Consider the following 221513-nt stretch of genomic DNA (forward strand, 5'->3'; position numbering starts at 1 on the left):
GGTAAAGTAGGAACAGGAACTTCACTGTTAGCACTTTTTCCTCTTTTTTGTCCAAGAAGGCATAAAAACAAGCCACACTAAGATAGCAATCAAGAAATCATGTGATTTGCAAATAAGCACAGAGAGCTGGGTGTGTCCTTTCTGTCCTCTCAAGATGTTAGGGGAAAAACATTTTTTTTAAATTTATTAAGATTTTTAAGTTCGTTTTTAAAATTGGTATTAATACAGGTCTCTTAAAATGAACTTTCATTTTAATACCAAAGCATCAGAGATATTTTAAAAAATCTCTTGGATTAAAATAACAGTATATAGCATATACATCTGTGTAACACTCAGGACTGAACAAGAACAGAAATGACTGCAAGAATTTGTGCACAGGCATCAAAAAATGAAAGGTGTCCCAGTTTCAAAATATTATGCGCCATACAAAGTAAAAAATGTAAGATTCAAAAAAAAAAAAAAAGACAGGGAGGGGGACGAAAGAACAGAGCTAACTGTAAGATGCTTGTGACCACACTGTATTATTCAGTTCTTATCCTGTGTCCACAATTCTAGATACCTGAGCTCCGTGCTTCTTGCCATCGTATGTTAGCGGTTTTCTCCTCCTTCACTCTTCTCACCAAGAGAAGAGCGCGCATGTTTTGGTAGGTTGTTTCTGGTTTGACTTAGTTCAAGGACTTCACTGGAGTAGGGGCCTATTAAGTAATTCCATAGGATTCTACATCATTTCAGTTCTGTCACCCATTTTTCAGGAATAAGGTTGCTGCAGCTCTAATGCTGAGCACCGAATTTTCAGTTATGGGCACCTGCAGTACCCATTCATCATTGCTGGAGTTAAGTTACCCAGGCTTCACATGCAAAGAAGGTGTTCTTCAGGAGTCAGAGCTGCCACTGCCTAGCAGAAAAGGAAACTGATGACTTGGCAGGCTGTAAAGGTACTCTGTGGGTCACAAGTATCCAGTGCCAAGTCAACAGTTTTTTCCCTGCTGGCTAAAATTTGATCCATATGCTCTGTAGGAAGTTTGTTTTTTGTGATGGCATCTGGAGTGCAAAAGAGACATTCATATCTAAGAGAAATCTATTGTGGCAATATATGAATTTATTACAGATCTGTACATGGCTTTCTAGCTTCCATTAAGTGCTTTATGTTTCAGCTATCAAAAATCATCATCAAATCCTCAATAACCCTTTCAGAAAACAATTAGGGGAAAAAGAGAACAACTAGCAGGCATGTTAAGAGGTGGTATTCATCAAAACCTGGCAATATTTTCTTTATAAAGCTTTCAATTTTGTCACTATTTCCTTTAATGTAATAACTTTATAACAAAGAATTCCCCTTCCATTACTGTGGTTGTTTCTATTGAGTTTGATAGTCTATGCAAAGTCATCATTACTTGAAGAGGTAAGAGAGCCATTACTCAACAGCTGACTAAACGCTATTCTTGGAGTATGCTTGTACTTTTAAAAAAATGCAACTGAGCTTACTTACCTTCAGGGCAATAAAATCCCTGAGTTCCTGCACTTTATAAATGAGGTATTATTTTTTATTGCTAAAGCATAGCCTTGGAACTTTACAAACCCCTGTTTTAAAATTTTCTAAAACGGCATACACACACACACACACACACAGGCTGAACATTGCAGTGCTTCAAGCTGTTTAAAATAATGGAGGTCTAGCAGTTCCTGACCTAGAAATCTGCCATCTAGCTTTTTATTTAGTATTCCGCTAAAAATGGATCTGCTCAGATAGTATGTTGCCAAAAGAAATTGAAGCTTCTTGGTACATTGTACTGAAATACCCAATTTACCTTTTATCCCACATCAAGTTAACAGACAGAACTGGGAATGACATCACTGGAGAGCTCGTGCTAATGATTTGGCGTACTTAATTTTGTTTGGTGGGAGTTTTTATACTTACTCAGTAAAGGATAGTATCCCTACAAGCATCAGCTTGAGCTTAGACAACCCTGAATTCCTTCCTATGGTGTTCTATTCGCATCAAGGTAAGAGCCATACAACTTCAAAATCTGGGCTAGCCTCAGACTTGTTGTATGAGCAAAGATTCCTTCGCATCATCATTCTCGAGAATTTAGCCTAAGTGTTGGATATTTTGTCCTTTATAATTATGATCTTGGTCACAAACACTCAGCCTCTGTGGTAAAACATTTCCTGTTCCCTGCAGGGCAGGAGCTCTTGGGAACTTAAAAGCTTGCATTATCCTCAGGCTCTCCGTAAGGACAAGAACAGATCGGTAGAAAATCCAAGCTTCCTAAACCCACACTGTGCTCAAGGAGGCCGCGTGACTACTTTGATTCCTGTTATGCTCAGATGTATTGTGTAATTTGTTTTCATTCATCATGTTCACTTTCCTGCTTCCAATAGTTCGTTAAGGAACGCTCTTCTCTCATCCTATTCAGAGAAAAATCCATCTAAACTTGAAAACTTTAGTAAATATCCTATTATCCATCCAACCATTATTAGAAATCACAACTCTTTAAAGACTTTATTGCAGCTTATATCCACTTTTAGCACGTTTATAGTTGTTTTCTTTCTGTTTGGCTACGCATGAATGTAGCATGTAGGTAAAAGGGAAAGCAGCAATACTTAAGAGCACCCTGTTAATAGAGCAGAAGCTGACTGTATATATTAAATACGTTTCAAGGACAAACCCGCTCTGAGATTTCACAGTTTTAAGTGCAGTACAGAAGACTGCGGACAGGCATTATTAGGAAGCCAGCTAAGGCTGCAGCGCAGCCTGCTAAGCAGAGCTCTTGGTACCCGCTGAAAGAGGGATAGCCCAGATTCACATTCAGCTACACTAATACCCAGAGACTCAAAGAAGACTTAAAACACCAACTGACCGTGACGTTCTTCTGCCTTTCTGAGGGATACAAATATTAATGTAATTATGTGGTGGTGGCTAAGAGCATAAAAGCACAAGCCTTCAAACCCTGTGCCTTTCCCCTCCCTCTGGAGCACTGCCAGACCAAGCGCGTTTGTCCCTGCGCCGCTGGCACCCCGGCGGCGGGGGGTGGCAGCCGGACGGGACCGAGCCCTTGTACCGCTGTCCCCAGAGGCTGGGCGAGCTCTAGGCTGTGACGAGTAACTCATGTTATGCAGGGCAGCCACTAGGGGGGAATAAAGAGCCACGCTGCCGACGTGCTGCGCTCTGAGCTGCGGGAAGGTCTGGGACGTGGCCGGGACAAGTGCTGCAGCTGACCCAGCCGGCGGCCCGGCACCGCGCTGCAGCCGCGGGGCGTCCGTAGTGCGTATTGCGTTCCGACCGCAGGGCTTACCCAAGGGTCGATAAACCTGCGGTACGTTTGTATACTTGCTGCTTCGTTACTATAAACGTTTGGACTGCTAACTGTAGCCTGATTACTTGCAGTGGTGAAGTTATGTAGGCTCTGAACTACCAGGCATTTCAGCATGTGTTTTTTAGCTGAAAACATACATGTAAGTTAGGCTGCCAGGTGCTTAAAGGTAAACATATTTAAAGTGTATTGATAGACGATGCCATTCCCAAAGGGGAGAGTGGGAAGGGGGGCCGGCCAGCAGAGGAGGTGGGTTACAGCTAACTACTCTAGGAGGGCTGTTAAACCTTGGCTGCCTGCAAGACCCTCCTTCGGGAAGCTGCTGAAAGCAAGTAACCTTGCTAAAGCTGCTGAAGAGTGAATCGGTGCAAAAGCCAATCTGGAGAGAGGAAGTTTAGGACAATGTTTTTCAGATGCTCTAGATAGCTTTTGTGTATGTAACTCCAACTCCTCTCCTCTTAACACAAGTTAACACTCCTGACTCATCAGGAAGCCCCAAAATGCACTTTCCAGCTTGCTTATTACCACAACACACCTAAGAATGAACAGGATTATGCTCAATGAGCATACCAGTAATACCAGCTTCCAACATCTAAAAATAAATAAATAAATAAGGGTCTAAGCCAAAATCATCAAGAAAGACCCTAAAATAGATTTTAAAAGTTTAGATTTCACAGTTTCAAGGCCTCTGCCCCCCCCTCCTCCTCTGCCCCCTCCTTTGACACAAAGCTCTGAGCTCCAGTAACTTTTTTTATAGCGAAAGCAAAGATTCTGTTGTAGCCATTTGATTGCAGGACCTAAAGGCAGAAAAAGATCAACATGAAAGGAGTAATGGCAAAAAAATATATGAGTTGGCAACACCAATGTATCTCCTTTTCCAGGCTTAATGGAGCTGGCTTTGAAGACAATACCCAGGGATAAGAACTTAAAATTTGAAAATTGACTAATCTAAAGATTGCTATCCTCACATAAAATTCCAGGCAAAGAGGTGTGCGTCGCCTTTTAGTGAGAGGGAGGCTACCAATGATCCCACTTCATTCCCTTTAGTAGGAAGCTTAGCAACTATTCAGTAATAGTATCTCCTTAGGTGATTACTGCTTATACTTGGAGGGACAGGGTATTAGAGGAAGTCCTTGAAATATTAATGCCAATGCCTTTTACAGTCCTTGAAGAGGAGGACAAGGACCTTGGACTGAATGTGCCATTGAATGCTTGCCCTTGGCAGTGTTTCTGCCGTCACACACACATCTGATTCTTTCTAAAGGGGAAAAATTCTTGGCTTGGGATCCATCCCCTTGGGTTTGTGTCTCATGGAAAACACTGGACACAAGGTTATTTTATCATGGCTGATTTGCTTAATTGGAAAGAGAGATTGATATTTCTGCTATGAATGTAACGCATTTAACCTTTCTGCATCTGTCTGCTTTCATAAAGTTTCAACTGCTTTTCCTAAAGCAGCATGTGCACAGATCTTCGTAGGTTGCTGCCTTGATAATGAGTTACATTTTCGACCTGATACACCAAATCCTAGCCATAGTGTCTTCCACTAGCAATTATGAACTTGAAGCACTTAAAATCATACGCATTACAATAAGAACATACATCAGACAATTATCAAAAAGTTAATTGAATTTGTCTCCTGACTCAAAAGAGAGGGAAAAGCTTGGCTTGTTACTAGTAACATGACGTCCCTAATAATATTTTAAAATGTATTTTTAATCTAAGATTAATTTTCAAGCACTTGATAAAGCAATTTACATTTCATAAGCTTCATTGTCCTAACCAATTTTGAAATAAAGGATTATCTACTGTAGCAAAATGGAAAGGCTCATTTGGAGACTAGGCTACCTCTGTGTCTGAGCATTTTTATGAAAAGATACAGACGGTTATTTTGCTGGAAACTTTTTTCATGCAAATTGAGGATTGTATTGCCTATTTTACAGAAATATTTTAGGTTCAGTCTTCTTCTTCTCAGGAAATACAAATTCTGAACTCTACATATAAAAAATAATATGCAGGTTGATCCCAGCTTCCCCTGAAAAGAACAAAGCCTGCAAATATAGGCTACGTATATTATAGAGAAACTAATTCAGTGCTTATAAGCAATACTGCAATTAATTTTAATGTTTTGGTAATCATTTAATCATTGTCTGACTTGCTTTAAATCTTACTGGTGTGTTTACATGAATTGGACTGCAGTTCTATTCCAGTTGTATTTGTGGACTGAGTCTTGGGATATTTTGTTCTGTGGCAAATACTCATGCCAACTGACCCATGTAGAATTACAGTGTATTTTTCATACTGCACTATAGAAATTCAGCATAGTGGCTTTCTTTACAACAAGAACTACTTTCTAATTGTTAGGTAAGCATTAATAAATTATTTAAAAGACTAATTTGTGGACTTCAGTACCTTATCAAAGATAAGCATAAGAATTTTTTAATAATTTGTCTGACTTTTAAGGCTTTTTGGCAAATGCTGTAGGAGAGGGATTTTTAAAAAGAAATAGGGAATACTCACAATTGTGAATTTACATAAGGACTTTTTGATGATGTCTAAATGATGGAACAGAAGCTGAAAAAGTGTGGAGAGAAGCACAAGGACTAAGTGATTGGAAAACCATTAAGGGAGGAAACTGTGTGAGTATCTGTATAACTAAAATAGTGGGAGTGAGCAAAGTACTAGAATCATGCAGTGTATGATATTAATTCTCTGGAGAATGCATGAAGTATTGTAGACCATGTGTAATGGTTCATTAGAAAATTATATATATATCAAGCTTACTATACTATGCTATGATGGCAGTTTTGTCAAAATTACAAAGTAAACAACACATTTGTCTACTTGTACATAAGAGGAAAAATTTCCAAGAGGTTTGGAATCACATTTGCAAGACAGAGCCTATGCCTCTAAATTTAGTGGGATCAGTATCAGGTCCACAGTAAGGATAAAGGGTAAAAAGAACAGAAAGCCTGAAGCTTTGAAAGGAATTTTAAAAGGTTGTGTTTCAGAAAACAGAAATACATGGATCTGCCAGATGCGTTGGTGCAGCCTTTTTTTTTAAGTAGCCAAAAAAAAAAAAAATCAAGAAAAAAATGCATGAATGAGCAGTCTGTTTAAAACAGAGAAAATGTAAGAAAGTTAACAGGATTGTGGGTATCGCCAACAGATTGTGAGCATGTACGCACGTTGCTATTACTGAGCTTTAGATAAAGTACACTGGTATTTGGAACATTTTGAAACGTTTGGAGAAACAGCTCAGATAGTTATTAGAGATTAAACTGATAGTGAACATTTTCTGAAATAATTAATCCACACGCCCATTCAGGAATGCAGTACCCCTCTTACTCAAATGTTTTTCTCAGTTCTTTTCCCCCTGTTCACTTCCTGTTTATCATTTATGATTGCTATGAAGAGGTGTTCAGAATAGATGAGTACAAGATCTGTCAAAGTAGATAAGCACATTATCTACTTCTTTATTAGTAAGGATGCTCTGCCAATTCAATATGAGTGGGGGGAGGGGGGGAAGAAACAAAGATGACTGGATTTTGGTCTCTGGTACCTAGGCACATCACACAGAACAATCCAGATTTTCACTGACAATGCATTTTCCTACCATAAAATCAGCATCTCTTTTCTTACTTTGTACAGAGTTTTCTCTGCCTAGGCTATAAAAGCTGCTTAGGTATCCTACTTTCCCTTCTACCCCTTTCTTTGGCATAGATGAAGCTTTCCAGCCACTGAAAAAATTCTTTATCCCAGGATCTACTCTTACTACTCTCATCTCAGATGCTAACATGGATTCCAACAATAGGAATCTTAGTTTTTCTTTAGGCTTTGTTTTGCCCTTCTCATCTGCCGAAGCTGAAACATTTGTAATAAAGATAGTTCTGTTTAAGGCTGCAGACCTGATGTTTCAGTTAAATTACAAAGAATGTAACCAGCTTCAGTTGTTTCAATGACATTAATAAATAGTACCTCAGGAGACCTTCTGTCTCCACCAACAGTAAAGTCTTGCTTCAAGAAATCACCCTTTTAGCCTTTCTATTCAGGGTTCTTAAGACAGAAAAATAATTGTAGTTACCCAATACCAGCTCTATAGAAATAATTACTTTATTGCAGATGTCCTCCTCCATCGTGAAGTTCCATTCACATCTGCACTGAGATTGAAGTTGCACTGATTTTCAAAATTCTTCAATCCTCTTCTCCCCCACCATTCTTGACAAGAGTTTTTCAGTCTCGGTCACCGCTCTTTTGCCCTGTTTGTGTCCTCTCTTACTTGATCCGTAGTCTACAACAATGAAAATCTATATTCTGCCTCATTTATTGGAATATTCGTATTTTGAATATTTCTCAAAATCATTTATTTGCTAGCATTACAACAACATATTTAGTTCTTTTTAGTTTAGAAATGACTGCCTGGTTCTTTCATTATGCATGACAGTAATGATACTATGTACAAATATATTTCCTTTATACAGTTATGACTGGCTGGTCCAAATGGTTGACATATTTTTTATGGCATTACTTTTTAACAGAAATTCACATAGGATATACACCGGTATGAGCATGCTGGTTTTGGCAGGGATAGAATTAGTTTTCTTCGTAGTAGCTAGTATGGGCTGAAAGTATCAGGGGAGACTTGAGGTTAACACCCAGGATTGGGGTTGGGGATACAGAGGTTCCAAAGCCCACTATAGTCCAACTGAAAAAGAGACACAGGCAGCATGTGAAGAAGTTTGAGCTGCTTCAGAAATCATTGGTTCTGTAGAATGTGCTGGTTCTGGCTGGGATAGGGTTAATTTTCTTCACAGTAGCTGTTACGGGGCTATGTGTTGGATTTGTGCTGGAAGCAGTGTTGATCACGCGGGGATGTTTCAGCTGTCGCTGAGCAGCGGTTACACAGTCGAGGCCTTTTCTGCCCCTCACCCCCCACCACCAGCGAGCAGGCTGGGGGGGCACAAGAAGCTGGGAGGGGACACAGCCGGGACAGCTGTCCCCAACTGACCGAAGGTGTATCCCATACCATGTGGTGTCATGCTCAGCATATGGAGCTGGGGGAAGAAGGAGGAAGGGGGGAGCATTTGGAGTGACAGCATTTGTCTTCCCAAGTAACCATGACCTGGGATGGAGCTCGGCTTTCCCGGGATGGCTGAGCACCTGCCTGCCGGTGGGAAGTGGTGAATGGATTCCTTGCTTTGCTTTGCTTGCACGTGTTGCTTGTGCTTTACCTATTAAACCATCTTTATTAAGTGAGTTTTCTCGCTTTTTCTCTTCTGATTCTTTCCCTCATCCCAGTGGGGGGAGTGGGCGAGCGGCTGCACAGTGCTTAGCTGCCAGCTGGGGTTAAACCACGACAATGAGTTAACAAGTTACAAGTCTTTTCATGACAAAATTAACTGTTATGTAAACAAAATTTTCTTCTTAGTTTAAAAGTAGGTTAGCAATAAGAAATACTAACCTTTTTAGTTAGTGTTTCTTGCCATCTGAATAAACTGATATTTCAAATATGAATCCACTTTCCACTATAACTGTTACCGAAATCTCGGAATGAAGAGCTTATCGACACCAATTTGATGTAGATAAGCAGACACTTCTTTATTGATGGCCGGGTGCGTGAGTGAGTCCTCTCACAATCAGTGCACACCAAGTTTCAAAATCAGACACCATATATAGAAATTATTCATGCATATTCATTAAGTATTCATGCATAATCATGATATTTCCCGAAAATCATTAGCATACTCTCCTCCCATATCCGATTCTGTGCAGTAAAGGTTAGAAAGGTCCAGAAATGTGTCTGGGGTACGATTTGGGTAGGTGGTATATGAGTCAGTGGTCGCAATCTCCCTGTGCCGGAATTACCTTTTACTAAAGTTCACCGTTTCTTGGCCGGTAACTACAAGCTGTTCCAGTCGACTCTCCCCAGTTCACATTAATTCTGTATTCTGACATTTTAATACACTTTCTACATACAGAAGACTAGTCAAATACAAAGAAATCCTCTACCCAGTCTACCTGTAAATACTGTATCTAATTATCTTCAATCATCTTGAATCTTAAGTCTATTATCTAAGTTCTAATCATTCCTACTAGGTGATTCTGACCTATTCTTTTGGCCTTGCTACAGGGCTGTACAGAGGATTTCATAGCAGCTTTTGCTGTGCAACTACAAGTTTCATTAAAATATATTTCTTACTCCAAATGATTTTATAAAATCAAATAAAGTCAACTAATTCTACCTTATTAGCAGATCTGTACCATAACCCACACCTTAAACCAGTACATTCCCATCAAAAGCTGGATAGCCTATGGACACACTCTTCAAATTTTCATTCATTATATTAAAAAAATACATACTATTTCAAAATTATCTGGTTCTGATTTCTGAATGAAATTGAAATCATTCCCACCTCCTATGAGGATATTACCTAAGGAGAGCAGGAGAGAAGCTGCAACCTGAAAATTATTTTTGAAACATGTTAAACATATCTTTAAGTGTTTTTAAAGTAGTTCTAAATGTTCACAGAAAGCATTGCATGGACAAGGGAAAGAAATGGAAATACTGCAAGAAGACATTTTTCTTACAAGTACAGAACAGTCTAATTCAGTTTCTGTTCACATTCAAGAAACTTGAAAAACAATGTTTCAGAAATGCAAATGTATACAATATTTTTGAAGACAAATATAATGCAATTGGTCAAGGCAGTAGCTAAATCAGGAAATTGACTGTAATTGAAGTTTATTTTATGAGAATGTAATAGAATTGCAAGACTGTTGACGCTTATATACATCAAAATTACTAGATTAAGACATAATGTTCTTTACATGAAATTCTGCCCTCAGACTCTGAGGCAAAGAATAAAGTGGCAGAGACGGTGGTAATGGAGTTAAGAGCCCCACGGGGCACGAGAGAAAGCCATATCGCCAGCAAAATTCAGAGGAGGTGCAAGGAAGGAATCAGAGTATCATTTCAAAATGAAGCAACACAAGAATATGGGATGAAGGAACTGCTTGGGCCCCAAAACACACCCTTTCTTTTTACAGGCTTCAGATCAGCCCGCCCCTACACCCACACAGGGTGAAAGTCAGGAGTATGAGGACACAAGTAGACTTCAGTGTCAAGCCTGGACTGTAGGTTGAAGTTGGCAAGGGGCAAGATGATCTCCCAGCTGATTCAGAGACACAAAAATAAGGCTGTTTCCGTAGTGCCCAACAATTACAGACAATAAGATTTGCCACTATGTATTTAACAGAAAACTGATACTGATCTCTGAGAGCAAGAAAAACAATGCTTGTAGGTTTGCTTGGACATTAACATCCCCTGTCAAAGGATTAGTTCATAAGTCCTACAGCATTTCCATTAGATTTGTAGAGTAAGTGCAATAAAAATCCAGCATGACTAAGAAAATTTATGGGGAATACAATGGTGGTGATGAGCTGTGGGATAAGATCAGCTGTGTTTTTCTCAGCCTACTGAACAATAAGATCAGACACCATTTTGGATATAGTCCAAGGACCATGCCAAGCAGAGCAAAAAAGATATGAGCTGAAGGTATATTAGGAAATGAGTGATTACAATAAAAAGAGATATGAGATGTGTGCAAAATGCATGCTGCAAGAAGAGGTAGGGTGATTTTAAGAAGTGGACTGGAACTGGGGTTTGGGAAGATATAAATTGCAGTGGTTGATCTATCTTAATGACAAAAGTAATGTCACTTTGGATAAAGTAAGAATGAGAAATTGGGACGTAAAGATACAAATTTCTCTAGTGGCAGACTAGGAATCCAATAGGTTTCATATACATTCTGTTCCATTAAGTTTTCCTAAAGCAACTGGACTGTGATGATAATTTGCGGTTTATTATTAATATACCACCCAAAAGATTCTTAAAATGCTACCCAACAGTTTGACAAGGTGACAGCCACAGTAGACACTTATTCAAAAGTATAATCCAGGTGAAAAAAACTCGTTACTTGTCAAAAAGACACTCCTGTGGTGCTGTATTTTCTATCAGCACTTTTCTTATGTTTACCTGAATTTTACTCTTGCATAATGTAGGGAAGCGTTTCAGTTCTAAGGAATTTCAAATTTCTTGGATCAGGATTCTAGAAAGAACAATTTTCCTGTTCTGTGTTAGACGAGGCCGCAAGACTGCCAGGAATGAAGTCTTTAAATTACCAGGTGAAAGAAGAGCTTTTCCATATAAATGTGTTACTTTCTACCAGCAGTTAAAAAAAGGCATTCTTTTTTCCAGTTCAGAATTTCTAGTAGGTGGGCAAAATAGAAATCTTCCAATAAAATATAATGCACTGGGGGGTAGTAAAGATCTTTGGTATACACATATTTTCTTATACAAAAAGATGTGGAATGGTACAGCTTAATACATTACACAGAGGTTTGTGATCCTTCCACATCCCCCAGAGTTTTAGCCCTTATAAATTAATATAGAGTGAACGTGGATACAACTATGTAGACTTGGCAAAGGTACAGATGTTGGGTTTGAGTTTCCTTGGATTAGTCTGGTCTTACCCAGTTCTGCAATGGAAACATACATTAATAGACATATGCAAAAAACCTTAGAGATTCAATAAAGAAAGCCTAAAAATCCAAGAGTTTTCATTCTTTTCTCAATAACCCTATTGTCTATAATATGACATTTATATGCTTATTCCACAAAAGCTAGCAAGTAGGTAGTAAAGTGGTAATTATCACGGGGCAGGGGGGGAATATTTTCTGCCCTCCATCTCCCTCTTCTCTTTCCTCCAGCTGGCAATCGGCAGGAACTTTCAGCCTCACAGTGAATAGCTATACCAGCAATTTGTCATAGCTTTCTACTTCAAATGAGTACTTGATTTTGCAGCCTTTAGCTATTTAGATGCTGTTATGCATATGTTAATATTTAATTCAATAATGTAATTAGCAAGTCCTTATGTCTCTCCTTTGTGTAATACGGCCATTGTATTCACGCCCCTATTTTTTTTTTTAATGATGGCAGAAATGAACAGTAGTTCTCGTTGTTCTGTGATCTCATCAGCTTATACAAACTAATTTAGGTCAGGCTGCACCAGGTTTGGATGCTCTTCCAAAACACATAAAGGGACTTGAGTAGATTGAATTAGTGATTTGCAGCTTGAGAATTAATCTGGTGTGATTTAACGCCCAACGAGATGGAAGACACCACTTTGCTCAGGAATTATTTGTGAGGCAGAGTGGATTCCAGCTCCTGACCAAATTCGACTTCCTTCTTCAGAAGGATTCGAAGTAATATTATTACCATTAACCTATATAATTAAACTTTCCACTCACCCATATATCAAGAATACTCGTAGACAAAGATGCTATCTGAGATGAATAAGGTATCAGAATTTGTTCCAAAGATTTATTGGCATCTTCCTTTTAATTACCTAAATGGATAGTGGCTAAGGGGTACACAGAACTCTCCAAGGGGCTTCCACTTGCTTTGCATTGCAGACTCAAGTACTGACTAAACAAGAATCCCTCGAGTCTGCTCTCTGCATGTGAAAATCAATTCCAGAAACTAAAAACCAAGGGAAGAGGAGGAAGTAGGAGACCCAGCTTTTCCCAGATCCTCATTTCCCTTATCTATTCCTATAATGACCCAAATGCTCCAGTCCACTTCAGAAAGTTTTCTAAATGTATCTCTGGACCTTTGTTGGTTTTCTGCCTTTGTGTTACCTTGCAATTTTTTTTACCAACTTTTCAAAACTGGTCTTAGAAAGCAGAGGGGTTTCCTGTGGGAAAGAGTCGGGGTTTTGTTTGTTTTCTAAAGAAAAGATTATCATTTCTTTAGGAAGCAGGTCCACAAATGTAATATCAGCTACTAACTGCAGTAGTGCTGCAAAATGGTAACGATACGTTGAATGAACATAACACAACAATAAGAAACCAGTACATTTATAATGGACTTGCAGTCCATCTGTAGATGGACATACAGGTCTACAGATTGGGTAAACATTGTTGAGGAATGGTTAAAAAAATGTGATTGCTATTATGGTAGGAATTTGAGGAGTGTGGCAGAGAATATAGTATAAACTTAGCAGCAAAACAACAACTAGCTTATGAAATTTGGTGGAAGGTTATTCATAAATTATCGGAACTAGGAAGGGGAATCGTAAGATAAATTAAAAAGACCTTTCAATTAAGTGGGATCAAAACTAGCACTTTATCTACTAAATAGTTTCAGTGTCTCGTTTGTGAAATTATTTCAACAGATAATATGGACAAAAATCATAACTACTTTAACTTCATTGGGCATTTGCACGTTTATTTTAATGTGTATAGAGGTTAATTTAAAAATATTTAAAATCATTTGAGATAAGTGCTCTCTATGCAGGAAAAGCATTATATTACTAAAATCAATATATATTTATATATAATACATATTTTCAACAGAACTAATGCTTTTAATGGCAGTTAGATTTTGGTTTGGTGGGTTGGTTATATAGCAAAATCAGACACGTGCTGCATCCAGAGAGCAAGTAATACTTAGAAAAAAACCCTGACATCACAGAACATATTAAAAACCTGAACACATATGCAAATGAGAGGGAAAACTCAGTAATTAAAATGTGATGACAAATGGGACAAATTTTCTTGATCAGAAAAAGATTCATTGCAGAATTCGGCATTGTTAGAAACTCCTAGACAAAGAGGGACAAGTCAAAACAGTAAGGCACACAGACAGATTGCTTACCACAATTCAGTGAAAAATCCACAAATACTGAAAAAGGTCATGTGTAAGTATTGCAAATATCTAATAAGGGAGCCAGGGCCAGTAGGAACACATAAGCAATTAGGTAGCCTTGTTGTAATAGAAGTCGTGGAGACTATAAGATCAAATAGAAGCAATATCCAGATGTTTAAATTTAGGTGTCTTGAGACACCTGAGACCTTGTTCCTGAAAGGATTTATACACATGCTTAACTTTACAGGTCTTAATAGATTCATGAGCACAGAGTCAACAGGAGCAGAGTGGTCTGCATCTTGGGAAATATGAGACCAGTCCACAGAGGCAGATAGGACAAACAGTATAAAAAAAACAAACCTGGACAAATGCAAAAGAAAAGAACATTTTATTCATACACACACGTGTATATACATACAGTTATGTATGTGTGTATATCTGTGCATATGTATGTATATATATGCATGTACACATTATACCCAAGGAATTAAGAAGAAATAAAGAAGTGCAAGATTATATGTCTGGTTATAATTGCCTTGAAAAAATAACACCCAAACACAGTTTGTTTGAAAAGTCTCCATATTCCACAGGCAAGGCCAGCTATTATTAAAGTTTGCTATAGACTGCAGAATACCCTTTCCAGTACATTTTGGTTCCAGTTCCAGCTTTTGCACAAGTAGACTTGCCATACTTTTATTCTAATCTACATTTTGTTGGATTCACATCTTTTATGCTACCCAATTTATTAAAACTCCTAGTAGGTAAGATAACAAGAATCTTCCCAATAGCAGCGGCAGGCAATAATTTTTACTTCTGTAATGCACACACAATCGTGTAGCAAAATGCTTATGATCAGATAACTTTTTGGAACAGGCAGAAATGGTTTAATTGATTTCAGTAATACCATTCTTATTTATAGCAGCTGAAAGTAGGTATCTTCATGCTTAACTTCTATTTTACATAACATTAACACAAAATAAAATAACTTTGCTCATGTCTAAAATAGAAGTTTTATGGTAATGGTTGCTTTGAAGTAGTTCCATGTTTGTTCTAAATGACCAGATACCATCAGTTCCAAAATGGGACTTTGAACATTCAAAGTAAAGAAAGAGCTTTCTTCTGTTGATGCTAGCAGATGTGCAAAACCATGAATGTGATACGAAATTAACATTGACTGTGTTTCATTATCAGACTGTGGGTCAGGGCAAGCTTAGATTCATACTAGAATGTCACAAAAACATTGAAAATTAGGAGTAGAAAGGTTTTGAGATGTCCTATATGTCATTCTTTTGTCCAAAGGCAAAATCAGCTACATCTGTATCACTTGAAACATATGTTTGCCAGTATATTCCTTAAGACCTGCAGTGTGAGAGAGTGCACGCATTTCCTATTCTTCATGCTATGATAGCAAGCATTTCCTAATTTACACTTTTTTTTCCCTCTGCTATTTGAGATCTCTCACACAAAAGACATGGAGGGAAAAAAATACCCAACCTTGCTGCAGCAGCATTCTGTATACGTGAAACTCAGTTATAGTTAAAAAAAAAGAAAAAAAAACACACAAAAAGGAGAAAGAAAAAAAGAAATAAAAGGTTTAACAGAAAAAATGTACTGAGAGTAAGCCAACATTTTTTTAAAAGTACAATTTTCAATAGAATATTCTGACAGCTAAGAAAACAGTGTTTTGTTCTAGGAATGCACTTTTATTCTTTGTTTTTTCTCTAATGATTCTTGGATCTCTAAATCTTACTGAATCATTGTGCTGTCACTGGTTGCTACGCTGTAGGGATGAAAGCATGTGTACTTTATCATCACTATCTCTGTGTTCTGTTATTAATTTTTCAATAGGTAACCAAGACCATTCCAAAAAGGAAGGGAGGAAGCAGAGTATTCGAGTCCTCATGGGGAGGCTGTATTTTAGCCAGATTTCTATCTCTGCATTCCCCTGAGGAATCTCATTCACTGTTTTTATTGGTGGCAAAGAAAACTTAAGTATTCAAATATTTCTCCTTTTTGTATCTATTTGCATACCTTACCTTGTTTTAAAGCTCTATTTTAGGATTCTGTTCTCCGTCTTACACCCAGGCACTAAAACTTCGATGAGTTAGAACCCCTTTCTTGATACATTCTTGGATGGAAACCTTTCATTATAGTAAAGAAGTTCTGACTTCTTAGTCAAAAAGTCATGTTATATTCACGGTTCAGGTAACTACTGCAGGCAACTGTTTGATGGCACCTGACTGTCATTAGCAGCCTGGGACTTGTGTTCCTCCTACTTTTGCTCTTTTTTTATGCTTTTTCTAAGTCCCTTTACTACAGAAAGTGAAATCTCTTAACTTCCATGCAGGTGTCCAGGGCTATTTGAGAAGCACTGAAAATGTGGTTTTAGTTTCAAAGTGGCATTCACCTTTCTACTGTATTTTGTTGTTGAATAGTTTTATCCAGAAGTGATGGAACATTTGATTCTTATCATTCTTTGCCTTTCATTTAACAGTCTAATGAAATTGCTGACACATCCACCACACATTTGAAGTCAATAGCAATAATTTGTTAAGTGGTATGTAATATTCTGGGAATGTAAAGAACCATAAATATGTGTCCCCATTATCCCTAAGATCCATAAAAGGACGAAGAGGCCAACTACTTATGGCAAGGTCAAGTTCAAGACTAGTGCTTTCTTGAGCACACTGATTCATCCACACTGCCAAGTAGCTGCAGTGCAGTTTCGCATACCACTGGCCTTGCATCTCTTCACACCTGCACGGAGGCCTGTTGTGTGACACCTTGTGAAACATCATGCAGTAGGTACAGCCAGAGATATCCACAGCTACCAACTTCAGTGCAGTAGTAATTGCTGTTGCCCCTTTTGCTCCTCCTGCTCAAGAGTCTACGCCATCTTCCCGTAGTCTCCTGCAGTGCATAACACAAGCCATTGCTATGTAGATAGCCAACTGTCTGCAAGAACTGGTGTTTGAAAACTGGTGGTGCATAGAAGGAGACATTTCCATCAGCGGCGCAGGTCTCTGACCAGTGGACCATTTGACACCATTCTAGCCAGGCTCCCCATCACAAAGTGGAAGTTTGAATCCAGAAAACAAACACCACTTGTTGAAGACGCATGGTTCAACACTCCTGGCATGACCAGGAAGCCTGCCCTGAATTTTCAGAGGCAGACAGCCATATTTGAGAATGTGGCTCACCATATTTAGCACCTTCAGGAAGCCTGTGAGGCCTACCGCCCTTAGCTTGTACCAGTCAGCTGGCAACCAGTCTGGGGTCAGCATGTCTAGAAGGAACGTGCTGGTGGCTGAGGCCTTCATCTACTGGCAAGTGATTCAGCACCCAGAGTAATTGAGGTCAGCGGGGACATGAAAGCCACGCTAACTTCAAAGTTAGATCAGATTGCTTAGGCTGTTTTCCAGCTGAGTGCTGAAAATCTGCAAGGATGATGGTGGATTTCACAACCTATCTGGGGCAAAGTGGGTCAGTGCTTAAGGTGACAAATACTCTTTCCCTTAACACTGGTCATTCTGCATTTCCCACATTTTATCTTATGACCATCACACCTTGTGCTTCAGCTCTGCACTTCTCAGAAGAATCTGGTTTTGTTTCTGCAACCCCTTCTCTCCTGGTTGAGCAAGCTCAAATCCTTCAACCTCACCTTGTGTGCCGTGTGCTCCAGCCCTGTCTTCCCTCTTCTGCCCTCCCTGCCGTTCATAGACATCTCTTGTACGGGGATGGTGGGAGGGTTTGAAACCGGGCAGAGTACTCCAGCTGTGGTCTCCTGAGTACCAAGTAGATGGGATAACTCCCTTGATCTGCTGTTTACACTCTAAGAGAGCCCACAGTGTGGTTAGCTTTCATTGCAACTGCTGACTTACGACCAGCTTCATCACTACAGTCCCTGGGCCCTTGGTTCCAGACTTGCCACCGAGATAAAGAGTTACCCCAACCTGCACTGCTGTTCCACATAAAGGATGTTGCATTTGCCACCACTGAACTCTATGAGGTTGCCATGGGACCATTCCTCCAGCTTATCAAGGCCCCTGACAATGGCATCCTATCCTCCAGTGCATCTACCGCTCCCCACATTTTGGTGCCGTGCACAGCTGGGCTGTGAAGGTACATGCCATCCCAGCAATGACACTGCCAGATAGCATTGGCCCCAGTGTCAAACCTAAGTAAGCAAGGTGAGGTGTGAGGGGGGTGCCGCCTCCAAATGGAAGACTACCATGATAGCATGATGGTCAGGTATGAGAGGAAACCTAATAAGCTCCCAGAAGCATTGTTAGACTTGTTCTAATATCCCTCACCTCTTTCTCTCATGTTCCTTGCAGACCTCCTCTGGTAGTCACTGTCCTGTGGCCAGTTGTTGTGCATTGATTCTGACTGTGGATTTGCTCCAGGATGATCTCCAGCACCCACTGCTTGGACAACCTGAATTTCACAATCCTGGGCCTGATGATCGTTGTGTCTGGAGCTGAAGTCTTCTCCTTTTCTCCATGTATTCCTGGAAAGTAAAGATATGAAGAATGCACATTCTTTCTTATTTCTGGGAATGCACAATATTCTATACAGCTGCATGCACCAGCTGCTTAAGAAACCAGTGTGCTAGTTTTGCAACTGTTATGAGCATGGCTGGGGTGGACTCATTCCTTGGAAGATACAACCTGCACCAAAGCCTTAGGGTATGGAACTTAAAATGTACATTTTCAAAGCCTTATCTGAAGACTCCCATCACTTAACTACCATATGAATTCAGGCAAAGTTTGAAAATGGCAAGGTATTTAAAAACAAACAAAAAAATCCAATACAAAGCAAAACACTTTACAGAAGTTTTCATCGTTTTTAAGCTTGATAGAGCCAACTTTCATCCTAGTTTGATTCCATCCCATTGCTGAACTCAAACACATAAGGTGGCAGTTTGCTTCATGAAAGGTTTGTAGAAGGCCTGGAACTAAGTTTGGCAATATTTAAAAAAAAAATAGATCTAATTTTTCACATGATACACTGTAAGCTGTTCTTTATAGAAATCAATACAATAACAGCTTATTGAGGCTTGTTATAGAAAAATCTTATTTTGGGGAAGAGGATGATTTTCTGTGATTGCTTGATAGAAGGCTTCATTATTTGGATTTATCCTTCTATTGCACTTCTGTATTTTTTAAATGGTTTAATTACATTACTTTTAGAAAATTTCTTCCTGTACCGATTTAATTTTGAAGTCTCTCAATGAGCCAATAAGCATTATTTTTTCACGTTCAGTGTTTCACCAAGATGGAACTGTCTGCTTCAGCGAACACACAGGAATTGGTGAAATCAATGGAACTTCTGGTTTTCAGTACTACAGAAAATCTGGTCACAATGAGCATGTGCAGTTCTCATGTAAGGCCTTTGGAATCTATGGAGTTGCTCCAGAAAAAAAGTATCACCCATGATAAAACTGCAGAAATATTTTTTTTAGAGATAGAATACTTTTTAGAAAAGGAGACTTCCAAATGACAGCAGAATTTGCTTAAGTAAAAAAATATAAATCTTCTCTGTCTTCTCAATGTCACAAATCTACGTATCAAAGTATCAAAGAAAGTTCTACCTGTCTGGCAAAAAAGCCTTGCAGTAAGAGTATTCAAAATTATTTTTTACATTATGCATAGCAGAACACCGATGCAAGATGTGATATTGACAGTGCCTCATTTTACCAGGAAAATCTTGTAGAAATAGCTGTAGTTTGGTTTTATATTCATGGCCATCATACTACATAAAGCCTTTCCTCAGAAGTTTTTTTGCTACAGGCCTAACATGATGGTTTACAGTAAAATAAACTGGACTTCTCAAAACACAGCCCTGCAGAGACTCACCAACTCAGTCCTGTTTTAAAAAATAACTTAAGCATTCAGGCTTCCACATAAGGCTTATGCAGCTTTTGATCCACTGATCAATTTAGACATACAAAACAATGCGTAATACTTATGCATCCAGCAAGAGGCCGTGGACCATGCTGAAATCCAGATTCAGTTCTGTATCCTAACTTCCATCCAAAAGAAACATCTTGACATTCTGGATAGGTCCCATCACTGGTAGTACAAAAAGGCGGAATAAAATCGGAATTACTCCAGGCATTAGTGAGCCCGTCAGAGCCAAGCACACCTAGTCTTAAAGTAACTACCCATTTCTCCACTGTTTCAATGCAGCGAAGTAGGAAGATGTTTGCTAACCCGCTGCAAAGAGCACAAGAGGCAGATCCATATAGGGATGATTTTTTTTGCCTCTGGAACCACTAGACCAGCAAATTTCTAGTCTATTGAGGCTCCAAATGCACTCTTTTTCCTTTCCAAAGGCAATAACACCAATGTAATTCAGATGCACATAGCTGTCTCCACTGCAAAGAACAAAGCTCTAGTTTTCATTAACCGAGACACTCCCATGTGGAGTCTGAAAAACTGGAACAATTGATGCATCCATCTTACAGCTTTATGTAATTGCTTAGCAGGTCTTCTCAACTGACAAGACACGATGATTTTTCAACCTTTTCACAGCTTATAAAATGCCAGCCCTGAGTTGTTTCTGAGATAGGTAGCAAGAAACTTTTAAGTCAGTGCCAGTTACTTGAACATGGCTCCTCCACACTCTAGGGATAAGCAGATATGACAGCTGAGCTGCTTCCATTAGAATGAGTTCCTTTTGCAACAGTTGAAATGAAAAATGGTAAGAAGTAGATTTTTATCCCTGTGTTTGTTTTGATTTAAGCTTGAAGTTTGACCCTGAAGCATCCTTCAGACAGTATAATCTGTAGGAGCAGACACATCTGCCAATTTTGAAAATACTGTGCAACAATAAAAAAGCATCTTTAATTTTTTTTCCTGGGGGGGTGGGGGGTGACCTCTTGTATTTTAAATGCTTCACTAAAAATACAGGAATTCATTCCAAATAATCAATACCAGTCCTACATGCAGTTTTAGTGAATTCAGTCCCAGGTACTTAGTAATTCCAAATTACTCAGTAGTCAGTAGTCCTCATCTCCTAAGGAGATTCTTAAGATCTTCTCTATGACAGAAAAACAAACAAGTTCTTTTTTCTATAGCAGATAAAGCTATTCAGTGTTGCATAAAATCCAATGGGGAAAAAACTGAAAAGAAATTGTATAAGCAAAGCAGACACCACCACCCCCGACCCCCAGCCCCTTCCTGGAATTACAGTACACAGAAGCTCCCTATTCTTCACATTTCTTTGGTGCTTCATTTGCTTTTGCATACTGTAATCCAGCCATGAAGAATTTTCTACCTAAGTGTTGTGGGGAGAGGGCTTGGGGTGTTTTTGTTTATATTTTACAAATATATTGTTTCCTCATGCAATGTCCTTTTACCTCACTTTTCTCATTGTAAGTTCAGGAGAACTGTTGAAATTTAGTTGCCAAATTGTTCTTTCTTTGGATACTGAAGAGCCATGTCAAGGAAATTTCAGGAAGAATGAAGTTAAACAGCGCTAAGAACGTCACATTTGCAGTCATTGGATTATTTTAAATTCATTTTGGTGATTTAAGACGTAACTAATGTATTAATGCATTACTTTCCCAGTAAGTGTTCTGCAGTAACATAAAAGCAAATGCATATTGGCAATATAGTCCTTTTAATGATTCCTGTCCTGAATAATCTTTCTTTGGGATGCAATATGATTATTTTTTTCTGTTTCACAATGTTTATACAGACACACAGTGTGTGCATTTAAAGAAATAAAATTAAAAAAAAAAGCAGAAATAATGTTTTGTTCCAGGTACACGTCCTAGAGACTTTTTTTTCCCCAAACAAATTAAAGCAATCACACACTTTAAAGTTCAGTAAAATCTAAATTTAAACCACTGTCATTTTGGCCACCAGAGCCTGGAAGACGCTTCTGCACATTAAGCATCCTCAAGGGTGCTTCAAAATACTTGCTACCAACAAAAAATGGCAGATATTCTGAAACACATTTTATTCTTTTATGATTGTAGGTGTGATCCTGTTTCCAGAAGCCTCTTCAGCATTAACAACACTATGGCAATCAACTATGTATGTTTAGTATAGCTTTTGAGCAGTATCAATGGCTAAAGCCTCCATAGCTTTCTTTACAGAATTACAAAATTACAATTTATACAGCTTACTAGTCCAAGTCATAGTAAGACTACAGAGTTATGTCATTATCCAAGCAAATTTTGTGAAGAAAAAAAATCACCCTGAATGCAATCCAAAACCTTTTCAAATCCATGGATATATGAAACATGAATCTGTTGCTCTAATTCTTACATAGTTGTTTTTCCTCCATGTAGTAATGTGTATCATAGAATAGAGTCTATATTTTTCCTGAATATACAATGCGCTGTGTACTTGCCTGGCTTCCAACCCCCACATAATGCAAGAACTCCGCTTCAAAATGTTTTATGCTGCCATTCTGATATTATTTTCATCTGTAGGAGCGAGTGAGCTTTCTCTCATCTTCTTAATCAAGTGAAGGCTCCTTCAGGCCAAAAGAGGTTTTGCTGTTAAAGTTCCTGGGGTTTGAGCATTGCCTCTATCAAAAGAGCTTACCCACCTTAACAGCTTATTTATCTCCCCCCTCCTCCTCAGCTGCTCTCTTCTTCCTCACCAGCTTAGGTAATTTGGAGGCACTTGAGAAAAAAAATAGCCTTTATGTTTAGAGGATGAGAGCATGCTAAATAATTAATCCACTGATGTAAATCTTTACCTTACTATGTAGACAGAATACAGAAATACCTCTGAATGTATTTTGTTGCAAATGACCCATTTGTTAGAACATTTAGGGCAAAACGGAGCTAATTAATTATTACGAACAAAATTACAGGCTCAGCAAATTGCATAACTTCTCTTTTGATAGCTTCAAAATAAATACCATCCTAATCATTAGCCTGAAGAGTATTGACAGGGGCCTGATTCGGCATGTCTAGACCACGTAAACCCTTTGTATAGGAATAATCTGTTGTTATGTAGTGAAATAATTAATTCTGGCCTCTGCCAGAAGAACTGCATGATTCAGCAGTGCACCCCTTCTCTCAGTTGGTGCTTCTTGAAAAGTTATCAATTCTCCAGAAAGTCCAGGAGACGCAGATCTTCCTCTCCCACTTTCATGTAACTATCTATAGTACTGTACTGCTAGTAAAATCAATGAACATAGGTGGGCTGCACTCCCTATCTGCTGGAGGATGACCTGGCTATACCACCTCACTCTCAAGGTTGTGTGTGAGCTCTGATCTGACATTTGTGTTCTAAAAAAACTCCTGCTAGTGAAATACACGGGAGAATGTCTATTTTGGTTTCCAAAGAGGTTAAATCATTTACTAGACAGCAACAGAGACTTGCGTAGTTTTGGGGATGCCCCAAAGCAGGCAGGAAGGAAGGCAGTTCACTATGGAAATTTACTGGTGCAAATATCATGACTTTAAAAGTTGGCTGTCACTGAGAGCATTAAAAACTGGGACACAGATGCTTGTAAGCAGCGTTTGCATGCCTTTAAACAGAGAAAGAGAGAACAGAAACAGCAAGACCTTAAAGGTGGAAGGAATAGTACTCATGTCCCACAGATGTTGAAGCAGAAAAGCTTCCATGCATTTACCGTAAAGTACTTAAGCACATGTTGGCGTTTGGAAACTGCTCAGAGACTTCTTAATTCCTTGCCATGGTCATGAACTATCCTCCTTTCCTAACTTTAGTTACAATCCTGCAATAGGACAGGGAGAATATATATAACATTTCCACATGGATCCAAGAACAATGGGGTATCTAGAAGACTGACCAACAGCATGAGTACGATGACTGTACAGTGCTTTAAGATTATTGTGGTGCCTTGCATCTCCCTCAGGGAATACTTGCTGGGGACTAGTTCTTGCTGTTTCAACAGAAACACTGACTGACCGGAGTTCTGACCTTCCAGATTACACACAATTTAAAAAAAAATATCTTTGGATAGTTGAGATGTCTAGGAAGCTGTGGTGGTACAATTACAACATGTTCACAGTTCACAGTGGGTAGGAGCCAGCCAGAGAGCCTGTCATTAAGCCGAGACATTTATATATTCAAGGACCTTTGGAAAGGAGGTTAGAGAAAACGAAGCTCTGAATATAAACCAGGATCTCTGAATAACTGATCATTTGCCAGTAAGATTTTAAATATAACTTGCCACACACTGGGATTGGCAATTCTGGGGAAAGATCTCTACAGCCATGACTCAAGCCAAACTAGACAAACATACAGCATACAGAACAAGTGAAAGGCTGTTGCTTTGACAATATTAAATACTGGAACCTCATGTGAGTATGAAAAAATGTGCACTGCTCTTAAAACTGAAAAATCATAAATGAAAGATCAAGTTTGTTTACAAGAAGTGCTATTTCACTTCCGTTCTGAAGGAAGTTTATGACACCATGAATATTACCTCCTTCATCTTGCATTTTATATGCATCTAGATGAGACTTTTAAAGCTACCTCTTTACAAATGGTGCAGATACCCTGGTGGGATTTTCAAAAGCATTTTGATGCCTAACTACCACGGAAATCATTTGTACAAGGCTTTAGACATCTTAACAAGTGGTTGTCTTCATGATTAGGTATCCAAATACAAATGTCTCACAAAAGGGATTGAAGATTTTTCTTGCCATAAGTCAGAAGAAGTTAGATGTTAATGGTAAAATTAGCAGAGCTGGCTAATGGAACAGGAGCATCAGTTCTATTCTCAGAAATGACTGATATACCTAGATACTTTGGTAGCACCAGTGACTAAATGAATAGAAACCAGGTTACATGTCAGAACCCAAGTTCAAAGCTGAATTAATTCCTTTGATTCATATCTTAACATTAGCTGAAAATATATATATCATATATCAACACACACATATATATATATATATATATATATATAATCAGGCTGATAACCCAGCCCTAGGTCACTTTGAAAAATATGACATAATTTCTGATTTTACTTTTAGATAACTACAACTTCAGTACCTATACCAGGATGTCAATCATTAAGTCCAAAGACATTACTGAGAACGGTTTGTGTGTTTGCGTAAACTCCCCAGATGCCTTCCTCCTGGCTGAGAAATCCTTTGAGTGGCTGTAGCCCTGCTCTGGTTATGCCCAGGGCTCACAGGCAAATAGCTTGGAGCATAATTCTCATCCAGCTGCCTTCAGGATCTGGAAACAAAGCAGGCCTGAACCGAAGCACACACATTTGTAACATCTAACACACATGAGACTGGGCCACATGCTGAAAGGGTGCAGAAATCATCTCGGGGGTTTGTGGCCTGGCATTCGGAAGTTTTTAGTCCAAACTAAACATACGCTCTCCTCTACCTGAAAACAATTGAACGTGCTTTTCCCAGGACTGCACACCAGTGGCCTGGCTGTCCTCTGGAAGAGGAGCAATTTTTTCTCTCTCCTGCTAAAGCTACACAATACACACTGGTCCGACAAGAGTGCAAGGCAGAGGAACCTAGGCATCATCTCTGGTCTGTCCTCCCACATCTTCGTGCTACTATCAGTAGCTGAATCACTGCACAACTCTCACTTCAGGATGCAGACAGCAGATCATTTTTCAGTAGACTGGCTGTTACCATCCAGGTTGACAAAAAGTCTTATTTCCTGTAGCGGTGTATTTGAACACTCATGTATGTGATCCACAGAGCATATTTTGCAAGAAGAGGAATCACATGCCTTCCTTTCCCCCCACCTTATTCAAAGCAGACCTACTTCCATCTATCACAACTGCAATAATCTGGCAGAGCTTGTGTTTCTGCAGCACACCAACAGCCCTGCTCAGTGACAAACATCAGACCAGTGCTGAATGAAACAGAAAACTATTGTGGCTCAGCACGTTTGAAGAGCCTTCAGCACCTGTGATTTTCTTTCCTTTGAGTATGAGCAGAGCCCATTTTTCATGCTGGTTTATTCTTTGGCCGCCCCACTGAGCCTGCTCTAAGGAACGTTCACATGGATTATTAGTGTTTAGAAACAGCGAAATAGGACTTGGTGGGTGGAAGAACAGAAGGAGCTCCTCAGTTTCTATCAAATTTTCTACTTCTTTGGAGAAAATTTTGAACTGCTTTGAATTTTACTGAAATCCTAATTATAACGAGTGATACATCTTCATTCTTTTGATCTAATGTGGCCTAAAGCAATTTTAAATATAAATATTAAGGATACCTAGTAGCAAAGTAGGAATGTCCACTGTTTTTTCTGCCCTTCTCACTCTTTATTACTAACTTTGTTACCATTCTAAAACATGTTATAGTTGTCCCACTTTTATTCTAACTGGTACAGAATATCCGTTTTCTGTTTTTCTAGCAGTCAGATATATAGAAGACCATCAGTAAGGTTCATATTCAACTTTCACTATACTGAACTGTCTTTTTTATTATAAGCTCATTTAGATTATAGCTAAAAGCCAAAGGAAACAGGGTGCTTCTTTACCACAATCTTCACAGAAAGCACTTTGGTCATTCCTCCATCTTCAGAGTCCTCTTTTGGCTTGACCGCTCACCAGCAGGACACGCGCTCCTGCAGGAAGCTCCAGACTGTGGCCTTCAAGAGAGGCAGGCGTTGAAGGCACAACAGGCCTTTAACATTAATGTGACTGGAATCTTAACTTCCGTTGTTCCCCTGAAAGGCATCTAACCTAGCATGAATTAATGAGTTCATTAAATGAAAGAGAGCTGTAATTAGGCAGGGAATTTCTGTTTCTTTCAAGATAAGGATTAAGACTAAAAGAGATTCTCTCTTCTCATGACTGCTATGTGATGAGTATCCAGACAATGTAGTTTAGTCCCACACTACAGTTTCAAATATTAATGCTTTCTCTCGAAGTCATGGGAACTAGTCCAGAAATGAAAACCTACTGTCTGTTCTGTCTGTATGAGGCCCACAAACGTCCTTTAAAATTGGCACATGATTATAATTATTTCCATATGTTTCCCAAGCTACCAATTTTCCAGGGTGTGCTGTCAAAATTCCAAACACCTACCTGACTTCTTAATATATAAAAGCTTTACGTATTTTCCTATTTCGGAACAGCATCTAATATATTGATAAACATTCAGTCAAGCTTCACCTTGTCTTGAATTTAAATTCAACTGTTACTCAACATATTTTGAAATGTGTGAGCACAAGTAGCACTGATCCGGATCAGACATTATTTCTATCTCAATCTGTGTGATACTTTGTCATTCACTTTTGCAACGATGCACTGACTTTAGTTAATGCAGTACTGCTCTTCATTTGCTTGCAATCTTGCCCTGTATTGGTTTAATTAGACCTACTGTATGGATGGTTGTGACAAAACCCCATTGATTACATGTGGTCTGCCTCTCATTTCCAGTCAAGCTTTGTGTCTTGGAGACATTAACTTGTTTCATTAATTAGGTGAAGTAAACGCATTCACAAGCATGCAAGCTAGTCCGGTTCTGGCATAATAGTCCCAGTATTATGGATTCATCCTCTGTAGTCGATGAAAATTTGGTTATTCATTTAAATGAAAGCAGAATCAAAACTTATTGTGTTCCTTTTATTTGTTGATGCCACTAGAATATATCCAGTACTATTTCCTCCTACTCTTAGAGGCTGCTATGCTTCACAAGGAAAGACAACAATTATTTATTCCACATGTTAAAAGTCCCTCCTTGTCCTGGTAAAGAAATCTAAATAACAAGAACAAAACATGACTAGCTAAAACCTAGAGGTTTAAAAAAAAATATTCTGGGTGTAGGTCAAAATAGTAAGAATTTACACTGAGTCTTCTATATAGGATGCAGTTGTTTAATAACATATGGACTGTGCTAATTACTTGGAAAAAAATTAAGTCAGATCTTCAGGACATTTCATTGCTGTAGTGACGCTACTCAGCACTCGTCTTACCTTGCTTTCCTCCTCAATAAACTGTATCTTCCCCCTCCCTTCCTCCCCTCCCCATCCTGTCATATTCTGGAGATGCATTTTCAAATCTTTTCACCAAATTAGGGCTACAGGGAAACTCTGGATGCTACCCCTAGTCCCAAGATTAAAATCAATAGAAAAGGCTTCACATCCATGGGCATTTTCCCCCACTACAGCACTCTAGTCCATTGATCTGCTTTAATGCAACACTTGGCAGCACTGGATACTCCTCTTGGGGAGCAGCAAGAGCAGGTCTGCTTCCTGAAGGAGAACAAGCCAGGACCCGTGGGTGCACACAGCCCAGTGGCTTCCCCCTGGCAGGACCGGGATAACAACAGGCTATGCAGACAGTCCAGGGATGATCAGACAAGGCGAAATTCTGAATCAGGTGGAGGATCCATCCGGAAAGTCCAGTCAGAAACAGCAGAAGATGGGACTAGAGACAAAGCTACCCGTAACACAGGTTCCAATGTCCATCCAGGAGCTGAGGCTGGAGATATGAGCTGCCCAGGCCTGAGCTGAAATGCTGCCCCAGATCCAGCGCCAGCGGGTGCAGGGGTAAGGGTGGTTGGGGCAATTGGGGCCTTTTAGTGCCCTCAGGACCCTGGCAGCACCACAGAGGCAAATGTATAGTGAAATAAAAGGGGAGGGGAAAAAAAGGTATCCAGTACTATCTGGGAAAGCAGTTTCAGAGAACTAAGATTTCACCAAGCAAGAATGAAGTAATTGTTAGAAATTCCACTTCATTAGTATAAGCAAAGTATGAGCATCATCTATCTTGTTTCTGCATGACACAATAAGCCATAAAAAAGAAAGTAATAAAATAAAAGTTTATGAGTAACATTTAAAAGGAAGTATCTTAACTTTCAAAGGTTAGCTGACACATACTTTGAGGCAAATATACATTATCTTTTTTGAACCGTGGACTCACACTGTGCCTCATATGCTCTCTGACACCTAAGTGTGGGAACTCCCTTTGGCAGACATTTTGACATTCAAATGATGATGACAGTAATGCTTCCTCATGAAAGATGAGAAACTGCTGGACACCAAAGCGCTACCATGGTGTAATTTATCTCTTTCTCAGAAGTTGGTTCAAAGCACTATTTATTCCCATCACGTACACTGATCAAAAAAAATAATTCTTTGGACTTAATCTCTGATGTATTCATGGTGAGAAGTCAAGACCACAGAAATGAGAAGCACTGAAAAAAGAAACCTCACTTACGATGGTGGAAAAGCAGGCCATATTTGAAATCATCTGGTCACTTCTGCTTCTCGATACTTCTCTGCAATTCCATGCTGCTTTCCTTCACAAAATTAGGGATAAAAGAGTACTTAGGAGAGAAGACCAAAAAAAAAGTTATCTTTTGAAGTCTAGTTATACAGAAATACTCCATCCTCACCCTCCTCCCTGCTAGCACAAGATGGAAAACAAAAGGGATTTTACAAAATCATTGCAGGTGCTTTTGGTCCTGCCTCCACTGTTCCTCTTGGTCTTGATCACAACAACCATGTAGAAATCAGAACTTCCTTCATACACAGACAACTGCTCAGGCAGGTCTAACATTTAATCAGCTTTCAGTCCTATAAAAGAAACATCCAGTGCAACTCCCCAAACCCCTGGCATCCCAACAGTAGCTAGGCACTAGTTCCCAATCCCTCTAAAGGATCAGTCATTTATAGGTGTTCTTGTAGCGGTGGGAGCACAAGACTCCACGTTATGCTCGTCCGATGATCCTTGTGCACAGCAGTGAACAGATGATGACTGTTTCACGCTTCAGCCTGCAGACAAGGGAGTGCCTGAAATGGTGGGTGTGATGAACCTTCGTGGGCAGTAACAGCAGCATGGGGCCAGAAGGGGACTTTCATGTCTGTGTCTTTTCCAGCCTTCACAAAATACAGCTGCCCAAAGCCAGGGAGTGCTGCTCATGCAGGCTTCAGTTTTACACTGTCTATAAAGATACACTTCGATTGTCAGCAATGAACCTAGATTGGGCCTGTGTTCTCAGAAGAGATTCTTACTATAAACATTTATTTTTAGCAGTTTAATTTCTGTTCTGCAGAAAGTCCTAGGGTAGCCATAGTGAAAGGGTTAATGACCCCAACACCCTCCCACCAACTTATTTCTTGCTCACAAATGAAGAGATTTGCAGTGGCCATATTATGAATGGTTTTATTACTGTCTGACATTTTGTAATACATTGTTATCATTCCAGTCTTTAATATGTAGACTAAAAAAAATACCATAGATCTAAAAGTACAAAGTATTAGTTCAACCCATAATCAATACAGCAACTGATTCAAAGTATGCTACACAGGCACTTTATAGAAAAGTAAAAAGTAATTTAAATCCATGTTTCAAGGATATTTAACATCAAATTCCAAAGGTTACTTCCAACAAAGTCTGCTACCCACTGTTTTAAAACAAAAGCTTACTGAGAGATTCTGTGTATGGCTGTACTTATACATAATACTTGAAAGCAGTAATGCTCTCGTGCTTAATGAGACGTTAAAAACAATATATTCTTCATTTGAAAAATGTGTGCAATACTCAATGCAGAAATTAAGTTCATTTGTAAAGTGTAACACAAGTATTACTGAATACATACACTATATACAGGGTGTTAAAAGTTAATAAGGCTGCTTAGTCTTTTAAATCTGACATATGGTACAGGCAGGACACCCACAGCCACAAAAGATGTGGATATTCTCAGAAAAGTCCAAATCTAAGTACTTGCAGAAATGTCCCAGCTACTTTGAACACTCTCTTGGACTTTCAAACTGAAGCCAAAGTTCTTTCTGAAGTAGTTCCCCTCTAGCCATATAGGATGTCTAGCATGGAGATGTTATTTCTGGAGAAGAACGTAAGAAATGACTACTTGATTGGCCTCTGGACAATCTGAAATTTCTCACCGGTGTTAACATCTGAATGACTGTGCACGCTTTGTATTCATTTATACATACATAAAAAGAAAACAAACCCATGTCTTCTAGCAGGAAAAGAGAAACATTCCTAATAATACATTTTCATTAGGAAAACCTGACTGATATATACAGTATACAAAAAAAGCCCTACACAATTGTCAGCATACAAAAATATGAGTTCAGTATCTTTTTATACTTTAAAACCTAATGATGAAAAATCCAGGTATCCTGAGACAAGTGTGTACTGTGCATCTAATTTATCAATGCCAGTGTACTGCTGGGGTACAATTAGAAGAGCACTACCTGCACTTACAAACAAGTACAGAGATAAAATACATAAGGCAATGCATTAGCTTGAGAAACTCTCCTCTCCTCATAATGTTAAACAAAATCAGTGCAAAATATGCTTAAAATGCTGGCAGACATATCCATGAAGTAGCTGTAGAGTACAGAACGATATGTATATATACTACAGTTACTTATTTCACAATTTAAATGAAAATAAATGGAAGATACTTTCCTTTTTTGAGCATCATGCTTAACCATGATGTGTACACTCACATTCAGGCAATTGTCTTTTATATATATATATATATATATATATATATATATATATACACACACACACTACATCTGACAATGAATTAATAAAACAAAAAAAATTGCTGCTGTTTGCTTGTGAATTTCTCTGGCTAAAAACAGATCAATAAAACTCATTCATTTTTTTCCATTAGGGGATTCCAACAAATGAAATTTAAGTATGATTACTATAAATCCTCATCAATTTAAGTTTAATCATTTTGCCTCTAAAACAGTATAAGAGCCGTTCTGACCACTACTGAGTGCATTAAAACAAAGAAGTAAAAAACAACCTGAAAACCTGACGTTTTTGCTAAAACCCAGTGAAAACTATCTAAAAAGCCACTCAAGACTGCAGCTCTCTCAGTGGACATAAAAGTGGTCGGTTGGTTCAGCTGACAGCAGGAATATCTACTTTAAAATGGATCACTAAATACAAAAATGTTTGATACTGAGAAACTGGAATATATACATTTTTTAAATTCATTTACATTTACAATCTACAAGGAAGGTAAGTGTTACAAAATACCTAATTTGGGGAACTAGACTGAATCAATGCTCGTTTCATTGATTAAAACTGTTTAGCATCCTATTACTCATAGACGATGGTTACAAAGAGAGGCCAAACAGCATCAGCTCTGCTTTAAAATCAACACCTATGTTTTCTCCAAGCATGAACGCTATGGCAACTTAGCTGTTCCTTGGCCCTTAACCTTCCCTTCCCAGCTGTTAAAGCTCCTATACATTCCCCACAGACTACCACTGAATCATGGTAGTCAGTATCTAGTAACGTATGTCTCTAGATCCTTGAATTTATTCGCAGAAGAATTACACTTGTCTTAGATGGAAAAGTAAAAGTTACGCACAGAATGTTTTCCTTAAAGCAGTTCAACACATTGTCACAAAAATAGGCTACATAATCTGTTGCTGTAGAAGCAAAGATTTAACAAGCTATGGGTGTTATTGTAAATCATCACTCTTGGTCATCTTGTCATCTGTAAGTCTAAAAATTTATGAGAGGATAAACATACCCTGATGAGAACAGATTTTTTTCACTCTGCAAGTGCACCTTGCATAAGGAACAAATACATCCTCTCTATATACCAAGTAAGAAAAGCACAATTTAAGAATGGGCTTCTTAAAGGTCCATCTAACATTGTTAGAAGCCAGATGTGTTAGAATGCGTGGTGTGCTCTGAAAACAGAGGGACAAGAAAAGCTGCACAATGTTTCAAGCAAACACTGGCTTTTGAAGGAAATTTTGAGAAATTAGGCACCCACTTTCCACAGTCAGTGGGACATTTATGTCCAATTTCCTCTGGAAATCCTGTCTTTACATGCTACCTATAATACTAGAAAACCAGAGTTTAATTTTTTCAGCCCCTTTGATACCAGGCTAAATAGGTATTTCATGTTGCAGTATGGGTTGCTAATGAAGCTCCCAGTGCTGAATAAGTTTTTGAGAACTGCCTTTAGAGGGGGAAAAAAAGAATAAAGAACCAAAACTTGGACACAAAAACAAGAGGTCAAGATTTCTATTCCACAGTCATGAAACAATAGCTCAAGAATTTGGTTAGTGACTGGCTCATAACTCTTTGTACCTTGGTATTTACAAATGTCTATTACTCCATGCTTTCAACAACAAAAATTAGACAACTACCATATTATACAGGGAGATTATTTTGGCATATTTGCACTCCTGCCATTTTCAGTGCAATAAAGAAAAGCAACGACCAGTTACAAAAATGTGTGTGCGTGCAACAGATTTTGTCCTCTAGGTTATTTTGTATTATACAGGATCAGCAGCTCCATGCAGCTGACAGCTGACTCGCCTCACAGTAAAAACGCAAAGGCTACATGGGGAAATCTCACAGGAAGATGCGAGCTCGCAGCCAGGGCTGAAACCAGCACCATTCTTGGCACAAATTGGTTATGGCTTCTCTGCACTCCTAAACAAGCAGAAACTGAAACATTTTTGGTGCTTTTGCCTGGGGCAGGAATTACCCTAGCCAACACTACCTCTCTGAATAAAACACGTCCAACAGTACGAGATCCGGACTAGAACAGCAACTACAGAAATCGTGACTCACTCTTATGTACAAGCATTAGGTCATCCTACATAAAAAGTATACGTTTCTAAAGAGTAAAACTTCGTTTTCTGGTTTTGTTTTGTTTTTAATCAAAAAGATTAAAGTCCTACAGCTTCCAGTAACTATGAAAGAGAGTAAACTTCAAAGCAGAAAGGTGAAATTGTTACTGAAGTGTTCGTTATTGTGTGTCACAGTTTAAGGCAAACATTCTGTATTTAAGGTTGGACCAGTAACTGACGTAACTACGTAGAATCAGAGAATTGTTTCGGTTGGAAGGGACCTTAAAGGTACATTAATATATACATATTGAAACTCACATATATGCGCAGACATATATATCTGTGGATATATAAAAATATTTATTTTCTTAGCAAAGTTTAAGTCTGTAAAAACATTAAGAATACTGAAAAAAGGTAGGAGCTCTAATTCCTCCTTTGGAGAAAAGTAACAAGTCCCCTAGATACCCTATATAAAAAACACTCCGCAAGAGTACAGCTCATTTTGAATTCTCACTTATTTAATTGTGGATTAATATATTTGTTGAAGATTTTATAAATAATTAGATAATTTGCCACAGTTATGTTGGAGGTTTGATTGCTACAGCGTAACTATAGGCTGCTGTTGTACAAAAAGTAAATTTTATTCAGTGTATGTCCTGCTCTAGTAGAATGGGTAGCTACTGCTACAAGTTGAACTATTTCAGAATATAGGTTTTGTTTTAATGTGTTCACATATAAAACTTAATTTGGGGCATTTTCTCTGAACATTCATTGGCCAAAAGAACAGCCAAACACAGATATATTTTCCCTGGGCCCTCTAAATACTCGGTACAATTTCAAAATAAATCAATCACAATTACCACTCCAAAGAACTGAAATGCTATCGAAAACAATACTGACAAAATAAGGGAAATGGTAGCATAAGACATCAACCCCCCAAACTACACTTCAACTTAAACCACAGACATTTCCAGTTAAACATAACAATACTGCCTTATCCTTGCCTTATGTAGATTTGCTGGTATACTGCTACACAAGAATATACACAACTCTGGAAAACCCTGAAACGCAGAGGTGCGATGACGTAAATCATCCATTAGACAGAGTCTGAAATTCAGTCTAACTACGGATGAAGATCAGGCTTACCCTTCTTCTTCATTACAATGGCAACTAAAAAAGGGCAAAACTTCACCTCATATGTTGTATAGGTACTCCTAAAGCAGTACGACAACGACTGCTGAAGACATGGCCAAGTTTACTGATTACAGGCACACGTTCATAGCAGCAGTCTGCCTGCAGCCATTAAACACAATTCTGAGATGATTTTTCCATCTTTAAACCTCACTTACATTATATCCTTGAAATGGTAATGTCATCGTTCTGAGAAATTATGATGGCAACTGGAAAAAAAGGGATCATCAGTGCAAAGGGCCCCATATGAAGTGCATCCTCATTATCAAGCCTGGTTTATTTAGGCTTTTATTCCTTCCACAAGTAAGCATTCTGTGTAGTGTACGAGCGAAGTCATTCTCTCCGAACAAGACATTTGTTTTCAAGCTGCTGGCTGTACTTATCATGTGACTGAACAAGACACATCAAATGAACCTGATTCCAGTGTAAAATTCCCAAGGAAGATTCCTGTTCTACTAGTGTAAGGTTGGAGTGCACAGATTTGGAAGGAATTTTTCCAGGCCAATAGAGAATATTTAGGGTATTTCTTTCTTTATCCTGAGTAAAGAGGTTTTCTATTTATCAAAAACCCAGGCACATACTGCTGTAGTGCAGTCAGATTTTTGTCATACAGTCCCTGTATCTTAAAGACCATTATTGGATTATTTTCTGGAGTAGTCCTCCTCATTCTTCTCCGACAGGTGGTGGTGGCTGGCATAGTTTGTATAATCTGACAATGACAAAAAACAAAGCAATTGTTATTCTGAGAGCTTGGTTATTATTAAAATGAGTAAATTTAAGGAACACAAACTAAATTAAGTCTTCCTGCATTGCAAAACAAGAAGTGCTGAATTTAGGTCAATAACATTGATATAAGACCAGTAAAATCTTATTCACGAGCATGAATGTTTACATTGGAAGTGCTGTAATTACAAACACATAGCTAGAAGCAATCTTATAAAGACATTCCAGTTTAGTCCAGTATTTGTATTTCTGCACTGAAGACCCTATTCTGGAGAAAGCTACATCTCCAGTAACCCAATTACTAGTTGTTGCTTTGAATTTCTGAATTGGAAAAGCTGCTTGGTGAATGCAATTGCCTCCATTTTTGTTTTGTTCTGCCACAGTCAGACCTCACTCTAACTGAGTTTCCTATAAAACTGATACTGTTTGAAGAACCTAAGACAGATGTCAGACATGTGACACACCAGCATGAAGATTTTAAATTCTTTCCTGCCTGTTTCTACACGTATGAAGTCAAGGCCAGTAAGATTTGGATCAAATGACTGCCTCAGTACAGACTGAAATAGCCACTCCTTCATTTATGAAGGCTTTTGAACTTCCCTTTTGCATGGACTTGGTTATCAGCAAGTGTTTGAAACTTTAACCTAATGTTAGGAATACTGAAAATAAATGGCAGTTGTTCTGACCTCAGGCTCTCTGCTCAGTTATGTCCAGTATACAGCATCTCCTCTGCAACCACAGCAATTAGAACAAGCAATAGACATGATCTCATTTGGAGATTACATATTTTCCTCAGGGAAAGTGTATCATTGAACGAATAGCAAAAAGAAAAGACCAAGTATGGCATGGGAAGGAGAAAAAGCATCAGAAGCCAAAAATAAAGAGACAATAGCACAGCATGTGCATTAATATTTCACATGAAGAATCTTCGATATTGAAATTCCAAAGCAATAGAAATAGCAGGTTTGGTAGGTCTGGCTGCAGACAAGGTGGTGAATCATCCAGTGGCTTGGGGGGCTAGGGATATTTAAGATGTTCAGGGTGTCTGAGATTTCCAAGAATATTTTGCAAATTTGCCTGCTAAACATCACATTAATTTATATGACTACATTTTCACTAATTATAAATCTAAAAATCATACTACAAATCAACACAGAAAACAATAATCTGTACATGTGGCTGGGTTCCACAAACAATTCAACATCAGTAGGCTGGTGCCTTCTTGGCATGATACTGTGCTACTGAGATTATGTGAGGCACGGTATGTATGGCTGCCTCCATCAGCACTAAAAGCCTCTTCCAACATCTAGGCAGACCTTGTCAGAAAAAGCACCTTGTGGCTATGCAAGAACAGGGCAGGATAGCTGCTGTTCTCTGCTTTCAGTTCCCTCAGGAGTTAAAACCCATGAGACACTGACAACACACAATGGCCATGGGCTAAATAAGTTTTCTCTGAATCTTAATGGAAGTGATTATCCAGCAGTGTTGTTTCTGGATGGTAAAAACTGGGAGCATCAGCTCTGTCACCCACACAGCAGTTGAAAACCTGCTTTCAAGCCTCCACCACGATGTGTTCTGAAGATCATTGGGCTCTTCCACATCGTCATCTGGCAATTCAGTAATGTGATCATTTAAGGTCACATCGTGCAGATACCAAACTATCTGTTAGCAACCATATATAAAACAATACATATATATCTCATATTTGTATACCAATGAGATATTAAGATGGCCTTATCTCTACACAGACAAGTATGCAGAGAAAAATAAACAGGGGTTATTTGAGTTATTTGATTCTGCTGCTGTAACAAAGGAGTAATATTCTAACCTGGCAGAAGACAGACAAAATTACTGTCAGAATCTCATCTAAGTAATTGCAGTGGGGTTAGTTCTTGACAATGTTTTAGCAAAATCTGATTTCTATGGAACAATATGCAGAGAAGCTCAGCCCCAAGTACCAAGTTCTGTATTCTTCAGGTTAAAATGGTAATCATTAAGATTACTTGTCTTCAGAGAAAGTGACTGGAATTCTAGGGGAATTCTGAAACAAACTAACAAGGCTGCATAAATCCTGAATGAGCTACAGTTGCTGAAGACAGCGTAGAGCAGAAACGGCCTTTTCTGGTTCTCTATATGGAACAACTATTTGAGATGGTAGAAAGAGATCAGCTGAGGAAAGACAGAAAACAGTGGCAACTGCAGACAACCGAGAACACTGTTAAGCGACACTTAAGGTTCCATTAAGTTGTTTAATGGAACCAAATGTAATGGTAAAATTCTTTTCAAGGCAAAGAATTGGCAACCCACAGTATTGTTTACCTATACATCAAAGGTAACACTCCTGCTGGTGACTATTCTGACTTACGTGACTTACCTGTCTAATGGGACACCACATGCTCCAAACGCAAAGGTCAAAAAGATACTACCGTGATGTCGTCGCAGCAACGAAGACAGTTGCTGCTGACTGGCAGGCATGCTGTATGCATCTGTCTACTCTGTGTTCTAGGAACTCTCGTAATTTTTCTTCAGCTTCTCATTGCTATGTTGTGGTAGTTTCAATGGGAAAGAGGTGATCTTTCCTCAACTGATGCAAAGCCAAAAAATGTCTCACAGCTAAGTTTTTCTTTTTAAGAACTTAGATTTTTCCCTTATCACAGAAGCTCTAAATCTAGATACGTGCTTTGTCATTTAGAGGAGGGAAAAGTTTGGTTTGCAACCATTCTTCGGCTGCCTCCAGAATTATGTCATGAAGGAGGAGGCCATTTAAGGCTAAAACTGTACCATTGAAAATATGAAAAGGCTTCTCGTAGCTTTTACTGTAACAAAAAAGTTATTTTACTGCCTTAGGCTCCCACAATGCCAGTCAGTTTTGGCCCTGGATTACCCCTAAGTTAGTCACTACTGTGAGAAGGGATGCCCTCATTTGCTGGTAAGGGCGATGACTTTATTGCTGATGGACTTACTTTAGAATCAGTACTTTTGTTAGATCTTATGTAATCTCCTTTACGGGGCAGGCAAGATGCATATATGCTCCAACAAACGCTGCTACTCAGCACCTGAACAGCAGCTGCTACTCAGATTTTCTCATAACTTGTACACTTAAGGTACACTCCTCTTCTAGAATCAGATCAAGCACGGGCACAGAAGAACGAGCAGTGATTTGTTACAAGAAATTATGAGCAGTAGCCTGATCCCTGCTGGGAGAAACTGGGACACCTAAGAAAAGTGGAGCAAACTGCCTAAGAAAAAGTTCCTGATTATTAGTGGTCAGAGCCCAGAAGACAGGCTTTCTGTGAAGGCTATGGATAACATACGTGTTGATTCACATGGCTACCTCTATCAGGTATTATTATATATTATATATTATATATTATAATTCCCTGTTTCCTTACTGAAATTTAAACACCACAGCTTGTTATGTATTGCGCATATCTGTTCAGCTCATTCAATGTACTTTCATTATTCAACAATAAATATATTTTAAACTGGTTAAAAAGAGGTTTAAGCTAGAACTGGATTAATAAAGCCACTTTAAGATAAAATTAAGAACATTGTTGTTTGGTTATTTTCATTTATAAGTAGTGTGCTTGTTAAGACAGATTTCAGATATCTGCAATCCATCACAGCATTAAAAGGCTGTATAAATATAGAACGGTCACATTTTTCATTCTAATGGCTATTTCAGAAAGAGACAAAGAAAGACTACAGCATCTCTAAAAGCAACTAGAACATGATTTTGCAGAGATACTGCAGTACAGTACTTCATAAAAATGGGGGTATGGGTTTAGTTACAAATATTTCTCCCAAACACTAAACATCACAAGTGACTAAGGACTTAACTCCAGTGTTTTCCTAATTAACATGAATTAGGCTTCATTTTTCAAAAATGAATGTTTTGAAGTGCTACATAGCCTAAACTTCTGCAACTAATTCCCTAACCAAAACTGTATGGTTAAAAATGCAATTGTTTTTATGGACATTAAAAGCCCAAGCTTACCAATTAGTGCACAATACAGTCAATGTTTACTGTTAGCTTTTGAGTATCTAGGACAGAATTTGGTACAAACTAGAAAAAATCATTGTCTAGGACACAAACAATCAGTTACCTTGGCACAGACTGTGGCGTTCGATCCCTCACTCCTAAATTCTTGGCTGTGTTTTGTACTCTTGCACCCTGTAAAAGAAAAACAATTTTGCTTCATTTATTCCAACACAAGTTAGAAAGTTTTGTGAGCTTTCTAGATTAACCTAACTGTTGATTATAATTAATTAATACATATGCTCCATGCCCCAAAACAACTCTCCTCTTCTAAGGTGGAGAACAAGTAAAATCACTGCATTAATTCTAATTACTAATTATATATAAAATACTAATACTAATTAATAGTAGAGAACTATGCAGAGAAGAGACAATATCTTTCCACTTGTCATTAAATAAATGCAGATATATATATTACTAACACAAAAGACTTCATAAAAAATTAACATCTAAGGTTTAAAACAATCCAAATGCATCTTGTTTCAATATGTGTAATTTTTGTCACCATTCTTTGTAGAAGGCATGGGTAACAAAGTTCTTTTCAGAAATGTCACTTATTTCCTATGAACTTCTGAACAAATATTACAGATTATTTCCTATTAATAGCTTTCTAGTTAAATCTAGAAAAAATGTCCTAAATTGAGGCACTAAATTAGGATTAGAAAAATACAGGTCCTGATCTTCCTTTATCATCATAGAATCACACACACACAAAAAAAAAGGTTGGAAGGACCTGAAAAACAATAACGAAAGTACTTTGTCTCACTGACTCATCCAGTAAGGAGGAAGCTGATAAAATACACACAACGTTCATATACCATGACAGTAAAAAATGCCAACTCTTCTGCAAACAAACTAGCTCAGACATATGAAAGAACTTAGTAAAATTTGTTTTTAAATGATGAGGTATGGTTTTCAAATTGCAGTTTTATTAATGTAAAGTAGTAATAAAAAACGTATCTGTTAGATTTACAGTCCCTGTGTTTTCTAACATTTTAAAGGACATGGAAACTACTTATTCTGTCTATAATACATATGACTCTCCCTTTATTTCTCCTTCTGTACTACGTAAATTAAGGACAAAATAACAGTGAACAAAAATATATAATCTCAGAATTCTTACACTGAGATGTCAGACTGGTGTGAAACATCAAAGACAATTTACATTCCAAACAGAGCTGCAATGGGAGCTAATGATGTATAATCATTGATGCAATACACAGAGTAAGACTAGACCTTGCATTTGACTGAAATCTGGTACCCAGGTAATTAACAAGGTATTAGTTCACTGTTATGGGCTCAAACAAAAGACAAAAAAAAGCTGGCTGGTTCCACACAGGTAGGTTCTCAGAGTTTATGTAAATCAACTCGTGCACAAAAAAGACTGTGTCCTTACATTTCTTTAAGAAAAAAAATAGTGGTAAAGATAGAAAAAAAAAACCCTAGACTACCTACAAAACTGAAGGCAGAATATAAAAATGATTTTACTAGCTTCACGTCTAGCTCAGTAAGCTTCTCTCCGACAGCTGCAAAAGACACATGACTACAGACCAGAACAAACATATGTCTTTCCCCAGAAACTCCTCCAGAATTCAGTCATTAGTCACTCAATACCTCCTCTGTTCAGCAGTATGTTTTTAATCGATTTCAGTGATTCTTTTCTCTTCTTTCCCGTATCATCTTGAACCCATAAATAATTCACATCACCAACCTCCTTGTGGAAGGAGATCCACATCTTGGATACAAGCTTGTTGTGTCAAGAACCACTGTTTTCTTTTGGTTTGAATCTGCCAGTTTCATCTGATGCCTTTAGTTCTGCACTGGTGAGAACAGTGGTCACTCCCTATCCATGCCACATGTTCTTTAGCCCTCTGTCACATCCTTCTTCACTCAAGCTGAACAATCCTAGATTATACTGTCTGTCTGCCCTGTCTATAAACCATTCCCAACCACTGATCATTTTTTTTTTCTGACCCTCTCTGAACCTTTTCCATTATGTTATACTCTCATGGAAGGAATCAGTTCAAAATGAAGGGTCATGACAGCATGATTTCTACTTTGTCGTCTGTCCTTGCCTAAACTATTATAACTTCTGATTTGCTTTATTGATAGCTACTGAGAATTGAGCTGATGTTTTCTATCATATCCTGAGGTCTTGAACATGAGATATAATGGCAAGCTTGCAGTAAACTATTTTGAATGTGAACAGGGTTTGGTTTTTTCCCCCATGTGCATCACTTCAGACTTATCTACACTCATTTTCATCTGCCATTTTATTGCTCAAGCATCAAGTCCTGTAAAATCCTTTTGTAATTCTTCATGGTTACTTCTCATCTTTAATAAAAGCTTGAAAAGAGTTCAGAGGAGAATAGGGAGAATTATTAGGTAAGAAAACAGAACTGAAAAAAGAAAGATCAAGTGAACTGATCTTTTTCTATGTACACAAGTGATGGCTTATCAGGGAAATGATAATCAAGTTCGGGACAGACTTTTTAGTATGGTCTGTAGCAATAGGACACGGGGTAATGGTTTTAAACTAAAATAAGGTAAATTCAGATTAGATACAAGGAAGACATGTTTTACAATAAGGGTGATGAAACACTGAAACAGGTTGCCCAGAGAGGGGATAGATGCCCCATCCCTGGAAACATTCAAAATACTACAAGTGTACTGCTAAAAAGGGAGTTAAAAATCTGGTCTCTAAGTCTACAGTGTACTGGACTGAAAACAGGAGTCTGAAATTGAGGGGAAAAAGAAAAAAAAAAAAAAACACACAAAAAAATCCACCCTCAAATGAGGCACTAAGCACAACATCCTATTGAAAAGGTTAAGGAAACTCTGGGACAGAATGCTTGGGAAACACTGTGCAGGAGTCTGCACTGTTCTTAAACTTCTAATAGATATGACAAATGTGTCATTAATTATGTAAGGATAGCTGATCCAGTGTTGGTTATGAAGTTAGGCACGTTGAGTCCCGATCTCCATCACCTTCAGTTTCCCTTTTTCAGTGCCATTTTCTGAAATTCTATCATAATAAAGAAACCCCAGCATGACAGACTGCTGAGACTGGCATATGATTAACATTACTGAGAGCCAGAATATACATATACATGGGAAAACTATCTAAATTAATCACATGTAGATCCTGAACGTCAGCTGTGACTACCTCTGAGAACAAAACCAGCCTATTTTTACTTGCATCACTCACTAGACAAATTAATTTTAGTATCTTGCTCACATAATAAATCAAATGCATTGATTTAAAAAGGAGTCTAGCTTTATACAACCATGGAATTTACTGTTTACCAGGGGAACAAATTAGACCTTACTTACAACCACCAGATTCTTATTTCTTTGGAGGAAAAGCCCCCCAAAATTACTACTAACTTGCTACGTGACATCTGTCTTCACTGAGCAGCATTATACCATTTCTGTTTCAATATACTGTTAATTTATATTCTCCAATGTTATTCTTAAAGCTATAGCAATGTAAATAATGACACTGATTATCTCATGTAGGCATACGGGATAGTTGTGCTATGTGGCTCCAGAATGCTTCCCTCTGCATATCAGTAGTGCCAGAGCACCTGTGCAAGATGCCAGCAGCTCTGAGGAGACACCACCATCATTCTGGACTGTTATATATGAACTAGTATTCTCATTGCCGTGAGAACAAAATAATAGGTTTATTTTCAAGCTACACACTAATTTAAGGATAGCAAGATCCAGTCACATAAAGAAAAAGGATTCTCTTCATGCCCTGCTCAAAGAGCTCTGAGTCAGTACAATTCTTATCAGAATTATTCAAAATGTAGTGCTGTTACCAGACTCATGAGAAGGCATGGAAAAATGATTACTCACTTAAAAGACAACACAAATTCTCTCCTAGCCCTTTCTGTTTATCAGCTTTTTAGTTACCTTTCTTCCTCAGAGCCCTGTGCCTTCCTGCAGCTCCTTTCCTAGGCCTCTGTCCTCGCCACATTTTGCTGCATCCCAAAGACACGCTCCTGTCAGGATGCTTTACATAGTATTTTGTGGGTACAGATGTTTACATGAATAAATATACATTAGTAGATAAAGCTACTAAAAGATAGTTGGGATGTTTTGTCAAAATTTTTATTTTATGAATCAATCTAGACTGGATTAGCAGACGAAAAATGGAAACCACTGAACTAAAACCATCCCACAGACCCAAGTTCATACCAACTCTCACAAGTCAGTCTCTTTTATTTAGTTCTCGCAAAACAGGTGCTTGCAAATACCTAATTCTAACTGACAGGCAATTACTTTGAAAATTGTTCCAACAATAACATCAGAACTATTATGAGACTTGTTAAATGTGATCACAACCTCATTCAACTTAAAAGGAATAAACCACTTCCTGAGGTCATCCAGTCAGGTGTCTCCAATTATTCAGTACTGGTTCCCCAAGCTGGAAGAGGTGTCAGCTTTGAGTAGAGACAATTTCCCCCTGTGCAAAGCCGATGCTGGCAGGACATTGCTGGCTTCTCCAAAACAGGTGGAACAGATGTCCTTTCATTTGCACCTCCCTGTGGCTAATCCCTTTATTCTGCAAAAGACTCAGGGTGTAAATGGGCTAACAAAGTTGTTGTTTGGTTGGGTTTTTTCATATTAAGCCAGGTAAAAGACACAGGTATTGCCCTTTAACTAAATATTCTGCATCAAATCCCAAGAAGCCTTTTTTTTTTCTCCCATCCAAGTTTTATGTCCTGCATTATGCTCCTGACAGTTGAATCCTACAGATAATTTAAACATTAAATCTGGAACAGGTTTCTAGAAAATACTACAGCGTGTTGCTGAAATCACTCCAAAACATTTAGAATTTAATGGAGCGCTATATTTCTACTACAGAACTCCAAGACTGATTTAAAATTACAACAGAAGATTATTACTCTATTAAATGCTGTAGTGGTTTCCTGCAAGAGGAAGAACGTGTGAAAAAAGTCTGGCTTGATGTACTAGCAGGCTTTTCTGCAGTGTCTGTGGGTGGTATTGAGATATTGGTATCTTTAACAGCTATTGATCACCTGCTGTTTCACTTCAGAGAATGTAGCCTCACTGGAGGCTTCTTTCTACATCTCTATTTCATCAAGTACAGTTACAGCTGCTCAGAACCATGCAAGTTACATTCGTCTTTCATTTTCATTTAATAAACTGCAGAAGATCCACAAATTAATCAGCATTTTTGAAAACTATCTAGAACTGTGCATTGAAAATGTTCCTTTAGACAGAATAAATGCTGCAAGCAGATGTGTAAAATTCTATGTCCACATTTTTTGATTGCAAAATACCCAGATCTACCTTTTGTGTAGAACTTCAGTAGACATACCAACCTATACATGCAAGTTTATCCTTATACAGCAACAGCTTTCTTTTCGAGTCAAGCTAAAGCTGTAATTCCTGAGCAGACCTACATGTTCTGATTCAAAACCCTTGAGGGTATTTTTTCACCACAGAAATTTAATTTATGCACCAAATACAGTGAAAGTCTGATATAAAAAGGAAGGAGACTAATTACTTTGATGTATCCATGTTAGGCAGCAACATTTACACACAATTGATCAGAACCTATGGCCCGACAATACCTACACAACTGCTTTAACAGACTAAAGGTTTGACTTAGCATATGTGTATTTTTGTCCACAGCAAGTTAGAAGTAAAATACAGCTGTTTAATAATTTTCATAACTAAACTGAGATTGCTGCATGGAATACATAGCAAAAATAATGAAAATAATAAAATCAAATGCAAACTCAAAAGCAGAAAATATGCATCTTGCCTTATCTGTGATTAATTGTTCTAATACTTAGTTTATCTTCTTGTCACTTCAGGATTGAGTGCATCCTGTATCTTGTTTATGCTTTTGTCATAAGGCTGAAAACTACCACAGGCTGTAATGTATGCTCCATACGCACACAGAGTGATTAAGCCCCCACTCAACCTCTCTTTGATTGACTGAATAGGTTGGGCTCTTTAATCTTCACTTCATAAGCCTTGTCTAACAGCCTCTGGATCATTTGCGCGCATCCTTTGAACTCCTTTCAAGATTCCAAACATCCTTTGAAAGTATTTACCTGATAACAAGATATTCTAGGAAAACTTGTGCCAATGCAGTAGAATGTACCCCCCATTTTCAGTTGATACTGTCTTTTAACCCAGCATTTTTTGTCATAGGTTAGCACTAAGAGTTCATACTGAGGTGGTTTTCTACCCACAACAGCCTCTAAATCCTAATATTCTATTATGACCAAAGAGTGGAAAACACTATGTTGAAATAAGCATATCGTCCTCAGGAATCTTGCCTGGAAAGTTAAGAACCATAGTATTTATTTCTCCCCTTCCCTCCTACACTTCCCCTTCTTTCAGTACATGAGTCATTTTAATAACAATAGTTAATAATCTTAAGTTCTTTTTACAGATAATATATATTAAAATAGTCTTACTCAACAGACTATTCTGATGTAAGGTGATGCCACAGCAGCTACTGTACAAAAATTAAGAAAAATCATAACCCTGTAACAATTATGATGCATTAGACATACAAAGAAAGCAAGCAGCTGGTTAAAACCAGCTTGTACCATTATTTAAAAAAAAAACAAAACAAAACAAAAAAAAACCCAACACGGTTCAGTCAACAATAAAGGAAGAGAATCAAAAAGATAAACAAATACCCACAGTAAGAAAACTCACACAGCTATCACACAACATTAAGATGGAGGTTAAAAAATGCTTGGTCAAGTCATTCCTGTTTGATGATAGGAAACATCTTGTTAGGAAACATCAAGATCTCACCCACAGTGAGCATCTTACCTGTTTGCGCATGACATCTGTAGCTTGCATGATATAGCGGGGAGGTAGCCCATGGCTCCGAGCCAGAATGATTGCCTGCTCTAGGGTAACGCTCAGAGTGCAGCTGCAATGGAAGATAAAAGTCAGCTATCGGTTAGCAGTGATTTCCTTATAATAATGGCTTTTGGACCAATTGTCTTTTTTAAAAAAAAGTATAAATAAAAAGATTACATAGTAGATCTGCCTCCTATCCCTCCCCTACCCATGCAGGTATTAGCCTGAACACTAAAATGTTTCTGGAGTAGAGAGATTTTGAGTGTAACAAGTGTTCCTGCTGACTTACAACCAAATGCATTTGCCTTGTTTTGCTGTTATTTAAAAAAAAACCCAACAAACCAACCAACAGAAACCACAGCCTGACTATCACTTGGCAAGTGCATGAGAGAGGGACAACCCAACAAGAAGAAATTTTTGTAACTGTATAAATCCCTTTGCAGGTGGTTTCTGCACATCTCTCACCCTCCACTGTTAATGCAGACCCTAGCTTTGGTGCCAAGGTCTTGACCTCTTGCTATTAATTTAGCTTGGTTATTCCCATGGCACATTAGTGCAGTTCAGTCCACCTCTGAGACACTGACCCCTTTCAAAAAAGAACAATAATAAATAAGTAAATAGGGCATTCCTTCAAATAAACTGTCCTTTCCTACTTCGCCAATCTTTTTCAAGTAAACACTTGAGGACAAAAACTGATCATGGTACCGCATCCTAATGAAAAGGCTGTAACTGCTTTGTCAGAGCAACCTGGAAATTTTCAGAGCTAAAGATCTTTCTGTAGGACAACGTATAATCACTACAGACAGGAAGCAGTAGGGAAAGTCATTTTGGACATGCCATCTGATTTCAGTTGTCATGGTGAGGACAAGCATAGATAGCTGGTTTCTCATGCAATCAAGACCAAAGCTGTAGAAGACTCACAGATAAAGGCAACAATACTGAGTAGAAACAGCTACTTTTTGGAAAGCACAACATGTTTGAGGGCTGCTGTCATCCAAGAGGTGAGAGCGGCTCCATTCTGCACTAATAAGCTGCTTGATGATTTTTCTGTTCACAGCCAAAGTACTGCAATAATCAGATTTTTTCAATCAGCAAGAGGAGTCATACAGAAAATGATCCTACCTCAGCACAACGTGACAAAAGCTGTGTATTTCAAGTTCAAATAATAAAACAAAGACACATGGTTAAAATAGACTTTTGAGTAGCCTTTTGGCAAAATCCTGACCAAAAGATTCTGCATAGTTTATATTATGCACACCTAACGGAGAATATGTTTCAATCAAACACTCTTCTTACTGAGCATAAGATCTGTAGGAGGAAAAATGTGTCTGCACTTATTTTCTTACTGAAAAAAAACAACCCAAACCCTGACTCGTTTTAAATACTACTTAAGTAAATTTATGGACTGTAAAAAGTTTCACAGCATGAGTGTAGAAGATACTAAATTTGATCTGCAGCTTTATTAATGGTCTTTCATTAAAAATTTATAAGCTAAGTGATTTTCCTTGGTAATGAATTAATTTTTATTCCCCAGTTTCTTGTATACACTGACCTCAGAGTCAACTTGAAGCAAAAATCTATTGATCTTTGGTGTTATATGTTTGATTAAGGTGCATAATAGTTAAATATTTGCTAGAAATTTCAAACACGGTTTTCATCTTGTCTTTGAAAGGTGAAATCTTGCACAAATAAAGTACATGCTCATAATACTTGCCAGCACCAAAATATAAACATCTATCCTTCAAGATCAGACTGTAAAAAGGAAGCTTTGTGCCACCGACAACAGAAAAAAACCAGCAAAAGTATCTGAAATCTAATTTGACAGGTGTAATCTAAGCCAGAGAAAAAGGGCAAAAAGTCTCTCTGTAGGTCTAATAGAGGTTAATGAGCTCAAAGTACAGCTTTCAACCAACTAGTTACTGAGCCAATTTTCCCATAAATCTCATCTTCCTGGAACCCAAATGACTGAAAGAACAGAACAACTATAATCTGGATGCATGAATCAAAACTAACAAAAGAATCTCCTAAATGAAGGTCAGTCAGCTCGAAGAATTAGGTGCAAACACTAATCTTATGATTGGAAAAGACCACCAAACTGCTCCCTATCCAAAACCTGATGAAATGGCTGGTGATCGTGAACATTATGAGCTGTCTACATGTTGACAATGCCATCCATGGTTTGGAAATAAGGTTGCCAAGTGTGTAGACAGACATAACTAGAGTGGGAGAAGCAAAGACAAAGTGTAAAACAGCATAATGAAGATTTCTTTGATAGGCTACTATGGAGGTAGACAACAATGACGGTACAAACCTGAAACACAGGCTAAAACTGAAGCTCTCACCTCAAGGCAAAAAAGAATCGTAATTCTAAGGATAATATTTTTAATGTATGCTAGGAAATTAGTAGTGATGACAGCAGTGATGATGTTAACTACTATCACACCTTTTTAATAATTTTACATTCAAGGTGAAGTCTTACAGTAATGCTGGTTAGACACATCCACTGCTTCTTTTAAAAAACATTCTTACTCATCAACTTATGTTAAAAATGTTAAAGTAGCATCAGAGGCATGTTTGCATTTCAATATAGTATTTCATTAGAGATGTAATTTAATATTGCTAGATTTTGCCTTCTCTTAAAGCATGTAAAAGGTCTGATGAATGGCAGAATTAAATACAAATTATTAGTTACGGCTTTTGTCATGTGATTATGAAATGTTTACTACTTTCTAAATACAAAAACCAACACCACTCTAACAGCTTCATTTTGGTTGAATATTGAATCAATAAAATCCTCTAATAAAACTGATCATACAAACCTTCCACGGTGCTATGCTGAACTGACGCACCACTAAACATACATTTACATGCTTGTGCTTTCTCCCAGCTCTTCAATATAGTTTATGAATTACTACGTATCTGTTATCACAAACTGCCATGGAAACCAGCAGTGAAAGAAACAAATGCACACACAAAACATCAGATGGTAACATGGAAAAGTTGTAACTCAACAGGGCTGCCAAGTACAAAGGGATCAAGGAAATCCAAGTTTAAACCAACACAACTTGTGCAGGAATTCCTCATATGGTAAGACTGTTCTGGTGGTCCGAGAAAGGCTCAATATCAAGGATAGTCAGCAAATACGTGCAATATGTAATAATCCACCTTTCCTCCTCATTTTGAGTGCTGATAAGCAGATGGTACTAAAGTTTACAAAGCAATCTGGAAGCAATTCTGACCATTGAAAGTATCTGGTCATTTGGATACAATCAGCCCAGACAAACCAAACAAGGAAAATGGAGAAATGCAGTGCTCTCCTAACATTCTGTTATGGGAAGCATAAATCCCAAATTCATATATTTTACAGTGTAAGCAAATCAAAATCTGTTTTCACTCCCTCTCTTTTCCTCTCATCCCTTCTTTTATGCCAGAAAAACAAAAGACCCAAATTCATTATCTCAGAATTTATGTCAGTTAGAATCACAAATTCCCTGCCTTGACAGATTACAGCAGCAAGGCAGCATAGACATTTGGCTTTCCCAGCCCAACTGGGCTGAGAATTCCTCATTTTACCCACTTGGTTTCCAAGAACAGAAAGGGGTGCAGCTGCTTCCAGCTACTGCCTGCTATCTCCAGTCTCCCATCAGTCATGACAGCATTGACGTTAAGTTTAAATACAAACTTTCAAACAGCTTCTGGATCAGATCATCCTGAACAAAAGAGGTTAAAATAATTTTCTACCACCACTAGTCCATTAGTTTCTGACTGGATGTGCCTTTTACTAAAGGGCTGCAAATCACCTGGATAGACATACACCTACACTGAAAAATGGAGTTGTAAAAGACGAAAACAGATTGAAATTTTCTAATGGATTATTTGGTGACAGCTTGTTTAACGTCACCTGAAAGGAAAAATAATTTGAGTTCATGTACACTACCTACCGAGCTGACACTCAGAAAACTGTGTATCTATGTTACCAGAGCAAAAAGAATCTTAATCATTCAATTCATGCTCGTTTCAATTAAGATTCCAGCCATCCTACCTCCAAAGATGCATCAAAACATTCCTTAGAAAAATGTCCTGAATAGAAAAGATGAGGTGAAACAAATTGGTTTAGTAGTTAACACAGTCAGAGACGTCAAAATGAATTATGTTCTGGCTATGTGAATAGGAAAAAAGTATGAAAAGGATGCATGTATGCTTAGTCTAATTAAAATCTAAAGCTTCTATTCAACATGTAATTTAATGCTATTGTTATTATTTTAATTACTTTTCTTTCCATACATCATAAGCTAATCGTACCTACATTTGACCACCTTTTAAACCAATTACACTATTAGGTATTAATTTGTTTCTACTGTCATTTATATTAATGCTTATAGAGCAGCTATTATTTATGTCAGTGTATGCAGCAATTAAAAACTTAGTACTAAAGTAGGTTACTTTGAGGTAAACATTTTTAGAGTATTTCTCTATAATTACTAGTGATGGCTGGGTAATTCCATTGGTTCTTAATTGCATGAGTAACCCAAAGAAGAAAATAGGCCATGATAAGCCTAAAAAGGAGGGAAAATGTTGTTCAGAACTATAAGAAATAAGCATAAAAAGTATAGGCAGGCCTAACACTCAAGACCCTCCCACAATTTCTAAGCTCCTTTCATTGTGGGAATATGTTTCCACACAAGTAAAATTGAAGTTTGCATTATCTGTGCCCATTTACTGAAACTTTGTGAACAGAATTTCATCTCTTGAGAGGGAAGTTGGGCCAGGCAACATGTATTAGACAGAAAACGAGAAAGAAGTTTGTACATTAAACTACAATATTTACAGTGGAATTTTACAACTACACTAAAATTCCACTGGAGTTCCAGACTTAGGTTGAGTTCCTTTATGAACCTTTGTGAAGCTGAGATGTTCCCAGTGTGGAAAGACCACTACTTTAAAATCAGCCTTGGATTGAACCCATCCATTGAAGGTTAGTCCAAAATTTGTGTTATTTTTGCCCAGATACAGAAAGCTATTACTTTGCATGTGAAATACATTTATTGCATTATGATGTTTCAGTAACCATAAACAATGTTTCCAAAAGTAACTTATCTGTGGAAGATATTAAATGGAACTTCTGCCTTTTATCCATGAAACATCAGCATGCACAGGTCTCCTTTACAAGAGGCACTACTGTGATTCCATAGTTGCACAAACCTCAAAATAAATATATCCCAACTTCCTTATCAGGCACATATCTACAATCCCACAACAAGATAATCAAACACAGTTCTACCAGGTACTTTCAAACACAAGCTACCAACAAATTTTTGAGTTGCTGAAGTAGATGGCATGAACTTAGCAAGCTAGAGAATCATGCTTGGGAGGTAAGTATATATTAGCCACATTTCAGACCTAACCTTGGTCAATGACTTCTTTTGTAGGTTACAAATATAGTTTTAATCGGGTTTATTAGATTCAATATTAGTAATTCTTCTAATACTTAAGCATGAAACATGCAGTAGGTAATAATTTTTCTGTTTTGGTTTGGTTTGGTTTTTTTGGAAGATTCCTATCATCCAATATATTTCCAGAAATAAAATGTGATTATCCCACCTTTATTAAAAAGGAGTTTTTCAAAGAATAAGGGGGGAGGGGAGAAGGCACTACTTCTCACCATACATCAGTGTTAAAAAAACTGCACAGAGCATCTTTTCAATTTTTTCACAAACATTCTTTCTGTAAGATCTTGCCACCTCTAACCAGCTGGACACATTGCAAGAAGGCACTTCCATCATTACATTATTTATATTTTTTTTACGAAAGATCAGCATTTCCAAAAGATTCAAAGTATCCTATGCCTTTTGTTTGCTTATTCTCAGTGGCACTTGCAAAAACAAACAAAATAAATATAACCTCAAGTTAAAACGCAGCTTCAGCCATTATCTTTCGTTCTGTGCAGAAAGTCACATTAAAGGCTTCTTCCCATGTAAGCAGGCAAGTAAATCTGCTGGAAAATTGCAGTTTACCTCCCGTCTTGCAATAGTTCAGGTTATTCACTTAACCCACTTCCACTTTAAAAATTAAAGATTTGGATAAGGTTTTATTTAGATTGTTAGAGAGGATCTCTATTCTATTTTTGTTGCAACACAGCAGTTTTTGTAAGGAAGAATCAGATTCTTCCAAAGATGTGGACGGCAAATAAGGCAATACTGCAGGAATTGAAGCATGAGAGGATAATTCTATAGAGTACGGTGATGGAGTTGTGTGTCGATCCTACTGCTAAATGTCCATAACGTTAAAAGGAATCCAAACAGAAAAAAGAACACATTGAAATCCATACTAGTAACAACTTAGATCCATCTTATCTGTCCCAGTGCATTTTATGCACCTCTCTGCATTTTCAGATTGCATTTTAAAGGAAATAGTAACTCAAAATCTAAGACATTATTAGAGATAATTTTTAGAGATAACTATTAAAGATAACAAAGCAAAAATGTACCAGATTACCCGAAAGGCAAATATAGATCAAAATAAAATGATGATCACTGTAGAAACAAGTGATTTGTGCTAAATGTCTTATTTTGTCTTAAGAGAAATTCTCACTTCTTTAAAAATTATGTAACAGTTTTCAAATAGTAACCAGCACAGAATAAAATACTCTACTATCCTGAATTATTTTACGAGAAGTTTGTTTATGCCTCAGTAGGTAAGGTATCACAAAAAGACATTAATTGTAGACAGACATAACAAAACGCCATTTAAAAACCAGAAGGGTATCAACTAAACGGGAAGGTAGCCGGACTACAAGCACAGTTTAGTGCAGACAGCTGGAGAGGTGCAAGGATTAGTTTTTCAGACTGTGCTGACTAGCCTCTTGAAAGTAGTCCAATCAATCCCAGAAAGCCTTCTTACTGTGGAGCTAACAGCCAGCCTAAATACAGCTGCAAAACTTCAAGGAGACGTCTTTTTTGTCGCATGCAGCCATTGAGCTCAGAACTAAATTCTTACAGAAAAATTTCTGAAATAACCTAAAAGGAAAAACTCTTATGATAGAATGTCTAAAATATATATGTGTGTGTGTATATATATATATATAAATAATATGAATGTTCGGAATACCTATTTTCCACATTGTTTCATTTGATTCACAGAAAGGCAGCTGGCCATGATGGACAGCTTATGGTGTTACTCTGCTTTGCTATGTGGAAGATGGAGCAGGTTTAGCTGGATTGCAGGAGCTGTGCCAGCTACAGGAGACAGCATAATCAACCCTTGGCAAAACCTGCCTCATCATTCCGCCGAGCGTCTGCCAGCCAGAACCCCACTGCTTGAAGGATGGTAATACTAAGGAGAGACTTTCTGAATTAAAATTCAGAAAAGAAAATAAGACCGTGATTTTTCTGGGGTTCATCAAAATTATGAAAGATTTCTTTTCTCTTATCCTACAGGAAATGCAAAATTTTAAATAAACTTGGGATTTGTTTCATTTGGATGCTTTAAGTGATTACTTTGAGCCTGTAAGGCCTGTGGTCCCTGAATAGACTTCTGCAGCTGCTGCACCTAATTTCATTTTGGCACTGAAAAAGGCTAGGACATGTCTGTGCAGTGCAGTCTCACTCTTCTCCCTCAAGCAGGAGCTAGCATCATGATTCAATAAAATTTAAAAGTGCCTTTCATCACCTACATTTGTACAGAGAGATTGCAGCTTCAAACAGAACTAATAGAAGTAAAGGAAACAGAGCATTGTTTACAGGATGACAGCTGACTGGCAGGCAGAAATGTAATTATGGATGATATAAAAGGAAAAAGAAAGGCAAACTATTGATTTCTTGGACTAATTTAGAGCTGTTCCTGGTGTTGATCAGGCAAAGCATGTTTGCTTACAATAATCCAAGGGGAGTTTGCAGTATTCAATGTCACTTAGGGCACTGAGGTTAAAGGGACTTATTTTACCCCGTTTTTCTTCTTCTGGTGATCGAAACATATTTGAGAAGAACTACTGTCTGAAATAGATATAGGATTGAAGGCTCTAACACAAACTGGTAAACATATTGTCATAATAAAAATCAAAGCAAAGCAATCACCAGCAATTCAAAATCCCCAGCATTATCTTGGATATGGGGATGAAAAAACGAACTCTGTCAAGCTGTTTTAGCGTAGTGCAGTGTAAAAAGCAATTTAATATGGATCACAAAGAAGTCAGAAACCAAGACACTGCTGATCCAGAGATCAGCAATCACTGTCAAAGCAGACAAAGCTGCTGTTTCATAGTTCTTGGCCTATTCTGCATTCGACTGCCACCCAGCGCCTCCCTCCCAAGCTATCTGGGATTTGCTTCTGGTTAGAAGGAGGGGTGGCAGAGACACACACACCCCCACCCCTGTCAATCCACGACACCTAAACTGAGAAAACACAGAAAGGGCTCTCCAGTCAGTTCAGTAAGAGACAGATAAATTGAGCAAGAGAAGGTTCATATATATTTTGTTTAAAGTCTATTAAATATATCTAAATTCTGACAGATTAAATGTTTTCTCAGTTCCCACTCCTGATGAACAAAAGATGCTCATCAGCAAAGCACCCTGTACTTTTCCACAGACATTCTCTCTCATTAGAGACCAATAATAGAAATTAGGCTAAAATGAGGGTTTTAAAAAATAAAGCATAGACGAACCTTGCTCTGAGTTGATTATTCTTTATTTTTAAGCCGGCAAAACTAGTAAATGGAAAAATCTACTTTCAAAGTTGAACTTGCACGGACAATTCACATCTTTCCCCCATCTGCTTGCCTTAGTAGCACCTGTAGATAATACCAGTTTTCAACTCTAATATCCCTAGCATAATGTTAAACAACAGTCTTTGAGTCCTTGGTCTGGGCCAGCAAAATGTGAATTTCTGCAACTGATCACAATCAAGCATTCACACCATTTAGTTTCTAAGAACACAGAGGGCCAGATACACTGCTAAATACAACCAGGCATAAATATCCTCTCTTACTTAAAATTGGTAGCTTGAATTCTAAAGAAGAACTTACAACTTAAAGAGTACTATTTTGCAAGATTATCTGCCTTGATTAAATAATATTCCAACAGAAGAATTTAGCCTTCAAGATTGCAGGCAACAGGCAAAATCATCTATGTCTATGGGACTCTATCAAATCCAGCATCTTACTCCTCTCTTCTGTCTCCCTCACAGGATCTCATGGTGCTGCAAGACCACTCTGCAGGGCAGCAAGGGGAGTAGTTCACAAAATCGCAGCAGAATTTAGCAGTAGAAAGTTGGGAACAAAATTCACCCAGCAAGCCTACTAGCTGAAGACAAAATAAGCTTTCCATCCAGGCAAAGGCAATTCAGAATGCCAAAAAGCAGGGCCTGCTTAGTGCTGGACTGTAGAGGTGTGGCCTAGGGAGGCCAGAAAGAGAAAACAGCACACAAAGTGACTTTATATGAGTTCAGATTCTAGGGAAAAACTTCTTCATCCTCCCAGTTTGTATCCACAACAATAACTTCCAGAAACTGCTAAAAAAACTTCCTCAATATTTACCATTAAAAACAAACAAACAAACAAAAAGCCCACACAAGAATCCCTTCTAGTCTCTAAATACATGAGTTTTCTTTGGAACTCAGGGCAGAATCTCTTTGACTACCTATAAAATCACAAGTAACACATCCCTTTTTCTTGGAGGGCCTATCTTAAAATGCCTCTGGATAATGCCAAGAGTTGCTTCTTTCTCTGAACAGATGAGCACAAGGGCAGTATTAATGCAAAAGAGAACAAAAGTACAAATGGACTTGCTGTAAAGCAGAAGTAGTCATGCTTTAGAGAGGTGTTTTGCACCTTTATACAAATAGCTGATCTTGAATCCTTTAACATCTAGATGGAAACCCACACATAACACATTTAAGTCCCATTCCTGTTGCTCATAATATAATCTCAAAAGCCAATATATTGGTTTTCTAATATTTTGTGGGTTTAAAATATACTTAAGTAGACATTTAATTGCTTACATCTTTGAATTAGCCCCAGTTTTGAGCAGAAATCTGATGAATAATTTATTTTCCTCTAAGAACAGCTCACGTTCAGAATCAAGCATACCACTTCTTATTCAGTCATCAAATTATTCTGAATAATTTGTGACTCCACACACTGTGGAGTAATAGTTTATTGGGGCTACTGAAGTTGCTCTGACTTTATTCTTAAACTAGAAGAATTTTTAGCACAAATATGCTGGCAAGTTCAGAACGTAATCCATGGGACCATGACAAAACCCAGAGGTAGTCTTTCTCAGCTTCATTTAAAAAAGGCAATATTAAGCCCAATGTCTTTTCTGATCACATAAGACATGAAACTGAAACCCAAATAAAGAGCCAGAGACAAGCTGTATAGCTTCATGGTCTTCTGAAATGACAGCTTCATGGCAGTCCATAGTATATAGTATTTTCATCTGATACAGTGACTAGTGTTAAATAATACAGCCTTTTTCTGTTATTGCCTAAAATCAAGTACAGTATAGAGCACATTGCATACACTTGTATCACTGATGGAGAGTAATACAAATAGTCTGTTGTAATCTCTGCTAAAAGAAATGGCAAGCACTGTTTTTATACAACTTAATTGTGTTGGCTATACATGGAGCTTTTCCTGTTTTTCATGCTTGGTAATCTGCATTGCAGCTATGTTGCCTTTTTCCCCCCTCCCCCCTTCCTCAAAGCTCTTTTAAATAAAGGACATTACTTAAAATTAGGAGAAAGCAATGCTCGTTCTAAAACAATGTAATGGTTACCAAGTCTGCTAAAACAAGGATTTGTATGGATCAGAAACTAAGGAGCGTATTTTTAACCTGTAATCTACAGTTTGGAATTCTTATAAAAAGAGCAGATACTCAGCATCAGATTCTTGGTTACATTTGGTTTTTTGTTTATTGGGGTCTTTCTCCCCCTCCAACTGTGGTCTGTGCTTTTTTGGTATAATGTACAAAAAAGTTGTAATCTGCTCAGCTGGAACATAAACATATTGCTGCCTTTGATGAATATAATGAAGTACTAGAGAGCTCTATTGGTGTATCATCATATATATATTTTGCTATTAAAATCTCTTAGCGTTTATGACAAAGATCCATCAATTACAGCTCAGTTAATTTTTTGACATTGTATTACTCACACTAACTGTTATACAGGCTGAGCTTCTAGTTATTATAAGGTACACTGGCAAAAATGCCTCTCTTCTGTTTCACTTTTTTCCTTGAAATGGGCTCCACTACAATTCCCCCTAGCATACAAAGTAAATATTTCAGCATTTCTTGCCTGTATGAAGAGTTTAATATAGTAGGTGTTATTCACCTAGGAAACCTTCCTTTTTCTGCTTTAGCAATTAAGATTTCTGCCTTTTACTGACTTGAATGAGGAACAATCCATTATAACTGCACAAAACAAAATCGTACTATCAGTCACTGCAAATACAGTTCTAGAATTTCACCACAAATCTTTCAGGTATGTTAGCTATTTAGTCTAAGATATTAGATATTTAGTGTAAGACCTCTCTATAAATAAAAAGCAGCATTCTCCAACCTGCAATGACTAAATAGCTATTGGAAACAAAAGGAGGAAAAGAAATTGTCATACCGGTGAACTCCGCTGTTGCACATAATTATGTGACAAGCTCCAAGCCTGCTACAGAGTTCAGATGACACTGAAAGCAATCCAACTCCAGAAGCACTGCATGCAGTGTAAGCACAGGCAGCAGTGCGCTTGGATCGGATAAAGGACCCTATGAGTCGGTAAAGTTCATCCAAGCAATTGAGAGGCCTCATCAGCTGCAAGACAGGAAGGGAGAGAGATATTTAAATATTTGCTATTGAAAGCACATGAAATGCTCTTCTAGAGCAGGTCATCACAGATGCAGATGCAACAGCAGGGCTGGCACAGAAAGCCAAAGCCAAATTCCATAACATAAATACAGAGCACACAGTCTTCTGCTCCACGACCTATGACAACGTTTTCAAATTTTTCAATTTTTACCATCACTGTTTCATTCCCAGTCTTGCCTACAGAAGTGTTCTTCACTTCAATAGACTGAACAGACCCAACAGTGCCATTTCCATTAATGGTATTGGCAAAGGGAGGCCATGAAGAGGCAACCTACAACTGTACACATATACAGGAGGGATGCCAAGACTAGTTGACCGACTCACTGAGAAAATCAGCTTATAATTAAAACAACACTGTCCTTTATTTATGCAAATGTCTAGTTCCTAATCTTGACTAATAACATGGAAAATTAAAAATGAACAGGAGTGACAAAAACATATTACAAAACAAGAACAGTTAACTTTGTAGCAGGATTTAAAATAACCTCAGCATTACTGTACAGAAAATAAATGATGCACTTAGTAGTAAAGAAGGCAGTTTCAAGTGGAAGGCTGCTCTCAGCGAAAGAACCTTCGAGTGGTCTAGCAATGAAAAACATCACCTCGTGGTGCTTTGTGTAAAGGAGACATTCACAAGCAGTTTTTCAGACCTCGTAATTCCAAATTCCTATTCTCTTTATTTCAGCAATACTCAAAGATTCCAACAACCCCTCCTAATATTCAAAGAATAAATCTTTTGGAAGACAGATTCATTCCCTAAAGACAGTTTTAACTAGTTAGGGAAAGCGCCGTCTCACTTCCTCCCATATGAAGGTTACTTCACTGGAAAGCACAGAGGTCAAGTAAATCAATTTGAGTGAGTGAGTGTGAGAGTGAGTGTGAGAGTTAGAGTGTGAGTGCGAGTGTGTGTGTTTAGGGGTAACAAGCACTCCACATACAGCTAAATGTCTCCTGCTGTACCTGTGACTCCTTAGAAAGTTGCTGACTCACCAGGGAAGGAGAGGCATAGACACATGTCCTACTCCCCTCCCGTGCAGTCCAGCATGGAACCAAGAAACGAGAACTATCAGTCTGTTAACACCCATGCTGCCTGATACCAACATAAAATTTTAGTCTGTCATAGGGCTCAGCCGATGATTGGTGTATTTCTCAAGCTGCAGTAGCTCAATCACTCTTGAAGTCAGTGTAGGGAAGACCCCAGGAAATTCTTTTTTTCCCCTACTGGGCTGCAATATGGGCATTAACTCTCCAACAATAGGAGAGAGCATTAAATGAATTTTCATAGCCCCTAGGATCTCTCAGTCACAGAGATTTAAAAGACAGATGAAGGCATTTGAAGAAAGCCTAAATAAGGAGGTTCAGAAGAGAGCCTTCTGAGCAGGATGCTGAAGGAGTATTTAATTTGGAACCACACTTCCAGTTTTCAGAACAAAGAATTTCTGACTGCACCTGCTCTCCCTCACCCTACCCTTCCACCCCCATATACTCCTGGAGCATCTGCATTGCTCTGAAAGCACAGTGAAAAATATATTATAGACACCCTCCAGCCACACCTTTTGATACAGAAGCACATGGCATCACATACCCCTAAAACACAGGTGGACAAAATGCTGCAAGAGCTCCTCTTTCCCATGCCCCACACCGCCCCCCACCCCCACACCTACCTCCTGCCCCAGCTTTAAATAATTCAATTTTTCGATGGGATTAAGAAAGCCTCAGGAAAGGATTAAAAAAACAGTGTGTAACATGCAAAGTTTAATCAGGCACTTAACATTTTTATTTACCTTTTCTATATAAGCCGCTTTAGATGTTGAATTTGGAGGCAAGTTTGACTTGTCCAGGTAGAATGCCCTGAAAGAACAAACATAAAAAGGCAAAAACGTGTTAATTGTTTAAACTCCTGAACAAAATGTATGTAAGTGACTATTCTTAGACACCATCCTTTTTCTTTTTTTTTTTTTTTTTTTAATTTAGTGCTGAGAGGATCAAGGAATAGTACATGGGTAAATAGGCACTCTCACTCTTGCTTTTAAAGTAATAAGGAACATTTTTTGTTCTGGAGACAAAAACTTTCCCTCTGGCCTTTGACAGTACAGTGCAAAATTGTAATGTCTAGTTAGCAGAAAAAATGGATATGAAAGTGATTTTCACCAAAGCGATCCATTAAAAGATTGGTAACAACTGTCTAGATTTTAATAGTGACTATGGGAAACTTGGCATATGAACACTGCCTGAGCCTCATGCACCACAAGCTTTTTTATTTTAGATGTATATAACTGAAAAAATATAAAACCAGAATCCCAAATACGTTACACAGTACTGAGAGTAAATGTATACAAGCTCACAGTATAAACAAAACCCCCAAAACCCTACAAGGAGCAAATATGCATATAGAAGCAAAACGGCATTTGCAACATCCACTCATGCATGCACATGCAAATAAAAAACAAACTGCCTTTCTCTATGATTTCTGCACACTGAAAATAAATTAGTGCATGAAAGGAAAAATCAAAGAAAACCGTTATTTACTTATTTACTTGCAGAACACAAACACGATAGAGAAAGCATATTTACTGTATCAGATTTATCTATTATGTACTAAAGCTCATCAACCCACTTTCTTCCAGTTCCTTCTATAATCTTTCATTTATCAGTGAATAGTACCAGAAAAGGTTTCTATAAAATGGGTAAATGCAACATGCACTGTTTTAAAAGACAAAGGCTGGCTAATTTCTGTGTGGCATAAAGGAGACTGATATTTTGTACAGAGGGCTTCCATACTATCCTTCTCTCCTAAAACAGGAAGACTTGTTACTTAACACCAGAAAGGAAGAACTTTAGCACAGGAAGCACAGAGCTCTTCTGTGTCCTTCAACTCAGGAATACTAGAGGAGTATTTTTTTTCTTTCTACCTTACAAGCAAATTGCTCACCAAAGATAAACGATCATTAAAATGTCTCATAGGCAGAGGAAATATCCTGCATATCTCCAGGATAAGATCACAGTTTCTCTGCCTCTGCAGCACTGCTTAAAAAAAAAAAAATATTATTCCTGCCCATGACAGGGGGGTTGGACCAGATGATCTTTAAAGGCCCATTCCAACCCAAACCATCCTGTGATTCTCTGATCACAAAACTCATCCTGCTGGTAGAAAAGCTCCTGAAACCTGCTGGGGCAGCTGAAAATAGAAACACCTTGTAGGCTTCTCTGCCTGGATGAGGCATCCAGTGAGAACCAGGCAACAGCTACCACTGCAGCAATACTGTCCAAGGTTAAAATAAAACACACCAAGAAAAACCACACTGAACTATGGAATGCGTAGGAAAAAATAAAACCAAACAGATTCTCCAGTGGAAACCTCAGGGTATCACTATGATGCAGCTTCACTGCCTGTGCACAAGGAACAGACCTGACTAAAGGTCACAGCTGACCCATGACCCAGGCTGGAACTATGTGGTAACCAAATTTCACTTGCAATAAAATATGAAAATAAACACTGAAAAGAATGCATCTTTGCATCCTAACTCTCAAATGACAGGATCACCTGGATTCTCCAGTCATTAAAACACTGATTCATATAACATGCATGGTTAAAAATCACTCTCCCCACCGTTTTATGGTTTTATTCCTCAGAGAAATTATTCAAATTGTTACATACTTGCAGGGTAGAGGTGCAGCCTGCAGATTTGAATAACCTTTTATTCTTCAATAATCTGGAATAACTGAGCTGATAAAAAAATCCAGCCACCTTTAATTCTAGTCTATTTTGTTTGTCCTACTTTTGCAGTTTTGAAAAGCATCTTCTCCCAAATTTAAGGTTTGAATTAATCCCCTCTGAAAGCACAACAAAGCTAATCTAGTTCTGTTATTCCATTAAGCCTGTTGCATGATCCCGAATGTACTCTGTGTCAAAGGAAGCTGGGGAGTATTGGAAGGAAAAGAGGTTTGCAGAGAAAATTACTCATAAATCACTTTGAGTGGCCACAGAACATAAAAGCTACCTCAGCAGCAACAGACCAACCTTTTTCTTTGCTAGGAAAGCTAAAAAACAAAGCATCACTCTGCCATCCACCGAACATTATCAGACTGAAAGCCTATACTGTTTTTTCCTGCCATGCCACAGGAAAATCTGATTCATTCAGAATCTGTTCAGCACTCCCATTCTCTTTGGACTGTTATTCAGCAAATTCAGCTGCATTAAATGAAACCAGAAACCAAATATAGAACAGTACACACATTAATGGAGTACATGGAAAATAATCAACTCGGAGTACAAAATGAAGCAACACGGACACTAGAATGGGATATACAATTATAGGAATTACTCCATTAATTCAGTCAATTATTCATTAACCTAAAAAACAAACAAAAATCAACTATGCACAACATTAATTTTAAATATCACGGTACCCTATTACAAATGAAACTATTCCCCCCAATCAGATAACACTCCCAGATGTTTCTCAAGTGCTTTATTTTTATTGCTTTTCATAAAAAATGTCTTCAGTATTTTACAGAACATGACAAACTGTGGACAGCATATAAATTTCCAAAGCACTTCACTTAATTACTAAATGCTTGTTAAGGTCCTTAATCATTTTTTATGGGAAAAGTTAATGGCAATCCTGGCATGGGGCCCAATTTGGACAATATTTTCTAATCCATTTGAAATGAACAAGAATGAAATCATAGTTCTTTGTCTGCAAATGTGATGCTAGTTTTGCTTCTATAAGCCTTACAATTTCCCTAAGCTGTAGCAGAAAAGCCTTTCTTTAAAAAAAGGTAGAAAATCCAATAGGCATTAAAACTATGGGGGATTATTGCTGTGTTCCACTTTTGTAAGACATACCCTATGTAACAATGTCAAATAAAGGAACAAGTATCTCAGGGAAAACTTACACTGGCATGAGGTAACAAACATCTCAGGGTTCAAAAAGAAAAATCTGTCATAAGATGAATGCTTTCCCAAGATGTTTTCCCAGAATTTGAGTACAAAGGAGATGCAGAAATATTGATGTTTTCTTAGTGAAGCATTTTACAGGGTACCCTCTAAAACTGACCTGGTCACATAAAATCCTGGACATTTGAAATACTGAAAATTGAACTCTACAGAGGCTGCAAAACTGCAGAGACACACATTCCTGAGTAACTTTGTACATGCAAATAATTCAAGGAAAGCCAGGTTTCTAGTCTTACTCTCCATTGGTTGTTCCAGGAAGCCCACAGGGTTATCCTAGATGTTGACCATCTCTTCTTCAAAACACAAGGATAGTGAAGAAATTATCGGAGTGGGAAAGAGGGGGCAGTGCAGGTAACTGGGTTATGGCATTAAATAAAAGCAAGTTGTGGGTCCTGCTCTAGAAAGGTTTTGCTCTGATGTTATAGTAGAGAAGAATTTAGTCTTTTATATTTTTATCACTGTGGCATATATTTCAATAAATTCATACTGTCTTCAATAGAAAGATGGAAATATATTTTAATTCTACTTGATTTTCAAGCCCATGTCACAAGACATTCAAGATCCTGTAGATAAGCATGGTCAGCAACATGGCAAAAGATACATCAGTACAGAGGTTCAGAGTCAGGAAGTGTTAGAATTACTGTCCCTAATTCTTTTCCTCAGCTCAAACTACAAACTACAAAGCATGTATTTATGGCATAGATAAAGAATATCTCTGAACATTTGTATATATATGCACATATACTTCTGTACTGCTTTAATAACAGTTCTGCATTCTGCCATCTGGTTAACTATATAGGTGAGCATGTGGATAGTATGCATATGATATATATGTATAAACAGACATTTAGAAATATATATTTATATATATATATATTCAATTGTTTCTGTAGTACAAAGTATCCATTGCAGAAAACTATTTGCCGTCACAGCAAACAAATCTAAAAGTGTTTTACATGTTCCTTCTACTAAATGGTAAGTCTCAATAAATGATAAATTACCAAGTACAATTACCCTCTCAGCCCATACTAAGACCTAGTGATTTTAAATAATGTGCCCTAACATCTATGTCAGTGGTACAATCCCACATACAGGGTCATTACTAGTTAGAAAAAGGTTTAATTATAGCAAAAGAAAACCTTCATGACATTATCACAATTTCAAATTCTCAAAGGGCAGACATAGCAATATTCTGACCTTTCACAACTACTATGCAAACTGAAGTGCAGAACAGAAAATTTTAACACCATGTAGCTCTGAACTTACCACAGGTAATTCATATTTCACATGTAAGCAACTCAGTAAACCCTTCCTTTGGCACTGGTGAGGCCACATCTCAAATACTGTGTTCAGGTTTGGGCCCTCACTGCAGAAGAGGCACTGAGGTACTGGAGCGTGTCCAGAGACGGGCAGCGAAGCTGGTGGAGGGGCTGGAGCACAAGGCTTATGAGGAGCGGCTGGGGGAACTGGAGGTGTTTGGCCTGGAGAAAAGGGGGCTCAGGGGAGACCTTCTTGCTCTCTACCACTGCCTGAAAGGTGGTTGCAGCAAGGTGGGTGTCAGTGTCTTCTCCTAAGTAATAAGTAATAGGAATGGCCTCAAGTTGTACCAGGGGAGTTTTAGATTGGATATTGGGAAAAAATCTTCACCAAAAGGGTTGTCAAGCACTGGAACAGGCTGCCCAGGGAAGTGGTTCAGCCATTGTCCCTGGAAGTATTTAAAAGACAGGTAGATGTGGCACTTAGGGACATGGTTCAGTGGTGGACTTGGCAGTGCTGGGTTAACAGCTGGACTTGATGATCTTCAGGGTCTTTTCCAACCTAAACGATTTTATGATTCCTGGCTTACTCCAGGCACAAAGAGACAAACCAGCTTTTGTCAGTCTAAGCAAACAGAACCATGGGAAACAGTGCAGTCTATTGGGAGGAGGATGTGACTGTAAGGTGAAACAAGCAAAATACACAGAGAAAAGAGGAAAATAATTCAATTTAGTTATGCACAAAAATACCTACAAGTATAGGGGTGCTAAGAAAATTTCAAGAAATGAAACTTAACAGCCTTCTTGGCAAGTGTTTGCTTTACCGGAGTAGACTAGGAGCATGGTTGGGACACAGACTTTCAACCCTTGAAAACCAAATTCCTAAGAAACTGGACTCTTAGACAGAGGGGATGATTCTTCATAGTGCTCCTCATTTCCTTGCAAGCTTGCAGCACCTGGCTAAACTACTGGTCTCCCAGCAATTTAAATTCTCTCCAGTTTGTGAAGAGGGCGTTTTGAGGACTTGGTGTTAGGATGAGTACAAGTATCTGAGGTGCAAACAGAGAAGGATGGTTGCAAAGGAGCAGCCCAGCAGGCACATCACAGTCCTACTCTCAAGCCTTTATAAACAGACAAGCAAGGAATCATTGAAATGGGAGCACAGAAATACGAAGACAGAAAGTCATGGATGACAAAACATGGAAAAAAATACCGTTTGCTCTATGTACTGCCCACTTTTTACATGCTATATTTTAACTCCTATTTTCCAGGAATCTAGTCTCCAGCATTTCTAACTACTTCCAAGATCACTTGAAACAATCCCACTTGTGATGTGAAAGGGAAGTTCTTGGGCCACAGATCAGTTACAGCCACCTTCCAGCTTCTCCCATCGCTATCCAAACAGCCAAATCCACACTGAATGCATTAGTACTAATTGCTTCCACATTTGCCTTTCAGACAGTAGATGTCTCCTTTTTGGCTCCTGATATTCCAGACATGGAATACACTGTTAAAAAAATACAACATGCCAAAAAATCACTGTGTGGTCAGAGTTTCTACTACAGCTACAAGCTGTACAAGCTGCAGGCTTGGGCTGGATTCCTATCAGTGACCAGAAGCGAAAGAAAAGGCTCCACCTCTGATCACTGTGGATACGTGTTCTCTGTGTTTGCAAAGGATAAAGCAAGCAGAATGAACAAGATGTTCACCTCGCTGAGCAAAGACTCAGCATATATAATCTATCAAGACACACAAATTTCAATTTCGGAACACTACTATAATGAATACTGATTGTGCTCTGTCAAAAGCTTCAAGAAAGAATGAATTTACACTCACAGAAAGAGCATAGCACTGGAAGAGAAGAAAAAAAATACCCCAAAACTAAATTCAGAACACCTGGCAGTATCTTTTAGACCAGATAGACAAATTTAATTTACTTTATCCAGGATCTCTCTATTATCTCTCTGGCCTTGCTTCAGTTAGATGCAATGAATCTTAATTTCTGTTCTACCTAAAATGCTTCCCATTATGTTCATCAGGAGACAAATTTAGCTATTATTTCCTTGTTATGTCCTTCAGAGTAAATACTTAATTTTCAATCTCTCCTTCATACAGATTTTGCATTTAGAGAGAGTTCAGCCATGAGTATCTAGTTCATTTGGAACCGCATCTTAAAAATATAAAAGTCACTAGATTTCCAATTTTTATAGTAATAAAACCTACATGATAAATTTGTGTATGTAGCACTGCAGTCCAGTTTTACTGTTGCTTTTTTTAAACACAAAACAATGTATCAAATACCTAGTATTGAAAATAGGAAAACAGTTTTTCACTGCTTTACAAATGTTCCACTGCACCAAAAAAAAATATTTTCACAGAATCACTCTCCAAAGCCTGTAACTCTCCTCAGGTTACTCTTTTCTGAATCTGACGGCAATGACAAAAACTGTTCATGTTGCTCATTAACATGTTGCTCACTGAAGTGGACAGACACGAGGGAAAGGAGAGTAAGACTAAAATCACAGGACAACAGCGGCATAAGGACAGACAACATAAGCTTCTTAACCACATGAGCAATTTGGTTTGGAAAAGCTTGGCACTGGAAACAATGGGGGAAGGAATCTGCCAGTTTGAAGGTAGCTTTTAATGCATTTATTACAAGAATTGATATATGATCCGGTCTTTGTGATAACACAGGTATTGCCTTGAGGACCCATCAGTTTGTTCCAGAGACAGACAAGCTATTTCTTTCATAGTAATTAACAATCTCTAAGTGGATCTGTCCTTTGTGTCATTGTATCTCACTTATACCAAAGCAACTACTAGAGAATTTTAGTTCAGCCTGAAGCCATGATGCCATCACATGTATTTTCTGCCTTGACTAAATTATACAGGATACAGAAAACATCAGCCTGCCAAGAAGCCTGCAGCCTGAAAGGCTGCTGTGCATGTATACGTGTGTGTATAAATAAAAAAGAGGTTCTATTCCTCAGACAGATTTTGTTCCATGCTTGCATAAATTCTAGGGGCAGAAATAGTTTCCTTTTCTTGTCTTTTTAAAAATTAAAAGAAACAAGAAAACCCAACAACATGAAAACCTCATGGATTATAACATCCCTGAATGAAGAATTAAGTTTGCTATCATTCTGTGGAGGGCTACTTATGCCATAAAATAAATACAGGAGGCTTCAGACACAGAAACTGTTTGAAGTTACATTGTAAATGAAACACTTTAAAATGACAAATATTACATTCCACATAATCAGATGTTCAATGTAATGAGGGTAGTTAGCTAAATCATTTGTCATTAGATTCACTGATTATAATTGCTTCCTTAGCATAACAGACTTGCATTTACCTCCTAAAATTATATCCAAGAAAGCAGCAACATAGCGGAAAAATCCCACCAAAAAAATAGCCTTTCCCCTTTAATACTTGCTTTAATTTTTCTTTTATTATGGCTGTACAACAGGCTACAAAAGAAGCTGGCAATAGCCTTGGACACAGCTGACTTCAAAGAATAGTTTCAAATCACACAGAATGGCAGGCTGGAAGGAACACTTTTTCCAGACCTTCTTTGTCTATTGATGCACAGGCAAGTTAATTACTATACAGTGGTAATTAACACCCACACCAGTGGTGGGGATGGACAGCAAACCTCAGCTGTCTTTCCCACAGCATGATCCTATCTTTGGAGTGCAGAACTGGGTCATCATACAGTCAGGGGTGTCACAAGAAAGTGCCACGCTGGGGATAAAAGAAGTTATGGGAAAGTAGAGCTCTCCTAATCTCACCTTCATCTATTATTTTGCATATTTCACTCTGAATATTCCAAATCCAAGCAACCATAACATCAGGAACCAAATGTTGAAGCTTTTTAGATGCCTATATGCAAGCATAGATGCTGAAAAGGCATTGGAAATGCTTATGAATCTAAAAGCCAGTGATTTCTCTAATTTTTCATCAGCTAAAAATTGTTGCATAGACAGTTTTGGAATCCAAACAGGTATACTGATATCCAGTTTTAGGCACCATAGTTTGCTTTTGCACTCAACAATGTGCAGCAAAGCATACTGCAGAGACCCAGAAGCTGGAAGCATATTTGGTAGATCCACAGCCCTGCACCCCACTGAATGATCTGTGCCCTAAATATCCTCTCTGCCTTTGAGATACATCCCTCATATGCACAGACATATCCAGGAAAAAACCACTACAGAGCAGATGTGCTTGGACTTTTTTGATTAAGAAGCTAACCAGGAGCACCTGTAGAAAATTGCATTTTAATAGAATGTCATAGGAAGGACCCCATTTTTTTCCCCAGAAAGAGAGTTCACAGACACCGGGGCGGGGGGGGGGGGGGGGGGGGGGGGGGGCGTGGAGAGAAAGAGAAAGAAAAAAGACTAATCTAATAAAATGTCAAATACTCGCAGAGAAGGGAAGACTGGAAAAGCAAGCTTTCTTACTACTGTAGATGGAAAGTCCCATTCTGGGCCATCAAGTCCAAACCTCTGCTAACTTGGACCAACATTAGAGAAGTTGTCATTCCTACACTCATCGAAGTCCATTTTAAAAAGATGGGTTAATTTTTGCAGGAAGCTAATCCAAAACCCAATTTCTCTGAGGATTAAAACTGTTCTCATATCCCATTAAACGTTTTATCTTACTTAGTCCAAGGACTGGCTGAGTTATGGCCATTTAGCTAACCTGTCTGTCAGGTCTGTCCCAGCTTCCAACGAGTCTGCATTGCAACCAATCTTTTGGTCGCAGTAATAACGATAAGATTTATTTCCATGCAATGTAGTAATAACTACCATACTGAATCTCACTCTGCAGGAAAGAGACCTTTCCCAAATATAAAAATTATATTCAAAGGACAGACTGTATTGTAACTAAGTAATTCTTCAAGCAGTAATGCTTCACAAATGACAATTAAAAGTTTACCCTCGTGCTTTTACAATTACATTGCTCACAATCTGCAAGAGAATACTTAAATCAACCAAGCAGTCCAAGTAAATACATTGCATTTGTGAGTTTTCGGTATTGCTATCAGCATTTGTAGTAGATACGGATTCAAACACCATTGTGCCCTGTGCTGCTGAAGCAAAATGGTCTCTGGTATCTGTAAAAGCAAAAGGACTGATTCAGAACGGAAAGAGCCTATTTGAACAGCAAGGAGTACCAAAGGAGGAAGATGAGGGAAAAGTGGGAGGAGGCAGAAGAATACAGAAGGGGCTCACTTAACATCAGCCCCTGTACAGGTGAGACACACAAGTTCTTTCTGGTCCTCTTCTGAATTAGAAGACAACTGCTGAGCTATCAAACACATAGTAATAAAGATCTTTAAAACCTTTGCTGACCTAATTACTTTCACTTAGCTGTACTGCATGTTTCTCTTTAGCAAACAATTTGATGAAGTTAAATTTATATTGCTGGCAACTACTAGCACCAGCTCAACTTGCAAACTGAATTTGAGCATAAATTTCTTTTCCTTATCAGTGTCAGAGAAACAGAACTGGTTAACTATAAAAATAAGTGTAATCTGACTGTGAAAAAGAAATCCAGCATAATTAAGAATAATTGTGGGCCAGTTGCTGAAGATTTCACAGCAGTTTCAGAAATCTAATAAACTAAGAATTGCTTGGGTTTTTTTAAACTGACTTTTTTTTTCTGATAAAGGACATCCTACATACTGCTGGGGTAGGGGGTGTTGCCTCAGAAATTGTAGAAAAACTCCACTTTAGCTGGCCACATAATAAAAGTTCCCTTATATTATTAATTAGATTAAAATAGCTAGGGTTAAGCATATTACAGAAGATAGAGGGACATTCTTTCCATTCCACATAAGCATGAAATTCTATAATCAATCTTCAAATGTCTTTCATGCATTCTCATAAAAATGATAATCTTATCATTACTATTTCATAGTTGAGGTAGTATTTGCAAAAGCCCCAAAGCAAGAACCATGAAAGACAGAAGTTCTTATGATGCTCAAATCAGTGTCAAAGAGGACAATTTCGCACCTGGATTTATTGTATCACTTCTGATACTGTGAAAAAGCTGGTCACAGTTCCACAGTTACAAATGAATTTTGCAATAAAATCAAGGATTCAGCTTCGTGACTTTATGACTTTATATTATGGATAAAAGTTATCCTTCCTGAAATCCAGTAAAAATTTATTAATGTATCATAGAATGGTTTGGGTTGGAAGGGACCTTAAAGTTCATCTAATTCCAATCTCCTTGCCATGGGCAGGAAAACCTTCCACCAGACCAGGTTGCTCAAAGCCACATCCAATCTGGCCTTGAACACTTCCAGGGATGGGGCATCCACAGCTTCTCTGGGCAAGATGTTCCAGTGTCTCACCACCCTCACCGTAAAGAATTTATTCCTAATATCTAATCCAAACCTACGCTCTTTCAGTTTAAAGCCACTAGCCCTTGTCCTATTGCTACATGCCCTTGTAAGAAGTCCCTCTCCAGCTTTCTTGTAGGCTCCCTTTAGGTACCAGAAAAAATGGATCTTTTTATTCATTCAGATAAATAATTTGCAAATTAATTCTTTTTAATGCACACATCAGTATCAGATTTGTCACCCAAAAGACACTACATTCCTTAAAAATTTTCTATACTCAAACTAACAAGATGTTACCACAAGAAATTTAGAAGTAGCTGAGCAAAGGTACTACTCATTTTTAATTTTGCTGTCCTGCTTGAGTACATCCCCAGTAAGGCCAACATCTGTGTTTGTAAGTGGGACCATACACAACAAAGTGGTCTCATCTGTTTCACATCATTAGAGCATTATTATTTAAATGTGTGAGGAATAAGAGAAGCTGAACTTGTCTCAAGAGTTCTCATCAATAGATGGCTCAGTTGTAGTCTCACTGCCAACCAGTGGTTTCATTCCCACTAGTTCCCACCCTCTGTTCCCATTACTTTTTCCTTTGCTGTTGCTCCCATTTGCCTTCTGCTGCTGTACCAATGGAAAGACTACAAGAAGTTCATTTCACAAGCAAGCAATGCATTCCTTTTCTATGGAGAAAGAATGGTTTATGGATTGTGCCTTGAATGACTTATTTTATTACCGATTAGGTGGTTCTGCACAGAGGATTTCCTCCATGTGAAGAGTTTAAGAGAGTATTATTGCACTTGAGTATGTTTCCAGGGAATATTCAATTCCACTTCTTTGTCCTTTAGAGCAATTATCCAAATGTTAATATCTTTTGCTGCTGTAGTTACGTTATTAGATTCTCTGGCCAAACACCTACACAGGCTAGCAAATGGCAGAACAAGAACGAAGCATCTGCTTTTCTGTTTTCCTTCTTCACATTATGTCAGTGAATTCCTGAAGCTGTTTGTGCCTCATTTGAGAAATGAGTAGAGTTTACCAGAAAGCAAACCAAAAAAATCAATTACTGAACATTCTCATTGGGCATTAGATGGCTAGAAAAAAACCCCACCAGTTTTCCTATTATTGTGACTAGACACAGCTACCCACGGTAATTTTTTGAATGCTAACTTTTTCATAGTAACTTCTTGCAAAAGTAGGCCTTGGAGGTTAGCAACTGATCAGAACTGTGAGTAACACCACCGTAAGAGGAATGTACCTCATTTGAGCCACAGCACGAATGGAGGTCCTAACACATGAGGTAAGCAAGGTCAGGGAACACTACAGCATAAAGTCAGGAAGAATTTCTTTTAAGGATTTTCATGGGGGCTAAATTGGGCCTATTCATAGAAAAAACTGCACAAAAAGTCTTGCCTTGTCCAACTGATAGAAATTTCTTTCCAACAGTAACTGACTTCATCTAGGCCAAATACTGGTATGACCAAAGCTTTCTGTAAAACTGATTTATAACATAAGCCTTGTCAACTAAATACTCAGGAGGAAACTTTCCCCGCCCCCCCCCCCCACCCCCCCATTGGAAGTTCTAATACAAGAAGGTGGAAAACAAATACTATCTTTGTCATTAACACAGAAGTGCACTGACACAGATGTCACAAATAAATGAAATATACAGTACTCACTGAATGCAAACAGATTTAAAATCATTTTTGCTAAATAGTACTGCTTAGATTAAAACAGAATCTAGAAAGTCCACTGCTCTGTTAACACATTAGAGAAATACTTTTGCAAGATCATGAACAAAACCTTCCAAAGACAGGACTGGGCCAAGAGGTGAAGGAATTGGAGAGACTCTCATTTATCCTCTTTCCTCTTCTGCACTGTCCTTAACTTCTTTTAAGACCTATTCTCTGCTGCTTTTAAAAGCTGCCTAACAGTTCTAGTGAAATGATAGTGTTTCCATCTGATTCAGGAATTTCAGAAATTAACAGATGTGATTTTACTGCAGTCTTTTGTGCTCCTTTTCTTCTACTCATGCAAATAAGAGTACTCAAACAGGCGTTTTTCACCAATACAGTGAGATGCAAATGGTCTATGTACATATCTTTATTATTTTACTTCACAACTAACAGGTTATTTTGTATACCAGAAATTCTGGTTTTATGTGCAAATTCTTAAAGAAATAGTTACTGAAATACACAGCTGCATAATTTTTCTTATACTGGCAAGTATGCACTCTGTAACTCGTACCTGAAGCTGATGCAAGTATCCAAATATGTTTATATTCCCGTTAGTATGAGGGGGAGCGGGGAGGAAGATGCATAGCTTTGAGGAAACAACACTATTTTTAAGTCCTATTCTGTAGAAATTAGATAAATACGGTCTGCAAAATCAGATCATAATGTTTAGCAGTATTCATACTCCATTTGTGATCACGTAGATATTTCCTTTTCTATATGCGTTAGTCCAACAACCTGGAGGCAACTACAGCTATAGCTTTCACGGCGAAACAAATTTTTAACAAGTAACTTAACAGTGCAGAAATTAAAAAGTCAGAACCATGAGTCTTGGATCTTATTCAATCATGCACCAAAAAAACCCCACCATACAACACACTTAAGTTTAAAGATGTGTCATAGAAACTGAACTGAGAAGCCGAACTTGGTAAACCAATCTCAGGAATGTTGGTTTATTACCCACCGTAGTTTCTGGTTATACTGCTTGACTTTTTCTAGTGAGGCTGCATTAATCTGAGCTTGAAATTCTTCTACTGATACACTGTCTCTGTAATAATATCCTTCCATGCTCTCCAATGCTGTGAAAAGAGAAAGGAGAATGTAGAAGAAAAAAATCAGTATTAAATATTTAGCATTCACCTTCTTCGTAGCTTTGTTCGCACACGGGTGAATTATTTTTTAACCTTGAGGCAGTGACCCCACTGTGGATTGCTGAGCTGTTTCTGTATGTCATCAAATTCATACAGACCACTTTAAGGTTTCATTTACAAGAAAAAACATATTTCTTGCCCTGTGTAAAATATAAAGGAGAGCCATAGTTTGAGTTCTGTTTCTCTAATTAAAGTACTTCTGCTCTGTGAATGCAAATGTGGGTTTTAGTTCTGATATATCCTGGAAGAAAACTGTAGAATGAGCTGGGGTAGAGGAAAGGGATTAACATACCAGCTACTTTCACAGAGAGACCTAACAACTTTGGAAGCCCAGTTTTGGGAGATGTGGAGCACTGGAACCTCTGGTTATTCCCACAGATAATGTGAATGCTTCCTTCCAGTCCAAGTAAAGCAAACTTCTCTGGATCTCTAAAAATGCCCTATAAGCTCCTTTTCAGGGATCAGGTAAGTTGGTAAGTTTCTGAAGTCAAATACTTGATTTTGACTACTCTTGCTGTATTCACTTCACCAAAGCAAGGATGAATATTGCAACAAGAACTCAGGAACTAAACAAAGACTCCCAGTAAAGGAAGGATTGTATTTTCATACGATCCTTTTCATATGATCATTGCACAGAAATTAAAAGGAGGAAAAAATGAACACACTACCACTCCATTTTGGGATGCTCTTCCTAGCAGTAGTTTTTCAAAAAAAAAGAAAGAAAAAAAAGAAAAGTTTAACCTTTTCTTTAGCCAAGTCAAAGTAAGTGTTTGAAAGGTTCTCAAGAAAATTCAGACTGAAAAAATCAAGATCTTCATGTTAAGAGGTTAACCTTATTACAACACAGAACACAGCCTCTCCTCTTGTTTTTTTTGGGGAGAAGTATTAAAGATTTTACAATTAGGAACATTGCCACTTTAATGATCCCTACATATTCTAAGAATTCATCACCCTATTAGAAAATGCAAGCAATAAGCAGAGTTCTGATGGAAACATGCTGCTGTCTTACAGCTTCAGCTGCACACAGAATATTAATTCTGCTTGTACTGCTTAATATGAACAGTTAATAAATAATTCATTCATTGTGAAAGAACATGCAAATTGCACTCCCCTTCTGTGCTTTCAGAGTTTGTAATTCTACTTCTGTGCAAAAAATATTAAATTTCAACAGTCAGACTTGCTTCTTAACTTCCTTGGTGCTAAGTCACACCAGAAAGCCCCCACAAAAATATCCGCTGTACTCCATTTATAATAGCATGTTAGTGCAAACACAGTTGATAACCCATCCAGCTTATTTTAATGGCATAAAGTTGTTTTTATTCAATTAGATTCCCAACCGGGAAACTCAAGTCATCTGTCGGGACTGGCTGGAGCACATAGTTCTGCCTGTACAGGCACTGTGGGGGACATGCTCACAGGTGCTGGCAGAGAATCCCAGTGTGTGCTTTGACTCTCTCCTTTCTGAGGGGTTTAACATTTTTCTACCTAATATATTAGAAAGCTCTTTTGTAAGGATGCTTTCCTTACAAACATGTCTTCAATGGTATTCTTGAATCCAACTTGGTCCATTATGGTCTGAATAGGAAAAAAAAATGGGAAGGGTGAGTAGGCTCAAAGGGTTGTAGCAAATGGGACATGGTGTACCTAGGGCCCCGTTACAAGCAGAATATAACAGGGATCTATATTATTCAACATCTTTATCACTGACATGGAGGAGGGTAAGTCAAGTCTGCAGCTAATCCCAAAATGGGAGAAGCAGAGGATATACTCAAGTACAAGGACACCCAGAGAGGGATCCAGAAAGGCTGAAAGAATGGGCCAGCAGGAACCTTATGAAACAGAACAAGAAAAAATGTCAAGTCCTGCACCTGGAAAGGCAGAGCCTGAAGAACAGCTCTGCTGAGAAGGGCTTTGGGGCCATGTTAGACAGCAAGCTGAACATGCAGTGTTCTCTGGCAACCAAGAAAACCAAAAGCATCCTAAACTGAATTCACATAAGCATGGCCAGTACACTAAAAAAAGTGCTTGTCCTTACTTCACTCAACACTCATTAGATAGCATCTTGAATACTGTGTCTAGTTTTGGGTCCCACAGTACACAAAAGCTGTTGATCAACTGGAAAGAGTTGAGCAGAGGGCAAACAAGATGGTCATAGGCTTGAGGACACAATCTGTGAGGAGATACTGAGGGACCTGAGTTTGCACAGCCTGTACAAGTGATGGCTTTGGCTGGGATCTACTAGTCAAATGCCATTAGCTACCAGGAGGTCAACAAGAAGACAGAACCAGACGCTTCACAATGCTGATGGGACAAGCTGCAATGGACATAAATTGAAACAAGAGATGCTTCAACTGGATAGAAAGAAAACACTTTTTCACCATTAGGGCAGTCAAATAGTGGAACAGGTCACCCAAAAGGTTGTGCAGTTTCTGTCCTTCAGTGTTTTCAAGATCCTACTTGATAAACACCTGAGCAACCTGATCTAATGTCACAGTTGATGCTGTTATGAGCAGAAGGTTGGACTAGAGACTTCTTGAGGTCCCTTCCAATCTGAATTTTTCTAGGATTCTATGAAAAACTAAAAAATGTAAAACCGCTACATAATTGAGACTAAGTAGCAATTTTAAATAAAACGTCTTTAAATTAAGCTTATTTATTACTGAGATCTCAATTCTAATGCAGGAAATAGAGAAATCTGAGTGCCAAGAGCAATACCTCAATATTCTCAGACTCCAGTCCTGCAAATCAGGATCCATTTGAATGTATACACTTAAGTGTATGGTTGCACAAAACTGTTATATATGGGGAGGGATAAATAATATAGCCTGGGTAAACATTTAAAAACTTTTAAAAATGTCTACAGTGCCAATCCTGCAAATATATAGACTCGTAATTTTAGGCATGGAGTTAAACAACACAGAATGGAGCAACACAGAGATAGACGTGTACTGACTTATGCCTTGGGTAAAATATTCCAAACCCATGATTTTGCAAATGTTCCATTTGAAAACATCATAATCTATTGTATTTCAGGCAGGAAACAGCTTAGTTCTGTTAAGCTTGGGAAGCAAGAATTCACTTCACAGAGGAACTTACAGACGATTTCTACATTTGTAGCTAATAAATTTCAATTAAAGTTGGAGATCTACTGAGTTACTTTGATGGCAACTCAGCCAAACCTCACAGGAAAGAAGTAAAAACTAAAATCCCAACTAATTCATTAATGAAGAAAAAAAACCCTCAAAATAATGATTTAAACACTTGGATTTAACTTCTTATCCAGGAATTCTTTGTCTTGGAGCCTAATGGACTATTGTGGAGGGGAATTCTTGAAAATTAAAGAAATTTGGTATGATGAAGAAAGAAGAAATCTTTTGTATTACTGAAAATTATTAAAATATCTTTGCCCTTTTCCTTCAGCTGACTACGAAGATGCTTATCCTAAAACTAAAACACTTCAGGCTTCTGGAAACAGAAAGGGAAAGAATTCTGCAAAGTAAGTTCTATAGCACACTGAATTGCCCCTCCAAATCTAAAAAAATTTACTATTTCCAGGATATCCTCTGAACCAAGGTATTTTCTGTTCTCTTTTATATATCTTTTTTTCTGCTCTACTGAAAGCATTTCCTGCTCAGTGTTCTCATTTTCCCCTGTGACTAAAATGAATCTGTTCAAATGAAATCCACTGAAGTGTGTCTTTATTAGTTTGTTTAAAAGTCAGACTTCAGGGATCTTATTTTTCGAAAAAATCTGTGTTTTAAGTTTACAGTAAGTTTGGCTTTTTCTTCACGTATCTTACTGTTTGCTATTTCCTTTTACATCCTCCTCCTCTAGCAGCGACCTCCTCAAAACCTTCATTTGTATGCCTGACTTCTGCCTATTCCACACAGACCCTCAAAGCCTTTCACATGATCCAGAATACCTTCAGCTCCCTCTGAAATCAAATGCGGCTCAAGGCAATCAGTACCTCGCATTCACCATTTCAGTGAATCAAACTCCACGCTCCTGATGACTGTAATGACACTGCAGCTAATGCAGGCTGCCTGCAATTTTCGAACAGCCTGAGCTGATGCACCACCATTCATCACTTCAGTAACATTTGCAGTGTCATAACTACAAAAGCCTGAAAACATTATTTAAATCTTCATAACATTTTAAAGAGACAGAATTCTCAGATGATAACAATTCAGTCCTTAAATCTGAAGTAAAAGGAAAATATAGCATTTGGAAAGAAAAACAGTTTTAAAAGCAAGTTTCGTGGTATCACTGTTTTTCACTAATGTCTACAAAGAACAAAACAATATGGGTGAAAGAGGATTCATTCTTTGATGTTGGAACCATATAACAGGTATAAATTCAGAAATGTATACCCGTGCCTCTATTTTTTTATCACAAATCTCAGCATTTCTTAAATTCACATTTTAATTCAAAGATATCAATAAATGCCTACAATAAACAACATATTTAAATATATGCATTCTACCCTTATAGTTATAAAGGATTTAAATCAGGGTAAGTAAGTAGAGTTTTAAAGAGAGTTAAGTATTATGTGAAAGAATTGGGTAGGGGGTGCAGGGAATTAAAATGCAAGTTACCTTGTGAAAAAAGTACTGGGTGGATTTTAAATCCCCCTCCATTCTTCAGCCTTTGAGGAAGCTGTTCAAAATGGTAACTGTCAAGGTAGAAGTAAACCTTCAGGGTCTGCCGGCTTCCTTCTGCTTGATATGTGATCGGTATATCTAAGAATACAGTCAGTGTTACTATTTCATTAAAAGCAATGACACATCCTTTTCCAGAAACTGTTGCACCCAAAATTCACGTGGTTAGATAAAAATCACTGCAGACACAAAACTAGTATGTGCCGCACTTTGCATTATATTCAGTGTTGCTGTGGTCACTTTTGGCCTATCCATTATCAAGAAGCAGACAAACAGAAAAGTAGTCTTGATGACAGAAGACTGTCATCTTCGTCAGCCCATCAGTGACAGCAACAATACTAAGCAAATCACGTAGTTGGCAACATCCAACTTGTATTCCCTGTAAATCTGAAGAAACATCCACATACAGCGCATAGTTTGAAACCATTGGAAGGATACCTTTAGCCATATTTCACATGCCTTCCTCAGGAGCATGATGCATAAGATCGGTGTGATATATAGAGTCAGATTCTCCTCAGATTTGTGTGGGATAGAACACAAGTGAATATACAGTAGCTACCAGCATATTCATTAAATTATTATTAAAAATCAGGACTCAACTGAGAAAACAAATGTATTATGGTAGAATATAATGAAACTCTAAGAGCACATTTGATTACACTTTAACAAACTAAATGTCATAATGCATCAAATGGTGTAGAGTTCGGGGCAACTAGCAGTATCACTTTGCAGTTACAGTGACTCCCCAACGTACACTGTGTGTATTATGCCAGATGATTAACGTGTAATGACCATTAGGAAAAGCTGACAAAAATTGTCCATTTAGCTAAATCTCTCAGAGGAAGTCAGTTAATTCAATTTAAGCTTTATATGTATTTCCTGTTTAAGTATCATAAAATTCAGCGATTTGCATTAATAATCATATTATTATGCAGTTTTTACACTTTGTGTATAAATTACTTTGTACCTATATGGAAGAGATCCCAAAGGAATATTTTTCACTATTTTTTGTAGTAAGAAGAACTTTTTTCTTTTATCGATTGTGCAGAATCTTAAATGGAAAACCCAAATTTGCCAGTTCCTTGTCTTCTGTAACCACAGTCAGGCACACAGGTGGCAACACTTAAACCAAAAGGAAAGGCAGAGTTTATTACTATCCTAGAACACATAGACTTTCTATTTATCTGTGGTTTAGCACTGACACCTCAGCTGGAAGATATAGCAACGTGAATGCTCATGACACAGGCACAGGGTTAACCTTCCCATCAGCCCACCCTCCTGTAACTCCAGTTCCATGTTGGTACTTGGTTTGGCAGGGCTTCTTTTTAAAACAGATACTCCGAATAGGGTTTTTTCTTGAATTATACAGAAATATAATATTCTTTTTCTTATATAGGTTGATTCCTACCTAACTACCAGTCCTGCACTACTGAATTCTTCAGAGTGCAGGCAGCTTTGTGGAGGAGCCTTGTGTCTTCTGGTTTTGGTTATTGCAGAAGTTCTCTCATGTGTGGTCTTGATCCAGCAAGGGAATTGTTTTAGAAAGGCTTGATGTGAAGCAGACATGCTTTCCTCCCTTCCCAGGGGAGTTATGAGACAGGAAAAAATGAGGGCTTTTTGCTCACTAAACAAAGTTCACTGCAGGAAAATCTCTACTGGCTGAAAACATATTAATAAAGGAGTGGCTGAAAATGAGTGAAGGGTGCAAACAGCAGACTGTGAAGACAGTCCCTTCCTGTGAGTTGAGCAGTATTGGGAGGAAGGGTTCAGGACCCTGACTGTCTGCACCAGCAGGTCTCAGAGGAAGTTTCTTGCACAATTTAAAGCTGTGTTTGCCATCTCCTTTCAAGGAATGGTTCCAAGAACTACTTTGTCCTTCAGATGACAAAATGAAATGTTTTTGATGCTTCTCCATCTCATCTCTGTTGCATTCCTCTATTAAGACCTTCAAACTTGTTTTACATATGACTTTAATAACAACTAGATCTTACAGGGACTTTCCTGATGCAGTCACATACTCCAAGTGGAAAATTCGGTTACGCAAACAGTTTTGCCCCAAGATTACTGACATGGCCAGATAATGATTCTGCATTGTCACTGATAGCTGTATTTCAGGATGTCTAGGAATATTAGGAGAGCTACCAGATCTACCAATTCTCCATAATCCAAGTTATATAATACTCCCTGCGGGAGGTAATGTTCTAGGGGAAAAAAAACATTACAAATACAGAAAAACAGTAAAAGCCAGATACTAATTATAATTACTTACTTGCAACTAGTGGTTCTGGCTCTGACTGTCTGAAGTAAAAAGTAACTTTTTCCAAGTCAAAAAGTGCAACCAATGTATCTTCTAACATGGCTTGCTCATCAGCCTAAAAAAGGCAAAAGAAAAAGTGAAATGGTCATTTCAGCCAGATGTTTTTCCTACCAGAAATAATATGAGAGCAGGACATAAAAGTAACTACAGATTGTTGCACAATATTTCACTGATGGAGTGTATAACCTAATTAACTCCTAGAAACAAAGATATTTACATTATCTATCAGCACCTTCCCGTTTATTACTAGTCCAAAATTATTAAACTGAATGTTAAGTTTCACAGAGTAAATTAATAGGTAATTTATAGCTACCATTACTTCTTATAGATTTTAATCAAATAATACTGTAATTATTCTTTATGTAAGATACCAGACTTCAACAGCTTGTCCTGACACCAGGTCTAGCTTGTAAATTAACAGTGGAAATGTGAAAACCAAAACTCTTTTCTTTTAGCAACTTTCTTTAAAAAACACTGTAACTTTAGCCTTTCATTTATAAACAATAGATGAGAGTTCATCATGTCCACTCTAAGCACCAATAATTGAACCAGTAGCTCAGAGCGATTTGCACCTTGACCTACAAAACTCTAGGTACAAATAGATATGCCAGTATTCTGATTTGCACCTATGCGTCACTCTGTGTACTCCTGAGCTGAAGAGATACCTAAACAGATCCAGACTAATTTACAAAAAAAGCTTCAGGAAGTAGACTACTAATTTCTCAGGACACTTCACTGAACCTTTAAAAAGGAAAATCATAACCTACAACTATGGTTACCTTGAGTTAAATATGCAGAGCAATTATAGCAGACATCAATAATCACTTAAAGTAATTCTATTCTTTATACAGCTCTCCCCTAGCACCTTAAGCAAGAGCCAAATGGAAATCCGAGGCATGTATTTTTCTTCTAAGAACTGAAAAAGTACGAAGGCAAAGAATAATAAAACTAGCTGCCTATAAAATAAGAATAAGCTATAGCTTACTGAATTATAGAAAGCAAAAAGAAAAAAACCAAAAACAACCAAAACTATGACTTTCCCTGATCTACACAGTGAAATAGCATTCCCCCTTGAATTTATGAAAAAGCAAAGCTGCTAGAAGTATTTTGTCTCCTGGTTCCATTTATGAAGTCCCTATGGACAGAGCAGTTTATCAGCAGAACAGTTTGAAAACCATTCAGTGACATGGGAAATCTTTGCACAACTGCTCATTCTTTACTGAACTCTGGCCATAATGAGTGTAATTTCCTTCAAATACCCTTATTTAAAATAACACGGATCATTTGTAAGCAAAACAGTGCTGAGAAGGTATTGAAAAAGTTGTCTTTAAATACTTTCCCCTTGGTTAAGAACAGTTAGAAGAGTCTGAACAGTTTCATTTTCAATATGACAATGTGTACTGCTGGTATCTGATTACATGAAAATAGCCAAGTAGCACACATTTTCACTACAAAGGAAATCTCTACAATCTTGAATGAAAAAACAGAAGTATTCAGTGCTGTAAAGACAACAGTTATTTTGTGAGAATATGACAACCAAATACATGGAAAAACACCGACAGGCACCTAATGAACTTCAAGGACTCCAGCACCAGGACATGTTGGTGCTGCATGGTGCTAAAAAGCATGCAAGACTCAAGACACAAGCCTGAGCTCCCCTGACCATGCTTTCTTCACATACTCCTCATGCAGATATAGAGTCCTGTTTCTCCCAGGCACCGACTTTACCCTTTTTTAAGCCACACACCTTGTCCTGACATGCCCTGTCCCACGCAAACCCATGCAGGTACCTCAGCTACCTATGAGGTAGTTGCTCACAATAGCTCAAGTAAATGCTCTCCAACAATACCATAGACTAACACTATGATTGTGATTTAGAAATACCTTTACTTTTATTGATCTCTTCTGCTTCTAAAGTTTATCAGGTTAGCTTGCCAGCAATTTGCTGGCGAGATAGACAAGGCAAGGAAATAAGATCTTTGATAAAAAAGACCTTTGATACGAGGAACATCATCTGTTATTTGCATGGACTTTTATATAGTCGGATGTACCAAATCAGTTATTTTCAGTGAGCCATTCCAGAGGTTGAGAAGACTGCCACAATTCAGACCATGCAGACTGCGTCACAGTTCTTCAGGTTAGCAAGAACTAGTCTAGTTCTAATTCTAGTGAGAAGCAGCTTAAATAGCTGAAGGAGCACTTTGGATAACTGGTGATTAGGGGACTGCAAAGCCATGTCCCTTCTAATTGTTTAAGCCACGGCTCTTTGCCATGCCTTGTGAAGAAACAGCAGATTTCCAGCTACCCTGACAGGCTATGAGGATTTGCCCTGACAGGAGCAAAACAGACTAGCTTGTCTTGTCCTTCAGCTACTACAGACTTATTGCTTTGGTAGGGGGTGGGAGTGGTGTATCATACAGTTATCCAGACTAGCTATTTTATTTATCTTGCATTACTGCATATTGCAAACTGAAGTTCTGATTATCACTTAATGCTACATTGACTCCCAGGGAACAGCTACAAGAGCAGTGGGGAGTCAGGGGTAAAACTATCTGCTGACTCAAAACAAACATAATACTGTCTTTGTGGAAAACATATTTCCCATATCACAAACAAACATTTCCCATATCTGTAATTATCTAAACAGTGAATTTTCCAAATAGCAGCTAATTAAGTAACAACCTAAGCCCAAAGGACACCAAAAATAATTTTTAACTGAGACACTTCAACAGCACCCCTGGTTCAGGGAACAAACACAGGCTGTAACCAAGCATGCCACATGAGAAGTCTTACCAGGTTAGGTGAGAGCAGGGACTGGAAATGAAGGAGAAGACCTGCACTGGCTATCTGTTCCAACCACCTTCTGCTGGCCTCCACTGTCTCCATTTCATACTCTTTGTTGTTGTCAAACATCTGATTTAAGGCCACCATTAGTTGCTCTGAAAAGGCACAGACTGTGGCCACTAGGCTCTGACAGAAGACCATGTCGCGCCTCAGTTGTATCTCACTATCTGTGGATGGGTAAAATCCAAAAGAGGAAAAGAAAAAATGGAGCAGGAGATTAATTAGCAGCAAAGGAACCAAACCAGAATTTTCCTTTTTGTCTAAAAACCAAGTCATTTTAATTTAAAGTAAATTACAAGTTTACAGCCTTATGTCACTCCCAGTAAATAGCACTCCATAACCAAACCTGCCACTTACCACATAAAAAGATTATTTTATAATTCTAAAATTATATAGAAATGTATTTTAAAATCTGGAATTTAAAGTAGATCTTCATAAACAATGTATGTTTATCTTGTTGATTTTAATATCCATGCCATCAATTCTATGTACTTTCGATGTTACAAGGTGATGGATGTGAGTCAGATCTCTGCTGCAATGTGAGAACCAGCTGGGCACAAAAACATTCCCTTTCCACAGGAAAGCAAGGAGGGTCAGAAGCTCTTAGTATCACTGCATCATCTGGTCAACTCCACAGCTACCAGCCGGGTAGGGCAGATGAAGACTGACTGCTGTAAAGCGCAGGCAGGGAGTATAGGAGTGTTACTATCAGAACACAATCTAACCAAATACAATATATATATGAATATGCAATCTATAAAATAAGCACAGATCAGCACCACATATCCAGTAAGCAGCAGAGATTTCTGGCATCAGGAGAGTCCAGGACAGGTCCCTATGTAGAAGTCTATGGAACTATTAGCAGATGATTTAAATTAGGGACTAGCTAACCTACCAATTTATTCTAGATGGCACAGACATTAGATTAGCTAAAGGTCAAGAGAGTTAGAAAGGGAAACATGTTCTCAATAAAGCACAAAATTGTGGTAATAAATATTCAGTGTTTTCTCCTTCTCTTTTCTGAAGGTCTTCAAGTATTTTTATCACTATGAGCTTTTAGGCAAACATCAATCACAAATGGTACAGGTAGACTTAATCTTTCTCAGAACAAGAGGAGAAGATAGGTGATACCGAAGTCTTTCCAAAGCCTAAAATCTTTGTCCTCGCTTTCAGATTCCTTTGCCTTTAAGAGGCTTAGCTCCTTTTCCACTTTCTCTGTGAAGCTGGCAAAATTTTAGATGACTGGATAAGTCTGCAGAAATAATTCTGTATTCACAAAATTAATACTGGCCATAAAAATATGCTTTTCTTGGACTCCAAGTATTTCTCAAAGTAACTCCATTCTGCCTGTTTCCCTTCTGAGTTCTTCAGTCTTTTCCTTGATTGTTGATAATACTGACCACTCTTTTACTATCATTTTGATTCCATTTGCCAGCCTCTTAGAACTTCAGGTATATTTTCTATAAACAGTCTAATTACTAGTGCTTTTGCACTATGACTCATTGTTTTTTTTAATTATTATTAAAATTAACCTCTCTCTCTCTCTGATCTCTCAAGTTAGGCAGAATCCAGTACAGACAGAATTTTCATCTTTAAAAACTCCATCCATCTCCAGCTTAAAAAAATCCCACTGGCTTCTCCATGGTCAGAAACTTTCCAATGTCACAGCAGCACTCAGGGATTTGAGCCCAACACACATTCTCTCTCCTCTCTTTGCTCAATTTTATCTCTGTTTGCCTAACAGCAGCTGACTTTCAGTGCCTTCCTCAGTATCGCCTGCTTCTCAAGCAGCCCCCTTGTGTCTCCAACAACTCATTTCCAAATCTCATTTAATACTACTTGAACATCTGATACTGCATCCAAGAGCACTTTGGGCTTTTTTTACAAAAAGATTGTTATAAAAAAATAAACTATAGAATTTATGAACTTATGAAACCATGTAAATAGGGAAAACTGCTTTAAAGAAATAAAGTTTGGGGTATTTTCTCAGGTCACTTCTTATTTTAAAACACCTGAGGAATTACTAAATGCTTTTGTAATATTTGGAGCAAATCTGTCAACAAAGAAATGTTATATTTTCCTTTACAAAACTGCTGTTCTGTGTCATAACAAAACCATGAAACAATAATGCATTCATATAGTGTTGCAAGATGGTTAAAATAATCAGCTTTTACAGTTAAAGGTGACAGCTTAACTTGAGCACTTACACACCTACAAACTATAGAGAATCTTCTGCCATTCTTCCAAGTATTATTTTCTAAATACTGATTTATGGATATTTTGCAGACACAATGCCTATTTTATGTATTTGAAATTGTATGCTGTATGGGGTGATGGCAGAATAATAGATAGAATAATCAGACCCCTTCCAAAAAGGAGGTACTTACAAAAAGATATTCTGTAAAAAAACGATAAAAGGAAATGTATGCATTAGAATAGTAAGGTAAGTCTGGAAATAGATGGGAACAAAGAGAAAATAAAAAAGATAGCAAAAAGTCCAAAAGAAAAAAGACAACAGAAGTACTGTGCACAAATTCAGTGATTTAGAAGTTACTTCATTTGCCTAGATCCAAAGTAAATGACCAGAGAAGGCATTTTGCGTTTAAAAAAAAAAAATAGAATGTGCAATGTTTGTTAGAAATGTCTTTGGAATTGCTGTGGTCTTCAGGAATCCTCATCGTAAACACAGCGGTAACGTTGTTGATTATCAGGTTATCATAACCGAGATTTTTCTCCTTTCTCTAAACACAGTATTCTGTCCAAAAGCAAAAAAAAAATATCTCAAACCATCTACATTCACATCCCCCACCCCCAAAAGAAGCAAAATTACCTGTATACTCAAGAAGTGCCAAGAGTATTCGTGCCTTCACCTCTTAAAGAAAAAAGAAAATATATTGAGGTCACGGTTCAAAATGTTTTCACCAACAAATAATGCATCTATGGTTTCTCATTTTATACCAGCTTAACTCCACTTTCTTGTGTAGGCAACCCTGATTTATGCCTACAAAACAGTAATGAGTCTCAATTTCACTTAATTTTACAAATGACTTAATAAAATTGATAATAATCAAAAGCACCAACACTGAGAAAAACACATGAAGAGGCAGATGCTTTCTCAGAGTACATGCGTAGCAGCTGGCCAGTGCAAGTCCAAATATGAAGAATTCCAGTCTTAAAACTAAAAAAGACCAGTTTTCATTGATTACTAGGCTACCCCAATTCTTTCTTTTTTCTTCTTCCTCTCTCGTTCCATACTTCAAAATTTAAAACTATCTTCATTTTAATGTACACCAAAGCATCCAGGAAAAATACAAAAGCATTTCATTTTATTCTCAGCCTTCAGGATTTTATTTTACTTCAAGCATTTCTTTTCACTTAACAGTCTATGAAGTAAAAAAGTACAGATTAAAAAAAAGTATTAATTTACACTACCAAAAACTTGGGGTTTTATCTCTTTACACTTTTTTTCTGCCCCCCCCCCCTTTTTTTTGAGGGGGGGAACTACTCAAAATTTGCAGGCTTAAGGAAGTGATTCTTCCTCTTTACCACATAGCAGAACACAAATAAAAATGTTAACCACCACTGCAAGGAAAAGCCAAATTAAAAAAGTTCCCCTAACCTTAGAGCATGCCAAACTTCCAGCACATCAGCTGTCCTACAGTAACTGCCTTTTGCATCTTTCCAGACTTTTTACACAATTTTCTGTGCAGTCCTATTCCAAGCCCTGCTGAGTGGACCAGCAGAACTGCTATGGGGTATATGGACAATATGACAATTTGGGAACATGTTGGCCCCTACTTAAACTAACCTAATATGTTTGAAATTTGAATATAACTCAGAAGACAGAACTGACATTGGAGCTGACTGTACCAACAGCACCATCTGGATTCTGCATGTACTTGCACACATCCATGAAAAGCCACAATCTTCCCCAAAGGTGACTATGCTGAAAAAAGAAAACCTTTCAAGTCTGTTCTTCATTCAAGCTGTACAAACATTGCAAAAAGAACTGGCAGTGCCTACGCTTCTGAAATGCATGCCCACGAAACCTCAAATACAAGCATTAAAATACTCAAAATTACCGGTTATTCTTGAAAATTGCCTGGTGGTAGGTCTTTGCCTTAGCCTTCTGTCTTTTGAAAAAAACTTACAGAGATTAGTAACTTGGCATCTTGGAGTCTGAACATAGCATAGTAACTAAAAATACAATATAGGGAAATACAGCATTTACCTGAAGAATTTAGATACACTGAGGCTATTACTTGCAGCTTTTTTTATATTAGTTTGTTGTATCTCTGAATTCAAAAGCATTTGACATATCTATAAACAATGATTTCCTGATTCTGAGAAAATTACAGGACATTGCAACTCTCCTTTATCATTGCTTTAAGTCTTCTCCGTTTCAAAACATACCCATAGGCAAAAGAGTATTTTTAGTTTATTTATGTAAGTAGAGATTTATCTGGGGTTAGAAGTGAACCCTGGATGTCAACCATTTGGTTTTCAAAAAATTCCAAATGCTACAGAAGTTTTCACCCCTTCTTGCTACATGGCATATGGCAAGGAATAACTACCTAGCAGTTTCTCTTTAGACTAAATAATTTGTAATGCAAGATGCCTTTAACTTCTTTTATTCTTAAACATTCTTTTGTACTTTTCTTTAAAATCATGTTATTCTAATATTCTGATCTTTGCCAGTAAATGCTAGATTTTAGTTTTATTTTGTTTCTTACATCTGAAAATATTTTTTAAATAAGACTGAGATTTGCACTGCATGTTTTATGATTTAAATTGAAATACTTTTTTTTATACCTTTAATGACTGAAAGGCTCCTAATTTAAATTAAAATAGATGTGAACTTTCTCAATTCCATAGTATTTCCTGTTTAAACTTTAAATTTTTGTCCAAGCAAAACAGCTGCACTTCCTTATGCAGTTATGCAACTAGCTGAATAGAAACTGACTTGCTCTAAAACATCTCTTCTTTTGACCAAAAATCTTACATTTTCTTCCTTTGGGAAAAAACAGCTACAGAAATTTCTCCTTCTCTTTGTTCTCTTTAAACTTTCTGTTGTTATGCTGGCCAGTTTTGATTTTACTTTTCCTTCCATCCCTCTTGTGATTTTCCTGGTTCCTACACAAGTCACCCCTCAGATTTTCCTCTTGTGATTTCTGATTCTCACGTTACATCTCTCACATACATCCACAACCCTGTACCTACATTATTCTTTCTCTGTTCAGTGACTGTTGAATTCCTGCCCTGACTACTGCTCTCTCCTGCTCCAAAATCAAGCACTCCTTTAAAGATCTGCCTGTGCCAACAACTTATTTTCATCTTTATCAGTTTAACAATTTAGTAGGCCCAGTCGCTCCAAGAAATAACTTTCATCTTTTCTTTAGTTACTTAGCTCCAGATAAATCCTCCTAGGATCGGTATACTATTTCAGAGAACTCTTCAATTCTATCAACTTGATTAGTCTTCTAAGGCTGCCTTTTACAGAAAGAAAAGTTTTCTATAGTTACAGTAATGATATAGTAGGACAAATGAAATGAGACAAAGCAATCTCCACATATGCTTTAAATTTACTGTCAAGAAAAGTTTGGTTGTTTTTTTCTGGTTTGTTTTTTTTCTAATCTGTGCAAACCTTCATAGATTTATTAAAAAAAATTCTTCTCCCAATTCCAATACTAATAAAAAGAAAACTGACAGACTAGAATGATCATCCTCAAGGCATTCTGAGTTTAATAATTTCTTCATACTTAAAGTAAATTACAAGAATCCTAAGATCTAGGGCTTAAAGTTTCTCATTTTTGTGGGGCTCCCATGCCTCTTTCTGCTTTAGAGCACTAATCAGTCTAATGCAACACGTTTTACAACACAACAGAACAATGAGTAAAAAATTACAATAGACTTTGATATTTTTATGAAAATAAAAATGAGTCAGTTTTCAATAAGGAATGCACTTACTGAAAGCATTCATCCTTACTTTAGGATTCATCAATAATGGTTAAGTATGTCTATAACAATTGGAGGTTTTAATTACAACAGATTTTTTTCCCCACAGTGAACAAAATTGTATCTGTGCTCTCCTTTGACTACTTCCTCTAGCATCTGCTAGAAGAGACAAATATATCTGCTTTCCTCAATTATGAAAATACTGCCTTTTGCTTATAAACAAACATGAAGATTCTTCTAAAATCCCAAGACTTAGTTGGGCTTATGACGACAAGTTGAACAAAGCAGTCAAATTAGGGGACCTTTTTTTTTTTTTCCTTCTTTTTTCTGAATCAGGCAAATAAGAGGGAAAACAGGGTGATAAATCTCTGTACCATGTGTTAGATTTTCAGCCCAAAATAGCTCAGGGCAGTACTTGCGGTTCTTCTAGGTATCCAGACCATTTGTGAACGCAATGCATGATGGTAGGATTGGAAAGGAGAAAACAAGAAATGTCAATATGAAGGGGAAAATTAGCTAAAGCATTTTTAACCCTGCTTTGTGCTCATCTGATCTCAGTTAGGTCCAGCCACTGGTTGTCTCTCAAGTCTTAATTTACACAGGCCTAAGCCTGTCTGAATCACAGCAGTCTCCCAAATCTGCCTGAGGAGCACATTTCTGCCCTGAATCTTTTCAACACTAAATGACATACACCTGTCCAGACACGCCTTGGAAACTAAGGCTAGAGAAGCAATTATTCAGTTCCATTCTCCTGTTTCTCTTTCATGCTATTCATGCCAGAGAAGCCACAGGATCATAGGCTTTCAGGTATCCATTACACCACAGGCAAATCATAATTATGATGAAGTGGATCATGATTCTCCAGACTCCTTCCCAGGAACAAGTACTAGTGATACCAGTTTGGAGGTGGTGGAACAAGAATCAAATTAATGAAAAAAAACCAAACCTACAAGGGAATAGAAAGATGTAAAGACTTATGGTGAATAAACAGCCTAAGAAGATAGTTTTACATGTAAACCCATGTATTTGGTTAAGAAGATCACACAGAAGCCAGTTGGAAATCTCTGACAAAAGCTGAGATGCCATGGATGGAAAGGGAAAGCCAAGAATATTTAAAATTAGCAGAAAACTTCTGAGACACTGTGATGACAGAAGGTAAGATGGAGTGTGTGCTCTCCTTGAACAGGACAGTAATAATGTCTTTTACTATTTAGCGCTCTGAACCATATAACATTCACAATCATGATAGTTGCAATAGTTACTATTATTTCTTCACAGAGAAAATTTTAATCCTAATTTCTAAGACACTAGAAAATGCCAACAGTTTTATTGTTCCGTAACATCAAGATTCCTTCTGATAAATATCACCATTCCATTACAGTAGTACTGCAAAAAGAGAAGTTTTGTATTATAGAGGCAGTGAGTAATTTTGGCCTTGCTTAACTGTCCCATAGAAATTTGTGTAGATTTAAAACCAAATTTATCTGAACAACCTCAGCTCAGTACTGAGGGTATATGACCAACGCTGAAATGGGTTAAGTCTATTAATTCTACTTATGGGCAAACAAGTTACACGAAAATGGTCTGTTAGGCTTAGCTTCAGAAGGGAGGCAATGAAAGGTGTTAAACACACATTTAGATTCCTACTGAACTGTGAAAGAAACCATGATTAATACTTGAATATAATTTGGTTTAGGATGAAGACAAATCTATAGAAAAAAGAATCCAAAACTTTTCACTCAGTGATAGCCAACATTAAAACTAAAAGAAGCAATTTTAGTACTGAAGATTCAATCCACTGTGATGTCCTCAAAAAACAGGAGGTATTTTTGAGGCTGTTTTTATAATTTTCTAACCCACAGCCTGAAAATATGATTGCATCCGAAATGAGAAATACCAAAAGTCAGAGGAGGAGGAGTTTGTTTGGTTTGGCTCGTTGGCTTTTGGAGGTTTATCTTAATAAAACTTATCAGAAAGCTCTTCCCCGGTGATCTGAGATTTAGCAGTTTTTTTATGGGACACCATGGAAATTAGCCAACAAAACAAAAGGAGCTAAGCATACACACAAATCATTTAGACCTAGAGCTGACAAGTTTTTGTTCCCATGTAGACTCTTAGTGCAAGTAGGTTTATGAAAATAATTTTGCTCATTATTTCTGTTTCTCTATCAAACAGCACAGGAAATAAAGTAGAAGCTCCAGGCAAGATTTTTCTGGAGAGGAAATCCCAGTTACTTTCTTATGGAGTCAGGGGAGAATGCAGAACACCTCAGGTCACATAGTCACTTGGTGGTGAAGAGGAGCAGAGTACTAGGTAACTTGTAGACAGTGGTGGGAGGGAGGTGGAGGAGGAAGACTGATAGGATCAGTTGTGATGGAGTAAGTGAAAACCAGATGAACAGGTTTGGCTTCACGACAAATGAGGGAGCATGAATTTAGATGGATAATGATTCCAGATCAATACCAGGTAAGAACAAAATATAGGACAAAAGTTGTACAGAGTCTTCATCCTTCCATTTAAGACAGTAGAAAAATGGGAGTTTAATTTCAAGGAAAGCCTCATTCTGGTGTATGAGTCCCAAGAATTTCTGTGACAAATCAGTCAAGCCAACTGGACTTCAGCAGCAACTGAAATAACATAGAGCGTGCAACATTATGTTTCATTTGTTTTCACTTGTCAGAAGATACAATTTTCTCTTCAGTATCTGAAGCCAACAGGGTGAACATGAGACAGTTGAGATACACAGAACATAAAAAAGTCCTGAAATTCAGTAATTTCTCATAGAATACACTGTGTTCAGCAAACCTTGCCTAGTAGCAACACAAGGCAGTTGTATATCTCCCCATCCCTTCCCCAGGCTCTCTATCATTAACAAAGTGTTTATGGGCATGTTGTTCTCACTAACCTTCAACAAATTTTCTGATATTCTGGGCAAGACTCCGGACACTACTGGGGAGGTTCCAAGGGTCTTGCTTAATGTGGAGTCGTAGCCTCTTTGGACAGTTAAGCTTCGGTTCCATTTCCTGCTGAAACTCTAAGCAAGGACAAAAATAACATTTTTCTGCTTAAATCTCCTTAGAAAGCCACAGTAAGACATTATCAATTCCTAAATGTTTTCACAGCTCAAGAAGCTGTTGACTTATTTAACTCTAAGTTAAAGCTAGGGTGACAGGTCAAAGAGTTATCTAAGCTCTCTACTTAGTCAAAGGAGAGAGCAATCAGCATTCCCAAACATGACTGTTTCTGAACCAGGTACATAAGTAGAAGGTACCTGTCTCCATGGAGTAAGTGGGACCCTGGAACTTCTAAGGGAAAAATTAATTCAATCGGAAAATTAAACTTAAAACAAAATTACTTATTACTTAACCTAGTCTATCTTTCAAACCACTGAAATGCTCCTTGTATGGTTCATGAAGATGGTGCAGATCAATAATAAAATACCTGTCGTGTTCATATCTTGTGTCTAACTGAACATTTATAATACCACTGAAAGGACAACATTTTGTTATGCAAGCCTACTAGGTACTCTATCTAAAACACTGAGAAACATAAGAGAGCAGAACTGATCTAGGTTCATCCCCATTACTTTGGTCCCAAAATAGGAAACAAAGAAGAAAGAAGAAAAACAGGAGGTTATGTGGTCTTCCATGCAAATTAAATGAGGGGGAAGTACTTTACGTTTTGTAAAAATCAGATAATTGGGCTAGAGTAATCATCCTCTGTTGACTTCAGTGGGATTTTGGTGATTAATAAAAGCCAAAGATCCACCCTCTGGCCATCTAAAATTAGTTTTCATTGCCAAAAGACATATGCAGGTTTGATTATGATTTTATTGGTCCTATTATAAATATCAATACAATATTCAGTCTCCCATTGAGCTTTTTTTTCTTTTTTCTTTAATCTCAGTTCACTGAAAGAAGTCTTTTTCATTCTTTATCATAATCTTATGGCTACCACCAGTACCCATTTATACACTTAGACTTAAGCAACTACGTGACTGTTAGCAGAGTATCTGAAATTACATACAGCATTTTTTTTAAATGATCAATAATACTTATACAAGTATATATTTGGCATAAATATTACTAAGACTATAAATCTACATGTGCAAATTATTTATAAATCAACTTCACAAATATCTAAAAAACATAATAAAAATCCAGTGTTAGTAACAAAAAAGATCAGAAACTGCTTCAGTAGCTCAGACAAAAACATAATAAAAACACCTGCAATGTACAAAACCTGTATCTTGCTTCAAGTACCTCAGAAATTCTATAATCAGTTCATTCTACAATTTAAAGTGTAAGAAGCTAGTTTTCAACTAAGAATAAATTCTACTTTACGAGAATTCCAACAATTAGCTCTTGCAGAATACACCAAGATTAAGCAACATCAGTTCTTTAGCACCCAGCTTGAATAGTAGTCATATCCGTGTACGCTTCAAGCTGTCTTTTGTTTCTCAGACAGAATTACACGTTACCTTGAAGGCCTCGACCTGGTGTAAAATATTTTGTCTGTTCAAAGGCCCTCATCACAGCTGGTCCTTTCAGAAGATTGACAATGGAATCGACCTGTTGGGATCAAGGTTCTGTGAGAAAGATGTTTTTTACAGTAACGATTAGAATTTCTTTCTTTAAGAAATATGGACTACAGAGAAGTAGTTTTGGATTCTTTCTTACCTAATGGCTCTAGTTAAAGTAACAAACTAGGGAATGTTAGACTAAATATAAGGACCTGTTTAATTCACAGTTTTTAACTATTTACAGAGAACTGAAGGAGAATGAGTAAATACATACCATCCCAGTAAACAGCGGAAAGCAAAAGTAAAAAGAAAAGGGAGTATTTGCTGACGATAACTTAGCTCAAACACAGACATTAGTATCAAAGCCAAGAAAAAGAATCTCATACTTGACCAAAAAGATGTTCCAAACAGCTATGGAGCTTGTCCTGTTTATCATGGGAGATTCGAACACTTATGGGAAGCTCATCACCTGAAAAATATTTTAAAACAAAAAACTTTAGAAGTTTCAGTACATTTTCCAAAATCTTTGTAGCTTAAACTACTTGGCACACAGACCAGTGCTAGGCTTTCAGGATTATATGTCCCTATATATTTTGCATTTAGTAGTTACTCAGTAACACAGAAATAGCTCTTACAGAACGGACCACATTCAAAACCTACTGGCTATGGTCCTGGACAACCTGCTCTAGATTAACCAGCTTGAGCAGGGGATTGGGCTAGATGATATCAAGAGGTCCCTTCAAACCTCAACTATTCTGTGACCAGAACATCCAATCCTTCTATGCTGGAGAACATCCTAAACACCAGACTAAATAGTTAAGTAATGTGAACATAATATAGCAGACCATGAAGCCACTGAAATGCATTCACAATATAATTTTTACAGTGACTTTACAGGTAATTCACAATATTAATATTCTTAATAATTAAATTGTTCTGAGATTTTAGTAATTCAACAAATTCTGTATTTGATATGAAGCTTTTAGTAGTACATACCACATCATTTCCTAAGAGAGCACAAAGGAGGACTCTTGTAGGTCACTGCCCTCAGTCACTAACTCTCTCAGGCAATGGGTGATGCAACCTGAACTCTTTGAAAAGCTGTGAAATATTGAGCTTAAAACTGATTTTCCTCCTTGCTGTTGCAGTGACAGGTAAGTAGCCACTTGATAATTTATAATCCAAATTTATTCATGGTCAATCTGGACTCATTTTTCTTATGTCAGTGAAACACTTAAATAGCACCTTTCTGTCCTTGATTCTTTTTTATCTCATTTAGATGTCCTTACAGCCAGTAGTTATAACCCTTTACAGGGTTTTAATTGCAACAGATGGAGCACAGTGCCAAAGAGCCCTGATCTGGAGTTAACCAGGTTAGCTTTGGAACTAGAAGAAAATTAAGTTGTCAGGAGAGTGGGAGTTTCACTAAGCAGCAGTATTTATCAACTCAAACACTGTATCTGCACTTGGCTAGCACAGACATATTCTTTTAGGCATCTCAGCTGGTACTTCAGCTTGATGATGCATGAGCATATATCAGCTCATCTATATCTTAAGTTGAAGATAGAGACCCTGGGTCTCCTCTTTTATTAACAGTTCATTATGTCCTTCATCCTTTCCTCTGTATCTGCTCAGTTCTGTAAGTATGTATTATTTCTGGAAAGCAGTCATCTAGTTATTCACAAGGTATCTCTGTTATCTTGCGTAACGTCATTAATATTTTCCTGTCTCGACTGAAAATACCTCTCCTGGTACAATTAGCAACAAAAATTGCCCTTTCGATGGCCAAGTCTCCCTGGTGGCTCATATTCAACTAATTACGCCCAGTTCTTTCTTTTGCTAAGTCATTCCCAAATTATAAACTCCCAGCTTAGAGCAAGTATTTTTTATTAGTCCCTGAGTATATGACCTTGTACTCCATGCAGTTAAATCCCATCTCACTCCTATTAGCAGCTGCATTTATTTAGATTCAATTTGTCATAGCATAAACAAGAATGTGCTTCTATGTGGTCTCACATTCCTTCCTACAAACATACACAGCCGTATCCTGCCATCCGGGTGCTGACACAGGCTGGGAGAGCACTCCACACTCACCTAAAATGCTCCTTACTCTGTGCAACATAACACACTGTCAAGGTTAAGGCATGAAAGTGGTTAAAAGCAGTGACCCTAAGAGCTCTAACTAATTCTGTCTATTCACAGAGATGCTGGAATGTTGGCTTACTTTCACAGGACTCTTCAGCGCAGCACTAACTAGGCAGAAGCAAAATGACACACTTCTTTTACCAAGGAGGATGCAATTTTTAAAACAGAAACAACAAAACTGCCAGGCAAATGAAAAGAATAAAACTGAATAAAAGGAAAAGATGACAGATTCACAGCTGACTTTTATAAACATACCTGAATCCATTTCATCACTGTGAAAATAAGAACTGCACTGACTGCTACAAATGCTGGTGAATGAGGCAATGGAATTCCTATTGCTGTTGCAATCGCTTGAAAAAAAACAACCACAAAACAAAAAAAGAATTAATGTCCCTTAACACAGGCTCTGTATCAACATTATGGAAATTCTTTCCCTTTCCCCCTTTTAAATTTAATGATGAGATGGTCTGTACAATTCTTCATCAACAATAAATATCCCTATAACTTAGGTTATCATTTAATTTGCAATCCAGGTAGGACTTGGAAGACCTAATTCCGAAAACAGATGATTCAGTTGTCTCCATTCACCTTGCATGTGAACAAATACTTGTGGAATGATAATACACACTTTTGATGCAAACCCACCAATTTTTCTTACACAAGTGACAGTTTTTGAAACTGTAGCCTCAAATGTTTTAGTGACTCCACATTTAAATTCTGTATTCTTAGTTCATAGCTAATACAAACGACAAAATAATCTAGTTTACAACTTGCAAACTAGAATCCATAATGTGTTTAGAAGAGATTTGATCCATTTGAGTAGCACCAAAACTCAAATTACAACTATTTATGATCTCATCTCTTCCAACTGTTTGTATTATTAAACATGTATAGACACTTAGATCTGTGACTTCAGTTAAAACTTTTATGTATACAAAATGTGACCCACATTGGTCTAGTAAGATCTGGGGATTTAAATGTGGGGTTTTTTCTGCTCCTTTATCTCAAAAATAAATTGTTCTGTACAGAAAATAGATGGAGAACATACCTACTTCTGAAGCATAAACACAGTAAAACATAGCCTTTTGTACTAAAAATCCTATGAAAATAAATTGGAACTCAAAGTCTTCAGAGTTATTTAGCCACATTATCATTTAGTTTCAATGCAGGAAATACTTAAGTAACCACCCAGCAGAGAGAATCTTAAAAACCTAAGTGGATAAGATAATGTAGCAGTCTACCTAAAGGATATATATATATACACACACACACATATATATAATGATCTCATTTTGGTTTTATTAATTGGGTGTATCCACTCACCAGGATAGGACTTATCTATATTTTACATATAATGCTGCAGTTATACACATACCCATGTGCTCCTTACTTATTTTCTTTATTTTTATAAATACAGTAGTGATGTTTCACTAGTTTTGGCATACTGACTTACATTTCCTGGCTAAGGTATACGTTTTGGACCTGTAACCAACCAGGTAAGTGAATGGGGAAAACTTTAAAATGAAGGAATAGGATATGATTGTAATTATATCAATTAAGTAGATGAAAAGACATCAGTAACAACATGTTCCTAACAGAGGGTGAACAGTCCCAAGGAGTATTAAGAACTTCTGGCTGGATATTACAAAATGTTTTCTAACTAGCTTTATTCACTTATTAAAGTCTCCAAAGGGAATATAAAGGTTATTTAAAACCGGACTCTGTAAAGCATGAGAAAATAAAACACAGGAAAATGAGAAATAGATTAGATGTATCAGCTATATCATTCTGCATTTTATTGTGTTGTGTTGTATTTTAAGGTTTAGAATGAGACCATTCTAATGGCTGAAATTAGTCCACTAGTTCCAGTAATAACCAGTGGCATTATGGGATCTGGAGATTTTAAGTACTGCCTAATGTAATTATTTAAGCAAAGAAACAAAGAATTCCAATCTCACTCTAATGATTGTTCCAAGCTCACAGATTTTATGATTATTCTGCGTATGAAACCCTAGATTTTACTATTCTTAAACAGCCAGAATGGACTATAAATGACTGGAACCAGAATAAAGAAAATGTTTCAAATTAAGTGGTACCCATGTCCTAAGTAACACCTTCTTTCTCCACAGATAAATCTTCTGCCAACTGGGGAACTCTGCAACTGGAGCAAGCACAAGCCACTGGAGCAGCTCCTGCACAGCCAATTTGACACATCATGGACATGCAGAAATTATAAATGCACTTCAGCTGGACCAGCACTTTGCTTGTGTGCTCCCCATGGCTAGAACAAAATGGACTTAATCTGTGCAAATTATCTCTACATTTACTTCTGTACAAATTTATACATATATTTCCATTGCTACTCTGACAAAGAGTTCCTATCTACCATGCTGCAATAATCAAATATTAGTGTATGCAAGAGATCTCAGCAACACAGGGTTCTGTAGAAAAAATTATGACCCTACTGAGATTCTACTTTCTGGGCATAATAATGAACCATGATAATGAACAAATAATGAACCCTTATTTTACTTGCAGCTAAAATTCTAATTTAGATTTTCTATCATGTAGTTAACCAATTCTCTTTAAGCAATAGAAGATCATCTTTATAAGACCTATGCTTGCTGTAATTACTCCTTTTTAAAATTCTTTGCATTTTCATTCACAGTAAGCATAATGCATTATGAATTCTAGAGATGAGATGATGTTAATTTTTAGAGTGGAAGAAGGTGAAGAATATATGTTGAGAAACAGATACTTCTTTTCTTTAGATCAGCAAGAGTGGTGGCTCTGGCATCTTGCTTTCCAAGGCAGATATTTGGTTTGTTGTTGGGGAACATAATAAAAGAAAATATTTCTGGGTTGTTTTTTTTTTTTATAAAACAGGTAATCTAAAGTAAAGCTTCACATGTCTGGCTGTGATATCCTACAAAGGACAGGGATACCAAGATCTAATAACTAATATCTATACTAATAAAAGAGTTTAATTTACACATCTTGTAACACATCTTGATGCTAGTTATTACTCTGCTAGAAATGTCGGAATCATTATATTCTGATACGACTCATAGTCTCACTTGACAGCCTATGAACCCACAGGTTTGATTCAGTCGACAAATAAAAAGTTATTAGTAGTTACCTGTAAGAATCCCTATTGCTGATGGTATCATGACCAGAATCTTCTTGCTCATCACCTGTCACACTGAAACAGACTTTCTTCCCATTCCTTTCCCCCTTTTCGTTATCACTGTCTGCTGGTATTAAAGGTTCAGGTGTTTTACGTTCTGATTTGGGAGAATATGTTATTGAAGAAAGAAGGCTGGGGGGGGGGGGGGGGGGAGAGAAGAAAAATTCATGTTTTTCACAAGCGAGCTAACAACATGCTAACATTTCTCATCAACATCCTCCAACTATTATTCTGTAATATGTGAAGGGAAATCTTAACTTGGGCCATATCTATTTGAAACAAGAGAAGAAAGTAACACATTCTGCTGTTAAAAAGTGTAACCATGAAACCCATTAGCATTACTAAATGCTCAATCTTGCACAAAGGCAATGATTCTGGCTAGGGAAGAGATACAGAACATTCTTGAACACTTGAGGTCAAATTTTATATAAACATAACTGATTTTAAACATGAGCCATGTACTTTCAGCACAAATCAAGAAAACAAACCAAAGAAACTATATATCTGTGAAAAGCATGTATTTTCTCAATTACTACTGTACCAGACATCTCAGCCTGCATCACAACCTATTTCACTAAGGCATTTTAATACTCTGTATTAACATATCTGTGTATTCCCTGACATTCAAAGTGTCTAAACCAGGATCACTAGTAAAACTGATGATTAATCTACAAGCTTTTGTGATGAGCACAAAAGCAACATCCAGTCAAGAGGAGAGAACAGCGCAGACTTCTACATTTAGAACATGCACAAATACTGGAAGTAAAAGATTCATATTCTTGGGTGATTAACTCATATTGAGATGTTCTAATTTACTTTCAAGATCAGAACACCTATAATGGCCAATTGTTCTTTAATTCCTATTACTCAAACACTCCATTAGAATGATGTTTTCAAACTAGTATTTGGATTTGAAAGGCAGCATTTTTCTTGCAAAAATGACCTTCTAACAGCCTGAAATCAGAAGACACTGAATTAAGCTTTTTTTTCCTGTAAAACTTAGACAGAGTAGCAGGATTTTTTGTAGGAGCTGTCAGAATGGTCAACTAGCAAACTTTCTATCAAATACATGGCATGATTCAAACATACATTAGATCTTTTTGTTACACATAATTCTTACTTCTGAAGCGAAGCTACAGGAGATACGTATCTTGTGAACAAAATCGCTGCCCTAATTTTTATTAAAGGCTAGCATTCAGAATTCCTTCCTTTTATTTCTCACCACACATATTAGCATTAGCAACACAAGGAGGGGAATTCTGATTTTAAGGGTTTTAACACTTCAGCTTAATTTTGTGGGGGTCTGCCAGCTGAAGCAACTCATACTTAGCTTTTTCAGCTACAGTTACATCACTACTGAGCTACCAAATTTCTCTACTCTTTTGACAAAAATACTCTACCAGAAAACAACCGAAGGTGTTCTTGAAGTTTCTGGACTGAGAGCAGTGACTTTTTGCATACAAAACACAGATAAAGTGTTCAACACCATGTTCAACCATAACATTTTTAAGTATACACAAATAATTTCTGGACTCTCAGGAATGGAAAAAGTTTTTTATATATAAATAAAACCATATACTTTGGAAATACATATACAGAAACCATATACTTTGGAAATACGGTAGGTAGATTATCCCTATAATACTGTCTGTTGACTGTATAGCAATGAATACATACCTCAGATGGTATATCAAGCCTGGTCTCATTGAAATCAGACCCAACAGATGCTAACATAGGGTTTGGCATTAACTTGAGGGAGACAAGGATGGTAAGTAAAGCTTTTTAGCAAATCCTTTCATCATTTCTGCATAGCTTTCTCTGGCTAAGAGCTAACAAAAGATAGATATTTATCCTACATAAAGAAAAAGGATCTGAATTGTAACTACGATATACAAAAGGTATAATTTTACTGGACTTTAAACTCACTCATCCACTAGACAGACAACTTTTGGGCTTAACATGATGCCTTAACACTTCATACCAGCGTGAAATCACAACTCAGTTCTTCCCTATCACTTAAGTCACTGTATTTCACAGCACTGTTCAGTTTTGCTCTACCCACTAGGGCATACATGTTCTTGAATATATCCCAAGAAATGCAGACCTTAGAGAATCAGTTCTTCATAATTGTAAAACTCACTTTCTGAGTACAAAAATACAACAGAAGTTCAAAAAGGAATTAAACAAATTAATAGCAGATCATTCTAACAGTGCTCTTAAAACAAAAGGTCCATTCCAGAAAGACCTTGCAGCACTGCCTGCTGGAAGATGAGATGAGATAAGGACAAGGATTAATCTATACTTTCGTTTTTCCCTGTGTTCCTGTTACCATCCACTTCTAGAAAAACCAAAAGCAGCCTTTGGGCAGATCTATTCTGGTAACTTCTTGTGGATTTTGTTGTTGCAAGAAAATAATCAAGAGTAAGAAACAATCATAATGAACTGCAATTTCACCTCCTGAAAATATCTTCCCCTGAGTAATTATCTGTCAAGACACAGACTATTATATCCTCTTCTTTTGTGTGCCTGTTTAGTCACTGCTGCCAAGATCTCAGTAAAAGACTGATTAAGGTAGCTGGAGCTTTTCCTAAGGGAGCTTTTCACTTCTGCTCAGCAGGCAGGCTCTTTTTCTAAGGAAAAATTTTCTGCTGAACTACCATGAATGAAAGCTGGAACTCTGGATAACAGAGTTCTGGAGCTAGTAGTTCCTGAGGTCACTGCAGTGCTCTTTGAAACCCAGTTCAGGGAGTCTAAAACACACAAACCTAAACACGGATGCAAAAAAACCCACCAATGATCATGCTTAAAGAGACTTTTTTTTTTAAGTGGTCTTTTTCTTCTTAAATGCAGCAAATGCACATTTTCCTTGGAGATGGGTCTACCCAAAACAGTATTATCTTAGGTGTCTGTGTCTCATAGGAGAAATATGTGAGCAAGTAGTAACTAACTGCTAGAAATTCTCTGTAACTATGCAGAAAATTTCCATGAAACAGAGAAATTTAAATCTTGACCAAAAAAATTCACACATGTGGAATTAATCCTATATGCAACCCAAATCAACAGATTCCTAAAAATATGTTAGAAACAAATAAAACCTGCTAGGGTGAGTCAAAACATTAAAAATTGATAGCCACAGGCAGTAACAAAAAAACCCGCAACCTCTGAGCTGCTTTGTCTTTTCTGCACCCCACAGAGGCTCAGAAAGTGTTCAAGTCTCTTGTATACTCCCAACAGACATGTTTCCAAAACATAGGTGGGATAGACAGACTGCATGTGAAAGAGGCACCACATGGAACACAACTGGGAGGACTTATTTCTATATAATAACTAGCATCAATGGTGGGCATCTAGCAATGGTACTAAAGAAGTACTGGCGTACTATTAAACTATTTGAATGAGTCGTCAGTGGAACTTTAAGAGGCTACGAAAAGGGGATATATACCTTTTTGTGTGTGTATCTCTCTTTCCCTCTCCATCAGGACTGCATTTCTTATACAATGCAATCTCATCAATGAGCCATGACAAAAGTTATTATGAAGTTAATGTAGGAGTACACAACCTTCTCTTAGACATTCCCTTCCCATAATCCACAAGCTCTCACAGACCTGCTCTTCAGGTGAAGCACTTTTTTTCAGTTCATTTTCATTCACTAACAGACAGGAGAGGCTGGGCAGGTAACACTGCCCCATGATTCTGGGAGTTGAGAGAGAGACCATTACTGACCTCAACACAGAGCAGAAACACCTAGTAACATGGAGAGCAAAAGTTTTTCAACAGTACTGTTATAAAGGGTACCAAAGGTCCGTTATTCTATTATTCAATATCTTATAAATTTAGAATTGTGATGGCATGTTCATATTTTCTGTCCTGAGAAAATCGTAATAATGAGGATTGCTTATAATTATAAGCAATTCAGTAAAGACATCAATTTTATTGTTGCTATGTTGTAACAGAAAACAGAAGTTCTACAGTCTTCATAAAGTACAAGGATAGGTATGTTCAAGCATTTCCTCTAGCTGCCGAAGTACAAATATTTGTAATTAACACACGGCTGTTTGATTATCTTATCTTACTACTCTATCTTTTGTTTCTTAGTAATTCTAACTTTTCTCTCAATAATTAATTAGTAGTTGTAACTATGTTCTATTGTGATACACCACATACTGCTGAACTGCTCACACCCAGACAGTCCCAGCTTCCCTCTTCCCTGTTCAGCAACATTATGTAGGTCCCTCGGCTATCCTGTTTCCTGTATAGAACTGCTTTCCTCCACAGCAATAATGCACTGGCAGTCCACTCAAAGTCTGTGAGGAATAAAGTATGAAAAGTCTCAGTCTTACAAATAGCAAAAGGTAAAATTTGCTATATAAATCTGTGCACCTTATACAGAATCTGCTACAAGGTCAGTGTACAGGAAATTTATGACAGAAAAGAAAGTAAACCCTTATGTTTACTGTCACAACTGTGTGACTCTCAAAATTAACATATGTATGTATCTGTACACACAGCATATACATGTGTATGCGTGTATTTATTTACACATGTGTATGAAAGAAAGGTTCTGAAGTTCCTGTGCTTTTGCATCATGGGCTCAAGAGAATGGATAGGAAAGGTGTGGTAGACTGGGAACTGGAACTTCCCGAATTATTGATTCATCTTTCACATGTAATTTTCTGGCTTCCTTAAAGGAAGAGTGTCAACACAGGCTTTACAGTCAGTTATTTTTAAGTGCACCCAAGCACTGAAATTATCTTAAATTTAATTAACTGACTTCATATTCAGCATGATAATTAGCAGAACTACATAAAGGCACAGAAAACAATGTTTTCCGTAAAAAATCTGAGACCACTTACTCTCATTCCTATCGCAGTATGTAATACATTACAATTACTTACTACTGTGTAACTATTACATCATGTTACCACTAGAAAAGTACAAAAATTTCCCACTCTGAAGTAACTATGAAAGGATAAATGATTGTACAGTCTTCAAAATACCAGGAGAAGCAATGATATACCACTTTATCAAAGTGGAGATAATGAAAAATAGTCTTTTAAACCCCCAAAATTGTGTTATTTGTATTTTCAAATTTAGTAACTTCTGACATTTGCACTACATATGGAATTTTCCAAAACTGAAAGACCTATCACCCTTCTTCATCCTCATCCTGAGACAGTAAATAGCCCAGCAGTCTTACCTCACAAATGGAAAAGCAAGTTTTAAATCCTTGTCATGAATGAGGACAAACTGTGGTGAGACTCTGGGTCTCTGCATTCAAGTCAAGTATCCTCATCATTCAAAAGTGGCCCTCCCTAGATCCATAGTTCTTCATTAAGGCCAATTTGTTTCTGAAAAATGTCTAACAAACTAATAATCTTCCTATGGGTGAAAAATGCTTTACCTAAAAGTTTATCTTCGGGACTATTCTCTTCAGTACCTGAAGAGTTCAAAAAAAGCTGTTTCTGTACCTCTGCCCTTTGTTCCCATTCCTAGTGAAATTACAGATGTCGTGTGGGTCTCATATTTCTCTCATTTTAAAACAATTAGCATTTCCACGTTTTAGACAAAAGCTACAAACTAAAGTGGGAAAAAATCAGGGACACTGGGAAAAGCAACAAAATATAATATTACCTACACGTAAATTCTTTACCTTCAATTATAGCTGAAGTCAACATTGGCCTCACACTACGCAAAAAGGACACCCAGGTTTACCAGTATCTTCAATGAAAAAATTAAAGGCAGGTCCAGATGGTAACATTTACTTACTCGTCTATTTGACAGACACATGTTTCCACCTCTTTCAGTGCAGCTTGTAATTTGAACAGCAACTTTTGATAGACATCTTGTGTTTCTAAATCTTCTTCTTTTAAGAGGTACCTCAGACCATGGCCCTCTTGCTGGCCAAGAGACTGTCCTGAAGGAGCAGCCATAGTAGTAATGGTATGTTGGACATAAATCATGGGATTCAGTTTACCTGGGAATAATCCAAAGAGGTTACAACATTAACTTTTTTTCAACATACTTTTTGAAATTAGTAGAAAACCTAACAAACATTGAAATACTGTCTTGCTTAAAACTTCATATATTTAATTTTGCATTTCATTTTGCATATCAAAGTCAAGTTACTTGAGGGAAAATTATTGTGGATTTATGACTACTTTTTATTATGCTTTAAAAATAAACCTAAAGTATTATACTAGAGGAATTTCATAAAGCCATGTCTTTAGTTTTAATATTTGGGACATAAACCTAAACCAGTTACCTCTTAAGGCTGTATTATCTGAAGCACCAGCAGTAGCTCTTTCAAGCTCAACTGACTTACCTTGATCAGTGCCTTTGTTTTCCTTTTCATGGGAAAAATGTTTTCTGCTGTCTAATTGTACACCAAAGGCACTACCAAGGGAAGTTAAGGTTTTAGGGTAAGACACTTCCATCACATTGATGTGGCAATTGGTTGGACAGAAATCACTGCTGTGAAGTGGTGAAATCTTTGACTTAGCTTGTTTGAAGGTAGGCCAAGCTCTGTTTTTTAATACTCTTGAAAACTGGAAGTGAGAAAGAAAACAAAATTTTTATTAACAGCTTAGGATGCATCAGTACTTGGTTGACAAAACTTGTGTACCTGAAGAGAAAACAAAAGTTTAGTGTATTCCAGGCATCCTTGACTTCAGATGGCTTGACTTCATGATTTCCATCTTTACAAGAGAAAGAAAAATATTTTTCATTTTCTATTTTTGAGGGGGGTTGAAGTAAATTATATTTACAAATGTAAACAGCCTTGTAAAAAGGAGACAGAATTTATTTCCCTTGCAATGTAATAAAATATTGTGTCCCCCTGGGAAGAAAGATTGGAAATGCTCTATGATCCAGTGCTGTACTACACATGACATTTATAAACACCTGCTGACATAGATGTTTTCAAGTCAATGTCTTGCAAAAAAATCTGATTTTTTTGCCTGAAGCTGTAATAAAGACAGAATCGGAAGCCATGAATTACGAATTTCATATTCAGGAAGGATGAAGTCCATGCTAATGGTTCCCTGGGCTGCATTAGGAGAGGTGCTGCCAGCAGGTGGAGAAAGGTGATACTGCTCCTCTAACTCAGCACTGGTGAGGCCACACCTGGTGTACAATGTCCCATTCTGGGCTTCCCAGAAGTAGACAGGCATGGACATACTTGAGAGTCTCCAGCAAAGGGCCACAAGATGATTAAGGGAATGGAGCATCTCCCATAAGAAAAGGCTGATAGAGCTGGAACTGTTCTGCCCGAGAAAAGAAGGCTCAGGGGGATCTCATCAATGTGTTCAAAAACCTGAAGGGAGGATGCAAAGATGATGGATCCAGGCTCTTTTCAATGGTGCCCAGTGACAGGACCAGAGGCAATGGGTACAAATCAAAACACAGCTGTTTCCTCTGAACATCAGGAAACAATTTTTCACTGTGAGGGTGACTAAGCACTTGCACAGCTTGGCCAGAGCAGTTGTCAGACCTCTCTCCTTGGAGATACTCAAAAGCCATCTGGACACGGTACTGGGCAACCATCTCTAGGTGGTCCCACTTGAACAGGGGGGTTGGACAATACCTCCAGAGGTCCCTTCCAACCTCACCTATTCTGTGATTTTGAATGATTCTGTGAAGCTGATAAACACTGGATCATAAAAACCGCAAACACCATTTACAGACTTTGCTAGTCCACCACTTCTTCTCTCACCTATGTATCAGTTCAGCAATTATGAAAATTCCCACCCCCCACCCTACACACACACACACACACACATTTTATGGTCTAATTCTAATGCAGTGCTTTTGTATCTTTTTCACTATAACACCTGAAATTTTGTACACACTCTTGAACAGGCTTGGAGGTTTTTGGTTTTTAAGATGAGATATGTCAACCCAAAATGGCTAAGACTAAACCATACTAAGTTTGGACATTCAGAAAATACACCCACTTCAGAATCCTAAAAGTCATGAGATTGAGCTCTCCCATCAGAAAAGAGACTTGTCAGTCACAAGTAGGATTTTTGTCTAAACATGTCCTTTTCCCCTTTCCAGTGCAGTTTGTGGTTAGGGGAGGATTTTTTCTGGAAAAGACATAATCAGTTCAAAGGCCCCGTTATTTTAATCACCCTGTCTCTCCAGTCAAAATACTGCGCAGACCTACCTCAGCTATGGAGCATAGATCATGCATAAGAATAGTTTCAAAGTTAACTTGCAAAGTTCCTTCCCTAATAAATGTCAGTACAAATTCAATCAGTCAAGTTTTGACTAACACTTCAGTTGAACAAAGGTATGTCCCTTCTGAGTAATAAAAGGTTTTTGTGCTGGGATGTAAATTTTTGTTTGTTTTGGTGTCATATTACTCCAGCCAGATGAACATTTGACTGATTAATTACATTTAAATCTTTATATCAGAACAAGATCTGGAAGATTACAAGAAATCCAATTATGGAATTACTTGAAGGCTGAAGAATGTACAAATAGTTAAGAAGGGCACTAAGGACATTCAATGATGAAAATGTTCCTGCAAGCAGTACATATTTCACATCTCAATCTCCCACACATCCTGCTCCAGAGAGACCGAATGCCTGGCTACAATTTAATCAGGTCATAAGTCAGGCCCAAAATTCTTTTCATATATGTGTTGAGAAACATCTGGGACTCATGGCCCTGGACTTGAGATCTATTATGAGCAAAATGTTCTGATAATAATAATAGTAGGAACTGCAGAAATCTGCAGAGTTTCTATTTATAGAATTTGAACTTTCACAGTGAAACCAGCAGCCAAGCTGGGCTCAGGCACTCCAGAACTCTCCTGTAACTATGGTTACCTTTACTTTGCCAAGAAAATGACATACCTATTCCTGAAATTCACTTGTGTTTACTAATTGTCATTAAGAGCTGTAACTGTGAAACTACTGATTTTTGAGAAGATGAGCTTGAAAGTGCAGTTTATATCAGCAATATCTGCTTCTAAACAGTATAAGCTCTACAAAAACTTCCCTGAGGCTGTCCATTTCATATCCAGCATAACACAACAAAATTTCATTTATTGCCTTGGCCTCCAGTAAAGAGATTATATATCGTGCTCAATATTTTTGCTACAGAAAAGGTATAAACCACCTACATGTTACTCAAACTCTAAATACATTATTATTAATGTTAAGACTAACTAGTTTATTATTTTTTTTAAAAATATATTGATTTGTAATCAAATTGAAACCACAGAGGTTTATAATTCAGGCAAACAAGAGAGAATGAATGTTTGGTAATGCAGTATTAATATGTTTTTGATGTCCCCTTCAGTGACTCCTCAGTTTATTCCATTTCCTGTCCAAGAGCACCCTGAAAAGTCTTTGGAAAGCTGCTTTTTTGCCTTCATCCTACTGATGTTTTCCTTATAGTTTTCCCTCCTTTTCCTTTGAAAACCAAGAAAACAGTATCTGCTCTTTTCCATGCAACTTGTAGAATGGTGTGAATTCTACACTGAACCTCTTTTTCCTTTTCTTTTTCTGTTTTTCTTTACAATTTTTTGCATATTAACTCTCAGGACAGACCAGTTTGTAAATGTTCCAGCTGAGATCCCCAACTGAGATAAGACTGGGCAGAGCCAGTTCTATGTAGCCATTCTGGGCCTATTTCAAACTAGCTCCAAACTCCCAAGGCTTAGGTTGTTTGGGAGAGGAACCAGAAGCCAGGGTGAGAAATTAAGTTTCCATTAACAAATTGGCAAATGGTTGATTCATTTATGCCCTGCTCAGATATACAACTATAGAGAAATACACCGACAGCAACTCGAGGTCATACTCTGGGTTATTTATTAATTCACATCTCATTAATTTAGATTTCGAGTGTATGAAAGTCAGCACCTTCTTTTTTCCATGCTATCATGTTTTATTAACCCAAGTTAATCTAACAATTTACAGAGCTATTACTGTTAACAGTAATGCTAGAAAAAGTCGTACCAATTAGAAGGGCATAGAAGATGAATAAAAGGGCAACAATTTGTTATTTAAAATTAAGATGCATTAGAAGGAAAAAAAAAGTTTGCTGTTATTGCTTCATTTTTAGTTAACATCTGCAAATTCACTAGAGTATTGGTTTAAGACATTTACAAGAATGCTGGGCCTTTTGTGGGAAATATGCAGTTGATTGTATCTAAAACTGAACACAGTAAACAAGAAAGGATACAATCTACCCAGTGACTAAAAAAAGGGATCATAAAGATCATAAAGAGCACAGTTTGAACACAGTTTATGCAATTACTCAGTTTAAGCAGTCACACCTCAAAATAGCTAAACTCTCAGCTATATTTTTGCCATTGCAATAGACATTTTTAATATTCAAACATTCAGTATGTTTGATCTCTAAACGTCCAAACTGTACCACATTCCCCTGTTTTTCCCTTAAAAGACCAATATCAACAAGGTTAGGACATGTCGGTCATACCTTTTTATAACTAGAGATTCTTCGGTAGATATGCTCAATTTTCTCACTGCAAATGACACTGAATTTACTTTGAAGCTCAGTGGGGATCACTTCGTTTAAGGAATTGAGGCTGTTGCAATTCTGCACAAAATGTTCATCACTTTTTGCCAGTGCTTCAAGAATCTAAGACAATAGAAACAAGAGCAGTACGTTATGAAATATGATGTTTAGGATAACCTCTTAACCCCTTACTTATAATCCCTTACAATTAAAGCTGAAAAGCGTGATAACCAGTTGCCTTTTAACATTACAGGCAATGCTGCATAACAACAATTAATGAAACTTGGGAAGCAAACATTTTTTTTAAATCTATCTCCTGCAGAAGTTATACACATAATAACTACTTTTATTTGGCTTCTCATGACATTGTCTGATAATGGGTTTACTACTAATTTACTACTAATGTAACCATTATAGCTCCTCCGAAATACATTGTCTGCTGTATTTTCTTGAACAGCACACGTTGCAAAGCTGATATATTAATTCATTACTTGTAGCAAAACTTTGGTCTGGCAGTATAAGCAATACTAACACGTTGAAAAAGCATGCAAGAAAACTGAGTGCTATCCTTTTGTACATTCTGCATATATAAACAGGAAACAGAATAAGCTATACTGCCCAGCAAAGACTGAAGTCTTGCTATGATGGAAATAGAGCCAGCAAGTGATGGTGATAGAAAACTGAGGAAAAAAAGGCATGTTGCAGAGATGAGGGTAGTATATAGCCCTTTTTTTGGAGTCAGATTTACATTTCAAGCATTGAAATTTGTGTTGGGGAACTTGGGAGATGCTGGTTGGGTCCAACTCTGAAGATTGGTTTGAAAAAACACCCCAAAATGGCTTTCTAAGAAAGGCACCCAAAATCCATATTAAGGCACCTAAATAAGGAAAGGCTCACATTTTAGAGATACTCAAAGAAGTGTGGACAAACAACACATACAGTATTAATCTATCATGAGACTCATGTCTGTAAGTCACTTCTGCTACAGTTCATTATTACACTATTCACGATCACAGATAGAATATATGATTTATAAGCTGGACCGAGGAGTTTTGAAAAAAATGACAACATACAGAGATTTTGGAGTGCAAAACCTGAAGTTTTTAAGATGTCACAGATTATAAATGACTAGTTCCTGAGAAATTTTTTTCTACAGGTCCCCAGCAGGATGAATTAAGCCTTTAACTCTTCTGCTACAGTGTTCAATTACTCTACTAAAACCCCGCAGTCACTTTGGTCATACTTTTAAGCTTCCTTTATGTCAGGTTTAATCAATAATACAAATTCAAATAATTCAAGTGAGGTTTTTTGCAGCTGTGCATTAAAATAAGTGCATTCAAACCCAGTAACTTTTGCAGCACAAGTTTGCATACTTTCTCGTCATAATAATTAACACAAAGATTTGCACAGTATAGGAAAGCAGGGCAGGATTACTTCATTGCCTAATGCCAAGCAGCAACAAATACACACCATAGAGAGAAGGAAGCATATGGAGAGAAGCATAAGACCCCACTGAACATACAGAGAAGTTTATGCTTACATCATTTAAAACCATTTGCATTGATGAAGTGCTATGACACTTTTTATTATTGCCTTTGAGTTAAGGGACCTGATTTTTCTACCACTGGACCTTTTGTAGTCATTTAGACCACTATCACTTGATATAAACACTACATTATTCTAACACAGTCACATTACATCTCCTTATTGTTTTCTAATAGTTTCTAAATATTTAATTAGTCAGCCTAATCACTAAGGGTGATGACACTGCATTATTTAAGGCCACAATCAGTGTTCTGGAAGTACTCCTTCACTTAACTACTCTATATACAAGAATGGAAAAGTATTTCATAAGCAGTTAGAAAGTAGTAACTTAAAAAATTTATATGAAATTGTAATTACAGCAAGAATTAACATCTTTAAGGCCAACGACCTGAAGCATTGACTAGACCAGCTCTAGCAAATCTTGCGATGCTGGTTCAAGAAGTTACTCCCCTGTCTATCAACCTGACTGGCTCCAAAGTGAAGTCAGGGAAAAGAAACCTTTGCCCATGTCTCAGTCATTTCAGTAAAATATCAGTACTTTAGTTTACACTTCTGATGGAAATATCAACAGAAAAAGAAATTTGCAGGGATCAATACACTCTCCAAAAGTAAAGAAAAAGGGCTTTCATACTTTTATTAATTGTGCTTTGCTAGCATGCGTATGTGTGTGAAAAGATGAAAACAAACTTAGTAAGAGAGCTGTATTACTACAATATTTGTCAATCTGACCCAGACAGTATTATATATATACAAAATTTCACATCCCATTCACAGCAATCACAGATTTTACTATTTGGAATATTCACAAAATAAAAACTCCAAAGTAAATTTTAAAGTTGCACTTTTTCTTCCTCTGTGATTTTGCACCTGTATGTACAGCTTTATTTTACTTTCAAACACAGAAAAGACAGAGCTTGTGCTACTCCTCCTACTGAAACAAATTTTAAAAGTTGAACATGCAATCCTGATGAGATTAAGTAACTTTTGGAAACTATAGCCTACTTTCACCAAGTTATGACATATCAGTGAGTCTATGACTTTCTTTCAAGTTTTCTTTGATAATTAAGAAAAAAGGGAGGGGGGCAGGAGGAACAGAAGACCTTAAAGTTCTTTTATATTTTTTCCAGTTTAGAGGCTCAATTTTTAACCACGCCATAACTTAGTTTGCTTCCTGGATGCACAATCATTCTCCAAAATGTCAAAGGTATAAAGGTGACCAATTGTAAGATACTAAATAAAATACATATAAACCTAAGAATAAGCAAGAGACAGATGTCAGTCCATTGGTATTAAGCATAGTAAGAATTAATACATATAAAAATTGCTTCATACCTTTGCAGTCAAGCTGAAAAATCCTTTTGGTTCAATCATTTTTTCTAACACATGGCACTTTATTCCAGCTGTGCTGTCATACTCATAAACCACCCCATACTCCAGATGAACATTGTCAACAGTGAGACTCACATGATCCTTCTTCCCGTCAATTATTGCCATAGTGTTAAATTTGTCAATTACCTCTAGAATAAAGAAAATAACACAAATCAGTTGAGGAGGGCTGGTCATTAAACAAACTGAAAAGGACACAGGCAAACATTCTAGTAACAGGTATACTCTGATCATTCTATTTAAAAATGCTCATCAAAAAACCTACCTACCAGCTGAATAATTTAAAAATCAGAACACCAGTGGGTTTATGGATGTTAAAATACTAGATTGCTAAAAAGGCATGAACAGACAAGTCACAGTAGTCCCTCTTTAGAAACAGTTATTGAAGGGACTAATTTAATTTCATTTATAATCCAGAAACATTAAAAAAAAAAAAAACAACCAAAAAAAGGGAAAACTAAGAACTTTAAATAAACTAGAAGAAAATTACCATGAAAAAACTGTCAACATTCAGAAATGAAATCACAGTATCAGCATTTACCCAGAGAACATAAATACAGTTCACGTTAACTGTCGCTTTAATTACCATGATGCATGAGTGCAGCTTTATCTAAATGTTAATTGCCTGAAAATAATCTGAAGGATAACTGATCTGTTATTTCTTGTGCAGTAGTGACTAATGCATCTAATTTAGCCTTAAATGATTACCAGTAGTGAAAACAGATTAGGTAATTCCTAGGATTATGCATCCTATGAATGAAAATTGAACAGATTTTCCCGAAAGTGCTCACAGAAGCTTTTTCTCAAAATGGGAAATATAATAATTTTTAGAGAATGGCAAATTAAATTTACATGTTTAGAATGCATGAAAAAGCAAATCATTATGTAAAATGCACCTTACAGTCTGCTTGCAACTTCCTCTCTGAAAACAAAACTACTGCTTGTATTTTTCTTGCTACTACACAAACGTTCTGATCAACAACAAAATCAAAACAAGCATCACATACCTTCCACTTTGCAGTCAAAGGCATCTCCTCCATCATCTCCAGAGGGCTTGGTGTTTGTTTTCTGAAGATCTTCCTGTGCACTTTCAATGCTGTTGTAAACCCACTGTATAGAATCTTGCTAAAAATACCAAACAAAAAAAAGACAGCTAGGAAAAACTTTGCAAGTACAATTGGTAGCAACTTATTTCATTGCTCTCAAACATGAAATATTTGCTTTAATTCCCTGATTATTACTAGCTTTACTGCCTTCTGAGCTCCAAGTTTATAACCATTTTTTTAAAACTACAGATAATTTTGGTGTTCTCCAAAACCATCTGAGGTATTTTGTCAGCTTTTTATTTCAGAATGTACTATCATGAGACAATATGAGGTCTGTGATACCATGACATCCATCAGTTTCATGTCTCTGCCAAATACAATATAAGGCATTTCAAATCAAACTGCACATTGAAAAGTATTTGAGACAAGAAGTTGTGAAGAAATAAAGAGAACCGATTTTTGTCTTGCTAAATCTGCTGTGCATCTACCGAACAAAGATCTGCTGTGTCCAGTTAATCTATCACCCATGTGCCACTGGCAAGAAAAATACACACTACAGCTTTCATTACTTATACTTGCCTTTACTACAGTTATTTTACTAGATGTTCCTTATTTTTGCCCCAGCTTAGCAAAACCCCCAAAAAAGACAGAATCACAGGCCCTGGAAATCCTGCATCTCATGCAACTGAGTGACACATGAGCACAGAAATAGTGACTTGGTCATACAACCTATAAAGAAGCCACACATATGCCTTAGATCTTGTTTTCCCCCCTTAGTTACTCAGCCACACGCCCATCATATCCTTGTGGAAGGGCCTATCAAGCATGCCATCTCCAGACTACTTCTTCTCTTACCCTTACCCTTCAAAAGCAGCTTAGCAGTCAGCTTATCACTCCCTCTCCAACAGCTACAGCAGAATAAATGGCATGACTATGACTAATCCTAATTCACAGACTTTAAAAAGTTGTTTGTGGAAGAGTTCAAAGTTAAGCAATGATAGCAAAAGTTTAAGCCAAATGTTACAATTGTCACGCAAAATCCCAAGCACATCTGATTATGCTTCTCTAACATACAATATTCAGCTGCTATCTTTGCCCCATTAATCATAGATAACTATATTTTTGTATGACTAAGATACTGTTTCCTAAATTCATCCATGCTCTACTTTTCACTCAATGGCACTGAACTTATTTGATCTTAGTATGACCTAATAGAAGGAGTAACAACTTAAACTGGTAGTCTGTTTCTCCAAATTTAACAGAAGACAGAATGCAGTATGATTTGGAGCAATGGTCTCCAAAACCATTACAGAGGCACAAACTAAGCATAAAATTGTCACAGCATGATGAGTATCACTGCAAAGAAATTGTAATTCTAAGAAGTAAAATCTGCTTTCAATTTTCTTTTTCCAGACAAGACAGAAATAATATAAACACTGTCCAAAAGAAGTTACTCAGTTATTCACACTGCAAGAATCTGAAATGAAACTTCATGCTCCAGGCAATCAGGAAGAGTCCTCACCCTGAGAAGTGGAATATGCAGGAAACAGAAAAAGTTCTCTTTCAATTATGCAATTGCCAATGACAGGAGAGACTGAAATATTAAATTGATATTAATTAAATAAGCTAATGCACTGTACTTACAAAATAGGAGAAATCCATAATCATCTTCCCAATAATTAAAAACTCAAACTTCTGAATAGGAAATGAAATTTCAGCTGTCTTGACACCCATGGGAAAACTGCCATCTATTTCAGTCTAGACACTTCTCCCATAGCATTTGATAGCACTACATCCTAAATGAAGTTTTTCTTGTCAGTCTGAGGGATTTTAGTTATTTGTGATCTGCTGAATTGTGATAGCTGCTTTTTAAGATTGAAATAAATACTCTGTATAGGAAAAAGTGTTAAATACTCCAACATATTACACAAGTGGATTAAAAAAACAAAGTAATTTTGCATGTCAAGGCATTCATGCCAGCCAACATTAATCAGTCCTCTCTGGTTGTCACTAATCCCTATAGGAACTCTACAGCTGCACTCAGAGAGAACACACCTGCTATAAAGAATTTAACTTATCTATTATTCTAGCCAGTTATGCTACTAGTGCACAAAACACCCTCTCTTTACTAGAGTGCATCTTCCTTTAAAGAATAGGTGGGCTTGATCTTAATATGGTATGTAACAACTTAAATTCTGTATTAGAGTTTAACCACAAATGTCCAAACACTTCCATAAAGACTGTATTTGCATGACACAGTTCTAACTACCTCTTGTAATTCTTATCTCATATCTATGCAGTTGGTGTGGGAGAAGGATTTCACTCTTGATTTTAATTGGATTTTTCTTCTCAATTAACATGTACTGGAAGCATTTGTGAAGTTAATTAATGATACTGAATCACAGTTCATGAAAAATTTGCAGGAACTTGGAAAAATTACATTACAGAATCCAGCTGGTTTTGTTTTCTTCTTAAATTTTTTGCCTTGGGATCCTGAGATTTTCTCCTAAACTAACGTGAAAAAGATAACAAAAACTGCATGTATGTATTAAAAAAAAAGATAAATTTTGAGTCCTTGAATGTATGTTTGTTCCCAAGATTGGGATGCAATGGGAAGACAGAGACTTTTATAGGTGGAATATGTGCACTCTGCTATGTGCTGAAGTGTTACAAAATCCTGGAAGAAGATCAGCTTTTTTTGCATTGCATTCTCCTGCTGCTGAGCTGGCAGAGAGCTGTGTAAATCCCTCTCCATCACGATGAGAATATACCTCATAATGCTTTCTGCACAGAACTGCAGAAACACTTGAAATAATCCTTTAAAAATACCATATGAGAAAAAAAAGAGCTGTAGCTTTATATTTATTTCAATGGAGAAATTAAATAGACCTCGAACATCAGCAATATATTGAGCAATCTTTAACTTCGCTACTTCAACTGGCCTCCCTTCACTTTTATTCACCACTCCTTTCCCCTCATCCCATTCAAACACAACAGATGTGGACAAAGATAGAGAGTACGCTGTTTACTTTGACAAAAAAAAAAAAAAAAAAAAAAAAAAAGAAGAAAATCTGCAAGGGTATGAATGAGACATACCTGCATTGGCCGTCTGTACTTCCTGCAAGCCGTGACATGAGCGATAACACTTGCATGAGTCTCTTTGCTAACATTAATTCCATTCACTTTGATTATGCATTGGCCAGGATGAAGACCTGCTGCAGCTGCCACCGTTCCTATTAAATAAACCCACACAGATAACAGACTTCTTTTCCTAAACATCTCCTTTAGAGCTTTCAGTCCAAAAGCCTGATTTAAAAATCAGAATCTGCTCTCACTGACTCTTACTTAGTTCCTCTGACCACAGGATGCTTCTGCAGTCAGCTAGACTCCAAGAAAATGGAGTTCCCCAGCAGATGATTCCATAAAAAGAGATCACACTTTTTTCTAAAGGCTGTTTAATAAAACAAATGTCGATTAGTGATACGACAGTGTGGAAATTCCGTCTTAAAGAAAATGATTTTAAAAGGATAAAAAGGCTCCAGCTTGAAACGACAGTGTGGAAATTCTGTCTTAAAGAAAAGGATTTTAAAAGGATAAAAAGGCTCCAGCTTGAAACTCACTAATTATAACATAGACCACTTTTATTGTGATTTTTTTTTATATGCCGCAAGCTTATGAGCATCTTGACTACTTTAGATGTCTGTGTTTTAAATATAAAACAGCAGCTTTCTGATAATCCATAAAGTATCACAGCATACTAGTGTTTCTTGTTAAACACTAAGCAAAATACCCAAATCCAAAGCATTCCCAAGGATCTTGTTCTTATTTTAATCTTTTTACCAACTCTTTTATAACAGAGTGCTTTACGGATTTATTCAAAATACGCAAAGATAATCAAGTAAGAGATCTCAATTTTTTTGTTTGTTTTGTTTGAGAAAAAAAAAAACAACAACACCAAAACTTTCTCTTTGAGCAACATAAATTAGACGGTTTGACAATTTATTTTCACACTGGAATAACCACCTTGGGAAAATCTTCTATGCATTGAATAGGTACTACGAAAATAGCAGCTGTCTCCAGGTCTTTTCAGTGTGACTCAAGCCCAGTCTTGAAAGACAGCCTGTTGGAGTATGGCCTTAGTTCCAGCTACCTGAACATTCTCTATTGCCTAGAGACTGCAAGGCAGAGATGCAGAAGCTAGCTCCTGTAAAAGAAAAGGCTAGACTGAATTTGCAGGGCTGACAAATAGAAAGCTTGTCATGACTTGTCAGCTGAGCAGACTTGACAAGGAAATAGCTTAAATAATATACCTGGATTTCCTTCATTTTAGGTACTATCAGGTTAGATGAGAGCTGCATTTTAAATGCAGTATCAAAGAAAGTCTTTGGAAATTACACCATTACGAGCTATTGATCGCTTCCCAAAAAAAGATTTAAAAATAAACGTTTAAATAGGCCTTATTACATCTCTCTCTCTCCAAAAAAAAACATACCATTTCTTCAAAAAACTCAAGGTCCCAATTCAGCAAAGTATTTAAGCATATGCTTAAAATCTTTCAGGTTTAGCAAACCACACAAGCAAGCACTTACATATTGTTGAGGCTAATTGGAATAAAGTATGTACTTAATGAATAAGGATAGGCAGTTGAATTGAGATCCAGGTGCAGAAACAATTATCACATCAGCTCAACAGTCTGTGGTTTATTACTTTCTCTTGAAAACCTAATTTCTGGCACCACAGCCTAGAAAAAGAGTCATCAGCTTTGTTCAAATCTAGCTGCTTTGCAGATCTGTTCACTTTAAATTCCTCAATTACAAAAGGGAGGGGGGAGGGGGGGAAGACAAAACTGCCCCACAATAGCTGAAAATACAGTGTTAGTTGGCTCCACCGCTAACGACATGTGACAGCAACAAAGAATGCTTCTTTGCAGAAGGACTTTTATTGCTAGTGTACCAGTCAATAACATACTGAGTTAGGGATGGCAAGCATTTGACAATCCCATCACAAAATGGACAAAACAGTGTTTAGAGGAAACACTGCAATTACTAAAACAGACTAGATTACTAGCACCCTTGAAAAGATTTGTGAAAATTGCATTTTCTGTAAAATGTTTTCAGAACACTGCAGAACCACATGGCTACCTAACAAATTAATGTTCAGGAAGTGAGTGGTTCCCAACACTCATTTATTGGAGGTGATTTTGCATCCAACAGCTATTCCTTAGTCTAAAAGAATGCACAGCCTTAACTTAACTTCCCTACATTTGTCAAAAGCCGGAAAAACTATCCAAAGCTTACAAAGTATAAGAACACAAAATAATCTTGTTTTATTTAATACTGTATGTTACTTTAAAAGAAACAAAGAATCTCAGCTGAATCACTGGACCTAATTTGGATTTATCTCAGCCATGCCACTTAGACATGAAGTATCTGTTTACCACTGCCATTGACAGCTCTTACCTCTCCCAACAGCATGGACAACTGATGGGCCAAATCCTCGGATTTGGAATCCAAGTCCATCTGCAGAATCAGGAATCTTCACTGTCCTGATACAAGCAAACATTCAATATGAATGCAGCAAAAGGTAGCATTTTGTTATTCAAGATAAAAGTGGACAACAATAAGTAGGTTAAAAGGGTGCAAGATGCCCCACTTTCATTCACTTCACAGTCTCAGATTCAGCATCGCTCATATTCCAGACACTTTGTACCACTGACATCAGAAATCAGAGCGAAGTGAGATAACAAAACCAGTCAGAAGAAGGCAATACTATTTTGCAGGGAAATTCAATATGCCAATTACAACCTGAGCACCACGGCTTTAAAATTCCTCCCAAAGGGACTGCAGTTTGGGTAAGTTGCCACAGCACAGAACACTGAAAGCTCTGGGAAGGCAGGCAGTCTCTCAGCTAAGAGGACAGAGCCTGGGGACCACAGATCACGGCAAGCCTTGACAAAAGAACTGCATTAGACTGCAGAGACTAGATCCATATTACAATTTGTTACCATCGAAGTGTCTGCTTGGTGAGTTTTATTGAAAAAATATTTTGTTGCAGTTTTCTTCTAGCACCTATAGAAAGTACTGGGTTTTGTAAAGCAAGAATTGGCTACTGCTGTTCATATAACTTGTAAGCACATTGTGCTGCACTCCTGCTGGGTCTTAGTGCAACAGTGATATGCCTACTGACAAACATAACCAACAAAAGCAGTTCTGAGAATCAAAATTCACATTTGCTCCTTAAAATGAAGCCCTGAGCTCACCCAAAGTAAGCTAGCATATCTGCATGATATCAGCTCAGGTTCCAGGAAAAGCAACACAGCTGCATTAGCCCTAATCAGAGCTAGTTAGGTCATGCATAACAGTGCACTCATTCAACTTCGCAGCCTTTACTTCCAGAGCCAGCTTCCTTATTACTTAAGGGATCTTTGCTACAAGCTCCATTTGTCAGTGCAAAAGCAGACAAATTCAAATTGATGCTGAAAAGTGATTTTAGATTTGGACCGTAATAAACTTCATTTACAGGTGGTTTTGAATAGCATCACTGCATCATTTCTTGTACCTTCGGTTTTTTCTGGTATACACATTTAGTATTTGGAGATGATTATCAGCAGAGGTGAGATCCAAAACCCACTGAAGTCTACACATTTTTTAAAAATATTAGAATATTCTTGAGCTTAATAGATTTTAATTTGAAATATTTTCCGAAGTATAGCATCATTTAGTATACTTATATATTAACTAAAGTTGATACAGTCTATATGGTTTCATTCTGAAAATGTTTTGTGAACATGCTAATGAGCTATGAAAGACCATCACTGGCAATTTAGGCCAAGAATTTAGGAAAGAATCGTCTCTTCTGCCAACACAGTTGTGCTAGCAGCAGCTCCTGACAAAAAGCAGGCAGCACTGAGAAACAAATTATTCAACCCCTCTGAACTCCTCATTCACTAGATCATCTCTGTTAATCTTGAAATCCACCCATATTTTTACAGGCAAGATGTGTCAAATTAAACCAAGATCTACATTAAAGAAAGGCCAAGTATATGCCTTTTATGTTTGCTAAACACTATCTTCTACTGGTTTGAGGAAATTTTTTTTGTTGTTGTTTTTCTTTGTTTGGGTGTTTTCTCGGAGTATCTGTCCAGATGATCATCTTTATGCCATATTTCTTTCTTTGCTCTTTTCCCCTTTCTGGGTGCCATATGCATTCCACTGCATAACAGGAGAAATGTGTCTCCACTCCACCACTGAACCAGACTCACTTCCAAGGTACTTTGCGCTATCTGGTAAGAGAGGATGGTTCCTCCTTACCCTGCAAAATTTGATCAGAATTTCTCCTGACCACTGTTTCTTACTTTCCTCTTCCTTTCGTATGTATAAACTAGTAACAACTGTATTAACTTTATTAATAGACCTATACTCATTTACATACTTACTGAACCCAGCCATTAGGCCTCATTTTGTATTTCTTTAACGTAACAAAAATTGCATTTAGGTAGGAATGGTCAAAACAGAAACGCATCTGTTACATAAAGGTGGAGAGCTGTTTACTTGCTCCTGCTGTTAACACAACCAGCACACATGCTGAAGTGGCCCATTAGATCACAGAGTCCAACTTCTGCCAAACCAGCAACTAATCCCCAGACAGAGGAACTTGTTTAATAAACACAGTGAGAGGTAAGTGATCAAACCAGTTCATATAGTCAGGGAAACTTCATGCTCTCTTGTGGCTCCTGCAGGTATTTAAAGTGGCAGAGCTGATGAACTTGTGTTTCACTTTTGCTGACTGTCAAATGTAATAAAACAAAATCAAAGCATATCAAATTGCTTGACCTTACAAAGTCAGATTAGATGCAGCATTTCAAATAACTTTACAGTAGTGCTGTCTGAAGTTCCACCAATCCTTTAAAATTCACTTCAACTGTAGTTTGTAAAAATTCCCCCAAAGGAATGTCAACTTACTCCCGTGGTTTGGTGCTCACAAGAACCCGCAGGGGCTTTCTGCTGTTTAAACATGCTTTTAGGAAGCAATCCACTTCACTGAAGGGTCGCAGAAAAACCAGGTCACCGTTAATGGCAAAGATTTTTTTCCCAACCTCCAAGCCTGCCATCTAGAAAACAAAAGCAGTTGTGTATATGTTTGTTTTTTATAACCACTAACATTATGTTTTCTTCTGCTGGCATGAAATCCCAATAGAAATAATGACACACATCTTTCCTGTACATTCTTTACGCCTCCTTCAATTACCATGTGCAAAAGACTTACACCACAAAACATTTCTAGAACTGGTTAAACTAATATGAAGGGTACAGTAAATATTCATTCTGAAGAGATCAAAATACAAGACTAGTCTTAATCAAGATTTTATGACAGTATTACAATATCAATTAATATTTGTAATATTTAACACTATAGCTTGAGGCAGTTTATTTTTTATGATATTACCTAATTTGTCCATCCATCATTCTCCAAAGGAACTAAAGCTTATTTTCATAAGGAAAGACCTGATTAATATTTTAGTAAGTTAGTATTTATTAAGTTCCAAACCAAAACAATATCCTCAAACGTTTCATGGCTTTTGAGCCAAAGGTATGGCAAGCCAAACTGCATAGAGTTTTTAAACTCTGGTCTAACAAGAAAGGAACTGTACCCAGCTGGATGGCAGGAGTACACAGAGCAGCTCAGGGCACAGGCTAAGCTTTACCACTGTCTGAGATCACAGCAAAACCTGACTGCTATAAATCACTCCTGTGTGGCTCTGTGACTGTATTATATTATTGATTTGTCGTATCTATTTTCATCTGAAATTTCTATTCCAATATGAGATTTAGAAAGGCTTGAGATCCAGGTTCAATTTTTTTCTCTCATGGAAAAGACCCATTCTTTATCTTTACATGTATAGAGACTCCCATGCAGTTCAGTAGAATATGAATTTAACCAAAAAGTATCTAAAGCAATACTAACAAACAGAAAGGCTGCAATTTACTCATTCAGATTGTCAAATTCTAAACTTTATCCAAAGCTTGACACATCCTTTTTTATGAAATATATCAAGTGTGACTCACAGACGAGCTTTATATTCATTTCATATTCTACCAAAAATATTTATTCTACTCATGATTAATGTCATCACTGGAATATTATAAAATGTACAAAAATAAAATGATAAATTTTATATCACCGCTCAACATAACAATTTACCTGAGCAGAAAATGAGTGTTGATAATGGTCAGAACAATATTTAAAAAAAAAAAAAAAAAAAAGGAAAGAAAAAAAGGAGGAAAAAAAAGATCCACAACCACAGCTTTCCTGGAAAGTTGTTGTTGTTACCTTCTACTACTACATATTTTGCAAACTGATGTACAAAACATACACCTGTGATCAAGTGAATAAAACAGGGAAGATAATTTGTAATACTTGATACCTCAGCATTTGATCCTTTCTCCACCACTTTAATAATTGGCACCTTGTTTTTATCTTCTAAACCAAAACCATAGGTGCCTTCATTAGATTTAATCTGAAAAACAAAATTGTTCAAAACACTGTTCAGAAAGGAGAGCTAAAGTATATCTCCATTAAATAACAATACACAGTGCTAACATATTGTCACAACAATCATTTTTTTCATTCATCAAAGCATACTATCATTGGGTTTCACGCACCATTAATGACTTCGCTATGACATTTTCCACTACTTTCAGATCATGTTTCATGAGTCTCTGCTTCATATTTGACCCTTCCATTTCTTCATCCGCATAAAAACGGAACAGCAGTGGTTCATCTTTAAATTCGCTTTTCTCTAACACTGTATAATACAAAACCACACATATTAATCCTTTTTGTTAAATTTTTTAATATAATCTTTCATCTTTTGGAAAATACCAAAAATGCATACACATATTAAATGCTAGCAAACTATTTTTCTGCATGAATCTAGGAAAATCTTAATTTTTATTGTGAACAACAATTTTTATTTGGATCCGTTCCACATAGGTATCACTAAGCTCATTTTCAACAACAACATCTGGATTCCACCAAGCTGAGGATGACACATTAGCCCGAAACAGTTTTAGTGAAAATGTTCAAGCAAAAGTTTTCTTCTTAAAAAGAATTTTAAAACATGATTCTGAACAGTGCTTCTGGAAAACTGCTGGAGATGCTTACCACCAAGTTCTGGCACTCTCCAGGTGGTGAAACATGTCAGGTTCAGTATTAGAAATGGGTTTGGTGGGGATGTAGAAGCAACTAGAACAGCAGATGTATGCAGTTTGTATGTTTAGAAGTGAAAGGAAAAAGAATGAACAATGCCAGACAGGAAGTTAATTCTCCCTCCTTCTCTAAACAAGCTGATGAGAAAATAATTTCTTCCTCTCTTTATTTCAGTAAATTACCTACTGCTTCAATCCTTTCACTGAAATCTTCCCTCTGATGGTATTAAACATGACCTTGTTCACCTCATTTTTGGTACTGCACACACTTCTGCTCTCATCTCCCTCCTTCTTTCTTCACTATTGTCCTTATCATTTTCCCATTTTTCTACACTCCACTTTCTCCCGTTGTCACCATTTCACTTTTTCAAAGTCATGCTCCTCCATACTCCCTTCATTCCCCCCCAGATGTCTCCTTTCTTTCCTACATATTTCCTAAATGTTACTGTCTCACCTGTCCAAATATGTGTTACTATCTTAAGAAATTTCTTTCAAAGTGGCTAATAAAACTGCCCCCTCCTAAATACTTTAGAAGATTAATTCCTCAGTACATGTTTTAAAATTGACTGGAACTGATTTTCAGAGTATACAATAGCTTTTTTTTTTTTTTTTTCCGGAAGACAGTAGCACAGGTCTCTTTAGCAATACAATGAAAGAACTTTCTATCCCTTCTGTAATATCTCTACCAGCCCCTGCATTTCCTTCCAGCTATGTAAACAGCATTAAACAAAAGGTAAGCGTACCTTGTACAGAATGTACTTACTTACCATGGTGCATAAATCCATTATCACAAAGAGCTACACCGAATATCATAGCTTCCTCCCTTGTCCGGCAATCCCCCTATTAAACCGCAGCATATTTTTAATATATTTTAATGTAGCACCAAGATGGATACTAGGCACAATGGCATAACTTCACACGGCTGACAATGGTTAAAGATTATATTTACCACTGCCACCTTCATATATACATTTATAGCATACATATAAAACAATACATACATGTTTATCATAAAATAGTTTGGGTTGGAAGGGACCTTTATATGGTATACCTCTTCATAGTTACAAATAAATGTAAACATTTAAGCAACACTGCATTCTCCATAAAAATTTAACATTAAAGAATCTGAAAGCGTCAACGTTTTTAACTTTTATTTTATAAAACTTATGCATGTTGACTGAGTGGACAGGATACCTTGTTCTTGTTCCTAGTTCACTGAAAATAAAACAGAATTGATGACAGCAAATTGGTACTGACTTTTGTCCATTTAGTTAGTAATTCAGAGTTTTTCAGAGCCTATCCATTTCATTTTAAGCCATGAACAGTGTTACATGCTGAATCACAAAGCTAAGTCTCATTAAAACATTTAAAGTTCAATTGCAAATAAGGAAGATAAGCACCACAGGGATGAGCAGCGTGGCTGCTGATGGCTGATTGCTTTTACTTTACTAGTTTAAGAGGATTACACTTACAGAGGCTGTTCCAATAACCCTTAGACAAAGTGTCTGCATGTTATTCTGCTTAATACATCAGTAACTTAGAATTTAAATGCAAAACATACTTAAATCCAAAAGGTGAATACTTGCCTGTGCAATCAACCAGTCTATCAGTTTGTTAGCCATAACCACAGATTTGTAGGTCCTCAAGTGATAATCTTTATCCCTGTTCAAAACAAAACAATTTTTAAAAAACAAAACCTCAAAAGAGCCTAACAGATGAAAACTTGTATTTTATAAACAAGTTAGTGCAAGCATGAATTGAGTGTGTTCTAATGGTTCAGAAGTTGCCTCTGGAGTAAAAAAGTGAGTCAAACTGTTCAGTGTAGATAGAAAGGAGGAGGCTGACAGTATCTTCCTTGGGCAATAATATCATTGGAGTATAAATACAGTTGTTTTGTTACAGCTGGGACTCTGCAAATAAGGTAATGGGGTGCTAGTAAAGGAGTGTATTAATATATACAGTAAGCATATAAGCATATCCATCAGGACCTAGAAGGCTCTAAAAGTCTGTAAAAAAAGGTCATGTTGAATGGAGCTTGCAATCATTTAATGATTCAGTTATGCTTTTTGTCTTGATAGGCCTTCAGTCTTGTTTGATTACTCCCAAGAGACGAATACTGAAAGGATGGGTTAGGTTCCTACATTCAAACACAGTATCTTCAGGTTATATACTTCTTCTGAATTACTCTCTAAGGATTTCTCAATTGGACTCACCTAATTACTGGGGTAAACAGACTGTGAAGGCGACAGTACAGTCGTACACCCTGTTAAAGAGAAAGATGAGGTTAGTTAACAACACATTCACATCACACAGAATGTTAAGAGGAATGGACACAGTACTTCATTTAGATAGTAAAAAAAGTCTGTTCAAATTTCTGTATATTTTCACATGCCAAAACTTAGTATTTCATTGTAACAATATTGATGAATAAACTGTGAGAAAGAAAACATTTCCGATCTAATCTAAGCTTTACTGAGACACACGCAAAAAGGACAGCTTTAAGGTAGCATTAAAAAAATTTTGAAGGTATAGTACTTTGAAAGAAAAGTATACAAAACCTGAAAGATAAAGCAATTTTTCCATGCATTAAGGTCTACCCAATCACTGGTTGTTATTCTACACACAAAATGAGTAAAAACACTGCGTTTGATTATATACATCCATATGTTACTGGCAAACTGAAATTACAACTAACCAATAAACTCAAGAAAAAGGCAAAAAGACTCAAAGATTGAAAATAGCTTCAATTAAAAACAAAAAATAAAATATTTGGAGGAGTTTAAGAAACTATTATCAGAAAACTGTATTTAAAAAAAGAAATCACATTAGTATTACTTAGCAGACTGTCAAAAAACATTTATGTTTATAACATGCAAGAAAAAACACATATAACAAAAGCTGTGTCAAATTAGATTCCATTCTACTTCGCTGTGCCTAGTAGTTCAGTATTGAAGATTCTTCCAGATACACCTTACACTAACAAATGCCAGCAGAAAAGTAAATGACTCTGTAATGTAATACCCAAATGCTGACATTTTCTACCACCTCAAAATCATGAATATGATTTTGAATATTAATAAGTTTAAAGGCAACTTTGTTCAATCATTTTTTTGTGCTCAGTAATGTAAATGGATAACACTACCTGTGTTTAAACATCTATGTGACTGCAGATTTACTGCCTTGTTAAGGCACTAATAAGAGACACTCAGATTTAAGAGCAAATTAAACCCAATTTTCTACATACAGCTTCATATCTATTAAAATGGACTGAAAATACAATAGACTGAAACACCAGCTTCAGAATAACCCAGAAACACAGGCAATGCATCCTGCATTTGAAACCATTAAATAAGAAAAATAACTAAAAAATAACAAACTTTAATTTTGTACTTAAAATATGTAACAGTAAGCCAAAATCTTCCCTAACAAATGGAAAACCTAATTTGATTCACATAAATACAGAGACAGGCAAGAGTGAGCAGCTGTTGTTTATCCTAGCATAGTATTTTACAATTTTTTCAAGCAGAACCTTCATTTTTGATGGGTTCTTCCTAATAACAGCAACTATTCTGTCCTGTACCTTAGAGATCACATCCTGCATCTCATTTCTGGGGTAGTATGTTCCATCATCGTATCGGAATCTGTACAGCATGTGTTCGGGTTTGAATTGGTGCTTATCTGTAACTAAATTAAAAAAAAAAAAACCAACAACAAAAACAAACAAACAAAAAAGTATTGTTAGGTGACTTTCTAAAGAAATCAACCAGAGGGCCAACATCATTTCTTCTAGTAACAGCCCATTACACAGCAATAGGTAGACTTCAGACAGGGAGGGCAGGAAGCCCAATTAGATCATTGGCCTTAAGTTCCTTTATGTCACCAGTGACATCTCTTACAATGTTTAAGTAGTCCAGAAGAAACCAAACAATTTCAAGTCACAGGGCAAAGAGTAAGATGAACAAACAGGCAGGGAACAGCCTCAAAAATTAGGTTCTCAAATGTTTTTAGTCTTCAGTACTTTTGTAAAGCATATTAACCAAATAGCCAAATAAAGCTTCTTTTGCAACTATTCATATTACTGTTCCACAACATTCTCTGTTCTAATTCTCACTGAGGCAAATCTCCAATGAACCAGCAAAAATACAAACCCTCCACAACACATCTGATCAGTCTTGCACTGGGGAGAAAAGGGAGAGGGAATGTATTCCTCCATACATAGCCAGCTGAAAGTCTTATGTGCAAGAGACCAGCAATCATTATGAAGGTGTGGATTTCCCCAAAGACCCATGAAAAAGGATGTGAACAGGTGGGTTTCCAGAGTTTCACAAGATTCCAGCAACAAACTTCACAACTTCCAAGTGTTTTGCCAAAACAGTCATATCCTATGATACAAAACTTCTACAGCAAGTCTTTCTGAAACACAGCCGATTCATTTGATGGCTGAGGATAGGACTAGGCACCAGCACCACCCTAGGATAACTGTCTTGTATTAATTACTGTTTTGCTTGCAGATGTAAGCTTTAATTTTTAAACTAAATTTGCATGTCATTGACTGATAAAAGAGGGTATGTCTTCATTAATCAGAGTAACAGGCCTGACAATGTCAGATAATTCTTCTGTGCGTGCCTTCCTATACCAAGTGATTAAACCATCATACATTGTTCTCTTCAAAAAATGTAGTTAGGCATCATAAACTTTGTATAGTCAAGTGGCTTCTGTCTGCATCATTTTTCATGCCCTTCCAAGCTGTTCAGTATCTCCACACATCATCTGATACATGGACATAAAAATTGGACTCCATATGTTAAGTGGTTTCACCAGCATCATGTGCAAGAGCAAAATAACTTCTCTACCTGTATTCAATATATCTACTAACAGTAAAGCCCAGAACACTATCCCAACTGATTGAACTGATGGTTCACGATAAGGTAATTATCCAAAATAACCCCTAAGTTCTTTCACATATCATTGCTTCTCAATACATCAACTACAGACTACAAAATTTTCACATGTAATACCTAGTATAATTATCTAAATTAATTTTAATGGAATATAAATTTAACTCAGCAAAAAAGATATCTTCTAGTTCTGTAATTAAAAAAAAAATAATCCTGCTTTTGAAGGAGAAAAAATATGTTCGACTAGATTAACATACATTAAGAGTTTTTAAAACCAGCAGCTACAGAAAATAGAAAAACCATAACCAGGACAGTATTGCCTAAGGCCAGATTGTTCCTCGCTTTACAGAGATGCACTGGGAGGGAACCAGGACTACAAAGCACCTTTACATTCTTGCATGCCCATGATGAACACAGCAGACTATACCCTTCAAGGAACACGAGCACCACTCTGTCTTTGCAACCTCTACTTAAACACAGTGCACCAGACACTAAAGGAGCAGGTCTACAGAGCTCACACTTCCTGACTTTTAAACATTAAAGCTGATAGAACACTGCATTACCACTGAAATAAGGAACCCCAAGCTGCTTTGCTTGTCACTCCCAACAATGTACCTATATTTTGTCTTGGGACAAATATTTATATGGCACACGCTACGAAAAAGGGAACTGATCCAGGTTTAAACTGGTCTTTTCTTTTACTTTTTTTTTTTTTTTTTGCCAAGGTAATTTTGACTCAGTCCAAGGAATCGCACAGACATGTAAATATCTATTGATAACACTATCTGGTATTCAGATTCTTTTTGTAACTACAAAGCTTTTTACTGCCTTGAGAGGAAGCTTCCATTTCTAATAAGCAGCAGCAAGAAACTGGACAGAGTATCTCAGCCCATTGGCTAATAAAAGTCATTTCAGATATTAGTGAATGCCACTAGGTGGATTCAAAATAGCAACATACAAATAGATTCTCCCCTTCTGCAAAACTGGGGGGGGGGGTGACGGGGACGGGGGGGACGGACGACACACACAACAACATGGGAAAACCATAATTTTTCTACTTGCAAGAGATCAAACACCAGGAAATAAAACAATGTCCATCACAACATGGTTCTGTCACTGCTAGAATGAAGCCCAGCACAGTGAAAATAATGGCCAGCACAGTGAATACGCAGTCTAACAAAGCCCTCTATAACATTTGCAATGTGAGTAACAGCCAAACTTTCTTTCTCCCTTGCTCCCTCTGTGAAACAGATGGTTCATTCAACTTATTTTAAGAATTCTATTTTCACTGAACCACAGCTGGATCCACTATTCAAGTAGCATGTCTGGCTCCCATTTCTATGCTCTAATATAATTACCCTTTTATTTCATGAAATTACACAATATTCATTTAACTCTGTATTGAGAAAGTCTATGAGTGTATTTGGGATATAAATTACAAGATCAGGAGAAGAATCTTTAGCAACAGAATCATTCCATTGAAAACAATTCTATGTGTAGTAAACATAATAGCATCTGACATTTGATGATGGTGGAGGAAAACCATGTAGACTGACATTAAAGAATTAAAGACTACATGACTACGGATGAATAACCTTAATGTTTTTCCTCCTACTCTGCATATGTTTAAAATGCACACAGCTAAGTGGCACTCCCACTTTTTTTCCAGTCAAAGATACTGAAAACATCGTGGCAAAGAACTTTAAAAAGTTAAGTATTAAATTCATTGCTGGTTAAATTATTAAAATGTATATTATCAATGATTCCATCTAAATATACACCCTAGATCTATGCTGGAACAGTAGCTAACTTCACAACTGTTTCAGTATTTGTTTTTCTTTAAGGTGCATGTAAGCCAAATGTGGCTCCAAAAGTAAGAGTTTCTCCAGCTCATTTATGTGATCCTCTTGGACTGTACCTTGTAAAAGGGACAGAGATGAGGACCTGCACTGGTAAGAGAAAAATGTTACCAATGAAAATTACCTTCAGAAATCAAACCTTCTTACTGGCTTAAGAATTGAACCATTTCAGAAGAATACTTCTCTCCAGAATGACCTAAATGCAGGTAGACTGACTGAAAGTTTCAGCATAAAAATACCAAATTTAGTAACTATACAATGTAGTGTAAGTAAGGCCTTAAAAGTCAAAAGATTTAACTGTTGGGTTCTAGGTTGGATTCCACTAGCTCCGCTTGTAATACCAAACAGACGAGCAGGCACATTTATCAAGAGCCAACTGTGACTCACTCTCTTCTACAATTCTTAATTGAACATGTATCCCTAGAAAGCCTGGCCTTAATAAAAGTTTTAAAATGTTAAAAGCAATCTACCATTCTCTGTTCCCCCAGAATTTATTTTTGTTTACAAGAGAATAGCAATGTTTCTCTAGGTCTCTTAGCAATGTTGTGATCCCAACAGCATAGATGTAATCTGATTAAATTAATGGAGTCTGTCCCAGGAAATCTGCTAGCCATGGACAATGACCCCATGAGGTCCCTGCAAGGATATAACGCAGATTCAACATTAACGACCATCTTTTTGTCAAAATTAAGTCCACTTTAATTACAACAATTACTTTGAAAGCAAGTAAGTTTAAACTAATTATATTTACCATGGTGGATAATGCCATTCTCTAATAAAGCTTGGCCAAGATGAACACCTTCTTCAGATTTGTGTATCTCTCCAATTTCCAACAACCATGACACAAATTCACTGAAATAAGAACAGATATAAAGAACAAATTTTAAATATCATGTGACCAGTTCTACTACATTCCCCTCTCAGTTACCAGTGTTTCTTACTAATCTAGTAACTGATTCTTAGGCATAATGCTCTTCAGAATGTCATATCACCTTTAAAAAACCCACTCATTTCAACTTTATTATTTCATCATACATACATAAGGTTCCCCTTGAGATGTTTTGTCTTACTCAGAAGTTTTGCCTGTATGAAGTTTACCCTGTACACGGTAAAGACTTGCCATGCTTCCTGGGATTTCCTTAACTAGCACAGACACACCTGACCAGTCAAATATAAGACAATCCCAGGCATACGTACTGCACCTGCCCAGGGCAGATATGCCATGAAGGCAGAACATAATCCCAGTATGACAGAACAGTACGCTTGTGACTTCCCAGGTGTGTCAAGACACGTTGATATCCTGAGCATATACACAAAGTACATACTGCATGTGCAGGAAATACCTGGCTTCTATCACAAGAAACCTGATGCAGTTGAGAGACAGCAAATTTACAGCATGTAAGATATTTGCATGCATGTTACAAATCAAAAGAACAGTGTAGAGAGGTCGTGCAAAATTCACATTCATGGATTTTAACTGGTGACCTGGGAACCAGCAAAAGCCTACTTCAAAAGCATCCACTTCAAAGGTAGCATAGAAAAGCAGCCATTTAATGGTAGGTTTAAATGTTTCACAAACAGCTCCTCACCATGAGTGTATTCATTACCTGCTTCCAACAACTTCACTGAAGGAACATGATTCAACCACAACATTAATCTTAATCCTGGTTTCAGTTCTTATCAGCTATGTGTCTTCTGACAGTACATGAAAATCTCTCAAGTTTCATTTCCACATTTGAAGCCACTGAGTATCTTCACTATGCTTGCGTAAAAGTCGCTGTACTTTATAAAAATACGTTCTACACTTAACTCTTATGGTCAAATGAAATAAGTGATAAACCCTCTGCCCCTCAAACTCATTTTTTGGTCATATACACATTTTTAGGGTCTCTATGGCTTTCTGTTTCTCTTGCATTTAGTCTTCTTAAGCCATAGGTATTATATGGCATTATAAAGATCCTCCTGATAACAGGGGTAAATTTTTAAACATGTAAACTTTATTTAGTAACTCTGTCCCTCACATTCAGGCAAGAGGAGGACAGAAACAGTCTTAGAGACAGAGATTGTTTAAAGTGGAATAAAGCAAATTTGATATTCTAAACTAGGCATTTCAGAGACAAAATGCATCAAACAAGCTGGGAATTGTTTCTTTAAAGAAACTATTTTATTTAATGCATTTTCACATTTTCAACATATCTTTGCAGTCTTGCTCCTTTAATAAAGCTACTTTTGGAATACGAGTAAACATATTTACATTTCAGGCAGACTAATTTACATTTTGGTTAAATTCTGGGAGTCAAACAGGCCTAACAGATATTGCAAATAAAGCACAGTTTCCGTAGCATCCCAAAGAAGATTTAAAATGTGGTTTTAGCTGGTAAAAAGTCATGCTATGAAATGCATATAATACCTTCCAAGAAAGCATTTGGGGAAAGTGGTTAATTTCCTCTTCCTGTCTTTGATGAGATTCCCTTGTTTGCACATCATTTTGTACAGTCTTTCTCCTTGCTCAGAGATCATCACCCAAGTGTCCTGTTCCATGCCCAATTTTAAACCTGACAAAAACACATTAACATTTTATGAAGTGATATTGCCATTATATTTTAGTGTCTTCCCCAAATAAAGAAGCAATACCAACATTTTACATACAAAAAAAGGAACCGTTTCCACTGTTATACTCACAATTAAGTTAAATCATAAACATCTGATCTTTGTAATGCATAACCAAATGATATCTTTACGTTCTTCATAGTGAAGTTAAACTGTTACTATATTGTCATCATGACTGATATTGTAGTAATAAATACTAATGACGTGATTTTTAGACCAGTATATGAACGTTTCAAAGGGAGTAGTCATGTCTTCACAAGTTTAAAAGAAAAGGGCCTTGGTTTTGCTCTTATCATGTGATAATAAAAATGTTTTCACTTAAAGGAAACTTTTTCAAATTTCCAATTACTAGTTACTAGTTATTCATGATACATTTGTTAGTTTCACCTAAGAATAATTCACCCCTTTTTCACAAAAGCATATACACAACTTGATTATTTTTCTTCTCTTCAGGATTTTTACAACAGCAGAAAGGGGTTTGTTCCAAGATTTCTTACTGGTTTATATTCCTCTGTTTCGCTTCTTGAGAAAATCATCATGTCTTCTAAGTAACAGATGATCAAAACCAGTTTGTATTGAATTATGCATCCTACTGGCCACTCACAGAAGCTTGTGCTTCCAAGGAATACCACAGATCTTAATAATCCATGTGATTTCTCAATAAACAATTATTAATTCTGGACAAATCCACAGATTTCTCAAATGTCTTGTGCACATGTTCTCAGTTTCTGTTCAGATTTTTACATTTTTAAAACTATAACTGTACACATTCAATCTAAGTAACAGTCTGCCACTTCTTCAGTTCTGAAAATATTCCAGAAAAAAATGTACCTGTCATGAGAAAAAGCTAACAATGGTACTGGACACAGATAAAAGGAGTCTCTCTCATTATCCATGAGCCAGATAGTGTTGATGCCACACAGATAAAACCTCGTGTATTGCTGCGAAAAGAAAACTTCACTGCTATACTACTTTTGGAGCTCATAGGATGTTGATGCTCTTATTTCTATTGGCTGTTTGAATCAGGTCACCACAGCAACATCAGTCTTAAAGATGACCACCTTTTGAATAAATTTCTGTAACTAACTGAATGCTTCAGTTGGTTACAGAAAAGCCCCAAAAGTGACAGAAAGACTTCCTAGCAAAACGTTTCCAATTCAGCTTGATTTCTTTCCTAGCAAGAAAATACAATCTATAAAGTCATCCCAGTTGATAATTCAATTACAGCCACTGAAATCTTTGCTAAAATACCTCATTCAGGGCATTTTCTCCCTTTTGCTCAGCTTCTGCTATATGGATTCCAAATAAAAGTGTAAGTTGAATTTCTCTAAGAACCCTGAATCTCTGAGTCTCCCAACATGAATGGCGTAGCAAGCCCCAGCTACATGGAACACTCAAGCTGTATTTCTGTGCCTCACTCCTGCTCCACGTGCTGTATTTACCTAATCCGGAGATCACTGCAACCTGTGTGAGAGATGTGGAGTCTACAGGACCGCTACAAAAAAATGCATGGGCACAAACAGCACAACCAGGATAGAGTTACTCACATGAGCCTCACCCCCAGCCCAAGAGTTCTGGGAAGCGTGTTCTTGATTTAGCTCATCTCAGACTTGCAAAAGAGACAAAACACTGTTTTCACATGTGCAGTCACTTAGACTTCAGTGTAATTGCCTATATATACACACACACAAACAGGTTCTATGTCTCACCAAGTTAACATACAATTAAAGCATCTCTATGTTCATAGTGAATGGGAAAGTGTTACAGGTACATTTAGATATAGTATTTGAATTCTAAAAAGAGAGGTGTTTGATTCCCAAGTTGTTTGGCAACTTGATTGCAATTAAGCTGATGCACCTCCTGCTTTGCAAGAAATGTTAATACAGACATTTAAAAAAAAAATCACTGTGCTGGAGAAGGTAAGATAAATGTATATATTCATACACTAACAGAGATCTTCAAGAACTACTTTTGAAGATTTTGTGTTGCAAACTAAGTGTATACAAAATCCCCTCCTCCTCCTTTCATGGTTGTCTCCTTGGTGGCAAACCCACTGAGAATGCCAGGATCTGAAAATTTCCCTGAATCATTGGATGCTAAAATCCATGGCTTGACTTTGGGATGGCGACCTCTGTCCTCAAGCTTGGCAGGCTTTGGTGCACACTCACCTCAACTACCAGCTGCTCAATAGTATAATGTGAAGTAGAAAGAATACTTCAACATAAAATACTCCTACTTACTCTGTTTCTTACCTAAATGTATCAAGAGTCTAAAGGAGCTAAGAAACTTAACAGTGAAGTGCAACTTGTTAAAAACCTTTTCAGCCAGTTTCAGACAAGGCCCCATAGAGAAGCAGACAAACCTGTTTTTTGTTGTATTTGACACCATCTTAATCATATTGCTTTTTCATTTGTTATTTTAAAAATGTTAAGTTTTTAGAGGCATCTAAGGCATCATTTTAGCTTTTCTACTATTAATTCCTGATGTCACTATTAATTAGCCGGCGCTCAGACACCCTAGTTGAAACTCTGGTCCTACGGAAGATGTCCTACAAACATTCAGTATTCAACTTCAGAAGACAGAAGAATGTACTGCTGGTCTCCATTTACAATGGAGGCACAAATCAATGCCTACTGCAACAGGTGACACAAAATCTGCACAGACCAGGAAAAAAATCTCAGATCTAACTACAACATCATCTTTTCCTTCAATAACAAGGCCTCAAACATCATTATTGATTAGGATATTTTAGCTTGCAAATGAAATTAGCTCCAGAAGATGATGATGCATCATCTTTCCCTGGTCCTACTTTGTTCTGTGTTCATCTTGAATACATGAGTTTATTCATGGTTGCATTTGAGATCAGGACTATATTTCAACCAAGTATTCTTCCAACGTAATTCAGTTATTCAAAAAGACATTTTTCGTCAATGGTGATTTCTTACTTTCTTGGAGATGGAAGAATACATCAAAGAAGAGGTTGTGGGTATATTCTGTACTATTTCATGTTGGATCATCTGCATGAAGATCCAACACAGACAACCTGCTCATTTCAGTGATTCAAAAAGCTAGTCACAAAAGGGAAGCAAAGCATACAAATCCCACAAGACATTTAGAATAGACCGTCATATATTACAAACCATAACAGTACACAGGCCTCAGTGAAATTATACTGGTTGAGGATCGGCTGCAAAATCATAGATTAAATCATCTCCCCACTTCCAAAACAGCATTCGCTACCAGCCTACATGATTCAAGCCATTATGCCCTTCCCAATACAAGTTTGATTTATTTTTTCCAAGATGGTATTCATAAACCTTAGCTGAACTTGACACCACAAGTTTGCCTAGCAGTTGTTTTTGCTTTATATCTCAACATAAAAATACAGCATGGATTTCTGGCAAAGCAACACAAGGAGGTTTATTAACCTACCTTTTCTCCTCTCTCGCTCTTTCAAAATAGCTTCCAGCCATTCTTGCTTCTCTTCAGGGGTTTTTGCCATGCATACAAACCATTTGTTCTTTGCTGTGTTGTGGATCTTCCAGCCATTAATAACAGTGTGGCCACTGCTGTGATAGTCAGCTGGGAATAGACAGAATGGCTTAAAGAGCACCAATACTTAAAAAAGCAACGGTTTCTATAATTACTAAGAACTCTTTACACATAAAGCTCAGGAAATAAAGAAGAATAAAAATTAACTTAAAGTTATCTGTGCTGCTTGTGAACTATGTTATAACTTAATAAGCTGTACTTTTAACTTTTAATAAATAATGTCCTTCTTAAAATGTAACAGAGAATTGCCTAGCATATGGAAGAAGGTATAAACTTAACACTAAAACAGGCAGAGTCCTATTAAAAGAACAGATGACGGTACTTTGAGTACTTTTGTTCATGTTAAACTGTAATAAATAATTCCTTTAAAAAGCAGCATTGTGGTTTTGCCCCTTAAATCACTCAAAGCTGCTGTACTGATTGAATGACTTACTATTAAAATGTTAAAAGGACTAAATATACAGGGGGGGGAAATACAATTTCTGTATGACAAGTAAGCATATTATATAGATTTGATATCTCTTTACTGGTTACCTGAATAAAAAAATTTCTACACTTATTTGTTAAAACAAGTTGAAATACAATACAAGATTTACCCCGATTTAAAAAAAAAAATGCATCAACAAAATGCATAATTTTTGAAATACGTTCCTAACAGCCTTATGTTCAGTGTGCACATTATAGGAGAGAGGTAACAATTGCTGATGTCCTTAGATATCTTGAACTTCTGACTTCTAACATGTAAACACTATGCTATAAAAATCAGACAATTTACTACTTATTAGTCTTTCTTCACTTCTATAACACTTGATTTTAACATGCTAGCCATAAATCTTCCTCAGAAATTAGCTAAACAGACTTCCTCTCCAAAACTAACACTCCTGAATATCCTTCACTATGATTACATGCATTTCCTGGGGGAAAATTTTAAGCCATAAATGCCTCATGATAACAAATACATTTTTTTGCATAAAATACAGATTAAAACTAGAACTAGCAACCACCGTACAAAATACTAAGAAAATCAAAAGGTCAACATTTTCTCACCACAAACTTTCATTAAGAGGCAAGAAAGTCCTAGGGCCAGCCCTGACCTACTGTAATAAGTACAGAGCTTTTTTCTTTGTAAATATTTTTCATAATTCAGCCCTATTTTGTATAATGAGATGGGATTTTCCAAAACTGAAACCCTTGCTGACATGCTTGCTAAGATTTATCATAAATCTCAGCAGACATGCTAGTATCCTTTCAATAACTCTGCATTTTAATTAGATGGAAAGCAGCCAAGCTTTGTATACTGGGCTGGGAAATGTCAGGATCTACTAGGAACTCATGAGACTGATGGCTAATTTCTAAACCAACAAAACTGTCTAGTATTCAAAGTGTGTAAAGAAAGCACAAGCAAGTCTGTGAGAGGGGGTGGGGGGGAACGAACTAAGTTATTTCTGCAACATCATGTTTATATCACCTATTTATCATGTTTTTATTCACATAACATATACATGTTTTTATTCACATAACATATACATGATATTCTTTGTGCCTTTAAAAACACTGTTTCTAGAAAACTAGCCATCATATGGTGACACGCAATGTCAGAAAATTGGAGTCACAAATCAGTGAAAGGAAAGAAGCCTCAGACAGAAGCTCTCAGCTGACAGACCACAGACCTTTGGAGATCAGAGGCACAGCTGGAGGAAGGAAGGTTAAGGCCCCTTTGTATTATTTGAGCATATACTTCCAAACCTTGCAATATGGCCCTAGCTGCACCTTTTTGTTTATTTATTAAGCTACAGGCTAATACATATAAAACTACAGGGTGATATTTTTCCTGTGGTCTTTGTTATTGTATATATCTATCAGCACAACACCCATGTAATGAAGGCAAATATTATGATTTCTAATGCAGTGAACTGCAGCAGTTAAAATTGTGGCCAAAAAGGTAAAAAATGATGGCTCAGACTCAAAAATAGATTCAGATCCTCGCATTTCACTCTGGACAGGAAACTGGTATCCACTTAAGCAGTTTAGTTTGGAAAAAATGGCTCATCCAGCCACTTGAGTATCTCTATGTAAAGATGACATTTTAAACGTGCAGCATCCTTGGCATCTGAAACTCTGTAACTGCAGGGTCAAGAACACTGGCAGTTTGACCACATTTATCTCATGCCACTACAAACTTGTCCAAATTCTGTGAAAAGCCCAATAACCTAGCTAGGTACTAAGATTGCCTAATGTGCACAGATGGCAATGTTTTCAAGTGGAGAAAAACGGGTGGCTATCACCCAGTTTTGCAATAGTAACACACTCCTGTGATGGCCAGCTCAATTTCAATCTCTGCATTTAACTGCAACACCCCTGCTTTCTCTTTTGTTCCCCACGTTCCCCATGACTACAATTCTCCAAGGTTCCCATGAGCAATTTGTTCTCCCCAGTACACCCATGCCCATAGTCTCCTGAAAAGTATTTCAGCATTACACTATCATCCCATATAAACTCATACCTTTTTTGGACTGGTTATGGAACAAAATCTCACCAACAGCTGTGGACATACCGGCCAGCCAGTCAGCCAGCAGGTATGAAAGTTCTGACTGGCCAGCTGCATAGGATATATGCACACTCTTCACATCAAGGCAGTAACAGCTGCCAGTCAGGCTAAACAAAGGATCTGCAAACCTGATATAATAGTTAACAGAAGGAGGAAGAGCATGAGACTTCATGTTGCCCCATGCAAAGTCTGAATAAGCATGCTTAACAAATCATTAACCCTCCAACTTCCCAAGAAAAGGTGACAAAAGATGACAAAAGATACTTGATAATACATTAAAGCTTGCCATTTGAACTGTAATATATTGTTCAACATTCAAGACTCAAACCTTTGAGAGATGCCTGTGAAGCTATTTGTTACAGCCATATACAATAGATTCTTTTTCTTCTCTTGAAGTACCAAACAGAAATCTCTGTATTGAGGTACTTCTAAGCTTCTCAGACTTTAAGTTCTTAGGAGCACTGATGCTCAGAAATACCAAGGAAATAACTGCTGCATAATATCATTCCTTTCCCCCTCTGTATACTTTCTGATGCAGTCTCTGGTTACTATTATCATGTAGTGCTTTTTCTATATTGTGCCTCATTTCAAGATAACAGGGGACAGAACTAAGATAATATAAGCAACCATAAATCTGGAATTTCCTAAGTCTCAAGTGCTTGTATTCATAAACTGAATAACATTCACTTAATGGCAGATGAATGCCTTTATAGATATACTTTTCTCTCAAAACTGAATTTTAAAAAATGAACACAGAAAAAACAATACCATCACAATATACCAAATTTCTAATACTTGCAAGTGGTTGCGTAGCCACATTGTTTTAAGAACACAAATAGTCTGCCCTAATAAGTAATACACATTCCACTTTAATCAGTGCAATCAAAAAAAACCAGAATGCTTCATGATGTTGAAACAAAAAAGAAAGCTTACACCAACTGCACTGCTCAGCCAAGGCCTAATTTCATCAAAGAAAAATTGCTTTTCAGAAAAAGCTTTGTTAATTTCTGTAGGCATGTCATTAGCATGACAATAAATCCCACTGGGAATCTGTTTTCCTATTTCTGTGCTTCTACTTAAGAACAACGAAAACTACATTCCTACATCTATCAATGCTGAGAGCGAATGCTCGTGTTCCGCAGAGCCTTATGGTTCCTTATACCAAGTGAACAGAGGATCCCCAAATCTACTGTAAAGAACTGTGGAAGCATCATCTGGACTCAAAAGTCTAATGTTTACAGACATTTAGAGACCCATGAAGAGTACACGAGAAAGAGTCATGCATAGATACGAATATATAAGTACTCTGCACGCAGAGCTTCCACATAGAAAGTGATCAGTAATTGATGATTAAGGAAAATAAAATAATACAATGCCAAAAAAAAGCACATGCAAAGCTAATGTGAATGAGGTTCAGACAGCCAGACTACTACACTTATGAGTGAGATGAGACAAAGAATACAGCCCAATAGCACCAGGTTACAGTTCAAATGTGGATGACTACAGGGAATAAAAAACAAGAACACAGAACAGTAAAGAAACCAAGACAAAGCAAGGTTAAAGAAGGGCATCATGACCGAGTGAAAGAAAAAGTATCAGTGTGAGGAGAGGGAATACACTTCTGACCAGAAGGAAGGAAAAATTAAGTATTTTTTTCTAAAGCAGGGGGAGAGGGTGGCAAGAAAAGGGCAGAAAGGTGCTACAGGCCCAGGAAATAGCACAGACATTTCCACATTTCAAAGAGAACCATAGAAAGGAGGGGTAAAATAGCTATAATTTCAAGAAAAAAAATACTTTAGGATATTGGACAAACTGAAATGCAGAAGGTGGAAAATGCAAGGATATGGGGAAAAAAGCAGGTAAAAATAACCATAGAATCATAGAATAGTTTGGCTTAGAAGGGACCTTTAAAGGTTATCTAGTCCAATTCCCCAATAATAAGCAGGGGTGTCTTCAACTAGATCAGGTTGCTCAGAGTCCTGTCCAACCAGACCTTCGATGTTTCATGGATGGGGCACCTGCCACCCTAATAATTTAGAAATTAAAATAACCAAACCATTAACTGATGTTTCATAAGTGTGGAAAGGAGGACAGATTTTAGACACGTTGCATATATAAAGGCAACAAGATTTGATATAGCTCAGGAGAGCAAGTGGGAAGGAAGCACAACAGCCTCCAGTAAAATGTGTAAGGCTGTAGGAAATGGGGATGGCAGCAAAATGTCCTGTGGCTGGAGGAAATCAGACTACTGGTGTCCGGAATAGAAAGGAACATGATTTGTGCTTAGCCAAATTATACTTGAAGATTCACTGAGAAAGAAAACAAGTAAGAAGGAAAACTGATGGTGTGACAGGGATCAAGGATTGAATAGCTACAACAAACAAATGAAGAAAGGTGGGACAGATTTGAGAAAGGCAGGGCAGTCATGGAAGGAGGAAAAAAAGAAATATTTGCTAAAGCCAACACTAAAAGCATGGCAGTATCTGGTATCAGAACCAGTGAAAGAAAAGAGATACAGAATTCTTGGGGTATTCATCAGGAAGAATATGGTGGGTATAAGCCTCTGTGGCCACAGTAATGTCAAGATTTCTAAGAGATACCCTCTTAGAAAGTGACATAATGGAAACAGGAAAACTGTCTCCTATTTCTAAAGCGTGTAATAATAATACATAACATAAAAGACTGAAACACTCAACTTTCTTTTTTGCATAAAAAAAGGCATTGACTGAAATTTCATACAAATAAAGCTAACAATTGGGCAGGAATACAGGCCAGAAAAGGGAAACAGCAGCATATAGAATATTGGATAAATTATATTCAAGTCAATGAGGATTGATGAAATTCCCTACAGTGTACCCACAGGTATCTCTAACCCATTAATTAAATTTGCGGGCCTGGTAAAGCACATAGCCTGAAACAGATGTCAAGGAGTTCTTACAAAAAAATGTATAAAAACCAAAGAGAATTAACCAAGTGTGACACCACAGTGCTCCACCTTATGTTCAGCATTTTCCCCTAGTTCTACCAAGAGCTTAAACAGTTCAGCAATAACTTTGTTGATGGCACCCAGGCAAGAAGCACTGCATGAACTTTCAGGAACAAGACATGAATTCTGAATGCTTAATAAGTTTTGGAAATAGTAAGACAAAATTCAGTACAGAAAATAAAGTAATCATTAGGACCTACTCTCAGATATTAATACAGTATAAACCAGAATGGAAAAGGCACCAGTAATGCACAAAAGGATCTGGTGTGGGATTCTGAAACACAAACTAAAAAATCAAAAATAATGCTCTCAGAAAAGCTAGACAATCCTGGGATTAGTAACAGACATCCCACATGCAGCACTACAGTAATTATTCTCTTCCACTTGGCACCAGTAAAGTTTCAGCTCTGGACACTTCATAATGTAACAAACTAGGGGGAAAAAAACAAACCAAAATTCCAAAAGACACAAAAAGTAATAAAAACTTAGAAAACATGACCCATGGCAACAGGTTGAAAGACTTAAAAAGAAGAGATGGAGGACAGACAGAACAGTCTTCCAATAAACTGGTTTGTCGCAAAAAGAGCAATAGTCAAATAGTTCTCCAAGTCTACCCAGTAGAATAAGTGAGCAAACTGTTTTTAAAACAAGGAACACAATTTCAAAAATTCTTGATTTTAAAGAAATATTTAACTTATACTAAGGATTTCTATGAAGCTTACTTGAGCTGTAGGATCCTTGTCATTAATGCTCAATTTTAGAAAGGAACTACATTAAGAAATGCTTGGAATCCATAGATGTAGGACAAACCTAATGCTACTTTTAAATCAGGAGAAGTAATATATAACTCACATAAATTTCCTCCAGACCTACATATTTGCAATGCCACTGCAGGTTTCACGCCACCACCACCCCCTTTTTTTTTTATAATTTTACATTAAATAGCTGAAAATGATTAAGGTTTTCCTTATTAATCATAAGGAAATTATAACAGTTAAGCTCAAACGTTAAACTCAAGTTTCTAAAACAAAAGTTGACATTTCTCTGACTACTTTGGTTTTTCACTTTTCTAATGTGTGTCAGGAAAATTCAAGCAATCATAGGGATTATATCCCTAAAGGTATTAAAAGCATCCTTCCTTTTTTCTTAAACACTTATTTTACAATTTCAGTATTTATGGTGTTTGAGGTTTCATTCCAACAGAGGTAACTATTCCGTTTGCTTTTACAAATATATCATATACCTAGGGATAATATCGTTTAAGAGCACTGGAATGCTGTAAAGTGAAGTTAAATATATGATTTCAGCCGAGCAACAAATATCACTTTATTTTATTACTCTGTTCATGTTTGTGTAAAACAGTCATCTACAACTGCCCAGCTAATAATGTATGAAAGCAATGATCTGTCACAGGAGCAGAGTTTTGATACAAGCAGATAGTGCTCTTAAAGTGGCATCTTACTCTTGCTTTCTGAGTATAAGAAGCACCCTCCATTCTCAAAGAAATCACAAAGCTGCATTTGATTTCACCACCTCAAAAGACTGCTCTGTTAATGAGCAACACAAATATACTCACCTGTTCCATCATCTACATTCTCTACTTCCATCACTTCTGTATTTATCCTGCCCCGAAAAAGGTAACGGTGGCCATCTGTAGACGCTTTGCTGTTCTTCAATCGCCTGATAAAAGAAAGAGCAGGTAGGCATGTCATCCACCACCTTTTTCTATGTTTCTGCACCACTACCTGGACATGTAGCATTTAAAGACTACTGTAAGAATCACAATACATTTATACATGTGCAGTTGAACTGTGGAAACCATTGCTGAATGGGGCACTGCTGATCCTAATGCAAACAACATCCATCTCTGGTACGACTAAGCTGCAAATTGGTGGCTGACATGAGAGTTTATCAGGGAAGTTCCAATCTGTAAAAGCTCTGTCCCACCACTTTGGTATCTATATGCCACTGTCTGCCATCAAAGACAAAATACTGTACTGAGAGGATCTTTCCTCCTAAATGATGCAGCCTCCTTATGCTAGTCAAGAAATTCAACACAAGGGTAGCATGACTGAAAAAATGAAATAAGAACACCTTTGGATATGAATCTTGACCTACCCATATTAGCCTCATAAATGGCATTTATGCATGGAAGAATAAAGACAACATTCTTTCTTCCTCACATAAGGGTTAACCAAGAATTACAATTCAGAATTGCCAAAATTTTGTGGCAGTTTCACAGTGGTGTATTCCAAAGCAGTGTGCACTGCTGTAACTCTGTCCTCAGTGAAGTCAAGGCCTTTTGAGAACCCCAGCTGTAAGTAGGTTTTCCCACCTTAGACAAGCTAGAGATGATTTTTCTGTCCATTTTTGCCTATAACGATGGTAAAGAGTGTATATCAAACAAAGGTATAATCATCTGAATTCTGACCTTCACTCACTCCAGACAGGTAGTAAACTTCAGAAAATGACCTGCCTCTCAAACATTACAGTCTAATGAATAATCTAATATGACATAAATTTCTTATTCAAAAATTAAATAATATATTTTTCAAAAAACAAAACAGCACCAAGCATAAAGGTTCAGTATTACATACTTTTTTCTCTTAAAAGTGAAGTAAATCTAATAATTCTAGTGACCTTTGTACCTATGAACCCAAATTTAGCAATCTACATTTATACAACTCCACAGCAAAAGGATGCTTTAAAATTACACAAAATACCTCATATTATAAAAATAGGTCAATTTTTGTAAAATTTCCAAAATACAAACCTCCTGTGAGCAACACTTTCTTTACCTACTTGCCAATCAATACCCAAAGTATCTTGCTGGCATATAACTAATTCATTTCCCACCATAAACTCTGAAACTATGTTCTAAGTTGAGTTATTCTCATGTCATCAGAGACGTCACCATGTGACATCCAGCTACATGTCACCCAACGACATGTAGGACATGGTTGCTCAAAACTAAAGAAATCGCAGACCTGTTGTGTGTTTTGAGATTTTTCACCTAATAGTGCATTTTAACTAGAATATGGCTACAAAAATAAGTAATTCATAGGTGGACAAGTGAAAAGATACTACGTAATCAGTAATTTAATTGTAATTGTCAGACAACAAAATCTAGCAAAAATTAGAAATTTTGAGAATAGCTTAGTTTATATTTAACCAGTCTACATAAAAATGCAACTGAGAAGTTTTAGGAGGATATCCTTGAAATAAATTCAGTATTCAACACTAGGTATAATCACAAGGTTCTTAAATGGTTCCTACTATGACTGTTCCAAATGTTCTGCAACCTAAGCAAGAGTTGAAACAAAATCAAAGGAGTGATTCACTATAGCTAGTGAAGTATAAATGAACTATTTTCTCACATGTAAATGCTTCCCTGTTAACAGAGTATTCTATAGGAGGAAACAATATTGACTGAGGAAGAAGATTTTTAAACCTTCCTTAGGATTAGTCAGCAGCTTCTTCAGTGGTAACCTACTGGGAAAAAAATCATTTCCAGTCCAGTCTGAATAAAGTTCTTACAGAACAAGCTCAGCAGCTTTACCATGTGGAAAGGTCCCTACAAGACATTCTTTATCACTAAGGTTCATGGCTACTTTCCACAATTACCACTTTCTACACCACATACTGATGAGTCTCATCTTCCCAACATATTGGTTCAGCAAGAAGCTCCACAAGTGCTACAGTGAATCTAACCACAAGTCTACCATAGAATCATGAAATCATTTAGGCTGGAAAAGACCCTTAAGATCAAGTCCAACCATTAACCTAACGCTGCCAAGTCCACCACTAAACCACATCCCTAAGGGTCACATCTACACAACTTTTAACTACCTCCAGGGACGGTGACTCAACCGCCTCCCTTGGGAGCCTGTTACAGTGCTTGACAACCCTTTCAGTGAAGAAATTTTCCCCACTAACCATCCCAAACTTCCCCTGGTGCAAATTGAGGCCATTTCTTCTTGTTCTGCCACTTGTTCCTTGGGAGAAGAGACCAACCCCCACCCTGCTACAACCTCCTTTAAGGTAGTTGTAGAGACCAATAAGGTCCCCCCTTGAGCCCCATTTTCTCCAGGCTAAACACCCCCAGTTCCCCCACCCGCCCCTCATAAGCCTTGTGCTCCAGACCCTCCACCAGCTTCGCTGCCCGTCTCTGGACACGCTCCAGCCCCTCAGTGTCCCTCCTGCAGTGAGGGGCCCAAACCTGAACACGGCATTCGAGGGGCGGCCTCACCAGTGCCCAGTGCAGGGGGACGGTCACATCCCTATAGTTAGCACAGAAGGAGAGTGATATCCAACCCTTAGCCACCTGCTCTTATGTATGACAAAATGAGTAAGAGCATAAACTTATTTGGGAAAATAATTTTTAAAGCATTTAAAATAATACTTTTGAATGATGAGACCTATGCAAAACCTCGTATGAAAAATACCATATATAAACTATATAGCACAGCAAACAACAAGGGTTGCTAATAAGATTTTAAAGCCTTAATGAAAAATTGGTCTCAGATTTGTGCATTTTATGCATAAACTTCCATTTACTTTGGGGTTGTAGCTGTATATGTACTACTGATTTTACAACTAGACTACGCAACACATGCTGTGGTACACAGATATAAGACTTCTGGTCTTTGTTATCCAACCCTCCTATCTCCATCCCTCTCATCTGCCCCCACCAAAAACAGGTAGCAAGAAGACAAAAAGCACACACTACTCCCCACACATAGCTAAAGCAATGGGAGAGGAGGAAATCATTATGTCATCAGGCTGCCCTCAGTCTTTTCATCCCAAAGCTGATGGTGCTGGGTGCTCCCACATGCTGGACTGCATGACCAGCTACCTTCACTCAGATGCACTAAGCGTACATTTTAGCATTAACATTTCACTTGACCATCCTCTCATGTACAGCCCTCAAAAGCAGCTAGGTCAGGATTCATCCTTTAAATAGGACCACTGCCAAGCCAGAGCACTAATCTAAACAAATTGATATTACGGGTGCAGAGAAAAACATCTTTCATCTGGATGCTACAGACAATCCAGGGTACTAGTAAAAGACAGTTGGGGAAAAAAAAGGATGAAAGCTGGCTATCAAATCTGGAACCACCCTTGAAAATCTTGCAGCACTCACACTGATCCAATGGGCATGGCAGGGGTGATGACCGTAGAACCTGGATTTATAAAGCTACTGTTTCAGCAGTTGCAGTCAGTTTTCTCAACTGGACACTAAGGTCGATGATGGGAGTTTCCTCTGACACCACTCACAAGTGTGCAGAGACAGAGCAAAGATAATGGTACTCAGCAGCGCTGTTAAGAGACCATATTCAAGGTCTTTCACGTATCTAGGAATCTATCAAGGATCTATACAGTAACATGTATTCAGTGGCTACTCAAAAACAGGTTCTGGGTCAAAGAAAGAAGCAGTTCCAAGAGGGATGCATGTACACAGAGGTCTTATTCCTCAGAAGCATAAGAGCACCAAATATTAACTGCAGAAGCTTACTGCTAAACTAAGGTATTGCTCCTTGCAATGCAGCAAGCAGCAGCTTCCTGGCTGTTTTCCCTGATTAGAAATACAAGGCTTGAAACTCTTGAATCTGTAAAGATTTATTTTATAGCATAAGCCGTAATACTCATTTGTCTGAACTGAAAATTCAGTCTGTTGACCCTTCGCATAAGAGAATGAGGCCACCACATATAACCTGTTGTGGAAGACTGACAAAACAGGTTGTGTGTCCCTTTCATCATTTGGATTCTGCATTCATATAAAATATTTCCAATGTTTGAATTAAATATACTTCTCTTTGGGTGACAGTTCCCCTCTAAAAATCCTGACTTTTATATTGCAATTAACTGCAGTAAACACATTGGTGGTGTTCAAATATTCTTATGAAAGAGCATACAAAGGATTAGCTCTGCTGTGAGAAAAATACATTATTTTTGAAAGTATAAATTAATCATTTACCTGTGCTTTTTTTTGCAGTAGACCAAAAGGTTATCAAAAAGAAAAAATATCCTCTCTTGGATATTTCCTGCTGAAATTTTCAGTAGTAGTCCACTTCGCAGCATTTCTGTGCACGTATCTGTGATGTTGGACCCCTAAAATCAATTGGAAAGAGATTATTTTTTTATTCTGCGAGAACTGAAGGACTGTGCACCAATTAAGGAAAAGTTTCTTATACAAACTCACAACCATAATGATTCTCTGGAAACGCCAAGAATAAAATTCATGGTAATTTATTACATTGTAATTAAATAATAATTTCTAATGATGCTTAACACCAGCTTTGTATTCATTCAGTATTGCCATTAACTGGAGAGGGTGTGTGGTTTAATTGCTAAAGTTTCCAAATTGTATTACGTATGTGCACAAGATCACTCCTGAAAAATCAGGCCAACTTCATACAACAACTCTTATCCTCAGTAACTTTACTATTTAGTCAGAAATGTCTGACATAATCCATGCCAAGATGAATTTGGAAGCTGAAGCAACCTGTAACTTGAACATCATCAAGGGTATATATTTCTACATTAAATAAAGCTAAACACAAAATCAAAAAACAGCTAAGTTTAAAAGTCAGGCAAACTATTAGTGGCACATACAACTAAGACTGTCTAGCATACTTCCTCATAACACAATCTCAAGACATCAGAATTCTGCTAAGCTTAAATGTTTCAAATGAAACTTCTCATGCCTCATTTTTACTTCAAGGTAGATCATTCTTTCAGGCATTTTCATAAAGGTTAATGAAAAAGAAGCAATTAACACAGCTTAACATTTTCCTCAAAATACTTCTGTGAAAAAGTCATGGCATTTCTACGCCTTATAAAGAGAAATTTACCTCTCAAGAAAGCCTGCCTTGAATTCGGAGGTGTATTTTGCTATTCTGAAAATCCACGTGCTTGTGGGGCAAAGCTCCTGTCCATGAGCTATATGCATCCAGCCATGTGACCTTATTGATAACTATGCCTGCTGGCTGCATCAAGCATACCCATCCATGGCTTGAGGAGTTTCCTAACTTGAGGCAGTCAACAGCCAGCTTGGAAACCCACAAAAGCTAGGACTTTCCTTTCAACTACAGATGATCTGAGTGACTTATGCCTGCAATAGCTGTAGTTACTTCCTCTTCTTGATCTAACCACAGTAGCCCAAAGGAAAATGCATTCAATTAAGAGCCAAGAAGCAATCATGGGTTCTGCTCTCAGCTCTTCATCTTACCATTCATCCTTTGTACATCACATCCCTGAATATTGAGCAATAGCTCAGACTGTTCTGAGGCGAATGCAGTCTGTTTACAGAGATGATAAGAGACATTGCACAGCCATCACACTGGAACACAATTCAGGTCTCTAAATAAAGCAGCTTCAGCATCAGAACTACCTACCTACTCATTTCCATTTAGGTTTGAACGGAGCCAAAAATGAACATCATCTATAGAGACTACACCATACTTCCCTTCCTACGACAGCATCAGAACCAGAAGCCGGCACACTAATTTTACAGTTTTATTTAAAACCAAATATTGGAGCACCTTAAAAGTACACTCAGTAATATAAGTTGAGCATAATTTAGGGCTGTACTTAATGCTTGCTGACCACAACTACAGAAAAGCAGATAATTTTGTTCCATTCTATTTCATTGTCTTTGTGTATTAAAAGGAGTAAACAATATCTGATTTTGCTTTTAAAATTTGCTGGAATAGTACTTAATAATAATTTGCATTTTAAAAGGATAGATATTTTTTAAATGTTTCTTGTTTCTTTTCACAGAAAACTTCAGTTTTGCTGGAAAGCTGGGGTTATTTTGTAGGGAAGCCAAAAAAATTCAGCTTAAGGCTTCAAAATCGTATCAGCAGTTTCAGCTTTCTACAAAAGGGTCTATTTTTTTCATAGAAAGGGTCTTATGAAAACATTTCATCTCTTTTTACATAAAAATTTCATTTTCACTGTAGAAAAATACAATCTCTTTCCAACAGTCCTAGAAAGATCTGCTACTTGCCTGCATCAAGTTATAAAATACCATATTTTATACATATTTAAAACATATATAATTCAGGCTACGTGAATCGTCAGGATTTACTTCATTCATGATTCAAGTTCAACATTACAATACGGCAGTGAAAATTATCTGTATCACATTACTACCCTTTGCTACTGCTTTCATCTTCATTTTCTTCCTTTCCTAATATAAACTGCTAAATGATGAAAAAAACATTCTAGAGATACTTTTTTTCCCTTGGAGGCCCTCCTATCCAAACACTGAACAGCATTCAGTTCACTTTATCAGATACCTTCTGACAAGATCACAACCTGTGCTGGTGTGGCCACAGGTCAGTGAATTTTGTTACTGCTGGTTTATCTGCTGAATTCCAGGGAATAAGGTAACAGGATCAGAAGCCACATCTGGCTGTCCTACATAAGCCTGCTAGTGGAGAAAAAAACCCTGCCAACCTCTTGTCTATGTAACACTGTAAGGGTCAGCCTGTTCCTAGACTTCAGGTGGGCATGGAGTTGAAAGGAAGAGGAAGGGCATGTTATGTGAAAACACTGCTGTCTATACACCTGGGGTGAGCGCTTCCTTTAGGGATGAAAAACATGATGAAAAAAGGATAAAGCAGAGGGCACACAAGCACTACCATATCCACCATGCAATTCAAACAAGGACTGACAACTAAAACAATGATTTCATGAAGGATGTAGCTACACCTTGAACCTCCACATGGCTTTAAAGCAGGAGCACCAAGCTACAGTTGATATCCAGCCCAGCAGGATAATTCATTTATCCAACTCCGAGCTGTCTCCCTCATAGGGAAAGGTTTGAGGCTGCAGTAACAGATGAAAGATCATTCTTGTCCCAGAAGCAGGTGAGGCTATCTACTGCACAGCTAAAGCTGAACTATACTACCTACAAGCCATACTTTTCTAACAAATATTACGAAAACCTTCTAATGCAAGCATGTTTTTACTAAATGTTTCAATTGAAATTACCATGGAAATCTCAAATATGAGCAATATGGACCTGGAAAGTAATTTGCTATTTCAAAGATTTCATGAATACGTACATTTATACTCAGGGCTTGTAAGGGAAGATCATGCAGTTGCTCAACCTAAATGTAAAATCATTACTACTACGCTGCAATTCATGTTTCTACGCATTTAAATTACCCACAATTAGTACTGATGGGGCATTTTCAGTGAAACCAGCATTTTTGTAATAGGTCAATTTGGAAATGCCATGTATTGTAGAAATAAACCTGTTTTAATCATCTTCCAATAAAACATATAAAGGATTCAATTGGAAAAAACTGACCTGCAAAGCAGGCTTATACTGTGAATCTAGATTAGGTTTTCCTCCATCTATCCTACTGAGTCACTGAAGACTCCAAACATCTAACTAGAGCAGTCCTCTCCTGTGGGTAGCACTAGTGCCAAGGACTCTGTGGTTTATCAAGACAGCTGGTAAGGAAGTTAAAAGCCTGTAAGATCTCAGAGCCTGCAGGCTGTTCAGGTAAAACTGCTTCTAGCAACCTTTGGCTGCCAGTCAGTCACCTATCATTCCACTAAGGCAAAGGCTTGGGCAAGAGGTCTGAAATGTGGGCTACCATGACTGTATCATAAAATAAATGCTTTAAAATGCACTGGAAGGAAAGAGACTATATGCAAGAAATTTAAAACAGTATTTTTTTTGTTTTTAAAAAATCCTTAAGTCATTAAATACCCATCTTTGAGATTAAAATTTATGACTTTTATTACCTTGCAATGAAAAGCAGCATTTGTTGGTTTTGCTTGTTACAAAAGCTACTTATCTACATATTCCAGGCAAATTTCAGTCAAACACAGAGGTCTGACCATACTGATTCAGTGGCCAACACATTAACAGTGATAAATGTCAGATTTTACAGATATTGACATACTCTTCAGTACTTGCACATGGGCATAGGAAATAGAAATAAAATAGGGGAAAGGGCCAAAATTTCTGGTGTTTATAACAGAAATCTCTATTAAAATACTACTTGCTGTTATGGCAGAATGGAAAAGAACAGAATACCCCATGCTATTGTCACTAAATTGGTCCGTGACTCACACTGTTGTTCAGTTTCCAGATCACAACAAATGCAACAACTTTATTTTTTCTTCTCTCACTGAAACTTCCACGTAAATTTTACTGACAGACTCCTTCAGTTGCTGAGCCATTCTCCAGCTGAAACAGCCACCTACACAAGTTCTGAATTCAGGCCAATAAATTTAACCACTTAGGAAATTAAGTGAGAAAGAAAATTTTTAGTATAATGACTTTCTTGAAACAGATGTTCCATTTTTCCATGAATCTGTATTTTTATCATAATAAAGAAAAGCTTCACTTTGTGACACTTATGTATAGGAATTCAAGCCATGCTTTGATCAGATTCTAAAAATAGTCTGTATGTTTTTTTCCTTTCCTTCTAGTTGGGGCCAAGCAATGTGCTAAAGCATTTCCTTCTGGAAGGAAATCTCCAACAAGTTTGCCTCTTTATTTTTAGGCAATGCAGAAAACCAGATGTTTATTTAATTAAATCCACTCTCATACATTGCATTCAGAGGTTTTTTGTAGTTGTTGTTGGGAATCATTCAAAATACGATTAGCTCTTATACATGCTCTGGGATTCTTACCATTTCAAGGACTAACTGTATATTATGTTTGAAAAGGATGCGCATATTAAGATCAGTGCAATTTTGCCAGATTGGGCACCCTGTAGTTGCCATATGATAATAGCAGACCTGATCAGCTAAACTACAATAAGCACCACATAACTCCACTGAAAACATAGTATTTTAAAACAATGATGCCATTTCAGAGTTCAAGCACAAGTGAAATCCTAAATTTAAATTGGGGTGGAGGGTGGGGGTTGTGGGTACACAACAACCAAAGAAAAAAAACCCACAAGGTTGGAAGGAAATTCCTATGTTACGGTTCACAGAACACATTCTGAGCAGACTGTTTCCCATGCTTCTGTCCGTATTGTTATCCTTTCTTATTGTTAGCTTGACTTATTAATATATTTCCAACAGCAAACATATTTACTACTGTATGCCTTACTAAGGGTTCAGAAGAAACAATGCAGGAAAGTGGATTCCCTTTTCAGGTTTAGAGGTTTGAGAACAGTCTTAACCGACTTCCATGACTAATGATGCACTGAGTTAATAATACTGTAATTCTACACTGCAGAGCATTCATTAAGATGGATTTGATAAATATCTGTAAGAGTCAGGCACTGAAATCAAGTAGAATAATATTAATCACTACAGTGCAGTACAAAATTTAATTGAAAAGCTGAAAATAATAGAAGGAATAAAGTCAGTGATAGGCAATAAGGATTATTTAACAAATTTCCTTGCCATAAAATATTTAGCACTATAAGCACTTAACTTGCTGTTGCTTCCATCATGAAGTTATTGTACAAGCATGTCTAATGCATTTTAATTTCACATACACTAGTCTTTCCAAGTTATTGCTGATGTCAGCAAGTTCAAGCTAATTAAAAAAAAGAAACTTATTTTCACCTAGTCTAAAAAAATCAGCTGTGAAGATATTGCTTCTTTTGGAAAGTGTTAGGTCAACTAGACCTCCTCTCAATTACAACATTTAGAGGTTTACTTTATCTAACTAGTCCTTTGTTTTTCAAAATCCTACAAATGATATCATAGCGTGAGTACACACACACAAGTCATTTGTCTTTAATGACGCTTTTGTTTTTATAAATAATTAAGATTGAAGATTAAAACTAAATGTAGAAAGGCTTGTCTGAATACAAACCAGTAATTATATAGCTTTTTTACTTGCTAAAATTCCTTCTCTTGAGGCACAGTGAATTTTTGTGGAAGGTGCTATACTAACAGTCCTGTACCAAATGATTACAGTGCCCTGAACTCCAGCATAAGAGGGTTGCTGTGCTCTAATTATACCTAGCCCAATTACAGAAATTGAGCTGTTCTTGAAAATGCTGCTACACAGGAAAAATACCTTGAGTGATACATTTCAAATCCCACAATGCACTGAAGTAACACAAAGAATTTTGATTAAAGTAAAACTGGTTGCTTAATCCATGTTTACAATTAATCAAATCTTCCCATACTACTCAATTAACAACAAACCAAAAGTTTGCATAAGTCCACAGATCAGGAGATTTCATGTGGAGCAGACAGGAAATAATATTGTGGTGTCATGGGCAGTATTTAGGAGGTTCTTTGTTCAGCACAATTTTTATGCTTACTTCAGATAGTTACTTGTTCTGCTGAACTCTTCTGGAAAGCATCGGAGAGACTGAATCCACGGCTGCAGAACCAGAGTGTGTACTTAGGCACAGCAAGTTCAAGAAACAGCAGGTGGCAAGGAGGAGACGTAGAGAGGGAACAGAACTGTGTAGACACTATTTTTTCTTTCTGCTGTTTCATCTATTACTATGAGCATCTACTTAAAAGTTGACCCTTCTAATCAATATTCTAGTTTTTAGTTGTCACACTTCCTGACAAACTGTGTCAGTTGAAGTTCAGACAGGTCTGTCTCAAAGCCTTCTCTGATTCAGTGTCCCATCAGTGTCCCTAATCCTTTCTTTTCTCTGCACTGTACAAATGTCGTTTCCCACTACACAGCCGAAAGATCAGGTCTCAGTCTATCAGACTACCATGTAAAAAATACCTTTTCCTTGCTACCTTTTCCAGTCAGCAAGCCTTCCACAGAGCTTAAAGGGATAAAAATATCTTTCTCTAGTTCTTAAGTATCTCTCTTAGGAAGAGAAGTAGCACATTTGAGCAAACCATTCAAAAAAGGAAGAACTACTTCCATGTTGAAATTTGTGTCTGAAAAAAAAAAAAAAGTGTATTACATTCAAAATGGGGTTTTTAAAAAACATTTACATTGCTTACATTTTTTTTTACTGGAACTGCACTTGTGTTTCCCTCTCATCTCACTGCAGGCAGCTCAGATGTTTCAATAGAAAAAAACTCAGGCAATTTAAAGATACGTTCCTATCTACATCTATCTTTCTGTATAAACTAATGATAGTGCTCAAAATAATACAAAAGGAAGATTCTACTACTACAAGTACTTGATCTTGTTATCTAAGGGAAAGGGTGGCTCTTCTGGTTACTATTGAAAACTAACTCAGAAACAGACCTATGGTTTCTTCACAAACTAAAGCATTAAAGAGCTTCCACTTGCAAATTATGGAAAAAAAATAAACTAAGTCTTACACAGATTCTATTGAATACATTTATGTTAGTTTAGCTCAGCAAACAGTAAGGGACTATCTACAAGCTGAAAAAAACTTATGGACTCAGTGCTTAATCAATAATAAACTATCAATTATTTTTTTCAACCAGACAAAATGCAATTAGGCAGCCATGGACAGCATTAAATCACAGCAGCAGTTAAATGAGGATTTATAGATGTGTATGTGTGCACACATGCATGTTGATGTAAATGATCAATACTCTAAGGCTGACACTAAATATTTGCCCTCCTTCCTGGAAGTCTGATATTTTATACAGAGATGATCAGTCATGGACAACACAATTTACAGAGCAGATCCCTAATAAAAGCTGAGATTTCACAGAACTGAGGAGCTGACAGTACCTCAGGGTCACAAAAACAGTACAATATATGCTTGTTGAAAACTGTTACTCCCTCAATATACAAAGTGACAAATCTTAGGACAGTACCTCCCATCCTTCAACATGAGACTGCCATTCTTCTAAAAACTCCAATTTTTCCATTTGTCTCTTGGCCTCATTTATGTTGGAACAGACAGCTTTCATGGCCTGGAGGGCTTCCATTAGCGCCGCGTAGTCACTGTGCTTCCTTGGAGTCCGCTTCAGTAATTCCTATTTAGACATTTAAAAAGAAAAAAGAAGGAAAAAAAAGAAAAAAGAAAAAAGAAACCTGTCTTTGATCTCTAAATGTACATTACAGGAGACTTAAATAGACTAGGATACAAAATCAAAAAGTAGCCATACCTCTCTTTTACTAGGTGGAAAATAAACCCTCCAGCATTGTGTCCTAGTATGACACTAAAACTCAGAGAAATAAATGACTAACAATAAAAAAAACTACTTAGGAAAAAGTTTGCATTTCAGCTACTTTCTCCCTCCAAAAATGTTTCTTCATGTTGAGCTTCTTTTTGGGGGGTTGGGGTGTTTTTTGTTTCCATCCACAGGATGGAACTGTTCGACAGCAAGGGTAAAATTCTGCTTAAAAATGTTAAGTTTACTAATGTCAAAATTAACACTTGCCTTTCCTGCAACTCAGGGCCAAACACATGTTCCTTTAGCTCCACACTGTTGTTTAATCTAGTGCAATACACCAGAAAACTGAACAATAGCTTAGGTGACTCACTGATTTCAGATGGTTACTAGTAATGGCAGCCATACTAGAAAACAAAAGTGGAGTTGCCAGTACTCATTTGAGATTTCCCATCTCAATCTGCCAACTACCCCTTTACATCTGGACTGACTACGGACAGCCCTCAGTGCATATGCTGACGGACGCGTGGGTACATTCCTCTGGAGCCCTAACCCTGCTGCCACCACACCCTATATTTACATTTATTTAACATAACTATATTAATTTAATTGTCCCCTAGAGTAATTAGTCATTTCCCCGTTTTATCTGTAGATCCTTCATTCAAAAAATAGAATATAAAAATAATTTTAAAATAGGACAAGGGAACTGTAAAACCAAAGATATCTGGGATGACTCAAACATCACTGAAATTATTAAATTCTTTAACTTCTTCTAAAAATCTTTATTTTAACATGTTTACTTTTAGGTTTTTATGTCAGTGCAATGAAATGCATATGCCTCAAAACTGGCAATGTTTCAGATAGAAACTCATACACACTGTAAAAAATGCTGTCCCATAATCAGATTTCAAGTAGCTTCTCGAACATTATCTGCTCTGGCTTTTCTCTCTCTATTTGAAACAATAAACAGTATTAGACCTTAATGTGTTAAGCAAAAATATTTTTTTCAATATTTACTTTCCTGATAATTGTATTATTTAATTTCCTAACATGGAAAAATTTCAGTAACTCAGAGGTTTTAATATCTAATATTTATCAGTGTAAATTTACATTTTTCATTAAGTTTTAGGTTGTAACAGTAAAATAAGAATAAACATATAAACGTGCATAGAACCACCTACATCTTACTGTTACTCTACAGTTTTTCTTACAAATCCTTTTGATAAATATTTTTCATTTACAGTTTGCTGATGGTAAATTAGAATCATCAAAGCATGTCGCCAACTCTGCTATCCCAAGCACTTAAAGCGAGGGCATGGTCAAACCCAGCTGAAATCAGTCTCATTAAACTCCCTTAAATGGCTCACTTATATTCAACAATGGAGAGTCAACCTTACAATTAGATGCAGAAGGGAGCTAATCGTCTTGACCCAGCCAAAGTCCTCTGTTTTTTTAATACTGATGTCAGAAGACTTGCCACTAGCTTTAATGAGAGCAAGTCTGGGTCCGATATCTAATAAAGACATTATTCACCGTGTAGAGAGATTGTTCCTGCAGTTTGGAAATATGCTTAGCAACCAGTTTTATACAGAAAGTATAAAGTCCTAAATAAAAATCTTGGAAGTACCTTTAAAAGAAGGGGATACTTGCATATTCTCTGTATCGGCGTTACTAGATATCCCTCCAATGGTACATCTGTGTTCTTGCGTCCTCCAAGGAGCATGCAGTTCTGGGATGTGAACAGTTTCACAAATCATTAAAAAATCCCAAGAAAATTATCAGAAATAAAGACAAGGTCGTATGTACACAGCAATATAGGCTAAGCTATATATAAATTATACACATATATGTAACGAAGGAAGTTTGCAAGACTGTCAAAAGAACAGGCCTGAACACATGCACAGGTAGGTACACTGACTACCATACATGACAAGGAAGACACAATGGCATTACACAGGTATCTCCCCTAGGTACCTTGTTCATCCAGTGTGATTAAGAGAGGGCTTTTTTTAAGTTTATAAATAAAAGACAGTAAATAAAATGCTAAAAATATGATTTCATATGTCAACAAACACAAAAAAAAATAATTCAGGGTGTCCACTGTAGGGGCTTTTGGTTTCAAAACGTGTCTGCAACATTAAGTAGCATCAAAGATGGTCTGAAAGGTCTGAACATGGCCATCCTAATACACACCCCAAGAAAAGTGTTCTGTTTACATGTTTCTATATTTAAACATTATGTGTACTGAATAAAATATACTTAGCCGTGGGCTAAAGAATAAGTAAGCTTTGACAAGACATCAAACTATTGAAGCAGAGAATAATACATGAAATATTGGGTGGAAGCATCTGTGAAAAAGCAGCTGAGCCAGAGAAAAGAATAAGGACTATTTAGGATAACAAAGTATGCAAGGGACATCACAGCAAATATTTGGAATTGCTGGAATTAAAGTGTAAGTACACAAAGACCTAAAGTAATGATGAAAATTATTTTATGGAGAGATCAGAAGGAATTGTGATGCAATGGCATGAGATAATCTACAGCTTCAAAGAGCAAGATGTCTAAACTGAGAACACTAAACAAAAGTAGTTTAGCACAGCCAGATGGTATGTTGACGCAGGCCACAAATCTGGATGCAGACACATTGCTGATGGAACAGAGGCTACACAACCAGACGGCTGCTCCACTCAGCACGTAACTCACAACGCACATACCCCATAACCAGTGCTGCTATGGGGATTTCTACGCCCACCCTTAGTCTCCGCTTTGTACTCATGGTTAAGCAGTTTCTGTCTTATCCTAAAGGATTCTTTATCCTAAAGGATTTCATTCAACCTGCCAACAAAAAAAGCTTTACTGATAAAGACCAAGCAAGATAATGGCAATGCAGACTATGGTTTATATATTTGAGCCTATACTCAAAGGCTCAAAAGTCTGGTTTCAGCTCCCAAGTATTTAAAGGTAATTGTATCTCTAATGACCTGAACTGTTCTGTCTGGCTAGAAGGCTTCACTGCACTTTCAAATCACACAGTCAGACCTCCTGTTCTCTAGGTTAGACTGCTGCCACTTATTCTACAGACCTGTCCTGAATCTATGAGAAACCGAAAGCAGTTGTGAAAGCTCTGTGCATGCACCCAGGAGTACATGACACTGACACATCATGAACTGCCACAACTGCACACTTTGTTTCCTTTCTCACAAAACAAGCTCTTTGCAGTCTTTCTCCAGAGTATTTTGCTTTTTGTCTCTGTAGTCAGCATTCACCCCTTCTTCTGGTGTCTGGCCATGCTGATCCCAATACAAGAACCGTGTGTGTGAAGCTCCTCAGTCTGGGGCAAGGTGAAGGATACCTGTGTCAGCCGCTGAGGAAAAACAGGGCAACTTTGAAGCTGCTTTTAACTATGAATGAAATACTGCTGAATAAGAGACTCTTAGCAAAAAGGCAGATGGCACTTCATGTCACCCCATACCCCCCTACAATAAGGAAATTCACACAATGCTCATTAACTTGTCTGTAAGTAAATGCAGCTAGGAAGGCAGATCCAGTATCCAGCAATAGGACAGCTTCACCACGAACTCTGTCAACAGCAGCAGTGAAAGCCTACTGCATGCTAAAAATAACTAATAAAATTAAATAAAACTTGTGATACTGCCAGCACTGTGACATTTTGCTGGTAGTGTCATTTGCTCTCCAGTCCCAAAATGCAATAATCAGATCTGATCACTCTGAAGTTTGATGTATCTATGGACACCTTCTCAGGTATTGAAATTCCAATATAGTAGGCTCCACATTTCAAAGCCGACCTTGTTATCACAAGACACCATGAAGGAAAACACAAAAATGATTCCACGCTGAATCCTTCTTTTAACAATTTATGTCAACTATTAGGAAACTCAGTATTTACATGGAAACTGGTTTTGCTGTGAGAAAATCATAAGGCCTGTCAACTGTCATAACATTTTAAAACCCCTCCTTTATTTGCTTTATACAGTGAAAGACTAATTGTGTAGTTGTTTCTTTTGACCTCATATTAAGTCAGCATCTAAGATCAGGACGGCTACTCCTGTGATCTATAACAAAACATTTTCCTATGTGGCACAGCTGTGGCTACAATACCAGAACAAGAACCTTCTCTTCAGAAGTACTGATGAGTCCTCCAGCCCCCTTTCTGTAATTTCTTTCCCTATCCCTCCTTATATATCTTATCCTATTCCTTTTCCTTTCTACAGACACAGCTGGTTTTACACCCTTGCCTCTTGATCAGCAAGTTCAAGGCACACTGCCTATAATGCTGTATTACACGCAGCTTCAAGTGCAGCAGTGAAAATATGGCGTAGGCAACCACTTCCCCTAGAATCACCATCCCCAGCTGAAACCGCCTGCTAACCACTTGCAGGTGTGCTTGTAGTTGTTATGGTGGAGGTGACAGTGCTAACAACTCACTGCCCAGTCAAAAGTATTAAGCTTAATACCATAACCAGTTCAAAGTTTATTTACCAAAAGAAACGTCCGCACTGTTCTTATTTTGTTAAGGTCAAGAAGAACTTTCTGTGCCTTCTCATGGTTACTGCAGTATTCATCATAGATACGGAATTTCTCTTTCTGCAGAAACAAAGAAATACATTGTTCTTCACTTGCCATTTTGATTTAATTTTTTTTTAATTAATAAAACATGGAATTAATACTTTTCAAAGCTAATAGCCAATATAGTTTTCATTTTGAAAGGTCAGCTTTTCCTTCTACGTTTATTATTTAAGGCCCAGCCTCAAATTAGAATTATGAACAGTCTGGAAGCATCACTTGGGAATTTCAATCATAGAATCATAGAATACCAGGTTGGAAGGGACCTCAAGGACCATCTGGTCCAACCTTTCTTGGCAAAAGCATGGTCTAGACAAGATGGCCCAGCACCCTGTCCAGCCAAACCTTGAAAGTGTTCGGTGTTGAGGAATCCACCACTTCCCTTGGGAAATTATTACAATGGCTGATTGCTCTCATTGTGAAAATTTTTCCTCATGTCCAATCAGAATCTCCCCAGGAGTAACACATACCTGTTGTTATGTATCCATCACCCCTTGTCTTACCCATGTGACTTCTTGTAAAAAGGGAGTCTCCACCTGCTTTGTAGCTACCCTTTAAATACTGGAACATGGTGATAAGGTCTCGTCTAAGCCTTCCTTTTTCAAGGCTGAACAAACCCATTTCTCTCAGCCTTTCCTCATATGGCAGGCTTCCCAGTCCTTTGATCATCTTTGTGGCCCTTCTCTGGACCCTCTCCAGCCTGTCCACATCTTCTTTTATATAGCTTGGACCAAAATTGAACACAGTATTCCATGTGTGGCCTGACAAGTGCCGAATAAAGTGGGATAATTACTATTTTATCTTCTATTTTATCTTTCCTGGTGATGCCCTTGATGCAACCCAGCATCCTGTTGGCTTTCTTTGCCACAGCAGCACAGTGTTCACCCATAGTGAGCTGGTGGTCCACCAGCACCCCCAGGTCACTTTCCACAAAGCTGCTCCCCAGCCGGGTGGATCCCAGCCTGTGCTGCACTCCTGGATTATGTTTTCTCTGTTTGTCTCTGTTGAACTTCATAAGGTTTTGCTAAAAAATTTCAGAGGCTGAACTATCGCAAAACACCGGGGGGAAAGAAAAAACTAGGAAGAAAATGCACAAGAGGCTTATTTGCTGACATCATTACCTTTTTCATCTGCAAACACTTATTTGCAAATATGATCCATACTTCTGCAGAGTCAAAAACTGATGTTACTCAACTTCTGTAAAATGTTTCCAGAACCATTAATAATTTTCTCCTCCCACAATGAATAAATAAAGACTTAGCAAACAAACAGGACTCTAACCTAACAGGAGATAACAATGAAACCTAGACTTTTTGTTAGGCCTGCCAACCAAAGCAAACTAACTTGTCCTGATTTTGCAGAGCTCTGTAACGCTGACATCCTTGTTTTGCTCCAACAGGAAAAATAATAGTTCTAGAAAACAATTACTACAGGGCACACAAACATACTTGTGGAAGTAATGCAACTGTCAGAAGTAAAATATCTTCACAGTCCAGAGCCATGGAGATATTTTACCCAGCATATGTAATTCTTTGTTAAATATTCACATTTATGCTTAGCATCAAAGGGTATAAATACCCTTTAATAATAAAAACAAAATAATAAATATATAATAACAATATATTTATTATATAATAAATAAAATAATTTATGCGTAATAAAATAAACTTTTATTGTATTTATATATAAATATATATTTATAATAAAATAAAATTTTATTATAAATATATACATAAATCAGAATAAAAATAAAGCATACTATTACTTTTGCTGTTTCATGCAACCCTGAGCCTTGCACCTCTCAAACAAATGTTGCCCATTTGATATGTTCATTCTCCATTTTACTCTTTTTTTAAAAAATGACAGTAACCAAGAGATAATCTCAAAGTACTCCACATTATGCAATCAAGTTGTATTTTGTCCTCGTGATTATGTACACTCATCATCATAACAGTAATTAATAAAAGACAATTAATAAAGGAAAAATGTGAAATAAGGCTGTAATAAAAGATAGCGTACATAATGAAGAAAGCAGGTTCCAACTTCGTGCTGCGCATTAGGTTCTGGCTGTAAGCACTCCTCCACCAAGGACAGGAAGTTTTTGTGAACTGCAAGAATATCTTCAATATTTGAAAACAACATCTGCAAAAGAATAAAGCATACATAAATAAAACATCAGATGCAAAACAGAAGAAATATGCAATTAGACTAACCTTAACTGTCTCTTCTGTGACATTTTTATCCACTTTGGCTGTAGCACATTGGATCATTCGGTGAAGGAAAGCCTGCATGAAATAAGACAAATAAGGAAAAACATTTCAAGAAGACTCAAACAACTTTTGGCACTTTACACTTATAATTTCTTTCCCAAATTTCTTACACTTTGGCGTCACATAAGAATATTATTTGGATGTTAAAACAAGTGTTTTATTTATAAAGCATTTAGTACTCCTGTCATCCTAACATGATATAAAACGCTATCTACGTAGTGTTAAAGAGTTAAACAGTGAAGTATGAATGAAGCTGAGAAACTAACATTCTCTGAAATGCCATTTCCACCCTGCACTCATACTACAATCAAGCAAGAGCAAAATGGGCCATTTTCAAAATCTCATTCTAGCACTTTACAAATTGACTACAAGACAAGCCAAAATAATCCACTAATTTCTAAATTAAAACTAGTCAGGAGGTACTACTATGAAATGTAACTTTTACCTTAGTAACCACAAGTAAGAGTTATATTAGTAATCAAACCTATTATAAAGTAAATTGGCTCAAACAAGCCAGATGCATCTGATTTTACTTAATGAAAATGTCCACTCTTCCACCCCAAAGAACCTTATCCCTGGGGATCAAATGAGAAGATAGTAATACCACTAATGAAATACCAAAAGAGTAAGTTTTCTTATACTTCATGTTCAAGAACTAGAGACAACAAGAAAGAGCAATGTACAGTAAATTATTCCAAAAGAAATAAATCACATTTAGGCACAAAGGATAAAATTAATTTTTAGGAACTCATTCCATTACAAAGACTTGGGGACATTCTGAAAATATCTACACACTGTAGACTGAATTCTTACATTAAAATTCTTCACACAGACATGCATATTCTTTAGTCATTAAAAACTGGCACCACAAATGCACAAACGTCATGTCTTTCATAACCATTTAGCTTCAAGTCACTGTGCATTGTACACTGTACATGAACTCATCTAAATTCTGGCATGGTGCAAATTCCATAAAAGAGGCAATAAATAACCCCTGTGTGGAAGTACAGCAGTCACAGCAACCCTTTTTTTCTCTCTGCTGGGACTTAAACATTTTCATTCCCAAGCAGTGATCCTTTCTCTGCTGAAAAAGACTATGTAACTGGCATTAGACAATTTTGTTACTGAAGAGACAAATCTAGTTATCCAGGACATAAACAGAATTATTTTTGGAATATTGCCAGTATATTGTATGCTTCATATAACTCTCTACAGTGATCCACAGCGATGCAGTTTTTCTAATTCTTTAAACCCCTCTTTTTTTGACTATTTGTGCCTTCTTTCTAATGTTTTATTGATGGTAAAAAATGCCATTAATTCATTTGCAGCAGTTAACCATTGGTGGACGACAGCCTTTTATATCCTTCCTTGCTATAAATATCCACAGGGGTTATGGCAAATTTGCTGTGTGCATCACCTGTACAGCGTACAAGCAATCCCACATAGAGTGAAAGTCTGTTACACTCTGTGATTCTAAATTAATCTTTGAAAGAACCAGCCAACAGTTTTAAATTCACTTGGGGGGGTGGGCGGAATTGCAAGAACTACATCTGAAACTCATGTCTATTTTTACTATCTGTAATCTCTCTCTGTTCAAATTATTTCCCCATAGACCAAACATACTGCTCATCCACACTCATGTTATCCCAGAAGATCTTCATTTCCTGTAACTGTGAAGGAAGGTGAACATTCAGTTGGCTGAAGGCAAAACCGAGACCAACCTGGAAGCTGCAGCATTAGTTATTCTTGAGTGATTCAAGACACTAGCCAAAAGTCATGAGGTCAAAAAGAATATACATCAGTTGCAATAAACAGAGCTGCCCAAGCAGCACTGTCTCAGCCCCCACATCTGCAGAGGTTATCAGAAACTGAATCCCAGAAAATCCAAACACAGAACCCAGACACAAGTCACTAATTAAGGTAGGGAGGCTTAGGATGATTTCAGCCCCTTTGAGCAACATGGTGCAAGCCCGTATGTTATGCTGCTGCACTCATACTGCAGGAGTAGTGTAGTCACAATTCCGGTTTTTCCTAAAGACTTGTTGTCCCTATCAATGTGGATTTGCTTCCTGAAAAAATCATAATACTGTCCCACAAATCAGTGGATGTGACCATTTGAACCTTTCAGGGCACTTAGATGAGAGCACTATGAAGCCACACGTATCTCAAAATAATTGAAATACTCATATTTTCTAGAAGAGTTGTGTAAGAGAATTCAAGGAGTGCAGGCAGGATGGAAATGTCTACCTCCATCCACTTGCCACCAAGACCCATCCTTGGTGTATTTCACCTGCTGTGGAGTGAGTAATGCAAAGCAACAATGAAACCCAGGGTCTCATTATGCAAATACCCTCACCAACTCCTTTCCTGGAACAGAGAAGACAGCACTGACTCCACACACACCACACCTCTGCTCTGGGACATTGCTAGGGAGAACAGGCCAGCTGTCACTAGGCAGGAGGGTAGAGAAGTAACTGTTTTTGTTACAGTGTAAAATAACTTAATCCAGCCCTTTGACTACGGAAACGCCTATGTCTCTGAACTCGTGTGAACACGCAGTTGGCCTGAGAGACAGATGACTATTCAAGAGGCTCCAGTATTATCTGAACATCAGCTAAGGACAACCAAGAAAAGTTCTTCAAAAATTAGTACACAAAGAAAAAGCAGGTCATTTGTAGACACAGCTTTAAGGAGGACCCCAACATAGAACAGACCTTAAAAGGAAAATATATAAAGATGCACAGAAACTACTCAGGAGTTGACAGCTGCTGAGCCAACAGAAAAAAGTTCATAGCAGCTTTTGAAAATACACTGCATAAACGATTACTAACCATAGAAAAAACGCACCTGTACAAAAATGAAAGAGAAGTAAAATGGACATCTCAGCCAATTTAGCATTAATTAAAGAAGTGAACACACACAAAGAAGTCAGAAACTCCTCTGAAATAGCAGAGAGTGGTTTCTAAAAATTATACCATAACTTCAAGCCTGCTGCTCAAAGTCCACACTCATTACCGAGCACCAAATTACATGAAGGAGCAAAGTATTACAAATTGCAAGGACACAGCTGAACAGCCCCTGCTCCTGGACTGAGCAAACAACTGTAGAAATCAATTGGCATACATGATTCCCATGCTCATGAAAAAAAAGGAAAAACCAAAAAATAACAAACAACCAAAAAAACCACCAAAGCACAAATCAGCTCAAACTTAAAGCGGTTTCATTTATCATGCACACTTGTCAGTAAATCATGACTCATCTTTGTTTCCTGGAGTATATTGCACATCTTGCTGAGGTTACTTCAAGATTTAATCTACATTAGTGTAGATGTTTCTTACCACAACATCAAATGCAGAGAATAACGTGTATCCCTGTGCACTCCAGGATTCCAGACCCTTGTCACCTAGACAGTGAACCTCAACTTTCTCAAAGCTTTTCAAGTGTATTCCAGAGTTTCCCTTAACTTACCTTCAATTCTGATTTTCCTCAAGTAACAGCAAAGCCATGTAGTTTAGCTTAACATAACAAAACTCTCCAAATTTTCATCTTGGGCTACCAGCATTCTAACTAGGTTGCTATAGTACATGGATTCACCCTTGCAGTACTGCGAATGGAGGTCTGCTGCTCCTGGCACTCTCTGCCAGGATGACTCTTGCTGATGGCTCTTTTAAAAGATCTCCAGCAAACATTTCAGAGGAGCAATCTGGCTGGGTACCACAAAGTGAAGTCTGTATTTAAAAGACCAAGTGAAGAGGAAAGATAAAAGAGAGGATGTTTGTTGTTTACATTAAAATAAATAAATAATCCAGTTTCATCTATCAATGTTTAGAAGTGTCTATGGAAAACTGTCATTCTAGGAATATCCTTGAGTCACTCAGATTGCTACAACCCCTGCTTCTGCAAAGTCTGACATTCAAATGACAAACCTGAACTTCCTCAGGCATCCTTCTGGAAACTTCATTAACACAAAATGGCATCTAAATGATCAGTGTATAGCTGCTTTGGAGAAGAAATGCCCAAGAATGCTGAGAAATTCTAAACACGAAGAGGCACACCTTTAGAAGTTTGACAAATTCAGACCGAAACCTGGGGTGCTGACTGAGTCTTTCAGAATAAGGGAGCAGCTATATATAAAATATTTAGGATAACAGTTTAGGTTCCTTAACTCCACTCAGGTCCTACTTGGGACATAAAACCTCTTATTTCTGGCTATGTACCACACTGGTAAGGAGTAGGGCAATTTGCCTCTACCTTTGAGAAATGTGGCAAAGCATTACACAGAACATTTGCAGAAGATTTCATACTAATAATAACAATGAAGGCAACTATATCCTTTTCTCATGAATGTGTATTTATTACCTACAAAATATTTTTACATATTTCTCTACTAGTCCCTGTTTCTAACTCTTTTACCCTTTGCCTGACACTGCTGTAACACACTATAGGAAACACTGGGACTGAAAATCCAAATTCAAAGACTTATGAAAGAATCTGTTCATTATGCCAAATAAACACTAATGTGTGTGCCTATCTGTTGATCTACTGCCATTTTGGAAGGCAGTGTGTTTCAGAGAACACACACTGAGTTCCTGTTACAGGGATTTTACTTCGGGTCTTACCGAAATAAGAGTAGCATTGTTGGGTTGTTCGGTGAGGGGTTTTTTCTCCATAGTTGCTCTATGTGTTGTTGGAAAAAAAATACGAAAAAGGAAAAAAACCCAAAACACACCACCACTACAGATAGCACAAGAAGCTGCCAACAGCACAAATGACTTCTCTGGCATCTGGAATGAAATCAGGGAAGACAAAGAAGTCTGTCTGCAGAAGATTCCCAGGGTACAAAGAGTTTTTGCCTTCTCAACAGACAAGAAATTAAGTCTTGAAATTATGTCAGAGCACCTGGATCACAAAATACATGTAACTATTTTTTCTGAAAGCAATCATCCTACTTTTGTGAGCCTAGAAAGAAATATGCTTTTTCATTTGAAAAAAAGAATTAAAGCGGTTTTTTTTCCCCTAGACTTTTTAACGTTGTTTCTACCCCTAAATCTATACTGTCATAAACAAAAACAAGGTGCACTGCAGAAACATAGGTATCTTTAATAAGGTCATTTCCTGTATATTTTCACTTTAGGAAAACCAGTTCAACTGAAGCACCCAATCTATCTTATTGAAGCCTGCTGAATAAAGCTAGCAAGATGTTTTGTACATTAAAACTGAATAAAATCTTATTTTGCACACTGCCAAAAGACAAAATCCTAGAAGAAATCCACAACAAGGAAAATGTTCACATATTACAATTTTGTGTCTACAATAATAGCCTTGTCTTCACAAATTTTGAAACACTTGTGATTTTTGTGCTTTTTTGTTCCATTCTTAGTGTATCTATAGACATCTGGATGCTGGAAAATATTTTGCTCTTCTCACAATATTCAAAATTATCCTAAGGAGAACACAGAGACCTACACTTTGGAAGAAAACTGCTCAAGATCATAGGTGACTAGCCCAATGTATTTTCTTATCATGGCTAATTCAGCTTGCAGACACTGAGGTAGTGTTTTGCACAGGAGTCTGAGGTCCTGTACACTGTAATTAATGCACATCAGACTCCAGGTCCCAGAAGAACACCACGCCAGTTTTGTTGAAGCACTTTTGCTTGATTTTGCCACAAAAAAAAAATCTCAGTAGAGCAGCAGCAATAGCAGCTGTGGTAAGCACTGTGTGCTAACCCTCCTCTTCCCATTAACCTGTGCCAGAAGCAGTGGCAGCAGAGGCTCAGGCTGGCTTCTGCTATAGAACAAAAGACTCCTCTCTCCAGTAATTCACCAGCTGAGGCACCACCTGTTTCTCCCATCTTGCCTGCAGGACTGGATAAATCAAAACCAGCAGTGAGAGCGTGAGCCAAGATCAGATGTATTCTTTCTCCCTACTGCACCTACTACAGCCACTTTCAAAGCTGGCTTCAGATTCTGCTGCCTGTAAGGACAGGGGAATAGATGGATGCATCTGCAATATTTTCCATTCTAGTGCTAATTTCCTTTCACAACAGACAGAACTATTCCCTTCTCCGTTCATTCAGAATGCCCCCAAAGGGGCACGAGTCTGCCTGAAAGAGCATCCCTGGCTTCCTTCCTTAAAGTAAACATGAATTTAGAAGTAAACACACACACAAAAATTATTGCATTGAAGAAACATGGATCTTCTAGAACCTTGTCATACATGGTGAATACACTGCCACATTTTGGGATAATCTTAACCCTCTCTCCATCATGTACAATCTTTTATTTTCTGATAAAGTTTTTCTCTATTGTATCAGAAAACTTCTTCCAAGAGAAGAGCAAGAAAACCTTTCCTCACCCTGTCCTGTGTCTCAGTCACCCTTTCCATATTTCCCTCACCACTGACAATATTTTTCAACTCTATACTGCCATTTTCTTCATCCTATCATGCCCACTGAGACTGCTAACTCAGTTTCCTCCTTTGACGAGGAACTGTGCCCTAAACTGATCTCCCCCACCTCTCAAATCACCTGGGCTATGACTGTGCTTTCACTTTTGATCCCTTCCTTCCTTTCAGCTCCACAGCAGATGACAGGAAGGGATTTATAGTCAAAGTCCAGTTCCCCTCAGCCAAGCAGGAAGTCAGATGTCTCCACCCTCTTCCTTGTCCTGAAGCCATTCTCAAAAAGATTTAGTACAACCTTTTCCTGGCCAGAATCAGAAGGTATCTGTTCCCTTTTCTTCCCAGATGTCAAGGATCCCGACACTCACATCTGATATCTTCACGTGGGGAGAATGGTTTTCTGAGGACTAGCTATGCTCTTGCAGGTCAAGTCAAGTCTGGTTGGTGAGTAAAGATGGAGTTACTCACATACTCACAGTTAAGATCATGCCTAAGTGAATTACCAAATCAGAGGCTGGATGTTGGGCCAGCTCACATATGCTGCTACAATCTGAAGCCATGTGCAGAGAGCTGCTTGAAGATCATCTAAATTCTTTCTTGATTAAAATGTAGCTTAACTAGAGCTTTAGAGAAAGGCCATACACCAGCATAACACACCCATCTGCAAGCTGAGCAGAAGACAGTCTGCCTAATATTCTTGGCAAATATTTCATGCAACATGGGTTGCTGCTAACTGGGCCTTTATCCCTTTAAAACTACAAACAGGTTAGATTCCAGCCTCAGCATCACCAACGGACAGTCTTTGGAAGGGTAAGGGGGAAAGAGAGATTTGCCGGTCCCATATGAATTTCTGATCAGACTGCTGAGATTGCAACAGATCAACCGACAAAAAAAGAAGCGTCCATATCAATAAATAAAATGTTTCCAGCATGCTTGTGAAGAGGTACAAGATTAATCTTCATTGTATTTTGAAGATTTCCTGATGAAGAAAAAGATGCTCTGGACTGAAGATACTCTGGATTGAAAGATGTTCACATGTATGTGGAATTCCCTCTGGTAATACATACGGTCCTGTTGGTGCATGTTACAAAGTGAATAATATACTGCTAATAATACAACTGATCTTGTATCACTCAAGTGGAATGGAAAAGAAATGACGTCTACAAACAAAGTCTACCTCATAAAAGTCAGCAGTTTCCTGAATTTACAGAACACTAGGTTCTTACTGGGAAATCTCAGTGAAATCAGCTGTGTCCGCTACCAGCAAATCAGAACAAGAAATTAGGAAATTTCAGAGCAACTGTACATCTGGAAGTAACAGTATGTTCCCATTAAACTGCAGTAATAATTAGAAAATAATAAATAATTTGAAACTTTTATACTTCATACTACAGTTTCTGCTTTTTTTATGCAGACATGTCTGTTTATTCTAATTAAAAAAATCTTGAATTTTCACTTAATTTTTACTCCCAAAATGATGATTTTTCTAAACTTTTTTTTTTAGTAGGAGAACACAGATTTGGAAGAACTAAACACTTCCAAAGTATTTCTGAGAAAACTTTTTAATTCTCCACTTCAAATTTTATTTCCTTCAGCAACTCACAAATTTCAGAAAGTGTAAAATGGTCAAGAAATACATTTGACACAAATTACCCCTTTGAAAGAATGTTTTAGATTTTCTGATTCAATTTTAGAAATAAGTTACAAATCTCAAAAATAGTACAAGAAAGTAATTCTCTGCTAATCTCCCTTCTTTAGCTTGCCAAAGTTCATTAACATGTTTTAAAAACAAGTTTGAGTCTTTTCTGACTCAAAAATATCCACCAGAATTAAAAGAGCCATAATCTTTATCCCCAATTGTGAAAAAGAAACCTGAAATAACACATCACGTCTCCACTTTCAGAATTAAAATTTAAAGTTTAATTCCTATTGCATTTGATTAAGGGAGGAAAGCCGACTCAGCACCAATGAAAATTGATTAAATCCTTAATGATTAAGGCAGCCAATTTAAAAAACTACCTGTTTTACCTATAAACTGAGAAAACCTGAAACTACTGACAGTCGATCATAATGGGAGCCCACCAAACTCTTTTTATATGCTCAGTTTTCAATTCATAATACATTATTTTTCTAGTATTGGATTGCACAGTCCTCCATTGTGAGTTTATTTAATGTTTAATAGGGTTAGTTGCTAAATAGGAATTAGACTGTTTGAGAGTTCTACAATTTTTATTGCCAGAGCTGTATAAACTGTACTTTTCAAACACTACTCAGTGCCAATTCTGGCTGCCATTTGTATTTGCACACTTATGCCAAGAAAAATATGAAGCAGGGAAGAATATGAAACAGCAGTTTTCTATCCCAATTTCAATTCTTCACAAAGTCTACAGAGAAGCTTTAGTGAATACAGCACCTTCAAAAAGTACCCTCCCAATCACAGAAGAAAGCAGGAACATCCCATTTAGTTATTTTCCAATCAGTAGAAATCAGAACACTTCCCTGCATAAGGAAATCTCTCTTATGTCTGGGATACATATCGCTGATTCCTATCACTTGTCACTTAGATAGATTCTGGGATGACCAAATGGAACCAAATTAACAGGCTTATATGCAATGGTGCCTCATTTCATGCAACAATCATGTGCCACATTTCTGAGTCTCTTACTATGACAACAGTCTTATTCTGGTAAAACTCCCAGACAATTATATATACTTTGGCTTCACCTATAAAATATACAAAACTGAGAATCTGCATAATCAAAAGACATGAGGATCTATAATACAATTAAATAAATACAAACGGTAAGTCATGGAAAGGCCTTGAAAACATAGCAAGTAATCCTAGACCAAAAGCAAGGCTTTACTACTGTCAACAAAAGGTAGGGTAAACAAAAAAAGCATCATGGAGAACAAGCTCCCAAGAAATACAACAAAAGTTAAAGTGAATCCATATTTTTACAGTTATCCCAAGCATGTTTACCTCCACCCAGTAACATCTGCATTTCCAGATTAATTTGAAATAATTTCACAGCAATTTTCATATGTTCAAGTATCATGGCTGCACTCACGTGCTTTCATGTCCTACAAATCATGGGGGGAAAAAACTTAAAATTTCAAGTCCAGTAAACCAGAGTTTATTTGAACGTTAAGAGAATACTAACCTGCAACCTTTCCACTGGCCTTGGATGTGTAGCATTAACTGTAAATCAATTCAATCACAACTGTGAAGAAATGATGTACCAGAACACCCAAAGCAGCCAGAATGGTCATTAAAGTGGGCTTTAATAATAGCCCCCATGCACAAAGTGGCTGAAGCATCTCCATGAATTTGATCCTTAATTTGAAATCCAAGATTATGTACGCTACACTTTGCATCAGGGGAACCATTCTGACAGCAGATTGTCTTAACAGTAATTCTCCTTCTACACAGATATGTAGAGCCATTAATCTTTGATCCAAATGTTCATGGACATATTTGAATTCAGGTAGACAAATCAAGCAGAGGTTCTATACGCCTGCCCTGGTGAAATTACATGTGTTTGCAGGTTTAAATCACTTCTTTCCCCCCCACCCCTTTTTGTGAAGCTGTGAAGTTCTCAAAATTTCATTGGAAAACTGGATCATCTTCACAAGAAAATTCAAACACTGAGAGCAGAACCTCTTTGTAAGTAGGTCAGAAAGCAGTTTCAGCTGTAATGTATTTATCCAGCAATAAATTTAGTGACAGACTACTTTTGAAGATAGTGATAATGGGGAGTATTTAACAAAACATAGAAACACACATGCTTACAGAGATAATTATATCTATTCTTGCTGTACCATCATGTAGTACAAAATGTCTTCATCAGACAAATACAGTCTTATCACACTTGTATAAAACAATTTTAGATATTTAATATTTGTTTAAGATCAAAGCTCCTACTATCACTCCTAGTTTTCGCATTTCAGAATTTTAAATGAAATGTAACACTGATATGAATGACCCCACCATCCCAAACCAAGAAACAGCCCATCTACAAAACCCAGGCTGTGTTAATTGCTACCAACAGCAGCTTATTTAGCACTTGCACCTTGTACCACTTTGTCACATGCTGGAATTGAAAACAAATTAAAGAATTTCTCAACAGTAATGAGATCTTCTTGTAATCTAGTAATGAACTCTTCCCAGGGCAGCACACACCACTGAATTCACTGGTATCTGGTCAGCAAGGCTGACCAAAGCAATTCTTCGCAGAAAGGCTGACCAAAGCCATGGTAATTACTTAAGGCACGAAGGCCTGAATTAAAAAGAAATTGTTTCAAAGCAGAAACACACAACTTTACTGTAAGAAGGTGACAAACTCTTGCTTCTCTTCTTGGAGTATTTTTCCTGAATTTTAACATCTTTTTTCTTGCTAAATGATCAAGAGTAGATAGGTTGAAGAAACTAAACAACTAGACTACTCTGAGAAATCCAACTGGCTGCAGCAGTAAACTGAGGTTTACAATTTCTGAGTACTGGCACAGACCCAGCTTTCAGTTTTGTAGGGTCAGACCCCCAGCACTTCTGATTCAGGATCCTACAGGAATCACTGACAATTCAATGAAAGAACGGGACCCCATTCAACTGGATCTTACCGCAGTGTTAAAAGATTAAATTACAACCACGATCGATTCTCCATCAAAGATATTCTGGTGAAAAGAAGTGGACTTAAAATTCACCTTGAAAAACTAAAACTATTTTACTTAAAATACATTTTTTTAAGTATTTAATAAATACTGCAGTGGCACATGTATACTTAGATGATTTGTGACTTTAAACTCTCATTTCCAAACAAATGTTTTCAAGTGCTGGGAAAAAATAATACATTTCTTGTATCATCCATGGAAAAAACTACAATTACAGCTATGCAATTTTTTGCAACCTGTCTTGAAAAACTGATTTTTTATTTCAATCTAGAACTTAAAGAATAAAATTAGTAAATGAGGAAACTACTGCCTTCTGAAGATTAGATACCGATGTTAGTTGTCTTAACTCTGTTCCAACAAGAATACAACCACACCAAAATTTAAATTATTTTACACACAGCTTCATAACAAACAAAAGATTGTTACATGCCCCTATTGCCTGCCATGAACTGGTCTCATGAATTTTCATCTGCCTATATGGTTTTGAGCCAATTTCCATGGAAATGCAATCATTAATAATATTTTTTCTGGCTTATATTTGATTCATGAGATGCTTCAACTGCACAAATGCAAAGAACAGTTCATCTTTAATTTCTTTATTGGCTTGATAACTATCAGAAAGAGTACATGATAAAAAAATTCTAGCGCTCCAACTTTTTTGTTCATGCTACCATCTAAACATCTGGTGAACATTAATTATATCACAGGATATTTACATGCTAATCTCAGTTTACATCCATCAAAGAGGTTTCATTTCTTGAAGGATACAATGATCACCAAGGACATGATTTTAGAAAAATAAATGGAGCATATTCACATCCAGAATACAGCTGCAGGAATAAAGCCATACCATCTGAATTTATCCACATTAGCTGGATTGCCATACTGTCAAATAAATGTGTAATTTCAAGAAATATGGACCGGGATTCTGTGTGCATGCTGGGGAGAAATAACCCCACACATGCTAACAGGCTTTCCTTCTCTCAGTGGTCCTTTCTTTTCTCCTTTCCCTATTCAGGAACACGAAGACTGCATGGCTGTTCTTGCTCCTTTCATTTATTTTTATAAGAGAACAAAAGACAAAATCTGATTACAGTACAATTTTCATTGCCTTCCTAATTAAATTTTTGTCTGAATGCTGGGACCTTAAGATGAGAGAGCTTATTACTACCTTTTCTTGAAATAAGAGGCTCATTCTTTTAAGTTATTATCAAAAGCTTTAAACCATCCTCTAGCTGAAGCAGAGAGAATTGGGGACTTTTTCAGACATTAACTCTGTAAATAATAGTACAATAAAAACTGCCACTCCTAATCAGTCCACAGGGGCAGTCTAAGACCACTACTTAAATTAAAAAAGGAGAGGACTCAGCTGTCGTAGCATCACACGAATTGCCCTCCTCACCTGCACTGTAACTGCAGACAAGTACAAGCAGAGCACTTTGGTGGCAACTGCCATCTGTTAATACTCAGCCAGAGTTTGACAGCACTGAATATTGCTCATACCAGGACATAATGCTGCTTACCAAGACACCCACGTTGATTACTCAAACTAAAGTCTCACCAAGTCTTTCCACATAAGGTTACACAAGGATAAGGAACATTTATTTGTTTTTATTATTATTATTTTTATTTCATTCATGAATTTGTCATGAGGAACGTACTTTCAGTTCCTATTCTCCAAACTAAAAAAAAATTTAAAAATTGTCTAAACCATTCAAAACCCCAGACACCAGACTTCTAAGAACAACACAAGGGAACAATAGTGTTAGTGGGACCAGGAAATCAAGAAACCATAAATAAATATCAAGTATTGTATTCCAACATCTTCAATAGTTTTAGATCCTGCAGTCCTTCCTCTGGGTGAGGAAATGACGCCTCCACAACTTTCCTCTTGTCTACAATAGACCACTATAGTTTGCCATGCCTGGGCAAACCAAAGGCATTGAACTTTCAGATGGTAAGCCATGCACAGGCCCATCTGCTGGGCAATAAAAGCCACTGTGACCACAGATTCACTTCTTGACTACAAGATGCTGCTCCTCCACTACAAAGCCTGATTCCCCTCTTTTAAGGAACAGAGTACAGCTGTCTCAGAGATGACAAATTCATCTGAGCCATGGCACTGCATGACTTTATCAGCAGAGACAGCTTGAAAATACAGGCAAAATAGCCTCAGAAGCAATACCATGGCTAGGGAGCAGCTTTAGGAGGAGAGCTGATGCCAAGACCAAGTCTGACAGTCTTCAGGTCCATACATGATCCTGGTAGAATTCTCTTTATCTTCCTCCTTCCCTTTGATCCTGCCTGTAGGAAGAACCAGCAGCAGGGAGGCAGTGAGGCCAGGGCAACACATTCTCTATTAACATCTTCCCGGATGTGCATTATTCACAATTATACCAAAAATGAAGGGAAAGAGGAAGAAAAACTTGTGGGAAGACAGGTTTGCTTTAAATTAGGAAGCACAAGCCCTGAAGAAGAATTAATACTTCACACACACAAATGAAGCCAAAAGTGCACTAACAGGCTGAAATCCCGTCAGAGAGCAGCAAAAAGAAAAGTAGGTTACTTGATCTTGCAGGCTGAATATTACTTTCCCCAAACTGACTATTAAAAAGTTACTAATTGCTAGACTTTTATTTTTTCCAGTGGCATGTGAAAGAAACTGGGATAAGTACAGAGGAAAGTTGCCAAATCCACAGGGTTAGAAACTTTCCACAAGCTTTTTTTTTTTTTTTTTTAAGAGACGGAGTTCCATTTCAAAATATTTTTCTAGCCTCTTCTACTGTGAAGACTGCAGTGCAATGATGGATGCTATCTCTATAGATAAACAAAACCATCATTCCCAAGAGATTTGACCTTCACCTTCCAACCTAAAATAGTATGGCCAACTACATAGCAGCAGACAGCCCACATCCTTAAAATATGTTTGACTGAATTATGGTACTAAGTACTAGTCTTGACTTCTCAGGTTTGCTACAGACTGCAACTAACTAGAAGAATAAAATATACAACTAAACCTAACAGTTAAGTTTGCCAGAAAATAAATTCCAGCAACTAAATGGTGACGGAATATGTGTACTGTTTAATTCGTTGTTGTTCTTAAAAAGAAGTGCTCAAAAAATGCACAAACTTACATCATCGTTACATCAACTACAGCAATAAACTACAAGCTTCCAGGAAGTTTATCATCCTGTTTGCTGACTATAAATTGGCTTGTTGTGTTTTGATACCATGCTCCTGTTCCTTCAACTCACTCCAAACTAGGCAAGCATTGGAGGCAACTCACTGCCTGTACTTCAAACACTTACCCAGCCTGTATACCTTCTCATCCCAAAGATGCTGAAAAGAGTGTTGTACAGCAGGAACAGTTTCACATCTTCCCCCAAATGTGAGGGAATGAGCAGAACTGTGGCTCTTTTGACTAGAGGAGGGTAATAAAAACACACCCATGTGAAAAGCATTTTAAATATACTGGACATTTACTGACCAAACATGGCGTGAATATTTAGGTAACAGGATGTTAATCTGGTATGTCGTCATTTAAAGAGGAGACCACTGCAGGTCCAACAAACAAAAAGATTTAAAGTTTACAATTAGGCTTCTATTTGTTGGGTGTTATGTTACATTTTAATCCTACTTTTAAATTTTTATGGAATTTCCTTTCCATTAATATGCTGCTTCACCAGAATTACCAGCAACCAACGTGCAAAGGGAAAAGCATGAAGCCACAATACAGTCTCAGCCCTAATATTGCCACTATGATTTCTGCCACAAGGGTAACTCTTCAATAACCAGCATGCGACACTCTCACTACATAATTGATATTTCCTACCATTTAAATGGTTTTCAACAAATTCTGTTCTAAGTCTGGGATAATGGGATTAACTCTACCACACGAGCTATGGAAAAATTTAAATCCTTATCAGTGATACTATAAGCCCTCTCTTGATGACCAACTCAAAAGCAGAACTTTTGAAATACAATAGTCATCACAGAAAACTGAGGTCCCTTTATAATAAGATAAATCAGCTGAACAACATGAGTTCAAACATTAGCATGAAAGAAAAACTAACTTGGTATTAGGGAATACCTTCTTCTTTATTTTGTAGTCTCTGCTGTTATCTATGAAGCTCAGTAAGCACACATCACATTTTACTCTCTTTGTAAAGAAACTCAGCATCCAGGACTAAGACAGAAAGAAAATTTCAAGGAACTTTGATAGCATGGCAAATACTGCACATTTTCCTTCTGAACCCTGAGTGGACAAGCATCCTGGTCATATATAATAAAGAAATGCAACATCCATTTGCAATGTAATGTAACGTAACAGAAAAGCCTTCTAGAGATGTCTTCATTTAGTGATAAGGACAGTATAGCAAGGCTTAAGTTCACAGAGCTGTCATACATGAGGGTAGATATTCCCAGATCCAAGCAGCTCATAGATACAGCATCCCTTCTGGAAGCACCAGAAAGCTTGTCTCATTTTCTGAAGGGATGGGTGACATCCAGATATTGTTTTTCAACTGTCCATTTAGACTGCGAGGACACTTCTTTTTCATTGTCATCCAAAGAAATAGACCAAAGGAAAAGAGCACAATTTCCTGCCTATTTTGAAAAAAATCAGAGTTCACCTAAGGAACAAAGCAGGGTGGAGGCCCCAGCACTACAAAGTCCTCCTGAAGCACCGTAAGCGCTTGGAAATAGGCAACACTCAGCATGTCAACTTGCAGCAACCAGATCACAAATAAATAAGCCTGACAGACAGACAGACAGACAAACAACTAAATAAATAAATAAGAAATAAGAAATCTCTATGTGCAGAAAAGGTGGGCCAAACTGAGGCCAAATCCCCAGTGAACACAGAGCTGTTCAATATACCAGTATGCTTTGCAAGGCAAATGCACAAAGGATTTTATGGCCAATGTAGTTTTCCTGGTCGTGTGATATTATCTAGCATTGGATTGTGCATTTTCAGACAGAAAGGGGCCTTAGCCATTGGCCTTTTTCCAGGAGCTAAGGCAGGACAACAATCAGATTAGCAGCTAGATCGGACTGAGAAATCAATCATAAGTACATACATATCCTGTCTGTCACACAGCTGGTAGGTAAACAGGTAATAGTAATTAGCATAGCTCCACACAAGTATCTACCTATGCAATTAATTATGTTCAAGAAAAAAAGACTAAGTCATTCTGTAAATACTGCACAATACTCTGTATTTTTGTCTTCTCTTCAAAAAGCAGACTGATTTGAAAAGATTCCATAACATGCTCCCATTCAACGAACGGGCAAGAATATTATTATTGCACAGCCAGCTTCTCCCACAGTACCCATTTTTGTCAAATTTCTTCTGCACATGAAAAATTCCAACGGCAAAGTTCTGGATTATAGCACACTGTGAAACCAGAAGGGTTTCTGAATGCACCTTGCACAAGTCTCTGTGCAATGCTGTCAATCTGGCATCCATCCCTATAGCTACTCCACATTTTTCATTTAAGCAGCATGCAAAGATCTGGAAATTCCCCAAACTAAAGAACAAGCAAAGTTGTCAATAGGCATGAGCCTCCTGCTCCTACATAATCACATTTTTACATGGTCCTCAAAAGACTACTGCATCAGGGAATCCTCTGAGAAAACACAACAAAACAAAATAAATCTCTCATCTTCCTGAAGCGTTCCTCTCCGCTCACCACAAAGGAGAAAAAAGGACCTGCTTGCTTATTGTATTTGCTCTGTTTTGTTCATGTCCTAGATAACAGAGGAACTGAGGCAAAGTTCTGCCCTTACTTCTGAAAGAGTATTTTTCCCAGTTTTCTCCATGAATTGTATGATCTTGATCAAACTCTTAAAGTTCACATCTTGTATCCCGAAGCCTCTGTCTTAGCAAACAACCAGACACTGGATCACATACTATAGTGTAGGACAGGCAGATTTGGCTTCTTAAAGAGTCCAAAACCTCCTCTGTATCCAATGAGTAGTCAGTGCATAATGCTGTTTTTGAGAGGTGTTCCTGGTAATTCATAGCCAGGTTGCTGAGCTATGGGCTATTTAAAACTTTTCCTAGATAAGGTAGTAGAATTTGTACGATTCAGATAAAGTAACGGAGTCTGAATAAGCTTGGCCAACAGTACTGGACCAGTGGGTGCAATGTTCATGTGAATGCTCCTGTAATCACCATGAGAAAACTATCAGCAGTTCCTTCAGGCTATTCAGTCTCACAATTTCCAGTGCTGTCAATATGTGCACAAAGGTCTTGTGTGTAGTTTCTGAGATTCCTGGACACTAGAGACAAGTCAAGTAGACACAATCCTCCCAGCTCCTGTGTTTAGACTATGTATGTGCTTTGCAATCCCCATGAATGCCAATGGTTTAATTTTTGACCACAAGAAAACATCCCCAGCTTTACTGTTTGCCTCTGGTTGGAGCAAATGTAAAACTGCAACTTTGATAGGAAGGAGGACCTACACATCTGGTTTTGCCTTAAAAAAGTCCTACATGTCTAGTCACTGATTTCAGTGAAAAAATGACTTTGAAAAAACTAATATTTTGTCATCAATTTGCAATTCTTATCCTGAGTTGACAAATTGTGTTTATTGATCACTTTATAAATAACTTGAATCAGATTTTGCTAAAACCTGACTTTTCACTCTGCCTCAAGAGTATGCATACAGGGCTATTGCTCCCAGGTGCTTTGCTAGCAGTCTTCACACTGGCAGAAGCTGATGCAAAGTCAAATATATCAACTGTTATCAGATCCACTACCATGGTAAATAAAATCAACATATTCTAAGTTCAAAATAACAACAGGTTTTCTAGCAATGTGAAAGTGACCTGGGACACATCAGAAAGACAAATACCTGGGTAACAATTACCAAGGCTTCAAAAGTCCACAGCAGATTTCCTGCCTAGTCAGTTATTTAAATACAAGAAGTAATAATCACTAAGCACTTTCTTGAGAGTTCCGTTATTTCTATATAACATGTAAAGACTTCCTCATGAATCAGGTTGAATGAGCTTTCCAAAAAAGCAAAAAGGACCGAGGGGGCAGAGCAAAGGCTGATAGATGGGACATTAGGATCTTAGTACAATACCCTGTTATGTAGCCTGAAATACCAAATTTGTTATAAACTGGAGTAACTTCTCACTGGCTAAAGCCACCCTACGTAGAGCCCAGACTGTTAGATTATGTACATTTACAAATGCACTGTCTCACATGAGGAGGTCCTACAAGTGAAACTAGTCAGGATACAATTAAAATTATCCATAATTGAGAGGATATTCTGTTCTGAGTTCCTGGGGTTTAGTTTTGTGGTACTGTTGCCATTGTAAAAAGCAGGTTTGTTCCCTTGTTTGGCATTCCTCGTGAATGACATTTTACTTGTATGGTCTAGTCCTACTCCTGTAGTTCTCATGCTATGAGATGAACCTCAGGAGAAAATAACTGAATTCAGCCACATATTTTCAATAAATATGTCATGTTACCCTTTTGAAGTACACTATCTGTATGATGTTAAACCAGGCTATTCTAAGCAAAAAGTAAAGTAAAATGTCAGTGGTGGATTTTGTCAGGGTATTGTCACTTGCAGCACTCCATACACATAGAAAGAACCATACCACTTTTTTAGAATTTGGTTTAGATGGCTGCATTAATTTTATAACATATTTTAAAGTCCTCTTACATGATTCCAAGTATCTGACTGAATTTATACTGGGTTAGAACTTCAGGATCAAGCTATTTTTCTAATTGGGTGTACAGTCATTCATTTTTAGAAAGGATAGACACTCTAACTGAAACACATTCTTCAAATATGAATGTTCAGTCAAAGTCTATGCAAGGCAAAATCCAGCATCAATGTTTTTCTCTATCTTTTTTCCTTATCACACAGGACTGTATGCTAAACGTATCAGATTCAAGTCTCAAAGGCTCATAAAAGCGCTGGTTAATTAGATATTTGGGATGCAAAAAGAACTGCTTTTCCCAAAGAATTTAACATAGTATTTTGGAAAAAGAGTAATCCTTGACTGAGTGTATTAATTTAACCTGAAACCACTGACATGTTCCTGCCAGAACAGATTGTAGGAAATTTCAAGGTCCAACATTTTCTTCTAAGTTCGATGAAAACAAAGCCATGAAGATCATTTCAGTCAACCTCACTCACAGGAAAAAAATGCTGGAGGAAGCAGCCAGAACAGTAAGGATGTGCTGATGCAAGCAGGAACTCAACCCTTTTTTTCATGTTAGAAGAACACCCCTCTCAAAGAGACATTAGGACAGAGACCTCATTGGTAAGAGGGTGGTAACTAACTCCAGGCTGAAACAAAGTTCAGGACAGTCTCTCTTTATTGTGCCACACTAGAGCACACCCAATGTTAGTGATGCAACATCAGAGGATTTGTACTTCTACCTCCTTTCATGCATTAGTCAATTATGTTTGCAGTTTGCAGAAATGTAGACTTCTGGATCAAGTCTTATAAAATATGCAGGTTACATCTTAAAAGGAAAATACCAACTCCTATAAAAAAAAAAAAAATTAAAAAAATCCTTTATCATTTAAGACAAGCCGTGCTTTCAGAAGCACGCCCACAGCCCCAGGTGACTGAACCTGAGGCTGTTTCTGCTGGGTTCTGCTATACCAGCCAGCCCAGCACTGCTGTTCAGACCATGCAAATGGGGCATGGCTGTCTTGGGGAGCTCTTCTAAGGTGCCCACAAAGACAGATCTGTGCTTTCTATTTTGAATGGGGCTCCAGTAAGTGTTCAGTCAGTGAGGCAGATCTATCTATCTGTGTATATCCACACACTGTACTTACTCAGTGTTTACTGCAGGCTTTTTTCTCCCTACCTTCTTCTTTTGTTTTGTTTTTTTTGTTTGTTTGTTTGTTTATTTGGGGCAGGGCAGGGTTAAAGATTATTGTCATCACAAGTAAAAAACAGCTTCTCAATATTTGGAGGATGGTAAATATGAGGCACAGTCATCCAGGGGTATGGAAGCACTTTACAAACAATACACTGAGCTTCCACAACGTACTTGCAACATTAAATAACTGTAGAAGCTCAAAGTGAAAAAGGAATGCTGCCACACATTTGCAACAAAGCACAACTTCTATATACAAAAATCAACTGGCATTCTTTGCAAACGAAAGTGGGTTCTGAAAAGATGCAATTAAAAGGATTAATTTCCATGAAAAACAATCAACACTGAGAGGAGTAAAGCCACATAATTCATTAAATCCACTTACATTCAACTGGAATAATTATTAAGGCCTGTATTCCCATAACAGATCTACATAACTGTAAATGTACCCCAGCAGGAAGCCTTCAGCGCCTAATAACTCCAACTAGTGCAGAACGCAGACACAACCCTGAAGCAAAATGAACTGAGAACATCATGCCTATTCGCCTTCTCTACAGAATTTTAGTATGGCTTCAAGGAAACACACAGACAGGGCCTTGACGATGTAACAGATTGTCAAATCTCAGACTAATGGTTATGATGGACATTTCTGCTCCTGAGGCTCCATGCAGCTCTCTGCAAGTAATGTTCTAATTAATTCATACAAAAAGAAAAAACTTAGACCATCGTTAGTGGTTTTACAAGAAGTATTTCCTGATGTTCTTACAGGAAATAAGGCACATTGCTGTCTCGGTCACCTTCCGTTCAAGTGCGGAACACATTCTTTTGATTTTGCCTTCCCTTAACAAAACATAACAACAAGTGTATTCAAACAAAACAAAAAAAAAAAAACATAAACCTCTCGAAACAAAACACTCAACTGCATTTGCTTTTAACCCCCTGCAGAAAAGCAAAAGACCTTGCAGAAAAGCAAAGACCATATGACAAATATTAGTCACATCACTTCTTATATAAATGGAAGACACTAATAATGTCCATGATACCAGAATTTACATAGGGCTAAAAGTTTAAGAGTGCTTTTACTATCCTGAATGGATATTTTTAGCAGATAGTTTTACAACCAATGCACACACTGAATTGCCATTGGTTTCCAAGTTTTTCAGAAGCATACAGCTTTGGAACCTTCCTTCAAAATTTGTGTTTAAGTGCTGGAAGCAGCCCATTTTGCATATCCTTTCATTCTTGCATCAGAATTAAGTTGCTTGTATCTGTTTTCTGTGCATGCGCTTTTTATAAAATTTGCAGCAAGTCTGAAAGGCAAAACTTGCCAGTGCACTTCTTACCAATTGCTTTTTCCTTTAAACTGTGTAAAAGACACAAAAATAAAATATCCCAGATTTTAAATAGATAGCTCTATGAGGTTTTAAAGTGATTCATTTTTTAAATTATTTTTTTTTTCGCTTTAGAAATGAAGCAATTTTTAAGTGAGGTTTTGAGCTACAGCAATTCTTACCTCATTAGTTTGGAAAGACCATTATCTTTCCCTTTTTTTAAAATAACTACTAAGAAGTTACAATAAAAAGCCACAGTTAAAAAATAAGGTCACAGAGTCATGAACCTTAACCACACTACCAGTTAACTTCTTCCATGGAACTGTGGGAGCACTGGGCAGAATGGCAGGCCCTTCCTGAATTTACAGATCACAGTCCTGTAGACACCAGATTGCTGTGGATTACATTTAACACACAGATATAGCAGCAAGAGATGCTCTGTAAATCCAAAAAGAAAACAACCAAAGTAATAATTTTCTCCCATGTATAATACATGTCACATAAGATACATTAACTTACTTCCTTTCATTTTGCTCCATCCATTCCTATACTCAAGACCATAAGGCTGTAAATTACAGCTTTTTGGAGACAGTACCTGTGAGAAGCATTTCTGAGACTACTGCTGAAGTTTATCCTCTTCCTATGAACAGTTCACTCAATGTCTCCAGAAAAATGTAATTTATTGCAATAGCAAATGAAACTGAGATGTGAAGAGGTCTCCTTCCTTTAAGTGAGTTAAAAATCTAAAGAAAAATTACGTACATCTATTCACCCTACGACAACACCCCAGGTAAGAACATTTGGGAAATAGCTGCCTTTGCAGCAGGAAGATTCACCATTTACCTTCTCCACACACAATGCAGAAATTCAGTGCCCTGAGAGAAAAGTGCAGATAGTTTAGGCTTGAACTCTAACACAGCAACCCTGCGATCAGAGCCAGGGAGGCAGGCATCATGTCTGTCTCATCCTTTATATGAAATCAGGGAAACTCTACAGTGAATTATTATAGTGTTGTTTTTTTCTTTCACTCCCAAAACATATGTATGAATGAAATAGGATTTCTTCAGAAGTAAGGACTTGCTTTCAACTGTTGAAACAGCCTTCTTAACCTGCACAAAGCTGTACTTCTAAGAGCAATGTCAAATGATGACTAGTATCATCATCTGCCCTGTAAAGGCTCAGTATTTGAGAATTCTGTCAATCTCCTTCACAAAAATAAGACTTCTGACCTGTAGAAACCAATCCCTTCAATTGGGATTAAAGAACTGGCTAAAATGGTAGTTAGTTTACCACAGATCATCTTTAAAGTCTGAAGCTAACAGCAGCTGCTTTGGGTTTTCTCAAGAGCAGCACAGCCAGCACTTACCTTTGACTTTTTATACCATTTGTTAACATATTCTCAGGTACTAATAGTTCCTGCTTCCTTCTGATAATAATGTGATCTTTTGCTATATGGCACTATCTCACATACGCTCCTCTACAAGAGGGGCCACTGGCTGACACAGGAAGACAGCGTGGCCAAGGCATCTTTGTGAAGGGGCTACGACTGCTGCCTGCCCCACCTTTTGGTAGCAAGCAGGGAGGCTGGTATAAAAAAGGAGCTGAAGGTATGTTACTGTTGCTTATTTATAATTACAGTAAGAGAAGTTTTAGTTACTTCTTTTCTTATTAAACTATCATTTCATAAGGCCTTGCAAGCTAAACAAAAAGAAATTACAAATTATTACCACCTCAGAGAACTGAGGGAATTTATAACAGCAGATTTGTTCAAAGAGCATTTTTATCAACATCTGCTACATAAATGTCTTGTTTCCTAAAATCACCATCACCTGCAGTACCTACAGTTAGTTAACTGTTAGTAAACTCATATAAGCTAGAATTTCAGAGTTAGAAACACATCACACATGCCTGGAACAGGCTACAACAGTAACCAAATCACGCAATTTAAGGAACCCGTGTGGAGGAATTTACCCACTAAGCAATATATTCAAAAGCACTTTTAGTCAAAAAGACTGTAAGAGAAGTTACAGAAAGATGAGTACACGAAATAAATACTTACATGTCTTAATATTCTGCCTATGGGCCAAATTCCAGAGATTATTAAGATTAATCCTAAATTTGGACTTCCTTCATTTACTGTGGCATGAACTGATCTTTGAAATAAAAATATACACTCCTTTCTTTGATTATTTTTTAATTAACTGAATTAATTAGAGTATTTCATTACGGAAATATTTTTGCTTGTGTGTATTGCTTTAAATCCTCAGAAACTGAAGATTCAAAATTCTTCTAGTTTTTACCTCTCTGTACTGTCATGTGATTCAAAAACCAGTGACGTAGAACAATAACATAAACCAAATGAACACACCTCTAGTATTGCCAAACTTTGTTAACTGTACTATGACAAGTATCAGAGGTTTTTGCTTTTTAAAATCAGCTTAAAGCAGAGAATGCAATGCTTAGTTGTGGTCATCCTATCCTTCTATTGGACAATACAGGATAAACAATGGCATCTGCATATCATCACCACATCTTCATCATCACAGCATCATCAAGAATAGTCAACATATTCTCTTTCTCAAATTCCTGGGTGCTCCACTGAATAAATATTTCAGGGATTGAAAATTTTTACAAATACTGAAAGCAGATAATTTTGTTCCCCCATCTACAGATTAGAAGCTAGGTAATCTGTGCAGCACTGGAAGGATGAGTTAGATCTTTCAGAAGCATCGCCAGAGAAAAAAAGGTTGCATCAGAATCTGGGTTTTTTTACTTTACATTTACACCTGCCAAACTATATAGAAATGAAACAAAGGAAATAATTATCCACGTGTAATGAAGCAAAGTCCTCAAACAATTCTGGGTTTATGGAGTGTAATTTTTTGAAAATGCAAATTTCAGTGAAATTCTGCAACTGCCTGTTGGATTTCAAAGGGATAAAAAATTCAAGTATTTTTATTAACACACTGAGCTTTGTAAGTCAATGCATATGGTTGCTGAAATCTCTGACCTTCAATTCAAGACTCATGGAATGTGAGGTATAACACATTGCATTTCAAATATATTAACATGCCAGAGGCATCTTTAACTCATCACATCTGAAAACCCAAAATTCCGATTCATATCCCAGACTTCAAGGGAGAGAATGAAGAATCACTGCAGTTCAAATTTATCAGAAAGGAAAATGCCAGAACACGATTACTTTTAATTGGGTCTGAATAACAATGAGAACACTTCTTACCACTTGAAAACTAAGGTAGAAATATTAGTCTCATCATCATCATCCAGGCCAACGTCATAACCACTGTTTTGTTTTCATGCACTTTTGGGGTTCTTCTTCCTGAATGTATTTTCTATCAGGTGCAAATAATTTAAATACCACCTCTCAATTCTGCTTTAGTACAGCCGAGTATGTTTAAGAACTAAACAAAACAGCTACACAAATATTTCAGTTATGAAGAGTTATTTCCATTTTTAAGCACAATAAGAAACTGCAGACAGCTTAGAGCAATAGAGGGGAAGAAGAATGTCCTCAGATGGCAATAATAAACAAACACCCTTTTATTCTGGTCAGACCTAGTAACGATAGGGCACAACAGTTCTTAGTTCATCCTATGAATGTAGATCACAAAGATCTTTTACTCTGATTCAGCATCTTTAATTCATTGAAATTTTTAAATTTTGCACATGCATTGAACCTCTAACTGTACCACCACTTGAATGTTTCTGACTGTACAGTTTGGAAAAAGTTTTAGGACCCTTTACCTACCATCTAGTAAGATGGTCCAGGCTCATTCCATACACAAAAATGAATCTACTGTGGCTTTAATTTTGTTTTACAAAACAACTGAGACATAAACTAAGCCCAAACCTGACTGTATACATCATATTGATTATGTAAAACAAGCCACAAAACTAGAACATGACAGCATTTTGAAAGTGACTGTTACTCTGGCATCTAAGTAAAAAATGAGGGGAAATCTGCTTAATTTCTAGCTCTGCAGAACTATTCAAACCCAGCAAAGCCATGACGGTACAGGAGAAAATTATTTGCTTCATGTATATCAAAAGCTGGTAAGCAAATTCATTTTCTAAGTTGTACACACTACCTTGATCTTTAGAGCATTAATAGCTAATAACTAGGAATGCTTTCTGCAATTTTTTCTGCTACTCACAGAATTCTCTGCTCTTAATGGAACAGTTTTGTCTATAATTAACAGGTTTTAGTCATTAACATAACTGGGGGGGGGGGAGGGGAGGACACACACCAACCAACCCACAAATAAAAAATTATACAGTTCTAATTAGAGACATACACAAAAATATTACATCTGAAAACAGGTATGGATAATTCTCAAGGTTAAAAAAAACTTGACAAAAAGCTGATTACAGTCACACCAATCATTACAGCTTTATTCTAAACTCTGCATCGAGTTTTCTTCTTTACAAAAACAGTATCAGCATCACCACCCATCCTCCAAAATGAAATCACATTAATTAGCTAGGGAGAAAAGTTTCAAAGCATACCAAATGCTTACTAGAGCTCACTCTGCTATTGTGTTTAACTTTGAAAACAAGTCATGATGAGGGAAATCTACATGATAAGCATACTTCAGCTACAGAAAAAAGGTTTTAATCTCCCTAGAAATTGGCAATCACTTGCTGTGTTTTCTATACTTTATGTTATGTTTCTCAGCTCACTGGAACGAATTGGCTGCTATGAATGAAAAGAAACTTTGCATCTAATCAGTGGCATGAATTTAGACTGAAAGCTGCTGTGCAGGACTTCTATGAAGAATCTGGGCCCTCTGCCATCCTTGTGCTTGTGAATGAAACGGCGTGAGCCACATGCCCTCCTCCTCCTCCATCCCCCAGCCGGGGCCTTCGCCCTTCCCTTTGCTGGGGGGACTGGGGAACCAACCTTTTGCTGGTGAAACGACCATGACCCAGAAAGGCATCAGTACCATCAGTGCACATGCTTGAGAGATCTCAGCTGCACTTTCCATCCTGCGGCTTTCACTCCTGGTTTCTAAATCAACTTGTGAACCAATGGCGATCCAGCCATCCTGACTCATTCCCTTGATAAATAGGCCCCTAAATTGATCTCTGACCTCTCTGCATACTTTTCCTAAGTTACTGCTGACCCCAGAGACTCTGCACCCTGCTGCCCATACAGGTTTGTCTCTGTTTTTGTATCGGGACATACTGATCAAGAAGAAAAAGCAAACAAACCAAAAAAAACTTTCTTACTATACAATTACTTTAACAGTAAAGTCCCTATTCTTCTATTCACTTGAAGAACTACCATATGTTTTTGATTAAAGTACTACAGCCAATGAGTTTTCAGGAGATACAAAATAATACATAATTATTTAGGCTAATGAAATTTCATATTTCCTTCAAAATTAGTGATAGATGTCCTACTTAACACAAAGAAGTTCATAACAAGCTAAATTGTAGATATAGAATATTGCTGGATCTGGACAAAGAACGAGCTGCTGTCAAGTAATTAACTTAGAAGCTGAGTCAGATTGGAGAACAGGCTATTAAAAATTTCAAAGAACAAACACAATGTCTGTTTCATATATGTATTTGCTCAGTTCTCTTCTGTAGTCTATGTTCAAATACTACTTAGAACAACTTCAATAATGCATTTTTCAAAACAATTTCAAATATATATTTAAAAGAGTAGAACTATAAAATACCACCATTTTCCATAGAATACTATATTAATGGTTTTCTCTCATTTAAAACATGAATTTACTAAACCTCCTAGCATATAATTCAAGTTTATCACTTCAGTTTTCAGAACCATCTTGAAAACTATCCAAGTTTTTCTGTTTCAGGAGAAAAGTTCTTTCTCTATATATACACCCAAAGAATCTATGCAGATATGTTTCCATTCAAATAGTAAATATTACTAAACCCTTGGGCTTTGCATTTTTTCATTAATGAATGCTTCTACTTTGCTAAACTACTTATAAAAGCATTCCATTTTACTAAAAAAGTATACTGTAGTGCATCTTAAGTAACCTATGCTTATATACAAAGAGCGCCAACAGATCAATTATGAATTGTCAAGGAAGCTTCTGGCTTCCAGCACAAGGAAGGGTACTGATCTCCAGCACGTGCAAGAAATCATCCCCAAGCACAGGACCCCTATGACAGCAGAGGCAGCTTCGCCTCTCTCTATCCAACAGAAGCAGCATCTCTCTGTCCCATAGTCAAAGGTACATCAGACAACAAAACTGCAGATGAAGTGTCAGGTGCTTTGTCAAAAGTTGAAAGATAGGACTCAAAGCTGTCTTCAGACAAAGATTTAATACCAGGTGTTACACTGTAAAAGCAATGGACTTCTACTGTGATCACGCCCATTCCCTGTCACATGACAGATCCTCAGTAAAATGTATTCCCTGGCTGCTGAAAAAAAAAAATGGGGTCGGTCAAGCAAAGTGATGATCATGGCAGGAAGAAGAGTCAAGATTCATAGTTTGGCTAACTGAATGATGGCTTACTTGTCCCCAACATCATAACACTGTTGCACAAATTACGTCTTAATCTACAACACCGAGTAGATTCTATACAGAAAAAAAAGTTGTTCTATGGTGACAGTGCAACCAACCAAGAGGAGTAACAGGGCAACAGACACCAGCCAAGGGCACTGCAACAAAGACTGATCTTGCCCTGCCCTTCTCAGTCCAACTCACTTAACATGAACAGTGAAGTACTACTCTAGCAATCATTTCAGTAGTATCTTTTTTTAAGCTGAAAAATATACATTCTGCCATGTAAACTGATACTCACCTCTGCTTAAGTCATTAGCCTTTACATTCAGAGCAGAAATCTCTACTGCTTCAGTGGACTAACTGGTAATAATATTAGATTAAGTAATCCTCAGAGTTTACCAGAGCAAGAAACTGCACTTTCCTAGTGTTTCACAATTACTTCTTAGCCAAGGAACAAACAGGAAGACCTAAGAACACGGAATTTCAGTCCAAGTTTTTTAGGCAAGTACACTCAAGTGTTCTTATGTCTGTGTTCTTATGTATTAATTTCTGCTTAGAATTTATTGGCTTTTCCTGCCTGTGCTCCCTTGCTTGCCATTTCTACTCTCGTCATCCACTCCTGCCTCATAATTCTGTTGATTTCTGCTTTCATGCTCCTTTTCCCTGATCCTGCATTTATCAACACATTCATTGAGTGGGAGAATAGGCACAGTCTTTCCCAATTCAGCTTTAAGATTCAGTACTGAAGGGGTGCAGGTTATCAGACATAACTGCCCAAAAAATCCTGTTCAGGCCAGCGGCTCTGGACTGGAACAGGCTCAGTGGCTGTACAGAGATGGCAGATGAAGAGTGAAATCAGTGCAGCAGTGTGCAGGGTGCCAAGAACACTGAGTGCAAACAGATTCTGTGGGCAGCGATGGTGGAGGCTTCTAATTAGCCTCCACCAAGCGCTTCCGAGCTTTTCACTTGATTGGACCGACTGGATTCACACACAAGAGTAAAAGCCAATTCTCTGACATTAGGAAAATAACCCCACCACATCCTCCACTTTGTCTTGCTCTCTCTCATGTTTAATAAAGTTCTATGAAATATGAAGGTGCCAGTTTCCTGACCAAACACACACAGAAGCCTATTCTTGCATCTTCAGAACCCTACTCTTGCATCTTATCTGTTCATTAAAAGTAAAAGTAATGTGCTTTACTGATGGCCATAAAACAATAAAGATAAGCTTTTCATTTGTGCCGAGTGCTTAAATACATGCAGAATGAAGTCACTACTCACCATGCTATACAAAGTCAGCATCATATTTTCTCTATACTATAAAAGTATTGAAATATAAAACCACTAAATGCTCTTTTCACCTTAAAAACTTTAAATACTACATCATGAGATCAAATGAATGGGCTTTTAAAATTAAAATTAATAAAGCACTATCAACAACCTTTTGCTAACATAGGGCACATACATATCACTGAAAGGCACCAGTTTATATTTAAACTATTGTTAATACCTAAAGCCCTGTATTTTCTCTTATCCCATTGCTGTTTTCCCTGCAGTACCTTCAAATTAACCAGTCCTCTCTTTTATCTGTTTCCAAAACAGTTGTCTCAGCCAGGTTCCCAAAGCCTGCTGCTCTTTCCCCCAGCAGTATCAATGGCTACTCTCATACCAGTGAACCTGTTCAACAGGACAGTGGATCAGCTTTACACATCACGTTTTCTTGCACTATGGCAGGCTAACCTACCTCAGAAGTAGCTAGAGGTTCAGTGTTTCAGACACATCACTTAAGAGACAGCTAAATTTACCCTTTATGCTATTTCTCTAACCAAATACAGGAAACCTATAGAATGTTTCCAGTGTCCATAGGTACACGTTAAAACTTAAAGTTACCCTAGTTATTAAAATGCTTGAGCTAAGAAAATAAAATTCCACACACTCAAGTCTCTTCTCTTGCAAATTGTTATTGGTATGGCTAGCAGTTGCTCTAACATTCAGCAGTCTCTGTCTCTGGTCCTCCCCATATTTCATTCAGCAACGACTCCAGATGCCAGGCATCAGAATACCCACCCACAGTGGCACCACTGACAGGAACAGCATGGTTTGAGTTCCAGTTGTTCCAAATAATGAAACCCTGAATCTATCATAAATAACATGCAAATCTCAAAATAACCGTGGCATTTTGAGAATGCTTATCCATTATGTGTTATCCAGCACTACTATCAGAACACACAATCTACAATACACATTAACAGTCTTTTTGGCTAATGTAAATTTAGACTTTCAAAGTAAATATTTATCTAAACGAAGACAAAGCACTTCCATTATGACACTAGAGTTCCAGGATAATGCTAACTTCTTAGTGCTTTTCTTGAGCCACAAGTACGTACAGTAGCTCCTGTAAAAGCCTGTAGAAACACAAACACTAAGTATGCTTCTGGAAACTTAAGTATTTTATTCATGGTCACTTAATTTATTCATTTTTGTGGTTACCAAAGAGAAGTGACAAAAATGGTCATCTTTTATCCATACTAGGGGCAGACAGAAAAGACTGACAGTAAAAAAATGGAATGTGAATAAATTATTTACAGTGTAAGAACAGATTTTTTCATGGGAAAGCTAAATCTGAAAATGCATAGACAAATCTGATGGAAATCTTGGCTGCTGACGTAACACCAATAAAGAAAATGGATCATACAAAGGGGGGGGGCGGGAGGGATTATGTATTGGTCAGCATTTAGGAAAGGTATTTAACAATACGGAAAGGAAAGAGAGACAGAAAGCCTCCTAACCAAGGTGCTCTGAATTAGTCCTTGAGGCAATTTCTCTTCCCAAATTAACTACGTAGATAAACAACTCCAAAAACAGGTACCTCTAGTAGATGCCTCAGGTTAGGACAGACCAACAGCCATATCTGCATATACATATATTACACAACATAATTCTTTTACTATTCTGATTTAGCATTGCTTTGTCTCCCTTTATCTAAAAAGAGCCTGGAAATAAAACTGTTATTAGACTAGGATCAGTAGCCTGTTCTCCACCTCACCCCAGAATCTAAGGGAAGTTTTTTTTCCCCCTGTAATTTCCAATTAACAGGACATCCATAAGTATGAGCATACAAATTTAGAAGCTTATTGTGCAAAAGTTTGTTTACAGAAAATTAGGGGCAAACTAAACATATTTTCATTCTTGCATTACCAGAGTCCTTATCACTGAAGCCATTCTTTCTCATTAAGGGAAAAAGTGGTCATAGACTTTATAATTAAAAAATATGAGCCTCTGTGGAGAAAAAGCATCAGTATCTAATTCCCCAAGGCCAGGTGGCAAAGTCCTGAACACTAGTCATTAAAAGAGCATTAAAAAAAAAAGAGAGAAAATTATCAAGTGTAAGTACACACAGAGGTTGAGATGAAGTGCCCTGCCTAAGTCCTGTTCCCATGTGAATAGGTTAGGGTGGCAAGAGCACTGGCAGATGAACCGCTTTCACTCTGCACCAGAAGTGTTGGAGATTGGAGGAGAATCTGAAATTTAACCAGTATCTGGTTCCTCAGGTCTTCCTGGGCATAGCATCAGGCTACATCGTAATTTATGTTAACTATCCATTTTTACCAGGACATTAATCATCCCCTAGAAAGAGCAGATTCACATGGACAGCTGACTACTTCTTCTCCGTACCCTGGACACAGCCTGTGCACATACAGCTACAGAGAGTTGGAGGCATAAGGACCAGCAGTGACAGGCTGACACCTCCTGTGGATGCGCCCATCTACAGAGAACTACCACTTAGGGATTTCACAAGGATTTTTAAATCTCTTTGCACCATTTATCAGAGCATATGCTTCCAAGATTGGCTATAGCCCTTAAATATTTTGAAGACCTATCTTTATCTCTCAGGTTCAAATAGATTAGTTACCATTGATCTACCATGCTTTTTGAACAATTTTATTGTACACTTTTAATCAAAAAGAGAAAAATTATAACACACTTTTCCCTGGATACAAAATATGGGACCTAAATTCAAATATCAATGAGATGTTACTAAAGTCCACAGACTAAGCTTTTTTTCTTTAAAAAAAACAACACACATTCACACACCCAAAAGACCTCCACAAAAAACTGAAAAAAGGAAAGGAAAAAAAAGACAAGCTACCAGAGAAGAAAATATGCATATAACACACAACAGACATAAAATAAAGTGAGAAAATGAAAGGTTTAAAATTTGTTTTAGCAATATGTTTCTGTAACAATTAAAATGTGATAAAAAACTATACTCATGTGTGAGGTCTGGTCGTGACTCATCATGGCTTTACAATCCACATAATATTTTAGGATGTGTGTAAACTAGAATTAGAGACATACTAGGTATGGTGGGCCAGATATACGTGTTAGTAGAGGCTTTTTCGAGGCCAAACCCCATTATTTTAAGATCCTCTCAGTACCAGTTAGCCTTCATTTTCTCTCAAAACCTTAGATGTGAATGGAGTTAGAAATTTGGTTGCATGTGACAAGTGTGCAGTTAGTTCATTTATATGTTGCATTAACCAGAAAAAAAATCTCATAACCTTTCACCGTACAAGACTTCATACCACAACAGGAATATTCAACGTGCAAGTATTTGCTTCCCATCCATAGTGCACAGTAAAGCTACAGCTGCCCTACTGTCACTGACTATTGCAACTATTGCTTAAGTCCATTTATCTATAAGGAACAACACTGTCTCCTGCAAGACAAAAATAAGTAGATAAAATAAAGGGTCAATAACCAGAACTTCTGTGATATACTGGTAAATTCCTTTTGGAATTTCATGGGATAACTATAATGAATGCTTCATTCCATTACCACTGGCCAGCATATAAGAAATGTTTACTCTGTGAAATTAAAAGATTTAGAATTAAATGGGGAATTCAGAGCGCTGCATTAGCCCAGAGCTGTTTGGTGGCTGCAAAACAACAGGAAAAGGAATGGAATAGCCATTACAGCCTTTATTGCCACGGCACATTAAGACAGACAACAGTATACAAAGAACAAACAGTTTAGACACACAATAACATTTTGCCAAAATCCTGTTTTACATCTAACAGTTCTTGCAGTCAAAAGCCAAACCACACTTGGCAAGTAAATATGGGGAATTTTTCAGTACAAAGATGCATAATATGCAAATGCATGATAGTAGTCATGGTGGTCATATTGACAGAGAGAGAGAGAGACCATTCAATCCAAATCTAGCTCTTAGTAGTAGTAGTAGTAAAAGCTACAAGTGCAAAACTTCATTGTCAATTTCTGTGCTGGAAGCTGCTGTAATACAGGTAAGAACTAATTAATCAAATGTATTTTCAGCACACATTTCTCACAAAATGCCCAAATTAACTTCATTTTCATGATACAATTGCCAGCAGAAAGCAACACTGACTCACACATTCCATACAGTAATCTACATAAAATCACTTTAAACGTCACGAGAAGAGTATTTTACATAACACTGACATTGATAATTGCTGTAAAATCACATTTATATCCAAAGCAGGTTTGACACAGAAATAGGAGAAGCTTCAGAAAGTAAAAAGCAATTCCTTTTTACCAATTCACCTGACAATTTTGACTCAGAGCCATGAAAAGTGTCTGAAAGGATCTTGTTATCGAAAACATTTCTCAGTGAAGTGTGCTGCAAGCAAATTTGGAAAACCTATGTTTTATGTGACTGTACATATTGACAACTCCATTACAACATCCAAGTTAAGAATTTACCAAGACTGAGCAGTAACTACTCAATTTAGCAAAAGTTTCTTCATCTGGTCTACTGAATGAAACGATTGATTCCTGTTAAACATTTATCTTCATGTATTCTAACTAGAATAAGCTTTAATCATGACTGAAGGTCATCTCTACCAACTCATGGGAGTGTTCTGTAAGATATGTATAGGAAATCTGAAGACAAGCAATCTTTTATGAACACATCAGGCTGAATCTCACCATAAAGGGCTTTTGCAATGGGTTGGTTTTTTGAGGGTTTTTGTTTTGGAGGGTCAGATGCTTTGTCTCTCCTACCTATGGAAAACCACAGCTTATATTGCAGCAGTGTCAGCGTAAATTATCCTCAGCTTCACATGAAAATTTCATCACTGTATTTGCTGAGACACTGATTTACCAGCCTTCCCCAATTCTGTCCTGGCACAGTAAAATAAAAAAACAAAGCACAGTTCTTTTTTGCAGTTATTTTATTATTCTGAAAAGATTTCAAGTCTGCTATTCATATTCTCCTCCATTTCCCTTTTGAGGATGTCAAAGTCAGGTCCGTAGTAGGCACACAAACGTGAGGATTCTTTAAAATAATTGTGTTTCATCACCTATCCAAAAGCATTCTAACCACAGCACAATATATTTGAGCATTTCTAAGGGGAAGTTTTAAGCCTTCCCTGCTGTAATTTACTATTGCTAACTGCAAGTACTGAAATGTAATCAAGACAGGTAGAACAGACAGTAAATTGCCTTGTAAAACATTTAATAGAGTGAACCACTGCTTTTCAATAGAAATCGCAGCAACTTCATACACTAATGAAAACCAGTTCTTTGTGCATTTACACTCAGACTGAAGAAAGCTTTGCCTTCCTTGGGGCCAAAGAATTCTTCAGTATCTGCGGAAAACAGGAAACTTTCCTTCCCATTGTTTCTGTCCGGTCTGACTATTATAACAGTTCAGTATAACTAAACATGGAAAAAAGTCCCTTTGTTTCCTGTGGGGACAACCTCGTAGCATATGGGAAGAAATTGACACACTCATTCAGAATATAACTGCCAACTTCCAGGCATTATTCTTAATAAACAGGATCTCACAGTGTCGAAGAGATAAATGAATGAGGAGTAAACTTAAACAAAAATAAAAGTTACTGCTATCAGGTCTTCACTCTCCTGCCCCTCTCCACATAAAGAATTCTTCCAAGTATATTACAGCATATTGAAATGCAGTAACCACATGCAATTAATATTTTAATTTCCATTCATTAATTCCAATGTTATTATTAATGGTAGTTACATGTGGTTTTGTGTAGCTGAACTACAGAATCAACATCTTAGAAAATGAGCCTTTCTACTTAGAGAAAACAGCAAATATGATCCTTCCGTTTAAGAGGTCTCCTCTGTCATTCTAACACACAGAAAGATCTGAAGTCTGTCAACAATATTTCCAACATTATAAAGCAATCTAAAACTTGTCACTTTCCAAATGTTAAATCAGTCACATCATCTTGAAAACCTGGAAGTCTTGAGATCAGCTAAAGACAGCTCACATTTTGCTCTCTAATTACAAAATTCAATTATCTCTTAATAATAATTGAAACTTCCTATTTCATCATAAAATAAATTAAAATAAACACAGAAGAACCAAATGCAAAATAATGATATTTTCACGCCTCAAGCTGACTGTATTTGAAGATATCTAAGAAACCACATTTCTACCTTATTGCTTGTCACACTCCCTTCTGCCATCCAACACTGTTAACTCCTGAGACCACAAGTGGCACTTAATTTAGCACTGCAAAATACAGTGATGCCTGTCTTATTAACACAAATACTACAGTATGAGGAAATCTCATCACATACTTGACATGTTCCAAAGGGGGTTTTGTGCGCTTTTTCATTTTTAGAAGAACCAGTAACCATTCCCTTTTCCTTTTTGCCTCGTTTGTGCAGTTTTCCTCCATTTCCAGTATTCCCTCCCCCTGGTTTCCAAAGCAGAGTTTCTCCAGTAATCTCACACCTCTCATTCTTCACATTTATTCCTGTTGCTGGCTACTTTTATCCTCTACTGAGACCTCTTTTCCATAACTTTTCCCCACATACTGTTTCACACTGCAAAACAGAGTGGTCTGAAGGATCAAACGGCAGCTACAACTCATACTTCAAGCATGTTCCCGTATCTCTAAAAATACCATTTCCAATATTCAAAGGTAAATGAAGAGAGGAAAGCAGGGCCCAAGCAATGTGCTAATAACACTTCGCAGAAGAAGGATAAACAGAATTCTTTAACATCTTTTGGTACAAGAAAAAATATAACTCAGTACCTCAAACATCTATTATACATATTTGGGGGTTTTAATTTTTACCCTCTGAAGAGTGTTGTGAAAAAGATGAAGAACAAAACTTGAGTGAAGATCAGTGATACTGACACCAGAAGAATTCATCCCAAAGGAGTCTGAAAGATGATCAGAAGCGTGAAAAGGGTTTCATAACAAGAATAATTAGACTTGGACTTCTAACAAGAAAAATAGTGACGCAAGCACATAGTGAATTTTTCAGGCAGGACATTTAAAATGAGCAAAAGAGATTATCTTGTGGGAAACACATTCAGAAGTTACAGGTGCCAAAAAAAATATAAACTGTACAAAAATAAACTAGGCAAACTCAGAGATTACTTAGTTTACATCCAGACCCTGCATACACAATGTCCAGTAGAGACAGCCCCCAAACCATTCATGCCTGAAGTACACCATCCTTAAGTAATGCTACTAACCATTATAAAAAATTTACTGTGGTAAACCTATTACTAAATCTAGCACAGCAATTCCAACACCTCTCATTTTAGGTCTTTATCTTATACTGCAAGTTCATTTTTAAGTGGTATTTTATAAGCTTTCAGGAACAAATATCAGCAGGCACTGGAAGGAAGGAAGGAAACAGCTATCATTATAAATTTAGGGTGGCCATTTTTACAAAGGCATTCTACAAATCAGGACATATTTACTGTCTTCCTGCTTTATATGGCTTCTACAGAATAAGTCTCCCCCACAGGCAATAAAAAGATAAATAGGAACTATTCAGCAATGAACATTTTGCAAGAGACAAAACACTAACTCTACAGGTGTGTGCCACTCTTCTCTCCCTCTACCTTTGCTATCTGCTTAATGAAAGCAGTTCTTATACACTAGAGCTTCCATTGCTTCCATGTCTGTTTAAATCTCAAATGCCTCTATGACTCTCAAAGCACTTAAAAAAAAAAACAAAACAAAAACACACACTTAAAACTCCCTTTACCATGCTCACACTACAGAATCTGAGGATGTTGTCTCAAAGCATCCTGTTGTATGCTATTTCTTCTAGGCATGTGGACACACCATATGCTTAAATTCCTTGGGTAAGGTAACTTAGCACATACTAAGCAATAAAATGAAGTGATTTTCCAATCTTGTTACACAAATTCATAGCATCCCAGGCATCAATCACTTTGTTATACAGCACATCATTTAAACTTTACAGCTTTGTGCTTTTAGTGCCCAATTTTTTTTCAAAATGTCATAATAGGGATTAAAAAGTAAAAACATGGCAAATTAAGTTCACAGAAGAACTGAGAGCATCCTGAAAGTGTGTTAAGGGGAGGGGAAGAAGAATCTTGCTTGCCATTCTTCCATTTTCTATCTGGTACTTTCTAGTTTATTTCAATAACATAAAATGGGAAGTTGATGACTCTTATGGTATCTTTTGTTAAAGAAAATAAAACTACTGAATTACTTCAGGGGTTGCTCCACTTTAATGCTGTTACCTAGTAATCAGTATTTAACTTAATTCCCAATCTGCAATTTTTAGCAGGGAAATAACATAAAACCAGCTTTGTTTTAGAAACACATTCATCATGTTTTGAACTGTTACTTTTTTGGGGGTGGGGGGCTGTCAGGACGTAGATACAGATGATTCAGGGTTTGCCACTGAACACATCTCAAAGTGTCTCGTCTACTTCACCACTTTGTGCCTATTACAAGGTAGTCTTTCCAGTACAGGTAACTGGCTACCAAACTCACCCTTCACTACTTGCCAACAAGCCCTGCCTAAACAAGCCCCAAGATACAGGTCACTGAAGGCTTTCTGTAAGCACAACTTCATGAAGTTAGTAAGGCAAAGAAATTAGGCTTTTCAAAAAACTAGACATTTATGACAAGTACAAGTATAAACACAATTCTAGACCAAGTAAGAAAACTTTCTTGTGGTTTAGTCTTTCTTTCTAGCTTACAGTTCCTGAAATATGCCCCAGCCATTTCAGCTGGGGACTCAGAGGTCACAGCCACACACATATTCCAAAGGGTCACCTTCAGATTTCTTTCTCAGACTGCCAAGTACATGACACTAATCATTGTACCTCAACCAGTCAGACCTGGCCAGCCTTGTGGCTCTGACCAGCCACTACCCAATTATATTTTCTCTATATTGCTTTTTGTGATACAAATGAAAACATCCTTGTTATCTACCAAGAGTCTACAGTCCCAAGTACAGAGAATTTCCAATGGCCCAGCCCATACCTAACTAGCTACAATGAGGATTAACTGCATAAGCATCATGGATAACTCATCCTGGCCTTGACAGTCTCCATGTTTGCAGCCTGTTTCTCCTTTCCTATTCAGCCTCATTGCTGATTGCTCTTGACTAATCCACGCTATTCCAATTTATTTATATCGCTGATGGGGCTCTTAACACCTCATTTTTGAACATCACAGAAGACACCAGGCACACACCTCAAACAACTTGGCTCTCCAATACATTACCACATTACTGTTGAGCTACACTGTGACACGTTACTAACATGGATACTGGGTAGGGCAGCAAGTTACCTTCTGAGGCTTCTCTAAGAGCATTCCATCTCTGCTGTTGCTCCTCTGTCACATCATGTTTGATTTAGTATAAGAAGGCTGGGATTGTTAAGTCAACATGTAGGAACATATTCATCTCTCACTCTAGGAATGACTCCATTTAAACAGCCTGAGAAATTACTAGTATATTTCACAGGGCAAATTATACAAAAAACTTTATTTATTGTAAATTCACCTGTCAGTTGCTACCGGTCACTTGCTGTAGTTGTTACAGTAGGCAAAAGTGTATTTAGAAAGCAAACTTATCAATACATATCATGTATTTAAACTCCAGGTGCAAATACCAGCAGCTACAGCTAAATTTAATTTTGAAGTGAGAATGCATATAAAACTTCCCTAGGAAGGTCAAGGAGTAGATGATTTATTTTGCTCCATTCAGCAAGGTATTATCATTTTGTCAGGGGGCCTGCATCACATAACTGACGCTGAAATAAGAAAATCTACCCTACTACATCATATTACTGGTCTTTCCACTATTCTTCAGTTCTAGCTGTTTCTCCTACCCATTCCCCTACACTAAACTCATGCTCACCAGCCTTGAAGTTGAAAGCTCATAAGGTATGCCAGGTGACATGGCAATCAGGCTGCCAAGAGCATAAATGAGAATCAGGAGGTCTCACAGGACTTAAAATAAGTGTCATCCCCTAGTATCTCAGTTCTATCCCTACAACTGGAGAAATTCAGCTGTGAACAGTCCATGAGAGAATCATAGGAGCAATAAAGCTGACACAAAATGAAGCTGGCTTTGAAGAATTATCCTTGCAGTTTCTCAGACATTTTAAGTAGACAACCATTCTTCTAGCATTAATTATACATAAAGGGAAAGGGCTGCTTTGCTGTCAGACTACTGAACTGGGAATCAAGACATCAGATTATATTTCTGGCTCTGCCACTAACTTCCACTGGGACCCAAAAATCAAGATCTGTCTCCAAGTTTCCCATTTGTAAAACTACTCAGATTTGATTTATGAATGACAGTGATGCACTGAGATCTCTCTGAATAGAAAATATTACAGAAGTGCCAGGTTATCTGTTTCCTGAGTAAATATAATACAGTTGAAAAAAAAAATCTTTGCATCTGAGTTTCTTCTTGGATTTTGAATATTTGTTTTCTGAGAAGTATAGCCTGGCCATCTGTACTGCAATTTCAGAGGATAAAGGAAACAAAGTAGAGATGCAAACCTGAAAAAATTGCTGTCCTGAAGAGCTGAAACTTCAAGACAGTCTTTTTCCCCATCATACCAACAATAAATTGCAAAATGGATGAATCATGTAGGTTGGAAGGGACCTCCAGAGTTCATCTAGCCCAATTGCTTAAGCAAACCAATATCAACTACAACAGGTTGCCCAGTCTTTCCCAGTTCAGCTTTGAACAAAATAAAGATTATTATTCCACAGACTCTGGTCAACTTATTCCAGTTTTCGACCATCCTCAAGGTAAATAATATTTTTTCCCTTCACATTGAATTGGAATTTCCCATCTTCCGTTGCCTCTCCTTCTTCCACTGCACCTCTGAGAGGAATGAGGCTCCATCTTCTCCATATCTACCCATCAGGGAGTTGCAGACAACAATAAAAATTCCACTGACCTTTCTTTTTTTAAGGTTGAAGAAACCTTGCTCTCTCAGCCCCTCTTCACAGTAATATGCTCCAGGACCCTCCTCACTATGCTGGCCCTCCACTAGACTTGCTCCAGTAGGTAAATTTATTTCTTGAACTATGGAGACCAAAATGTATGCCACAAAGGTCTCACAACTGTAGAGTAGAGGGTAAAGAATCACTTCCCTTGACCTGCTGGTGACATCCTTGCTAAAACAGTCCAGGATGCTGATTGTTTTCTGCACTGCAAGACTGCACGGCTGACTCATGTTCCAGTTCTTGTCCACAAGCACTTCCAGAGCCCTCTCTGTAAAGCTGCTTCCTAGCCCCCAGCCTCTACTGGTGGACAGGGTTATTCCCTCCCAGGTACAGGGCTCTGTATTTGCCTTCACTGAACTTCATGAGGCACCCATCAGTACTGTCAGTACCCCACCCTGTGAGATCTGAGTGCTCAAAGTGCACCATCCTATCCCAGCATCCAGAACGTTACTGAAGACATGATACAGCATTGGTTCTTGAGGGACACTACCCATAACTGGATACCATTTGTACCCTGTGCTGTTGACAACTGTCCCTTTAGTCTAACAGATCCATCAGTTTCCCACCCAACTTACTGTCTATTTACCCAGTCCAAACTGATGAGATCTGGATGTAAGGATACTATGTGAAACCATGCAAAGACTTTGGTTAAATCAAATAATATCCATAGCTTTCACAAAGTTCACTGAGCCAGTCATCTCCTCATAGAAGGCAATCAGGTTAACCAGGAATGATTCACCCTTGATAGATCTCCAGAAGCTGTTTCTAATCATTTTCCTTTCTATTAGCTGCATGGAAATGGTTTTGAAGATGATTCACGGCATTACCTCCCCAAGGAATGAGGTGAGGCTGACAAGCTCGCATTTCCCCAGATCCTCTTCCTTGGCCTTCCTGAAGCTAGGTTTGCCATCTGCATTTTCCCAGTCACTGGGAACTTCCCCCAGTCACCATGACCATTCAAAGATGACAGACAGGCCTCACACTGACATTGGCCAGCTTGCTCACACACATCCCATCTCATCTTAGACTTGAGTATGTCTAATTGTCACAAGTAGTTTGTAACTCTGCCATCCTCTACTGTAGGCAATGACACATTCTCACAAAATCTTCAAGTAAGCTTCAAGAGGCCTAAGGAAAAACCCTCATTTGTGAAAACACCAGGAAAAATAGCATGGAATACTCAGCCTTTCCTATGTCCCCTTTTCGTAAGGCTCCCTGCCCCACTGACCAGTAGGCACACATTTTCCTTAGCTTTCCTTTGCTATCAATGTACTTATGGAAGTTCTTTCCATTGCCCTTCACACCTCTAATTTCAATGCCAGCTGAGCTTTGACTTCGCTATCTCCATTCCTGCATGTCTTTGTATTCTTCCTGAGCAACCTGTCCCTAAGCTCTCCCTTGAGTCCCACACCAACACAGACAATCTATTCACCAAAGACAGTCATAATCCTGCTCAGTCCAAAACAGAAAACTGAACCAATATGCATGTAGTTCAGAATTAAAGCAAAAACATTTAAACAAAATTCCTGAAAAAGAATATGCATGAGTACATAGGTATTCGAAGTTATTCAAGATACTTGTATAAAAAGATAGAACCTAAATCATTCTAATTATTAACTGAGATTACCTTATTCAAGTCTGTATTTCATTCATGAGTAGCCCAATTCCTTTCCAAACAGGGACATGTACTTAACATACAGACACATGGTTACAGCCTCCTACAGACTGGGAAGTTGCCCCCCATCAGTATCTTAGGACAACCATAGCCAGTTTGGATTTGTTTATTTTCGCCAAAATTCAGTTCCTTTTGGTTTCCAATGTGAAGAACTTCTCAGTTTCTCTTATAGTATAATACTAACTCTGCCTTCAACATCTTTGTCAAAATTGTTCTTCTTGCTAACCCTACCAGAAAAATACAAACCAGCCTTGGAATGTATCATTTCAAAGTACTCGGTGCTTTAAAATGGTGAAAAAAATCACTACTGAAGAGGGTTGAAAAGTATGTCTCTATAAGTTTTTGAAATTACTGCAAACAGCATACTATTCAACAGTGTTAGTCTGCACGGAGTAACTTAATACTAGAGTTATTGATTGATGGTCCCCTCCAAGTAGTCTCTTCTGAATTAGCACCTCATATTACAAACTTGTGAAAGGTATGTGGCAGGAGAGTCAGCACCGAGCTATAAGGCAGAGCAAAGGAATAAATGGAATACTGCAAATATGATGATATTTATAAATACAGATAAATCAAGAAATTGTACAACATTTCTAAGCATATCATGGTCTTCAGCATGATGTGTCTCAGTCTACAGTAAGTCTTAGGAACAGAAAAGTTTCTTAAGTGCTGTGAAACAAAGATTTCTCCTTTCAGTATTTTATTTTCACTGAGCAGCTAAACAAACAGCTGAACCTTTCCTGTTAAAGAGCAGCTTTTCACAATATAGTCTAGGTACAACTGGGAGCAGTAAAATGAAATCCACTGAAAAGTATGAAACATCTGTCTAGAGTATAATGCAGTATAATTCCCTATGCTTCCAAACTTCTGAAAAATCTCTACTTTTTGCTGTTGCCATACCTTGCATGAACTCTCTGCTTAGCTAGTAGAGACCCCAATAATCTTTCTTGCTAATCCGTTCTATAAAGCAAGCATTCAACCTTGGGGGCAGGAGTTACAAAGAAATAAACAGCTTTTAAGTGGTTACCGTTACTCTGATAAAGACCACAGGTGGTGCTATTGATATAGCCAAGCAAAGTCAAATAAGAATAGAATACCACACTCACGGTTTTTGTAACACTTAAGCAAGTTAAAAACAGCAGAAATTGGAAGTGAATGGAAAAGATATTGACTTTCTATGGTAATTGTGTTTGCACTTCCTTTCGACTTTTTATGATGAAGGAGCCATAGAATGTTGTTTTTCTTTTTCTGAAGAGAAAGGAAATCACATAACCTTATCAAAAAATGCAGCCAGCTAAAACCCTTCCCTTCCATTCATTTAATCCCTTTTATAGAATATAAATGCAATTATGCAAACCATTATGAAGTCACTAATCATTACTGTAATCGAGATATACATATAACACGTTCAGGGATTTGGACTCAATGATCCTCATGGGTCCCTTCCAACTTGAGATACTCTATGATATATACACATACACACAGAAACAACACACACACATTGTTACCGTATCAAACTACAGCCAGAAAAGATCATTTAAAAATGGTTCTTTTGTGAAAGGCCCAACACCTAATGTCATCGTCTAGCATGACCATTTCAGGAATTGCAATCCAGGCCATAAATCCTCTATTGCCAGTCAGTGTGAGTAACACTGAATTTGACTGAAGTTTACTTGGAGTCTCAATTACACTTGTGCAACTAAATGGTCTGCTCAATAACCAGAGAAATACCTATTGAACCAAGCGAAAGGAAAGACTCAGCATGGCAGGGAAATACAGATCTTTGAGGAGTCGCACAGCCACTGAGAAGGCTGGGCAACAAACTTTATAAACAAGATCTCTTTATGCCTATTGAAAAGCAAGGATTCAGCTTCCCTTAACAGGGCACACATTTAAAGAAAGCGAACCCCTTTTTTTCACTTTAGTGCAAGCAGAAGTGAGGGGAGAAGATAGTACAGTAGGATCTAATGGAATTAAACTAAGATTTGAAAGCTAACTGGCACAAATGTATATATACTCACAGGAGAGACTCTGTAAACCATAGTATAGTCTACATAATAAACTGGCTTTGTTTTTTCACCCAGCTGCTTCAAGATCTAACTAGTCACCCCAGCTGAGGCCACGGCATTTTGGAAGGCTTACACAAGTGCCAACATCTGCTTCTATTCCCATCAACGTCAAATTTGTCAGAACATGAAACTGCCCAGAAAAACAATCCCTGTCATAGAAAAATAAACTCTACTTCTGTGGATATCCCCTGAAGTACCAAATGCAGCAGATCCATTACATTTCCAATTTTTATTTCAAAATAAAATTTTTCACAAATATATATATATATATACATTTTCATATATATTTTTTTACATACACATATATATTTGCCTACTATTGTGTCTAGCCTATTTCCCTGCAGCGTACTTGCATCCTACAGCTCTTTATGGCCTGGTTTGCCTTTACTGGCCAGTCAGTCAATGTAAAGCGCTGTTATAAAAACTAAGCCTTACACCAAGTTACAAGGTGACAAATTAAGCCAGCCACTTTTTGGCAACTCTTTACTGTTAAATACTTATTAATTTCTCAGCAACTTCTACCCACAGTTTGACTCGTTTCTTTACTACTGCTATGTTGAGGGTTCAGGTGAGTACCCTGATTTATACAGTAAATGAAACCTTACATGAAAACAGTACACAAATATAAAAAACCACCGCAACTTATTTTTTAAAAAGTCATTAAAATTCAAATAAATTCTCCAGAAAAAAATCATGGATCAATGAAAATCATGGTAAAGTTTATGTAGTTTTTACTCTAGTTAGCTAACTGTGCTTATAGAGCAAAATACAAAATTTTCATTATGTTTACACAGTGCACAGTAAATACACATGCTTTCTCATTTGCTGTAAAGAATGAAATAGCTAAGGTATATGTTGATAAAGTCACAACATTTTTTTAAAGAGCATCTTTACCATGAACGCTCAAGGTAGCATTACTTATTGAGTTACACAATCGGATGACATGTAAATATTCACCAACTGTTGCTTTCTCTCCACTCCAGACAGTGCACTTCGGTAGCAAAAAGATTCTCCTCTATCCTTGCAAGTACAGCTTCTTTTTAATTGGAAAACAAAGATTTTGCCATAGGAAGATGATATGATCACCAGCGAGATCACCCAGCAGCAGAAAAATCCCAACTGCTAATTTAGCCAGTAAAGTATGAATAGTTTTTAACAGAAACCTTATATTGTAGCTCATCAAAAGCTCCATCTGTAGATACAGTTTTCAAAGACATTTTAGCACCTTAGGTAAATTCTCCCATCACTAGATTTATTTCTTTTAAGAAATGCTAAATGCTAACAAGAACAAAACCTCTGGTATGGCAATGACACTCAATGTTACAATGAAGTATCTGAAGGAAAAGTGTAAGCCTTTCTTCATAACTTCCTGTGCATGCCTCCTCCCTCTGACATTGCTGCAACTACTGGTGGATTTCATTTATCCACCTCACATATGTTTACATAACTCACTCAAATGGGTCCAAAATTGTTATTGCTCAGTATTACTGATGTCTCAACATACTGCGCTACTATAGTTTATTACTGGAAGATTTAGGAGATCTGAAAGAATAATATTAATACAACAAGACCTTTCCACTCAGACCTGATCTGTGATGAGTGCAAATTAAAAGCAATACACTGTATTTACACAGCGTAAAGCCAAAAAGAAGAGGTGAATGAACTCACATGGGAATGATTACTCAGCTACATTATCTAATAAAATAATGAATATATTAAATCTTTTGCTTTGCACTTAATAGCCTTGTAGACTTTTGACAGAACACACAAACAAAGCTGTTTCTCACTACACTCATGACAACTGGAAGACGAAGAATCACAGAGAAGTAGGGCAACAAGAATACTCTAAATAAAAAAACCAGAAATTTGTCCTCAGTGAGACACTCTTTCCTTTTAACATAAACTGAAGCACCTGAATAAATGTAACGTATAATAGACATGTTTCCAACGCAGTGAGACCAGCAAAGCATCTCCCATGTTGATGCACACCAGCAAAGCCACTTGCTCCTTATAATCTCTTCATTCTCCAGCGAGCCACAAGCTGTACCAGGGAAAGCCCCATTTCTCCAACGTGACTGCATCAGCAACAGAGGCCTCCTTCTCCCACCACTCAGATAAATCAGGCTTATGCGTCCCTTTCACTCCTGTCTGTATTATATATTGCCCACTGCGACAGTGTAATTTTGCCTCAGCCAAAGGGGTCATGCACGTTATCAATTCACTCCATATGATCTCATGAAGTACTCAGGAAAATGAGTTATGTGTGGTATGATGTACGCCATGCTTCCACACAAACTTCAATTATATCCTGCCCCTTTCCAATGCAAGAACAATCAATTGAAGAAATCCGGACTTTCCTGTTCCTTAATTTAACTGCCTCCTCAACAGGGCATATATACAAAATGGAAACTGCAATCCAAATTGGTGAAAAGTTAGCTGTCTTGCTCACCGCTACTACACAAGTCCTAACGTATTTTTCTGCATGAACCATACACATCATCAAAGATTACATTCTGGAACGCAGCAGAAGAAATAGGCTCTAACCCTGAAACCACAGGGTTTTTTCATTTATCTAAGTGAATACTCTGTTACTGTTAACTACAGTAAAAACTGCAGGTACTCCGTGCAGACTGTTACAAAGACTATAAATAGCTTCAGCTTCTCAGTCAAAAAGGAAACACGGTTTCTACAACAAACTGAGGCAACCTGGAAGCCTAACTCTTAACTTTTACTGGAACTTCAACCCCTCAGGCTGCCTATACTTTCACATGACATCCTGGAAAACAGGGTAAGGTTTGGGCAGAGAAATAGTAAGTGCTGGGATCCCACACTGTTGGTGGGAAGGCCACTTCAGACTAGCTCTAGACTAGTCCCAAGAACTGCACGCTCACTAGCAGACAGATGTGCTCCTACAGAAAACCTTCCAGATCACTTGCATCCAAAAGGAACCCAAGTTGTGGGCCCCAAAACCACCTCATGGTGTGAAACAAAGTAAACTGGGACAGTGTTTGTATCTCAGAAGAGCTGGTCCTAGGACTGATAATGGTTTTAATAAAAAGAGAGGGAACCAGCCATAAGCCTAAGACGCATAAATGAGAGGATCTAGCCTCCAGATCAACAAGTAACCATAGGAACAAATACAATGACAGTTTTGATGCCTTATGTAAAGTAAGTGTGAAGGTCTCCATACTGGTCCTAGTCCAGTGGCCCTTATAAATCCACCACCACAGCGGCTCTCAATAGCAGTCCTATCAGGCAGGCCAAAGGAAAGCTCAGAAGTTGTTTCCTGAAACCAAGGCTGAAGCACAGTTAGAACACATGACATTTCCCTCTGACAGGCTTAATCTCTGAACTGTTACTTGAACCCTGTTTGCAACCATTAATGAGTAAGAAAAACTTTACACAGAACCAGGTATTTGACTCCAGCCCTCTTCCCTTTCTCCATACAATTTATTTAGATCATCTTGATCCGAAGTGCAAAAAGAGTTATTACTGAATTCAGTATTTGGATGCAACTTGAAATGTGTACGGTCTGGTCTTTAGAAGAAGCTGAGCACTTACTGCTCAAACATCAACATCTGTTGTGTCTTAAAATGTAGAGTCCAAAATTAAAGACATTACAAATTATTTCAATTTGCTGAAATGATCTAAGACCAACACACACCAAATTTGAGGCTGAAGATACTGAAGAACATTCCCTTAGGATAGATAATTTTTTACAATAGGTAAAATCTGACTGTTAAATGGAAGCAAGTAAAGCATAATCACACGGTCACTTTGTTAAACATACGTGTTAAACTTCTTTTCTAAAAAAAAAAGAAAACACATTGGACCATTTACCATTTTTCATGGTTCTGCTGAGGATAAACATATGGAGAAAATAAGCTACTCTGCAGATCTTATTTCACGCCAGTGTCTGTGCTTTTATTCTCCCTGTGACAGCCAAGTTGAGAATTTCCTCTTTCATGATAATAAGCAGAAAGTTCACAGATCTCAAGGCAGCAAAGCAGGAAGTTTGCAGTTTGAAGGATTTCCCCTCTTCAGCAGGACAGGGGAGGAGAGAAAAGTACGAGGGGGCTACTGTGAAATCTTTTAACTTATGCAGCTGATTTGGACATATTTATCTCAACAGGGTCCTAAAGCGATGCTGTCAAGACCATGTGCAAATGAACACTACCTGCATCCGTTCTATAATAATTTGTCATTTTGGCTTTTTGAGAGTGAAAACCGCTGCCGGTCTGATTAGGGTATTACCTGCCACAAATAAACCTAGCAACATTGACAGACGTAAAGGGAAGCTAAAGCTGCTCCAACAGTGCTCTCACCAGAACTTGCTACCTTCCCAGCTGACCCTGTACCACATGTGGCTTTAATGCCAGGCAGCTGCTGCACACCAGCACTCCCGCTGTCCTCCCCTTACCTCCCTGCACCGCCCTCTTTCAGGGACTAAGGCAAGTAATGGAACTACGGCGCCCTGGAACACAAGCCCTCACACCCGAGGCAGACCTGACCCCAAACACATTACCCCCTTAGCTTCCCTGCCTGGAGAAATGAGATCATCAGCGTTTAAGTGAGGTCACCAGTGCAGGCTCTCCGAGGAGAGCGGCTGGGGAGGGGGGGCACGACACAACACGACCCCTCCCCAGCTATTTCAAAACCTGTTACTCTCCGTCGCTTTTCGGCAAAAGCGGACGCCCCGCAGAGCTCGGGGCGGAAGACCCCCCCCCCGCTGCGAGCCCCGCGGTCCCGCGGCCAGCAGCAGCCCGCCCCGCTCCCCGCCCGCCCCGCGCCCCGCACCAGCGGCTGCGCGGCGAGCGCGGCCCCGCCGGGCGAGGCGAGGCCCCCCCTGCTCACCGACACCAGGAACTCCAGCGTGCCCACGTAGTCCCGCTCGGTCTTCAGCAGCTCGTTGAGGACGCAGACGCGCAAGCGAAGCTGCTTCTCCAAGTCCTTCACGCTTTCCCCCTTGCCTTCCCCTTTGCTTTCCTCTGTCATGGTGCAGCGGGGAAGGACGGTGCTCCCAGCCCGGCGCCTTTCTCGGCTGCAGGCAGCGTGCCCGAGCGCCCCGGCACTGCGCTGCGGACAAGGACAACAAAAGACCCCGCTAAGTTACATAGCGGGGCCGGGCTCCGGCCGGTCCCCAGCCGCGCAGCAGCCTCGGTCCCTTCTCACCCAGCTCCAGCAGCGGCCCGAGGTCCGGAGGCAAGGAGCCACCCCAGTGCGTGCGCCTTTCCAGTCAGGAAGGGGGGACAGCCTGGAGGAAACGAGCGGTCACTGGTTCCCAGCTCGCCCTGTTAGCTGAGAGGTTGGAAAGCCTCCGCAGCAGCCCAGACTTGGACATTAATCAAAAGCTTTGTATCCATGTGACTCCAACCCCTTCCCCCCCTTCGCTAAATCTCAGGAAAAAGGAAAGGAAACAACTTCAGGGAAGATTGCGTGCCAGCAGCTGCCTGTTTCACACACAAGCTGCGAGCTCCAGTTTGAGGCTAATTGGAGATCTCCAGCAACATCGCACAAGAATTATAAAAATGTCCCAGCAAGCTGGCTGGCCAGGGAATCGACAGTTGTTTTTGTTTTCGTGTAATCATCAGCAAGAGAGACATCTCAACTCCTTCCACGCCTTCCCACGAGGTGTATATTACAATGTATATTGCAACTGATGTGTATTGAAAATAGATGCTTTGATATTCCTCTCGGCACACACTGAGCTAAGCATGTGCTAGCAGGTACAAACAGTACATTCTGCAATACGTACAGAAAAGTTCTTCTGAGATAAGGGGTTCTGTAGGGGGTTTTTGTTTATTGAAACAAGGTGCTATAAAATCCCCAGGTTATACAGCTTTCCTGTCTGCACTGGAAGTCCAGATTTGCACGATACATTAAAAGAGTAAAAAAAAGAATTCAGTAACTTTTCAAACAGCTAGCAAGAAGTATACAGCTACTTTATACAAAAGGCACTGATTTCTTGAAAACTGAGATGTCAGGACACTACCATGTGCATTTTGAGACCACTGATGAGAGCTTAAGGTTCCTCTGGCTAGCTCTTCAAACTGTGACTGGAAAGAAAACCCAGGTCCTCAACTTAAAGGTTCCAGTGTCAAAGTATATTTCTAAACCTGCAACATCCTAAAAGGGAGGAATAAAATTAAAATCAAAGTGTAAAACACTTCTAAAGCCACAGTACAAGCTGTGGGAGCAAGAGTCCTTACCGGGAGAGAGTAAGCAAAGATATTCATGTTCTGGTAACTGAACGTCATCTAGCTGTCTGCCTCAGACATCTTTTGGGAAATGGAAAACATAGTTCCCAAAAGGTTTCTCAAAGAGCAGAAATAAAAAAAGCCTGTTTCTTTGAATGTGTCCTACTTCCCTGCATTCTCCCCTTCCCAAACACACACAGCTCCCTCGCATAAAACCTAGGCAAGAAGCAGCAGCTTCTGGGGCTGGTTCTGCTACAGATACCCTGTTTAGCCATTTATGCATGTGCAGCCAGGCCTGTGAACTTGTCTGCTGACCTCAGTGTAGCTCTTTCCTCAGTGAGACGTTAGTTCTTTCCAAAAAAACAACACTGATTTTCATGAAAATCAGAACTTCATCCTTTCAAGGACCTCACTCCTTTGCCAAATCTGGTTCAAATGGACTGATGGGCTGAAAACAGGCTGGGGCAGAAAAGCCAACACAGTTCAGTTATTGAAGCGAGTTCACTTAGAAAAACTGTGTCAAATAGACAACATGTCTGATTATTAGCTCAAAACTTTTTCACCCTCTCAGGTGGGCTTCACCAGTGAGGGACAGAACCAAAGTCCCAAAGCCCTGTGTCATCTGCCCTGATCCTATGGAGGAGATTAAGTGCTTCACACTTGCATTAGCACCAGGAAGGCTGATGCTGTGGTGGAAAGGCAAAACATTAGTGACACACTGAACCCCACAATGAAGTTTTCTCAAGTCATAACCAGCAAAAGGATCCAGAACCATTGGAAGAGAACACCACACTATTGCTTTGCCACTCCTAAATGCTTGTGGGTGCCCTTTCTCAGGCAGTCATAGCCAAGTGCCTCAAGCTAGTTGAATTTCCTGCCAGCAAGCACCATTTCTTTCTTTTAGGAAAGCACAAATAAGGGACTGCTACAGTTTCTTATTTCAGACATTCCCCTTTGCTCTTTGCTTCAGCCACATGCCATTAGTTGTCACAACCCACATGCACACTCACAGACCAAGGTGAAGTCTAAAAGAGGCAGGAGCAGCAGCTTACTGTCTTTTTCTTCCCCATCATCTATAGTAGTAAGAATTCCTTCCATTTACATCTGTCATCTCATTGCCAGGAGACCTAAAAGCTGAAGTGATCCTTGTCCCAGTTTACACTCCTGCTGCCCTCACTCAACTGATTCGCGCCCCTTCATTCAGGCAGACAGCTCCAGCTATCTGGGCCAGCAAAAGCATTCCTGACAACACAGAAAAGATTTTTATGACTCACTTAAGGCCACTGAACCCAGCAAAGCCCACGCAGATGTGCAATGATAGGAAAAGTAGTTTAAAGCACCATACACAATCTATGGATTGTGTATGGAAAGCATACGTGCATACAGGCTTAGCCAATTTTCCTGACAACCTGCTCGAAGTACTAAAGACAAGGGCAAATTACTCTTTTCTTCTAGTTTCAGGGAAGAGCTGAATTGCTCCAATTGTAGTTTTCACTACACCAACATTGGGAAAAAGAATAAAATGAAAGAAAGATAGAACATACACACAAGATGAAAAACTTCAGCCCAACAAAATGTTTTAGGCACACTGTGATTTATAGGGGAACCTAACCAGTAAATAGCACTACCTGTCTTAGCTACAGAAAAAAGTTATGTAAAACAGTCTCTTGATTATGCTACCATGTGAGAGAGCAATTCTTGCTCCCTATGGTGAAAGCCACAGGTTTAGAGAAAAAATTGTTCCCATGGCATGCTGTAATATGGAATGCAACAAGAACTATTTTGGTCCAAGGGTACTCAAGGCCCAAGTTTGAACTCCGTTTAAAGAGTCCTGTTGAAAAAATATGTCATGACACAACTTTTGGCCTATTCACAAAACCACATAACTGAGGATCGATGGGACCTCTTAAGATCATCTAGTCCAACACCCCTGCTCAAGCAGGGTCACCTGCAGCAGGCTGCCCAGGGCAACAGAACAGGTTGTCCAGCCAGGTTTTGAGTTTCTCCACTGATGGAGACTCCACAGCCTCTCTGGGAAACCTGTGCCAGTGTTTGAGCAGTGTTCTACAGTAAAAAAACCCAAAAGTCCTCTCTTGTGTTCAAACAGAATTTCATGGGTTTTAATGTGCCCGCTGCCGCTTGTCCTGTCAGCAAGCACTACTAAGAGGAGTCTGGCTCCTTCTTCATTCCCTCCCATGAAGCTTTTAGAAACATTGTTAGATTGCCAATGAACCTTCCCCTCTCCAGGTGGAACAGTTCCAGCTCTTTCAGCCTCACCTCATGTGTAAGAGCCTCCATTCCCTTAATCATCTTTGTGATCCTATCTGATGACCTGGAACAGGTTTCCAGATATTAAAACCCTTATGCATGACAGATGGTAGTAAACAAACTTCAATGATCTGCCATGACACTTCTGTACTTTATGGGAAAACCACATGAATTTTTTTCTGTTGCTACTGAATGATGGCTACCAGTGCAAGACAACTCCAGTATCACATGTGAACAAAAGCAAACATTCTGCAGGGCATATTATCTTGTATCACAGCACTGCAAAGGTCTCTTCAGTCCAGCTGGGAATTCAAAATCTTCTTTTCAGAGAAGGCTGAAATACATTTCTGAAGCTATATCAATAGATGGGATAGCTCATTCTGCAGGCGGCTTGCTGACACTGAAGACATTTCTCCCTCCAGGGTTAGTTTCCCTGAAGAACAAAAATAGGGACAGACTAATACAAGCCAACCATTTCTACTCCCCTTGAAGAAAACACTGCTGGAGGTCCCTTTTCTCCAGATAATACTGATAATGCAGCAATTTCTCCTACTCTAACCTGCCTTGAACAGTCCATGAAATGCAGAAATGGCTATCAATCAAAGCTAAAATTAGCCATTTTTCCTGTAGCAATCTTCGCAACCATGTAAGAATTCTTGAGAGATCCATCCAATAAATGTGATTAACAAATGCTAAAAAAGTTCATCTGAACAAAAACAGTTTTACTGGTGGCTTTACTACTGTATTAAGCAATGAAAAGGTTAATAAGTACAGGACTAACTGTAAACTGTTATGAAGTAAGTGTTGGAGGGTGAGTAAATGGAGGAGTTCATTTTTGACACATTGCTGTCTGCTCATTCACCACAAAGTTTAAAGTAAACCATCTTTGCAGCCACAGGTTTTAAGTCACTATTTGTACAGAATGGGCCAAAATAATCCGTTCTGTTATCTTCCTTTATTGCATTTTTGAAGGAAGATGGAGGTACTTTAACCACAAAGACATGTAAATTGCCCCAACCACCATAAGTCTGTGGAGGCAACATAATATAGTCATCAACATAATGCCTACAGTGAGCTCATATAATCAAAAGATTTCTGCAGGTATTCTGAATATCGGCTGGTGTTGTGTGTCCCCTGCCCCAAAACAGACTTTTTTTACCCCAAAATGCTACATGATTACTTTCCAAGTATAAATGCTCTGGACTTTGCCACACAGTTTTTCCACAAGCCTCTAATAATGATGATTATCTATCTGCAAGGCTTTCAACCATTATTATTCCCACCAGCACAAGGGACATGGCAAACATCTGTAGCAAACAAAATCTTAACACTCAGCTTTACTTAGCGTGTAAGGATCTACTGCATGATCCAAATCTGATTCATTCAAAAATAAATCTATAAGGATATATACAGAGTATAACTCTTAAGAAAAGGGGTGATGTGTGATTCATTTAAGGGAGTGTATCTGACTTTCCCTGTAAGAATCAATTGCACCTTTAAGAAATCCTTCAGCAAGAAGCCACCTAATTCATAATGGCAAGTGATCTCTATAGGTGTTTTTCTTCAGAAGGCTATCTAGCATGAGACAACACATCTCCGGAACCTCAAGACAGGAACGCAGTTAGTTCACATACTTTTTGAATTTAAATTAGTACTAAAAGAACATGAACCAACAAAAATGCATGGCAAGATCTCCTCAGGAACTAATTAGCTCAGGAAGAAACAGACCTTACATGGAGCCAGCACAACAAAGTAAAAATGGTCTCCACGAGGCTGAACACCAGCTTAGTGTACCTTGATGAAAGCTACTCAAACTACAGCCTCAGCTTATGTAGTATCTAAACAGAAGGACAGAATGGACAGCTGCAGACAGTTACTCCACATCAATTTTAAGAGGACATCTGATTGTAACTTCTTCATACTAGACATTTAGCAACCTTTTTAAAAAATGATAGGAAACTGAAACTAATTATAAAACATGCAAGCTGAAATAAGATGAATACAACTTACACAAGTAATCTCAAAAAAACTCCCACATCTTAGTGAGAAATAAAACAAATTAACTTCAGAGTATACAAAGTCTTTCATGTTGCTAGCCAGATTTATATGACCGTAGATTCTCAATGGGAAAGAAACCGTAACTGATCAATTAAAACACCTTTTTTGAACTGTTCACGGGAGCTCTGCAGAACAACCAAACAGAGACTGAGGAGCAGGACTTTATGTGGAAACAGTGACAGAAAAATAACTCAGCCACTTCTTTGACTTTCAGATAACAGACAGTTAAACAAAACTTGCTATTAAGGAAAGCATTAATGAATTTCCATTTGGTTTACTTAAGGGCAAAAAAAAATCCTCTAATAATAAGAACCTAATTATGAGCTTTCAGGAGAAATGCTAGCTGATGTACAGTGAGCTCTCCAAAGACAATAGCATGTTTGTTTGTCTATAGTTAATGAGGACAGTACTCATCAATAAGTTTCCAGCAATAGTGGCTGAACTATTATATGAACATGCCCAACTATTCTGCAGTATTTAGAAGGAGGAAAGAACATTAGATTCATCAGCTGATACAAGCTATAAGATAGACACATCTCTATCTGACTTTGACAGGCATCCTTTATACCTTGGCAAGTACATGACATGTAGACCCACTTGAAGGCACTCTTTCACTCAGCTTGAAATACCTGTGATACAAGAGGTAATTTTATTGCATTTAAGTAAGGAAATTTTGTTCCTCAAAGTGTAAAGACTCACTACAGTTATTCAGAGGCTAATGCATTAAATATTTTGTTTAACAAAATTATTTTTTGCTGCTCAAAAAGCTGAATTTTTTCTCAGCTATTTTAATGTTCTTACCCTTGTACAATGACTTAAAATAGTTTTTTTCAATTTTTTTGATGTAAAACTGATCAGTAATCTCTAGGCATTGCATGTGCAGTGTAATGTACTGTCAATATTTACTGAAAATCTTAATCTTAAATTAAGCAAGGCTACTAATTAGGTCAAAAAAATTTCTATCTTGCTTTAATTGCTGGATGAAGTGATACAGGAGCCTCAAATATCAATCACTTGAAAGCCCAAGACAAAAAACCACAAACCCTCAATTCCTGCTTTGTCAGAAATTATTTTTTATGCTTGCAAATGTGTGTTTGAGAGAGGGTGGGGAGCAGACAAGGAGATGTAACATAAAGCAGATGTCCAGAAGCAAGCTATACATACATGTAACAGAGCACAAGTCACGCTGGTAATACCAGCACAAAACAACACTGGTCTCAAGATTTCCATTTTCTTTTAAGTAACCAACACTTGCACTGTATCTCTTTGTCTCTGCCAAAGCAAGAGTATAGACTGTTGGAGTTATGATATGCTATAAGGTACGTGGCAGCTAAGCTGCTTTTTTCTCCTAGTTTCTTTTGCCATGCAACAACTTGTATAGATAATAAAAAACAGCTGAGATACTGAGTTCACTAGTTAAAAGTTGAAAGTACAGAACAAACTGCCATTATACTCCAGAGGTTTAATGTTGATGATACCTAAAGCAGATATTTTGTATTTCCAACCCATCAGAGAGTAGAAGACTGGAGAGAGTAGTATTTTGAAACTGTTTCGAATTAGGGGTTCTAGCAAGACCTGTCAGTCAGGAAAAGATAAACTTTAAACTGAAAAACTAATTTGAATTGTATTATGGCTGATGCATTTTCTTCATTAAGGTGCTGAAAGAATGATAACTATTATAGAGATATCTAAATATGTTCTTCCTTAGGTAGGATTGTTACTGTCAGAAGATGAAGCTTCTGCCAAAATAAATCCTTCAAAAATCTTCTTCTATTAGAAGTTATTACCAGAAAATCAGAGTAAGACTGGATATGTCCTGAAATCATGACCAAGTACAGCAGAGTATTCATTTGCTGAAAGGTTTTTATATGAAGAACTGAAACCATTCTGTTCGTAAAAGCAGGATTAAAAAAAAATCTGAATGGTAAGTTTACCACAGTGGCAACTTACTATTTTATAGCAAGCTATTTCACAAACAAACTACGATTTGTATGTTCTGATGTTCTCTGTTCATTTATCCAAGCCAAGGCTCCATAGTCCAAGCCATGTCGTTTAACCATGAAACATGACACAAGGTTAGATCATCAGCTGACATAAATATGATAATTCCATTAATTTCACTGACCATTAAAGACTCAAATGAAATATGGACTAGCAGTCTAACCCTACTTGAACTATCACCCATTTATTTTAGCTATGTACATGGAAAAAACCAAACATATTACCATGGAGTTGCAGTAGTTATTTGGAGGCAGAAATGTTGCTGGTTTACAGCATGTTCCTAATACACTTTTCTTCTCTGGGAAGGTAGGAGAAGGACATAAATCATTAAAAGCAAAATAGAAAATCACTACCAAAAAAATCTATGAACTAGAAAAAACCACACAGATTCCTTCATAAGTATACTTAGTTCTTCAAGCATAAAGGGATTACACATTAATACTAAATGTTTGTAGAATACTTTAAATAAAACATGATAATTTACTCAAGTCTCTTTCTTTTTAACCTTTCCTTTCATGTCTACCTATCATAATAACATATATGACTTTACCAATATATTCACATAATTTGCCCCCAGCGAGCTATAAAATGTCAGCTATAGCAGTACAATTTTTTTTTCAGGCAAGACTGATTGAACAAGGATGTGTAACTTTTTTTTAAAAAAGACAAATGTCTTCATTCAGCTCCTCTGTCTTCCAGGATTTTGTTTCTGTAACACAACCATTTTGATATACTACTTAAACTGAAAATTTGCTTACAAAAATTAAATTTTAAGCTGGAAATACAAAACTAATTTTATACAGTAGAAAGTGAAAAGATTCAGTATTATGCTTACTTCTATGTGAGTTTAGCCTAAACATCTAGATCTTGCAGTCAAGTCATACCAACTAAACTCCAAATCTTCTTGAGATTTTTTTCCCAGTTTGTTCCTATGTGACACTACAAGATGAGGTTACATTGAGGGTAGAAGGATCTCAGCCTATCAATAATCACAGCTTTCCTCCTTAGCTGATGGTCCTCCAGAAGCATCTGACATACAAAACTAATACCTTTTGATCCTAAGTTTTTCCACCTTCCCACAGTTTTCTGCACTGACTGCACACTTCTGAGAGTATTGTATTTATTTTTAGTAGCCTCTTCTGTGTAGATTTTTACCTGGTCTTTGTGGTATGATCCAAGTGACTACTACTCAGGCATTAAGGAACGTGACTGGGATCTGGTATGTGTTCATTCTCTTACCCTTCCTTTAAGAAAAAAAGGCCTATGCTGTTACATGTTAAGGTTGGGATTACAAAAATCACATACCAGCACAAAATATTGCTATTTATAATGGAAGAAAGTCAAAGCAACACTCCTTGCACTTCAGGCAGGAACTGGTTAAGACTACAACAGTACCCAGTTTGGGGATAAGTTAATTGCAGCCCTTTGAGACTATGAGAAAATTTCTTTTTTTCACATGTATAACTAGTAATACAAGTGTTTAAGAAATACTTTGACCAGGTAAATCTAGACTTTGATGTTATATCTCTTTTCCCAGCACCATGGGACCAAATAATAATCAGTTCTGACCCAGCCAAGTAAATCAGACTGGATTCCTCTAATCTGTGTAGGTTTGTCTGGAACTCTAAAATCCCTTTTGCCTGGTCCCTACACCAGGGGTCTGGAAGGATGTACAAGAACTGTTACAGTGACATACAATGAAAAATTCATATAAGTGGAAGGGACCTCTGGAGCACTTCTAGACCAAACATCCTGCTTAAAGCACGTGCAGTTAGAGCAGGCTACACAACTGAGTTTTTAGTCTACTACTCTGGGCAACCTGCTCCAGTGTTTCATTGCTCCTATGGGGTTTGCTCCCCTTGTAGAGTCAGCATGTTCCATGTTCTAACTTGTGTCTGTTGCCCCTCATCTGTCCACCTTACAACTCTAAGAACATTCTGGTTCCATCT

General features: G+C 37.6%; 1 protein-coding gene across 2 annotated transcripts; it reads right to left on the reverse strand.

Moving 5' to 3' along the window:
* Nucleotides 1-31462: 31462 nt before the first annotated feature.
* Nucleotides 31463-212368, reverse strand: PREX2 (phosphatidylinositol-3,4,5-trisphosphate dependent Rac exchange factor 2). 2 transcript variants are annotated; one of them, XM_055799729.1, is made up of 41 exons: nt 212213-212368; nt 211895-212116; nt 163210-163281; nt 163016-163138; nt 160913-161017; nt 158040-158141; nt 156113-156274; nt 148380-148513; nt 143979-144082; nt 136749-136898; nt 133117-133261; nt 131458-131558; nt 127530-127633; nt 126163-126212; nt 125536-125611; nt 124717-124789; nt 123404-123546; nt 123166-123258; nt 121703-121851; nt 119201-119286; nt 116838-116974; nt 113703-113820; nt 112642-112826; nt 109726-109887; nt 105599-105821; nt 105043-105250; nt 99229-99408; nt 96345-96439; nt 94331-94413; nt 93903-93993; nt 92328-92456; nt 86298-86339; nt 83417-83634; nt 80576-80678; nt 78244-78387; nt 73462-73576; nt 59984-60050; nt 57955-58145; nt 46315-46417; nt 39551-39618; nt 31463-35430 (listed from the first exon to the last, which is right to left on the reverse strand). In XM_055799729.1, the coding sequence occupies exons 2-41, from the start codon at nt 212033-212035 to the stop codon at nt 35385-35387; spliced, it is 4821 nt and encodes a 1606-aa protein (XP_055655704.1). In that variant the 5' UTR covers nt 212036-212116; nt 212213-212368; the 3' UTR covers nt 31463-35384. The 2 variants fall into 2 exon arrangements, with proteins under 2 accessions (XP_055655704.1, XP_055655703.1); XM_055799728.1 differs by having other exon boundaries at nt 211895-212367.
* Between the last annotated feature and the right edge of the window lie 9145 nt (nt 212369-221513).

The sequence above is a fragment of the Falco peregrinus genome, chromosome 3 (assembly GCF_023634155.1).
Source record: "Falco peregrinus isolate bFalPer1 chromosome 3, bFalPer1.pri, whole genome shotgun sequence".
NCBI lineage: Eukaryota > Metazoa > Chordata > Aves > Falconiformes > Falconidae > Falco > Falco peregrinus.

What these genes read in the sequence shown, in the direction of transcription:
- PREX2 (XM_055799729.1), bottom strand. Translation starts at nt 212,035, where the DNA reads ATGACAGAGGAAAGCAAAGGGGAAGGCAAGGGGGAAAGCGTGAAGGAC. An exon ending in TTTTCAGCTTGACTGCAAAG is followed by an intron (nt 109,888 to 112,641) that starts GTATGAAGCAAT and finishes CTATTGTCTTAG; the next exon opens with ATTCTTGAAGCACTGGCAAA. An exon ending in CAGTGATGAAATGGATTCAG is followed by an intron (nt 94,414 to 96,344) that starts GTATGTTTATAA and finishes AATATTTTTCAG; the next exon opens with GTGATGAGCTTCCCATAAGT.